At 40.7% G+C, this 263,682-nt stretch overlaps 3 protein-coding genes across 3 annotated transcripts; 2 read left to right on the forward strand and 1 right to left on the reverse strand.

Annotated features, from left to right (window-relative positions):
* Positions 1 to 1,090: 1,090 nt before the first annotated feature.
* LOC311520580 (uncharacterized protein) lies at positions 1,091 to 2,648 on the reverse strand (the record flags this gene model as incomplete). The annotated part of the gene is made up of 2 exons (XM_084628136.1): positions 2,221 to 2,648; positions 1,091 to 1,632 (listed from the first exon to the last, which is right to left on the reverse strand). The coding sequence occupies exons 1-2, from the start codon at positions 2,624 to 2,626 to the stop codon at positions 1,091 to 1,093; spliced, it is 948 nt and encodes a 315-aa protein (XP_084484262.1). The 5' UTR covers positions 2,627 to 2,648.
* Positions 2,649 to 14,051: 11,403 nt separating this feature from the next.
* On the forward strand, positions 14,052 to 29,513 carry LYRM7 (LYR motif containing 7). The gene is made up of 5 exons (XM_084628386.1): positions 14,052 to 14,544; positions 18,349 to 18,421; positions 22,198 to 22,268; positions 24,895 to 24,976; positions 28,782 to 29,513. The coding sequence occupies exons 1-5, from the start codon at positions 14,473 to 14,475 to the stop codon at positions 28,850 to 28,852; spliced, it is 369 nt and encodes a 122-aa protein (XP_084484512.1). The 5' UTR covers positions 14,052 to 14,472; the 3' UTR covers positions 28,853 to 29,513.
* A 55,511-nt stretch (positions 29,514 to 85,024) lies between these two features.
* CDC42SE2 (CDC42 small effector 2) lies at positions 85,025 to 202,511 on the forward strand. The gene is made up of 5 exons (XM_084627715.1): positions 85,025 to 85,526; positions 156,670 to 157,011; positions 193,536 to 193,637; positions 199,781 to 199,898; positions 200,455 to 202,511. Exons 2-4 carry the CDS (start codon positions 156,958 to 156,960, stop codon positions 199,877 to 199,879), a joined length of 255 nt encoding a protein of 84 aa, XP_084483841.1. The 5' UTR covers positions 85,025 to 85,526; positions 156,670 to 156,957; the 3' UTR covers positions 199,880 to 199,898; positions 200,455 to 202,511.
* The last annotated feature ends 61,171 nt before the right edge of the window (positions 202,512 to 263,682 follow it).

Consider the following 263,682-nt stretch of genomic DNA (forward strand, 5'->3'; position numbering starts at 1 on the left):
TCAGTTGGGAATCAATTTGGAGTGGGCAAATCTACTGTGGGGGCTGCTGTTATGCAAGTAGCTCACGCAATCAAAGATCTGCTGATATCAAGGGTAGTGACCCTGGGAAATGTGCAGGTCATAGTGGATGGCTTTGCTGCAATGGGATTCCCTAACTGTGGTGGGGCCATAGACGGAACCCATATCCCTATCTTGGCACCGGAGCACCAAGCCGCCGAGTACATAAACCGCAAGGGGTACTTTTCGATAGTGCTGCAAGCTCTGGTGGATCACAAGGGACGTTTCACCAACATCAATGTGGGATGGCCGGGAAAGGTGCATGATGCTCGCATCTTCAGGAACTCTGGTCTGTTTCAAAAGCTGCAGGAAGGGACTTTATTCCCAGACCAGAAAATAACTGTTGGGGATGTTGAAATGCCTATATGTATCCTTGGGGACCCAGCCTACCCCTTAATGCCATGGCTCATGAAGCCGTACACAGGCAGCCTGGACAGTAGTCAGGAGCTGTTCAACTACAGGCTGAGCAAGTGCAGAATGGTGGTAGAATGTGCATTTGGACGTTTAAAGGCGCGCTGGCGCAGTTTACTGACTCGCTTAGACCTCAGCGAAACCAGTATTCCCACTGTTATTACTGCTTGCTGTGTGCTCCACAATATCTGTGAGAGTAAGGGGGAGACGTTTATGGCGGGGTGGGAGGCTGAGGCAAATCGCCTAGCTGCTGGTTACGCGCAGCCAGACACCAGGGCGGTTAGAAGAGCACAGGAGGGCGCGGTACGCATCAGAGAAGCTTTGAAAACCAGTTTCATGACTGGCCAGGCTACGGTGTGAAAGTTCTGTTTGTTTCTCCTTGATGAAACCCCCCGCCCCTTGGTTCACTCTACTTCCCTGTAAGCTAACCACCCTCCCCTCCTCCCTTTAATCACCACTTGCAGAGGCAATAAAGTCATTGCTGCTTCACAGTCATGCATTCGTTATTCATTCATCACACAAATAGGGAGATGACTACCAAGGTATCCCAGGAGGGGTGGTGGAGGAGGGAAGGAAAATGCCACACAGCACTTTAAGCACAGCACTTTAAAAGTTTACAACTTTAAAATTTATTGAATGACAGCCTTCTTTTTTTTGGGCAATCTTCTGTGGTGGAGTGGCTGGTTGGCCGGAGGCCCCCACACCGCGTTCTTGGGCGTCTGGGTGTGGAGGCTATGGAACTTGGGGAGGAGGGCGGTTGGTTACAGAGGGGCAGCAGTGGCAGTCTGTGCTCCAGCTGCCTTTGCTGCAGCTCAACCATACACTGGAGCATTCTGGTTTGGTCCTGCAGCAGCCTCAGCATTGAATCCTGCCTCCTCTCATCACGCTGCTGCCACATTTGAGCTTCAGCCCTGTCTTCAGCCCGCCACTTACTCTCTTCAGCCCGCCACTTACTCTCTTCAGCCCTCCACCTCTCCTCCCGGTCATTTTGTGCTTTCCTGCACTCTGACATTATTTGCCTCCACGCATTCGTCTGTGCTCTGTCAGTGTGGGAGGACAGCATGAGCTCGGAGAACATTTCATCGCGAGTGCGTTTTTTTTTCTTTCTAAGCTTCACTAGCCTCTGGGAAGGAGAAGATCCTGTGATCATTGAAACACATGCAGCTGGTGGAGAAAAAAAAAGGGACAGCGGTATTTAAAAAGACACATTTTATAAAACAGTCGCTACACTCTTTCAGGGTAAACCTTGCTGTTAACATTACATACATAGCACATGTGCTTTCGTTACAAGGTCGCATTTTGCCTCCTCCCACCGCGTGACTACCCCCTCAATCTTCCCCCCTCCCTGTGGCTAACAGCGGGGAACATTTCTGTTCAGCCACAGGCAAACAGCCCAGCAGGAACGGGCACCTCTGAGTGTCCCCTGAAGAAAAGCACTCTATTTCAACCAGGTGACCATGAATTATATCTCACTCTCCTGAGGATAACACAGAGAGATAAAGAACGGATTTTGGTTGAATGCCAGCAAACATACACTGCAATGCTTTGTTCTACAGTGATTCCCGAGTACGTGTTACTGGCCTGGAGTGGTAAAGTGTCCTACCATGAAGGACGAAATAAGGCTGCCCTCCCCAGAAACCTTTTGCAAAGGCTTTAGGACTACATCTAGGAGACCCGCAAATGCCAGGGCAAAGTAATCCTTTCACATGCTTGCTTTTAAACCATGTATAGTATTTTAAAAGGTACACTCACCAGAGGTCCCTTCTCCGCCTGCTGGGTCCAGGAGGCAGCCTTGGGTGGGTTCGGGGGGTACTGGCTCCAGGTCCAGGGTGAGAAACAGTTCCTGGCTGTCGGGAAAACCGGTTTCTCCGCTTGCTTGCTGTGAGCTATCTACAACCTCCTCCTCATCATCATCTTCTTCGTCCCCAAAACCTGCTTCCGTATTGCCTCCATCTCCATTGAAGGAGTCAAACAACACGGCTGGGGTAGTGGTGGCTGAACCCCCTAAAATGGCATGCAGCTCATCATAGAAGCGGCATGTTTGGGGCTCTGACCCGGAGCGGCCATTTGCCTCTCTGGTTTTCTGGTAGGCTTGCCTCAGCTCCTTAAGTTTCACGCGGCACTGCTTCAGGTCCCTGTTATGGCCTCTGTCCTTCATGCCCTGGGAGATTTTGACAAATGTTTTGGCATTTTGAAACCGGGAATGGAGTTCTGATAGCACGGATTCCTCTCCCCAAACAGTGATCAGATCCCGTACCTCCCGTTTGGTCCATGCTGGAGCTCTTTTGTGATTCTGGGACTCCATCATGGTCACCTCTGCTGATGAGCTGTGCACTCACCTGCAGCTTGCCACGCTGGCCAAACAGGAAATGAGATTCAAAAGTTCGCGGTTCTTTTCCTGTCTACCTGGCCAGTGCATCTGAGTTGAGAGTGCTGTCCAGAGCGGTCAGAATGGAGCACTCTGGGATAGCTCCCGGAGGCCAATACCATCGAATTGTGTCCACAGTACCCCAAATTCGAGCTGGGAACGTCGATTTAAGCGCTGATCCACTTGTCAGGGGTGGAGCAAGGAAATCGATTTTAAGAGCCCTTTAAGTCGAAATAAAGGGCTTCACTGTGTGGACGGGTGCAGGTTTAAATCGATTTAACGTTGCTAAATTCGACCTAAAGTCCTAGTGTAGACCAGGGCTTAGTAACATCAGTGGAGCACATTCACACAATGCTCCTTGTGTCCACTGAGCGCGTCCACAGTCATTGCATCGGCAGAGAGAACGTTGCACCGTGTGTAGCTATCACTGTGCAACTCACCACCCTCTGTCACCCTGGGCCACTGGGACTTCCGAGAATGGATTGCAGTGAATCATGGGGAAGTGCTTGCTGTCCCATGATGCAGTTCTTTCCATCCCATCATTCCCTGGGCTTCATACTTCATTTGCTCCATTTTTCAACAGCCCTTGTAAACTATGCACCTGCCATCTCTGCCTGACAACATGGATCCTGAGCTGCTGATCATTCTGGTGATGAGCGTGATGAACACAATGCAGCTGGTCCTGCAGTATTACATGAGCTGTGAAACAGAGAGTGTATCGGTTATGCCTGCCCTGCTTTCTGCCATAGAAACAAATAATTCAAGATTGCTGCTGACATTCACAGAACAGCTTGCCATGGTGGAGCATCGGTACTGGGTTCGGGAAACAAGCACTGAGTGGTGGGATTGCATCATGATGCATGTATGGGATGACAAGCAGTGGCTGCAGAACTTTCGGATGCACAAATCCACCTTCCTGGAACTGTGTGTGGAGCTTGCCCCAGCATTGCGGCATAAGGACACCAGAATGAGAGCTGCCCTCACTGTGGAAAAGTGAGTCTGGCAACTCCAGACTGCTACTGGTCAGTCGTGAATCAGTGTGCAGTTCGAAAGTCCACTATGGGGTCTGCAGTGATGCAAGTGTGCAGGTCCTGCTACAAAGGACTGTCATTCTCGGTAATGTGCAGGAAATAATTGATGGCTTTGAGGCAATGGGATTCCCTAACTGTGGCAGGATGACAGATGGAACACATACCCCAGTTTTGGCCCCCAACCATCTTGCAATGGAGTACATCAACTCAAAGGGCTACTTGCCCATGGTCTAGCAGGCGCTGGTGGATCACCAGGGCCATTTCACTGGCATCAGTGCAGGGTGGTCAGGGAAGGTGCATAATGCATGCATTTTTCAGAACACTGGACTGTATAGAAAGTTGAACGCTCAGACTTTCTTTCCAGACCAGAAGATTCCAATGGGGGATGTGAAAATGCCCATAGGGACCTTGGAGACCCCGCAAACCCCTTACTCCCAGGGCTCATGAAGCCTTACACCAGAAACCAAGTCAGCAGCAAAGAGCGCTTCAACAACAGGCTTAGCAGGTACTGAACGATGGTCGAATGTGCCTTTGGCTAATTAAAAGGTCTCTGGCGCTGTCTTTTTGGCCAGTTAGACTTCAATGAGGAAAATATTCCAATGGCCATTGCAGCCTGCTGTACTCTCCATAATATTTGCTAATCGAAAGGGGAAAAGTTTTCCCCAGGGGTGGGCCGCTGATGGTGCTGAAGCTGACCGTCTGGTTGCTGATTTTAAGCAGCCAGATACAAGGGCAATTAGAGGGGCACAGTGGAAGGCTATATGAATCAGGGAGGCTTTGAAGGAGCATTTTGACAATGATTCCCAGTAATGTCTGTATTTGGTGCATTCAGCCAGGCAATATTTAGTTTCTGCCATGAAGTACGTGCTTCTTGAGTGTTAACTGTAAGGAGCAAATAGTCCTACCTACAGCCAATGTGTCTCAGTGTTAAGACTGAGCGATATATGTATGTATTTCACAAATTAAGACTCATTTTATTTCAAAGACTCAAGTTTAATAACAGGATCAAACACAAACTTGGTCAAACGAGGGGCATGACAAAGAAGAACAGTCTTGCGGTTAGGGCTCTCACAGCTGGGTGTAACTCCAACTTTCATTGGGAAACCAGTCCCCAGGAGTGGAGCACACGGGGTACTGTGAGGACCAGGTATACACAAGGAATGCCCTGGGGGAATTTGGGGAGAGCATGGACTGCAGTTCTGTAGTGACTGGAGGCGAAGTCTGACACAGATTGCTGCAAATGCAGGCTAATGAGGGACTTCAATATCTCTGGTCCTCAAGAGCTTTATCATCCACTCCTTCCCCTCTGTCCTTTCCTGGCTATCCAGCCTCAGTCTTTTATTAATTCACACTTCCCTTAATTAATTCCCTTCACACTCTTGTTTCGCTCTGTACTGCATCTGTTGACTGCAGCACCTCGCAAAACAGCCTTACTCCCAGGGCCATCCCTAGCTATTCTGGAGCCCTACGCAGCCCCCACATGGGGTGTGTATGTGTGGGACCCCAGGCCTCTGCAGGGGGGGGTGGGGGTGGGGCAGTGGTGGGGCTGGCCCCAGGCCTCGGGGGCAGGCTGGCTTGGGAGGCAGGGGGGAACCACCCTGGCCCTGCTGCAGAGCTCAGGGAAGTGGGGGCGGGTGAGAAGAGGCAGGGCGGAGCAAGGGTGGGGGCCATGGGGAAGAGTTGGAGCAGGGGCTGGAGCAGCATGCAGCAGCGCAGGGCACCAGGAAATTTGATGCCCCAAATTTCCTGGTGCCCTACGCAGCTGTGTACTTTGTGTATGGGTAAGGATGGCCCTGCTTACTTCTCCTTGGTCGCCACCTTATCTGATAGAGGCACTCCGCCACTGTGGAGGAATGCATTCTCAAGGGCACATCTGCAGAAGGCAAAGAAACAATGAATAGAAACAGTGAGTGTGCTCACTGCTGTGAATCACAAAAGTTATACACACCTCTTTCTCACTGTCCCTTGGCTAGTACCAGGTTGTCGAGAGACCTAATTATGGTGAGTTCACAGGGAAGGAGGTGGTGGGCAAGAGGGAAAGGGCAGGAAGGGACAATGAGTAGTTTGTGAGGGGGAGTTAATAACCCGCTAGGGAGCCTATTGTGAATATTGGTACCCTTTTCCACTGGCTAGGGTAATAGAACCCAATATCTCACTACTAAGGGTAATCCAGCATGCAAGGGAGCATCTCCTACATGCGTGTGGCTTCAGACTGGCTCCATATGCTGCTCACCTGTGTGCTGCTCTGGTCCCTCCAGAAATAATTGCCGGATGACGCAGCAAAGTTTCCTACAGCAGGGGGAGAAACAGGCAGCTCTCCCACGGAACCTTCAGCAGAAGATTGCAGAATACCTACTGCAATGTTTCCTAGAGATCACTATGGGGGATTCCGAGACATCCCCATGTACATTAACAAACTTTTCTGCCATGGCCCCACTGTGTAGATGGACAGACTCTGTTGTTAATTTCTGTCCCTTATCTCTCCTCTACCATATAACAAAGTACATGAAAGCTCAGTTTCCTCTCACCGGGCAGTATCAAAGCAAAATGAGCACTTACCGGAGCTCCCCTCTCCGGAATCCTGTGTGCCAGAGCTGGGACTAGCTAGACTCCTCCAGAGTGGAAAAAAGAGGTCCTGACTCACCTCAACACCAGACAACCTTGCTGTGTGCTCCACATCATCCTCCAACTCCACCTCTTCATTCACCACTTCCTTATCAGGGTTGAGTCCACTGGCTCCTGCCTCCAGTCCCCCCGAAGTATCCATGGGGCTCTTGGCAGTGGAAGTGGGGTCGCTGGCATCTGCCGAGGATGGCATGCAGCTCCTCCTTTGGTGCCACATCAGAGCAACGGTTGGCCTCCCTTGTCTTCTGGCATGCCTGCCTCAGCTCTTTGATTTTATCACAACACTGTTGCATGTCCCTTTTGTGCCCCTTCTCCTGCATGCCATTAGCAATCAGCCCATAAGTATAAAAATTCCTATGGCTGGTGCAAAGCTGTGATTGCACAGCCTCCTCTCCCCAGACTCAGCAGATTAAACAGCTCTGGTGCGCTCCATGCAGGAGCGCGTCTACTGTGGAAAGCCGGCATAGTCAGCTGGGAAGTTGCTGTGTGAACTGTGCATGCCGAGCAAACAGGAAGAGGAATTTCAAAAATTCACGGGTTGCAGAGTAACAGACGTGTTAGTTTGTATCTGCAAAAAGAACAGGAGTACTTGTGGCACCTTGGAGACTAACAAATTTATTTGAGCATTAGCTTTCATGGGCTACAACCCTCTTCATCAGATGCATAGAATAGAACATATAGTAAGAAGATATAGATATATATACACATACAGGGAAGATGAAAAGGTGGAGTAAGAGGCTAGATGAGCTATTATCAGCAGGAGAAAAAAAAACTTTTGTAGTGATAATCAGGATGGCCCATTTAGACCGTTGACGAGAAGGTTGAGGATACTTAACATGGGGAAATAGATTCAATATGTGTAATGACCCAGCCACTCCCAGTCTCTATTCAAACCCAAGTTAATGGTATCCAGTTTGCATATTAATTCAAGCTCAGCAGTTTCTCGTTGGAGTCTATTTTTGAGGGCCTTTATATGGGGGAGGGGGGCATACTACCTTCAGGGCAGTAGAGTTCAAACCACTGACCAGAGCAGTCATGATGGCAGTCACCTCCTGGAGGCCAATTAGAGCGATATAACCAAGTAAGGTGTCTACACTTACGCTGCATCGCCCTAACTATGTTGCAAAAAGCTCTACGCCGCTTGTCAAGATGGTTTTATTATGTTGGCATAGCAGGGGAATTACATTGTCAGGAGGAGCATTTCAGTATGTATACCTCCACAGTTTTGTCGACGAAAGCTGACTTTTGTGGACAAAACTGTGGAGTATAGACAATGCCTTAGATGACAAAATGGCACTGGCAGCTGGTCTACATTAGCATTCCCATCACTGCTAGCACTGACTGGAGATTTTGAGAAAAATCTTAGCATTTTAGTCCTGCACATTGGTCGATCTTCCAACCACAAATCTAAACAAATGCACCACACTTCACTGAGATCAACAAACATAATCCATGCAGTGTTTCTAGGTGAAGTTGCTTTTGAGAGATGAAATGTTAAAAAATATTAGAAAACGTTCCAAAAGCTAAAACAAAAACAAAAAAACACAGTCCACTTAACCTTTTTAACCTTCATAGTTTCCAAAGCCCTGGTTTGATTTTTCTCACACTTTCCATAACATTCCTTGAATATAGGATCATTATATGCTCTTGTAAGGGAAATATGTGATTTAACCATAACTATGGAGAGAATTGTGGGAAAAATTCTGTTCTCAGACCAGTGTAAATTTTGAGTTACTTCAGTTATTTTAAGATGGTATAAAAGAGCAGAACTTGTCATACTCCTTCCATAATGGCTGCCTAGTAATAATATGTCCTGGGGCACTACAAAGAAAGGTCTGACCAAACAAATCAAAGAACCATGGGCTGACATTCTGTCCTTTACCTCATCCCAGCGTATGTAGGTATTTTGGAACATATATGTCCTAGGGGTACTGCTTTGCTTAGTTGTAAAGGGGTAAGATAAGGACAGAATTTCTGCCTCAGCTTTTAATTTCCTTGCTTTTCTATGTTTGTCAGACAGTGAATGTTATTTTAACAACGATGTTGTTAAACTTCCTTTTTTTATTTCACAGGATTAAAATGTCTTTAAGGAAAGAATATAAAAATAGACATAATTGACTAGATACAAAATGATAGATCAATATATTACATAAATACTTATTTAAGGCCCTGATCCTACAAAACTTACTCATGTATTTAACAGTAAGCTCTGTAAGTAGGCCCATTGATTTCATTGGAGTCCTTAGCCTCTGTTATTTGCTAGATATTAATAGCTCAAAGAAAGATGATAAACCAACATAATTTAAAAACATTATTCTAAATGTGCAGCAGCATTTTTTCAAATGTAATAAACAGACCTGGTTAAATAATTTTATCAAACTACTTATTTAATTTTGCAATAGTTTAAAAATAGTCAAAAATATTTCTCTAATTCACCCAGTTTTTATGAATAGTTGAATAATTCACTAATGTGGCTCTTGAACCTGCAACTGTGTTTGATGAAAAAGAGTCTTGCACCTCTTAAAAAGAAAAGGAGTACTTGTGGCACCTTAGAGACTAACCAATTTATTTGAGCATAAGCTTTCGTGAGCTTATGCTCAGATAAATTGGTTAGTCTCTAAGGTGCCACAAGTACTCCTTTTGTTTTTGTGAATACAGACTAACACGGCTGTTACTCTTGCACCTCTTAGTGGATCGTATTCCAGGATCAGGACTATGTTCACTGAATAATTTATTCAACATATTTCAGGAAGTTTTCCAAAAAAAATTTCATGATTATTAAAAATTATTCCTTCAGCGTTAGTAATAAATTTTTAAAATAATGTATCTGCTCCTATTTAACAAATGTTATCGCAAAGTAAATTTCCCTCAAAGGGAATAATCTCCTGAAAAGAGAAGATGATAATGGAAATGCTGACAGACTGTTACATATATATTGTATGCAATTATCATTAAACAAAGGAATATAGTTATCTAAATTTAAAAAGTCTAATTTAAAGCTGCAAAGATGATTAAGGAATTACAGTTCCTATTCCATCCTCAATTAATCCTATCAAAAGATTCAGCCTTTGGCTAATTTTTTAACTCAGCTATAAACCACTAAAAATATTAGGTATATAAAGAAAATAACAACTGATTCTTAACTAACACATTACAAATACATTACAAATACAACACTTAATGACTTACACACTATAAAGTCTTAGAAAGAGAACTGTCTATTTTTGTTAGAGAAATGAATTTTCTAAATTAAAAATTGCATCCATGAATGAAAATCGGAGTGACCGAGACACCTTTAGGTTCATTGTATGCTTTCCTATAATCAGACTCATATGGAGTCAATCACTGGATTCAGGTGTTTTGATGTGAGAAGGAGAAAAGTAATAACATTTTCCCTTTCTCAGAAAAAGGTGATGATAGGGTCACTTGATGGCTTAATAGAAAATTAATGAAATGACAGAGCTTTCTACCTCTCAGTCACTGCTCTGTTTCTAGTGCAATTGCCAGCGTCCTATAACTGCTATCATTTGTTTGATGATCCATAGGATTGTTTGATGATCTGTGAGCTGTCAGTCTCACTTCTCTTCCTACTGGAGAGGTGTCCACATAATAAAAACCAGCCCCACGACAATTGGTATTAACTGATTTTATAAGCCCCAATCTGGCAACTGGCTCTGCATAGGCAAACCCCTGTGCTTGCAAGAAGTACTTTGACTTCAGTGGGGCTCTGAGTGGACACAGAAGGTAACTCTATAGAGACAGTTGTAGGAATAGGAATGGGGCCATAGTTGGTAGTCTCAAGCAAAGAAATAAAGAACCATTTGGTGTGATGACAAGGCATACTGGATCAGATCTGTGATCCATCTAGTCCAATCTTCTGTCTCTACAGTGGCCACTACGAGATGCTTCAGAGGACAGTCCAAAAAATCCCACAGTAGGGAGATAGATGCTTGAGATTCTGCCCCTATGAAAGCCTTGTGTAATAGTTTGACATGGCTAAAACCCTGAAGCATGACATTTTATATCCCTTCCAAAACATCTTTTTAGCATTAATTATTATAACTCTGGAAACTCATGCTATCCATATAAATGTCCACTCTCTCTTTCAGTCTTATTGAAGTCCTAGCAGAAATGTCATCCTATGCCAGAGTTCCACAGTCACATTACATATTGTGTGAAGGATGGTCAGGTTGTCAGGCTACTAGCCTGCTACTTGAGTGAACTATTCCCTGCTATGTTAACCTTCCTCCATGACCTTCAGCAAGTCACTTAGACCCAGATCCTCAAAGGTATTTAGGCACCTAACTCCCATTGAACTCAATGGAAATCAGACACCTAAATACCTTTGAGGATCTGGGCCTTAATCTCTCAGTTCCTTATCAGTAAAATAGGAATAATTGTGCTTCCCTACCACAGAGGGGTGCTGTGAGGATAAATACATTAAAGATTGTGAGGTACTCAGCTACTACAGTAATGGGGGCTATATAAGTATGTAAACTAGAATTTATCAGTTTTGAATTTGTTACTTTTCAGCTTCAGCGTCCTTATTCTTGTAAAAAGAAAAGGAGTACTTGTGGCACCTTAGAGACTAACCAATTTATTTGAGCATAAGCTCACGAAAGCTTATGCTCAAATAAATTGGTTAGTCTCTAAGGTGCCACAAGTACTCCTTTTCTTTTTGCAAATACAGACTAACACGACTGCTACTCTGAAACCTTATTCTTGTAGTGTGAGATGAAGAAAAGATGCTTCCAGTCTACCTTCTCCATAATATTATTTTGTATGCTTTTATTATGTCTCTTCTTACTCATCTCCTTTCTCAGGTAAATAATAGTACTCTATTCAATCTCCCTCCGTATGAATTTTTCCATTTCTCGTACCAGTGCCATCGTCCACCTCTGAACCTCCTCTAATTCTGCAATGTCCTTTTTTAGATGGTGACCAAAACTGAACACTCTATTCCAAGTGAGGGTGAACCACTGATGTATATAATGGCATTATAATATTTCCTATACTCTATTATTTTCTCTCCCATTCTTAATATTTTGTTTGCTTTGTTTTCTACAACTGCACATTGAGCACAGCTCTACAGAGCCGTCTGATACTCAGGTTCTTTTCCTGAGTTGACACAGTTAATTTAGAATCCAGTAAATTGTCTGAGTAGTTTAATTTTTTCCCTTCAATGCTGATTACTTTACATTTAGGATTTACCAGCATCATGTTGCCTATTCACTTGGCTTGGTTAGGTGCCTCTAGAGCTTCTCAGAGTCTTTTCCGGCCTTGACTAACCTAAATAATTTTGTCTCATCTGCAAATTTTGCCACCTCATTGCTCAGCTCCTTTTGCAGGTTCTTAATGCATTAAATTTTCCTGTTAACAAAAAGTGCTAGAGTTCTTAGAACCAAGAATCACTTCCACTGGCATATGCTGCAAATGTTGGTAAACAGACTAAAAGGAATCTTTGATATCTATGGAGAAGTCAAAACAGTCCTGACTCCTGATATGAGTGGGTGTAATTCCTCTTGAAGTCAGCTGAGGAGCTGTGAATATTTTTCCAAGGCAGAATTTAACTCTGTGTCTGTAATTTTCAATGATCAAAAATACAGCAGGTGCTTCAACTCTGAGGTTCTTCCTCAGTACCCATCTGAATGTTCTCTCATGCTGAAACGAAAAGATGTATGCTCCAGATTTTTTTGTTGTTTTTATAAACAAAAGGAACTGATACACTCCTCCCAAATCAGTTCTGACAAATAAGTCTTAATTGTCTAGATGACCACAATTTCTTAGGAAATGGAAATTAAGTATAAGCAGAGTTAAACACTGGGTAGGGAGTAAAAAGCAGCTGTGCAACATAAATCTGTTAATTGGCTGGAAACTGATGACTTTCCAGTTACGAGTTTGAAAACTGAATGTTTTCTTCACCAAAAAAATAGCAAATTATACCATTTTCCATGTCATTTACAATCTGGTGGTTTTAGGATCCCTAGGGTTCTACTGACTCTGAAGACTTTTAACAACGTAATTTAAAATCTCATTAAAAATATTTTTCCCCCTCAGAAGCCCTGTTATGGGATACAAAACCTAAAGAGCCCAGCACAGAGCCCAGTTCTCAGCTACTCAGTGTCGGTTTGACAATGGCTCCAGTGGCTCCATGGAGCCAGGCCCATGCTCAGAAGGGGCCCTGGCCTGCTCGCTTGCACTGCGCCCCAAGACCCCTCTGGCTCCCCCCACCCACCACTTGCTCCTCTCGGGCTGCCCGCCAACTGGTCAAGGGCCCCATCCCCTGCTCCTCTCAGTCCCTGGCCGGACCCCAGTGTACCTCTGGCTCTGGACAGTCTCTGCTTCCCACCACCTGTGGGGCCCCACCTGTCTCCCCGGAGCTGAGCCTCCTGGGACTGGTATGTGTGTAGGTGGGGGAAACAGTGTGGAGGGCTTGGCTGGGCCCCTCCAGGCAAGTGCGTCTTGAGGGACCCCGTCCGGGACTAGCTCTGGCCTGGCTGATCGCACCACTCCCGAGGGACCAGAGCAATTCTTGGCCCTGGGACTGGCCCTGGGACCAGCCCTGGCTGCGCTGCCGGCTCAGCGCGGCAGACACAGTCGCCTCCCAGCAGGGCTGCTGAGTGCGGCCGGGAGGCAGGGCTTGGGGGAGTGGGTCTGTGGGAAATCTGGGGATGGTGCTGAGCTGTGAAGGGGTGGGGAAGATGTGTGTGTGTGTTGGGAGTGTGGGTTCTGTGGGAGATGCTGGGCAGTAGTGGTAGGGCTGTGGGCAGGGGTGGTGGTATGCAGGGTGCTGTGCATTTGTGGGTGGGTCTTGGGGGGCACAGAGGGTATAGTGGGTCTGTGAGACCTCTGGCCATAGGGAGTCATGGGGTGTTGGGCGGGGGGGCTGTGTGGTGTGGCATAGGCCCACTCCCGAGGAGAAGGGGCTTGCTGGCAGCACACGGCCGGGTAACCCACTGTGCATCTGGCAACTGCCGGTTTGTAAAGTGCCCTTGCATTGGGTAGAGTGGGGCTTCCCCTGCCATGCCATACCCCATTGCCTCTGGCTGACCCCTCGCTCCGGAGACTGACCTCCCCCCGCCATGTGCCATTGCCCTCATGGGGGCCCACAGATATATTTGGAGCCAGCCCCACAAAAGGTTAATCGGGCCCTGCAGATGCTTGGTGCAACTCACTACTTCTAGTTCAAGGTCTGACTCAACTCCCATTGACATGCATACAAGTGTTTCAGCTGGTGTACAGGCAAGTTGGCATGGGCCCCCGTGCATTAAAGGTGCAGTTTAATTTATGCACAAGCAGCCTGCAGTAGCACATAGAGCCACATTGCAATGTGTGGTGCTTTTCTTAAAGCCCAAACTCCGGGAGGCACGTTGTTATGGGAGAGATGTCGCTTTCTAACCCTCGTGCTTCCAGAGGGCGGCCTCAAGCCGGCCACACCCAACAACAGCCACCAGGTTTAAATCTCATGTTTTTTAGCCAATCTCGTGGCTGCTGGGCCCCGCCTGCTGCCGTTGGGAGGCTTGGGGCGGGCAGTACGGAGCTGGGCAGACAGGGCACCCCTGACAGCGCTGCGGGGTCCCAGACTCTGCCTTGTGCCTGTTGCCTGGACGGGGAGCCCAGCAGCAGCACCGCCTGCGTAGGGCCACAGAGTAGAACACGGGGAATTTATTAGCCAATCACGTTTCTTTCTCCTTATGCCAGCCTAGCTACGCCCTCTGGCCCCTCACCAGCTCACGGCTCCGGGGCACAGCTCTGTCCGGAACCAGTGTTCAGGGGACACGGCTCTAGCGGGCACAAACGCCCGCTGCACCCGGAAGTAGCCACGCCGCCGCCGCCGCCGCCACCAGCGGAGTGCAAGGAAACGTTCGGCGCAGGTACGTCCAGTAACGTTCTCTCCGCCACGCCGCTCCCTAGCAGCGGCAGAGGAGGCGGTGCTGAGACGCTACAGGGGCTGGAATGTGACCTGCCGATTTGCTCCTCATGAGCGAGTCGGGAGGGTGTGGGCGTGGTTCCGCTAGGCCTGCGACTGCGGCGATGGGGAGTCGGGCGGAGGTGAGTGAGCGCGCATGCGCGATGCCCCGCTTGCTGAGCATGAACAACATGACAGTGACAGGCTGCGTAGGGCAGGGTCCGGCGGCTCCGGGCCGTGGTATGTCCCTCCCCACAAGGCCCATGACAAGGGCAAGGCCCATGATCTCCCCTCGCCCGCCGTACCTGCGGCCTCCAGCGCACTGCGATGATAGGGGAGCTTGGCCCGGTGCTGTAACAGGCTTAGGCCCAGCTTGGGGCAGATGGCGGAGTCCTGAGCTTGATTTCTCAAGCCTGCCCTCAGAAATCACCGATTCCCCATGCTGGAGTAGTTGTGGGGGCTGCACCAGTGCTGCTTATCCTGTGCCTGTAAGCCTGAGGCCTTGTCTACACTACAGCTTCAGTCAACATAACTTATGTCACTCTGAGGTGTAAATCCCTCCCCTTCCCAGTCACGTAATTTACATCGACTTACTGCAGTGTCGACACTGCACTATGTCAGCGGGAGATGCTTTCCCCTCAACGTAGCTTCTGCCTCTCATTGAGGTGGACTAATTACGTCGATGAGAGAGCTCTCACCTATTTTTTCTTGTTCTGTGTGTGTGTGTATATATATATATATATATCTTCCTACTGTATTTTCCAGTGCATGCATCCGATGAAGTGGGTTTTAGCCCACGAAAGCTTATGCTCAAATAAATTTGTTAGTCTCTAAGGTGCCACAAGTACTCCTTTTCTTTTTGTTAATATTGTACTGTACATAAGAACAGCCATACTGGGTCAGACTAAAGGTCCATCTATCCCAGTATCCTGTCTTCCGACAGTGGCCAATGCGAGGTGCCCCAGAGGGAATGAACAGAACAGGTAATTATCAGGTGATCCATCCCATGTCACCCATTCCCAGCTTCTGACAAACAGAGTCTAGGGACACCATCCCTGCCCATCCTCACTAATATCTAGGGGTGTAGGGTTTTTTGAGGGTTGGTTTTTTTGATTGTTTGTTTTTTTGGAACCCTATTATAGTCTTGGCCTTCACAATGTCCTCTGGCAAAGAGTTCCACAGGTGACTGTGCGTTGTGTGAAAAAAATACTTCCATTTGTTTGTTTTAAACCTGCTGCTGTTTAATTTCATGTGATGACCCTTAGTTCTTGTGTTATGAGAAGGTGTAAATAATACTTCTTTATTTGCTTTCTCCACACCAGTCATGATTTTATAGACCTCTGTCATATCCCCCGTTAGTCGACACTTTTCCAAGCTGAAAAGTCCCAGTCTTATTAATCTCTCCTCATATGGCCGCCGTTCCGTACTCTTAATAATTTTTGTTGCCCTTTTCTGAACCTTTTCCAATATCCAATATATCTTTTCTGAGATGGGATGACCAGATCTATGCTCAGTATTCAAGATGTGAACATACCATGGATTTATATAAAGGCAATATGATATTTTCTGTCTTATTATCTATCCCTTTATGAATGATTCCCAACATTCTGTTCCCTTTTTTGACTTCGGCTGCACATTGTGTGGATGTTTTCAGAGAATTATCCACAATGATTCCTAAGATATTTCTTGAGTGGTAACAACTAATTTAGACCCCATCACTTTATATGTATAGTTGGAATTATGTTTTCCAATGTGCATTACTTTGCGTTTATCAACTGTAGATCAGTATGCTAAAGATACTAGGGTGCAGGCATTAATGCTTGCATTTAGATATAATACTTGCAAATCTGCATCTCTGAAGAAGTTGTTCATCTTAGGAATTTGAGGACAAGAAAAGCTTTCACCTTTTCTGTTGGTTAGAAGTAACCAATAACTTCTGTAAAACATTTCCCAATCACATAAGTTCTCCTTAACATTTAAAGAATAAGGATTTTAGAAAGTTTATAAAAGAAATCAGTTTAAATAAGAATATTTTTAGAATTCTTTGTGTGGGTGTAAAATTAAGGGGCTTCCCACCCCACCCCCGAGAGGTGGGATGAAGAGACCCACTTGTATTACTTAGTTTACAGCTCTGATAATACATTCTAAGCACCACCTCCCTTTGGAGTATCCTGACTAAAGCCTTCACTTTTTGACACAAACAGGTCTCTTTCTAAAACATAAATATCATACAATGTTTGTTTTCTTGAGATAAAAATCATGTCTATACCAAACTGGTATCTTCTACAGGGTGGAAGTCCCCTGTTCTTTGACAATCCCCTTGTTGGTTGTTCACCCTTTTGACCAAATGACTCATAGATTTATAACCTACCATTTGTAGTACACTTACATTTTGAGGTTAAACACTTCTAATAAATATTCTATACAAGGCACAACTCAGTAACTAACACATTTATACTATAATTTGAAAGATGTCTATATAAGAAAATATGGAATGTTAAAACTAACTAGATGCTCTAAAGATGCATTCCAGAGTCTGTGTAAATATATTTGAAGGTAATAAATATGGCTTTATGGCTAAGGAGGTATCCTCCTCTGACACTTCTGGTGCTTGTCCTTGGTTGACAGAGAGCAGAGATTTCCTAGGAATTTCCTTAATTAGCATGAACATTTCAACCAAAACCATAAGCATATGAATTACCCTATTCTATAAACATATGATGTTTATAAGTATCTACTAAAATTCAGTAAAAGCATAGGCATGCTTATAATAACCTTTAATAATAATAATTGTAATAACTTTTTGTATCTGTATTTGCATCATATTATTCAGTCTTTTTGAGTGAATTCTCCTGACCAAAGACATGTCAATACCTACTGATCTTGTATGGGTTTTGCTGTACATTTTTTTTTTTATGTTTACACTAAGTGGTTCTATTGAAAATGTAATGTTTGGACATAAGCTTTCCAAGCTGGTGTTTGAGGTCATCTTATTCATTCAGTTTTGTGACACTCTCCTGTAACTGAGTTGATTCTGTCAGTATTTCAGAACTATTGAACTATAGTCTGTCAGAACTGTAGTCTCTGCTGGTCCAGGTTTTTGGTAGTGTAGTATCTAATATTGAATAGTAAAACAAATCTCTGATGTTACCCATGATTGCCACTTAATTGGGTGGCTTTTACTGTACAGTTGTAAGCCCATATCCTGTAAACTTTTACTTTACAGGCATGAGTGCCTTTGTGCTGGTCTGTTTGCAGGAGTAGGGCCATAGAGGTCAAAATGGCCACTTGAAATAGTACCAGAACTTCTTTTGTGTCTTCAGTTACAGATGAACGTCAGAGTTACGTACCCTCAGGAATGGAGGTTGTTCGTGATGCTGAACAAAATGTTATGGTTGTTTTCAAAAATTTACAACAGAACATTGACTTAACACAGCTTTGAAACTTTTCTATGCAGGAGGAAAATGCTGCTTTTAAACATCTTAATTTAAATGAAACAAGCACAGAAAGAGTTTCCTTACCTTGTCAAATCTTTTTTTTTAAACTTTCCCTTTATTTTTTTTAGTTGTTTATATTTAACACAGTACTGTACTGTATTTGCCTGTGTGTGTGTGTGTGTCTGTGTCTGCTGATGCCTGATTGCTTACTTCCGGTTTCAAATGAGGTGTATGGTTGACCGCTCAGTTTGTAGCTCTGAGGTTCTGCTGTATTTTAGATATCCAGAATTGTCATCTCTTCTGTGTTCTATATCTCTGTTTTATCTTAAAAAAAAGTCTGATCAAGAATTGAGATTACATTTCTGACAGAATGAGTCGTCTCCAGCTGCTGTGGAGGAAACAATAGAATGCAAACAAAATACCTTTTTAATTGCAAAAATATTAATTTTATTTAAAAAATCCTATTAACAAACAAAACACATTTATTGTTGACTTGTATTTTGTTAATAGGTTTTGAAGCTTTTCAGAGCATTGCACAGAACACGGCAACAGGTTTTTAAAAATGATGCCAGAGCCTTAGAAGGTAAGAATTTTTGTCTTCCTAGTGGATCCTCTGCATCTCTACAAAAGCTCTAAGGACCCTCCTCCCTTCTGCATGCCCCTGTCATGAAGGTCTCTTAGAGCAGTGGTTCTCAAAGCCAGTCCGCCACTTGTTCAGGGAAAGCCCCTGGCGGGCCAGACAGGTTTGTTTACCTGCCGCATCCGCAGGTTCGGCCAATCGCGGCTTCCACTGGCTGCGGTTCACCACTCCAGGCCAATGGGGGCTGCGGGAAGGGCGTCCAGCACATCCCTTGGCCCGCACCACTTCCCGCAGCCCCCATTGGCCTGGAGCGGCGAACCGCGGCCCGTGGGAGCCGCGATCGGCCGAACCTGCGGCTGCGGCAGGTAAACAAACCGGTCCGGCCCGCCAGGGGCTTTCCCTGAAAAAGCGGCGGACCGGCTTTGAGAACCACTGTCTTAATGCAACTATCATCCCTCTGTCTGAGGGGACTTGAACTAGATGGAACCTGCTGTTGTTTAATCAGCTTACGGGGTTCAGTCAAACAGGGCAAAGCATTCTTTCTTCTTTTGTGAGTGAAGTTTGCATGTATGCCCTGCTGGTCCAGGGAGCAAACGGATGGAACAATGAGGAGTCCTTGTGGCACCTTAGAGACTAACAAATTTATTTGGGCATAAGCTTTTGTGGGCTATAAAGCCACTTCATCAGATGCATGGAGTGAAAAATACAGTAGACAGGTATAAATATACAGCACATGAAAAAATGAGAGTTGCCTTACCAAGTTGGGGGTTAGTGCTAACGAGGCCAATTCAGTCAGGGTGGATGTGGCCCATTCCCAAAAGTTGACAAGAAGGTGTGAATATCAACAGAGGGAAAATTACTTTTGTAGTGACCCAGTCACTCCCAGTCTTTAGTCAGGCCTAATTTGAAAAAACTTCAAAAACAGGCTTCAGCGAGAAACTGAAGAACTAGAATTAATTTGCAGCCTTGACACCATCAAATTAAGCTTGAATAAAGACTGGGAGTGGCTGGGTCACTACAAAAAGTAATTTTCCCTCTGATACTCATACCTTCCCCACAGATGGAAGAGGTCATCAACTTGAGTCACAAGTGTGATAGAACAGATCACTACTACTGTGTTGTTCGGTTACCTAAGCAAAAACAAAGAAAAAAACCTCATCCATTTAAATACTTCAGTTTGTCAGTGTTTTTGAGTTACTAGAATAAGAGGATGCATCATGATCACTTTTTTGATTAGAGCTGTGCAGAGAAACGTAATTTTGTTTCACGGAGGATTTTAATATTTTGAAATTTGGTTTTGTTCCAGTTGGGAACACAGACCAAAATATTTCCAAATTCTTCACAAGAGGGAGTGGGGCAGACTGCCCCAGAGCAGTAGACCCTGGAAGCCTCCAACTTGGGGGCACTCTACTTGGCAGGCTGCTACAGAACCAGAAGCCCTGAGGTTCCCAACTCCCAGGCATGCCTCACAAAACTTTATTGAGCGCTCTCTGTTCTAATACTAAGAAGAAATGGTCCTGGTCCTGACTGTACCTGGTTACAGGTATTTTTAACAAGTTTGTAATATAGTGGAGGATGATTTGTTTTTGAAGCAGATCAGCTCTCACTGCAAAGGTGTTGTTGAAAAGCCTTGGGGGAAAATTAGTATTCTTTTTCTGTTTTCTATTTCTATTTTTTGGAGAGATTTGAAGGAAAAAGGGGTGACTTAGAAAGGCATCTCTTCTATACTAAGTGTAAGCACTGGCATAGAAGAAGGTGCCAGGTGGAAAGAGAGAGAAGACTACAAAAGCAATGGTTGGGGTGGAAAGAGCCAGGGAGCAGAAGGGAATGACAGAGGGGAAGAGCCAGTGGTGTAATTATACAGGGCTTTGAAAGTGAGTTTTAGAAGCTATACCTTAAGGGCTGATCTACACAGCTTTTTGTACTGCTATAACTATATGAGTTAAAAAAGTGATATAGCTCCCTAGCATGGACACAGACAGATATTAATTTCCTTATATGAGCGTAGTTTAAGCTTGCTTGGTCTTGTGCAGTGTTCTAAAAAGCTTAAGCTATACCAGTCACACTCAGGGTCATGCTTTACCTTTACTACTTAGAAGATTTTTTAGTAACCCAGAATAGTTATATTAGCACAGTAACTGTGTGTAGACCAGCCCTATGTGGAAGAAAAGTAAGAGAGATTGAAGGTACATGGGAGATTAGCATGGTTAGAACAGTGTAAGAAAGGAACAAACTTTTTAACAGCAGCCTTTTGGAGAGAGTGGAAGGTGGCAAGATGAGCTGTATGGAGCCAAGCAAGGAGGAGATTTTTTTTATAGTTCCCTTAATACGTTTTTTTTAAATGTGTTAAGGAAAAAGGTCAGCACTATAATCAGCCTCCTTCCCTTGCATATGTTGTTTCAGAGAATTGTTCAAATATGAAGCATCCTCCGTCTAAAATTAGTGGGCTAAGAATGTCATCCTGTCATTGAGCAAATTGTGTGGTTGTGGATCCTGTAGTGCTTCAAAATGCTTTTCAGTTATATTGAGCTAAAGAAATATCAGTCCCAGTAGCTCAGTAGTTCATCTCTTCAGAAAGTAATTTTTTTCATTTGTTCACTGGAGTGTATATTAATAAGCAGAGAAACAATGTCAATTTGTAATAGTCTCATTTCATCTCATGATTTTCATAGATTATTTCCCAGCACAGAGATGAGAGGGACACATCACTTACTGTTAGGGAGTTGACAGTCTATTTTAAACAAAATACCCTGGGCTCTGATTTCAATCTCTTATAAGCCCTGTGAAAGGCAAATAAATTTGTTTAGTGCATAGCAGTCCACTGGGCAACCAAATGCAACTTTTCATACTCTGCAAATAAATTTAGTTAACTGTTAAAGAACTTCATAAAGCTTGGAAGGCCAATTTCGTCCCTTTTTTGTACATTTATTTGTACATTTTTTGTACATTTGTTTTTTCCCTTAAAACAAATGGTTGAATATTTTTCTGTTAATGGCAGCAATCTGTCACTCACATGAGCAGGTCTGGAATAGAGGAACAAGGCAGGGAGGGAAATAATGATTAAAGTGTATTTGCCTCAAATTGTTGTGATTTTCCCCTTCACCCATTTCAGAGAAATAAGGGGGAATCTCTCCCTTATCCATGCTGCCCCTTACTCACATCTTCTTCCCAAAGATTAAATTACATCTCTGGCTAGAATCAAGCTAATAAATAATTTTGTAAACTGTAATATTATGAAAAAATGTTAAGTAGAACAGAACCATGATTTTAAAATTGTAGTCTTGTTAAATCTCAGCCTTATCAGAGCGTGTCCTAGGCTACCAAACACCCAACTTGTTCATCTTTGTGTATGGTTGCTCTTAAAATGAGTAACACAACTCCATCATACAGTGAACATGCATATTTGAACTGAGCAGATACAAATACTAGTGATATATAGTAGTATTTTGAGCTTCTTTTTTTAATAACATATCTTATTACAACACATTTCTGGTGTGATTGGTGTGGGAATAAAACATGCTATCACTCAAGTTCCACAGAGATCTTGAAGTACAAGGCTGTGGTCTGAGTGAAACATGAAGTGGATAGGTAGTAAAAGGACCATGGCTGTAGAGCAGCATCAACAAACAAGGGGCAAATTTGTCTACTGAAGATGGGTTTTAGCTGCTAAGGAATGTGGGTTTTGAGCCAATGACAAAGAACTGATAATAAAGTGAGGAAATTTAAAAAAAAAAAAAAAAAAACAACCGAAACAACTTTATTTTACTTGCCCCCTTTAGCTGCAAGACAAAAGATAAATGAAGAATTCAGAAACCATCAAGATGAGACCTCTTCTGAGAGAATAGCAGAGGTATTTTCATTGTGATGCTGTTCTCCATTTTATACTATTAAGTCTAATAATACTTTACATTCACATAGCAGCATCTTTTATCAGAGGATCTCAGAATACTTTGCAAACATTAATTGAGCAGCGCAACCAGAGCTTTGTGAATTTCAAAATGTTAATTTCATGAAACTTTGTGTACAAACTTATTTTCTATTTTGTGTCCTGCTTTCACCCTCAGTTTATGTAAAAATTACAGGTGTCACTTTTCACATTAAAAACTGCAAGAGAAACAGTTTTCCATGTTTACAATTCAAAGCCATTTTTGTTCTGCCTGTTTTCAAGTTCATAACAAAATTAGAATTGTTTTTCCAAATTGTCCATTTAGTGCAAATATTTTGCTTGTTTCTCCTTATGCAGTCAAGCTAAGTATTAGACTGATTATCAGAGTAGATGATCATAGTGGGCCCTCTGGCCTTAAAATCTATGAATGACTCGCTTATACTCACTTTACAGATGGGTGAAATGGGGCACAAAGGTTAAGTGACTTGCCCAGTGTCACACAGTGAGGCTACATCTATGCTATGAGCTAGAGGTATGATTCTCAGCTCGTGTACATGTACTTATGCTAGTTCACATCAAAGTAGAATGAGTATGTGTATGCAAGATGGGAATCACACCCCCTAGCTCATTAGTGTAGATGTAGTCTGTTATTGGCAAAGCTGGCAATAGAGCCTAGTAGTTCTGACTCATATCATATCACAAACTCCTTTCCTCCCAAATAATGAAGTGCTTGTGATTGAGTTGTTAATACAGATGCATTAATTATCTCACCTTTCTTTATCTCTCTGGTAAATTAAGGGACTACAGTGTAGAAAATCCTTTTAGCTCACTATATAATTCAGACTCTTCCAGCTGTTTGCAAAGTCTTTTTAATTAGCAGTAAGATTATGAATTTTCTTGGGCCTGCAATTATTAACACTGAAACAATGTGAACTGGAGGTTTTATTTTACCATACATGCTGAAGAAGTGAATTAATTGTTGTCACTCTTCTAATTCAGCATATTTTCCAATTCATTGAATTCTCTCTTTAGAAATCCTCTTGTAGACATATGTATGCTACTCCTCCTGAGTCCACGAGGGGAGGACTTAGAAGAAACCACATCTATATGTCAGCATATATTGTAGAAAAAAACAAACTAAGACAATCAGTTCAGTACTTTGCATCCTAGCACCCACATATCACTGACGTTAACGCTTCTGAACATTCGTTCAAGACTCTCTGTAACGTGTCTGATTGTTGCTCAGCAACAGCAGCAATATTTCTGTGCGTGTGTCCTAGGCATCAAGTTCTGTCTTCTATTTTTTAATTTAATGATATGACACTGTTTTAACTGATGTACAGATAAGATGCCAGGTGAAATTTCCAAAGCTACATTAGTACGGAGTGGTGATCTACAAAGTGCACATGTTTAATATTGACTCTTCTTTTGATGCTAGTTAATTGGCCTATTCATTGAGTGAAACATCAGTGGATAAAATTCTTGGTCTCCAGCAAGGCCATGATGGTATCCATGGTGGGGGAAAAAAACACAACCTGTCACGTTTAATAATTTATTGTGCATTTATATGCTGAAGTGCCATTAATGCAGAAGAATTGGACCAAAGAGTGCTTTACAGACACAATCAAAACTGTTCGGCTCCAAGCACTTCTGTACTTCTGAAAATCAGGCCTCCTATTCAGGTATCCATGTATAGACTTCGGTGCCTAATTTCAGGCATCCATTTTTCAAAATCTTGACTATATTTATTTGTTGTTTCATCCACTGCCAGAGTAGATTATAGCACGTTTTCCAGCCCATGACATTAAACAGCTTTTTAGGACAAGAAGTGAAGAATAACTACCTGAGAAATTTTGCAATGTAAGAAACTCTGTTCCCCCTAGGCTTCTCACTTGTGCAGCTGTATACATTGCAGGAAGGTGCTGCATACAGATAAGTACTAGCCAATTAACAAGTACTGTCTTTGGCAAGGAGCATGCACATGGAGACCTCTGTCATGCTTCCTCTCCGATAGGAAAAGGATTACAGTGTTGTAACCACACACTCCTAATACTGCTGATCTCTAGGGAGAGGGGGACTGCCCCTTCCCCCAGCCACTCCTACTGCTTTTGGTCTCCTTCCTGTGGCACCACTGACTCCTCTTCTCAGATTGGGGAGGAAAAGAAAGGAGAGAAGTCCAAAACTTACCAGAACTGTAAAGAACCTGACTGCTTGATGACAGTTCTTGCAAGCTGTTCCTCCTGGAGTTCAGGATAATTGGACACAAATTAAAATATAATTTCTCTGGTAATCCACCTACCTAAATATCCTCCTACAGTTTCAATTAAATACAGTATTTTCTATTGCTGTGTGTGTTATCAAACAGTAGACTTTTTCCATCCCAGGCAACCATACACCAGAGTGAGTGATGTATCGATTCATAAGCACTTTGGGATCCTCCAGGATAAAAAGCACTATGTAAATACAAGATGTCCTATTATTCAGACGATAAATCAAATGTCGTCAGTATTTTTATATACTTACCAAACATGGCAAATGTCTACAAGAGTAATTTTGCACTGTTTTAATTGCTCTGTTTTTTTTTTACCAGCTTATGAAAATAGGTTCAGATGTTGAAGTTCTACTCAGAACATCTGTTATACAGGGACTTCACACAGGTTCTGACACTCTGAGTAAGTAGAGCTGCCCAGCATCTCCTTTTTTTTTTCTTTTTTAATGGTATTTAGAACTGTGCTGAACGTCAGTGACAAAACCTGAAACTGAGGGTGTGTGTTTCCTTTTGTTTTCGTGTTGTATATTATTTATCCCAAACTTGGGCCAGGATCATTTAGATTTGAAAGGCTAGGCTGAATTATGGTGTCTGGTGGAAGATTTGTGATGCTTGCTTGATTGGTTTTGACCCAGCGCCAGTCAAAACTTTGCAGTATTGGGTTAATTCAAATCTGAAATTGTCAAACTCAAAAAGTGAACCAGTATAAACCCCGAAAAAGTCTTGTACAGGCCCTCAAGTTTCCCATAGTCCTACATGTGATTGATGTACCCTCTAAGCATACATGTTCATGTGCCAGAAGTGCCAGAGAGCTCAGTCTGTGACACGCTTCAGGAGAGCCTTCACCCTCTTCCTTCTTTCATCTCCTGTTGCGGGGAAGCCTGTGCCAGCTCTGAGCTTGCTGGGACTCCTTCTGTCATTATCACCATAAAAATTGCCCATTTCCCCCCTCTTTCTGCATCTGCTGGAGAAATGGGCATTGTTGTAGGCACCTGCTCTTGCTTTGTGTTGCCACCACTGTGGGGAAAATAGATACAGTCTCAAGCAGCTCCTCTCCATCTCCTACATTTGGGGAAATTAAATTCTATCCCAGATGGGCCATCCCTCTGCTAAGGTGAGAGAATGAAGAAAAGGAAATAATGTATGAGGACTGAGTGTGGGTCAATGAAGAGTGAACAAGGATGAGAGGGAGAAGGAATGGGATTGGTAGAGGCTGGCCTTTAGCTCTAGGAGTCATTTATCTCCCATGTAGGAAAACTAAATTAGAGTCAACATCATGAAGTTCTGTATCCTGAAACTTTAATTGATATGAGTGCCTTTTATGTATTTAACTTTCTTTGTCTATTTTCAATAAAACTTAAACCCATGCATTGTGGATCAGTTTCACATATCCATGTATGTCAGAAGTGTGTTCTAGATCTGACTCAGGTTACAGGGAAAGTCTAAGTGCTCCCTGTATCATTTTTATGTCTCTTCTTTTGTGTAATAAACATTGACAAACTCATTTAAGCAAGGTGTCGTCCTTTCTGTCAACTTCCTTAATGCGTAATGGTACATAAAACATTAAGGATGTCTCTTTGGAATTTCTAACTTGTTAGTGTTTCCTCTCTGTCAGTCTTGAATGAGTTCAAGCTTTGCCTCTTCAGCATGTAGCATGATGGGGCCTCTAAGCACCACCTTAATGAAAATTTTTACTTTTTCTTCATATTTGTCTAACTGGCCAGCTGAAGTCAGCCTGAGTATTAAAAAAAAAAAAAGTGTGAAAATTATGCATTAAGTGTGTGATTTGGACTGTATGTCAGATTGAGAAGGCTTTGGATCCCTGTACCCAAATATGAAGTTGTGGTCTATGGTTTGAAATCCCCTTTTTGCAAGAACAATAAAGAAATTGGGCATGTCTATCTCTTTATTCTTCTGCTGTTTATTTTTAGGTTCTCCTAAGTAAAAATGGAATTGTTATAAAGGAGATGGATCAAAGGGGTCATTCTAGAGGTTCAGAATGTAATGAATAGTAATAAAGGTAAATAGGGTACTCCTGTTTACACGTTCACATTATAAAGGAAAAAGGAGACATTCCAGGATGTTAGAAAGACAGTAATTTAAAACTGATAAAAGGAAAGGCATCTCTGTTTTACGCAATACATCATTAAGTTGTGGAACTTATTGACACAAAATACCTTTGAGGCCAAGAGCTTGGAGTTCAAAAAAGAAAGTAGATGTTCAGCTGCATAATGAAAGAATTAATGGTTACATTAGATGGGATAAAAGCAAAGCATTTTTTAGAAAGCATACACAAACCCTTATGCTTCATGGTAATAGGCCAATTACTAAGTGCCAGAGGCTAAGAAGAGTCTTTCTCTGTGAACAGGGTATTCCATAACTATCCAGTAGTTGGTTTGTTGCACCTTTCTCGGAAGCGTCTGGTACTGATCACTATCATCCAGCATGCTGAACTAGATGGACCTACAGTTCTGTGGCATTGACTACATTCCTGATCTCATCGGTTGTTCTTGGAATACCATTAAAGAGTTTATGAAACTGTGATCAGAATATTATGCTGTCGTGCAGAGAGGGATATTAAGATGCACTTCATTGGGAAGGATTACATTTTCATAGAAACTAATGTCCTATATTGTTCTCTAAAAATATCCTAGGTGTACTCTTTTTTTATTTCTGCCAGCACTGGACAGTCATGTGTGAAAAAAGTTTTTAAAATGCTAACAAAAAGAGATTTGCAGCTAAGAGCTTGTGTTAGTCACATTATTCAGAATCTCACCAAACAGATTTTTTGAGACATTGCTGTGCAGCCTGTCAAGTCAAATTATCCACTGTTGTACAAGAGAGTTGGCGCTAGTCAACTTATTTTTATTTTGCAGAGCAAACTGATACAAGCAGAGCTTTTCTCACCCTAATTTACCCAATATGCAATGCATCCTGATGGTTTTGACTTTGGGTTTGCTATAGTGATGGGTGAGATGTGTGCCAAACTTTATTTTTCAGTGAGAGGTTAGGAGTCTTTTTTTATTTGTCCAAGTATCAGAGGGGTAGCTGGGTTAGTCTGTATCCACAAAAACAATGAGGAGTCCGGTGACACCTTAAAGACTAACAGATTTATTTGGGCATAAGCTTTCATGGGTAAAAAACCCCACTTCTTCAGATGCATCAAATAAATCTGTTAGTCTTTAAGGTGCCACCGGACTCATCGTTGTTTTTATTTGTCCGTTCTTCCTCCTCTCTTCTGTTTGATACTTGTATTTCTCTCTCATGCACACAGTCTTGTCCCTAAAACATAGAGGAAAAAAATACATGTGAACACTGGGGCACAAATGTTTCCTTCATAGGTAAAACACAAACAAAATATTATTCAATCCATTTAAAAATGTGTTAAATACTGTTTTAGTACCATGGCCAGAAAATGAAAAAGAAATGCAGCTTCAAGGGAAGCAATTTCCTTGCTTTTTCTATAATATATGGAAAAACAGCATACTTTGGATGAGATGTGACTGATTACACACATGGAATGGAATTTGGAGTGTTTTAGAAGTTTACTGTACCTTTGTTTAGTACTTGCCTGACTAGTCAAAGTACAGGATTGTGTTTGCGACCATGGTGCCTCAGCTTGTAAGTGGTGCCAGTTGTACAAATCTGACAGCCCTCAGGTGCAAACTCCCAAGTGGATATCCAAGGAGCCAGATGGTCAAAACTTTATTAGAGCCAAGGGCAGTTAGCACAGTGCACAGCCAAGAAAAATCCAACACACTGTTCTTTTCTCCTGCAATAAATGTCACCTGATGCTTGATTTTTCTGCTGTTCTTAAAAGAACAGGTACAGCATTGATAAATGTTACAGATTGTAAAGGAGGTGTCTGTATATTTTAAAGTATGTTTTAAATACATTAGAATCAGGATTGCCAGAAACGTTATAATTTGCTATCCTGTTTTGCTAATATGTCTTCACAAGAGAAATGGCTAAATGTAGCAATGATAGACAGTTAAAATATTTTCAAGGATGTTTTTAACAGCAAATTAGGTGGAGGAGGTGGAAGAGATTTCTGATGAACAGAAGGTAAAATGTTAGTACATTTTTGTTGGCTTAGGAAATTACAATAGTGCTTATTCATTGCTTGTAAAAATATTAAAGGCCATGTATATTTTTGTAGATCGTTATGATAAAATATTATTCTTACTGATTTTGTTTGTTTGTTACAGTGCTTATACCCAGGAAAGATCTGCTACTAGACAATGTTCCTTACTGTGATACACCAACACGAAAGCTTTGAAACTTCAAGGACTAAAGTACATCTTTTCTTTTTTCTTTTTTCTCAAAACAAAATTAATTTCCTGGCACAAAATCCCTGAAAACAAGTAGCTGAAATCTCTTGTTCAGACTAAACTTAGAAAATATTGAATCCTTTTGGCAGGAAACAAAGATTAACTCAGTCCACTGATTTGTACTCTGAACTGGGAAGGTGAATTTGAGAAAATCAAGATTGATGTTCTGTGTTTCAGAAGGACCCTTCTCTTCATTTGGAAGGATTACATTTCCAAAGAAACTAAAGTCCCATATTGTTTTCTAAAAATATTCTAGGTGTACTCTTTTTATCTCTGCCAGCAGTGGGTATTGTCAAGTCTGAAAAAAAGACTCCAGAGAAAATGTTTGTGTTTCGGAGGTTTTGCAAAGTTAAATAATAATAATAATAATTACAAATAGAAGTAGAGTGTTTAGTCCTGAAAATATTTATTTATAAATTCAAATATATTGACAAACTAATACAAAATAATGGTGAAAAAACATACTATACTGTCTAGTTATCTTTTTAAGTATAAATTGCACCACAGATCTGTTTTCTGAAATTGTCATTAGCTGTACGATAGTGCACTGGTAGCATATGAGAGGGTTCTTAAAGGCATATCTAAATAAATTATCAGCCTTCACAGATAGCATGAGTCTGTGTTTATATTTTTAATGTGCAAGGGTGACACAAGACTGTATTGGGTTTGGCTATTTGGATCACACTGGAGCAAGGAAACTTAGTCAGCCTAACAAATTGTGCTATGTTAAGTAGACCATAATGCTAAAGAACTTGCATGTTATGACCATAGATTGATTTACTGAGGCATTTATCAAAAATAGAGGCTGGTTACATTCAAAGTGGTGATCAGTAATAACATGGCTGTGTGTGCATCTTATTGCCGGAACCAATCATTTTAGTTTAAAAAAATATTTATTTGGAATAACCTGATATAAGTACTGTCAGTGAGGGAGATAGATACATTTTGATAGAGAGAAATGATTGGGGGGGGAAAATCTAGTTAGATTATTCAAATGAATGTAGTAGCAAAACTAACTACATAAAATGTAAAATGTTCACTCTGACTCACAAAATTGCCTTATCCTGTCATTCTTCCAAATTAGAAAGTAGTTATACATTAACAATCTATTTTATTATACTTTTTTGTAAATTAAAATTCAATCTGAAATTCTTTAATAAGCAAGGTTTCAGAGTAGCAGCCGTGTTAGTCTGTATCCGCAAAAAGAACAGAAGTACTTGTGGCACCTTAGAGACTAACAAATTTATTACAGCATAAGCTTTTGTGGGCTACAACCCACTTCATCGGATGCATAGAATGGAACATATAGTAAGAAAAGATACAGATATAGATAGATATACATACAGAAAAGATGGAAGTTGCCATACAAACTGTAATTAATTAGCCTCTTACAGTTTGTATGGCAACTTCCACCTTATCTGTATGTATATATATATGTGTGTGTGTGTGTATATATATATATACACACATATATATAACTTCTTACTATATGTTTCATTCTATGCATCTGATGAAGTGGGCTGTAGCCAACGAAAGCTTACGCTCTAATAAATTTGTTAGTCTCTAAAGTGCCACAAGTACTCCTGTTCTTTTTAATAAGCAAGTGTCAAGCAACCTGATTTCCTGACATTTATCTTATTTAAAGTAATTTTTATTCAACCTACGTCACCTTATTTCATTTTTTAAAAAAGAGCCATCTAGTTCTTGCTGTTTCACTAGCTACTATGGGCCAGTTCACTTCACTTTGACTTGGAGCAGGCCCTACTGAAAGTATATATCGAAGTTTGTATATATAAAAAACATACTGATATCAACAGTAGATGGCAGTCTTCCATTTATATTAAGGAAGCTGTACACAGTACAAGTAAAAATAGTTTTTGTGAGACGATATCACTCTAAACTTGTGCTTATTCTGCCATTATGCACATGTCTGTTTGTTTAGTCCTTGATAGGCAATATATGGAATAGTATTGAATAGAAATCAACCCATACTTAAACTGATCAGTATGCTGTCAGTGTGTCATTATTATTGAAGTGTGCACTCCCTTTGAAAGGAAACATACACCTTAATGGGTCCTCTAATGCAGTGAGTCCCTACACTGTTGAGTAAAGATGGTTCCAGATTGTGTCCCTCAGATCCACACCTAAAAAGGTCCCTCTGCATGGATCTCCTGCTTGCAGTGCACAAAAGTGGCAATTTCCCTTGACGCTGCAGATAACTGTCTGTGTAGTATCTATGGCTGCTGAAAGGACAGAAGGGAGATACATTGTTTTCCTGCCATGCTTGTGAAGAATATCTGGAAAACCCTAAATATGTATGAAATTTTCTGTGATCCTCTTCTGTGCAGTGCACTCTCACCCCAGGAGTGAAAAGGCCTGGGGCAGCTGCTGGTAAAGGAAGATCTGGTATGTGGTTCCAGTGGAGCTGGAAGGCAAGTCAACACTAATGAGGAGGTACAGGACCACCTCATGGGTGGCCCAAACCCTCTGTTTGTTCTTTGGTTTGGGTGGATGAATAACTTTCCCTCAGCCTTGTGAAACAGTTGGGGAAAATTCAGTGGGACAGATTAGCTGATTTTAGGGGACTAACACAGGGAGAACCTAACCAATAATCAAATATCATGGAACTGCAGATTCAGCATCTTGCATCATATTCCAGACATGGCTATCATCCTGCATGGAATTCCATGGGCACTCTTTGTACCTCAGTTTCCTTGTATATTGTAATATATATAAAAACTCTAGAGCTGTTTTTCCCTGAATAATATATATAGCTGAAACCCTCAGAGTTTTGCCCTTGGTTTAATGGACATAGGATTGTAAGAAGAATTGCATCAGTGCAGTCTGCTTATGGTTCTACGGCATTAACATTATATGCTCCTTGCTGTCATCATATATTCCTGGGCATTGGACCCACACTGGAGTTTCAAATGCGAGGAGGAAAGAAATCAGTCTTGACATAGAGTGCTGTTAATGCAGAACATTGCCAAACCCAACTGGTTGCTCTTGAGTCTTAAATGAAAATTGAAACCCAGAACTGGTTTTGAATTAGTAGGTGACTCTCAAAAGGTCTGTGAGCAGAGCCAGCCCTAGACCAAATGATGCCCCAGGCGAGGAGCATTGTCGGTACCCTCCGCACCATTTGTTAAACTTTTTAATACCTTATTTTTTATTGCATTTGTAGGCCATTTCACAACTTTGGTGAATGATTTCCATATGTGATTTATCCCTGTCACACTAGTATCTGTAAATCTCTATTTATTCATGCCTATGTAAGCAAATTAAAAAAAAAAATAGTTTCCTCTTAACTTATAGAACGTAAGAACAGCCACACTGGGTCAGACCAAAGGTCCATCTAACCCAGTATCCTGTCTTCCAACAGTGGCCAGTGCCAATTCCAAGAGGGAATGAACAGAACAGGGAATCATCAAGCGATTCATCCCCTGCCCATTCCCAGCTTCTGGCAAACAGAGGCTAGGGACACCATCCCTGCCCATCCAGGCTAATAGCCACTGATGGATTTATCCTCCATGAATTTACCTAGTTTTTGGTTTTTTGTTTTTTTGAACCCTGTGATAGTCTTTTTAATTTTAAGACTACTTTTTAACTTTAAGAAAACTTTTTAATTTTATGAATAACTGAAATGTACTAACATCAAGAAATGGAACTGTGCACCAACATTGGGTGGACCAATATTAAATAGTGTTACAGTAGGTGACAGCCTTAGAATATTAACCCTAGGTCTTTAGTTCTAAAGGTCGCTTTTCTCACCTTTGCCCTTACGAACTGAAGCCCAGCGTCAGAAAGAGCCAAAGACTGGCCAATGGCATTTTCAAGTGATAAAATAACAAGTGATGTCAGACTCTCGTCAGCCATCGTCGATCAAAGACATGGTTAATGAGCCTGAACTTGAAAAAGCTGCACTTACCACTTTTGACTATGACTGGCGGCGTGAGCAGAATCCTCAAAGCAATCCACACATTAGGAGAAGCATCCGTCAGCTCTGCATCATGAGTAAATTGGAGAACTTGGAATGGTGAGTGCTTCCCGTGTGGAAAAATGTGACTGATGTCCAATTCAACATAAAAACCCTGTATCACTGATGTCCAAACATTCCCCAGGTGGCAACGTTCACTGAAGGTCTGTACAATTGTTCACAAGTGTTTTCCTGTCCACTGGCAGCTTACTAAGGTCATACAAACTCCCCAGGTCTTTTTGTGGTGCTTTGTTTGTCTGAATCTTTCTTCAATGGACACTCGAGCAGTGTTAATGAGCAAGCAGAAAAATTCTCTTTTGAATTTTTCTTCCAAGCTTTCCATCACCTCATCTTTGCCCTTATAACCAAACTGTCTCGTCTTCCGCTGAATACGAGTTTCCTTGAAGACCGACTCAACTCCTAAGTTTTCTGCCATTTCTTAGGCAGCAGCGATGACATCTTCAAATCCGACAGCAAAGTCTATGTTCCGCAGTCTTACAAAACCATCAAACATTACATGTTAAGCATGGCAAAAGAAGTGATAGTATTAAGATAGGGTTTCGATAGATATGTCTGATGTCTTATTAAATATGTCCTTTATTAGTAGCTACTTACACTCTTCAAGTCTTAAAACACAAGTACTTTTTCACAGTTACACAAAGTAAGGTTCACAGTATTGCAGCTGGGCTCTCACTTAACTTCACTTTGTTCTTATATCTCACTGACTGACTGGCAATACCCTGCCCTTATATAACTGCAAGCTGACAACATTCTAGGAGGTTCAAGGAAAATCCAGTTCTCAGAAAGTCTGGAAGGTTCCACGAGATTCTACAAAGATCCAAAACATTCTAAGAGGTTAGTGAAAAATGAATCCACATACGGAATACTTGAAACTAGGGCTGTTGATTAATCTGCTCTGAAACTGTGAGATGCGCTGAACCTCCTCCAAGGTGCTGAGTGCCATGGGGCAGTGATCTCCAGCCGGTGTAAATTTTCATAGCTCCATTGACTTCAGTCTCATAGGCTTGAGCCTTATCATCTGTTATGCCCTCAAAGCATTGGACTAGGCTCAATGCTACAAACCTTCACTGCAATTGTGTGTATTGTAGTGGAACTGTAAATAAGGCAATTCAGCTTCTAGTACTGGCAGTTCCTTACACTTCCTTTACAAAAGGGGAAAAAATACTGACAATTGAAAACTAAAAATAAAGGCTGACCAACTATTACAGGAAGAGCTGAGTCCTAGTACTTCCCTGTCTGAGATAAAACTTTCCAAAATATTTGCAATAGAAAATACAATTTATCCTAAAACTTCCAATTCAGTTTGCTGTGAAATACCTTGATCATTACTGTTAAATAACTGGTCACAAATATAATTAAAGTCAAAGTACCATGCAATGATAAGGTTGGTATTTTACAGACATGAAGGTCAGGAAATTCACAGTCCTGGTTACTCTAGCAGTCAAACTTTGCCCTGTTTTAGGTGTGTGGTATGTGGTGTCAGCTTTAATGCTAAATTCTGTGTGTACAATGTGCTGGGGAGACCGTAATTGTGTAACTCCTGAATTTTTCAGATTTCATATGTCAGACTATTCACACACACACACACACACACACACAAAGTTTTCCTGGGTTTTTGTTTTGTTTTTTTTTTTAGGGAAAAAAGGGAGAAGAAATAATTTTGTCTAAATGGGTTGCTTCTTCCACCTGCAAATTTTCCATTTAGTCAGCATTGTTCATGTTCCAGTGTGTGGCTGAGAAAGAAGTAAAACAGTATCCGCTTTTCAACACTGCTTTTCTCATAAAGCATATACCTCTGCTTTGTCTCTCCCTTCACTGAGGGTCCAGTCCTGGACTCAGGCCACAGCTCAAGTAAACAGCCTGTGCAGTGGAGAGCTCTGTAGACCTTAGGGAGAGAGAGAATCCTCCCTCATAGGCTGCGGTGGGTGGCAGGGCTGCTCTGTGGCACTGCTACTGCAGACTTAATAGTCCCATAACTGCTGCCCCTTCCTCACCTCTTCTGAGGGGAGGGGTCAGTGGAGGTGGGTGGAAATTGATCTGCCTGCCCCAGGACGCCCTTTAGAGAAACTTGGGGTGTGGCCTCCCTTCCGGGGCTTCAGTACGTTGCCTTCATGCTTTCCATGCAGCAGAATTGCACTGGTGGAGAAGAGCGGGCTCTGACCTGGGTAGTACTTCTTTACAGATTGTGGCTGAAGAAGGGACAATCATCCAAAGATCAGTGCACAATTTCCTTCCTATTCTCAGCATATATTTAAGATCAGTTTTGTTCTCTTGTTCAAAACAGCTCTCTTGTGAGTGTGTAGATCTTTATCCATCTGGTCACACATTTTCTATTCTGATAGACTGTTGCACTGTGCTTCAAAATTATCAGTGACAAAGACAGATACAGCCTGAAATCAATTCTTGGTGAAGGGTCTTAAGCCAAAAGCTATATGGCAGATAGTTGAACCAGGGTCTATGAAGTACAGTGCATTCAGGGAGAAGAAGGGAAGAACTTGCTCTGTCTACATGCCTATCTATGTCACTACACAATATAGCCTTTAGACAGTAACTTCCATTTGACATGGTGACTTCAAAGGCTGTGTGTACATTAGGTCCTCCAGCAGTTTGACCAAAATGTCACACTAAAACAGTAGGGAAGATATCTCTTGTATGAGAGCATAGTCAGAGATGAAAAAGAGAGAATATTTACCCAGCTGGAAGTGGTCCCTGAAGGAGTTTCCCTGTATGGGCAAGAATGTGCCTGATTTTTGGTCACTGCTATTTGATTATGCAAGTGGGTTCCTCCTTAAGAAATATTCCCTGAATGTAGACCGTGATCTTGGAAATTCGAACAGACAAGTGGTTTCTGACCGAAATCAGTGGAGTATAAGCCTGTGGGAGGCTCCTGTCAGACAAATAATGAATATGAACCAGTCATGTCAGTGCTCTGAAAAACAGAAATGGCTTTTGACCAAAGAAAACAGAGACGTGAAACGAAAACAAAATGCAAAACAAATGAGAACATGAATGAGGATGAGGACATCAAAATTCACAGAAGGAAGATTACAGAAAGCAAGCTGGAGAGAGATGGAGAGGAAAAAAAATTACTGTGTTCCAAATGGTTCTTCAAACACTATTTTAACTATTAATCATATAAAAGTTACTTAAACTAATGGCTACAATCTGTAATGTAGCTAAAAGTTTAAGGTGTACTGAGTATCTGTGGAGCAAGGGGATACAAAAGATAAAAGTGAAGAGAGAGAACGGGTAGTTATGGCTATGGCCTGCCTTTGGCCGCAATTCTGTTGCACTGAATATATTCAGCATTACGAAGAGAAAGGATGGTCAGGGTATTAGCTTAGAATTTTGGAGAACTGGGTTCAATTCCCTGTTCTGCCCCAGGAACTCTCTGTGACCTTGGGCTAGTCACTTTGGGCTAAATCCATAAAAGGGATTTAAACTTATCATTGCAACACCTAACTTTTTGGCACCTTGCTATCCATTGGAGTCCACAGCCTTTGGCCAGGAGCTTAGGCTCCCTATATGATGCATAGGAAGAGTTAGGTGCCTAAGAAGGGGATTCACAAAAGCCAGCATGCTGAGCCAGGAGTTGCCTAAGCTAGCTACCAAGGAGGGAATTAGGTGTCTCATGGAAGGCACCTCCCTCCACTTGAGATTCTCTGCCAAGATCCCTCTCCTGAAGTTAAGTACCTAAGGCAGGTCAGCCCTTTCTCATGTAGAATGGGAGAGGAAGATATGGTAGTTGAATCCAGGTTTCCTATCTCCCATGAGTGCCCTAACCACTGGGATATGGACTGTTTTGGGGCAGACTTTCTCAGTCTCTTCTGTTGAAAATGTTCCACTGTGTATAAAATAATTAAATAGTCCAAATAGGGTCAGATTGGCTCTATAGCCCAGGGGTTAGACACCCTCCGAGGAAGTGAGAGAATCAGGTTTCAATCCCTGCAGAACTGTAAAGTGCAGAATATGCAGAGTCCATTTGCTGGATGAGTGATTGCTAAATAACTCAGGCTACCTGAGTGTCTGCCTACCCACCTGTTGGCTGACAACAACTGGAAATACAAAATTGGTTCCAGCACACAGGTCTCGTGAAAGAAAAGGAAGTCAAATACATAAACAGTATTTTCACATAAGATGACAGTCACACAGGGCCCCCTGGCTCACAAGGCTCTAATCTCATTCAGCTGGTAGGCAGACCTTCTGTATGCAAGGTTATTATGACTAAGGACAGTTTTTTCCACAGGAACAAGTGCATCTTTCTTCTCTATTGTGTTTGTGTTGTGTTTGTCACTTCCTTCTAACTGGTGGCACAACATTTTCTCCCAGCACCTCCCTCCAGGAGTATGATTCTGCTTCTCCAATACAGGCTGCAACAATTTTCCTTCCTTTTTTCTATTCTGCTGCCTTCAATATGTAGGTGATATTCCTCTGAAGTTCTGTTGCATCCAACCTGGCTAGTGCAGTTGATCTTTTCCCAGGGTTTGGCTGCGGTTGGAGATTGGATCAGAGCTAGCATGCTGAGACTGAGGTAACGTTGGTTTCTCAAGGGAAAACAACCAGAGGACGTAGCAACAGTTACAGTAGCTCTCTCAGAGGGAATTTGCTTGCCTTTTGTTTCTCAGTTTAGAGATCGCAAAGAATCTTCAGATGATCTGCCCTTATTATTGGAGTGAAATACTGCAGTTGTAGTCCACAAAAGAGAAGTCCAAAAGAGAAACAAATGGTATTAAAGCATCAGCTCCTCAAAGCATGTGCCTTTCCCAAGCACAATTAGCCTGAAGGTCTGCACATCATCTAAAATTGAATATGAAGATAAGGTTCCCATCTTCCTAGGAGGAACAGATTTTTCAGGTATGCTCTCAGCAATAAACAGGAAATGTACCACAAAATTAGGAGGAGGGCAGAGAATCATTCCAAAAAGAGTGTGAAAAGTTTTATTCTCTCTTTTGCTGTAGTACTAGTCTCATGGACTCAAAGAAATTAGAAGTGTAAAAGGTTTTATCTAATCCTCCTTCCTGCCGGTAAAGGACTATTCATTGCAGTCCATTTTCTGATGCTTTATGAGGTCTAGCTTTAAATATCGCAAGTGGCCACCTCCATTTTTCAGGGGAATGGGGGAATATTCCACAGTCTAAAAGAACTCTCTGAGCAGGCTCCCATTCACTTCAGTTGGATGTGAATCAGGCCCCAGGTGTTTTTCTTGACATTCAGCCTATATATATTCCTGGTTTAAAATTCATCTTATCGGTCCCAGTTAGATCTTCTTGAACCATCCTAATATTCCCTTTCATCCTTTGGGTTTACACCCTCTGAATGTTGGTAGACATATTGAGCTATTTCATGGAGCAGTGCTAGTCTACTGCAGCTGTGTTTGCTTAGGGTGGCAATTGGATATTTGAATGGCTTAGCCACTTGGTTAAGCTTAGTTTATTCTCCACTTCACATTTCAACCAGTATCATTTAAAAAAATTTTTTTTGTTATTTATTTTAAGATTTCAATTGGTTGCTTGCACCTTTGTTTTTTAGCTATTAGGGAAGTCCCATCATAAACTAGTTCTCTAAGCAATTGGTAAAATAACAAAGAGGTTTTCCTGATGATTTATTACTGATAAAATTTTCACCACAGAGTCAAAATGCTCCCACAAAGTTTGAATTTTTATGAATCACCAGAAATCTCTTTTATTTTTCTGAAATGGACCAAATGTTACTAGTGATTTGATGGGATTTTTCCTGTTTTATTCCAGTGGCAATTTATTTTTCTGCAATCCTTTCTTCCTTGACATATAATAAAGGAGGTTGTGTGGTTAGAACAAAGTATTGAGACACACTCTGATTTACTGTATATTCGCAGCTCTCATTTATTGTATATTTGAACCATTGATTCACTGTATGACCTTGGACAGATGTCTCAATCAAGCCAAGTAGAAAAATGGATTTAAAAAATTAAACTCTCTGAAAACCAGATGCTGCATCTGAACTGAGCTTTATTGAATACTTATAACACCAATGCCCTGTGCATTTAGTATTCCCTTGTCTTTTTTTTTTACGCCCTTGTTTCATATGTTTATTACCAAACTAATGTTATTACATATATATGTGTAATTTTTCTCTACTTGAAATATTTGCAGCTTCAGAATGGTAAAGAAATAATTACAAATGATAATGAAGGGAGCACCACTGCACACCCTTGGGTGGACTCTGAAGCTACAATGCTATTCTAGGGGAGGTGGAAGAGTGGCAAACTGCTGTGGTCCGTGCTGTGTGATTCAGCTTCTGATGTACATTCTGCATATGTGATCCCTCTGAAAAAAAATAGGTACAATATCCTTTTGAACCCAGGTTTATTACTCTTGTAATCAGTAAATCCCTGATCCTACAAAGACTTACATATGTGCTTGACTTTACACACTATGAAGTGGACTGAGTTCAATGGAATAACTCACAAGGAGTAAAGTTAAACATGCAGGAGTCTTTGCAGGACTGGACCCAAGGAAGTTGAACTTATTTAAGAACAAGAAGGAAGCACAGACACACTCAACATACTTGACTTTGTTTCTAGAAAGTGAACCAGGTCAGATGAAGAGCAAAGCAAATCAGAGTCGAAAGGGGCGGAAGCACCTTGTAGAAGTGAGGATCCTGCAGCAGCCTCACCACACAGCCATGCAGTCAGAGCTCTGTAGGTCTGGGTGGTGTAGGACTGGGGATCAGTTGCTCCCTGTAGCCTACTTCCTGGGGAATCCAAGGTTTTTTCACTCCAAGCCAAATTTATTGGGATTAGGAGTGTGAGTTTGGGGAGGGGGGGGAGGCGTTGCAGAATGACTCCTAACTACCCGTGAAAAAGTACTGGGAGCAGATTCTCCACATAAATGTTTTTTGAATATAGGATGAGAATTTGTGTTCTCGGTGCAGGAGTTAAAGTAAGGAGATGTGGGTGGAGCACAGCAGCAACCTCCGCTCTTCCTACGCGAGGGGGCAGTGCTTCCTGTAGCTCTCCCCTCTGAACATGCACTGGCAATTCTGCAGTGCAAATCTTGTGGAGTTTCTTAAGTGCCCTTTCCTCCTCCCAGGGGTTTTACTTGGGCTTAGGATAGTGGTGTTAGTCCCCCATTGCACTGTCCTATTTCAGTTTCTCCTGCCTTTTAATTATTGTAAAGTATTCAACTATGGAAATATTTTTATTGGAAAGTATTCATAACAATATACATCCTACACTGAGCACGTATATCTACAATGTAACTCAAAGTTGTGGTAGCTCAGTCCCCCACACCCAGCTGGAACTGGGTTTTTTCCAGAGGGTCTTTCAGGTTCTGGGCCTGAGTGCCTGTTTCTTATTGGCCCACAGCAAACTTTAAGTTGGATCTAGGAAACATAGAAAGTAATGCAGAAAAGTGTCCTTTATTGTGGTGCTTTGTTTTTCTTTCTGTTTTCCTTCTGTCCTGGTGCAGAAAAATGTTCTTTATTGTGGTGCTTTGTTTTACTTTCTATTTTCCTTCTGCCTTCGTCCTCTTCAAATTTTTGTCAGTTGCTTTTTAAACTCTGAAATAAAAGGAAAAGGGGGTGAAATATCCAGAGGAAGAAATTGATTGTGGCCTCTGAAACATAATACATAATGTTACAACACAAGAGCAATAGGTGATATTGCTTTGAGCTATGTCGAGGGCATGACATCCTTTTAAAATAAATATTGTATTCAGATTGGAGCTGCTCTTTCTGCTGATTGATTATGTGAAATTCAGCCAGCAATTGCCTGCCCTGTTTGGCACACAAATGCCAATTTAGGCATATATCTCAGGCAGTTCTTTTTGAAAATGTAGCCCTAACTCGGTCCTTCATTAACATATCTGAAAAAGGAGAAGAAAAGGTTGAGGTTGTATGGCACTTTTTCCACGGACCTGGAGGAAGAGTACGTTGCAGTGTGCTATAGGCAAAACAGCCTTAGCTGTGCACAGAGCGCATTATTTTTATTTGCAACATGCAAATCATAATTTTATTTTCTGTGATCACTAAAATCGGAAAGACTGAAACTGCTCTCTGCCCTGTCATCACCCTGAATTTCACAATGAGGAAGAAGTGGAGAGCTGCATAGAACTATATGTTTGTAACTCCGCAGACATAGTCCTCTCCCATACACCTCTTCCCCCTCTGGCAGCACAGTCAGAAGACATTATTTTAAGGAGGGAAATCTCACCTGCTATAGTAACTCATTATGACTCTTCATGAAAGTTCTAGCTGTGAAATATACGAGGAAAAAAATTTGAAAAGTCTTCATTTATTTAACTTGCAATTTATTCCAGCCAAACTATTATAATATGCATGCATCTACAGCTGTGCCCCACATAATCTTTTATGTTGGTTTATTTTTGTCTGTGTGTAATCCATGAGTAAATTTCCCTTCCTGTTTTGTGTCCTGATCCATCTAACACATAAGCTCATGTGTAACTTAAATCAATTTGACTATACACTTTAGTAAAATGCTTGCAGGATTGGGGGCTTGTTTTGTAACTAGAGCATGTTTTGCCAGTGAAATGAAACACTTACAGGCAAATGCTGCATGCCTTATGCACAGTAGTCCCATTGAATTCACACGTGTGAGTGAGGCAAGCAGCATGTGGCCCTGAGTTACATATCCATAGTCATTTGAGTTTGCCAAACAATACTTGCACTGTAATACTCAGGGTAAGTAGTAGGTTAGAATACTGAAATCAATAGCTGGGATTTGTAAGGGCTCATTTAATTTGTGGAGCCATTTTAAGTGATCACCCTTGAGGAAATTTTATGTTTTCCTCACAATAATTGATTTTTTTTAAAGATAGCAGCTTCATAATTCATTTCTTGTGTTTTATCTCTACCAACTTACAGTGTGGTTCTTACAGAAGCATATCTGATACAGTTAGCTCAGAAATTAATGGCTATATTGACTGGCAGCAGTATTAACTCCTACCCAATGCAATTAGTAAGCTCAGCAGTGAACAGCATCAAGAAAGCTTTGAGTTTCCTTCAGACCATCTAACCTGTGTTGGTACGTGGTATTATGGAGGCGAATCAACAAAAATATAAAGTAAATTCAAAATAAAGGTGCGTGCACTGGCTACTACTGCTAAGCCTATACTTTTTTCTATGTACATCAGTGTATGTTCCAAAAGCAAAGTCATGCGCCCCTGTGAATTTTGTGGCTTTTGTTGGCTTGTCATAATCTTTACAGTATATAATATGTATTGTACTTTTGCATATATAGTTAATTTAGCAGATGCAAAATTAACATAAGAGAAGATTAGTATTTATGAAGATTTGTTTGCACAAGAAGTTTGGAGTAATAAAACATACATCCATCCATCCACAATGTCCTTAGATAACAATGTGATACCATAGGTGTCTTAGATATACTATGGTATTTAATCACTAAACATTTGTTACATATTAAAATGTATCTTTCCTGAAAGGAAAAACAATTCTCCATCTGCTCTTTAATGTATTTGATGTCTTTTAATATGGAGTACAATTACGTATTTTGTCCTGCTTGATTGAATAAGTGAATTTTGCAGCTGGCTCTGAAGATGGTAAGGATAGATCTCTTGACCACTTCTCAGAGGAAGTTTCAGAACTTGGGATCTGCTCTTCCTCAGTGAACTCCTGGAGGAAATCAATCACTGACTGCAATGCATCAGGATTTCACCATGGGATTCTGTTCACCAGCTATGTCACTTGAACATAGCAGCTGAAGAGGAGCACAGATAGAAGGATGGACCTTAAAGTAGCCCGTGCCTGTCCTGCTAAAGATTTTGTAGATCAGTTCCAGATCATCTAAATGGAATTAGCAGTGAACAAGGAACCAGTGTAGGTTTCAGATCACCCAAGTACATTTTAAAGGCAAAACAAGAGTTTTATCCATGTTTCTCAGTACAGTGGTTGCCATTAAAAAAGTCAATCATCACAGAGTACTAGCTGATTATGCAGCGCTGTTTTTCTCTATGGTTGCAAAAGGAAATAATGAGGGACAATCCCAAGGGAGTAAGGTGATGTAAGACACTGACTTGAATTGGTGCATTGTACTTTTACTTCCTGTATGCTGTATGTAGCAGGTTCCACAGAGCTGCTATAACCACCCCTCTCCCCACAGCAAGGCAGGAGGTGGAAGGGATGAATACTTGATTCCATCCACAGCACACCTGTTTGCATAGCTACATTGGTATAGTGGGGAGCATACACTGACAGGTAAATACATTTTGTTTCAGTTTACTCCTGTCTCAGATCATCAAGAAAACTGGAAGAAAGGTTGTGATATCAAGTCAATTTCCGTCCCAAGCTATTCCAGGGACAGTAGAACAATATACTGTATCTTATTCTGGTCATAATATCATGACCTAGACTTATGTTAATTGTGTAGTATGTGTTGGCAAATGTTGCTTTTAAATGGTGATCGCTGAATAAATAGATATTACGGGGGGTTGGTTTTTTAAGCCAACACCCAGTGTGTATGTGGTCACTTCAGTGAAGGTGTTTGAGTTCTATGCTATTTCATTTTAATACCAGCAGCAGTGCCATATATAGATTGTGTGTTGTGGGTGGGGGTTCTTTTTGTTTTTGTTCCTTTTCAAACACCCCCCCCCCCATTTCTGGGTTTTGCACTGCTGCCAAATAGTCAAAGGAGTCAGTGCTCTACTTCAAATGCCAGTGTTTTTCAGAAGCAAAAACAATTGATATGTGTCTATTTCAAGTATAGGTGCATGTCACAGTTGAAAAAACAGTCACATGGATAAATGATTGAAGGATTTTGTACAATTCCAGTACTATGGATTGAATCTGTTGGTGCAAAGAAACTCTGTGCTTAGAAGGCTTAATTGCAGTCTTTTGAATTTCATTATCCAGTGATATGGCATTGTTCTGTACAAATACAGAACTGATTAACTTAGAGCAGTTCAGTACAAAACTTGCAAAGCCAAGATCTGCTGCACACATTCATCACTTAAAATTATGATTTAGGTGTGTGAGGTGCCAAACTGTATAAACAAGCTGTGATCCCTGTCCTGAAAGGCTAGCAAATTCATTTCAAACATGACTCAACAAAGTGGAGAATTGAGGTGGTACAACAACATTTTTATATGGTTACTCAGCTAATGTAGAATGTAATGGAGTTTAGGGGCTGGGGGGGGGTTGTAGTGCGTGTGTGTGTCTGGGTGTGTGTTTTTATTAATAAACATATAAATAGCTATTTCAGGTGTCACGGCAGAAAGGAGAGTAGGAAGTGGTCTTGCAAAGCAGCTCAGGAAGAGCATTCCGTGCATTGAAGGTGATGTGGAAGAAAGTGTGGGGACGGCTGTAGGAGAAACAGACTGACAGGATCACTAGAGTGTGGAGGGAGAGGTCAGCCAACATAAAAGACTAGGTTGTATGCATTGGCAGAGTAAACGCACCGCTCTGAAGCAAGCTTGGACTTAATGCAGTGAAGTAGGAGGAGTGAATATATGGGCCGATACAATCAGATAGATGGATTAGTATGGATTAAATTTGGGCAATGGGTATCAGGGAAGCCAGTGAGGAGGAGGTTTCAGTAACCAAGATGGCACATAAGGAAGGTCTGGATGAGCAGTTTATGTGGTTAGAAAAAAAAGTTGAGCCTTAAATTGTTATATAGGAAGATGTAATAGACAAATACCAATCAAATGAGATTTGTGGTGTTATTGTTTCTTCATGCTCTGCTTTTAGCTGTGGACAAACATTCAGAATGAAAACTCACTGGCCACATTAGTTCATATATATTGCACTGTTTGTGACATAGGCCTGTTTTGAATAGAAAACAGGAAATTAATCTCTGATTGTGATCTGCTTGTTATCACTCTTGCCCTACTTTGAAGTTCTTATATCCAAAACATTTAGTTTTTGCTGGAAGCATAAAATTGTTTTCATAGTCATAATACTACCCCCTCTTGGTGGGGGGAAAAGATTCTTGTGAACACCCCTTTTTAAAATGTACCAGGCCCAAACAGGAGCTATGCTATGCTATCCCTTTGGGCTCCATTGTGAGCCTTCCTCCATGCCCCGGGCTGGGGTGTAAGGAAACCCAGTATGTCCCTGCCCAGGCTGCCTGTATCTCCAATCCCTGCAGGGGGGATAGATCAACTGTCACAAGGCTGCCAGTTTTCTTTCCATTCAAGTGAGTGACAGGATTGAAGAGAGTTGGGTGGAACTTTGCTCTTAGTGCTTAATTTGTGCCAGGGCTTACCAGGGCTGAGCCCTGGCACCTCTAGGCTTGGCAGTTCAGAGCCCTGGCACCTCTGGGCTTGCCATGTCAGTTACGAAAGTAAAAAATTGCTTGAGCTCCAGCACCTAATTACTTGAGTCTTGGCACCTCTTTCATTTACAAATTAAGAACTGTTTGCTCTCCCTTAATATGCTTCCCTATACATCCAAAATAGCACAGAGAGGGAAGTAATCTCTGCCAGGACAAGGGCTGGCACAGGTTCCTTTGTCCAAAGCAAAAGTGGGGAGGGCAGGAACCAGATTGTGACTCTGAGAGTACCAATCTGGTTCCTACCCTGCTCCTGAGGTAACACAGCTACACATTGCCCCTTACTCATGCTGTCCGTAGGGTTACAGCCAAGCCCTTTATGTTTTGTTAGACCTAGTAATGTGTTCAACCTTAAAAAACTCATCACCAACAACACTGCAACCACGCACGCCATGGGACACAGATACCATGATGAAAAGCATACTAGAAATTCAGGAGTTGTACTGTATAACAACAACTTACATTGGACATAGCTAGATAAGGTGGCTATAGGGTTGCCAAACGTCCAGGACTGTCTTGGAGTCTCCAGGAATCTGTCCAACCAAAATTGGCAACCCTAGGTGGGTGAAGTAATATCTTTTATTGGACCAACTTCTGTGGGCGAAAGAGACAAGCTTTTGAACTAACAGAGCTCTTCTTCAGGTCTTGGAAAGGTACTAAGAGTGTCACCGCTAACTAGGATATGTCTATACGTACAGCACCGCAACGCGTGTAGTGAAGACGCTCTATGCCGATGGAAGAGAGATCTCAAGTAGCATAAAAAACCCACCTCCATGGGTGGCATAAGCTATGTCAGCAGGAGAATCTCTCCTGCCGATATAGCACTGTACACATGAACACTTATGTCAGTGTAACTTACGTTGCTCACGGGGTGGAATAGTCACGCCCCTGAGCGACATAAATTTTGCTGACATAGGCTGTCATGAGTAAATACAAGATTATTTAGCATCAGTAGTTAGCACACATTGTTAGGGACCATTCAAAGTGAAATGGCCCATTTACAAAAAGGGGGGTTAGCGGGCTACAGATTTGTAATAAAGACACTGGATTTATGGCTTATTAAGACCATGGTTTTTATTCTCTAGCAAAGTTACAAATTTAAGCTCCCAGGCTTGTCTTTGGAAAGCGTTGTGCCAGTTTCCTTTTAGGATGAGGACTGACCAGTCGTATTGGAACGATCGCTTTGTGAACAGTGTTCACACACAGGTGATATAGTGAACAACACTGCACTGAACATAGCTGTAATTCGCCAGAATAGAGTCCACAATCAAAGTCAGGCTGTGCCAGTTGGCATCCAGAATGATGTAAGTATGAGTGGTAATGCCTACTCATGCCTGGCCACAAGAAAACATGTCAAAGGGAAGGAAAACTGAGCTTTTCTTCATGGAGTTTCCTCAAAGCGTCCCCTTGGAAGGAGGGGTTTCCTTCCATGTGGAAAAATCAGGGGCTTAGCCCTGAAATCCCCACAGGAGATCTGCCAGATGGGGCTCCATATGACAATGCATATGGCCTCTGGCAGTGTTACGTTTTTTTCTATGGGGCTGGTAAGGACCTACGGTCTGGCCTCCTGTACCTACCACTCCCTTCTTTACCCCTGGGGGAGCCTGAGTCCCTTTGGGTAGGGGTCTGGTGCTATGGAACTGATTGACCCCTCTGCATAATGATAATGGGGGGAGGGATAAGATATGATTTCCTCCTCACCTCTCCCATTATCATCCAATAAAAAAGCCTTGTTGTTATTCTCTATATTTTTCACTTTATTCCAAGAATGTTACTGTGTGTTTGTTTTTATACTCTCATAGGGCCAGTGGCCTCCTCTGTTTTTTGGAGGCACTCATATAAATAAAAAACCTCACAAGTTTGTATTTTCTTGGTTATGGAACTATGTTCATCTCATTAGCTAGGGCTTCCACAGTCAGTCATTCTACACTGTATATTACAGTGAAACAGTTACATTTCTAGGCTTAACATTTGGAGTGGCAAAGGGGGGTAGTGAAGAATGTGCATGCAGGGACATCACACTGCTTTAATCTTTCTGTAACCCACAGCAGAAATTTTAATAGAAATCACTCACTGAAGCTGGTGCGATTTTATGCATTGCAAGGACTGCAATACCCCAGCGTATTACCATATACGCATGCGGCATGTGTGTGCTTTAAAAGACATACTTTATTTTACACAGAAAATATTGTAGCAATATCATCCTTCACACACACACACACAAAGAAAGAAAATACTCTAACAATGCACCAGAGTAGGGTGGCACAGGGTAGCAATAATTATGTGAACAATTTCAGTGTTGTGAGCTTATTAAAGAAAAATGCTTTCAGTCCCAAGGATGCATTGTTTGATGTTGTGTTTGTCTAAAACTTAAAAATAAAAAGCCACTATGACATGTTTGCATTTAAATTGTTCTATTATAAGATACACTGAAACTTGCAGTGATACTATGAATAATATGCCTAAATTATGTGGTATATTTAGCATATATTTTATCTTTAAGTCTCTTTTGACTTTTCTGGCAGAGCCTAGAAATTCTGATCATAAGGGCTAGACCATGGAGTTATCATAAGCCCTGATTAAGAGGCATTGCCTAACTGCACTACCCCAGAAGCAGATCAGCGACTCAACTGCAGTCCAGACTCTCACATTTCAGTCTCTTGCAACGTGCAGATAAGAGCCAATTCAAAGTTCTTCACACTCACTTATGGTGGGGGCGGGAGGGAGCAGAAATGTCTCCTCCTCCTGTATAATCACAGGGCTAGTAATAAGTGCGGGGAATAAGGGAGCACCCATAGGCGTAGTTTGACTTCTATATTGGCGGGGGGGCAGGGCCCCACGGAAGCAGCCACTGCTCTCCAGCCGCCTAGCTCTGGCTGATGGCCTGGGCGTTCATGTTGTCTGTGGTGCAGGCGGACTATTCTTTTAAAATACCTGCTCCCACGTTGTTTCTTTACTTTTTATCCTGCTCCTGCTATTATGGCAGCTGGTCCTGCAGGACCCGTGGGATCCCAGTCCCACTGCAGGGCTGTACCTCTCATTAGGAATCACAGATGCATATGTAACACTGACAGTCCCCAGTAGTCAGGATCGAACCTGGGATCTTTGTAGCTACATGCATGAGCCTCTACTGCATGAGCTAAAAGCAGATTCATTAATCTCTAAGTGGTCTCGGTGCCACTAGAGGGGACAGAACACCACACCCAGGACGTGTGTGGGTTACACTTAGAAAAGATTTTTTTTAAACCTGAATTGTAAACTACTGAAAAAAAATCAGTGTATACAGTTTGGAAGGGCAACACCCTTAACATGCCTCCCAATTTACATCCCTGGGGACACCACACATCCCCAATTGCGAGGTGAGTACCATGAGTCATGATTTAGCCCACAGAGACAGTAACAAGTCAAATATGTCAATAAGTTCTTACAAGCCCAAGATCAATAGAAATTCCACGGGCATCTAGTGCAGGCATAGAAGAGAGTGGTGCTGGCTGGGCAAAGGGTGTGAACAGGGCACAGGCTGATTCATCAGCTTCCACTGGCCAGGCTCCCACAGAGCCTCAACTCAGTGTAGAACTGCTTCCTCCTCCTCCTCTGGTGGAACAACAGAGCAGCTGGCAAAAACACCTGTCCTCATTCAGCACGAATCCCTACTTTGGGATTCAGAGGGCTTGGCTGCTGCAGGGAGATGTAATTTACACTTATTTCCGCTCCATCTTGAGTGAATCTAGTCTGGTTCTTATTCATTTAACTGAGTCTCCTCTTATTCTTGTACTTAGCCAGAACCTCAGGCATTAGCAGCATGGCCATCCAGAAAACACTTATGTCAATGGTAATCTTTGGAATTGAGATAATCTGCTCACTGGTGCACCCTAGACATTTGCAGCTACAGTGGTAGCTAACTCTCAAGGCCTCAAGTAAAATAAGCAGAAATTTAAATAAAAAAACCCTTTTTCTTCTATAAGGACTTCCTAGTCCCTAGATCAGTATGAGCATGGATCCACTGACCATCCTAGTCCATCCTAATATTCCCCACAGTCAGTGCCAGCCTATTTGAAACTGGCATGGAGCCTACCTCTGTGGCGCAGAATTCCCCCTGCTTGACCACTCTGATTGCATGTCCCCACAGAGGGCTGCTATGGGGGCATCTGTGGTGCAGGTCATACACAATGAGGTGAGTTTCATCCAACAAAGATGGTCCTGTTTTTGCCTCTGTTACAGTATAAACTAGTCTCCTCAAAACAAAGTTTGTAAAAAAGTTAATTCTGAATATTTTTAGCTGTTCTATATGCTTGAAACTCTTGGAAAGAAAGGATTTTCATGAGCATATAAAACCTGTAGTCTGAGGATCTGTCAAAAGTAAAATGAGTCATAATCAATATTAACAGGAAGGCAGGCTTGATGCAAGGAAGTGTGTGGGCAAAACAGTGAAATAAACTTGTCAAGACCTAAATCTGAAAAGAGACACTTCCAAAATTAGGTATATTAATAAAATGCAATTTGAATAAATAAAGTTAAAATGTGTCTGGTTATGGCTGATTGATATTTTCCTTATTAGTGTGACCAGAACCAATGCTCCATCTCAGGCATGCTGGAACAGTTTGTACAGTGGAGGTGCTGAGAGCCATTGAACCAATCTGTAAACCCTTTATATGATAGAAACCACTTCATGCCAGAGGGAGCAGCAGCACCCCTAGTTCCAGCACCTATGCCCCTCTCCTTCCTTTGCATGCCACCCTCTCCCCACAACCAAGAACCAGAAAAAAATCCTAGCTTGTTGCTGAAATGTTTCCAAATTCAGAGCAACCTTGGCTAGAAAACTAGATGACGTACATGCAAGAGACAAAGGTGACATGCACGGTGGTTTCCTGAGATCTTAGCTATGGCAGAGCTCCATCATGCAAGTTGCCTGCCTCTTGCAAAACAATCTCTGTTGCAATATTGGAGCTTCCCTACCCCTAACAGATACACAGAGATCTCTGTAAGGAACGACTGACTAAGAAGATCAATATGAAAAAAGTGAACACACAGCAAAAACAGTGCTTACCAGTCCTTATCCAGATTTCTGAGGGTGGAGAGGAATGGGTTCAGCTATGCTAAAAATAGAGTTAAAAGTAACACTGGAATGATAGTTATTTTAAATAAGCTGCCAATTCAATTCATTTTAAACTTTTCAAAATGTCTGTCATTTCCCAATTGCACTAGCCCTGAACACAACCCTTACAGCATTGCAACATCCCCTAATTTTTCCCTGTTTTGCATCCCTTTTCCTGTATACACACACATACACACATGAGTAGTCCCACTGGGTTTAATGGGAATAATGTTCCCATAGCATAAATGTGTGTATGTATAAGTATTTGGAAATTTCAAAACTTTTTTTGGGAAAAAAAAACAACGATCAGCTCTATAGGAGCTAAGAAAAACAAAGTTAAAGTTTTGGCAATTCTTTTTTTTAACCAAAACTAGAATTTTTGATAAACAATTGTCAAAAAATTGAAACTAGAAAAATTTCAACCAGCTTTACTGATCACTACAAAAGACTCCACTGAGCTCAATTGCAAAATAAGCTGATCAACCACAGAAATAGATGCACCTTTAATTCCTCATTAGTGTAGTAAGGCTGGTCCTGTTTCTACAGAAATAGATACAGAGGCTGGAAGGCCATGAGGAGAGAGATGCAGGTGGAAAGTCTGGAAAGACAGAAGGATGTATGGAAAACCCAGGGAGTGACAAGTGCCTGCATTCACTTCTCAGCTTTATTCCCTCCCCCACAAACACACACCAACTTCCATAACTCTATTGTGCTTTCCCCTACCCCCGGAAAGCTTCCACAGTGACCATCTTTAGGCCTGCATTAAACTCACTTTCAAGCTCTACCTACAGGAACAGGACTAAGTGGTGACACAAACTAAAATGACATTGAGCAGAAAAATCCAGATTAAATCCCCGGTAAAGTTTGTGCTGAGCATCTATTTCAGGGTTTTCAGGGTAACCCATCCCTGTGGTATCTGATATTTAGTGACTAAATTACCTGCAGCTGACCAATGCCTTGTGCCTGGCCGCCTGTGAACACAACCATAAAACGAAGCAGCAGCAGCAGTCCTTTCTATTACCCCTGGTTCTTACATCACACCTTTCCTCCATGAATCTCAAATCTCTTCCTTTCCTGAGTAATGTTTTATGAAGACCCATGATCCTCATTTTACAGATAGGGAAACAGACACAGAAGTTTAGTGACTTGCCCAAAATCATACACCAAGTCAATGGGAGAGCTGGGAATAAACCCCAGGAGTTCTAACTTGTCAAATCCTTGCTCTATCAGGTAACACTGTCTCCCTGTAAGGACTTTTATTATTCTTATTTGTCCTTTGTTACAACGGCAAATTTTCTTTAATAATTCCACTGACGAGAATAAAGCAAAATAATTAGGAAAATACAGCAGTGTATATATTACTAAGGGAAACAAAACCTTTGGAAAGTTTTAGTATGTACAGGATTAGCTCTGACTTCTCCAAGCCAACTTTGCTAAGTCAGCAATTGGCATGAACCACCAACCACTGCGTTCCCAGATATGGGTTTAGTTACCCCTGGGCTGTCTTTCATGCATTCATGCTTTTAAACCATGTAAACTATAACTTCCTGAAAATAAAAATAGCTTTGTTAAACTTAGACTTTCATTAAACTATTTCAGATTACATGTGGTGGGAAAAATATGTGCTTTTACATAAACGTTTCTGGTTAGCAACAAGACATTTTAAAGACTTAAAACATACACAGATGGCTTGATTCTCCTCTCACTATCCCCAGGAAAACTCTCTTGATGATGATTGAGTTAATACTAGTTTACACTGGTGGAAATGAGAGGAAAATTAAGCCCAAACTTTTCAGTTATAATACTGAATATTATATATAATACTGAATATATATATATATATATATATATATATACTGAATATATAATACTTTTCAGTTATAACTTTTCAGTTATAATTGCGAGGTGAGTACCATGAGTCATGATTTAGCCCACAGAGACAGTAACAGGTCAAATATGTCAAAAATAAGTTCTTACAAGCCCAAGATCAATAGAAATTCCACGGGCATCTAGTGCAGGCATAGAAGTGAGTGGTGCTGGCTGGGCAAAGGGTGTGACCAGGGCACAATGAAAACTTACACATCTCTGTTTGAGATATTATTTTTATCACCCAGATAATTTAAAATATTTTACGGCAATATCAGCATTTTGGACAGTTGGGGTGATTGTTTTTGTTTTGGTATGCTCACTAAGGCCCCAGTCCTGCAGATATTTCCACCTGCTTAACTTTAAGGTCACTGAGTAGTCCCAGTGAAGTCAACAGAACTGCTCACAGTACATAAAGTTAAGCAAGTGTGTAAGTCATTGCAGGATTGGGGCCTAAAGGTTTGATCACTCCGGCTGCAGCAAAACTCATCCAGAAAAAAGAAAACAATTCTTCCAAGGGATCCGTGTTCTGGTAATAGTCAGTTTATGCATTTCAATCACAATGAAGAAAAATAAAGCTAATCAAGGGGATGATTATTTGCACATGATGGCTGTAGGCAGCCTGTTCTTTTTCTAAGTGGACAAATTGTTTCTTGACAAATTGGGTCCCGTGTGTTTCACTGTGGGGCACAAAGGGATGAAAAAAAGAATAAAAAGGAGTAGAAAGACCCAGAGGCATCAGAAGAGGCTGATAGCAAAAGAGACTGTGGCCAAAGGTTAGATTTTCATGTGCTTGGCACCTCTCTGGATCAGGACTTCATTTAGTACCTGGTGCTGCAAACATTTATGCAGTATGCACATAAGTTTTCAATGGGACTAATTACATGTATACTCAATAGGGCTACTCTCCTGTGTATAGTTAAGTGCATGGGTGTTTGTGGGATTCATGTTGTATTGATGTCTCTGTAGAACTTAATTTTAATCGGTGGTTTTTCAGGAAAAAGGGACGATGAAAAAAGACAAAATGGAAAGAGCCGCTGTCCTAAAGAGCTTAGCTAAGCAGCTTGATATACCAATGTATTGAGTTGTCACACAGGGTTACTGTAGGTGAAAAATATTGGCTGGGTCATGGGGAAGTGTTTGGAGTGTATTCTGTCGGTGCAGTATTAGCAGTATTAGTTTCAAGTCAGTTGGAGAATGTAGTTTTCATTCTCTTTTTGTGATTAAGGGGCCCTTTACATGTTCAAAGAGTATGCACTCATTCTGTTCCACCCAATCGAGAGGGGACCCTTTCCTCGCTGGAGCGATGTGTCGAAGAAGGATTCCCTTCCTTACTGTTGGCTGCCTTTTTCCCCCAACACTCTCCTTTTCTCCCACCTCTCCTGCAATATTACAACTAGCCTAGCTCCATGCAAAGATAGCACTGCAGCTTGGAGAGAAATAGAACCCTTTGTGGTTGAAAAATCATTACACAGTTGGTAGCTGGGAGTGGAGGACAGTGAGGAGGTGGTAGTGACACCATGTAGCAAAGGGTGCTCCATGCTGGAGAACCTCTTCCATAGCACATCTAGCTGCTGCCAGGCTGAGAAGAAAAAATCATAAGGTCACACATCATATTCTGCAGTATTTATTTTTCCTTTGGTAATAGAAGCACAAAATGAAAGCAAGTCAGATTTTGGAATGAACTGCCTTGAAGTATTAGCAGCTTGTGGCCATATAAAGACTGCAAAGTATCAGAGGGGTAGCCGTGTTAGTCTTTATCCATAAAAACAACTAGGAATCCGGTGGCACCTTAAAGACTAACAGATTTATTTGGGCATAAGCTTTAATGGGTAAAATCCCCCACGTCTTCTGATGCATGGAGTGAAAATTACAGATTCCAGTATAAATATACTGGAATATGAAGAGAAGGGAGTTACCTTACAAGTGGAGAACCAGTGTTAACAAGGCCAATTCAGTCAGGGTGGATGTGGTCTGCTCCCAATAATTGATGAGGTGGTGTCAATACCGAGAGGGAATATTGCTTTTGTAGTGAGCCAGCCACTCCCAGTCCCTATTCAAGCCCAAATTAATGGTGTTAAATTTGCAAATGAATTCTAGCTCTGCAGTTTCTCATCTGAAGAAGTGCGGTTTTTTTACCCATGAAAGCTTATGCACCAAATAAATCTGTTAGCCTTCAAGGTGCCACTGGACTCCTCGTTGTTTTTGTGGATACAGATACAGACATCAATGCAACACAGCTAACCCTCTGATACTTGGCACCATGCAAGGCACTGAATTTAGCCATACTAAGTGGAAATCCATGAAAAAACTTGCACAGATACAGACAGACATCATCTTCCTCTCCAAGTGCAAACAGATGGACATCATACCACACACTCTCAAAGAAACTGAGGAACCACCTGATCAGCATACCTGTACAGCAAACAGGAGAAGATCAAGAATGAGATCTCAAAACTGGAGACTCTCATACAAAACCAACCTTCCACACAAACTTCCACATGGCTGGACTTTACAAAAATGAGACAAGCCATTTACAATGCACACTTTACTTCTCTACAGAGGAAAAAGGACAGTAAACTATCTAAACTCCTACATGCCACAGGGGGCTACAACAGTGGTACCCTTGACTCACCCAACAATATTGTTTATCTATCCAACCACACACTTAGTCAGGCAGAAGAGTCTGTCCCATCTCGGGGACTCTCTTTCTGCCCCATCACCCCCCCACACACGATACAGTTCTGCAGTGATCTAGAAGCTTACTTTCACTGTCTCTGACTCAAGGAATATTTTCAACACACCACTGAACAGCGCACTGACCCACAGGACTCCCACCAACACTACAAGAAGAATTCTGCATGGACTCCTCCTGATGGTCGAAATGATAGACTGGATTTCTACATAGAATGCTTCCACAGATGTGCACAGGCTGAAATTGTGAACAAACAGCATCACTTGCCCCATAACCTCAGCCATACAGAACGCAATGCCGTCCACAGCCTCAGAAACAACTCTGACATTCTCATTAAAGAGGCTGACAAAGGATGTGCTGTAATCATCATGAACAGATCGGATTATGAACAGGAGGCTACCAGGCAACTCTCCAACACCACATTCTACAGGCCACTATCCTCCAATCCCACTGAGGGTTACCAAAAGAAACTACACCATCTGCTCAAGAAACTCCCTGAAAAAGCACAGGAACAAATCTGCACAGACACACCACTAGAAGCCCAACCAGGGGTATTCTATCTGCTACCCAAGATCCATAAACCTGGAAATCCTGGACGCCCCATCATCTCAGGCATTGGCACCCTGACAGCAGGATTGTCTGGCTATGTAGACTCCCTCCTCAGACCCTATGCTACCAGCACTCCTAGCTATCTTCGAGACACCACCGACTTCCTGAGGAAACTACAGCATTGGTGATCTTCCTGAAAACACCATCCTGCCCACCATGAATGTAGAAGCTCTTTACACCAATATTCCACACAAGGATGGACTACAAGCTGTCAGGAACAGTATCCCTGATGAGGCCATGGCACACCTGGTGGCTGAGCTTTGTGACTTTGTCCTCAACCACAACCATTTCAGATTTGGGGACAACTTATACCTTCAAGTCAGTGGCACTGGTATGGGTACCCGCATGGCTCCACGGTATGCCAACATTTTTATGACTGACTTAGAACAACGCTTCCTCAGCTCTCGTCCCCTAGCGCCCCTCCTCTACTTGCACTACATTGATGACATCTTCATCATATGGACCCATGGGAAGGAGGCCCTTGAAGAATTCCACCTGGATTTCAACAATTTCCACCACACCATCAACCTCAGTCTGGACCAGTCCACACAAGAGATCCACTTCCTAGACACTACAGTGCAAATAAGTGATAGTCACATAAACACCACCCTATACCGGAAACCTACTGACCGTTATACTTGCCTCCAGCTTCCATCCAGGACACATCACACGATCCATTGTCTACAGCTAAACCCTAAGATACAACCGAATTCGCTCCAATCCCTCAGACAGAAACAAACACCTACAAGATCTTTATCAAGCATTCTTAAAACTACAGTACCCACCTGGGAATGTGAGGAAACAGACTGACAGAGCGTGACGGGTACCCAGAAGTTACCTACTACAGGACAGGCCCAACAAGGAAAATAACAGAACACCACTGGCCATCAGCTAAAACCTATCCAGCACATCATCAATGATCTACAACCTATCCTGGAAAATGATCCCTCACTCTCACAGACCTGAAGCAAATGCTCACCAACAACTACACACCACACCACAGAAACACTAACCCTGGAACCAACCCCTGTAACAAACCCTGTTGCCTACTCTGTCCCCATATCTACTCTTGCGACACCATCATAGGACCCAACCACATCAGCCACACCATCAGGGGCTCATTCACCTGCACATCTACTAATGTGATATATGCCATGTCAAGGTTCCTCCCCCACTCTGAACTCTAGGGTACAGATGTGGGGACCTGCATGAAAAACCTCCTAAGCTTATCTTTACCAGCTTAGGTCAAAACTTCCCCAAGGTAACAAATATTACCCCCGTTATCCTTGGAATGGCCGCTACCACCACCAAACTAATACTGGTTACTGGGGAAGAGCTGTTTGGACGCGTCCTTCCCCCCAAAATACTTCCCAAAAGCTTGCACCCCACTTCCTGGACAAGGTTTGGTAAAAAGCCTCACCAATTTGCCTAGGTGACTACAGACCCAGACCCTTGGATCTTAAGAACAATGAACAATCCTCCCAACACTTGCACTCCCCCTTTCCTGGGAAATGTTGGATAAAAAGCCTCACCAATTTGCCTAGGTGACTACAGACCCAGACCCTTGGATCTTAGAACAATGAACAATCCTTCAGTGTTTTACAAGAAGACTTTTAATAAAAAATAGAAGTAAATAGAAATAAAGAAATCCCCCCTGTAAAATCAGGATGGTATATATCTTACAGGGTAATGAGATTCAAAAACATAGAGAACCCCTCTAGGCAAAACCTTAAGTTACAAAAAAGATACACAGACAGAAATAGTTATTCTATTCAGCACAATTCTTTTCTCAGCCATTTAAAGAAATCATAATCTAACACATACCTAGCTAGATTACTTACTAAAAGTTCTAAGACTCCATTCCTGTTCTGTCCCCGGCCAAGACGACTACAGACAGACACACAAACCCTTTGTTTCTCTCCCTCCTCCCAGCTTTTGAAAGTATCTTGTCTCCTCATTGGTCATTTTGGTCAGGTGCCAGCGAGGTTACCTTTAGCTTCTTAACCCTTTACAGGTGAGAGGAGCTTTCCCCTGGCCAGGAGGGATTTCAAAGGGGTTTACCCTTCCCTTTATATTTATGACACGCCCCCCAAATCTCAGCTAGGGTGAAACACTGGCTGGGATTTCTTCCTGGAGCTCTAGGAAAACAGAGTTAATAAGACACATGCATCTCTAAATATACTACCAAGTACATAAAGACTAACAATATTTTCCACATCTCAAGGACGATTTTAACCAGTTGATTCTGGGAAACTTTCACGGGAGAGTGCATCAGCCACTTTGTTAGAAGCTCCTGAGATGTGTTGGATGTCGAAATCAAAATCTTGGAGAGCTAAACTCCACCGAAGAAGTTTTCTGTTAGTTTCTTTGACGGTGTGAAGCCACTTTAGTGCAGCATGGTCGGTTTGCAGGTGGAAACGCCGTCCCCAAACATATGGGCGTAGCTTTTCCAGAGCGTAGACAATGGCATAACATTCTTTTTCAGTGACTGACCAGTTGCTTTCCCTCTCAGACAGTTTTTTGCTGAGAAACACTACAGGGTGGAATTCTTGATCAGGTCCTTTCTGCATTAAAACTGCTCCCACACCACGCTCGGATGCATCTGTGGTTACTAGGAACGGTTTGTCAAAGTCTGGGGCCCTTAGTACAGGGTCAGACATGAGTGTCGCTTTAAGCTTGTTAAAGGCCTTCTGACACTTTCCGGTCCACTGAACAGCATTTGGCTGTTTCTTTTTGGTTAGGTCTGTCAGTGGGGCAGCGATTTGGCTGTAGTGCGGTACAAATCGTCTGTAATAACCGGCCAAGCCTAAGAAGGATTGAACCTGTTTCTTTGACTTTGGGACAGGCCACTTTTGGATAGCATCCACTTTGGCCTGTAGGGGGCTGATAGTTCCTTGACCCACCTGGTGTCCAAGGTAAGTCACTCTGTTTAGGCCTATTTGACACTTCTTAGCCTTAACAGTTAGTCCTGCCTCCCTTATGCGCTCAAGGACTTTTTGTAGATGTTCCAGGTGGTCTGCCCAGGAATCCGAAAATATGGCCACATCGTCAAGGTAGGCGACTGCATATTCTCCTAATCCCGCTAGGAGACCATCTACAAGTCTTTGGAAAGTGGCGGGTGCATTTCGCAGCCCGAAAGGGAGTACATTAAATTCATACAGCCCGAGATGTGTGATGAAGGCTGACCTTTCCTTGGCAGATTCATCTAGCGGTACCTGCCAGTACCCCTTGGTTAAGTCCAAGGTAGAGATGAACTGGGCCCTTCCCAGTTTCTCTAATAGTTCATCTGTGCGTGGCATGGGATAGTTGTCTGGGCGAGTTACAGCATTTAGCTTACGGTAGTCCACGCAAAAACGTATTTCCCCATCTGGTTTGGGAACTAGAACCACTGGAGATGCCCATGCACTTTCAGAGGGGCGGATTACACCCATCTGTAACATATCCTGGATCTCCCGTTCTATAGCAGTTTTAGCTTGAGGAGACACCCGGTAAGGTTGGACCCTAATTGGGTGAGCATTACCTGTGTCAATGGAGTGGTATGCCCGTTCAGTCAGTCCTGGGGTGGCTGAGAACGTTGGCGCGTAGCTAGTGCACAGCTCCTGGATCTGCTGTCGCTGCATACGCCCAAGGGTCATGGAGAGGTTCACCTCTTCCACACCACCAGCACATTTCCCTTCGTAGTAAACACCTTCAGGCCACTCAGCGTCGTCTCCTCCCTGGGCTGTAAACTGACAAACCTTTAATTCTCTGGAATAAAAGGGCTTTAGAGAATTAATATGGTACACCTTAGGCTTTCGGTTGGAGGTGGGGAATGCTATGAGATAATTAACAGCTCCCAGGCGCTCCTGGACCGTGAATGGCCCTTCCCATGATGCTTCCATTTTATGGGCCTGGAGTGCCTTTAAGACCATGACCTGGTCTCCTACTTTGAAGGAACGCTCTCTGGCATGTTTATCATACCAGGCTTTTTGCTCTTTTTGAGCATCCTGTAAGTTTTCTCTAGCAAGGGCTAAAGAGGTTCGGAGGGTGTTTTGTAGGTTGGTTACAAAGTCCAGAATGTTAGTTCCTGGAGAAGGTGTAAATCCCTCCCATTGCTGCTTCACCAACTGCAATGGCCCCTTAACCTCACGGCCATATACAAGTTCAAATGGGGAAAACCCTAAACTGGGATGTGGTACAGCTCTGTAGGCAAAGAGCAACTGCTGCAATACTAGGTCCCAATCATTGGAGTGCTCCTTTACGAATTTACGTATCATGGCCCCCAAAGTTCCACTAAACTTCTCCACCATGCCATTTGTTTGCTGATGGTAAGGAGTGGCAACCAAGTGATTTACCCCATGAGCTTCCCAAAGGTTTTTCATAGTTCCTGCCAGGAAACTAGTCCCTGCATCTGTGAGGATGTCGGAGGGCCAACCTACCCTGGCAAAAATGTCTGCTAGTGCCTGGCACACACTTTTAGCCCTGGTGTTGCTTAGAGCTACTGCTTCCGGCCATCGGGTGGCAAAATCCATGAAAGTCAGTATGTACTGCTTTCCTCTGGGTGTCTTTTTCGGAAAAGGACCCAGAATATCCACAGCTACTCGCTGAAATGGAACTTCAATGATGGGGAGTGGCTGGAGAGGAGCTTTGACCTGGTCTTGGGGTTTTCCCACTCTTTGGCACACCTCACAAGACTGGACATAGGTAGAAACATCCTTGCCCATTCCCTCCCAGTGGAATGACCCCCCCCAAACGGTCTTTGGTCCTGTTCACCCCAGCATGGCCACTAGGGTGATCATGGGCTAAGCTCAAGAGCTTGGCCCGGTATTTAGTTGGAACTACCAACTGTCTCTGAGGATGCCAGTCTTCCTGGTGTCCCCCAGAAAGAGTTTCCTTGTATAAAAGTCCTCTTTCTACAACAAACCTGGATCGATTAGAAGAGCTGAGAGGCGGTGGGTTGCTCCGTGCCGCCGTCCAAGCTCTCTGGAGGCTTTCATCTGCTTCCTGTTCGGTCTGGAACTGTTCCCTTGATGCTGGAGACATCAGTTCCTCATGGGATTGTGGACCTAGGCTTGGTCCCTCTGGAAGCGATATAGGGGATGGAGCTGTTTCTGTTGACTGTGAACCGCTCTCCGCTGGTGTACTATGTTGGGATTCAGGCTCCGGCTGAGCCTCTTGTGTAGGGTTATCGGCTGCTGCCAGTTCAGGTTCGGTGGGGCCCTCTGGTGTTGAGGTTGCAAGTACTGGATTCAGTGCTGACACGGGGTCTGGTGTTGGTTGTTCGGCTGGTTCCGGTTCTGGGACTGGTTCCGTCTGGGTCTCTGGGACTGGATCCACTACTGCTGTTGCAGACATTGGCCTGGGGTCCAGGTCCATCACCTCTGACTGGGTCCTGATAGAAGTTTCCGGAACAGAGCTAGGCCTCACGGCTTGTTTAGCCTGGTTGCGGGTGACCATTCCCACCCTCTTGGCCTGCTTCACATGATTGGCCAAGTCTTCCCCCAACAGCATGGGGATGGGATAATCATCATAGACTGCAAAAGTCCACATTCCTGACCAGCCCTTGTACTGGACAGGCAACTTGGCTGTAGGCAAATTGAAAGAGTTGGACTTGAAGGGTTGAATCGTCACTTGGATCTCTGGGTTGATTAAATTGGGGTCCACTAAGGAAGCATGGATAGCTGACACTTGTGCTCCGGTGTCCCTCCACACGGTGACCTTCTTCCCGCCCACACTCACAGTTTCCCTCCGCTCCAAGGGTATCTGGGAGGTATCTGGGCCTGTGGACCTCTGGTGTGATTCCGGTGCAATGAACTGTAACCTGTTGGGGTTCTTGGGGCAGTTGGCCTTTACATGCCCCAGCTCGTTACATTTAAAACATCGTCCAGCTGACGGGTCACCGGGGCGAGGTGGGTTGCTGGAGAACGGGGTGGTGGGACGATAAGGGGTCTGGAGGGTTCTTTGGGAGGTAGGTGGGGCTTTGGGCGGCCCCCGGTAATAGGGTGTGGTCTGGGGTGGTCCCTTCTGGTCTCCGCTCCAACTGCGACCAGTTTTCTTCTTCTCTGCCACCTCCACCCATCTGGCTCCAATCTCTCCTGCCTCAATTACAGTTTTGGGTTTCCCATCTAGGATGTATCTTTCTATTTCCTCAGGAACACCCTCTAAGAATTGTTCCATTTGCATTAGGAAGGGCAAATTTACTGGAGATTCAACACTTGCTCCTGATATCCAGGCATCCCAATGTTTTACAATGTGGTAGGCATGTCGGGTAAATGACATGTCTGGTTTCCACCTTAGGGCTCTGAACCTCCGACGAGACTGCTCGGGTGTTATCCCCATTCTGACTCTCGCCTTGGATTTAAACAGTTCATACTTGTTCATGTGTTCTTTAGGCATTTCAGCTGCCACCTCAGCTAAGGGTCCACTGAGCTGCGGCCTCAGCTCTACCATGTATTGGTCAGTAGAGATGTTGTACCCAAGGCAGGCCCTTTCGAAGTTTTCTAAGAAGGCCTCAGTATCATCACCTGCCTTGTAGGTGGGGAACTTTCTGGGATGGGAAGTGGTACCTGGAGAAGGATTGCTAGGGTTTGTTGGTATATTCTGCTGGGCCTTTATCCTCTCCATCTCCTCCACATGCTTCCTCTCTTTTTCCTTCTCCTCCTCCTTCAGCCGCATGAGTTCTATCTGTCTTTCATGTTCCCTTTGTTTTTCCTCAGCCTGAAATTTGGCTAATTCCAGCTGTAGTCGAGCTGAGGATTTGGCCATTCTAACCTCTCTGTTTTTAACTAACTTTACACCCGAGGTTTAGAAATAAACAAACAAAACTTGGCTGTAAACTTTTGCTGTGCTGGAATAGAGTACCTATTCTCTGATAGTGATTGTCAGCCTACAGAAAAAGACAATTCCCTTGTCTCTGCTCTGGGCTCAAATTAAAGCAAAAAACCTCCAACTACTTGGGAAACTGCTTACCCAGCCCAAAGAAAAAAAAAATTTCTTTTCAAACCTGTGCTCCTTGTAAAACAAAAAAAAAAAAAATCAAAATCCTAAAAAAAAACCCTGCCACTTTTGTCTCCAGGCAAATGGGTAGAGCACACACCCCCTATTTACTTTTAGGAAGAAAAGAAAAAAAAAAAACCTCTGGGTTGGAAGACTGTGAATTTCCCTGCAGGAGTTAAGTACCCTGCCTCCAGGCAAGAAAACCTGCAATTCACAAGATAATCCACTTTTGTCTCTGCTTGGCCACAAAGCAGAGAGAAACCAAGCTGCTTTCAGTTTCAAAGCTGCCTTCTGGACTTCCTAAAAATTCCTTTTTAAAATCTGTATTTCTAGTTCAAAAAATCTCAACTGGATCTCAAAATGATTTCAGGTTAATCCCACCACTGTGCCACCATGTCAAGGTTCCTCCCCCACTCTGAACTCTAGGGTACAGATGTGGGGACCTGCATGAAAAACCTCCTAAGCTTATCTTTACCAGCTTAGGTCAAAACTTCCCCAAGGTAACAAATATTACCCCCGTTATCCTTGGAATGGCCGCTACCACCACCAAACTAATACTGGTTACTGGGGAAGAGCTGTTTGGACGCGTCCTTCCCCCCAAAATACTTCCCAAAACCTTGCACCCCACTTCCTGGACAAGGTTTGGTAAAAAGCCTCACCAATTTGCCTAGGTGACTACAGACCCAGACCCTTGGATCTTAAGAACAATGAACAATCCTCCCAACACTTGCACTCCCCCTTTCCTGGGAAATGTTGGATAAAAAGCCTCACCAATTTGCCTAGGTGACTACAGACCCAGACCCTTGGATCTTAGAACAATGAACAATCCTTCAGTGTTTTACAAGAAGACTTTTAATAAAAAATAGAAGTAAATAGAAATAAAGAAATCCCCCCTGTAAAATCAGGATGGTATATATCTTACAGGGTAATGAGATTCAAAAACATAGAGAACCCCTCTAGGCAAAACCTTAAGTTACAAAAAAGATACACAGACAGAAATAGTTATTCTATTCAGCACAATTCTTTTCTCAGCCATTTAAAGAAATCATAATCTAACACATACCTAGCTAGATTACTTACTAAAAGTTCTAAGACTCCATTCCTGTCCTGTCCCCGGCCAAGACGACTACAGACAGACACACAAACCCTTTGTTTCTCTCCCTCCTCCCAGCTTTTGAAAGTATCTTGTCTCCTCATTGGTCATTTTGGTCAGGTGCCAGCGAGGTTACCTTTAGCTTCTTAACCCTTTACAGGTGAGAGGAGCTTTCCCCTGGCCAGGAGGGATTTCAAAGGGGTTTACCCTTCCCTTTATATTTATGACATGCCATCATGTGAGAGCAATGCCCCTCTGCCATGTACAGTGGCCAAACCGGACAGTCTCTACATAAGAATAAATAGACACAAATCAGACATCAGGAATGGTAACATACAGAAGCCAGTAGGAGAACACTTCGATCTCCCTGGACATTCAATAACAGACATAAAGTAGCCATCCTTCAACAAAAAAACTTCAAAAACAGACTTCAAAGAGAAACTGCAGAACTATAATTCATTTTCAAACTTACCACCATTAATCTGGGCTTGAATAGGGACTGGGAGTGGCTGGCTCACTACAAAAGCAAATTCCCTTCTCTTGGTATTGACACCTCCTCATCAATTATTGGGAGTGGACCACATATACCCTGACTGAATTGGCCTTGTCGACACTGGTTCTCCACTTGTAAGGCAACTTCTTCATGTGCCAGTATATTTATGCCTGTGTCTGTAATTTTCACTCCATGCACCTGAAGAAGTGGAGGGTTTTACCCATGAAAGCTTATGCCCCAATAAATCTATTAGGCTTTATGATGCCACTAGACTCCTCGTTCTTTTTATAAAGACTGCAGTCTCTCTAAAGCTACTTCAGTTGTTTCTCTCTTGATAGCAGCATTGGCAGTAACTCAAGTATACAAAATGATTTGCAGCAGAACCACTGAAATAATAAAGGGCATAAAAAAACAAAAGGGGATGTTTTAAATGGATCTTGCCAAGTTATAGACAATTTTCTGAGTTATTCTATGATAATGTATTTGATATTTGTATGCTGTTATTTTAAAGTCTGCTCTGACTATTATGCCTAATAGGGTCAATCATGTGATGTGCTCCCCTGCCATTGACTTCAATAGGAGCTCCAGGGTCTCAGCACCTCTCAGGATTAGGACAGATGTGGCTTATGTACACTGATTATAATGTCTCCATCACTGGGCCTATGAACATATGTACGATAATAAAACAATTCGTGACTGAACAAATCTGGAGACCGCAAAGCTATTTAATTGCACAGTTGCAAACAATCTGGAAATGGAAACCCTCCTTCCATGCCTTGCTATTCATTTTATATTTTCCTCTTGTATGCCAGTAAAGACAATGGTTCTTTTTGAGAATTACTCCTATTTAAATGATTTTTAGGACTTTTTATACATTTTAGGTATTTTATAGGTATAGCCTGTCACATCAGGTTTATCCAAATCTTTTAAAGGGGTAAACAAATTCTCTAAACGTACTTTACATCTTATGAAACAAGCAAGAGATCAGTTACCTTTTTCAAGAGTGAAATATAAAATTAATAAATGTCATATGTGGGAGATAGTATGATCAAATGGACTGAGCAAGAGACTGGAACTCAAGAATCCTGATTTCTAATCCTGCTTCTGCAACTGATTAGCTGAATAGCCTTGAAGTCTACAGTTGGTATGTCTACAGTTGGAGCTTAAATTTAACACTTCCAGCTCAGAGACATACCTGTGCTAGCTATGATATAGCTAGCATGCTAAAATAGAGGGGGCTAGCTGCCCTGAATACATGTCTAATGTCTCAGAGGTGTACATATTTAGGACATCTAGTCCCTGGTACTGCTCATGCTGCCGTGGTTACACTCAATTTTAAGTGTGCTAGCTTGATCAGAGCTAGTGCAGGTATGTCTCCTCAAAATGGAAATTACACCTCATGCTCAAAGTGTAGACGTACCCTTACAGGAACATGTTCAAAGTTAGGTGACAATGTTTGGCACCTAAATCCTTCTTAGGTGACATGGATACTATGACACAGTATGCAAATGTTTTGAAGGCCATTGAAGAGGACTGAGAGGTCATGTACAGCAGCCCAGTTTTGCCCCAAGAAGGGGGCCTCACCAAGCCAAACCCATAGCTGGGCCTTGGTGCATTAATTCCCAGCCAGGGTTCAGGGAGGCATTTCCTGCTGCAAACTAATTAAGGCAGCCGAGCCTATTTGGGTTCAACATTTTAAAGATAGGTGGGTTACTCCCAGAGAAGGCAAACAGAAGCTAAGGCAGAGAGCTCTTGGAAGACATGAGCATGGGAGATTGTTGTTTATTCTTTTGAGTTTCTTGCCTGTAGACTGAGTAGAATGAGTGCAGCCAATGACATTTTGCCAAGTTGGTATCAATTTGGGTTATACCAGAACCTCTGGCAATAAAATCCAATCTTAAGAGTGGAATTTGTGTTCTGATTGGTGATTTAGAACCATTAGGAAGTACACAAAGATAATTGATGGACCTTTGTGATCTCATCACTGACACTCCCTCAGTATTGTTTCCTACCCTTGCTTGTTGCATCCTGGGTTCAAATTTGACTGTAAGTTCCTTAGGGCAGGGACTGTGGATACAAGTGCGTGGAGTGTTTTGTTTAGGTTAAACACAGCACAGTGGGCTCTGATCCTTTGGCGGGAGAGGGGGCAGCTGTTGGTATTAGCACAATGCAAACATTAAATAATAAACCTGAGAGGCCAGTAAACTTTCTCTTTCATTTTATACCTGTCCTGCTCCTAATTTTCACAGGAGCTGAGTACAATCAACTCCTGTTCAGGTCAGTGGAGTTATGGAGTTAAAAATGCTTGTAAGATCTTGTTCTCAATACCCTGACATCACTCTGAAAATGGACATCACTGTACATGTGCTAAGCAATATGATTTCCACTGGAAAAGGAAAGTTATTGCTGATTAGAATCAAGATGCATTTCATGTACATTTATTCCTCTGTCTTCTCTTAAGTTCAGAGAACATGAAAACATTGAAATTTTGTTGTACTGAGTATACAAAACCATTGGCCAAATGCATTTCTTGTGTAAGTTAATTGGCTACAATAGTATTACACCCAAATATCAATTTATTCCCATATCAAATCAGCACACAGGTTTAATATAAACTTTATAAAAAAAACAACAACTCTGAATGCCCCAGGAGAGCAATGTATACTTATTACATCTACCAGAACATATAGAAGTCTATGTACTGCTATTGTATATTCCATTCTTTGTACTTGTAAAAAATTGTGTATTCAGGAGTAGAGTATTTTTTTATTAGATGGGTGAATTTCTAACAGTACAGCTGGGCTAGCCAGCCTCCGATCCAGGAAAATACTTAACAGCATAAAACCTGCAACAAATTTGCATTGGTTGGGATCTTTCCAACATTAGGATGCAGCACACAGTGACCCGATCAATAATACATGAAGCAATGCAAACCGTGATTGATGCTGACAGAGAAGTATTAAGTCTGAAACGAAGCAGAGACACTTCCTGGTTCAGAAATATTAAAAATCTTGATTGTTTCATTCTACAACTCAACCGTCTGATTGAGAGAGGTTGTTTGTTTGGGGGTTTCTTGCAACTTTTAAGGCTTTGGTGTGTGTGTTTTTTTGTTTTGTTTTTAACTGTCATTTGAAGGAAGTAGAAGTAACTTGTATAGGAGAACAGAAAAATATCTGATTCCCCTGTTCCAACCATAAATTGTCTGGGTATAATAAAGAGACCTTAAGCCCCATGTCTTTTTACTGATGCTTTGAATGTTCCTTATTCTTCTTTTGCCCAAGGCAGATATATAATCTCCCATTATATATCTTCTGAAGCTAACATAGCTCTTGGGGCTTGATCCTGCTACCACTGAAGTCATTGGGAGTTTTTAAACTGATTTCAGTGGACATAGAAACAGGCACGTGGGATGCATCATTGTGTTTTCGTTAGAATGTGTTGTCATAAATATAACCTGCACTGCAGGAGAGTAGATGTTTAGGGAGCTTCTCTTTCTAGAAAGATTCTAGGTTCATTTCAGATATAAAATGGATTAGGGAGAAAACCTGAAAGATCAAGTCAAAATCTCAGCTTTAGCCATAGTGGGTTATAACACAGTTTGGTTAAAGCCCTGTGGACATATGTCCAGTTGCTGACAGTTTACCTGGGCAGTGCAAATGAGGCCTACGCATGATATAAATCATTTTACCAAATCAAGCTATAGATCTGGGCAGTATCTACAATGAGATTTTTTTTTTTTTTGGTCAAAAATTTTACACCATTCTTCACAGCAGTGTAACTCTGCTGGTGGGAGCCCAAATGAAGACAAAGCTCCAATAGCCACTCAGAGTAGGTCTAAACAACGCAGCATTAAGAATGCCAGTAGCTGAAGAAGACTTATCTATGTTAGTGCTTCCGTTTGCTATATGAAGCTACACTAGTACTAGTAACATGGGCACTTTTAACCAAAACAATACCCCCACATGTAGACAAGGGCTAGGGGATTAGTGGATTAAAACTGTTTATAAACTGACTCCACTGGATGCCTAAATTGTGTAGTATCTTTTTTAGGAACACCCTGATTTAAGCACAGTGGTGGCTAATAGTTTGAAATGTCATGTAAGCAGGGCCTGTAACAGAACAGCAGCTACCCAAGCACCACCCAGCCTCAGTTTCCCTTCTCACAGGACTCCTCAATAAGTTACTGTCACAGTCCAACAGTAATTAAAACACTCCCCTCCTGGGGTCCAGTTTATTTAGTCCTTACACAGTGGCCCTCTGGGCCCCAAGCCCAGTTCTTTGTTTTTCTCCTTGAATTAGGAGTCTGCAGCCCTCCTTTCCAGAGCTGGGTTCTGTGTCTCTCCTTGAGTCAGGAGTTTGGCCTTTTAGGCCTCAATCCCATTTCAGGGCATCTCTCCCCTTGAGTCAGAAGGCCCCATCTCTCTTTCTCAAAGCTGAGTTCAGCTCCTTTCGGGCACTCACCTGCAGATGTTTCCTCAAACCAGCTATAGCTTCCTAGTCTTCTGTCCTATCTGGGCTTCCTAACTGGAGTGTTACCAGGTTCCCTTTGATTTGCCCAAGATCAGGAAGGAAGTTTATGGCAGATATCAGAGTTGAGCTCAGATCACAAGAGTACCAGCCTAATACCATAAAAACACCATCCTTCCTTCCAGTCAACTCCCACTCGACTCACTGTCGATACAGAGATGAGCAGGCCTAGGCCCATCCCTTCAACCAAGGAGTGAGGAACCCCAAAACCCAGGCCACAACAGAGTTTGGAGCCAAAAATGAGAAAAACAGGGATGAGAGTGGAGGTTACAGGGCCAAAGCAAAGGAGCCAGAGGGAGACACTGAGCAGAGAATCCCAGACAGCATTCAGTTCCCCCTTGAGCTCTCTTCCCGAGGGACTCTCCCAAGCATCTGTTCTTTCCTTTGTTACCTCCCCAGGCCTACCTGGGGTAATCATATGAGCTCATTCTTAGGCACCTGGGGAGGTGAGCTGATCTTTTCACAGGTGGATCTTTTCACATTTTCCCTTAAAAGGGCGAGCCACTCTGCGATAATAAAAAAAAAATAGGGGCCCGTGAAAATAACCTTAAGAGCCGGACGTCTGTAGAGCAGAAAGGCCATCGCAATCCCTCACAGTCTGATCCAAATCCCATGCATTTCAAATCCTTCCCTTCTACCTAATAATACAAGAAAATGTCATGTATTGGCTTGTGTGTGTACTACTCCTTGCTGTTGCGACTTGGTGCACCAGCGCACTAACAACCATGAAGTCCTTGATGGCCGTGGTTTTGTTAAATAAGTAACCTGGTTCTGATCCCAATGAAACAAGTGATGTTTAACTTGCTTCCACATGTGTATTTGGGCCAACAAGACAAAAAATATTGAAACCAAAATGGAAAAATCACTTGATGGCAGAGCTGTCTTTTTTTCAAAATTATGTATCCTAATAGTCACAATGTAGAGTCCTATTTGTGGATCACTACAAATTAAAGCTCAGCTACTGAATGTTTGCATAAAAGCCCCTGTACATTTCCTAGAATATCTCCTCAAATATAACATGAACTGGACTTTTTTTGCACTGTTGGTCCACACTGCAATTCTCCATTCATTCGCTATAATTCTTTGATTTATACACACTGTAAGCATTCTGTGACCTTGGGAATCTTTAAGTAGAAAACAAGATTTATCGGGGAGGGATTATGGAATCATGGTTCATTTTAGAAAAGAAACAAAATGCATTACTTCGTGTCAGGCTTGAACCTTTGTTAATATCATCTGTCTGCTAGTGCATATATATAGTTTTGCTTATGTGTCAGACCTGGACTTAATGTGCTTGGTTTATATTTGTTGCTAGTTCTGAAATAAACAATCAAACTATACTCTGGGATGATAAAGGACCTATTGTAATATACTGCTTTCTAATAAATGGTAGTAAGATTAGGGTTCAGTCCTGGAGCTGCCCTGCATGCAGAACTGCCATTGACTTCAATGGGAGCTCCATTCCTGGAACAGCTCCTAGATCTGGCCCTTAATTTGCAGCTGAAATGACATTTAATGTCCATTTAAAGCTCAGACTGTTTTTAAGTTAGTGTCTGCCCACTTCTACCATGCTTGCATGCCTTTTTCTACAATTATTTCATCTCCACTGAACTTTACTAGAAATTCCAATATTTGGGTTATCCAATCAGCAACAGCTAAATGCCTCTATTTATGGGAAAAATCAAGCTCACATTCCTGTGATTTCTCATAGAACTTATTTTGTATGAGCCAGTGTGGATGTTTTATTACCCTCCTTTAAAAACATTTTCTTTAAACATTTATATTGTGATCTGTAGGTTGTGGTTGGGTAAAAGTACAATGTTTTGAAACATTCCTGATTTTACTGACTGCCTGGGCAAGCCACTTCTCCACATTCTAGGGATGTCCTTCTAGGCTAAGTTCAACTGTAGCTACCTCATGTAAAAGAAAAGATATGACAGAAATAGGAAAAGTTCAAAGAAGGACGATAAAAAGTATTAATAAACTGAGGAACTTTTTTGTTCCAAGTGCAGTTCAAGGTGCTTATTATAATCTATAAAGCCCTATGTAGTCTGGGTCCCAGATATCTGATATATCATAGTCCCTGGTAGGGGCGGGCACAAAGGGGGGAGAATCAGGGGCCTGGGCCCCCCAATAATCAGCAGGGACACAGAACTCCTCCAGCGCTGGGGCTATGGCAGGAAGAGTGAGCTCCTTTGGCCCCTGGGGCCATGGCAGGATCATAGAGCTCCTCCAGCCCCCAAGTCCATGGCGGGTGCTGACAGCTCTTTCAGCCCCCAGGGCATCAGCGGGATCACAGAGCTCCTCCAGCCCTGGGGCTGCAGCAAGGCACAGAACGTGCCCCTCCAAAAGCAGGCAAATTTTAATTCCTGTGCACGCCCCTGGAAGTAAATGGGAATCTTTCGGACTGTGTCCTATTACAAGAGTTAGAATCCATCTTGTTGCTCTTGCTGTTAGTTCTTGGGTAGAACTCCCCAGGCCCAGCAGCAAGATATTCTCAGTGGAGCTTCAGTGCCTTTGGAAATCTCTCCTTCTGGCAGTAGGCCAAGTTTGACAAGCTTCAGCATGAAATTTACCTGCTAAGTCATACTTTGAATGGGCTGTTAAACCATTCCTGCAGCAGGCATTGTGAGGGGTTTTAGTATAGGCCCGTTGTTTTAAGGGACCTACATTTTGTTTAATAACATAATTGCATTTATTTAATTAATGGTACCTAGATGCTGTGTTAGGTCAGGTAGCAATGTTGTTATTTACGCAATGATTTGTAAGTGTAAGGAGAGCTTTAACTTCCTAGCACTGGTTAGTTTGGAAAAGAGAAAAGTTAAGACTCAGGGCTTGTCTACACCACAAAATTAAGTTGACTTTATCTAATTCGACCTTGAGCCCCCAGATTAATCAAGTTGATTGTGCATGGCCACACCATGCTCATTGTCTCAATGGAGTGTGTCCTCACTAGCAGCGCCTGCATCAGTGCACAAAGCAGTGCATCGTGGGTAGCTATCCCAAAGTGCAGCTTGCTGCAGTGTGTTTTGGGAAGTTTGTGCAAGTTTGGGACCAAAACATTGTCGCTGGGGAGAATGCGAATGTTGTGTCGGCATCCCATGATGCACTGTGCTCCCTCCCTCACATCAACAGCACACCACCCAGTGGTTTTTGCGCTTTAAAACCACCGCGCGTACGCCATAACCCCAGAAGCATGGAGCCGGCTCAGTTGTGCACTCTTGCTGTGAGAATCTCAAACACCTCATTCCTTCTCCTGTAGTATTTCCAGAGCTGAAGTAGCATCCACCGCATGGAAGATAGTGATGTCCTGCAACCAGCCCTGCTGCAAGCCATTGAAAAAAACAATTCACAGTTGCTGCTGGCAGTCACAGAGCATCTGAATTCTGTTGAGCACTGTTTCTGGTCCCGTGAAACAAGCAGTGACTGTGGGATCACATCGTTTTGCAGGTATGAGATGATGAGCAGTGGCTGCAGAACTTTCCGAGTGCGGAAGGCCACCTTCCAGGAACTTTGTGCAGAGCTTTCCGCTGCCCTACAGTTCAGCAACACAAAAATAAGAGCTGGTCTGACAGTGGAGAACTGAGTGGCAATTGCTATTTGGAAGCTTGCAGTGCCAGACGGTTACCGGTCAGCGGGGAATCAATTTGGAGTAGGTAAATCAACCGTGGGACTTGCTGTGCTGCAAGTGTGCAAGGCCATTAATCGACTTCTTCTACAAAGGGTAGTGAGTCTGGGAAATGTGCAGGACATAGTGGATGGTTTTGCCGCGATGGGGTTCCCTAATTGCGGTGGGGTGATAGATGGCACACATATCCCCATCTTGGCACCAGACCACCTTGCCAAAGAGTACATAAACCAAAAGGGATACTTTTCAATGGTGTTGCAAGCGCTGGTGGATCACAGTGGGTGTTTCACCTACATCAACGTAGGATGGTCGGGAAAGGTTCACGATGCATGCAGGTCTGTTTAAAATGCTGCAATCTGGGACTTTCTTTCCAGACCACAAAATGAAGATTGGTGACATTGAGATGCCTATAGTTATCCTGGGGGACCCAGCCTACCCCTTGCTCCCTTGATTCATGAAGCCATACACCGGCCGTCTGGACAGCTGTAAGGAACAGTTCAATTATAGGCTCAGTAAGTGCAGAATGGTGGTCGAATGTGCTTTTGGTCATTTGGAAGGGCGCTGGAGAAGTCTACTAACAAGGTTGGACCTTAGTGATCCCCATGGTTATAGCTGCCTGCTGTGTGCGCCATAATATCTGTGAGAAAAAGGGGGAAAGTTTTCCGCAGGGGTGGGCAGTTGAGACAGATCACATGGCAGCCATTTTTGAGCAGCCAGACACCAGCGCAATAAGAAGAGCACAGCAAAGGGTGCTACGTATCTGCAAGGCTTTGAAAAGCCATTTCATTAATGAGTCACAGTAATGTGAGCTGCTTGTCTGCATTGTGCTTTCCCAGACCTTCACCTGGCTTGTATCACTGTCCCTGTAAAGCCAACCCCCTGCCCAAGCCTGCTGCTTCTACTCAGTAAAGAACATTTCTTTCTTGAACCCATTTACTTTATTTAACAAACATAAGAAAAGAGGGAGAACAGAAATAAAAGGTAACCTTGGAAAAAAGGGGTTGTAAAGTTGGAACGGGAGAAACATTTTCAACTGTGTAGCAAACACCACATTCCAGACCATCAAAGGTCTGTGAATGGGTGCCTTCTGTTCCTTGTATCCTCCCCTCCTTAGTTAAGTGAAAGGGAAAATGGACTTTTCACCAACACCTCATGGAACGCTTGTGGGAGGGTGATTCTGCACCAGGAGATGCTGGCTAGCTGTCCACCAAGATCCGCAGAGGGACTTACCCTCCTGCTTCTGTTCCCGCAGTTCAACCAGACACCTCAACATGTCTGCTTGGTCCCTCATAATCCGAAGCATCTCATCCTGCGCCACACACTCATACTCATTGGAAGCTTTCCTGCTCTCCATGCCCATGTCTAACTTCTCGGACAATGAAATCCTCCACGCTCTCAGCTCTGTGTCAGCTGTCAAGGAGGCATTCATTATCCTGGTGAACATGTTCTCCTGCGTTTTCTTTCTCCTCCTTCTAATCACTGAAAGTCTGCTTTCAGGTGTTGATGACACGCTGAAGGACACATTTCCAGCTGTCAGTTGGGGAAAAAATAAAGGAGCCATTGTACATGAATAAAATGTTTCCATAGCAAGGCCGTTTTCATTTAAAAAAAACCCCACCCTTATTAAACTAGGTGCAAGCCATAACATAATCAGAATCCGTAACTGTTCACTGTGCTGTTTTGCTGCTCCAGCCATGGTGAGTAGGCCCCCCAGGTCATGGGTGACCGCACTTTTAATGAAGTTTATGGCAGGCTCATGTCAGAAGCACAGGTAGCTAGTCGAACAATGGCCCTTCCCCATAGCACCACGGGAAGCTGTTTACAAACCGGGGGGAGGAGGGGAACATTTTCACTCCCAAATTGTGGAATCTCTCATGTGGAGCCCCAGGTCCCTCTCAGCCACTTTAAACTACTTGCCGACCCATGCTGAGCACAGTAAAGGCATGTTAGCAGCCGCGTGGTTTGGAGATCCAGAATGTGGGGGGCGCGGGGTGGGACTACGTGTCCTTTTTTTCCGTGTAATAGCATTTTTAATGAGAACTTCCCACATTTTCCTTAGGTGACCCTATGTGATATCAGTCTCCTGAGGGTAACAGAGGAGGAAAGGAAGGAGATGCTGCAAGCGTCTGGGTATAGACTGGGTCCTTATGCTGCTATGCTGTGTACCGCAGTGATGCCAGCAGAATTAATTCAGGAGTTGCGTGGGAAAGTGTCCTACCATGGTGGAAGAAATAAGATTGCCCTGGCAACAAACCTTCTGCAAAGGATTGCAGAGTACCTCCATGAAAGTTTCCTAGAGATATCCATGGAGGATTCCTGGGCTATCCTAGTCCACATAAACAGTCTTTTCTGGGGCCAACCCTCTGCCTAGCTGGAGCGGCCCCTTGTAAGCAGAGAACCACCGCACCTCACTTTTTCTTCACAGTAAATGTGCAATACCACCAAATGTGCGTGCCCGCTAAATTTTAACTGGACTTTCATTATAATTGTATACTCACCAGAGATGCCTTCCCCAGCATCACGGTCGGCCACTGTGATGTCCTGCGACCCACAGGGCTTCAGGGTTAAAAATATTTCCTGGCTCTTGGGGAGAATGGGTCCACTGCTCACCTGTCTCCCATTCTGCTCCTCCTCCTCTTCCTTATCCATCATATCATCCTCCTTGTTGTCCTTGCACTCACACACCTGTGAGGTGTCCATCTTGCTTGTGGGGGTGCTGATAGGACCACCCCCAAGAATCGCACGCAGCTTGTTGTAGAACTGGCATGTGTGGGGTTCAGAACCGGAACTACTGTTCGCCTCTCTTGCCTTCTTTGTTCTTGCCTGATGTTCTTCTGCTACGCTTGGCGAAGTTTTTATTTTCACATGGCACTGCTGTGTGTCCCTCGTGTAGCCCTTTTCCCCCATTCCACGAGCGATCTTTGCATAAATGTTAGCATTTCTTCTGCTGGATCAGAGCTTTGCCTGCACAGACTCTTCTCCACACACAGCGATAGGATCCATCACCTCCTGTGCAGACCAGGCTGGAGCGTGTTTGGGGCATGTAGTCTCCATGAGCAGCTGTGCTCAAACTGGCATGCTCCTAATGCTGATCAAACAGGAAATGGGAAATCAAAAGTTCCCAGGGCTTTAGCAGGGATAGGGCTGTTTCCTTTGTACCTGGCTACAGTGCAGAGTTGAGAATGATCGCTAGAGTGGTCACAGATGAGCATTGTGGGACATGACCTGGAGGCCAGTTAAGTCAAATTATATAACACTGCATCTGCACTACCTCGCAGTCGACCCATGAAAATCGAACTGAGAGCTACACCTCTCACAGAGGTGGATTACAGAAGTCAACCTCAGAGGTGACTTAGGTCGACATAAAGGACCCAGTACACTAATAGGTCGACTTAAGGCGGTTTCCTTCGACCTAACTCTGTAGTGTAGACCAGGCCTAAATATCAAATAGGAACTGGAAAGGAAGAGGCCAATCTGATGCTCCTTTTTAAATTTTGTGCCATAATACAACAAAAAGAGGTCACTCAAAATTCAGAGGCAACAGATTTAAAATGGACAATTAGATTTATAATGTAATTAGCCCACGGAGCTTACTGCCATAATGTGTTATTGAGGCAATTAAAGGTAAGGGGGAAATTCTGTCCTCTTGTCTATTGGCCGCTAAGACTTCAAGTATGGCAGGGGTGGCCAACCTGCGCCTGAGAAGGAGCCAGAATTTACCAGTGTGCATTACCAAAGATCCATAGTAACACATCATCAGCCCCCCCCGTCAGCTCCCTCCCTCCGGCCCCCAGTGTCTCCCACCCACCAGCAGCCCCGCCAATCAGTACCTAACCCTCCATCCCTGCGCCACCCGCCCGCTGCAATCAGCTGTTTTGTGGTGTGCAGGAGTCTCGAGAGGGGTGGTGGGAGGTGCCAGGGCGCAGCAGACTCCGGGGAAGAGGCAGGAGCTTGGGGGAAGTAGTGGAGTGGGGGCCGGGGCCTGGGGCAGAGCCAGGGGTTGAGCAGTGAGCACACTGTAGCACATTGGAAAGTTGGTGCCTGTCGCTCCAGCCAAGGAGTTGGCGCCTATGCAAGAAGCTGTATATTAACCTCTGAAGAGCCGCACGTGGCTCCAGAGCCACAGGTTGGCCACCCCTGAAGTATGGGATCCGGGTAAGAAAATTGAGTTGTTCCATTTCCCAGGCTATGGTCTCATTGTCACAAATAAATAAAAATGGAATATTGTTGCTTTTGTAATTGTCTAAAGGCATTTCTCAGTATTCCATTTGCTTTCTTTTGGACAGTTTTACTGAAGCTCTCTCATTTTTGTTCTTTTGCTTTTAGTGTGTTTGACTCTGTCATTTTATATGTTTAGTTTTGTCCTCATTTTGGAAGGAATTAAAATGTAACTGCCATCCCCTACTCTGACACTGGGAGTCTGAATAGACACTGTTATCATTTATTTCAAATACAGGCAAACGTTCTAATAGGTCAGTATTACGCCTGATGTCCATGTGGTTTGAAATCTAGATGTGATCATCTAGTGTAGGAATAGTCTAATCATCCAGTAGATCTGCTGGCTGTTGATGTTGAGGGCTCACTGTAAATTTGTCCACAAATGTTTTGGTCTTGGTCCCCCTTAAAGCCAGAGAATAACCTCTTGGTGCTAGCAAGCATTTACATTTGGGCCATTCACTTGTGTCTGCATCAGGTCCTAGTTTATACTTTTTGTTTTGATTAAGTTAATTGTGACAAACACTTGTTTAACATTGCAGTGCAGCAGACCATTGAGAACAGTATTTCGTCCAAGACCAATCCACAAGGCTGGTGGTTAAAAGCTTTGTTAAGCATGTGAGTTCTCATTTGTTATGGATTTGATGGCAATCGAGTGTTATTTTAGAGGCAATCACTGATGCAGGGCAATCTCTGGACTTATCTACACTGCAGGTTTTCTAAAATTCCCCCACCATTTCTCTAGCAACAGTGCAACTCTAGCAGCAGTTAGAGCACTGGTGTAGACAGAGCCCTGGTGTTTTCACCTGTTCTGATATAAGCCACACCTCTTCTACCCAGTCCTATGGACAAGAAAAAGACCTCCACAATTAGTTTTATTATCATATGAAACTCAAACTGCAAGCTCAAAGAGCATAACAATTGGATTATACAGTGAATGTTCACACAGCATGTGAGTTTTTCTAGTCTGTATATGAATTTTCTGTTCAGAACAAACAGTGTCAATCTTGGGTGGCTAGGGATTGAAAAATGTTCAAAATTAGACTAGCAGTTTTGGCTGGGAATCAAAAATACCAACAATATCTGAATAACCAAATGTGTTAAAGCAACTATTATGTAGGCAACGTAATAGAAGGGCTGCTTGTACGAAAGCCGACTATTGCTGCAAGCAGACTTTCAATACTCTTCTATCCATCAACTAAACTAGATTTTGTTTGCAATTTCAGAAATTAAATGGCCAGTTAAATGAGGTATATTAAGCAGTGCAGATAGGCGGAAAGAGTACATTGCAATTTACATTATGAAATCTAATATAAAATCCTTTCTAATGGAAAGTAAAGAAAATAGGCCAATCATTCAATGAGGCAGCTTGTAGACACGGGATCAACAGATATAATGGGTGAAATCCTGGCCCCGTTGAAGTCAGTGACAAAGCTCCCATTAACTTCACCCTAGAAATCTGGGTTCAGCATCTGACAGTGGCACCTTTCTGGGTTCAGGGACATGTCTTGCAGCTGATCGACTTCTCCTTATGAGAAAGAGACACCGGATAAGATGTACTATTGTACTTTTCACAAGCCAACGATAGAGCAGTCCTGAAGGCACCAGTAGAGACAGGGTTGGTTGGCTTGGTTTTTATGTCCCTTGTGGACAAAAGAAAGAGTTAAAATGGCTTGAAGAAACAAGAGCTGTAGCGATTTATGCAGGTTACCAGTTACAGAGTTGCCCCCTCGTTAAAACTCAGCTAAATTGAGCTAGCTCAGATAAAACGAGACTGTAGCTGTCAGCCTGGCTTGCAGGCTAGTAAGTTAATACAGCAGCCCTACTCAAAAGAAAGAGAAGAGCATGCAAACCCCAAATGAAAAAAAGGTTAAAATAAGATGAACTGAAGAATAAAAACAAAAAGAACAAAGTCAACTTTCTGAATGTGTGTAAGTGGAGAACTGTTAGGTGGATGTAGGAAACAATAATCACAAATGAATGGGAGTCTTACTGGGTATTCCTTACTTGGGCAAAATTCCTGTTGACAGTGAAGTTTTGCCAGAGTGAATAAGGAGTGTTGAATAGGGACCTCACTGAGAAAGTACTGTAATTTAGCGGCCACTGCCTACAAAATAATGCTGTTTCCTTTAATAGGATGTATCAATAAGTGCCATCCATTCCTATGAATATTACTGTCCATGAACAATAAAGGTTACAACAATTAGCTATGTTCATCATGGAAAGGATATTCCAGTTCCTTTCTCCCACTCTTTCCATCTTGTCTATTTAAATGGTAAGTATACTGTGGCATGGCTAATATCTTATCAACACCTAACACTGGTGGGGTGGGGGGACAGAGAGGGATATCATTGTTGGCTTATAGGCCAAGATTTTCAAAAACAGGACCCTAATATTAGGCCCTGTTGCTACTGACTTAGTAGAGTTACAGTGGAAATAAATGTATCCCATGGTGTATTTTAGTGTTATGCCCTCACTCTACTGCTTTGCCTCAGTGAACATATAGGAGTGAAAAATAACTCTTATTGTTTGTTCAAAGGAAACCTTCAGTGAATCTGTATTAAAGACATGTCATCACATGCCTCACCCTTTCATTTTGATTCAGTCCTAGTCTACCTGTCAGCAGATTCAATGACAGCTTATTACTCCGATCAGATCATTTATTTTTCAATGTAACTACAATCAATCAAAATGTTGATTTGTTGGTGCTATACTTTTTATTACCGGTGTTCTAAAGGTAAATATAAGATGAAACAGTTTTTTGCTTTGTTTTTAAATAAAGCAGCCCAATTGTTGCAAAACAAGGCTACTTAATTCCAGATTTGTCTCTCCCCCACCTTATTAAAATAAGAAATAGAAGCTTCTACATTTAAGAAGAGGGCTTTAATTTAATTGACTATTGTGACTGACATTATATAAAGCGAATGACCTCATCTTGATTGATTGATTAATAACTGCAAACCTGAGATTATGCCAATATCTTGCAATTTAATTTTGAATAGTCTTGCTTTATTATTGTCTTCTACATCCATATGGATATGTCTATTTAAGTTAATATTAGTTTTCAAATATAAGACTGGAAACAGTTTTAAAATCTTTTGCAAGTTGGAGGGATGATTGAGTAGAAACAAAACACAGCAATCATGCTTTTCAATCTGCCAAGGCCCAAATGTAAGACACAATATGTGACCAGGATCTAAAACAAGAGATGCAAAATAAAATTAATGCTTGACTTAATGTGATACGGAATCGCACATTAGTGCGATAAGTTCTTTCTATAATCTGTTTCCAGATTCGTTACTTCTGGTGTAAATAACTTTCAACAGTACAAGTGAGGGGACACCAGCCTTTTGTGTGGAACATAAGTAAGGGGGTCTAGAATGAGTGGCGTCCCTCAATATGAAGCTCAGTTTACAAATATTGAAGAAAGAGGCAATGAGGACTAATCTACAAACACCAAACCAAACAAAGTAACATAAGCAAAAAAAACAAAAGAATAGCAAATACAAACTACCCCAGCCTGGGACTAACGCAGAGCCTGGTTACGGAGCCCTGCCTTCTCTCAGACATTATCCTCTTCCAAGGGGAAAGGAAAGGGAAGATAAGTTAACCTCCTGTGTACTAGTGATCATGTCATTACATGTCACTCCTTTGTGTATGAGGAAGCGATCTCACAGGCCTCCCAAACCCAGACTTCCAGCTGCAGAACGTAGGTCCCAGTTGGGTGCCCACTGAAAAATTCAGAATCATTGTGCTGCTGTGCAGGAGGAATTCATGTCCTCCACACAAGGCCCAAGTAAATGAGCTATGCATGGGGAACTACGTGATTGTTGGAGGAGGATGGAATCCTCCTCTCTCCCTGAAGGTAGGGCACCAGGTAATGCTACACACAGCTCTGGCTGCTACTATAATTCATATATAAGTAAGATTTGGAATCTGTTCTGTTCACAGAGCCTATGGCCGTGCCCCTATCATTACCCCATCCACAGCACCCTCCTCTGAAATTCTGTGAAGCCAGCCACTGCTGGATCTTATCTCATGGGTGGGCATGGAGGCATTCCAAATGCTCTTTTTTCCAGGCCATGTTATTTCAATGAAGGAAGAAATTAACTTGGCTACTTTACAATAAAAGATGCTCTGTCTCATAGGCACTAAAAATTCTTCAGAGGATCCCATGGTAGAGACCATATTCCTAAAACCACACAGTCATAGTTAATGTTCCCACTTAGAGAAATGTAAAGTGGAAATATATTGGTTTGGAAGGGTATTAGACTAAGCAATCTTTAAAAGTTACTTGAACCAAACATCCCTACTGGACACTAAGATAGAAGGGGGAGTTGGTATACTTCCACGAGCAAAATATTATGGGCAGTACGGGACTTCATATGGGTACTAAAATCTATTCCTCCTTGGGACAACAAGAGATTCTAAGGAACCACTAGTTCATGAAAATGTACTGTTATGGAAAATCTTCTTTACCATGGCGTGTTTATTGCTGTTGCATCCTATACTTCATATTTTTTCTCTTGATATTTTGATCTTTCCTGGCCCACTGTCCCCTATCCAACTTTTTCTTTCTTTCTTTTTCTTTTTTCTATAACTTGCTACTGCTTGGCTGCTACCAATCACTGCAAGTGGAATGAACCTGGTTTACTGATGAATAGACCAGGTATGTCCACACAGTTCTTTAATTTCTATGGAAAGTTAATAGACAAAGGCAGTACAGCAGGTGTGATGGAGAACTAGTTGTAATATGGTTAAATTAGGATATAGTTTTGCATTATTTTAAATAACACAATATTATTAATCAGAAATTAAATGGAATGGTCGTTGTAGACTCTGGGCTTTTTTTGAATGGTTGATTCCAGTGTCTGGACTCCACCACAGTCCTGAGACCTAACCTAATCAATAAATCACGGAAAAACAGATTTAGAAAACATTTTTTCCCTTTTAAAAATCAATACTTATGCAACCAAACTCAGCAAAAGGAGGATTTTTGCTCCCTGTGTGTCGCAGTGCGTGAAGATGAGGACTCTTGAGGTGACACCCAAAACATTAATATTGACCTATTTGACATGCCTGCCAATAAGCATTTGGCACACAGGAAAGGAGGAATATTATTTATCACAGAAGCCTGGCTCATGTGAACATGGATTGGGCTCAGTGTTGCTTTTTTCAGATGTTCAAGTTGGACCCTGTAGGCAGCAGAATGGAAAAAGAATGAAACTCTTGAAAGGTGCGGTTATTGCTTAACATAAAAATGGAAAGAGAGTAACCAGTGAGTGGAAAATAATCAGTATTTGGTTAAGGACTGTTTGTCACTGGGAAGGAATTCTTAGTAGGAAAATGTCCAATTTTTAATGAAGAGGGAATTAGAGAAATGGTTGGAGGGGAAGTAAAGGAAAGGTGGTTGAACACTATTAAGAACTAGCTCGGTCATAAAACAGAGTATATTTGCTGTGTCTCCCAAATGGTGGCCAGATTACACTTATCCAATTAGGTTCTGTCTACACTGCAACTTTTAACCAAGTTTGTATCCAGTTAGCAGCATGGCTGGCTCCAGATACAGTTTGTTCTCACACACAACATGATTAATGCTCTATTAGTAACCATGGCAGTTAAATATGTACTGTCCTTGCCAGGAGCACAGGCTGGCACATGATTGTCTTATGACACCATTTGGCACACTCTTTTGCAGTGTAGATGGGCCCCCTAACTGTGCCCCTGTACGTCTGGGACTCTTTTGTGATACTCTAACCTTTGCTGAAGCACTATGGAATAGCTGCCCAAAAAAGTGATCCAAAAAAACTAAACAAAAAGCCATGTAAGTCAGCGGTGATAGGGATGCATAAACACAGCTGACTCATGAATGGTTGTGTTGTAAAGGAAGCTGTTGGTGTGGACACAACTCAAACTATATTTGTTCTAACAGGGTGGAAAGAAAGTGCCACAAACTGGTTAAAAATATAATGATAACTGTAATGTGTTGTGAAGGAGCCTGTTAGTATGGACACAACTCAAACTATATTTGTTCTAACAGGGTGGGAAGAAAGTGCCACAAACTGGTTAGAAATACAGTGATAACTGTAATGTGGACAGGTCTTTACTGGAGTCATCAAGGTCTGGTCTGAAAAAAACACTCCCCTGACTACTGTAGCTATGCTTTTATAACGCCTGGTGTAGATGCAGCTATTTTGATGGAAGAATGCTTCTATTGACATAGCTAACTCCATTCAGTGTTCCGACAATGACATTAAAAACATTTTGTCAGTACACTGTGAGGCTATGCCAACATAGCTATGGTGGTATAGTCTCTGTAGTGTAGACATACCACAAATTTGCATCCTGTGCATAACCAGAGCCAAGATTTGGGTTGGGACTCCTGTGGTTTGAAAGTAGGCCAAATGGAAAATTTAGCCAGTAGGAACTGTGCAAACTGTCTCAGATGGACGTCATGTATATCTTGCACATAGAAATTATAAATCATGATATGAAGCTCCCCAGTCTTGGCTTATGGACTTGACAGCACAGGATGATGACACTTCAGAAAGTTTTCTATGCAAACCTACCAAGCCCCAATATCTCCATTTAACTGTTTAATCTCCAGCATGAACTGGTGTTCATACAGTTATTCTATTGCTATATTTTCTTCTGTATTACTTTGTTCCTCCTTCAGACAGATCTTCAGGGGTGAAATTCTAAAATCTCATTTTAAAATCTGAGAAATAAGATGATCTTATGGTTCAACCACTGTATTGGACTCAGTAGTTCTGGATTCAACACATTTTTAATATTTTTATTTCAGATACAAGTACAGTGTAAATAGAAAGCACTCAGAAAGATGTTCAACAGCAAGAGAGAGAAAAACAGGCAAAAAGACAAGCAAAATCAGTGGAAAGCACTATTAGGATAGACTATTGTGTTGCAGTAACAGTTGCTTTTCAGAGTGATTTAGGATATTAAGAACTTTAAATCTATATTACCCCTGTGTATAAAATTTGGAATTATTCATGTGCATTCAAATAAAGACCTTTTTTTTAATGTTTAGATACCATCTTTTGTATGCTCCCTTTTCTAGACTGCTTTATAACCTTCTGTTCGAGGTGGTATAGATAAAGAAACTTTCCACTGTATAAAAGACTCCCTCCATTTAGCTGTATGATACTGTTCAAGTGCAGTTTATTGAAAATTCTCTTGTATTGTGACATTGTCCATTTTTGTTCATAAAGTCAACTATATATGATCCATAATGTTGGGTATATGTGACCTGGTACAAGAAGGATTACTGCTTTTCTTAATGTGAAGAGCTGGAAATTAATGGGCAGCATCCACTGAATGGCTGTCACCACCCTTGTGACAGGTATCATGTTCTACTCCATACTTGTAGTTGTTAGATCAGTGTAATGAAAGCTCAGCCTTTTCTCCTTGTTCAGATAGAGCCAAATCTACGAGGAGGGGAGTGCCCTATGCACAGTGCTAAGCAGCTCACTTCCCTTTGAATCCATGGGAACTGAGGATGTACAGGAGGCACTTGGCTGCTTGTAAGATCAGGCTGCTAGTGCCATTGCAAGGGCCCAATCCTGTGATGCAGTGAGGCGTTAAAGGCTCTCAGAACGTGGACCTAATGTAAGAATCCAGGGCATTTGGGAATTTTGTTGCAGCCCTGACCCTGTGAGATTCTGAGGCGCTGAGTGCCCTCAGTTCCTATTGACTTTAGTGGGAGCTGAGGGTGTTCAGTACCTCTCAGAATCAAGGTCTTGTAAAGGAGGGAAACAGGACTGACAAATGCAGGAAGACAATTAAGTCCTTTTTGACTATGTTTCATGGGAGCTCCAGTATTCTACAACAAACACCACGTGTCAGATTTTCCTCTCACAGGAGAAGGGAACAGGAGATCCCCACACTGCTGTGGCAGAAATAAATACTGCAGCATTTCACATACTCTAAAGATGCACTCCGAGCTATTTCCTTGATTTTCAGGTGCCCTGTTAAATATTTTTTTATGAAAACATTTTTACAGAAAGAAGACTGGATGGATATCAGGAAACCACAGGGGTGTCCTGTTGTTTATCATAAAAGTGGAAATTCAAAGGAAAATACTGCATAGGATGAACATAATAGAGGATTGCAGTGTAGTTGTAAACTGTGTTGGTCCCAGGATATTGGAGAGACAAGGTAGGTGAGGTAATATCTTTTACTGGACCAACTTCAGTTGGTGACAGAGAGAAGCTTTCCCGAGTTCCCAGTCCTGGTACCCCTACTCTCCTGAGTTGTCCCATTGAAGTCAATGGGATCAGAACAGGATTCCAAGACTGCTAATTCCTGAGGGTGGGGGCCTGCCCCCTGTTACTGATGCCTTCAGTGCCCTGGCCGCTGTGCCAAGGCCGCCAGAGAGGCTGGGTGGGGGTGGCAGGGTGCCTGAGGCTGTGCAGTCATCCCCCGCGGACAGAAGCCTGGAGAACGGACTCCAGGGGCCAAGGCTGCTCCGCTTCCTGGGCTCCTGCGACCTCATTGTACCCACAATGCCTGGCCGCGGGCGCCCGGGGAGCTCTCCCCGCCGAGCACCCGGCGCTGCAGATCGGGCGCCAGGGGGCGCCCCCAGCCGGCTGCCTGCGCTCTCCCGGGCGCACCCGGGCTGCTCTGGCAGCTGTTTGAAAGTGCGGAGGAGGAGCGGGGCTGCGCACGGGGCTGGCGGGCAGCGGCAGCCCGGCCTCCTTTGTCCCCTCCCCTACTCGCCGAGCCGGCAGCGGGTGCAGCAGCCGGGAGCGGAGCGGGTCGGCCTGGGGGGGATCCTTCCCTTCCCGCAGCAGCACCGAGGTCGCCATCTTCGCCTCCCCGTCCCGGCTCCCAGGCAGGGCGACGGAAAATCCCTCCAGCCAGGCGCTGCTCGCGCCGCATCCCTCGCCGCCAGCTCCCTGCCGCGGGCACCCAGCGCCCGCCGCCGCCCGAGAGCCGGGGCAGCCGGGGAGGGGAGTGGGCGCGGCCCCCGCCCGCTCCATGTGATCGCCCGGGCTCAGCAGCCTCCCGCGCTGATCTCATCTCCATCCTCCCCAGCGCTGCGGGCACCCGGCGGGAGACGGAGGTGCCGAGGGGAGGCGAGGGGAAGCCAGACAAAGGAGCCGGCGCTGCTCTAGCGGGAGGTGAGTGACTGGGGGGCTTATGGGGCAGAAGGGGCCTAATTTTCGTGCTTCTCCCCCATTTCTGTGTAATCCCCTCCTTCGAAAGCCTCTGGCTTCATGTGCACTGGGAGTGGCCTCTTCCCCTCCCCGGAGAGCAGAAAGACACCCTACCCCACCCCCCACCATCAACCCCCCTGCCCCCCGACCCTGCTGCAGGGATGCAGGCTCGCCCAGCCTCCTACCAGCGAAGAAGGGAGCAGAGCTGGGGCTGGGAGCGCGGGGCTGGCATCCCCATCTGGAAGACTAGTGTGATTTGTAGTGCGGGTGTGTTTGTGGGAAACAAACAGCCATACCTGTGTGGACCCCACTGGGCTACGGTGTAATGCACCAGAGCCCGCAGCTCCGTTTTCGTCCCTGGGAAAGTCCTCTGCTCTCCATTCTGTTGTCACTTCTCTTCCTTCAAAGCCAAAGCAAGGGGAGGGGGAATTCCCACACGCAGGGCAAAAATGAAGGCTCACTGTGCAATAGTTCTCGCAGTGTGAAGCAAGTGGGAGCAGACGGCTAAAAAAACTTGGCAAATGTTTGGTGCTTTTGCATTGCCAGTGCTGTTGTCAGTGGCAGGTCAGGTTTCACAGTGGCATGGACCAAAGGTTTTGGGGAAGGGAAGCTGAGTCTCTCTGATCCTACACACAGTGCCGTGCCCGCCCCATGCACTTTTTTTTTAGTAGGCTGTAAACCCTGCAATTGGATATTAGTAAGCAAAAAAATCTAGGGCTTTCTCTCCCCTCCTCCCTCCAAGCTAATCAGAACATTACCAGAATTAGAGCCTGCACAGCTTGGCTCTTTCTCATGGAGTTAAAGAGAGCAGGAGAGGAAACTCCAATAGGGATTTAGAGCATAAATGTATTATTATTTTTCTCCCCCCCCCTTATCTACAGTGATTATAAGGCCAGATTTGCTTCCTTTCCACAATGCTGTAGGCTTCACTGTGAGTAAAGTGATGCTCCTACAGCATTTTTAAAAAATTAGCAGTTAATTCCTTGTTCCTTTTTTGTTGAAGTGGCAGGAAGGACAGTTTCATTTGCTCAAAGATTATTAAAAGCTGCTGTTTCTGGGGAAAATATGATAATTGAGAGCATTGAGGGGGACAGGTGATGCCTTTAACAGGTTGTTTAATGCAAGTGCTTCTTGAGCTCAAGGACAAAAGGAGGCTTCTTTTTTGCTTTTTTTTCTTGGCACACAGGGTGTGGTAATGGCACTGTAATGCAGCATTGGTAAGTGAACAGGAGCAGGGCACTGTTGACCGCATATGTGAGGAAAAACATTTGTCAGTTATTGGGTGCTATGGAGTTGTTAATGAGTTCATGGCTGATGTGACAGCTTTTATTTTTAAATAATACAAATTTGAGTAAAATACAAAAATTCACTCTAGGGAAATTACCTGACTCTATCCACAAGCTGTATGTATGAAATCATTGATGAGTTAGCACCAGCATATCAGAATTGTAAGGTAGTGTTGCGTACATTAATTTATCTGTCTTTGAATTTAAACCTGTTAATTTCAAAATTCAGTGTTCATAGTACAAAACATCTAAAAAGTCACCTTTTCAAATAAGTAACGAACTCCTGACATGTTTTTAAGTTTATTTTGTGTGACTAACCATGTGTGAAGAACTTTGGCATAAACTATTGTTTTTCATAGGCTAAGATAATATAACATTCTGAGGTGAGATTTGTGACTTTGACATCCAGCATGAAATAAGTGTCACGCGCATTCTTTAATTCATATTGTTTTGAACCAGAGGCTGACTGCTCTTTGGGTGATTCAGGGTAAATGTTAAAGAAAAATGTTTATTTTTATGTTCAGTGAGTAACAAGATCTTCTAGAGGCAATTAAACCAAAAAACAAACAAACACAAAAACCCCACTGTTGGTGCTGCGATAGCTATGTGTAGTTTTTTCTGAAAATAAAAACTTAAAGCTAATTTTTTATTGCTGTCTGACAAAGTTTTACTACTTTATCATAGCTTAATGGTTAACTTGATTTAGTAAATTAAAGATATCTTTCTGTGACACAAAAGCTTATGTAATAGTTTTAAGCTCTCCATTTACCTTCTGAATCCTAACACAAAGGGCCCAATTCTGTTCTGTTTTATATGGGTATGACTTGAGTAATTCCAATGATTGTAATTGTATTATGTTGGATTTACAACGGTTCAAGTGACATTAGAATTTTGTCCAATGATTAAGTTTGTCTTTCTAGTTATAATTGCCCATATAATACTATCTTGCTCAGCCCATGTTGCTCTGAGTAGGGAAGAGCTGATTTCTGGTGAAATTCTCTTACAGAACATTTTATATTATAAAATACCTTTAGGGATTTCATAGTACTAAAAATTGTTGAAGGTAAGCAAGTCATTTTTGAAATGACACCACTTGCATTGTCAATACACCTGTGCAGCTCTTAGTCTGTTCCTGATCTCTTTCAGTTTCTATTGTCATTTCCCTTTTTGCCAAAAAAGGCAACATTAAAGATTAAGTGTTGAAGAGTGATAAGTCTGGCCCTGATCCTTCAGATACTTATGCAAGTGAATAGTCTCACTGAACTCATTGCTTAGTTCAGTGGGATTTTTCACTTTGCCTAAAGTTGAGCATACATGTAAACATTTGAAGGACTGGGGTGTAAACAATCTGTAGTTTTTCTTTTCTTAGGTGCAGTAAGAAATTTAGAAGCAAAGGTTATATTTTTTTCTTGATAATTAAGATGACTTTATTAGTGGTTAGTGCATTTTCTACAGAAGAGCAGGTTCCTAACTGTGTTCTTCTAGCTCAGGGGTTCTCAAATTGGGATTTGGGACCCTCAGGGGGTCACAAAGTTATTACATGGGGGGTCTCGAGCTGTCAGCCTCCACCCCAAACCCCGCTTTGCCTCCAGCATTTATAATGGTGTTAAATATATTTTAAAGTGTTTTTAATTTATAAGCGGGGGACGGGGTGTTGCACTCAGGGGCTTGCTATGTGAAAGGGGTCACCAGGACAAAAGTTTGAGAACCACGATTCTAGCTTTTCTCTGAGTAGTAATGGAGTCATTCCTACAACAAAGAATTCATTTGTGGTTGTTTTATTTGCTTCAAGAAACTTCATGACATTGTTGATACCAAAGATCTGTAGATCAGGAATTATAAAATTAGCTTTAGCAAGTATTTTTATAACCTGTTGTTGCACTGATTAGTGAAGAATAGAGGAAGCTGTAGAGTCATTACATATAATTTGTTAGTCCATGCCTGAACCTCCTACAGCTTTACGCTATCAAAGTAGAGATAGATAGACTCAGAGTTCTAAATCTACTGGCTATGTTTATATTATATAACAAGAAAAAACAACTTGTCTTGAAGCATGCCGTTAATTCTGACCCCGAGTGCTTGTCAAAGTTCTACAGTAGCTGGCTTTGTAATGATTTGAGGAAAGCTTGCAAAGGGTATGGCTTCTCATTGTAGAAAAAGGCGGCAGGAGCCTTTTCAACATCTTGTCTTGGTTCCTGTTGTCCAAAATAATAAGTTGATTGATTTTAGCAGGGGAAAGTGAAAAAATAGTCCAAAGGGGAAAACTGCAGCAGAGTGTTCTAAGTGCCTTTTTTTTTTTTAATTAAATATTTCGTGGTGGGGTTGTCGGAGTCTTTTGCTGTCAGAACAGGCAGTGTAATGATAGATCCTGAGTAATATAGTGGTGACGAGAAACAATCTAATGTCACTTGGGGGCTTTACAGGAGTAAGAAATGCTTGGCACATTCTTTTTCAGCAAGAACTGTATTTGACACTAACACTATTAAGTCTTTAGTGGGGAAAACTAGATTGTGATGAAGAAACGTTAACCACCAGTCACTGTCAAAATTAATTGTATGTCCACTAGAGTGAAGTTATGATCCAGTGTGCTGCCAGGGAACATGGCTGACTTTTTAGAATTCTGTGTATGCTTCTGTTGTCCGTAGCTTTTGGCTGGTTCACACACATTTTTTTTCTAGTTTTTGTTTGTTTTTTTACTAGAATTCTAAGTCAAATATAATTCAGCTTTAGGTTCCCCCTGGTAACTATTAGATCAATAATACAGTTTCTATTCTATTCTATTCTGTTCTATTCTATTCTCTGATGTAATTTTTTCCCTGGAAGAATGAGTTTAAAAACTTCTCCATTTAAAACAAGATTTACATTGACATTATTGCTTTGGTTCATTAAATGTGATTTAATCCATCAACCCTGCAAATGAGGCATGAAGTTTATATGGTTGATGCACATCTATTAATTTATACCAAGTTCTGAAAAGTTATCACTGACATAAAACTGCTCTCTGGACGTATCTGTAATTGCTTGATATTACATGCAAATCTCTCTGTTATTCAGCCCTTAAGTTTCATTTTTGGGTGAATTAGAGCCATCATAGTGTGGCCAGCGTTATGCACTTTCCTGCACAGCTCTGACAAATGCCTGTCTTGATGATTTTTTTTTTTTTTTGGTAGTAGTAGTTTGTGTGTGCAAATATTCCCCTGATCTCCAGTTGATATGGTGAAGCTCATGTTCTATATGACTCAAATTGGACTGAATTTGGTGGTCTCATATTTATCTTCAAGTGATCCTTTGACCACATCACAAAATCAACCATGGAACTTCTTATCATACTTGACAGCTCAAGTTCAGGAATCCAATAGCAGATTAGGTTTGCAATTCAGTGGCCCATGGAGAATGTTAGTGCAACACATACTTGCACAAGGTCTGGTTCAAACTAGAACTACTAGATTCACTACTGGTTCAAACTAGAACTACATAAGCACATATCTGGATGGCGTGGTTAGCTAATGATCTGTGGTCACCTTCTTAGCTCTGCATATCTATTTCTCTCTTTAAACATCTTTGGTTTTCAGCAGGCGATCAGGTATTATGGGGAAGAGGACCATGTGTAGGTCAACATGGCCCTTTTTTCAGGGTTTGCTAGTGCCTCATCTCATCACATTCATATCAAATACTTGCTGACACTTCTCTTTTGGTAACTTTTCATGACTCTCCCATTTCTCTTCATGGTGCTCTGTTTTCTTCTCTTAATAAAATAAATGTTTAACTCAAAACAACTAAGCGATCTTAAAAAAATTAAGAGCTCTGTCATTGATGTGATAATGTTAGGGTTCCTTTGATACTTTCTAAATGAAGGTTTCTCTGACTTCATGTTAATAAATGTAGTGGACGTTGTAGAAACTTGATGCCGACTTTCCTGATAAGTACTCTGACTACCACCTATGCCTTTAGAACAATGTGTGAGTTTTAAATCAGAATGCTTGTGCTTCACAATTCTGAAGGCTTGTTTGGAAGAGTTAATATGAGCCCTTCTCTGTTAGTTCAGTCCTCTTAATATCACAGACATCTTGCTTCCTGACAGTCTCTGAAGTGCCCTAAGGCTAATGCTAGCAGCATCGTATACACTTCAAATATGCCATCTTTGGCAGTGCCACAGACAGTTTTTTTTGCCTGTAAATACTGGATTAGCCTGTAAAAAGCAATCATGGAGAAGCTTCTTAGAAATGAATTAAGTAAACACATCAGCTGTGATGGAGAACAAGAAGGTATTCTCCCCACCACCTGCTTTCCTCTTCCCATACACTTCATTCTTTGAGGATGTAAAAATCTTCCCGCTGTAATTGGTTTTTTAGAGGTCAGTGTTGGTGAAAATGGATCTGTGGAGTCATTTTTTTGTCACACTGGTGAAGCATCAGTCAGTCTTCAAGCAGTGATGCTTACTGCTAAATCTTTTTTTTTTTTTTTTCAGAGCTTGCTGTCTGAGCAGAAAGCCATCCTGAATGTTCTGTGTCTCAGATCAACCTCCAGCTTAGTTTAATTTTCACCTGTGTGACTCGCCATTCTAGAACCTATGAACCCAAAAGCATATAGGAATGTAACCTAATAGGAGGAATGGTGACTCTTGAGGTCACCTGTAGACTATTTTAGGGATACAATGTCTAGCACAGAAGTTAAACATAGCACATCTTATTTTGGAAGCCTTTGCCTCTGAAAAGTGTATAATTCAAAAACTGAAATACAACAATCTTACCATTCTTCTGGCAGATCTGATATTTTGCTTCTGCATGTGATTCTGACAAAATTATGTACTGATTTAGATTTTTAATAAAGACCACATGCAAATTGTTGCCACAGTACAAAAAACAAGCACAAATATGAGACCAAAATTGATTAGCTTTTCTGGCGATAACAGTGGTACGTGGTTATTCAAATTATGAAATACCTTCGTTTTTTTAAAAAGAGAAGAACCAAAATCAGATCAGAGTAATATTACAGTTTTGGTCCTTGAGTCTTTATGAGCTTCACACATGCTTTTGTGCTACAGTCTGTGGTTACTTCTAAGCTGAGAGGGCTCTACCAAACCTTTAGGACACTTCACTAGTTATCTCCTTAAAAATATATCCAGGCACCATGGCAACAATTGGATTTGGATTCCCAGAGGTGAAAGCACAATAATTAATATACTAAGTGATCTAGTCCCCTAAATATTTGTCAGTTAAATCAGTCTATTGCTAGTCTTTACATGTGTCAGCTGTGATTTAAAACAAGCTGGAATTCTCCTCCCCCACACCCCAAATATATACTTTGGTCTTTGAGGATGTAAAAACTTGCCAGCTGTAAGTGGCTTTCTGAAGTATAGTGGTTCTGAAAATGGATCTGTAGAGTTTGTTTTTTGTCACAGTAGAGTAAAACATTCATCTTCAAGCAGTGATGCTTACGGCTAGCCATGAACCAGTCAAAATCTTCTCAAAGTTTCTCAGGGGATTTTAACCAGCTAAAAGCACTTGTCTGCATCATGCACAACTGCTTGGTGTCTTTCTTCCTTGGGTGAGCAGCGAGGGCATTAAGCAGGGGGAGAGATTGGGGAAATAAAGACCTTGGATACAAAATGGAAGCAGGATAGCCATAATCAGGTAACTGCACCCACTATATTAAAGCTTATGTTAACTGTATCTCTCTTCACTCTGTTCTGTGTTACTGTTTTCACATTCCTTACTGCAATTATAACTGCTGGAGAGTAAGGACTGATAAATTGGAAGTGTGTCCCATGAGAGGGTTTATTTTTGGGGCTTGAAGTATATTTGTTGCTAGCGTAGAGGTTGATACTCCAACAGGAGTAGAAGTATTCAGTTAATTAGCCACCCTTCATGGAGGCACAATTAAATGAGTGCTGACGTACTTGGAGCATTTTACTTTATCTTCCTCTGTACAGTTGGCAGAGTAACAGAGGTATTTGGTTATGCATAAGGGTCCATCCACATGTTTCCCTCTAGTAAGATTAGAGCCCTAATTAGTGATCTACCTTCTGAAAAAATTACTACAATATATTAACTTCCTTTTATTATTCCATATTGTTTTATTGGTAACAGAATTCCCAGTCCCTGTCCCAAATTTTCCTAGCATTCATTGATCAGTAATTCATATCTGTTTTCTTTTTGGCATTTTGTGATTATGACATATCCCCAAGGATACCACTTGCTATAGAGTGCTACTAGGAGAAGGCAAGATGAAATCACCCAGGTTGGCTGAGGTAGCTAGATAGTGGTACAATACTAGGGCTCTGCTTGGATTCAAACTTACATTACAAATATAATAATAACATAATAATTTAATAAAAAACCCTAATAGGGAACCAGAAAGCAGATGTGAAAATCAGAAGCCCAGAGAACACTGAGAGAGAGGAAATTCTTTCTCTAGGCCTTAGTATACCTTTAATATAGATTTTGAACGTTCTTTGCAATATTCAAAATACTCTTTATTTTAGATTTAGATTTAAGGTGATCAGTGAATGGTTCATACATTGGCTAATATATGGCCCACTTCCTTTTAATACTGAAATGTAGACTGTAGAGATTACAGGTCTCAGCATCCAGTCTTCCTCTTTATTCAAACATCCTCCTGCTGCTGCCTGCTCTAGCTATTGATTTTGGCTGTCTGGCTACTGTCAAGTTGCCAATGTGGTCCTTGGTTGGGCAATTTTGTCCTCCTACTCCTTATGGTTTAAGCTGTATCTGAGCTGAAATGGAAATAAATATTAAATGTTTGCTCAGACTAATTGTGTATAGTGATGTTCTTGCACTGTAGAAGAATTATTGTCTGAAAAATACTGATTCATTCTTATGATAATATTTGGAAAAAACTTCATATAAGCAATTTGAGTTGAGGCTTCTCATATCTTAAGATGAAACCTAATGATAATTATATCTAATTATCTCTCTTCCCAGCCAAGTACTTGTAGTAGTTTAAAAAGCAAGTAGGGATAACATTTCTAGTTATCTAGTAACTGTTTAGATCAGAACAAAGAACCATTTGTTCCATGTGTGTCTAAAACAGGGTCCAAAGACAGAAAGCAATTTGTGTATTGAATAACTGATTAGCACATACTGCACCTTCATTTGCTAAGCATTTCAGTGTTTTATATTTTTTTAACAAGGCATTGCTTGAAGAAATATTTACACTTTTTAAAATGGTTCTCAGCTTGCATTTGCTTTGAACTTTACAGAAAGCAAGCACTATATCCATAACAAGTCAAATCTGTAAACTGTATGAAGCCTTTAACAAAGCAGAAAATGTGGTGTCACAAAAATCTTAATTGCCCACTTTCAGAGGTAAGAGTGTTGTACTATATTTTGAATGAAATCAGCAATTTCTGACCAAGCTAGCTATAGTTACCTCAGAAACTGTTAGACCTTCCTGTGTTTTAATTTATAGACTTGCCTTTTTGTGCATGTTGTTTTATCAAAATAATTCTTTCCTTTCTCTTTTGCTTGGCTTTGATGTTTGATGTCACTTTTCTAGTAAGTGCTCTCCCCCCTCCCCCCCACCGGCTTGTTTTTGACACCAGGTTTTGGGGCAGATTAAGTCTTGCACAATGGCAGAGGGAAAACGCAGTGTTTCACTTAGTAGTTCATCTGAGATGATTTGAGGACAACACTTGAGATACTGACCTGTAACTGACCAAAATGTAGATTCAAATACTGTACATATTTGGTGAAATTACATATAGCTAGATGTTTTTAAACAATCATATTTAGCTCTGATATTTCCTGCAAACACTGTTCAGTGTATAATACTCAAGTATACATTAATGTATGTATGTGGTGTCTTGATATCAGTATTGCTTATTACTGGATACAGACAACAACATTTATGTTTCTGTTAGGGTGTGGTTCCAGTAAGACACCATAAACATTGGAGAGGTCTGTGGAGTGGTAGAAGAATCTATAGGTCAGTAACTGTAGTCACTATTTAAATTTTATTTTTTTAATTACATTTTAAGACAGAGTGTTCAGGCGATGCCCTCCTTCTCTGAATCTGCATCAAGGTGGATTTGATTTAAAAATCATGATTTAAATCACTAGTCAGGAAGACTCAATTTAATCATGGATTTCTACATAAAAGTGCATTCTTCTTGGTTGTTATAACCTTAATACATATTCTTCACAACTCAGAGATGGATGTAGGTTTCATTTTTAGAAGGCACACACTATACATTTTTTAAAGTGATTTATTTTGAAAACTTTTCCGATTAGTTTTACAGCTATATCAGAAAATGAATGATTGGTTATTTCATTTACCAAAGGTAATTGTTGAAGCAGCTATTTATGAAGTCACTGGGAGGTGAACTATCTCCAATTCAACAGGTTAATCATTAATATTTGGGGGATTTTCTTGCCAAGCTGTATTAGGAGTAGAACATCACCAGGCAGACATTTACATTGTTTTATTTAACGAAAACAACAACGTTATGTAGTCTGGATTTTTTTTCTTCATCAGCAAACATAATATTTTAACAAAAGAAGCATATGAATTTTTGAATTTAGTTAAACATTCAAGATTTTTAAAATAAGGTTTGTTTTTGTTAAAATTGTTTTTAACTAAAATAGCTAAATGAAATATTTAAAAAAACCCACAAAATTTAATCGACTATGTCAGCCAGGTCAACATGAGAAACTTAAAATATTGGCTTCTGCAGCTAACTCAGTTGTCTTCACCTTCATTTTCCTGTTTGTTCATAATCTGGAAAAGAAAAACAAGCTTTCCTGCTTTTTCAGGTCCCAAATGATTTCTCAATTTGGAATGATTTAGTTCAAAGGAAGAAAATATTCTTTCTACACCAGCAGAAGAAGCTACTGCTGTTAAAAGTGAGATTATCACTTCAGCAGTCTCTGAATCCAAGTGCTTAAGTGACTTCCACCAGGTCACTGGTGTGACTTTCTTTAAAACATTGTCAGCAAACATATATTTCTTGAATGGTTCACCCTTAGCTCTGAAGTTTATTATAGTTGGCATTATGGAGGAATGATTGCTGGATGTCCATGTCATAGCCAACTCCTCTTCTTCAGCAGTTTATGGTTTGACCCTGGTACCGAGTATTGAGAATATCTGCAAGAAAATGAGCTGGAGATAGTGCTTGTCCCATTTGTTTTTTTAATGCTTGTCATTTAATTCTGTAATTGCATATTTTTCTTTTTAAGATCTCACTCAGTTCCTTCCAAATTTCAACAGCGTCATCAATAAAGTAGCTATTTCCCAGCATTTTGTTTAAGGCTAAGAAATAGGTTTCAGAATACTCAGCATGTGTTTAACATTTCTCTTAAGCCCAATGTTGAGCACTTTGGCTGTGACAGTGCCATCTATTTGTTCACAATTTTGTTCACAAACTGTCATCAGATTAGGCCACTTCTTCAGTCCACTTCTGAGTTCCATTGCATGTCTTGTGGGAGAGTTAGCTTGGTTCCTCCCACTTTTTTTTCAGAGCAGCTGCTGTAAAGTGGTTGTTATGGAAGTATTTTGCAATTTCAACAACATTAGCCTTTATTTCTGGAACACTGACGTCTTTGGCTAGGAGGTGCATTAAACAAGCACTGCAGCCATATGTTGTTAGCTTGGGACTCTCTTCTGAATAATTTCTTCTCATCTTGAATACATTTGCAGCATGGTCTATGACCAAGCTGTGTAGTAGACATTTGAATTTTTTTTCACAGTTTGTCATAGCTTCTGCTGCTACTTCTTGTAAGTATTCTGCTATGTGTGCATTTCCTGATGTATCAATTGTTTCTGTAAGGAAGACATTCGCTTCTTCTGTTGTCACACAAGCACATACAACAGGATCATTGTGGACATTGCTCCACCCATCAAGACTCAGGTTAACAATTTTACCTTCTAGACCTTTTGCACACTGCTCAATTTCTCTTTCATACACTTTTTCCAGCAATTTGCCTGCAACATCTGCTTTGTTGGGTGGACTGTATCCTGGTCTTCGTGACTGAACCATGTTAATGAAGTGTGGGTTCTCAATATACGGAAAGGAGAGTTTGTTGCATAAACAAACCAGGCAATTTTTTCATCAATTACCTCTTTTTGTAATCTGGTGGTTCTAAACACAAACTTATCTTTGGATGTTTCTGGCTGATGGAGATTTTTTTTTCTTTTTGCTACAGGTGATATACTGTGGCTATGTGGCATACATGATGTGACTGAAACACTATCATTGGCAGATAACTCTGAAACTATAGAAAATGATGATGATCTTGAAGCTGGATAGTCTTCAGAATCCTATATGTTGAGGATGAATTCTCCTAAACAATTAAGTCAGTGCAGTTATTTAATTATTATTACCATACTTCTCATTTAGTATTACTCCATTGCATTCACTGACACTCAGTACTACTTTAAACGTGAAATTGTAAAAGGAAGATCTGCCTATTTCAGCTGTTTATTTTTTATCACAACTGCACCTAAAATGAGGGTACCATAGAGTAACAACTATATTTTTTGCTCAAACAAGAGAATTCAATAATAGTCCAGAAGGAAGACAGGCAGTCCTTAAGAAAAAAGTATGAAATAAAGTTTACCAACATGAAGATCCTGCATGTTCAGACATGTTCCTTTGATCATCTTCAACGTAGCTTCCTCCTGAGAAGGGACACTTCTCATGATGTTTTTTCATTTAGGCAACTAGGCCTTGCATTTCTTTGTTGCACTGTTTTTATTGTGCACGCAAGCCTGTCTTACCCACTGGTAGAGGAACTTCATTAAAATATTCCTAAACTGGGTCTCTCTTACGGTCTGCTGCCATTATAGGTTTTTAACTTCTAATGAAAGAATGGTAAGGTAGCTCTCAAATCAATGAAGGCTACACTCAGAAAGACTTCAAGACTTCTGAAATATGCTGCTCAAGCAGTTTCTCTTTTGTTTCTACTGCCTGTCCCTCCCTTCTCACATTTATCTCGAGACTTCTTCTCCTTATCCAAATCTATTCCGCCCCCAACAATCTTCTATTCATTGAACTTTTTGAAACTTTGCACTTTTAGAGAGAGGTAAGGGATTGACTCTGTGTACACAAATCTGCAGAGGGACAATAGGGTTGAGATCTGTTATTTCTCACCTCTATATATTTATTTATTTGAAAACATTTTTGCTGTTAACAAGCATGTTATCACTGGACCCACAAATCCACAGTTTGAGAACTGCAAAACTAAGCATGGTATCTTCTAGACTGAGCACTGAGTCCCATTGGGTAGCTACAAAGATTAATCTAAATCTATACAGAAGCCCCTGGAACCCCATAAGATTGGGTCCCTAATCCATGAACTATTGGAATTCATTGACAAAATGTTTCTTAAACATTACATGAATATATTGTCTCATACTATAGACTTAGAATTTATAATCTCTATTCCATGAAGAGATATCTTTGAGCTATAATGCATCTTAATTAGGTTTTTTCCTCAAAAAGCATTTTATCAAAAAAATCCTATTTAAATAAAAAAATCCAATTTAAATCAAAAACCGATTTTTTTTTTATTTTTTTAAATTGATTTTTATCCACCCTGATCTGCATGTGGCATGGACTTTTTCAGTAGTACAAGCAGGACCTGCTATATTTCATCAGGTTCCTTTATTTCAATATTAAAATATTATTATGGCCTTACTCTGTTTATAGAGATAAAACTCGGTTGCCCCTGGCTTCCTTAACGTGATTGTCATTTGCTACAAGACAGAAGTAAAACAGCTGTCTTGTAGCAGGTAAAGCTTCTTAATATTAGGGCAAGTTAGTGGATTTAAGCCTGCATTGAGATGGATTTGGAGGGGTTGTAGGCCAGTACCACTGCTTAATTTTATTGGCTGCAGGGTGGGCTCACCAGGCCCTGGTTCACAGTTGTGCCATTGGACCTGACTACTGAACAAGAATGCTAAGAAATTAGGACTCCGAGAAAACTCTATACCCCTCACACCTATCCTCCTGAACATGCAAGCACAATCTTGTCTTAGTATCTAAGATTTCAGTGCACAGTTTTTCTTCCATAGTCCTTCCCCACCAACTGCCATTGACTTAAACTCACATCTCACATCCTTAAGTACCTCTGGTGAAATCCTAGCCAAATTGAAGTTGATGGCAAATTCCCATTGACTTCAGCCCTTAATTCTAACTTCATTGGGACAATGCACATGCATAAAGTTAAACATATGTAAATGTTTGCAAGATGCAGAGCCTTATTTGATGCAATGTTCTTAGCACTGACCGATAAGAGAAAATGTAGAGTATTATACACAGGCAGATTCATGGTCTATACTCTATGCCAGGGTGGATGGATATTCTAGATCCTTCCCTTCCCCTCCCCCACCTTCTACTTGTTACCATGGCATGGCATGGCATGACAGTTTTAGTAAGGTATGAAACAGTTCACTTGCCTGCTTTAGGTGGTCCAAAACGGTATCCTTCATGTGATGTGACTTCACGTGTATGGTGCATGTGAGGTCATGCTGTGTGGTCCTCAGGGGGCCAGATAGAATTGTCCTGCAAGTCAGATCTGGCCTTCAGATCACCAGGAGGACAATGCACAGCCAGTCAGGCGTTGCATACATAGCTGGCAGGCCACTGGCTTGTTGTCTATCTTTATCTTTATTTCCGGCAAAGTACAAAATGCAGAGGAAGAATGTTCCATGGAACTCGCAACCTAGACAGACAACTTACAATTTAAACAAATGTATTTGTCTGGTTAAAGACTGTGCCAACAAAGCAACACATTCAGACGATTAGATAGCCTTGTTGTTTTGGCGTTGAGCAAAGTAATATTATTTGGAAGTTCCAATAATTGTGTAACTGGAAAGGTGGGGTAGAGGATTGCTTATGCTCAGGTAGGTCAAATTTAAGATATTTTAATCAGTGTGTTCTGTCCTAGGACAATATTTATCAAATGTTTGTGACTCATATTGTGTCTTTAAATGTAACCTAATTTGTATTCACATCTAGCCAAAGATACTAAGGGCATTTTAGATACAGTGCTGCTCCAAAATTCCAGGCAACAAATGTTGTACATCACCATGGTAATGTTTGTGTGGGAAGCGGAGTTTATTATATTACATGTGTTCACTGCCACTAGGAACTGTCAGTTCTTTGAAGTATGTGGCTCTTTGGGCTTAATTAATAATATGATGCAGCCAATGCTGCTAATGGCCTACAAAAACCAAACCTCTGTATCTGATTTATTGTGACCTGGCAGCTAATCTGCTCACAAAATCAAAGAGATGAGAGTATTGGTTGGTATTTTTCCTTATTTGGACAATGGCATATCAAAACTTAGTGAGACTGGTAAACAAAAGTCTTGTGTTTACTGCAGCTCTAAGAACAGCGTAGAGAGGTCTAAGACACCTTGGCATAGAAAAGGATGTCTTTAAAACAGGAGCTGCATATTAAAAAGGCTACAGTTGTAGTAGCAGCTCATCATCTGTTGAAATCCTGCCAGGTCACACCCTGAAATGTTTTAGATTTTTGCTTTGTAGGTATGTCGAGAAACTTTATGCGCACTATCATTGCATTGAATATGGAATGAGTCCTGAATCACCAGTTCGATTCTATCTCTTCCCCCCCCCCCCACCACCGTTTTTGTTCTCCAGTTTCTAGCAATGGTGAATGTTTTACCCACTATATCATCTACCTATGTTGCTGACATCAGCTTGTCTCTATTAGTATTCCACGAGTGAGAAATTTTAAGGGGGGATTGAGGGTGGGAAGGAGCCTTAAGAACCTTGCTGTTGAACCAAGTGGAAAAACTTCTCTTCATTTAGTGAATACTGTGTGTGTCAGTGAAAGCAGAATGTGTGTCATGTTTTTAAAATAATAAAAATTAATCTGAAACCCCAAAATGAGTCTAAGAAATAATTGCAGTTTAATATTAAAAGTAGCTTATCTTTTTGTAGAGATTGGGCTAGCCTTTCATTCTGGTTCAAATCCAGACTATATACTACTGACAAATCTGGATAATTTTTGTGTGTGTTAAGTGTCAGTCTTCGCTCTTAAGGTTCTGAATTTGGTATCTGTCAAACTTGCACATCAAATTTTCTGGAAGTTGTTTTATTAGCTGCAGAGCCATTTGAGCAACAGTATGCATTAAACTCACAGTTTGGTGCGTTTTTGGTAGAGGTTTTCCATTTGTTTTAGTTGCTTGCAGTGCATCATGTTGTTAAAATGGTTTTCCTTCATTTGAAAAAAAAAATGGAGCTCAGGTATGCGTCCGATGAAGTGAGCTGTAGCTCACAAAAGCTCATGCTCAAATAAATTGGTTAGTCTCTAAGTCCTCCTTTTCTTTTTGTAAAATTAAATCTGTCCTCCATGCGAGTAAATTTGGAAAAGTGGTGACTATGAAAGGCTTTATCTCATGAAAACAGGTTGCAGTTCTTGGAAGCTGTGAATCTGTTCATGCAATGGAGCAATTTTTTAGCTACTGATTTATTAAAGACCCCATCATACACTTGTTGTGTGATGAGTCGGTTTAGCTATCACATATTAGATGTATCGTATTCTTGCTGATTTTTTGTTAAAGGACATAACTTTATTATTTTTACTTTAAATATTGATGTGTTTTTAAAACCATGTAGTGCTCCTGTTTCTTCACATATGTTGAGACTCCTCAAATATATCAAATCGTGAGCACCTGTCAGTTCTAACATGTGCAAGTTCTATATTAGAACCGAGACTTTGTTTGGACATTTGTGTGATTTGAAGCAGACATGCTGGGGTTTATTTGAACTACATGCTGATGCTTAATTTGAATTGATTTTAGTTTCTTAGGTCAAATAGGAATGAACATTCATGAGTTAATGTAGGCTTTGCCCAAACCTGATCCTCTTCCAGGTAAAGTTGATACATTAGAAAACAGGTTTCTAAATGACAGAGCAATAGAGTTCTGAGAGGATCCTTCTAAATGCAACAAAATTGCTTTAAAAATGTTACATATTATTTCACCAAAACAGTGGGCGGGGGAGAGTAGGAAATTAAAGAGGCTTCTTTACCCTTTAGGCACAACAGGATGAGATGGGCCCTGCAGCACTGATGTAAGATTAAAGCCTGTTTTTAAATTGCTGAAATGTCTTTGCACAGCAGAGTGAGCTAAGAAAGGACTGTCAGCCCTCATTTTGAGTTTCCTTTTTTGTCATTTAAGGTCAAATGCTTTTACAAGTAGGGCAGTGCACACACTGGATATTGTGCAGTGTTAAAACTATGCCAAATACATTTAGATTTTAATTTGAGTTGGATAAAAGTAGACTTCAAGCCTGACCTCATTGAACTTTTGAGTCCCAACTCTGTCAGATTCCCCTTGCTAGTGGTGTTTGTGCCATATAGTCCGTTAATTCTCTGTATAGGCAGACATAAGTGCTGACAAGTAGAGTAGAGACATTAGTGGACGAGAGCTAAGGAAGTGTTGTTCTAAGTCAGCATTTTTGTTGGCATTTTTATGGCTGACTTAGAGCAACGCTTCCTTAGCTCTCGTCCCCTAGCGCCCCTCCTCTACTTGCGTACATTGATGACATCTTCATCATGTGGACCCACGGGAAGGAGGCCCTTTAGGAATTCCACCATGATTTCAACAATTTCCATCCCACCATCAACCTCAGCCTGGACCAATCCACACAAGCGGACCATTTCCTGGACACTACAGTGCTAATAAGCTATGGTCACATAAACACCACCCTATACTGAAAACCTACTGACCGCTATACTTACCTACATGCCTCCAGCTTCCATCCAGGACACACCATACGATCAATTGTCTACAGCCAAGCTCTAAGATACAACTCCAGTTGCTCCAATCCCTTAGACAGAGACAAACACCTTACAAGATCTCTATCAAGCATTCTTAAAACTACAATACCTACCTGCTGAAGTTAAAAAAAACAAATTGACAGAGCCAGAAGAGTACCCAGAAGTCACCTACTACAGGACAGGCCCAACAAAGAAAATAACAGAACGCCACTAACCGTCACCTTCAGCCCCCAACTAAAACCTCTCCAGCGCATCATCAAAGATCTACAACCTTTCCTGAAAGACAATCCCTCTCTCTCTCAGATCTTGGGAGACACGCCAGTCCTCGCTTACAGACAGCCCCCTAACCTGAAGCAAATACTCATCAGCAACCATGCACCACACAACAAAAACACTAACCCAGGAACTTATTCTTGCAACAAAGCCCGATGCCAACTTTGTCCATGTATGTATTCAGGGGACACCATCATAGGACCTAATCACATCAGCTATGCCATCAGGGGCTCGTTCATCTGCATATCTGCCAATGTGATATATGCCATCATGTGCCAGCAATGCCCCTCTGCCATGTACATTGGCCAAACTGGACAGTCTGTATGCAAAAGAATACAATTGACACAAATCTGACATCAGGAATCATAACATTCAAAAACCAGTCGTAGTACACTTCAACCTCTCTGGTCACTCAGTAAAAGACTTAAAGGTGAAAATTTTGCAACAGAAAAACTTCAAAAACAGACTCCAAGGAGAAACTGCTGAAGTTAAATTGATTTGCAAACTAGATACCATTAACTCAGGCTTGAATAGAGACTGGGAGAAGCTGGGTCATTAAACTAATTGAATCTATTTTCCCATGTTAAGCATCCTCACAGCTCTTGTCAACTGTCTGAAATGGGCCATCTTGATTATCACTACAAAAGTTTTTTTTCCCCTGCTGATAATAGCTCATCTTAATTAATTAGCCTCTTAGAGTTGGTCTGGCAACTTCCACCTTTTCATATTTTCTGTATGTATATATATCCTCTTACTATATGTTCCATTCTATGCGTCCAATGAAGTGGGCTGTAGCCACGAAAGCTTATGCTCAAATAAATTTGTTAGTTTTTAAGGTTTCAGAGTAACAGCCGTGTTAGTCTGTATTCGCAAAAAGAAAAGGAGTACTTGTGGCACCTTAAGAGACTAACCAAGGTGCCACAAGTACTCCTTTTCTTTTATTTTTTAAGGTGCCACAAGTACTCCTGTTCTTTTTGCGGATACAGACTAACATGGCTGCTACTCACTAACATGGCTGCTACTTTGAATAACCTGAAACCTGAAATAAGAGCTGACAGTGAGCAAAACATAAAAATTGATCAGGGTGAGTATTTGTTTTACTTGAGAAAGGAAAATAAAATACTATTTTGAGGCAGATTAGAACTGAGAATATTCAAGTCCTGTTTGAAACTATTTGATTCAGTGGTTTCAAAGTCTGAGTATGTTTTTTAAAGGTAAATTCTATAATGTTGGAATTTACCTCTTAAAAATGTTGAAACTATCTGAATTTTGATGTCTTTTAATAGAAGAATTACACTTCTCAGACCTGATCTGTTGCATAAGCCTCAGCCCCCTGCTAGGAGATACAATGCTGTATTATTTAAGTCCTCTGAAAGGGATACCTACCTTCCCCACATGGAGATCCTGATACACTGGTGAGGATTTCTAAAAACAGTTTTAAAATTCATATTTTGAGTACATTAATTTATTAAATATTTCTGTGATCTCATTATACCTTTTTACTTCCAAATGCCTACAGTTTTTCCTAATAACTTGCAGCAGCGCTGACATACACTCTAGCTGTATTAAAGGAAACGATGCATTGCTTTAAGCCTCTTGAAGAAAGTCATTTTAAAAGTGCTTGCTTGAGGCCTGATACAACCACCATTGACAGGGTTTTGCCATTAACTTCAGTGAGAACAGAATTGGGATATTTATGAATTAAGAGCTGTCCTTATTCAGCAGATGCAGAACTAACCCTTGATTTAATGTTTTACATTTCCGAACACTTCCTTGATTCAACTTTCTGCAGACAACTGATGATTTATTTTATAATGCTTTATTGTTTTATCTTGCTATATTACCTCCTTACTCCTCTCTCTTGTGAGTAAACTGAAATGTCTAGTTGAGGGTCCAAAAAAAAAAAAAAGCTGACTGATTGTAGTCCCCAATTAAAGGAATAATCTGTACTTAAACACTTGGCATTGGAATTGGCTTAGTGTTTTTTTTTTTGTTTGTTTTTTTAAGGTAGAAATACATTTTAAATCTAGTACCATATACATAGGGCCCTACCAAATTCAAGGTCTATTTTGGTCAATTTCACATTATAGGATTTGAAAATTTTAGTCAATGTAATGTTTTCAGATGTTTATATCTGAAATTTCACAGTGTTGTGGTCTTGGGGGGGGTCGCAAAGCTGTTGTAGGTTGTAGGTCAGACCTGCCCCTTCCTCTCAAGTAGCTAAATTTCATGGGGGAGGTCTGATTTCATGGTCTGTGACATGTTTTTCACAGCCTTGAATTTGGTAGGGTCCTACGTACACAGAAAACATAGCCTGCAGAAATTAGTTTAGACGAAAGTGTCTTGAGTGGTTTCGACGTAACCTGATATGCATCAATTGAATCTGTTTGATTTTTCCAAATCTATATAAAAACTATTGGTTTATTAAGCACTGCATTATGTGACTTTTCTCAGTCAATTTGGGGAAGAGGGAGGGATTGGTTGATTTGCAGATGGAATTCCCAAATGGATTGTTTTCTGTTCTCTTCCTGCACTGACACATTTCAGTCAGAACCCTATTATTTTTGTTAACAGTCTCTTGAAGTTTGTCACAAGATATAGTGAAACTTGTGGTGTTTTGCTCAGACTGTTATGTGGGTTTGTGATGTTCTGTATTCTACTTCTCTAAAAGTGTGGCTATTTCTGCTGCACAGCACACTGCTAATTGCTATGCTGTTGCACCCTGTTAAGGGACTCCGTATCTCATTTCCCATCTTGTTTCACATTTTGTCATCTTTGCTTTGACAAACTGCTTGTTACTGAACTCTTCAAATGAGCTGATATGGCTTTCACACTATTATGGACTGAGTAGCAAAATGACTGTCTGAGCAGACATTTTTCAGGGTAGCAGCCGTGTTAATCTGTATTCGCAAACATTGTCAGGTTGACAGGTTTATGCTTTCTGCTAACATTGTAAAAGATAACACTTTGCAATAGGTTAAAATTTTGTTAGATCACTGCTTTTTGTGTTATTTAGTGTTGTGAAATGTGCTGAATTATTAGCCCTGAATGATGTTTTCTGCCTCTGTACAATTTCAAAGTGCTTCACAAATGCTAATACTTAAATGATGAATTATATTACTACTAAGCGGGCAGTGTGGTGTACCTGTAAAGTACTCTGTAAACACTTAAACAAATGTGCCTCAGCCCTTACCTGGAGTAACCACCAGAAGAGTTGAAAAGGTGGTCTGATTTGCATACCCATTAATCTCCTGGCCTTCCTGCTAAGACTACTAAAAGGGTGCAGTTATGATGGTGGCTTTGTGAATTAAATTGTCCAATAGGAACTTGCCTGAGACCACCAACATGACTCCTGTAGGCTTCTGAACTATCATCATAGGATGATTTATACCAGCCTGGTCTCATACCTACGATTTATATAAAATGTCACTCTATAAAGTTGGCTCTGCTTGTTCTCTATTCCCCTGCTGACATCAAGGTCTCGAACATTTTTTGTATTACAGCTTATGTACATGTTATGCTAAATCATTTAGTATCACACTTAGCCTATTTTTCCCTTTTAAGAGGAAAACAATGGCACATCTGCTATAGGTTTGAAAATATTACATTATCCCCTCCACCCAAAATATGAATGCAGTATTATTCGTTTTTTTAAATGCATTAGCTTACAATATGAAGAGTTAAGGGTCTCCCAGCAATATAAACTCTGTGCTCTTTAAGGTGTGCACTACAGTAAGGGTTTTATTACATGACCATATATCAGGAGCGAGATTCTGCAGTGAACATATTAAGGAAGAAGAAAAAGTAATCAGTTCTGCAGTCAGGTGTACTAGCATGACCCCTACCCTATTGATTTCACTTGGGCTCCACATGGGTGCGGGGATCCAGACCAACAGATGTGATTTCAGTGTCGGAGCCAAAGAAAGTTCTCCTTGTCCCCAAATGGCTAGTTAAGGAATTCACATCATAGCCAATGTCTAAGAAGGCATCCAGCCATGCAACTGAAATCTCAGCAAAAACTGAGGTTCCCTGTGAAAATGTAAGTCTCCCTAAGCAAATTCCAGGATTTAGTATGCTTTTATATTTAACTTGTTGAGTAGCTGCTGAGTCCAGTGTAGTGGCTGTTAACCACAGGCTTTCTGCCCAACAATACTGAAGCATTTAATCAACAATTGAATGTACTACCAGTCATTCCTTACATCTTAAGAAAAACTCTTAAGTTCTTGCTATGGTGTCCACCTATCTGGAGGTTACCCCACTCTAGAGAATTGTCATAAAATGCACATTCTTATCATTCAACTTGACTGTGTTTGGCAATAACCTGACAGTGTCTGTGTGGAGAAGGGTCCATAAATATATTGTGATTACTATCTGTTACATCAGTGTTTCCCTAACTTGGGATGCCGCTTGTTCAGGGATGTACCCGCTGCTGCTTCCCGCAGCCCCCATTGGCCTGCAGCAGTGAACCGCGGCCAGTGGGAGTCACGATCGGCCGAACCTGTGGATGCAGCAGGTAAAGAAACTGGCCCGGCCCGCCAGGGGCTTTCCCTGAACAAGCGGCGTCCCAAGTTTGGAAAACACTGTGTTACATGGTGCAAGGTTCAAAATGCATAGTAGTGCATTAAAAGTTAAATGAACCTCCCAAACATTAACCCACTGAAGTTCCTTTCCCCCATGTGCCCTGCTAGTGTGTCTATGACCTATTCTTGCAGGCTACTTCGCTCTGTGACTCAATGGACAAAACCAGTGTGCCGAACCTCATTTCTGGATGACTTGCTTTCGATCCAAGCTGGCTATTTTTGCTCTTCTTTATGCAGTTGGTTGACTCTATTAGCTCTCTCAGTTCTAGGGAAATTATATTCCAAAGTTTCATTTGCTTTGTTTTTGAATATATTTGTATGCTCCACTCTCTGTGCCTTTTGAGAGAACCATTCCTATGCTCCTTTGTATGTCTCTTCCAATTTCTTCTATCTCACCCCCAGTCTCCCTGTCTCTCCTTTCTTCAACTAGTTCTTTCCTCTATGTTCTCTCATATATGATCATTGCATGGTCCTAAAAACCAAACTGTTTTTCACAAAGGCCTGTTCAGCCACTTCCTGAAACTAAACTCTTTAACCCTCTTCTACTTTATTTTTTGTACCCTCCATATTTTTATGTCCTTTCACTAGAAAACTTCTGTGCTTAAAGTTTCCTCTGCCTCTGTCTCGCTGTCCAGACATGACCCTGCCCTCTTCTGCATAGCATACCTCTCCAACTCTACCATTTTTTCCTTTGTCATATATACCTCTCATTCTACCATGGGTGACCTGGTTTTTCTTCCCCTACTATTTATGCTACAAATATCCTACAGTCTTATTATATGTTTATGCGTATTGCTCTCAGAGTATTTCATTAACCCTCATACAGAATTATTTATTTAAATACAAATGGCTATCTCTAGTCTGTGCAAAAGATTTTGAGAGATGGCCCTGAGTCAAAGGAATCCTGCTGTTAATAGCAGGGACTGACTGAGTGAAGTACGCTAGGACTCTATTATGAATCAGCAGGGAAATGCATCACCCATCTACCATAATGAGATCCCATGTGCCTAGGCCATGTCCTAAGTACAGCAGTGCAGTAGGAAAAGCTTAAAGATCTCCTCAGCACAAGCAGTAGTCAACAAAACACTGCACTGTTCCATGCAGGGGCTGTGTAAATGGTTAGCAAGAGTTGTATCTTCAGGAGACAGCACTGTTCTCTTTAACATGGCAGTTAAAGTATGACCTTTAAATGTGTATGAGTATGAGGTTTTTCTATTTCCCTTCTGCTTGTGTAGCAGCAGCATAGAAGCACTCTCATATTGGCAAGGAGTTTTTGGCACCTGAGGTTAAAATGCAATTGGTTGGTGCTGTTCAAATACAGCTTTTATAACCTAGTGCCTGATCAGCACCTGTGAGTAATCCATTGGCTGTAAAACCTCAATAATCTCATTTTGCAGTGGGGCCACTCCTCACTTGCAGTGCATAACCTTCTCGGAGCCAAGTACTTAGCAATGTGTTTCCCTCCCATTATTGCCTTTATTAGTTACGTGATCCATCCTTCCTTTTTTTACTGAAAAATACTGTTGAACTTGCTCTTTTCCCTGTCAAAGTATTTTCCTTATATTTGTGCTGTGCCAAAGTCTCTTCATAACGAAAACATCTAGTGCTATTAGGGAAGAAGGGAGTTCTGCAGAGCTTGTACACACTGAACATCTACAGAATTCAATGAAAAGAGACCCAGCGGGCTCTTGTCATGTGCTGCCTGTTTGGGCAATGATAGAGCTTTGCCTCTGCAAATGGTTCTCTCTCCTTGGAACTCCCAGCTACTCCCTCACTCCAGAACCTAATAATATACACCCCAACCTGCTGCAGCAGCAGATGGTCGTCTTCCTCCTGGCTGTCGGAGAGATAAACAACCTCTCTGCTGCTCCTTGGCTCTCCTTACTTGTTTAAATGTAAACCCAATAGTAGTTCTCTGAGTGATGAGAAGGAAAATGCTGGAGAGAATATAGTGATGGCACTCCTGGAATAACTAATTCAAATAGAAGATCTGGAGAAGTCACAATCCGGTCATACATGTGCAGTGATATTGCTGAAATGGTGGAGCGTGCGTGTAGTTCCATGAGACAAAGCTGAAGTTGATTTGTTTGGCCTGGGAAAATACAGCTGCCTAATCATAGAAAGTTGCTCAAACAACCCATTATAAGTAGTGACATTTGAAGATGCCACAGCTTCTACCATTTGAAGTGCACTAATCCTTGTTTGCTATGTCTGTGAACTCCACAGACAGTAATTACAGACAATGGATCATAGTTGTAAGATTTATCAAATAAGATTTTTCTTCAAGTGTCATCATAAGACATAGGTGCCAAGTTTTGTACAGCTTCGTGTGACATTAGGTGCAAATTATTTAATGAACTAATTTGTGTAACACAAACTTAAGCTTATGGTCAATGCATTCTGCCCCAAGCAGCGATGGATTAAAGATGTGGAGCTGCTCAAAATTTGGCAGTCATAAAGCTGTGGCAGATCAGGGATGCATAGGGAGGGGGTGATAGGGTATATCTATACAGCAGCTGAGAGTGTGCTTCCCAGCATAGATAGACAGATACGTACTAACTCCGCTTGAGATAGCATGCAAAAAGTAGCAGTGGGGCTGCGGTGGCATAGGCAGTGGCTCTGGCAAGCCACCAGAGTACAAGCTGTTGGGTACGTACTTGCTATTTTTAGCATGCTAGTTTGAGCGGAACTAGCATGTTTTTCTCCCCATGCTGGGAAGCACCCTCCCAATTGTTGTGCAGATATGCCCTAAGGGCATTTGTGGTAGGGTGCTGGAAGTTGTCCGGGATTGCTTGGTTAGAGAACTGGATGGATGGTTGGTGGGTGCTTTTGGATGATGGAGGGGACTGGGGGCCATCTAGGGGTAGCTGGATGCTGTTGGGGTGGGTGAGTGCCGAGGTAAGTGGGTTGTGGGGTGGAGATGCTGGGTGCTCTTGGGTCTGAGAGCACTGGGGTAGGTGAGTTCTGTTTGGGAGGGAGGCTGGGGTCTATTTAAGGGTATATGTGAACTGCAGTTGGAGATGTGATTGCAGAACAGTCTGGTGTATTGGTGCTAGCTTTAATTTAGCTACCAGGGCTAAAAATCACAGTGAAGATGTGGCATCACAGACTTTAGTCCAGGCTGTACAGGCATATAGGAACATACTCCTATTGCTAGCTCATGCTGAAGTCCATGTCACCATGTCTTTGATGCTAGGGGGCTGGATGGTGGCCAGTAACCTGGGTTCTCACTAAGGGCCTTGGGTCTGACTAGGGACAGGGAGTCTGTTGCCTTTCTGGGGTTGGAGTCTGGCTAGGGGAGCAGAGGTATCCTCTGGGATCATAGGTTTCAGTGGGGGTGTGTTAGGGGAACCTGGAGCTAATATTGAACTCCTCCATCTTCTGTCTCTACCAGCTAACTCACCACCACCTATTGCTGCTCTTCATTTTCTGCTTGAATCCAGCAAGAGGAGCAGTCACAGTGTAGGCAGACATGTTACCTGGCTTCTTGAAGCCAGACTCCACAGTGCATCTAGTAACCACAGGAGGAGCTGCACCACAGCTTGCTGCCCAGCTGGATGGGATGCGTGACTTTCCAACTGGGTTGCGGGAATGCAGGCATGGTTGCCAAGTACATGACTGTCATGAGAGATGCGTGACCTTTGGCAGCCCTGTTTAGATACACATGAGCAAACTGAATGGAAGAATGTGGAGCCTGTATAGTGAGGAGCTTGCAGAAAACCGCTTCAACAGAGGATCTATATTCACCACTACTCAACTACAGAGCATCCCTCTTGTAATATGGAAAATCTTTGGCAGAACTTCTATCTGTATGTGCCTGCTTGAGTGCCAAGTGAAAGACAGCCAAAATCAATGAGAGCAAAAGATCCAGGTTGCACTCCAAACTGAAATAAACTTCTGTCATCTGCATTTGTCTCATGTGTGATTTTGTGCATGGGGAGGGGGAATGGGAAAGGAATCTCCTGGGGTGAATACTAAAACATGTTTTTTTAGTTTAAAGTGAATCATAGACATTTTGATATTTGATTTATTTAAAAACAAGAGAACCTCTTCCCCGCCCCCTCTTTTTTTCCCCTCGCCACATTTTATTCCTAGGGATTTTCTTCTCTTCCCAGCTATTCAGCTATGAATAATATTATCTTTCTCCATACTGAATTCCAGTGCCACTCCATGTAGAGTCTTTCCAGGATACTTAAAAATAGTACGGACATCATCAACCCTAAGGGCACCATCTCTGGGAAAGATCACATTAACTTGCATTAAAATTCTCCACTTGCCGGAAGCCAATGCCGTACTTGTTGTTTGGTATCTAGTTCAGTAATGCAATAGGACTTCTGTGCTGTGCCTTTAAGCTGATATCTTAAAAAATAAAATCATATGTGCAAGCAAAAGCAAAAGTGCATGTATTTTACATACAGTGCTGGAAATGATCTAACTCATCAAAATCCTGATTTAGCTTTATTTACTTTATACGTAGGAAGGTATTGTAATTTAACAGGAATACTTCAATCTAACTTTTTTGTCTATATGTAGTTTAGGAAGACATTTGAAAAAGCATTTTATCCAGTTTCAGTTAGTTTGTATAATTAAAAAGTAAAAATTGGTAAAGCATGATGTTCTGTAGGCTGTTCTTGCCCAAGGTATGCTAGAGTCTTTCAGTTTAATAAAAATATACTTGAAAAAGGATCTAATTTTTTAAAACAGTATTTTGTATCTTTCATAGAAGATTTTATCTTGGAGTTCTGTGTTGTTACTATGTATGAACTTTTGTGGAGGGATTCAGCGGCTAGCTTGTTTCCAATTTACTGTACGAGGGAAAGTGACTATATTGAGGTAACATGGCACCTGTTATTCTTTTTCTAAGCTATATGAGCCACCAGTCCAGACCTGAGAGTGTGTATTAGTGAAGGACTTCAGCTACCCAAAAGGGAATGGATTTTAGTATCTCACTTGAGTATCCGCATTGCACTGTAACCTATGTTCTGATGTCATGCACACTTGAACCCATAATTGGTGGATAAAAATAAAACCAGATTTTAGGCCTTACAAATGCAACAGCTGGGGCCCTGCCCTATCTGAAGGAACTAGAAATGTAAAGACATGTTAAACTTTTTTTTATTATTCGAGTATGTTTGTAGCGCTTTTCCATGTGAAGATGGTCTGGGAGAAGCTGCTGGACACTATTTCTCAAACATGAGGCTATGTGGGTAGTAGAGTGACCTAAAGATTTCTCCTCACACAAGCTCATTCCTCATGTAAAATGAGCCCATTATGTTTGAGGTGTGTCCCAATGAATCCTCTTGTTTACCTAACTCTGGGTATAGTGATAGTGGCTGATCCAAAACCTCTCAGGCCATCTCTAGCTTCAGATTTGCAACTGTCATCAGTTGAGCTGCACCGACAGCATGCTAGTTTTTGTGGCATTTGGCATTGATCACAGTATGTATAATAGCCTAAAATACAGTGTTAAAATATGCAAATATCTAAAGGTAGTTTGCTGCACTTGTACAATTACTTGCACTGCAGCCATGGAACACACTGCTGGTGTTTGCTGTTAGGCATTCTGTCTCTACAATTACACTAAGAGTACAAAGGTCAAATGAGTGCTTATATAGTATAGTGAACAAGCTAGATTGTAATCTTCAAATACAGCTGCTGTCTACAGTAGCTCAGCCTCCCAGGAGTTATGACATGTCCTTCACGCTGCAGTGCGGGGGAGGGGAGAAATAATTTTTTACTCCCGTCCAATAATATCTGTATGTTTTTTTTTTCTTCCATGCTAACTTCTGTGACCTTATAATACAAAGAGCAATTTATTCAGTGTTCATTAATGAACAGAAGTAGATTTTTTTCTTTTAAAAAAAAACATGCAAAGTAATAGGGATCTTTCAGTGTAAATATTTCAGGAGTAAATTTAGTTATGTAATCCAGGCAGGCGATAATGTCTGTTTCCTTTTCAGTATAATTGTTTAGCTACATGCCAATAACAGATGGGGAAGAAAATTCATTGTGGTACCAAAATCATCAATGCATGGTAGGAGATTTTAATTTTAAATAGATAGGATCTGGTTTCATGGCACTTTTCTTGAATTCTAAACAGTATTTGGGGTACATTTCTGGCAATGAGCCTCTAATAAACTGTCCAATGGAATGATTATATGCAAATCTCTTTTGTGTCCACAATAAAACAGATTTATTAATATTCATATATAATTGAAACTAACATTGACAGAAGGTCCAGGTGTTTTATGACCCTCAGTTAATTGAATGAATTATTTTTGACAGCAATAAATTGTCTTGTTGCCCCTGCAGACTCTGGTATTTATGGTATGCAGCTTATGCTTTTTCTAGAATTCTGTTTATACTTTTTTTTTATTTTTTTAATTAAAATACATTTTCTTTGATTTCTCTATTTAGTTTTCTGTGTTTTTCACATTTCTGTTTTCTTAATATTTAAATTAGTGTAAGCATGAAGGCTAAGATTATCCTCAAATATTTTTAAATAAGTGTTTAATGTGTTTTTGCTGTCAGCATAAAAATCACATCTCTGAAAATTTTATTTCCTTTGTTTTGTGTAACAGATTATTACAATTGAAAAAATTTTAAAGCCATGTATGCTGTTGCTTTTGGAACTTCACTTAGCTTGCACAGTGATACTAGCCTAGTCACTCTTACTTTCTGGCCCTCATTCTGATGCACTAGCGCAATGCTGTTGCATTAGGGGTTTAAACATCTCTGGTACATATTCAAAATATATATTTATAGAGCTGTTTTTATTGACATTCAGAAATATTCCATGACATCATTTCTGTTCATATCAGTTTTGTTAACCCTTGTGTTTTATTTTAGGTATTATATGCAGAATATACAGCAATTTCACGCCATGCTGCTTGGAATTTCTTCCTTCAGAAACCAGTTTTGCAAGGTGCTGAGACTCTACTGTAATGTGCTAAGCATACTTAACTTCAAATGAGATCACAAAGAATTGATAGGGATCAGAACCTTGCAAGATCTAAGATGATATTGCCAAATCAAGGAGCATTCTTATGGGCTTCACGTTTGATTAGGTTGGGTAGTTCTAATAGTTGTTACTTGGACAGCATAGAGGCCACCAAACGTATTATGAGCCTCCATGATGTTCTGCTCTGAGCTAAATCAGACACATAATGGGATAGGATACCTGTGAGGGGCAGGTATCTGATGCTGTCCAACCATCATATTTTAGGTTTTCCAGGGTTCTTTTCTATCTTGCTTTCATGGGGTCTAAGTCAAAGATGAATCATACAGGCAAGTTGATAGGCATTTGAGGAAGATGACCATACCATCTTAGAGAGTGTTTGTATGACTGTTTGAGAGTGTGGGACCTGTATAGTTAAAATCTTCATTCCACTTGCATTAGTATCCTTTGATGTTTTCAGTCATTCAGAGAGCTTTCTCTGAATCGTGTCCAACATCTATTCAGTCTTCACAGTGTGGGGCCATGCTTCAAACCTACAGGTCAAAATACTGCCAACCAGAGATTTGCGATGATAATGGGACATGATAATGTCAGGGTACAAAATATATAGTAGGTCACATTGATGTGGGAGTGTCACTATGTGTAAAAGAAAGCATAAAATATAGTAAAAATCTTAATTGATTCACTCTCCCATAGAATGTCTATGGATAGAAATTCCATGCTTGAATAATAAGAGTACAGTATAGCAGTAAGAATATACTGACTAGCCACCAATCACCTGACCAGTATGGTGGTAGTGATGGTGAAATGCTCAGGGAGATTAGAGAAGCATCAGAAATAGAAAACCCAATAATAATGGGGGATTTCAACTATCCCCAAAATGACTGTGTACATTCCACCTTAGGATGGGATACAGAGATAAAATTTCTAGACACCATTAATGTCAGCTTCTTGGAGCAGCTAACCCTGGAACCCACATAGGGAGAGGCAGTTCTTCATTTAGTTCTAATTGGCACACAGGATCTGGTCCAAGAGGGGAATATAATTAACCCACTCAGTAATAGTGATCATTATGTAATTAAATGCAATATTCTTGTAAGGAGAAAATACAAAAGAAACCCATCACAGTAGTGTTCAACTTCAAAAAGGGGAACTACACAAAAATGAGGAAGCTAGTCAAATGGAAATTAAAAGAAACCATCATAAGAGTACAAACTGCATGGAAACTTTTTAGAAAACCCCACAATAGATGCTCAAACTATCTGTATACCCCAAATAAAATAAAAAAAACAAAACAAAACCAGTAAGAGGACCAAAAACTGCCACCATGGCTAAACAGAGTAAAGGAGTCAGAGCACCCCCCCTCCCCCCCCAAAAAAAAAATCTTCTAAAAATTAGAAGTCAAATCCTAGTGAGGAAAATAGAAAGGAATATAAACTCAGGCAAGTCATGTATAATTAGACAGACCAAAAAAGAATTAAGAGCAATTAGCTAGTGACTTAAAAACTAACAGCAAAATTTTTTTAAGTACATCAGGAGAAAGAAGCCTGCTGGTCAATCAAGATGCTAAAGGATCACTCATGGAAGACAAAGCCATTGCGGAAAAGCTAAATAAATTCTTTGCATTGTTCTTCACTGCAGAGGATGAGAGGGAGGTTCCTACCCCTGAGCCATTCTTTTTAGGTGACAAAGCTGAGGGACTGTTCTAGACAGAAGTGTCAGTAGAGGAGGTTTTGGAACAAACTGATATATTACTGTTTAATTTATCACCAGATAAATAATAGGACAGAAAATATAATAATTCCACTATGTAAATCCAAGGTATGCCCATACTTTGAATACAGCATGCAGTTCTGGTTGCCTCCCTTCCAAAAAGATATATTAGAATTGGAGAGGTACAGAGAACGGCACAACAAAAATTATTAGGGGTATGGAACAACTTCCAAATGAGGAGAGATTAAAAAGACTAGCACTGTTCATCTTAGAAAAAAGATGACTGGGGGAGTTCTGATGTCTATAAAATTATGAATGTGTGGAAAAAGTGGATAAGAAAGTGTTATTTACCACGGTGAAATGAACTTAGGAACTGATTAAATTAATAGGTAACAGGTTTAAAACTCAAATAAGAAAGTACTTCTTCACACAGTGCACAGTAAACCTGTGAAACTTGTTGCCATGGGATGTTGAGAAGGCCAAAAAATAACTGGGTTAAAAAAAAATTAGATAAGTTCCTGGAGGATAGGTCTATCAGTAGCTATTAGCAAAGATGGCCAGGGACACAGCCCCATGCTCTGGGTGTCTCTCTAAACCTCTGAATGACAGAAGCTGGTAAAAAGAAAAGGAGTACTTGTGGCACCTTAGAGACTAACAAATTTATTTGAGCATAAGCTTTTGTGAGCTACAGCTCACTGCATCGGATGCATGCTGTGGAAAATACTAGTAGAATAAAATAGTAAAAGCTGGGACTGGATGACGGGGGATGGGTCGCCAGGTAAATTGCCCTGTTCTGTTCATTCCCTCTGAAGCATTTGGTACTGGCACTCTGTTGGAAGAGAGGAAACTGGGCTAACTGGACCATTATGACCATTCTTATGTTTTTACATATGCAAACATTTCATTGTACTGTTTTAGAATTTTCCCTTAGCAGTTCATATGCTAGCTGCTGAAATTCAACAATGAATATTTACTTAATTGAACTTGGGAGTGAGAAGAGGAGGAAATGCATCATGAAGGACTTGCATGTTTTAATAAAACATTTGTTGCTATCGTGTATATTACTTCATCAAAGATAGACATCTAACGGGAACATGTTTATATGTCAAACAAACATGTTCCAGGCCTCTGTGTATGTCCTTTAAGACTTGGATTCCTTGCTGTTGCCCAGATCTTACATAGCAGCATTCACAAGTCCTATTACCTTCAGCTGACTTGGATACTCAATCCCATGCTATTTGGTTTTTTTTTAAAATTATAAAGGTTTTATTCTGCATTCCTGCTGTTGGCTTTTAGAAAGCACTTTGGGTGAACCTAAGGTTGACAATGCCAAGCATGTTTGGTCTTGTCCAACCCTTCACGGAAAGGAAGAATGCACCTGCTTCTTGTCTGTTTAGTTTCAGCTTTGCCATTGCTATAACTGGGAGACATAGAGCCTGGGGACGAGTTTTCATGTAAGCTTCAGAAAAGTGCGTGACAGTGAGGTGGTTGTATTATTAGTTCATGAGACCGGAAGTGCAAGTGGGAATCTTTAAAATCGTGAAAGTGACTCTATACCAAGTGCTGACAAAAGCACAGAATAGGTTGAAAAAGGAAAAAAGACGTTGCTGGTCTGTTATTCAGCATTGCTTATTACAATAATATGTACAGAAGTTTCAGAAGAAAATGTGGTTTTTCTAGTTGGTGTATTCCCTTTATCTCTGTCTCTTGTAATGAACTTTGAAAGAGAAAAATGAAAAATATATATAAAAGCTTAAAGGCATTTAATGAAGGAAACCTTTTTTTTTTTTTCCCATTCACTTCTAGTACCAAATGCTTCTACAACATTTCTGTAATACATTCTTGCTGCCAAAAGCACTTGGCTAAAATATAAGAGTGTATTCACAGCAGTGTTCATGCATGGGTACCTCCATAGAAAAGTCTGCATAGTTTCAGAATCTGAAATCTTCTTCTTTTTTTTTCCCTTCCTAATGCATATTTCCTCAAATTTAAGTCTCAGGGTCTAACTTCTTTTGGTTTTAGCTTCATTACAATGTGCATAAGATTTGTAGTGCCTATGTTGTGATTGTTATCAAGAAATCCGAAAGAAAAAAATTACAAAATGAAAGCAGTAAATCAGTCCAAACTGGGAGGAGAGACATACAAGATGCTGTTCACATGCCTGTAGGAAAGATCTGTGACTCACAGAAACCAAAAACTGATCTTTTTGCGAAGGATACGGATTAGCTATTGGTTTATTATTTGTAAGTTTAAATTGGAACAGATTTGTGTGCTTGCTATATCTAAGGCCCTAGGTAGAATGAGATGTTGCTTGTTTAATTTCTTTGCTAACTTTAGTAATATTGTTACATTTTTATTTTTGTTTGACTTTTGTAGGGGGGAGGAGGATAATGACTTTCTTCCCTATAGGTCTCATTTCCGCTAAATAGTATATAAAATATAATGGTAATCTCAAAAGTGACTCGACACAGTGTTGTGGGGTTTCAGTTTGCTTTGTTTCAGTTACTCCATCTCAAATTTACTCATCTTACAAAATATTTTTTCACACAAAATGAGTTTGTCCTCTTATGAATCAGTAACTCTGGTCCTACTCAATGGTAGCAAATATGCAGCTGAGTAACTCATGTCCGCTTCTTATGTATGACCAGGAAAAAACCCAGTTTGACTTTGAAGAACTGGTAATTAGAAATTTCTCTGTTAATATCTATAAATAGAGCATAACTGATACTGAACCATGGCTGGGGAGGGGGTAATTGTGGAGGGTACCATAAATGTGGAACTCCACTATGTCTTTGTCACTTTTCAGAGTACATAGCACTGTAAGAGCCAGATTCACTCAATAAACTGAAACATGAACTCCATCAGTAAGGAAACTGGAATGGTAGAAACCAGCTGTAAACTTTCTTTGTTCCTGGCTGCTTATATGAGGACAGTACTGTGCAACGTGTAGGAAGGGGGGCATTTTAGGGAAGACCAGATAAATTTAGATTCAACATACATACTGTCTTCCCTTCATATTATGGGGGATCCTTCTTGTAAGATAAGACGCATACTTGCTCCAGCAAAGAAGTCTAATTAACATATCCCCACATTAGCTTCAGTGAATCTAGCCCTAAATAGTGACCACAGAGACTCACTCATCTCACATTTTTACCATAGCTACATGACATTTTCAAGACATGAACAGTGTTTCCTGAGGCACTACAGGATTTAGTTTGTATATTCATAAGAGTATCCTTGAGATGGATCAGAAACTTGGATGGTTGATGCATTTTCTTTCTGAAGATACAGTCATGATGCCATAATCTTTCCCCTTCTATATGTCTTAAAATACCTAGCTTTTAGTGCAGTGTGAAAAACATCCTGACAAAATTGTGCATGTTTCTTGCCTTTTGTTATTCCTATGCTCTTTGCTATCAAGTTGATGTTTGAAATTCTTGTTAAGAAGAGTAAAAGTTCATTCATTCTTCATAATTAAGCCACAAAATCTGGAAAAGCGAAGAAAGTATCTCAGGCTTACATCAGCACTAATAATGAGGGTTCTCTTAAGACGAGATGGTGCATGATACCCAGAGCTGACTGCCTTCTGTCATGAGAAGTCTGAAAGTTAATGTCTTGAATTCATGCATCCTGTATCCCAGGAGATCTGTGTGGAAAGCATTAGTAGGCTTTATCACGAATTGTTGAAGATGTACTGTTTAATTTCTGTGTGTCAACTTTTGAATCATAGAATATCAGGGTTGGAAGGGACCTCAGGAGGTCATCTAGTCCAACCCCCTGCTCAAAGCAGTATCAATCCCCAATTTTTTTTGCCCCAGATCCCTAAATGGCCCCCTTGAGGGTTGAACTCACAACCTTGGGTTTAGCAGGCTCTCCCCCCCCCCCCCCCCCCGATCCTAGAGTTCTTTCTGATACTGTAAGATATGATCCCTTAATTATCTTGATATATCCAAATTGGGTTATTTTCTGTAATATCCGTACATATTGTGGGTAGTTGTTTTTGCCATGTGTTGTATGTCAGATTCAAATAGCTTATACATACCATGTTCACATGATGCCTATGAAAATCTGTCCCTTACTGCATATAGGCTACAGATTTGAGCAAAAATGGAATTTGGTGGAGGAGTTTTGTTTAGCTTCTCCATAATTTGTTTTTATAGCAGTATGGTATTTTTAGCAATGGCTGCTTAGAGGGAAAACAATAACTTACAATTTGCCTTCATTTACTTCATAGATGTTGGAAAAGGATACTAGATCAAGTCTTTTATTTTAATTTGGCTTCCTCATTATTTCTTTCGTCTTGCTTGATTTTCTCGCCTCCTGTCTTCAAAATCCCAGAAGTCTAATTTAATGGTGGATGAGTTATTTTCATCCTGGAAACCTCTGTGCCCACAGAGAATATGCTACCAGCCACCTCTCCTCCTTGATAAGCTGTCATTAACATACACTGGAAGGCATTTGAATGGATAGTTATTCGGCTCTAGTAAAGCTGCTCAGGGGAAGCAGTTAGGCCCCGATTCAGCAAAGCACTTATTCATAGATTTTATGTAGTCATCACTTTTAAGGCCAGAAAGGATGATTGAGATTGCCTAGTCTGACCTTCTTTATAGCAAGGCCATGGGATTTTTCCAAGTAGCTTGAGCATATCTTTCAGAAAGAAACCAACCTTGATTTATAGTCTTCAAGTAGTAGAGATTCCAATTCATCCCTGGGTAGATTATTCCAATGGCTAATTACCCCTGTCAAGGTTCCTTCCCCACTCTGAACTCTAGGGTACAGATGTGGGGACCTGCATAAAAACCCCCTAAGCTTATTTTTACCAGCTTAGGTTAAAACTTCCTCAAGGTACAAACTATTTACAAAGGTAAAAGAATCACCTCTGTAAAATCAGGATGGTAAATACCTTACAGGGTAATCAGATTCAAAACATAGAGAATCCCTCTAGGCAAAATCTTAAGTTACAAAAAGACACAAAACCAGGAATATACATTCCATTCAGCACAGCTTATTTTATCAGCCATTTAAACAAAACAGAATCTAACTCATAACTAGCTAGATTACTTACTAAGTTCTAAGACTCCATTCCTTTTCTGTTCCTGGCAAAAGCCTCACACAGACTGAGAGAACCTTTGTTTCTTCCCCCTCCAGCTTTGAAAGTATCTTGTCTCCTCATTGGTCATTTTGGTCAGGTGCCAGCGAGGTTATCCTAGCTTCTTAACCCTTTACAGGTGAAAGGGTTTTTCCTCTGGCCAGGAGGAATTTTAAAGATGTTTACCTTTCCCTTTATATTTATGACACCCCCATTGTTTAAAAAATTGCACCTTATTTCTAGTCTGAATTTGTCCAACTTCAGTTTACAACTTTTGGATCTTGATATGCCTTTGTCTGCTGGATTGGAGGGCAGTGTTGTTGTGGCAGCTCAGGATATTACAAAAACAGGTGGGTGAGGTAATATTTTTTTATTGGACCATCATCTGTTGGTGAGAGAGACAAGCTTGCGAACTACACAGAGCTCTTCTTCAGGTCTGGGCAATAAGAGCTCTTTATAAACTCGCAGGCTTGTCTCTCTCATGAACAGAAGTTGGTCCAGTAACAGATATCACCTCGCCCACCTGATCTCTCAGATTAAAGAGCAGTCTGTTATCTGAAATCTCTTCTCTGTGTCGATATGTATAGACAATGATCAAGTCGCCTCTTAACCTTCTCTTGGATAAACTAAATAGATTGATCTTTAGTCTTTCATTGTAAAGTAGGTTTTCCAGATCTCAGATCATCTGTGTAGCTCTTCTCTAAATCTTTTCCAGTTTAATGGCCCTTTTAAAGTGTGGACACCAGAACTTGACACAGTATTCCTGCAGTAGTCTCACTAATACCACATACAGGACTATCCACAGTGCTTTACTGAATTGGGTCCTTAGTCCTGATAAATGATAAAAAGCAACTGGCTTACATCAGACATGCTGAATGTTTGTTAGATCTTAGTTCTTTAAAGGAGTAATGAGGTAAAATTTTCAAAAGTGACTGCAGTACATAGTAGAAGAGACCTTGTATAAATTCAGGTACACAATGATTATCCTAAAAATGACATTTTCAGATATTGTGGCCCTTTAAAATTGAAAAAGACACTTTCTTTTTTCCTTTTCAAATGTCTTTTTTATTTTGTAAAAGTGTTGTTACATTATCTTTTTCCTCACATTAAAAGTGAACAAAATAATTTCAGTAAAGAGTTTTCAAGTGTTCTGCATTCTGAATTGCCTACTCAGATGTCCTTTTCCTTTCCCTCAGTAAATCTTGTATAATTATAAAATGTACCTGCCTTGGGTTCTTTAAAATATTACATTCAGTTTCTTGTGTTCTATATAACACAAGCCCAGAATATCACTTGTTTTGTACAGTGGCTCTCAACACTTGATTTTAGGTCTATAAACTTGCCTCGTAGTTATTTTTGGAAGTTCCTTATCCATCTGTATTGGCATTTTTAACTCCTATGTATTCTAGCTGGATACATTGGTATTCATGTCATTTTCTAAACATCTTGGCCTACTACAAAAATTAGAGCACTGCAACTCTTCTGATTGGGCTGCCTGATATTGAGATGTAGGTTGTTCTTTCATGTCACTGATTTTTGTATTTGTTTTCTGGGTTTTGTTTTTCCTCTAGACTGATGTTGACCACGGCTTGGTAAATAAAATTATAAACTGCACTGAGGCATGACTACACGTTTTCTCATCCTGCACCTGCTGCAGTCCTGCACCTTGTACACAATTATTGCTTGATTTATTTATTTCTCCATGAGTTAGTTTCTCCAGATGCTTAGTCTCTCATTATTAATAGTGCATGTCACCAAAAAAATGATTTATTGTCCAGTCCTCATTATGCTGCTGTACTTTCAGATCAGGCAGTGTATAAAAATGTTGTGCCGTCAATAATTATTTTATTCTCCAATTTAAAGGTGTGATGATTCTCTTGCACCTGTAGCTCTTCATTACTCTCCTAAATTACTTCAAAATCTCCCCGCCGCCCTCCAATTTACTGTAAGGTGACAACTCCTTCCCTTTCTTCCACCTTTTTCCACCTGTTTTCTCCAACATCTTCTAAATCATCATTGCCCTGCACCTTTAACTGTTTCCCACTAAGTTTCTGAACACTGTGGGGTTCTCAGTGATCCCTGTGCGGACAGATCTGCTTCCTCTTTTTTACTCCTGAGGGAATTCTGCACCAAAAGAATAAAGATTCTGTGTACAATATTTTAAAATTCTGTAAAATTATGCATATTTTATTTGGCACTAAATAAATATGGAGGCTCAAGCATGCCATGGGGAGCATAGGCCACTGGTTTCATGGAGGTGGGAAATCACCGTGCAGCGCTGGCCCTCTGGACACGAACTCAGTGGTGGGGCTGCACCCTGATCCGGTTGCAGTGCAAGAGTTGGGCCTGCCCCTCCACACCAGGCACACCAAGATAGCAAGCGAGAGGGACAATCTCTGTCATGTACCCAGCCCTGATCCAGTTGTGAGGCAAGCTGGCTCAGCCCAGCAGGATCCTAGTGTGGGGGATCCAGGTGTGGGGTGAGAGGGTTCTGCGTGGGGCAGTCTGGGTACAGGCAGCTCAGTGGTGGGCGCTAGGAAGGGATCTGGATGTGCAGGGGGGTCCAGGTGAAGGTGGAGGGGGGCACAGCAGGGGGCGTCTGGGTATATGGGGGTGGGGCATTCCTTTTTTTGCATTCCTTCATTTATATCTGTTTTCAATGGTATTCATTCTCATTGATATGCTTTAAAAGGGCAGGAATTTGAAATGGAAGGCCACACTTTCTCTTCCAAATTAGAACTTTCTGAAGGCCTTAGTCTCTGGTTTAAAATACAAGTCTGTTGAGTTTAAACTTGGTAGTGCTTAAAAATAAATCATGTCCCCCAGTGTTAAAAATGATTTGATTTTACATGAACATCCTACAAAGCGGTGTGTAATCTGGTGAACAGGTTCTGAAGAGCATTGCTCTTACTTGGAATAATCTACAGTAGACACATGCAACTAGTTGAGGGTGCTGGATTCCTTGCATGACTGTTCATATGTAAATAGTCATGACTGAGTCACGGCTGGGATTTCTTCATGAGGGCTACCAGGAGTGCTCTATTCTCATTGATTGTGTGCACTGAGAAAAGATAATGAAACCCTTTGTACCCCCTTCAAAGACCTCCATTTCAACAGGATTTGGCTGTGTATCTGCAACCCTGGCAACAAGACCTGGGAGAGAAGAATTAGGGCAGCCTTCCAAAATGCAAGGCAGAGAATGGTCACATTTGGAGATGAGCAAATGAAACTGGTAGCAAAGTGTTTAGAAAAAGAAAGACCACCCCCTTCTGAAAAGGAGGTAGAAGAGTATTTGACAACTTTTTTTTAACCTTTTAAACTAAATTGACTTACTTATTTAATTGATAAGACTTTTTTAGGTGTTTTTGTTCCTTATTTTTATTTTAAACGTAATAATTGTTTCAGTACACATGGCAAAGTGAATTTGAGAATATATGAAGGTGTAAAAACCTTAAAGAATTTTCAATATTGCTGAATCTCATTTGAGGCTAACTCTTTAGGACAATACCATACTTTGTTTCATACAGTGCTAAATTCATTGTTGGCATTCAATAGTAATGAGTTCAGTTGGGGAAACTTTTTAAAAATTCTCAAATCAGTAATGGCTTTTGAGGGTGGAGACTGTAAAAACATTTCCAAGACTTGTTTTAGCAGTAATTGAAAGTGGTTACGCTTGTTGTAACACAAGCCTCTGAAAGAATTAACTATAAATGTTCCATTTGTGTCCTCAGCAGTCTGGTTTGTTTGCATGGGAAGTACTGAATTAATTGGGATAATAATGCTGATGTGAATATAGTAGGCTTCATTAATTACCCAGCTGTGTAAAGTGATTCAACAACCCGGAGTTCTCAGTACAGGTTTCTGAGAGAAGGGGATGTCAGTTTTAGAGCAGGGATTGAATAATGAATACCTTACACCACATGAACTGTGAGTGAGTGGCAGACAAAGAGAACTTTGGGGAAGTTGCTTATTGTGCATGAAAAGATAGCTGCCATTTGTGACCTTCACACTGAACTTAGAATGTGAGATGCCACACCCTTTCTCCCCTCCTCTCCCCCATGAGAGAGGAGACTCACAAGAGGGTAAGCAACTGTGCCCTGAAGGTGAAGGTACCTTTCCTGCACCAGCTCCATTTACTTATGGGGCTGAAGAAGGAAATGTGTTAGTGCAACCAACCTTTTTGTATCCTTTTTCAAAATCTGACCATTAATTTAGGTCAGTAGGAGCTACACAGAAAATGAACATGCCCCAGATTCTCTTCCCTTGTTGTCACTAACACCTATGGAAAGTGGATGGAAAATGCTAACAAATCAGAATGGATAGGGTCCTGTCCGTGGCCCCTGCCCCTCCGCATTTTGCACAGGTATAAAGGACAACCCAAGGTGCGAGAATCTGTCCCCATGTCTGTTTGGTGCTGACTTCCTGTTAAAGTGGGAGGGAATGGGTTGTTATCTGTAGTCTTCTGTGTGACACTGCCTTCAAATTACAAAATAGGCTGTTGGTGTTCTTGGGGGCTGGAGGGAAGAGATTTTAGGCTGGGCTATTTTCAGTCTGGTGTTTAAATGCAAGATTTTGTTCGGGAGGAGGTAATCACCTTATCTTGAATTTTTTGTGAAAGAGGTTTGTGAAAGCAGAGTCATGAAAAATTAAAAAGCGCTTGTGTACCTACCTCTTTCAGTTTTGAAAAAAAAAACAAATGGAAAGAGGCAAAGGCTGTGTCAAAGAGCAACATTGACTAAAGGCAGCATCCTTTTTTAGGGCTTGTCTACACTTAGTGCTGCAGTGGCGCCATGGTAGCACTTAGTGAAGACGCTACCTACGCTAACGGGAGAGCTTCTCCTATCAGTGTAGGTACTCCACCTCCCTGAGAGGCGGTAGCTATGTCCATGGGAGAAGCCCTCCCATCAACATAGCACTGTCTACATCAGGAGTGAGGTTGGTATATCACTACTGACATAAGCTGGTCGTGTAGACCAACCCTTGATAGTATGTTTCTCATCTTCTAATCTTATCCTAAAAATAAAACTAATTCCTAGACAGGACTTAAAATCTGTTAGACCTAAATGTTTTTGCATCTGCTGACATAGAAATACTGCTTCAGGGAACTGTACATATTGAAATATAGTCAGAACCTGATGATCATGCAGGATTGGGATATGTGATTTTATCCAGTCTAGAACTTTTCTATAGCTTTCATGAACAAGGGTAAATGGTGACTGTAAATTGTCTAGTGCTTTTTGCGGTTCTAACAGCTATAAATATGACAAATATCTCAACTCAAAGTAGTTGCTGCTCACTGTTCCGTTATATTTTATTTGAAAGAGGAAGAGATTAATTGACTTAACTAATTGGCACATAAATCTACCTTCCAGCAAAAAACTTACGATTCAGCCTTTACATCTCTAGACATTGCATTGCACAGGATTATACAAATAAAATGCAATGACATTGTTATACAACAATTTTCAAAAACAGAACTAATAGGAATGTGAGGGCAACAAAAATAGTGTTGAGTGTGGGATTCGATTGAATTTAAAAGCCTAAATATTCTTTTCAGTAACTATGGGTTTCTCCGGCAGTTCTGTATTGTGCAGGAGACTCAGCAGAAGTTTGTAAAGGTCTGCTTGGTGACCAAGTGTACACATGAAATCTCTTTTAATTGCTTCTTCAAAAGTGACTGCAAAACTCTTCCCCTGCCCTTGCATATTTCAGCAGGATCCCCAGGGTATCTTGTATCTTCCCTATAAATAAACATGAATCCCAACATCTCCAGTTTGATTTTGCTAATGAAATCAGTGGTACTTTTTTCTATTTTTGTCTGTCTGAACCCTGTAACTTTACTGTTAAATAATTTTTATTTCTATTTGCAGTAGCAGTGTGGAGTGTTTATGGAGGGGAATAATGTTGCCTTTGTAGTTGTTGCTTAGGCTCTTCACATGAACCTGTCCCAGTGAACACTTTTTTAGCATATTCTTAAAGCTTAGCATGAGAGAAGTCCCATTCTCTTAAAGGAAACTACTTTTGTGCTTAAAGTTAAGTACCTACAGAAATGTTTGCAAGCTCTTCTAATGCCATTAACTGTTAAGTTGTGGTAGGTCTTGGAATTATTAGTGTTCTCTCATATTTTTGTTTCAGAAGAATAAAATTTGGAGCCTGGCTGATCCTTGGAGATTTTTTGATCACATGATTTAAAGAGATGTGCTCCTTCTAGCAGAATCGCTAACTGAGATTTACTATTATTAACTGGAATTATCAGTAGGAGGATGGGATCAACCCCCTTCCCCAGAAGGTTTTGAAGAACTTTTGCTGGTGTTGGCAAAGCATGGTTACCTGGGCCTAGAAACTCTGAAACACCTGATGCTAATGCTGACAAGTGCCAAGCCTTGTGATTCAGTTCATGGGCTCTATCTATGACTTGTTCTGCAATTTCTATCAGTATAGCTTATATAAGAAAGACTCGGAGGAACTCCGGACATTGGCACATGGGCTGGTTCCAAACTCAGCATTGTCAGGTTCTTTTATCTGTCACCAATGGCCTGGAATGTTCATGACTGGACCATAATCACCGATGTTGACTGCAGGGAGATTGGTTGTCTGAGTTTTTGTTTGTTCCCTACTGCTCATTGATGTGCCTGTGTTTCTGAGTTCCTCAGAGACTTTATTACATTTTGGCTCGATTTTGGTACCTTTCAGGGTGATCCTACCACCAGATCATCTTTCACTAGAACTCTCCTGAAAGTTTCTGGTAAAGAGATCCAAACTTCTGGTTACTGCTATTTCCACCCCTTAATTTAATCATGATTATAATAAGGTGGCCTGTTATGTGGATAAATCTTGATAATTTCTGTAGCTGGGTCCTGTTTCTTCTAAATTGCTGACATTTTTGTTTCTCTCCTCTGCTTCTTAAATGGTATAATTTCCCTCCAGGCAGGCAGGCTCTGCCACCCTGCTTGCCCTACAGGAGCCAGATGTGTAGACAAGACTGGCAGATTTTAAAGCAAGAGTTTCCATATTTATACATGGAGTGTAAAATGTCAAGGCAGATTTTTAAAGCTAGGAAATGTTTCTACCAAACTTCAGTTCCTGTCATATGGAAAAAGAGCATTTCATATGCAATATTCCAAGTGATCATAAAAGGAAAGCTCTGTGCGATTGTCATCTGGAAGTCTCATCACATGCTAGGGAGGCAAGAGTTTACTTCTGCTGGAACCAACTTCTGGAAAAATGGGGGATCATGAAAGGGTTGTTTGGCACAAAACAATGGAACAAGAAAAGAATCCCTTCCCTCTTTTGATGATACCTCTGCTTATTTGCCACTCAATGCTCTGGATAACCCAAATCACTGCTCCTACTGAAAATAAGGTGCACTCTTTTTTAATAGTAAGTCTAATTAATCACTGGAATAACTTACTAAAGGGAAGTGGTGGACTCTCCATGACTTGAAATCTTTACGATTGGACATATTTCTAAAAGATATGCTCCAGTTCAGCCAGACGTTCTTGGTTTTAGAACAGGGATTACTGGATGAAATTCTCTGGCCAGTGTTCTACAGGAGATCAGACTAGATGATTAGAATTGTCCCTTCTAGTTTTAAAATCTATCAGTCTACCTGGAAGCAGACCTAAAATCTACTTTACAATACAAGTTCTAGAATATTTGTTGCTTGCTTTTATTAGATTTTTTTTCTTTTTTGGTGTGGGTTTGAACAAATAATTCTTTGATTGTTTGAATTAAAATAAATAAATCCAAGAAACAGCTAAGGAGTGAGTAAGTTTGTGTCTTCAAAACCATACTGAAATGCTTCTAACTTCTTGTGAGATACTGTTTGGTGGTTGATGGCCATTAAATGTGTGTGTAAGAAATTTAATATTGCTCTGTGAAGTTTGCCATTATGGCCTATGAAAAAATGGACTTTTTTAAAATAGAGGGTGGCAGAAAAAGACTTACAAGCTAGTATGTAGGTATGACATGGTGACATACCTGAAGATTTTTGTCATAAAAAACTAGCCAGTGTTTCAAAGAGAGTATTTTTAAGGCAGTATTAATAACTCCACTCTCCTGCCAAGCCTTGTCTGTCTTGTGATCTTTTTCTGTACAAATATAGCCTCTGTAGGGACATTTTACAACTTTGAACCTATTCATGGTCTTGCTGAATGGGATGCCTTTTGAAATAATTGAAAATAAAACATGGATGTTGGCCATATGGAGATGTGCTTACTTCTTGTTTTGAATAGGAAGACCAGTTATCTAGGCTGGGCAAGTATCTTGATCTTTCAAGGCATGAGAATTTGTTGGAGATCTTGTTCGATGAGCAGAATGAAATACTTGTAACCATTCTTTGGCAAAGTCTTCCAGGTTGGCTTTGTCTAGGTGAAGGAATTAATGTGAGGGTACTGCAGGTCAGGATGGATGTTGTCAGAACCTTAGCATGGCACTGGGCTGGTTCTATCTGATATGGCTAGTTGTCTTTGCTTCCTGAGTACAATCATTATGTAAACCCATTCTCTTCCTAACTTCTTGGTTACCTCAGATCTCTGCTAGTTTTTTGTTTTCTTCCTGTGTTTAGGGGTGAACTTGGGTATTTGGTGGCACCTGTCTAGTCAGATGCCAGCTAGAACTCATCTGACATGTATGCATTGAGGAAGAAAGGAATCATTACATGTGTAAATGTTTTTGTCTTTGGTGTTATTATGTGTTAGGATATATTTATAAACACAGAAGTAGATAATAAAAACATACTGTTCTACACTGGTAAGTGTCAAGAGAATATTTATCAACATCTTCAGAAGATTGTGAAATGGTTTGTATTGCAGAGGTACTGTGTACATTACAGAATTTTATAAAATGCAGAAGACAGTACTAAGTTTTTAGTATCATTTAAAACTAAATACTAATACTAAAAGTTCAGTAGTTGGTTTCATTCCTTTTCAGCATGTATAAAATCAACTTTTTTTTTTTAACAGCAGAAACTGAATTTAAAAACTAGGATCATTGCAGTTTTGCCACTAAACATAAAACAAAGTTGACAAAAGCACTACAGAGCATTACAATTTTTACTTGCTTTTGGAGACCATAAATACAAAGCCTTACCATGTCCTTGAACAAGAAAATATATTCATCTTTTGTTTTAATAGCAACAAAAGGTATGCCTTTAGAAATGTAGTCTGTTTAAAAATTCTGAATGCATCACTTGATTAATCTACCGCTACAATGCAACGAAAGTAGAGATCAAGGCAGATGTGACAGCCTTATTTAAATTCATCACCATTCAAAATTATCAGACTCTACCAGGACATTGTTTCTTTTAAAGATAGGAGAATGCTGCTGGCAGCCGTCAAGATGACCTTTGGGCAGAGTTTAGAGAAAAATATCCGCTAAGAACTGTTATGTATATAAAGGTATTGATCTGTAAATATTTTAATTGTTGTTATATCTTGTCTCTCCAGTACCTATTTTTGAAAAATTGACTTGCCTTACCTGTACCAATAAACTACAAATCAAATGAATATTTTTTTCCACTTTCAGTAAAGACCATTTGCTCTTTCTCCCATAGATTCCTAGAAAATAGGGACAGAAAAGATCTGTTCGTTCATTTTTGTTAGTTCCTATTCCTTATGGGATTGTTCATTACAATATAATTTTCAGATACTCAAGTCTAAATGACCTGTGCTGGAACTTTCACCATGTCCCTTGAGAGACTGTTCCTTAGCTTCTACTAAATTTTAGAAGTTTTTCTTAATATTTACCCTAAATTTTTCTTTCCATGGTCTCATAACATTACTAAAGGTTCTATTGCAACATACCACTAAGAAGTATATGCTAAATAGATCAACAATCTTTCAAAAGGCAGAGACAGGGAGAGAAACTTGGAAGCTAGATGTTAGTGTGCAAAAGTTCACCTGTGATCACATTCACATATTCAAAAGTGTAATTGCCCATTATTGCACAGAATTACCTGACTTGTACTTATGGTCATAGCAAATAGCCATCTCATTATAGGTGCATTTTAATGCTTACATCTGTCACAGATGGATATCAACCTTCTAAACCTGTGGCCATTAAATCAAATGTATTCTTTATCATTTATGCTTTTTATTTATTTTTGCACTTCATTCAACAGGCTAGCTGGCTTCAATTTTGTTCCTATTCATTTTTGTTTGTTTGTTTTTCATTCACGAGCAAAAACAGTGAGGATCTGCCTGGGTTGCTCACATTTCAAGGGATGGCTACATCCAAACAAATGACTTTTCTTGAAATAAAAAAATACATGTAAATGTTTCTATTAACAATTCTTCTTCTGAAAGTTGGTATTTACAAAATCAGACTTTTGGACTTGGCTAAATAGATGCCCATGTGTGTCTCTGTATGGGCAAGCAAAGTATCTCTATCTCCTTGGGGAACCAGGAAAAAAATGGTCAGGCAGATATGTCTATCTGAGAAAATGGGCAACTCTCTCTCAATACCTTGGAGGCTAATGGAGGGTAGTAAAGAGAGTCACAGAATGTTAATGCTAGGAATCCAAGGCAGGACTCAAAAATATATATTATTGGCTTCTCAGCAGTTTAATTGACACGATAGTTAAAAATTCCAGAAGCTTCAGGAGCCTTTCCTACTCTAGGGCTCTTGCCAGTGCAACTGAACCAGCAAAGTAGCAATAGTGGGATTCCCCTCCCTCCACTCCCCAAAATGTGCCAGGCAGACAAGCCCTTGAGTTCTGCCTCATAATTTGCCATGTTGGGGAAGTGCCACTGAACTTAGGAACGGGTGATGATGTGGTTGAATAGATCAAGTGGCTGTACTTAGGGATAGGTGGTCTGGCCAGAGGGAGGAACACAGAGAATTTCTGCTAAGGACACTCAACTTGGATTAATCTGGTTGATGAAAGGTAAATCAGATTTGGGCCTATTTGTATTTTTGTCCAGAGCTGGTTCGCTTATTTCTCTCTTGAATGTTCACAATACATCTTATTCTTAAAATCGTTAAATATTTTGTGCCTGCTTCACAAAAAGAGTGGGATTAGTTGTGTATATGATGAGCATCTAGTCTGGACAGCAGGATCTTCTGTGGCTTTAAAAGAAAAAAAGGGAGGGTAGGTACCAAACTCCCATTGAAAATTGGTTGTAGTTAGGCACCTAAATGACATTTGTGACTTTAAAAATCTTCCCTTTTAATACACAACTAACTTGGGCTGTCTTTGAGCTCTCTTGTTGCATGGCCAGATTGATTGATTGGATGAGCATTTACTATTTTTTTTTCTCATCTATTATCATTCCTGAGATAGGAGCCCTGGGAGCAGCTGAAGTGTTTGAGCTGAACTTCATCTGGTTAATTTTTGTGTTAGTCAAATCAGGCCTCAGGAAAGGGGTGAGTTTTGTCTCCACGTATTGTGTGGACTGTATTTAAGAACAGGTTGGCAACATCTGTTTATGCACACCTGGATTCACCTTGAATTGGTCTGTTATGAATCACATTGCTACAAGTTAAAACGAGATGGTTTTGTTTAGGGTTAAACTTTTAGTGTACCAGAAAATGTACTAACATCAAGGTTAACAAGCAAATTGGTGATTGTGAAGGTACAGTAAAGGTAGTAAAAATGTCATGCTATTTAAATCTTCAGTTATTGCCTCCATACAAACATAGAGCAGATTTACAACCATGCTTTGCTCATTCTCCTCTTCAGTGGCTCATTTGTATGGTGCAGAATTCTTATGAGTTAAGCAATACAGTTCTCAAAGCGTCTGATGTAACTGTGGGCTGCTGCAATGCCAGATTTTGAAACCTGGGAGTAGCAGCAGCCTAAGTTTGTGCTGCTCTTGCAGTTTTATGTATTTGCGAGGTGAGATTGGAGACTGCAGGTTACTTTCCTTACATGTGATTCTTCAAGTTTTTGCTGTACTCCTTTACAGCTGCCTCTCAACAGTGTATTTCTGAAAGGAAAAATTAAGTTCTGTTCTGGTTAATTTTCAACAAGGTAGCATAGAACAGCCAACACATTCTGGGCAAAACTATTTATCTCATTTCATAAGTTCAGGAGACTTCAGACATTATTTTTTGCTATACATTCATTTATTCATTCATTCACCTATTACTTCTGCTAAGTAATAATTTCATCATGAGTTTTGTGGGTGAAGGGTGGGAAGGATTTTTGTTCTAATACAAAGTATGCAGAAAAGTGATGGTTTATGGGAAAAGTCATAACAGCAGATGCAAAGCACATGGGAAGCCAGCTGACTGAATCAATTCTGTGATTAGAATAAATGAGGAAGTATGTTATAGGCGATTCAGTTATCGGTCAACAAGCTTCGTTTATGAGGAAGTGGAAACTTGTTTTCATCTGCAAGTTTCCTCTACCTTTTTCTAAGCGAGTTACAGGTAGCTCTAATTGAATTGGCTAGCTCTTATAACCAGTGGGAAGTATGTCTGGACTTTTGAGGGGAAATCCGTGGGTTGGTGGGGAGTGGTCAGAGTCTTGGCAACTAGTGTGTGTGCTAGGATGGGAGCATGGATATAGCTGCAGCCTAATTATTAACTACTAAGCTTCTAATCAATGCCTGATATTTTAGCACTACCCCCACTGCTCCCCCTGTCATGACTTAGTGGATGTTTTGGATTCCATATCCTGAGATTTAAAACCAGTTTCATTCAATTAAAAAGATGTCCCAACCAGCATACAAAACATATATGTTCTATCTTAACAAATATTTGCACATTTCATTCCATTGGAGCCTTTTTGTTAAGTTTTCAGAGCTGGTAGTAGAGGCAAAAATGGGTGCCTTGTAAAACTATGTAAACTGACCAATATCCTCCACTATGCCATGAGGCATTTAAATATATGAAAGACTATGCCAAAGGACATTTTAAATAAGATAAAGTGTTAGCTGTACAAGATTCTCTACTCTGCTCTTCAGTCATCATGAGGTGGTGTTGGTATTCACTCTTTCAGAGCCTCTGTTCTTAGATCCTTAAAATCCTAGGGTTTCTGTTTTTGCAGTAGACACACTTGAGTGAGAGTCTGAAAGCAGATGCTGCAGGTATTTCCCTTTCTATTCCCTTGGTACAGAATTTAGGCAGCTGTGTTTATGTACAGTCAATGTACCGTACCTAAAAATTCAATGGTAGGCATGAATGCTATCATGCTGTAGTGTTTGGTTATCAGTGTCAGAATATACTTTTTCCATGTGACTTGAACACTTCCACTTTGCTAGCTGCTTATTAAGAGGAAAATCAAGATGTACAAAGTATTTTTTAGTTTAAATATACAAGGAGAATCCTAGATCTGTCTATAGTTTTTACCTTTGAGAGCTGAAAGGTACCCATTTTGCTTTTGGAGGTATGTGCAACAGGATAAAGTTTTGAACTAGATATGTAACTAAATAACTTCAGCAAATGGACCTGCAAATTCTGTCTTATATCATTTTCTGCTTACTGAACTAAGTTTTAAATGCAGTAGGACTCACATATCAATACACAGCTCACAACATCGGAAGGCGGAATCCTACTACTTAATAAAAGAGTACCAAATCTCCCATCCATTTGACTGAAACTCAGATTTGACCCATAGTACATTTCCCAAATGGGTGTTTCAGCCGTGAACATAATCATAGAGTTTCTAGGGCCAGAAGGGATCACCAGATCATCTACTCTGACCTCCTGTATATCACTGGTCACCAACACCACCCAGCACCCACCAACACCACCCAGCACCCACACACTAAACGCAACCACTGAAATTAGACCAACATTTTACAGCCCTCAGGAGATTAGACTACTTTGTGCCACAGGCAGAGAACAGGAAGGATCAAGGTACACCCTGGTATTTACTCTTAATATATTTATAGGGAGCATTCATATACACTGTCAGCCTTCTTTTTGTGAGAATAAACAAGCCAAGCTTTTCCAGTCTCCTTTCCTAAGATTAGGCCCTCCATTCCCGTGATCATTTGTAGCTCTTCTCTGTACCTGTTCCAGTTTAAATTCATCTTTCTTGAACATGGGTGCACAGAAGTTCTTACCAAAGCCCTGGACAGTGGCATTAATACTTTTCGATTTCTACTGGAAATACCACGTCTGATACATCTTAGGATCGCATTTGCCTTTTTCACAGCCCCATCACATCGATGTTTCATAGTCATCTGTGATCGACCCACAAACCCAGATCTCTCTCCTCTTCCAACTGAAGAGCCCAAACTTGAACTTGTAGTGGATACCAGTGGTACAACGGTGGGCTCTTGTAAAGTGATTAAATATTTTTTGGAGTGATAAGTGAGCCATTGTAGAGGAGATTCTCTGATGTATAATTGTTCCTGATACAGGTTAATGGCTTGAAATTCCTGTAAATTGATTCTTGTACTGTAGCAACGGCTCCCTTGATAATAGGCATTTTGCTGTAATATTGTTAATGTGTTTTGGACATGTTAAAATGACACATAGTTAATATCATAAGTAGGTCAGTAATTGTATAATGTATGTAACTGTGGATGTTGTATTTCAGTGTTGGAAATGTTCAACTACAGTTACATTTTATACACCTTTTGTTCTCAGATATGCACTTTATATTTTCACTTTTTGCTACATATGTACACCTTTGCATTTCTATACCTTTTACTGAAAAGCTCAGCTAAATCAGTATTTTCAGTGGCTAACATCTCTTCAATAATAAATCAGTTTTGTTTAATTTGGTAATGCTGTTCTTGTTTTATCTTTGTGCATAAAAAGAAACACCGAAAGAAATTTGATCTACACTTTCAACCAGTAACTCCTGATATATTACCATAGGGATTTCAGTGGGGATTTTTGATATTTTAGCATTCATTCCTCTTTTGATGCAGTTTGTCATCTTCTTACTTCAGATCCCTGTGTGATTGTCAGTACATTTTGATGAAAACATGCAAGAATTAGCGTCTGTTCTCTCTGAAGGAGTATTTCTTCCAAAAGAAAAAGATTGAATCCTGTTCAGTTACCTTGCATGTTGCTTGCATATCTCATTGGGTTACTCATAAAGCTGTATTAAAAAATCATTAGCCCATAAGCAATTTGTAACATCTAAGTTAAGTTGCACTCTGAAGAAGGTCTCAAGGTAGTACTGGTTTGTAGTTGCTCAGGGTATTAATGTGTCAATTTTTTCTCACTAAGGAACCCTGCTGCTGCTAATGCATTACAGCCATATGCAAGTTATGGTCATAGATGCTTGTATGATGGTCTATGATGAACAGTTACTGAAACAGAGGCTGTATGCAAATCTTCTCTCTCTGTTGCAGTTTTTCTTTCATTTTGTTATCTAGCATCTCTTCTATCAGGTAGGTAGGTAGGGTCCTTTTCAGCTGAAGAAAATGGGTTGGCTTGTAAGTATTGTACATCAGAACTCCTCTATTCCCTCTAACCCCAATAACTTCCCTCTCCAATTAACTGAATTTGTAGTTCATCCCAATACTATACAATATTACCCATTTTCTATTAAAACGGTATTTCTCTCATGGGTGGGAGAGGTTCCACAGTCTGATTCATGTCTATGATCTTCACTGCTCTGTTTCAAGGCCTAGATCTAGCAATGATCCGTTTCAGCCCGCATGGGTCTGACAGTTGCTCATGATGGAACTGGGGAATACATTTAAAAATAAAATAAATAAGTCGTCTTTGATTGTGCCCATTCTATATCATGGTGAAATAACACCTTGTTGTCAGCACACAGGCACAGTAGGGTGGCCTTGGGGAGAGAATGCCTTCTGTGCTTCAAAACAAGAAAATAATGTGTGCTCAGTTCTGCTGTCTCACTCCAAAGCTGCTGTTAATCCTGGCTAAGCATAAATGTGTTTCGTGTATTTAAGGTGAGTCAGATAACACTTTTACTTGTAACTACCACCTTGCTTGATAAATCAACCCATTATAGTCATATCATGAAAACCTTTGTCCTTCATAAGCAGACTTCAAAGTAACCTGTGCTGCTTTGGTAGGGAAGAGTTTACAAAAACAGCTGATTGCGTCAATTGGTGGGGAAAAATTTGTGATGATCCAGTAATAGCTTCCCTCCCTTTCCCCCAAGGAATGGTTTGGGAAGATTGAGGAGTATTTAGGAAGCTTTTACTTGCCTTACTTGCTACAGGAGGAGAATAATGTGCATTTTGTACAACTTCAGCTATAGGAAAGGAAACAGAATGAGGTGAAGACAATAAAGGATGCTTTCCGTCCCCTGAAGTTCAGCTGGAATTCTCAGGCTTGTCCTTGGAAGTTAGAGAGCCGAAGCCCTAACAGAGGTCAGCCAGTGCAAGTAGAAACCAGGCCTGGGTGCTTAGAGCTCTGCCTCTCCCTTAAGGGAATTGACTTTTGATTTTTGCTTGATCCTGTGTTTGATAAATTCAAGCTCTCCCCTCTTGCTGTGCGCTCATTACCTTTAGCGCTGGGAGTAAAGTATCATTTCTTCAGGGGAAAATTACAAAAAAAAAAAAAAAAAAAAAAAAATTATAGGACCACAGCTTGGGCCATTGTTCCTGGAGAGTTAGGGTAAACTACATTATATTGTTAAGTTTTAATATCATACACACTTAAGCTTTCTCTTGTCTGTGGTGCTTCTTAGATTTTTGTCCTTTACTTAAAAATGATTTTTTTAAAAGTACCGAAGGATCTTAATTTTCTGAAAATAAAGTGCAGTCAGTAACTCTTACCAGAGAGGCTACAGTTTGATTGGTAGATGCACTACCTGTACCCTGATCTTGGTGCATGGAACACAGTCGTTGTCACTTAACTCATCCAGTATTGAGAATCTGTCAGATTAGCACTGCCTTTCTTGAGGCTTGCATTTTAAGGTCACAGCTTTTTGGTAGAGAGAGGGTTTATGCTCTGCACAGCTTTTTATAGCAGTGTTGGCGTTCCACTGGTGGAGAATGAAGACAATATTCATCTAGTGTTGCTGTAGGAAGTGTAGGAAAATCGTAATTGCCGTAACCAATTATATAATAGCATTTTGACTGAAGCTAAAGTGAAACTCCATTTATCAGATTTTCTCCTGCTTCAAGGCAAGGATAAACTTTGGGCAAAGTCTATTGGTTTCCATTCAGAGCTTTTTGTTATAAGGATAGTCTTATCAATCTCCTATTTCAGGCCCTCGCCATTCTCCCTCTCTCCCCCCATTTTTATTGTCTTTAAAGTAACAAAATCCGTGCAGGTCCCTTGGCACTTACCAGCTCATGTATCAGTTCTTTTAAAACTTTACATTTAATAGCCCTAAAGTATGCTCCAATACCCCGCTACTTTTTCTACTTAAGCACTCTGGCTTGTATTTTTGCTTTGCTTTGTCTATTACAAGATGGACTTGTTATGAAACAAATAGGTAAGGCATTTCTAAAATATCAGTACAGAGATGCAAGGAGTATGAGAAACTGGCATGTTATGGAGCAGAGGTATAATAATCCCTATATGTATATGGTGCTTGTGTGACTGCACCTGAAATATTCTAATCTGGGCTACAAGTGATCAGAAAGATATTGCTAAATGTTGAGTGAAATCAGAGAAAAGCATAAAAAAATTATCAGAGAGCTGTAGGGAATGACATAGGAGGAAAAATTAAAGACTCAATATATGTAGCTTGATTAAGCAGTGACTAAGGAGGTAGGTATATTAGGTTACAAATATCTGAAGAGTGTTAAAAGCAAGGAGGGAGAGGGGATTATTTAGTGCAGTGCACAGAGGTATAACTAGGGTCAATGGAATGAAATTAAGAAAAGGAAAAAATAGACTCAGAAAAGCTGCTTGATTGAGGGATGCATTAAGCTGTGGAATGCACTCTCAAGAGACGTGATGCAAGCTGTAGCTTGCAACTTTTAAAGCTAGATTGGACTAAGCTCTAGCAAATTTAGTCTTTGGAACAGTCCTTCAGTGGCAGGGCGATGGGCTGCATGATCCAATATGTGCCTTCAGTGTCTAACTTCTATTGTTAAATTTTTCAAAAATTGACTAATTGACTTTCAATGAGACTTAGGCTACCAACTAACTTAGGGCTTGTCTACGCTGGCACTTTACAGCGCTGCAACTTTCTTGCTCAGGGGTATGAAAAAACACCTCCCTGAGCGCTGCAAGTTTCAGTGCTGTAAAGCACAAATGTAGATAGTGCACGAGCACTGGGAGCCACGCTCCCAGCGCTGGTAGCAACTCCCCTCGTGGAGGTGGTTTTTTATAGCGCTGGGAGAACTGTCTCCCAGCGCTATGCCGTGACTACATGGCCAGCGCTTTAACGTTGCTTGTGGAGACATGCCATTAGAAACTTTTGAAAATGGAACACAGGCTTCTAAGTTATTTAGGCACATCTGAAAATGTACCCCATGTCTACTTTGTTTAAATGCCTGGGTTTTTTAATTTTTAAAGTTTGTTGAGTCAGATCTTCCATCCAAGTTTTTTGAACACCATGGAAAACAGTTACTAGTGGAGAGAGTGATCAAAGGAATAGGGAGTAAACATAAATAGATGACCTGGTTAAGAGAGTGAAAGCCCAGCTGATGAGAGATCTGATTTGTAGCCCTTTCAGCAGAAAATGTTCAGTATTAAGTTGTTGTTTGTAGTCTGGGGAACTGAAAGCTAAAGCAGAAGCATGATGGGTGAACGGATGCACCCTTCCTGTTTGAAACACACACTGGCTTACACCAAACAAGACTGGGATAGAGGTGATTTAGCTGGCTTTTCAGACAGCAAAATGTACAGCCCAGCCAAAGTTCCTCGGTGACTGAATAAATGTACTTGATCATGTCCAGGAGAGTTTGATTTTACTTCACTTACTGTAACTATTTTTTTTAAAGATTATTTTGTGAGGGAAACTGACAGCAATAGTATAAATGACACATTCTATCTGATGGCAGACACTGTTGCAAGAATAAGGTATCGTAGAATGTCAGATTAAATTAGAAATGGAGATTGTGTAAACTAACTTTGCTTAAATAAAATGACCTTTGATGAGGTCTGCTCATATCAACTGCTGATGTTTTACTTTTAAGGTTTGATACTTTTTTTCCAAGGCCACAATCTTTATAAGAAATAGCACTGGTGCCTTTGACTCATTTTAAATTGGAGTTCAAATGCTAAGAATGAATTATTATGCTGCTTTACTGTATTAGAAATTGAACCATGCTCCCCCAGCAAACACTGACTAGTCTATTGAGTGTTCGTCCATCGTGCCTCTTTCACTCTATACCATAAGTCTGCACATACTTTTATACTGATTTGTACAGTGGCCTGCACAAAAGAACCATGATCCTGACTGTTGCCTGTAGGTGCTTCCACAATACACATAATAATAATAATTAGTAGCCATGCTTTTGGAAGGCCGCAAGAATTTCCATTGCACTGCTTTTTGCCTTGATTGGAATTATGTGTTAGGATTCACAAAGAGTTCTGTAGAGGAGAAGAAAGGATAGCCTTTCATTTCATTCTCTCTAGATTGCCAAGTGGGGGAGGGATAACTCAGTGGTTTGAGCATTGGCCTGCTAAGCCCAGGGTTGTGAGTTCAATGCTTGAGGGGGCCATTTAGGGATCTGGGGCAAAAATTGGGGATTGGTCCTGCTTCAAGCAGGGGGTTGGACTAGGTGACCTCCTGAGGTCCCTTCCAACCCTAACCTTCTGTGATTCTATAAAGTGTGATGTACTGATTTGATAATGTGATGACCCTCAGGAACTGGAAGAATTCTATCTATCAGGGAGTAGGTAGAGAATATTTGATCAAGTTTCTTAAAGCAAATGTAGCTGAAGAGGTTGTGTTTCTGTATTGCAGGACCTATAGAACTGGGTTCTTTGCAACTTCCAGTTGTACTTTTTATTAAAGCTTTTTATTCCATTTTTAAATTACATTTTTTTAAATGCTCTGCCTCAATGCATTACTTTTTTGTATGGTTTCTGTCAACTGTTCTGTACCATGCTTCTTGTTCTACTATTTAACACTCTTGCATTAACACCATAAAAATATAAATTGTACTGTTTGTGCATATGGTATTTATGAGACTGTATACAAGTTATACATCAGCTGTTCTGGGAAACTCTGCTGCATGGAACACCCCTTCCCCCCCCAACCACATACACACACACACACAATCTTATAAATGCAGAGTTTGATGTTGTCTGCTGTAAAACATTGATCTGTGTGCGTCACTAATCAGAACCACTTTACCCTCTGTAAAATTTGATTTGCATATATATTACTTTTACCCAGGCATCTCTTCTGGTTAATAATTCCCAAATGTTATTTTTACCAAAAGTTATTTGTATAACTTTTGTTTCTGAAGAAGCTGGGTAAAATATTTTGCAAACCATTTTCTATGGATTAGGTTTTTACAATCCCTGCCTTACAGTATGGAAGATAATGAAGCCACTGCAGTACTGCTTGGTGGGGGGTGTGTGTGTGTGGTGGGTTTTGACAGACTAATAAGACCTTTTGAAGCTGAGCTACTTCAAACAGAAATAATTGAATGCAACATGGTGTCCAAATGAAACAGTAGGGGAAGAAAATGATCAAATAAAATTATGCAGGAAATGTTCTTCAATAAAGTAAATCTCTGGAAAGGATCTCTACCCTTTTGTACAGGCAAGGTGTTTAAAAAGGAGTTACACACACTCTTATTACTGCTTCCAGCTCTTACTTGCAAACAGTGTTGTTACCCACAAACTGAACTGGCTGTTCTTTCCCTGAACTAAATCACATGATTTCCTGCCTTTAACTACTTTATGGCTTCCTCTGACATACCATCATTTACATGATGTGAGAGCCCAACCTTTCTCCCTATACTTTCTTTCTAGCACTCTGTCCCTACTCCTTTTGCAGTCCTCTTTTCTCTCCTGTTAAGTTTCCCTACAGTATACATTCCCTACTGTAACTGAACACTTACATACTGAAGGCAATAACCAGGTTTAATACCCTGCAATGTTACAGGGTAGATACCTCTGTCAATAAACAGACCTTTTAGTACTGAATGGAAATGCAAAACTTAGTAATCTTCAGTATCCTCCCCTGTGAGCCGATTTTAGGGTTGTGTTGCTTCCATTAAAATTTGAGATTTTTCTGAAAGGAATGTAAGCATGAAAATAGATTGTCAGGGTTGTTAAAAGAAAGTCAGAATGGGGGAAAATTGCCTTGGTTTGGAATTGGCCATAAGAGATTAATAATAAAAAAGTACTATTATGTGCATATCCACTGCACCATTTTACATCATTTGCTTTTGAGCCAAAAAGTTTCAAACATGTTCAGAATAACTAGCCATGAAGGGCTAAATCCCTGGCAAATTTGAAGATCAAAGTGTTTTCAAAGTACACAAATGTCTGTGAAAGTCTAAGTATTCCTTTGAAATTTTGAGTACAAAACTAAGAATTGGCTATAGATAATCAGTACTCCCCATCCAGAAACACTTTCTCACCCAACTTACTAGTGAATCCCGAAATCCACCTAAGGAACATAAGTCATATCTGTCAAAACAAAAACCACCAACAAACAGACAAAAGGTGTGATACTGCAAATACGCTCATGTTTAACCTTACTCATATGGATAAAGGGGAGAACGTGGAAATGGTTGCACAATTGGGTCCTAAATTGGGCAGAAAAATTCCTAAGGGCAGAAAAATTTTAAAGGTAATCTAAACTTAGCTGAATCTCTTTCCCAAATTTTTCATTCCTGGGTTGAGACTAAATTTAAGAAATTTCAAGCAAAAAGCTATTATGAGAATGTTATAAGGAAGTGAAGGGGAGGGTTTAGGGCTCTTAAAACCTTTGTTTATGGTGAATGTGTTTTCATGTGATCCAGCAGAGTAACTTGCAACTCAGGTTCCTCAGGATCTGAGAGAGTAAATGATTTGCAGATTTTGTTTTAATGTAGTACTAATTACCTTTTAGGAGTCAAAGTCCCATAGATACATGCATAAAACTCCTGCTAACTTCAATGGGGGTTCTGCGTCTGAGTGGAGAACTTGGCATTCAGAACAGCTCCAGTAAATATTCTTATTGCCTCCCGTCATAGTTCTCAGAAAAATTTATGGCCTTTGGAAAATCTTTGGTTTTGATGAAGGTATGGAATGTTCTGTCCTGTACTGGTAAACAAAGTTCAAGTGATGATGAGTGACATTCCCCTTTGTTGTCCAAAGTGTACTGTAATGGGGTGTGGGGACAGTCTTAAGTAAATTTATAGATTTGAGAAGACAAGTTGAGATTTAGTATGTAGCTGCATAATTGGATTGCTAGATATCGATCAAAAGAGCAGCAAACCTTAGTCTCCCTCCAAAAATAGGCACATTACTTAGTCCACCTTAACTACCTATCAGCTGAGCAGCAAGAGGAAAGTATGTAGGTGTAGTGTCAGTTTCAGAGTGAAAAACATTGGGGGAGAAGATTTTTTTACTAACTTTTTTTTATTAAATATTTTAAAATATAAATACAGAAAATATAACAAACTGTACATAAACTTCTCATAATATATTAACCATCTGCCACCTAACTGTAGCTATATGTGAAACGTTGAATTATGTGTGTCATATGAAATGGTTAAACTATAAATCCATGTTTTGTATTACACAATTTTCGGACAAACAAATTGGTTTATAAAAATCCAACTAGTTCAAGAAAAACTATTAAGATAAAATAAAGAACAGAAGCAAAGTTCAGAAGAGGGGTTTAGAGATGGAGAGGGAAGGAGGTGGGCATAGAGATGGGGAGGAAGTAAGTGGGGGGAGGCTCTGGCATTTAATAGGCTCATTCAGATTCTTCCAGGAAAGCATCCCATATCTATGAGAATTTTGCTTGGGTTTTCTTTCCATAGTGGTCACTGTTTGGATTACCATTTTTGTAGTAGCAGTCTTTCAGCAATTATTAGTGGTCTGCTTAGCCAAAGTTTTTCAGATTTATTCAGCTTCCAATTCATATCCATTAAATTTAAAATTACATGTTTAGCTTGTAACACAATTTTATTTGGTAGGCAAAAGTTGACACTGCAATTAAGCTTTGCCAAAACATAGAGGTAGAGGAGTATTCCCACAGCATATGGGTTAAATTAGCACCTGTTGAATCACAGTCCCAACATTTGTCTGACTTAGTGGCACCTGTTTGAGTTCGAAGAGGGGTCAAATGCCTCCTCCATATGATTTTCCACTTAATTAATCATAAATGGAGGTTCAAGGAACAGTTTGGAACACTGGCTAAAATTTGTTTCCACCAGTTAGCAGAGAATATTGGTCTAGTTCCTCCTCCCATTTCTTTTTTAGAAAATCTGTATTTAATTCAAATTTGCTGGCCAAATGTGCATATAGTGTTGCCATCGGTTTTAGCAATCTGGGTAATATTTGGAGAAATGAAAGCAGTCCAGGTGGGTCAGGAGTAGCTCAGGCATTAGGGCGAAACAGTTGAGAGATGGTATGTTTAAGCTGGATATGTTGCCACTCCTTAGTCTCTAGACCAGTGCTCACCAACCTGTCAATTGCGATCAACAGGTCAATCCTGAGGACTCTCCCAGTTGATTGCGATCTCCAGCAGCATAGCGGGGGTGCTGGTAAGGCAGGCTCCCAGCCTGCCGCGGCCCCACACCGCTCCCAGAAGCGGCCAGCATGCCCCCGGGGGGAGGGGTAAGAGATCTCCAAGCGCTGCTCCAGCCTGCAAGCACTGCCAGCGCAGCTCCCATTGGCCGGGAACGGGGAACTGTGGCCAATGAGAGCTTTGGGGGCAGTGCCTGTAGAGAGGGACAGCGTGCAGAGCCACGTGCCCCTCCTCACCGCCCAGGGGCTGCAGAATCGCATTGGCCCCTTCTGGGAGTGGTGTGGAGCAGGCATGAAACCTGCCTTAGCCTCGCTGCGCCACCAACCGGGAGCCACCCACAATAAGTGCCAGCCGGTGGGATACCTCACCTGAGCCCCATCCTGGAGCCAGCACCCCATTCCCCCTCCTACACCCCAAACCTCCTGAACCCCAATCCCCAGCCCTGAGTCCCATCGAAGAGCCAGCACCCATACCCCCTCCTGCACCCCAAACCCCAGCCCTGACCCCATGACCCCCACCCCTCCCAGAACCAGCACTCTGTATTCCGTCTGCACTCCAACACTCTGCCCCAGCCCGGAGCCCCCTCCTGCTCCCAAACACCCTCCCAGAGCTTGCACCCCTCGCTCCCTCCTACACCCCAATCCCCTGCTCCAGGCTCAGCCCAGACCCTCCTCCCACACTGTAAACTAATCTTTCTTTTAATATTGTAAAAGGGAGGAAGGTATAATTTCCAATAGATGGACTGATGGTCAAGGTCCCCTTCCTAATCCAATCTGGCCAGATGATGGGGTTGCCTGCTATACAGAGTTTTGAGTTACCCCAGAGAGAGGCCTTGGTATGTAGAAAGCGGTGATTTTTAAATTTAGTAGACATTGTACATGAAGTATTTCTGGCTACCACACTAGCTGGTAATTGTTCTTTAGGGAATTGATGATAGTATGAATGAAGCACATTGGAAAGGGTTAAAGGATCAATCAATTCTGCTTTCAGCTGGAGCCACTCTACAGCGTGCGGAATTGAGCCACTCTATTGCTTGGCTTAGAGTTACTGTCTGATGGTAAAGTTTAAAGTTGGGGAATCTAAAAGCACCTGTTTGGACGAGGAGCTGTAATCTTTGTAAGGAGATTCTGCATTTGTTACCAGCAACCCTCATTGTGAGAGAAGATTTAACGCGCCCCCCCGCCACTCCCTCTCTCCCCACACACTTTAGAATTACAAATAAGTTTTAACTTTTATTTCAATAAAATGAGGAGGACTTGTGTTCTGAGGTGAAATGTGGGAGGACCTTGTTTTAAAAAATAAGTATTTGAGCTGCAGAATGTGGCATGTTGTTGTGGGGGTGAATATGGGGCTCCCTCCTGGCATAGAACAGTAGAATAGAATATTTCAGAATTCTTCAGAGCTAAGGGTATTCCGGGTACCCCAAGGACAAAAGTAGCATTAATGAGATCTGATGAATTCTTAGTCTTTCATAAAATCAATATTGGACATTTCTGTGAGGCTGCTGCCTCTTAATTTATACTGTGGGTTTTGAAGATCGCCAGGGAACACCTTGTTGAATCATAGAATATCAGAGTTGGAAGGGACCTCTGGAGGTCATCTAGTCCAACCCCCTGCCCAGAGCAGGACCAATCCCCAACTAAATCATCCCAGCCAGGGCTTTGTCAAGCCTGACTTTAAAAACTTCTAAGGAAGAGGATTCCACCACCTCCCTAGGTAACGCATTCCAGTGTTTCACCACCCTCCTAGTGAAAAAGTTTTTCCTAATATCCAATCTAAATCTCCCCCACTGCAACTTGACACCATTACTCCTTGTCCTATCATCTGCTATCACTGAGAATAGTCTAGATCTATCCTCTTTGGATCCACCTTTCAGGTAGTTAAAAGCAGCTATCAAATCCCCCCTCATTCTTCTCTTCCATAGACTAAACAATCCCAGTTCCCTCAGCCTCTCCTCATAAATCATGTGTTCCAGACCCCTAATAATTTTTGTTGCCCTTCGCTGGACTCTCTCCAGTTTTTCCACATCCTTCTTGTAGTGTGTGCCCCAAAACTGGACACAGTACTCCAGATGAGGCCTCACCAGTGTCGAACAGAGGGGAACGATCACATCCCTCGATCTGCTGGCAATGCCCCTACTTATACACCCCAAAATGCCATTGGCCTTCTTGGCAACAAAGGCACACTATTGACTCATATCCAGCTTCTCGTCCACTGTCACCCCTAGGTCCTTCTCTGCAGAACTGGTGCCTAGCCATTCGGTCCCTAGTCTGTAGAGGTGCATTGGATTCTTCCGTCCTAAGTGCATGAACACACTGAAAGAAGTAATGTTGTTAATGTTCTGTGTTGGTCTGGTAGTATTCTCTTGCATTCAGACTTCCAGATGGAGGAATTATGTTCCTAGAATTTACTTCTAGGTTTTGCTCAGACTCTTGCACCAAATAATGTCAGTAGCGGTCTAAGCAAAAAATGTGTGTGTTTTTATAAGAGCATTGTTATTGCAAGTAGGGCTCTATGTGCTGAGTGCTGTAGAGCTATGTAGGAAGACAGTCCTGCCCTGAAAAGCTTGACTGAAAAGACAAAGAGTGTGAGGTAGGCCCTCATGGTACAAGTAGATTGGCTAGGGCAGTAAGTGGCACATGGCTTATTACTTCCATTCTTTAATATATAAACTGTCTCCAGAAGTCCCTCTGTCTAGCTATTCTTAAGTCCTCCTCTTTTTTTCTTCTCTCCTCCCCTCCAACCTCTCCTTTTGTGTTCCTTCTTTCTATCTGTCCTTGATACAATCATGCCCTTCTTCCTTACTTCCCATTTCATCTTCTCCTTCAGAGATCATGAGTTGAGTGGGAGAGTTACTACATGTGAGGATTAACCCCCCAAAACAACTGTCCAATCAGGAGAGTCATTAAAGTGTTTTGAGTGATTTAAAGCATCTCAATGGGGTCTGCAGGGGGAAGGGCATTGAGCCATCATCTCCTGCTCCCTCCAGAGAGTCTCTGGTCAGTTGGAGGAGGTGGTTCTTCTGGTCTAGTGTGTAAGTTTGCAGGTCATTGCGGTTGACCTTCATTGCCTCTTCTGCCCCTCTTGTTGCCCACCTTCAGCCCTGATTTTGTGTACTTGGAAACTATTTGGGAAAATGGTAAATTTAATTTTGCTTTTGAAATAAGGTTGTAGTAGACAATGAGCTGTGATAAAATGAATATAATCTTGCAAACAAGTGACCAGATTAGAGCTCTTGGGGAATGCTAATATTTTTGGGTGGCTGCAGAGGGTCTTTAAATGACCTAACAGCGTAGCATAGCATGCCTTTTACTTCATGATATTTACTTATCAAAAGCAACACGTTTGATTTAAGCAGATTGGTCAGGCACCCCCAGTTGGCAGACTTCCCAGCTTCCTTGCTGGGTAGTCCTCATTGCAGTTATCAAACAACTTTGACTTCCAAACCCACCAGTACCCAGATGGGATGGATAGCGTAGACATGACAAGAACACAAATATTTAAAATGGAGCTTCCTTTCCAATGACTGTATCTTTGTGCAACCTGAGCATGAACTTAATTGTTAACAAATTCATTGTCCCATAAACGACTTAAGTATAAAATAATATTGTTGACAACTTTGTAGATATGTAAATGTTCTTTTAAAATAACATTGTGGGCCTTGGTATCAGGGGAGGCTAGTTACTGCAGGTGCTATTATCCTATCTGAATTTAATTTTTCTTCCTGTGGTTTACTGCGCTTTGTATCTGCTGCTAGCAATCATCAAATAGCCCGATTACCACACTTCCTGTTTGAAGCTTCAGCGAAGAAAATACAGCCAGAGGGTAAGGAAGATTGACCCATGAAGGGAGCCTATTAAAGTGTTTTAAAGTGAGGAGGCAGTTCTTACACTGTAATTACAGAACAACTTGCTTTCTTCAAACCCTCCCCTCCCACTGTCAGCGTATATTGTATTCCTATTCAGGTAATTTAAGATTAACACTGATTAGCCCCCTTTCTATGAAGAGTCCTGGAGAGCCTGAAAGGAGAACTTTTTTCTTTTAAAATTTCTTTCTCAAGGTTTATCAAAGTTCAGTAAAGTTAATAATACTGTTTTAATAAGTTAAACCTCTGCTCATACTCCTAATTGCCACACCTTGCTCTACCCACTAATTGTCTGTGACATTTTATTTCAGCAGTTTAAATTTAAGATTGCAGTGTAACAATTCTGAGTCGTAGTTTCACTTTTGCATTTGATCAGCCATAGAACTCACTTTGAAACAGTGAAAATCTCCTTAGTACTACTTCAATTTGTGAAAAACAAAATAGATCTGTATATCTAGGGATCCTCATCCCTTAGTACTGTTTAATTAAATTCAACACGAAAGGCAAAATAAAGTTTAAGTATGATACTTTTAATGCTGATTGAGAGACAGTTTGTGTGACACTGTTCTATATGTTCTCTTTAACCCTCAATTGTATTCTTCAACTAAACCTTACAAAAGACGTTAGTGGGCTATAGTAATAAAGTGTATGGTGTTCCTTTAGTAAGGCTCTTGTTAAGTTGGTAGTGGGGGCAAGATGAGGATATAGTCTGTCTCATTTGGAGTTTCATTACCCAGCTGCTCAACTAGAACAGCACTGGGAAATTATGTAAGATCAAAAATTTAGGTTTTTTTTTTTTTAAAGCAGTCATCTTGAACTGCATGCTTCAGTCTTGTTTAAGAGGATAAGCTAGTGGGGCCCCAGTAATCTGGGAGGTCTAGACAGACAAATGCAGCAATATGTAATGTGGTTTGCTACTCTCACAATACCGCATTAAGGGCTTGATGCTGTGAAAGTGCAGAGCGCTACCTGTGAGGTGCTGAGTGTCTAAATCCCCATTAAGCATGTTACTTTTAGGGTGCTTGGCACCTCACAGGATCAGGCCTAGGTACTTTCACATGAGATCATGATTTATATAATTACCTGATTGGTAGCTGTAGGTATAATCAGTACCCTTCATATTTAAACCAATAATCAACAAAAGAACAACTTACTCTCCTTGTTTGAATTAGTTCTTAAACAGGGTTCCAGAGGAAGTTAAGAGGACTCTGCGGAGTATATCATTATTGCTAGCTAGAAGGTTGATGTCTCTTTTGCCACCTGCTTAATTGAATTTTTTCCATTTTACACAGGCTCTTTGTGCCTTGCCCTACATAATAATCAAACCACAATAAAAGTCATTTGTTTTACAGGGCAGTGCGTATAAAATTCCAGCTTTTAACAAATAGCCATCTTTATTTACTTTATTTTCTGGTAACCTAATTTTAAAAATGAGATAATTAAAATGCTACAACATTCAACATACAACATTCAGTTGTTTCAAGACATAGAAATTATTTCTAAAGGGAAAAGAAAGGAAAAGTTCTTCTCACGTGGAGAGGAAGCAGAAAAAAAGGGGTTCTTGGCACTGTTATATGCTATACAAGAATGATGGTCTTTGTAGGCTCACTGTAATGTAACTTATACTTTGAGGTTCAATTGTTTAGTGGGTTTTGTTTGCAGACAAAAATAAATGTTTGGATTTGGGGGTGAGAGGAGCGAATTTCACAAGCTTTGCAACCCAGAACAGAATTTCAGACGAACGCAAGCATGTCCAAGCTTTGTGGATTGTTCCCAGGTCTTCAACTGACTGCAGCACTTCAACCTGCAAAAAGTTGGAAGAGCATTCTAGGTATTAGCATGCAAATAAGACTATGAGCTGCGGAAGAATTTCCCTATATGTGTGGGTTTAGATTTAACCAGGGATTGAAAATTGAACCACTGTAATAACAGGAACTTAATATATTCAGTTCTGGACCTGTGCCAAAAAAGCTCTGTTAGACTGAGGGAGTAGTGACACTCTATGGTCTGATACTTGGAGCTTCCAGGGATACAGATGAATGTTATACCATTGCTAGGGAAAAGGGAAACCCAACAATACAGTTCCACAGGGTATTTATTTCTAGGTCTAGTAAAGGGATCTTAAACACAAATCACCACGAGGGCCACATGAGAACTAGTACATTGACCCGAGGGCCGCATCAGTTACACCTTTTCATACAAAGATACAAAAGCCCCCCCCACACACACACACGCACACATACACACACTCTTCCCCTGACTCTGTCCCCACTCCACCCCTTCCATGAGGCCCTGCCCCTGCCCTGCCTCTTCCCACCCTTTCCCTACCCCCATTCCAACTCCTTCCCCAAATCCCTGCCCCGGCCCAGCCCTTTCTCTGCCTCCTCCTCCCTCCCTCTTGGAAAGCCCTAAGCGGGAGGTGCTGGGAGGTAGGCGGAGGAGCGGGGACGTGGTGCACTCGGCGGGGGGGGGGGGGGACGGTGGCGGTGGCGGGGGGGCAGAGGGCGGGGGTTAAGGGGAGCTATAGCGGGATACAGGAAATAACTCTGTGGGCTGTGTGTTTGAGACCTCTGCTCTAGTAGGTAATGATACATCAGGCCTTGTAATATTGTCACAGATTATCAGCTAGCTTTTCCCATTTCAGTTCTAACATAGTCTTAGTAGTTAGTATCATCTGAGTTGCAAGAGCTAGAAACCAATGCCTTTCTTCACCTCTGAGCAACTTGGAATCCCAGCTTCTAAACAGTATACAGCATTAAGCTTTAATTGTAGATGTTTGCTGGGTACTGTCACAGAGCTAAACAAGAGTCAGAAGTGCCATACCTAACAAATTAACCATATTCTGGTTGCAAAAAAAAAAAAAAATTGTGGCAGTACTGGATATGAAGAATTCTGGAAACAAAGTGGGATGCTTCCTGGGATTAGAGTTATGAGAACAAACTGAGGGTGGAATTTTCAAAATTTCTCTGTGCTGGCCTAATTCTGTTCACATTGAAGTCAATGGAAGTTTTACTATTGACTCCAAGGGGAGCAGAGTTAGGCCCATGCCGTGAACTTTTGAAAATCCCAATCTAAAAGGTCTGAGTGTGCCGTGAGTGTACTTGGAGTTGACTTTTAAAAAACTGCTTCATTGAAGTCTTTTGGTATTTTTAAAATTTTAATCTAGTGAAATTTTACTGTCATTTATATTATACAGCCTAAGTACTTGAGTCATTCTGTTAATTCTTCCATTTGCATCAGTGCATAAAATAATGGTAGAACAAACATTTCTTCAGATCAGCAACAATGACAATTCTGGGGAATGCATAAAGTCAACTCTGCAGTGAAGGCTTATGAACTAATTTCTTTTATTTCTTTGTTTTGGGGGCAGCCAGCTGTCATGGAAACTTGCTGTTTCTTGACTAGTTGGTAGTTGATCCACATTCACCTGGCTGTATTTGTAGATCTGTAGCTTAGTGTCTTGATTATGTCTCCTTGAGAGATCAAAACAGCTAATGCACATCTGGACTTCATTGTTGTTGTTCTAGCATAATGTAATATCTTGAGGCAGAATGGTGTTTGTTTTCTTAAGAAGCATTTTTTCTCTAGTGAAAATATTCCATGTTTGCACTGCCTCAGTTCCTCCTTTTGAAATCCCTTAGTCTGCTAAAAGATTTACAAGTTTTTTTTTATTTTTATTTTTTAAAAAAAGCAAAATTGCTTGTTGTCCATAGTGTTGGCAGTGGATTGAGGGAACATAAGTACATAAGAAGGTCCATCTAGCCCAGTATCCTGTCTTCTGACAGTGGCCAGTGCCAGGTGCCCCCGAGGGAATGAACAGAACAGGTAATCATCAAATGATCCATCCCCTGTCGCTCATTCTCAGCTTCTGGCAAACAGAGGCTAGGGACACCATTCTTGGTCATCCTGACTAATAGCCATTGATGGGCCTATCCTCCATTAATTTATCTAGTTCTTTTTTGAACCCTGTTATGGTCTTGGCCTTCACAACATCCTCTGACAAGGAGTTCCATAGGTTGACTGTGCATTGTGTGAAGAAATACTTCCTTTTATTTGTTTTAAACCTGCTGCCTATTAATTTCATTAGGTGACCCCTAGTTCTTGTACTATGAGAAGTAGTAAACAACAATTCCTTATTCACTTTCTCTATACCAGTCATGATTTTATAGACCTCAATCATATCTCCCTTTAGCTGTCTCTTTTCCAAGCTGAAAAGTCCCAGTCTTATTAATCTCTCCTCATACGGAAGCCATTCCATACCCCTAATAATTTTTGTTGCCCTTTGCTGAACCATTTCCAATTCCAATATACCTTTTTTGAGATGAGGCGACCACATCTACACACAGTATTCAAGATGTGGGCTTACCATGGATTTATATAGAGGCAACATGATATTTTCTGTCCTATTATCTGTCCCTTTCTTAATTATTCCCAGCGTTCTATTTGCTTTTTTAACTGCTGCTGCACATTGAGTGGATGTTTTCAGAGAACTATCCACATGGATTCCAAGATCTTTCTTGGGTGGTAACAGCTAATTTAGACCCCATCATTTTATATGCATAGTTGGGATTATGCTTTCCAATGTGCATTACTTTGCATTTATCAACATGCAATTTCATCTGCCATTTTGTTGCCCAGTCACCCAGTTTTGAGAGATCCTTTTGTAGCTCTTCGCATCCTGCCTGGGTCTTAACTATCTTTAGTAATTTTGTATCGTCTGCAAATTTTGCCAGCTCACAGTTTACCCCTTTTTCCAGAAGGGCTGGTAGAATACCTTTTCCATTTTATCCTAATTCTGGGGTGGTTAAATGTAGGTCTGGTCTATACTAAAAAGGTAGGTTGACTGAGCTATGTTGCTCGGGGATGTGAAAATCCATACCTTTGAGAAATGTAGTTAAGCCCACCTAACCCCTAGTGTAGACCTTGCTAGGGCGACAGAAGAATTCTTCCATTAACCTAGCTACCACCTCTCAGGGAGGTGGCTTACAGCTGTGCCGCTGTAGCGTTTCAAGTGTAGTCAAGCCTATCGTCAAGTACAGGGGCTGTCAATTTTGTTAGTAGCTTCTTCAAATCAAAAATATAGAAATTAGTGTTATTACCAGGGGTGCAAGTCGGGTAGTAACCTCCAGTACACAGTACCAGCAAGAGATTTTTAGCAGGTGTGGGGTACCAGAAAGACTTGGGGCTAGCCCCTGCCCCTCTGGGGAGAGGGGCTGCACTAGGGAGGACATTCATTCTTTACATGGATTTAACAGCACAATACATATGCTAACAAACTTAAACAAAGGCTTTATTTAAGTTTGTTAGCATATGCACTGTGCAGTTAAATTGGTCAGGAGTCCTCAAGAGGGGAGGGATGGGGGGATGGAAGCTGTTTAAACCGTGTTTTTATTCTGTTTCTCCCCATTGGTCTGAATTATCCATGACATCCATACTGCATCACATCAAGTCCAAATCATTAGAGGAATGCCTCTGCTTGCACTGACCAGAGGATGTTTGGAGTCTGATGTCAGCCCAGTTCTGCAGCCTGATGGGAATCAGGTGTTGTCCCCAGTGTACCTAGAATTCTTCTTTGCAGCCAAACTAGTCTAACATGCATTTTGTGAACTGGAACTGGAGCAGCAAAACAATGAAAACAAATGCTCCATTTTCCAGCTTTGTGGGTGAGAGAACTATAAGTGAAGATTATAATGCCGGACACTGACAGCCTTAAACCAGCCAGCTGCCTCAGGAATCTGCCAAGAACTTCGCTGAAAATGTGTTCCTCATCTTAGCAACGGAGCTAAGACTTATCACACATCTCTCCACCTTTATTTGAATGAAGCTTCTTCTGATCTGACAGCTAAGGCATTGTCAGTTTCATCCAGAACAATTTACAAACTTGGAACCTAATCCTGTAAACCCTTAATCATTTGATCAATCCCATTGAAGACAATGGGATTATTTGCATGACTATGGTCCTTTTTTGTGGACTGGTAGGAGTTTCAGGAGTCTGTTCCTTTAAAGGAAGTTGAATCCCGCATTGAAATGCGATGTTTGGGTACAATACCATTATAGGTACTGACTTCCCCTCTGTCTGGTGGGTGCTCGACCCCTCCCTTCTGCCTCTTCCTGCCCCTGGCTCACTCCACCCCCATTCTACCCCTTCCCCAAAGTCTCCACCCAGTCCCGCCTTTTCCCACCCTAGCTCCACCCCCTTCCTGCCCCTATTCCACCCCCTTCTCCCAAGTATCCACCCCTGCCCTGCCTCTTCTCCACCTCCTCCCCTGAGCACACCACGTCCTCACTATGCCCCCTCTGTCCCATCATCAGGGGGAGTTCGGCTGTTGGTGGGGGCGGAGCACCCGCTAATTTCCCCATGGGTGCTCCAGCCCCAGAGAACCCACAGAGTTGGCACCTGTGAATAACATAATGCAGTTTAGGGTACAGTTCTACTTAAAATTTGTCTTTTAATAAATCATACATGTGTTGAAATGGCTCCTCACCCAACTCCCATATTCCTATAAACAGACTGAAATACTACATATTTGGGGGGAAAGTGAGTAGTTAAGCATGTTGATGTTTGTATCAAAGGGGGATGTCAGAGGGGACGGGGAGAGTGTGGGGGTCCTGGGCTGGGGAGGGGCAGGGAGGAGTCATATGGGAGGTCACATGCCCCCCCCTTGTGTCCCTCCCATGAGTGCAGTACCGCCAAGAAATGATTTCTCCTTCTACTACTGCTTATTACTATAGTTTCTGTTCCTTAGAATGACATTCTTGTACATGAACACAAATATCTAATTACCTTTGCTGGAGACAAATTTCGTGACATCTAAGTTCCTTGCAAAATTGGAATGCATAAATTTAGACCGTCAGTTCATCAGGATAGAATCTCCTTTCTTTCTTTGTACTTTGTCTAGCCCAATGAGTCCCAAACTTATTTGAAATCTCTAGGTAATGCAGTAGTTTAAATAGTAATGTACAGCAGTTTGCATGTTAGATTTCCATAAATGGATTAAACCATTTATATAGTCAGTATTTAAATTTTAAAAAATTAATTGTGTAACTTTATAAATTTTATAATCATTTAATTTTCCATTTATATACAAAATAAGGATAAGACAGATTGTGAATGGAATGACCACAGTAAAATCACCAGGGAATTACTTGGGGGGCAAAGGATGGAGACTTCAGGTTAAAGGTTAAACAAAAATTAAAAAAAAAAACCACTCTATAGTTCAGCAAAAGAATGGCTGGAATTTAATGTGTCAGTTGTTCCACACTAGGAGTTTGTGTTTTAAGAAGACAGCCCCACATTTCACATGTTTTTTCCCATTATGAATGGAATTGTATATGGAGCATCAGGGTAGAGGGGAGGGAAAGAAAAGTATTTGTGTTGATGGAATTTGTGCCTTATTAGCTTCAGTTTATTGGTAACTTTTTTTTTTTTTCAGAATTAGAAAAGGGTGACTTGGATAGCAAGGTCCCCATCAGCATTACAAAAACAACTGTCAGGGCAACCAGTTACAACATACTTAAAATTTGCACCCCCAGCATCTTAACTGGCTGTAACTGGGCCTAATCTGAGTGTGCTTGGAACAAATTATTGCTTTTATTGAATATTGCTTTTATTTTATTTATTTTAAAAGCTGGTGGGAGGAGATGTCAGAAGGTAGATATCCCTCTGAAGTTTTGTCCTTTTCTCCTATGACTCTGATCGGAACTTCCTTTATTTATTTATTTATTTATTTATTTATTTTTGCTTAAGGGGCTTGGAAGGGAGAATGGGCAGCCAAAAGAAAAAAGATGGCTAATGAACGTTCTCCGAGTCAGGACTATTCCTAAGTGTAGATTCTGGTTACGTTATCTGTAATTTTATTACAAGAAGTCATGCAATCCTTGTACTACTTGAGGCTCTGCCTTACACAATTTTTAGTGGTGTGTCTGTAGAAAAAAAATGTGATTGAAATAAGTGTGCATCTTTTGGGTTCATATATGTGATTCATGGTTTAAATATTTGTTAGGGCCTCTCGGCTGTATATTCTGAAATCTGTCAGTTTAAAAAGACCTGTTTTCTTTCTTACTGACGTGACACACTTTTCTCTTTCAGGTTATTGCCTTTAGAATAAGGACCAAGAGACCATTTATACATGCTTCTTTGGTGCTTGGACTAACGCATTCGGAGAGAAGTCTCTTTTACATCTTTGCCACAAACTTGATTATCCCAGGACTTAACTGCCATTGAGAAAAGTTCACAACAGAAGAAAAACCTTTTCCACTTTCGGTCCGTTACACAGTAGTTGAGCTAAGGAACTTTCTACGTGGAGGCTCTATAGCAGAGATTTGGAATTTTGCTGCTTGCTCTTATCCTCTGTGTTCACACGTCAGACTGTAAACAATGAGTGAGTTCTGGTTGTGTTTCAACTGCTGTATTGCAGAACAGCCTCAGCCTGTAAGTATGAATCTCTGCATTGTTTCTGTATGTAATCAAGTATATTGTTCTTCTTTTTTTTAATTCGTACATTTGACTAAGCTCAGTGAAAATGAAAAAAATCATCTAGCATCTCTGTTTAGCTGTGCTGTAGAAATAATCATATCTATTTCAGGCTGACGTGGCTATTTTGATTTGCAAAGATACTAAGGAAGTTGGAGGTAGAGGGAGCAATACAACAAAGGGCCCAAATGAAATGGATGGAAAATTGGAAATATAAAAATCCAGCTTCAGCTTGTTTTATTGCTATTTTAGGCTAAGTTGAAGATGGGGTTGGGTGAGGTAGAGGGAAGGGAATATTTATATTTAGAAATCAAGTGGGAATTCCAATCCTGACCCACTGAAATCAATGGCAAAACTCCCTTTTTTTGCCATTTACTTCAATTGTAAGGTTAGGATTTCACCAGTGTTTAGCTGCCACTCTGAAGGATTTTTTGATGACATCTTGAGAGAATGTGTATTACAATCAGTTAACTTGATTTGCACCACCATCATTTCAGTTTTGCTAGAAGGAGGAATGGATGTGATAATGGCTAAGTAAAGCATGAAGGAATACAAGACAGAAGCAATTCAAAGCGTCATGCCCGGAAGACAAAATAAACTATCTAATACTATTAATCAGGAAAAGACAGGGTACCCAGATGTACCACACGAATTTATTAAAATGCTGAAACAGTAGAGAAGTGTTGGTTTTTTTTTTCTTTTTCATATTGAGACTCAAGAAATAGACTTAGGGCCTCTGCTACCAGGCACTGGATCCAATACTCTTGTGCTTCTGGGAGAAAACCTACCTATCATGCAGGTAAAGTAGGCCAGGAATTCGATTAGCAGTTCTGGAGATGTCTTCACAACTACACCTGGGAAGATCAATCCTGTTGAGCAGTGCATCCAGATCAGTTCAAGTAGTGATGTACAGAAAGGAGAATTCTTTATCCCAGTCAATATGTGGGAGACAGTACAGCGAACGCAGGAGAGTATATTTGAATTAGAAGTAATAAAAGAACCACAAAGTGATGCAGCTCACAATAACGCAGAGAATTTGGTTTTGTATTGACTTAAGGAATGTCAAAGCCACTGAAAAGCGTAATGCCTACTTGCTTTTTTGAGACTGTCAGGAATAGTAATTGCAAAAAGATTGAAAGCAAAAAGAATCCTGAAGTATCAGTAAACTTAACTATTTAAACCTCCTTGGTGCACATTATAAATGTAACTTACTGTCATTTTTAATGAAACAGAGTTGTGGGAGGAGTTCATATCTCAGATACCAACATGGGGAGTTAAAATTCCTCTAATGTGGAATGAATACCTTGCAGTCTTTCAAGACTTGCTGTGTCAGTATCCTAATGACTTACATAGTTTGAAGACAAAATGTGTTAATAGGATTAATGATGTGCGAGTTGTGATGGCATTCTGGAATTAAGAGAATTAATACACCCTTAGGATATATAGTACAATTCCATATAGCTTGCAGACTCTTTGCATTTTTTTAATTTTATAAATAACAGTAGAAACCAAAAATGTTTCACTTGTTTTTAGGAGCTGTAGATAGCTGATTTTCTAATGATTATAATTTTATGCTACAATAATGTTACTGTATGGGAGTGCAAAATGAAATGTTACAGCTAACATAATACATTAGTACTACAGTTCTTAATTTGTGGGTCATGATCCCCAATAAAGTATAGAGATTATAGTTCAGAGCCGAATAGGGGCTGCAAGCCTTCACCCACTCCTGTCTCTGATGTGGATTTGCTCAGTAACTTGCGCTCCTCCTTCCTCTCCCTGACCCCCAAGATACAAGTAGCACCCTGTAAAGCATTTCACTTGTTCCTGAAGTGCTGCATTTCAAGGGTTGAAGGACCTGGCTGGCACATATGTGTACAATAAGAGCTTTTGCAAAGGATTTTGCGTGTGACTGAGAAGTAGTTTTGTGTGACTGCATGTGGGCTGATAGTATTGTTGTAGTTCGTAAGAGACCTAGAGCTCTTAAATTCCAGTTCTATCTGTGTTCCTCTTCTGTCTAAATGGGACTGAAATTTCAGGTTGCAGAATTTAAGTAAATTATTAACATTATACCAAAAAAAAAAAAAAAAAGACAAATCTAAATCAATCCCTTTTTCATTCTGGGCAGGTAAATACAATGACTTCTCTAAACTTCTTAAAATAATTTCTTTGAAAACTGGGAATGATTCTCAGTGCACATAAAACTACTTTGTCTCACCAGAGCCCAACACACATTAAAAGCATGAATATGTCACTCTTACTCATGGTTAAGTAGTAACTCATTCTGCAAGCAGCCCTCGTGGAATCCATGGAAGTACTTGCATTGTGACGGTACTGTTCAATGTAAGGGCGGCAGAACTAGGCCCAGAATGTGCTGCTCCTGCAGCAGAGCCTCCTGTGGGATGGGTTTCAGCAACTGAGTCACTTTGTTGGCTTCAGTCTGTGCCTGCCGCTGGCTCCCATCACTCCCCATGCTGGGTTCTGAGGCCAGCAGGGCACCATCCCAGCTGACCAGCACAGTGCCCAGAACCCAGTCAAGTTCCTCCTAAAATGAGGAAGTCAGCAAGTTGTCTGAGGTGTGTTTCTGGTTCCTGTACTCAGTCTTGAGGTGCTTAATCAGATCTCTGTACTGGTCATCAGTCTGGTATATTTGCAGCGTTGCCAGCTTCTTCACTATTTGCTGGTATTCCTGGTCATTCCTAGTACTCTAACGGAAGTCCACTGTTCTGCTGGCCTCACACCAAAGGATCAGCAAAATCTGCCTCTGTTCCAGTGACCATGAAGCAGTGTGCTGCAAAGGCTTGTCTTGTTAAGCCTCCATTGCAAACACAAGGCTGCTGATGGTGTGTTTGCATTTCAGTGGTCAGAAGACAATGGAAGACTTAGCGCTGATTCACTGAGCTGCTGCAATACACAAAGGAGGGATGCTTCTGTTTTCATTGGCCTCAATTTGAGGATTCTTGGGATAGGGAGGATGTAGATAGTTGGCCCATGGGATTGTGGGATACTTTTTATTGGACTCTTGAGGGCCCCAGTTGGCGGGGGAGGTAGCAGGCGAGGAGGGTGGCTGCATCGTTACTGCAAAGCAATAGGGCTTGAATCCTGGTTTGGACCCTCAGTACCCGCAGGTTTCTACAACTCTATGGCCAAGCCCGAGTCTGAGTGATTTGTGTGTAGATTGAAGAGGGGTTTGGGCTAAAGCTCTAGTCTGAGCCTGGACTTATGTTGCAGTGTAGATATATCCTTAGTGAACAACACACTGTGAAGTTCCTGTGTCCCATGAGACAGCTGGAATATATCAGTTGTGCTGCCCTCAACCATCGTATCGAATGTAGTGCTAAATTCTAATCTAATATGTATAACTCTGAGCTAGCACAATAGCGTTTTTGTATTTTGAATTATGTAGTAATGCACATGCTATTCGGTGGTGGTTAAAATTTGGTTCTTAGAAATTGACTAAGGGTACGTGAACAAATTCCCCGGCTTCTGAATTGCAGTGATCTAACATACAAGAGATTTTTCTGGCCCTATGCCCTATTGTTGGTATATTTACACATTAAGACTATTGCTGATTAGGTACTCTGGCTTCAAACTTACTGTAAAATAATATTTTGGTAGATTTGGAGTAATGCATTGCATATTTATTTGATTATTTTATAAAATAGTAAAATTTTAGAAGACTCATCTTTGTATATTAAAATGAATCATTCCTAGTTGCTTGCTGACTGCATTCTCTGCCCATGAGGATAAATGAATTGCAGAAGATTTTTTCATGTATCCTGTGTATTAATGTTTAATGCAGTTGCACATTTTATACATCTAATTACACTAGCAGCATCTAGTACAAGGACTCAGAGTAATAAATCAAAGCCCCCAAAAATGTAAATTGCTTATGATGATATATCCAGCTTCAGGCAGCACCTTATCATTCTAACCCAAAAGATTTCACGCTGCAGTTACTCTTCAGCCTGCGTAATAATTTTTAAAAGAATCATGCAAATGAACAAATATGGAATATGCTAGATTTAGCATAAAAGATATCCGCATGTAATGATTTGTTCCTTCCAAAATAGGAAATATGTAAGCATTGTCCCCATTACTCAAGCTAAGCCACAACTTTCATGTCCTTGTCCCAATCTATTTTATATGTCTTCTACTGTGCCAGCCACCACACCTTGAACCCATTCCCTAACCTGATCCACTGTTCCTTCAAGTCCATCACTAAAACACATTTCTTCCACAAGGCTTGTAAAGATTAATCCTTCCACAGAGAAGTGATGACAAAAATTGATGTTGTAAAATAAAAATCATGGAAGCAAAATAGACACATACTTCACTTTGTTCAGTTATGTTGCTTATATTCCGTTCCATGCTCAGAATGTATCATGTTTCTTAAATATGAAGTCCTTTCATCATAGATTCTGTGGCTTCATTCTTTGTCTATAAAACATCTAAGAAATTTTGGATGCCTCATAAGTACTAACAGCATAGTTTTTGATATTTTTGGCTCCGTCAGAGGAAAGATACAAAAGGTATAGAAAGTGTGTGCTTGTGTTCTCCATCATATCTAGGCTTGCCCTCAAGCTCCAGGAAACAGGACAAGACTGCTGTTCACAAGAAAGTTTGACTTCCACCTCTTGGAAAACCCCGGGTTATTCTTCCAGCCTGCTTCAACAGGTGGTCTCCAGGATTCCTCCTGTCTGGGACTACAGAGCATTAAAAAAACCTTAAATTAGGGCTGTCACACTTAACTCACGCGATTAACTCAAAAAAATTAATTGTGATTAAAAAAATTAATCACACTGTTAAACACTAGACTACCAATTGAAATTTATTAAATATTTTAGATGTTTTTCTACATTTTCAATATTGATTTCAATTACAACACAGAATACAAAGTGCACAGTGCTCACTTTACATTATTTTTTATTACAAATATATGCACTAAAAATGATAAAAGAAATAGTATTTTTCAATTCACCTCATACAAGTACTGAAGTGCAATCTCTTTATCGTGAAAGTGTAACTTACAAATGCAGAATTTTTTTTGGTTATATAACTGCACTCAAAAACAAAACAGTGTAAAACTTTAGCACCTATAAGTCCACTCAGTCCTACTTCTTATTTGGCCAATCACTAAGACAAACAAGTTTGTTTACATTGATGGGAGGTACTGCTGCCTGCTTCTTATTCACAATGTGACCTGAAAGTGAGAACAGGCATTCACATGGCACTTTTGTAGTTGTCGTTGCAAGGTATTTAAGTGCCAGTTATGCAAAACATTCGTATGCCCCTTCATGCTTGGGCCACCATTCCAGAGGACATGCTTCCATGCTGCTGATGTTAGTTGAAAAAAAAATTAAACTTGTGACTGTACTCCACAGGGGGAGAATTGTGTGTCTCCTGCTTTGTTTTATCCACATTCTGCATATATTTCATATTATAGCAGTCTCGGATGATGAACCAGCACATGTTCATTTTAAGAACACTTTCACAGCAGATTTGACAAAACACAAAGAAGGTACCAATGTGAGATTTCTAAAGATAGCTACAGCATTCGATCAAAGGTTTAAGAATCTGAAGTGCTGTCCAAAAACTGAGAGGGACGAGGTGTGGAGCATGCTTTCAGAAGTCTTAAAAGAGCAACACTGATGCAGAAACAACAGAATCCAAACCACCAAAAAAGAAAATCAGCCTTCTGCTGGTGGCATCTGACTCACATGGTGAAAATGAACATGTTGGTCTGTACCGCTTTGGAGCGTTATCAAGAAGAGCCCATCATCAGCATGGAAGCATGTCCTCTGGAATGGTGGTTGAAAGGACATATGAATTTTTAGCGCATCTGGCATGTAAATATCTTGCAACACCAACTACAACAGTGTCATGTGAACGCCTATTCTCACTTTCAGGTGACATTGTAAACAAGAAGCAAGCAGCATTATCTCCTGTGAATTGTAACCAGTGTTTTTGCAGGGTGGATAAAATCAATGATTTTTTTAAAAAAAAATCAAAAAAATCCAGTTTTTATTTAAATCAGATTTTTTTCCTCAAAAAACATTTTATCTAAAGATAGGTTTAATTAAGATACATTCTAGCTCAAAGATATCTCATCATGGAATAGGGATTATACATTCTAATTCTATAGTATGAGACATGTAATGTTTAAGAAAATGTTTGTAAATGATTTCCAATAGTTCATGGATTAGGGACCCAATCTTATGGGGTTCCAGGGGCTTCTGCATAGATTATTTAGGTTAATTTTTCTATCTACCCAATGGGACTCAGTGCTCAGTCTAGAAAATACCATCAGAGATGCTTAGTTTTGCTTAGTTCTCAAACTGTGGATTTGAGTCTTCAGAGGTAACATGCTTGTTAACAGCAAAAATTATTATAAATAAATAAATAATACATAGAGGTGAGAAATAACAGACCTCAACCCTATTGTCCCTTTGCAAATTTGTGTACACAGAATTAATCCCTTATGTCTCTCTAAAAGTGGGAAGTTTCAAAAAGTTCAATGAATAGAAGATTGTTGGGGGTGGAATTGATCTGGACAAAGGGAAGAAGTCTGGAGATAAATGTGAGAAGGGAGGTACAGGCAGTAGAAACAAAAGTGAAACTAGAAAAGGAGTACTTGTGGCACCTTAGAGACTAACCAATTTATTTGAGCATGAGCTTTCGTGAGCTACAGCTCACTTCATCGGATGCATACCGTGGAAACTGCAGTAGACATTATATACGCACAGAGACCATGAAACAATACCCCCTCCCACCCCACTGTCCTGCTGGTAATAGCTTATCTAAAGTGATCATCAAGTTGGGCCATTTCCAGCACAAATCCAGGTTTTCTCACCCTCCGCCCCCCCCCCCAAACTCACTCTCCTGCTGTAGCTCACGAAAGCTCATGCTCAAATAAAAGCAGGAGAGTGAGTTTGGGGGGGGGGGGGGGGGCGGAGGGTGAGAAAACCTGGATTTGTGCTGGAAATGGCCCAACTTGATGATCACTTTAGATAAGCTATTACCAGCAGGACAGCGGGCTGGGAGGGGGTATTGTTTCATGGTCTCTGTTTGTATATAATGTCTACTGCAGTTTCCACGGTATGCATCCGATGAAGTGAGCTGTAGCTCACGAAAGCTCATGCTCAAATAAATTGGTTAGTCTCTAAGGTGCCACAAGTACTCCTTTTTCTTTTTGCAAAGACAGACTAACACGGCTGTTACTCTGAAAAGTGAAACTGTTTGAGCAGCATATTCCAGAAGTCTTGCGGTCTTTCTGAGTGTAGCCTTCATTGATTTGAGAGCTACCATACCATTCTCTCACTAGAAGGGCAAACCTATAATGGCAGCAGGCTGTAAAAGAGACCCACTTTGGGAATAAGAACCATTCAAGAAATATGTTTGCTGATGATGTTTTAAAGCAAGTCACACCGGTGACTTGGTGGAAGTCACTTAAGCACTTGGATTCAGAGACTGTTGAAGTGATCATCTCACTTTTAACAGCAGTAGCTTTTTTTTGCTGGTGTAGAAAGAATATTTTCTTCCTTTGGACTAAATCATTCCAAACTGAGAAATTGTTTGGGACCTGAAAAAGCAGGAAAGCTTGTTTTTCTTTTCCAGATTATGAACAAACAGGAAAATGAAGGTGAAGACGATTGAATTAGCTGCAGAAGCCAATATTTTAAGTTTCTCATGTTGACCTTGATTTAATTTTTCTTTTTTAAAAACAATTTTAACAAAAAGAAACTTGATTTTAAAAAACTTGAATGTTTAAATTCAGAAATTCATATGCTTGTTTTGTTAAAATATTATATGTTTGCTGTTGAAGAAAAAAAATCCAGAATACATAACATTGTTGTTTTAGTTAAATAAAACAATGTAAATGTCTGTCTGGTGATGTTCTTCTCCTAATAGAGCATGGCAAGGAAATCCTCCAAATATTGATGATAGTTCACCTCCTAGTGACTTCATAAATATCTGCTTCAATTGCCTTTGGTAAATGAAATAACCAAATGAGCATTCATTTTCTGATAGACCCGTAAAACTAATCAGAAAAGTTTTCAAAACACATCCCTGAAAAAATGTATAGTGTGTACGTTCTAAAGATGAAACCTACATCTATATCTGAGTTGTGAAGAATATGTGGTAAGGTTATAACAACCAAGAAGAATGCACTTTTATGTAGAAATTCATGGTTAAATCGAGTCTTCCTGACTAGTGATTTAAATCATGATTTAAATCAAATCCACCCTGCTCGTTTGTCTGAGTGATTGGCTGACCAAGAATTAGGACTAAGGGGACTTGTAGGCTCTGAAGTTTTACATTATTTTATTTTTGAATGCAGTTTTTTTGTACATAATTCGACATTTGTAAGTTCAACTCTCATGACAAAGAGATTGCACTACAGTGCTTGTAAGAGGTGAATTGAAAAATTATTTGTTTTTACAGTGCAAATATTTGTAATAAAAAATAAATGTGAGGACTGTACGCTTTGTATTCAGTGTTTGTAATTGAAATGAATATATTTGAAAATGTAGTAAACATCCAAAAATATTGAAAATAAATGGTATTCTATTGTTTAGCAGCATGCTTAATCATAATTAATTTTTTTAATTGCTTGACAGCCCTACTTTAAATAATTCATTTTGCCTGAAAAACTTTCCTTTTAGGCCTTTTACCGCTTGGTAGGGCTTTTTTTTTCCTGTAGGTTTTAGGTTTTTGGGAGGTGCCTAGGACCAAAAAATGGCACTATTCTCCATCCTTTTCTCCCTAGTTTTGGGCTCCAAGATGGCGGTAAAGCCCTCTGAAGTGAAGAGGAAAGCCAAAAGATGCAAAGTACACGTGTATTCTATCTTCTTTAGAGACCATTTTAACTTTGTAGCAAAATCTTTATATAGTACAAGAAACAGACCTGCCTTTATCTAATCTTTTTAACATCACCTTTCTGTAATTCTGCTTCATTCTGTGGTATATTCCAGAACACTGTTAACAACGTTGTGAATTACAGAAAAAAGCTAACATTAGAGCCCCTTTAAAACACTGCCATTGCTATCCGTTTAAAGGTCTAACTCAAGTGGAACCTTCAGTTTATAACCCATCTCTTTCTGTCCATGATCGATATTAAATGAATACACTGTACTGCGGGATAGATAAAAAATGCTATTTTTTTCATTAAAAAATCAGGTTTTTTTATTTAAATGAAATAGTTTTCTTTTTAAAATAAACACATTTAAATTTAAGTTTGAAATTGGCAACTTATGTTAGATTATATAATTTTGACTTTATCATTTAAATAAAAAATATACTAAGCAGTACGTGATTACTGCCAAGCTTTAAAGAAAGTCAGACCACTGAACTGGTGGAAATCACTGGTTAAGCACCTGGGACCAAAAGTGCTAAACCAGCTTTTGATAGCAGTAGCCTTTTTTGCAGGCGCAGAGAGCCTAATTTCTTCATTTTGGTTTCTTCAGCTAGTTAAATTCAATGAATAGTTCATTCAAAGTTTAAGAAACAAAGTTGGGATTTGAAAAAGCAAGAAAATTTGTTTTCCTCTTCCAATCTATGAATTAAAAAAAAGTGTGAGAGGGTGAGATCTACTGGTTCTAAAATCTTGAAACCATCAATTCAGTTCACTAGCTACAGAGAATATTTTTCTTATTAATCCAGTTTTAAATGCATAACATTTTCGATAAATTTTGTGATAAACTTCTTTATGTATTCAACACAATTAAGCTTGCTTTATTTAACGAATAACATTTAAAAATGCTGTTTTGTGCTTTTTTAATTTGAATTTCCATTGAAAGAGCTTGACACAAATCACAAGTAAAAAGTTAATCATCTAGGAAATAAATGCATTACTCACCATTTTCTCAAATAAGTTTGGAAAAATTAAGACTCTGAATAAATATTAAGCTGTAAAATTGCATTTATAAAGTGTATAGTTATAATGTATGCACCTGGTTAGCAAAAAGAAGCCTCATATTTAGTGTAAAGGCTGTATATATTTGCAAATCAACATGTTTTAATGATTAACAACTAATGAGAATCAACCTTTCTTTAGGAAAATAATTAAAAAGTACAAATTCAAAACAAGATTAAAATCAATGAGTTCAATCAAGGTTTCCTGCTTGCTAATTTAAACTGATTAAAATAAGTGATTTAAATTGATTGTTTAGTGATTAATTTAAATTAATCTGATCTGATTGCTAGTGTATTGTGTAAGCAGCGCTACACAAAGTGTGATATAAACTATGAATATGGCCACCAGAAGGGACCTGCTGCTGACAAACGTTTTCATCCGCTAGTTCTATTTCTAATAGAAGAGATTTCTGTGGTTAAGGCTGACAAACATTTTGTAATTTGTAAGAAGAAAAGGAGTACTTGTGGCACCTTAGAGACTAACAAATTTATTTGAGCACAAGCTTCACTTCATCGAGCTGTAGCTCACAAAAACTTATGCTCAAATAAATTTGATAGTCTATAAGGTGCCACAAGTACTCCTTTTTGCGAATACAGACTAACACGGCTACTACTCTGAAACTTGTAATTTGTGTGTTTCTTCTCCCTATTTGTACAAAAAACACCTATCCCTACAGCGTTGGGCACCTGAACATAATTAAGGCTGCAAGTTTGTCATGGGCTCTGGGCAGTGCTTACCTGGGGGGCTCCCCTGGAAGCATCGATGTCTCCCTTGCTCAGCTGCTAGGTGGATGGCACTGCCCCCGCAGAGCCTGCCTCACCCCATCCTCTGCCCCAATCTCCTGCCCCCTCCAACACCCAAACTGCTGCTGCGGGAGGGGTGGGGGCCAGGGGGAGGTGTGGAAACAGGTAGGGAGCCTGCCCCCCCCCAACCCCTCCCCAGCACCTGCATGGGCCCTGGGCAGCCCCCCCACCCACCCCCAAGTTTTAGTCATGGGTGTTTTTAATAAAAGTCATGGACAGGTCACGGGCCATGGATTTTTGTTTACTGCCCGTGACCTGTCCATGACTTTTAGTAAAAATACCCTGACTAAAATGTAGCCTTAAATTTAATTAATATATACAACCATACAATAGAATTAATTAGCAAACCCAGCATAAACCACCCCCAGCCCACATAACAAGTCAAATAAAATTTTGGTAGTTCAGAGTATTTTTAAAACTAGTGGGCCAGATTCTGCGCTCACATTAGCAAAAGCAAGTGCAGGTTCTGACCCAATGTGGACAAAACATGATCATTCAGTGCCCTTTAATCATTGAAACTTTTTTGACCTATAATATAGTATAAATTTCAGTGTTGAAATATACAAGATAGAACCTTCAGCTGGCACAATAACTCAGAAATATTTCGTTTTTGTATAGGCTGTAGCGTAGAATTACTTATCAAACCATCAATCTCAGATATTTGAGGTTTCTGTATTATATAGCTCATTAATGGCCTGTCAAATCGGTTTGATAAAGGTGTCATTTATTAGAAGAGACAGTTTGCCAGTTTATTGCAGGTTTCTACTGGTCCTCACTTTGTTTGCCACTTCATATTGCATTAACAGTTAATAGGCTGCTTTATTTGTTTAAATGACCTATCTTGTGTCTTACAATCTCTGGTGCAGTGTCAAAATATTAAACATTACCAAGGTAAATAAGGAGCATTTTTCTGTATATTTACGTAAATGCAGGGAAATCATGGAAATCATTGGGTATTTCTCTTGTACGTGTTTGTGAATAAAATGGTGATCTCTGATGAGCAATTAAAGATAGTGGTAGTAACATTATACCTTTTCATTGGGTTATTAGTGAAATAGGTGTTAAAGCCAGATATCTTAAAAAATGTGTGCAAGAATTATGCCTAGTCTTCTGTTGGAGGAATGAAATGTTTGTATGTAGTGTGTATGTGTGTGAATAATGTATAATTCTACAATTGTCAGCACATTGAAAAAGGGTTTGGCATTTTTTTGTTAGATTAATTTAAGGGCTTGCTAGGAGGAGCACAGGTTATTTGCCTAAAACTCTGAAAGAAAAACTGCTTTTGAAGCTTCTGCTAATCAGGGCACCATTTTAAAAAGAAATTCTCAAATGTTTTCTGATCTTTTGTAGTCAGTCATGGTCAGTAATGCTCTGTCACTGAGAATGTATTTCCAGAACTAATGTCTCATGTCGGTCACAAAGAGATGCATCTGCCTTCAGAAAAGCTGAATTGGATCAGCAAGAGCTGGTAGCCCCGCATAGTATTTTGGGATGAAGTGAACCACATTTGAAGCAAGTTTTTTATAAGTTTAAAATATTATATAGGATAAGCTCCAATTTTTGATTTTTGCTTTAGTGTTTAACAGTAAAATACAGAAGGCTTCTCCTCTTTCCTTGGTGTTTGACAACTGCCTACCTTGCCACTCTGGCTTTCATATAAGAACCAGGATAGATTAACCCCAAAATGTCAGAATGTACCATTAGGAACATTTATACCTTCCAGTTCCTCTGAATCTGCTGTTCCTTACACACATTTCTCGTTCTTGCAGAAGGTTTTTGTCAGGACCACCAATTTAGTTAATAACATAGCTACAGTTTCCCATTCTGTAGAAGAATGTGTCATGTAAATGGACAGGTAGACAGTGGAAAGAAATTAGAGCTGTTGCCATGTGGCTTAATTTTCCATGCTAAAACCTTGTACTGTGTGTACTGTAGTAAAGCTAATGTCCTTTAACTGTTGCTGTCCTATGCCTTGTATTTTTAGTGACTAAATTCTGTGCTGGCTCTAAGAAAAAACTGATCCTGATATAATTCTTTTCTTAATAAGAATTCTGTGCATGTTTGAGGCTGCTACTAGAAGTCTTAGTTCAGAAAGATTTTCAAAAGTTTTAATCCATCCCTTTTCATTTTACAGTATCATAAAATAATAACAGGCCCATATTCAGAAATGTATTTTTGGTATTAGGCAATTCCCAGATTCCAGAAGCTCTTGAAATTATTCAAGTTCATGTACAGGGCTAAATTGTGGCTTTGCTACAAGGCCACGTATGGGGCAGCACAGAGCTCTGTTGCCCCAGGAGCAGAGCAGGAAGGAGATTGGGCTTTAATGTCTCAATCTACCTCCTGATTTCCCCCCTATTTGGGGAGGGAGTGCAGTACCTTTTACCTGAATGGCATGGCATATCCCATTGGTTATCCAGCACAGGTGTGCTGGCTGGCCTGTTGGGACAAGGACGCAGAGCTAATGCTCTGCCCATCTTCTGCCCCTTTTCAACTCATGCACAGCGAGAATATAATAGTCCCTTAGAGGCTGCTCTCCTCTCTGTGCTTCTATCCGTATTACTGAACAACAAGAACATCCCCTGAGTGGGGATGTGCTATGTCCCAGAGCTTTTAGTGTCAGCATTAAAAACTCAGTGACATTGTCTGAATTGTTTTATTAATCTGCTAACTAATCTCAACCCTGGAAAACCACTTTCTTGTGTACCCTGTGTGTGGCTGAACTAGATTAGTATAGTAGTGAAATTCCTACAGTGATCTCAGATTGTTTAATTGGGTGAAATCCTGGGCCCATTGAAGTCTATGGGAGTTTAGTCATTAAGTTCAGTTAGGCCAGGATTTAACCCAAGAACAACAACCTTGTGAGGTAGGCCAGCATTATTATTCCCATTTTACAGATGGAAAAATTGAGGCAGGTTACTGTTATCTGACTTGACCAGCTTGTCACAGTGGAACACTGGCTCCCATTGTGCTAGTGTAAAGAAAAGCAGAAACAGAAGTGGGTTGGGTGGCATTCAGGAAAAAGTAATGGATAGAGAAAAAAGGAATGGAAAGATTAGGGGAACATAAGCCAGTAATGGTGTTAAGTGGTATCAAAGTTTGTACATTAGTTAGGCAGGAGGAATGGAACAACAGTTTAGAAATGTGCTTCATAAAACATCATAATCTGAAATTTTAAAGAGAAAAGGGGTAAATTGTAATTTTGAATCTCTACCTGATTATGTATTTTGCATGCAACTCTCTCTTTTTTTACCTTGTGTTATCAGGAAATAAATACTACAAAGTTCAGTTTATTACATTGGAACCAAAGCTATGTGGCAATGTAGTATATTGTATAAAGTTTGAAATTGTACTATGATCACTTATAAATTTGAGTTGTTCTGTATGACTGACAAAACTTCCTTGGAATTCCCAAGCCAAAGCTAAATCAAGTGAGCTTCTTGAGAGCACTTCTGTAAAATTAATCTGGACAAGTATGTCATCTAGCCCTTTGTTTCGAACAAATCTTTTTAAAAATGTGTTGTACCCCACTTCTGCTGAACTAACGTAATTTGTCTGTTAAAATAATGATTGATGATAAACCAAAGTTAAAGTGGGGCATTGAATCCCTCTAGGCATATATCCTTAACAAACCTGATAGACTATCCTACATACCTGGATTGCTTGTACTGTAATAGTATACTTTACATATATACTGGATTGCTTATCTGTGGTAAAAGTTGGTCATTGCAGTACTTGTAAAGGTGAGAGTTGGGGGGATTGCCAACCAGAGAATATGCATGCTGATCTTTAGCACAGCAGGCCATAGGGAGCTTAATTAGTCTCCTGTTCTCCATGGAAAAATATTAAATGCCTACTGATTTTGCTCTATACTGTGTAAAATGGGAGTCAAGCTTTGAGCAATATGAAGTGTCCGTTGAATTTGGAATGTAAAGAAAGCAAGGCTTGAATAACACAGTAGCTAATTTTATTCACTGTAGCTTTCTGTCTTTGTAGAATAAGGAAATGGGATTGATCTGGGGGCTGATGCAGAGAAGAGGGGGTGAGAGAGGAGGTGCTTATCTTTATACATCTTCATCAGTTTTGATTACTGATATTAAAATCTATGTGAGCTTCATTTAATCCCTGAGTATTCTGCTAATACCCAATTTGCAAATTGATATATCCAGAGTGGTTCAGATCTGTGAACGTTACTACTTCACCCGTGCTAGGGCGCCATCAGAACTGGCTATGAGGAGGAGGAGAAAAGCAGCTAAACTGGCCATACCAGAAGTGTCGTGAGGAGGCAGCAGCCCTTCTACCTATTTGGTTCAGTTAGGTATTTGAAAAAGTGATGAAGCTGAAGCTGACTATTGGAGACTAAGCTGGACTTCAGTTGGATGCCTATTCAACACTGAATTCTTTTACAGCACTAAGCCAACTAGGCAAAGCATTTAAGCACATGCTCCAGTCTCATTGAAGTCAAGAGGATTTCAGAACATGCTTAAAGTCATGCATGTGCTCAAGTGCTTTGCTACGCCTGGGTCCTTATTGGTGTGAGTGAGAATCTTCCATGGTTTATCTGCTTTTTATTCCTTTGTGGAGCTATGATTTGAGTTAAATGAGGGCACGAGAATGAAGGAAAGAGGAAATTTTAGTGGTCACATCATAAAGTACATTCTGTACCAGTAAAGAGAAATCACCTTGTGTCTGTGTATGTAGAAGAGATTGTGTAGTCTGGTTAATGTAGAAGGGCTGAAAGTCTTGGGTTCTGCTGCTGGCTCCTGCACTTACTTCCTGTATAGCCATGTTAAAGTTGTTTTGTGCCTCAGTTTCCCAACCTGTAAAACTGGTATATCTACTACAGAGTACTTTTGTGAGATGTTATTTAAAGTTGAATCCTTCAAAGACTTAAGAAGCTGCTTAATTTTAAGCACCTGAGTAGTCCCACCAAGATCAGTGCTTTGAGATCATCAGATGAAAGGTGCTGTAGCAATGGAAAGTATACAGAACTTTGGAATGTAGGAGCTGGGGGGGGGGGTGTATAATATAGTATGTGTGCAGCCAGATTTTTTAAGTCTACATATCTGTTAATTTACAGATGAAACCTATTAATAATTGTAAGATAAACTTGATTAAATGAAGTTAGTAATTGGAATCCAAATGATTCATATCTAAGAAAAAAGTGACTGAAAGCTTTTGCCACTTTTTAAAAAGCCCATTTAAAATGTTTTCCAAAGGAAACAAACCCATCCACAAAAACAGATTAATATAATAATATAAAACAATATAAAAGGTATGCCTAATGTGGATGAAATAATATGTATGTTAAGTTATTGCAGTTTTTTCAATGATAGCTGTATGTCACAAATATGAAGGCCTCCGATTGTGTGGTAAAGAATACTATATTGGCGTGTGATTCCCATGGAGCAACAGACCTCTTGAGGCACAAAGCCACTATTATACAGTTAACCAACACATCATGCATTATTGTCATATGTTTTATGTCCTTAACTTAACCCAGTGTAACTGTTTACTTTTAACACTTAGCTTTATAAATTAGTAGAAAAGGCTATCTAATTGACTGAAATGCTTCTTTTCACCTTAGCCTGACTCCCCAGCTTATATAACAGGAAAATTAATCATGTGCTTTTTCATAAAATTTCCATAATATTTTATAAACTGCAAGATGACTGGAATTTAATTGCACAGTCAAGAGGAAGAGAGAAGTGATTAGGTGAACTGGGGGGGACTTTGGTTTGTTTTTTGAATGTTATAACTTTCTGAGTAATGGTAAAGAAACAAAGAAAATTCTCCCTTTTAAATGAAACTTACTCTGGAAGAAGAAAAGGAGTACTTGTGGCACCTTAGAGACTAACCGATTTATTTGAGCATAAGCTTTCGTGAGCTACAGCTCACTTCATCGGAAGGTGACTCTAAAAATGGTAGCCTGTTGTCTATCAATGAAGTCCATGTCGCATCATAAATAAAAATATTTTTCCTGCAACTGCCAGCCTTGCAAACTCAGTCGAGGCTCTTAGAGTCAAGCTGGGTCCTTCTCACGTGTCATCATAATAAAATTTCTGCAGGCCAAATTAGTCCCTCCATGACACAGAGGGAACCCATTGCTCTCAGCTTATTGGAATTTAGTAAACAATTTGTTCTTGCTCAAGAAGGACCAGAATCCAGTTTAGAATCTGACCTATATTGGCACTGCAGGGCTAATGGGAGTAAAAAGCAGTAAAAAAACATTATTTTTGTCCCCAAACTCAACAGATATGATGCTGAAAACATGACAGCAAAACAGTTGAGAAAGAATTATTTTAACAAAGGCATTAAAATTGGACAAAATTTACAAAATCTTTCATACTCAGACATACAAATAAATTAAGATTTAACATTCATCATGGTTTTGAGAGTTTAAGGGATGCAAACAAAATAAAACTTGCTGCAGTGATGTGAACCCAGATAGCAGTGTTATGATAGTGCAGGTGTTTCTCAAACAGTGTTCTGGGGATCATCTGTGATCCACAGAGCTCTTCCTGGTACTCGGCAGAATTAAACCTTTGGAAAACAAAGCAGTGAGGGATTGGGGATGGGGACCATAAACATGCATTGTGGAAGTATTTTTGTTTAAATGGTCCACAGAACGGAGACATTGGAGAGCCACTATGTGCAGTGGTTTTCAACCTGTGATCTGCGGACTGTTCAGGGTCCACAGACTATGAGATTTCCAAACAGGTCTGCACCTCCATTTGAAATTTTTTAGGGGTCCACAAATGAAAAAAGGGTTAAAAACCACCGTGCTAGTGCATAAGAGATAGAAAGTGAAAAAGCTTTTTTTCCTGAGCTGCAAAAATCCCTAAAGGGGAAAATAAGTGCTCCCTTTTTGAGCTTTAAAGCCTTCTTATTAGCTCAAAAAAAAAAACCCCAAAACACTTACTTGGGGGTTGTATATGCTCAAATAGGATTTTAGTACTATTAGCAATTAGTTGCAATTCACTTTTACAGCTTTAAAAACAGTGGTGGGGAACTTGCTGACCAGAATGGCAAGATGGTTTAGCAAGACCCCATGGTTATTTCTGAAGCTGTAAATGATTCTATTTTTACTCAGAAAATCCAGCTGGAGTGTAAAGTGTACATTGTTTTAGTAAAAATAAGCTTTTTAAGCTTCTGAAAAGCCTGATCAATTTCCTTCCTCTCAGGGGGAATTGAACATAGCTGTTGCAAGTGATTTAGGGCAAGAGAAACTGGGGGGATTGCCAGATGTTTAAAGTAACAGCACTTCTAAATGTCACTCTGTATCCTTTTATATTTATATAGTGACTTCATCCCAAAAGATCACAAACATATATTAGCCATCATTCCAGTGTGAGAAATGGATGGCATCTGGGGTAGTTTTTAAGAAGTTGTCTGATGGGTAATAGCAACTGTAAATATTTTTTGTTTGGGGGTGTTAGGGAAGGAATAGCGAGAGCTGGAACAGGACTGGAGAACAGTTGAACAGGAGCAAAGGTGGTGTCCAATGGATAGGACTCCTGACTAGCTACAGGTTTGCAGGTATGCTGTTTGCTGCAGATGTGCCAGTCAGCTACAGGAGGAGTTATAGTCTTGTTCAGTGGATTCGAATGCCAGCTGACAGGTGTGGGAGTGAGCCACTGGAGACCTGAGTCTGTAAAGCTGACCACAACCTTCTGATGTTTGAAGCTGTTTCTGATGTGTCATTTTTGAACATCTGGAATAAAAATTTAAATAAGTCATGACCATTCTCACTAGGGAAGTGGTACAGTACCATTAATTCCACTTTAGGTAATTATATTCCTTTAACCAAAATGGATACATCATTGTTCTTCACTTCTTGTCATATCCTGTCACGTAGTGCTGTTTCACTGACAGCTGCGATGCAGCTGCCTTTGGGGTAGAACACTGTGGCTATTTAACATCACACAACACTACTACACAACTGTTCAGCACAGGAATTGTACAATAGTACTTTATGCCTTATATCCAAGGATCTCACAGTTCTTAACACACATCATTGAAATGAGCTTCATAGCATCCCTGGGAGGTTGGTAAATATTGCCCACGGTTTGTGGATGAGGAAGTTGAGGCATACAGCCTGCACCTACCAAAGCTCAAACAGGAAGTCTGTGGAGAGCTGAGAGAAGAATAAAGCTCTCCCAACTACTAGTGCAGTGCTTTAACCTTAATACCATGCTTTTTCTCCAGCTGAAACTACAGTGGAATTTAGGAGGGTGAGTAACTAGTGCTCTCGTCAGATTTCACAACCTGACTTGATATGTGTGCAAGCCATTTGTCAGAAAACAATTTGCTTGACATGGTTTGGGGGGAAGAGACAGGGAGGGAATCTCTATATTTCACAATAACAGTATAAGGCCATCAGGGGACTAGGTGTCTGACATCCAGACTGTGAAATATAGCTGCTTTTTCTTTTCTTTTTAACCCAGGAAAAAGACTGCAGAAGTTGCCATACTGTGTCAGGGTAGTGGTCCAATCCAGTAGCCATAGTTGCTATATGTGAAAATGTTTGTTGGGAACAATTTGACTATAAGCTGAGAGTTTGAGGACCTGTGGACTCCCCTTTCCCCTTCCTCCCTCCCCCTCCCACCCCCCAGTCATGATTCACTGGAAGGTTATTTGCATGTCATAATGAATTTCACATGGTTTTCTTCTTCAAAGGGCAAGAGGAACAACATTCAGTAAAAATAAACTAAATTTTACCAATATGCAGTTGTCCTGCAGACCCAAATCCTTAGTTTATTTGAAATTGTCCCTTGAAATGATTGTTTTCTTTCCATTTTCCCTCCTCCCTCCCCATTTGACCTATTCCTTTTGCCTTGAAGGACTGTACACTCCTCAGGAAGTACTTGGTGCTGGCTGCAGCGGGTAAAGCTGGGAAGTGGATGCTACAAGCTCCACATCTGAGGAGTTGAAATAGGCTTACTGTCCTTATTTGCTTGGTGCCACAGTTCAGCCTCTGCACCCCTCCCCCCTTCACAGCACATACAAACACAGGCGCTTCACTGTTTTCCCCCTTCCACTCCGATAAAACAACTGGTTGCTCTGGCCAATCTTTTACTGGAGGGAAGGGGCAGAGCCCACAGTGCAAAGAACCAAAGAAAGAGGTTCACAGTGGATCCAGTTCCTGAACTGTCAGTGTCTGCTGGAGAGAATGGGGAAAAAGAACGAGAAGTGAGGAGGAGTCTGCAGTAGCAATGGTGATAGAACTGCCCATGTCTGACTGTGGAAGTGTTGAGAATGAAGTTCCAAGTCCTCTGTCACCATACTCTACTTGAAGACTAGAATTATAACTCCGTAGTGCATTCAGTTGCAAATTTAAAAACTGGAAAGCATCAAAAGACCTAGAACTTGGAAAAGATGAAGGCAAAGTTAGCCCATTAGCTGGATACGAATTGGAACATCCACCTTCTTTCAGCAAGGGAATTCTTGCGGGTTTTTTTGAGAGGCTCCCCAAAAGTAATATTGTTGCAGGCGTAGTTGGGGATTCCTTCCCCTTTGTGATCACATCAGGGACTGCCTGAGGGTGAATCATCATGGCCAGTGTTAAAATGCTTGCTCGGGCAATAAGTGACAGGAATAGGTTCAAGACTCTGGCCCATGTTTGCTGCTGTTGCCCTTCCTGATGCCAGGGATGTTTTAAGGCAATTAGATTGCTTCCTGGTTAGTTGTGCTGAAGTGTACATGAGGATTCTATTTCATTCATCTCCCATTTCTGGTGGCATGTTTGGAGGCAGTATTGAGAAGCTCCTGCTTTATTTTATTGAAGCTCAGTATAAACTGATGTTTCAGATTTAGGAGAGTGTGGTTACATTTTTTAAAAACTAAGTCTTTTTTACAACATGTGTGTATATACTGCTGTGTGCATATAAATATACCCAGACATAAGTATCTCTACACATGTGTATGTAGTGGACAAAACTACCAGCTCACTTCAGCTAGCACCAGCAAGTCCCTATTTGATTCGCTAATATGAAAGACGGCTTCTTAACCAAACGGGCTTTGATATACAGATTTATCTAAGGTTAACTGGCTGCTTGTGTTTGTTTTTCAGTTGGGGGTGACATTTATTTGGTTGAATAGGAAGGGTTTCATGTTCTAAGTACTGAGACACATCCTGTCATGGAGCTGTCATTTTTCATCATGTCAGTTGACCTCTCTGCTAATATTTCCTGTGTTAATTTTCAGGAGAGGCTCAGCAAGTGGAAATAGATTTTTTTTATGGTGCTATTCTCTGTAGATTCTTATAAGTACTTATGGCTGGATTTTAAAACTTATTTGAGCATCTAATGACTTTTTCAAAGATGAAATCAATAGGAGTTAGGTGACTAGGTGTTTCTGAAAATTCCCCTAGGTGCCTCTCTAGCCACCTAAATAACTTTTAAAATCTGGCCCATATCCTATTAACAGCCAGTGTGATTTAAATATCACCTTTTTAAACAACACTTTAAAAAAAATTTTAAATGTGATTATTTTTCAGTAGGTAGCATTCTACTGTTAATTTCCATCTCCCTATTTTTCCATGTTTTTCATGTTTTTCTCTTCCATGAGTATTCTGTATTATTTCTTGTCCCTACCCTTCATTGTTACTGTGAAATTCACATTGAAAGCTTGTTTAATGGTATAAACCTTCACAGTGCCAGCTGTTTGATTCAAGTGAGCAGCTTTCGTGTTAAAATCATGCCCTTCTGAGAATTGTCATAAAACTTGCTTACAGGAAGGAAAGAGCATGTGTTGGAGGTCTTGCAAACTCTAGTTCAGATTGCCAGTGATATTGCACAAATCATAACCTTAAACTTGTCACTTCACTTTGCTGCATTTCTGTAGCTGATTCATCGCTGTTACTCTTGGGTCACTACACAAAGATTATATGAATTATTGTCTGAATGTACTGAAGAATGGTATGCTTAATGCAGTAGAAACCCAAGATCTTGTTTTCGTAATGAGAAAACTGGGTTTGGTTTGATTTCATTTCGTTTCATTTTTTAAACGATCCTTTATCTGGTATTTGCTAAAAGGAGGGGGAAATGAACTCCTGTGGGGGGAAAAAATAATTAAAAGTTGCTGGAAAAAATTATGATAAAGCTTCAAAATTATAAGACCTAGAAGATTATGCTTACGTGCCTCTAGGAAAATACAGTGGTTTCTAGCTTTACCAAGTATGATTCACTATTTATTGCACATTTTAAATAGAGCCTGTTTAAGCCTTTAGAAAAGAACAAGATCCCTTTGCTGTTTGACCTAGACACAGTTTCTCAAAAGACCTATTGTTTTCAGGAGTCAACTGACCTCATCTGGCAAATTTTCCTGTTTATTTAGACAACATAGCCTGAAATTGCCAGTTCTGTCATATGATCAGTAATGCCATCATAACATAATGGAATACTGTGCAAACAGTTCAGAAACTGAGAACTTCAAAAAATTCCAGAAGGTGGTGATGTGCTGAATTGGCTAAAAAAAGGATCTTTTTGGAGGCATCAACAGTATGCAGTCAGTGTGAGGTTTTAACTTACTAAGGGTATGTCTACACTGGCAGAGTTACAGCGCCGGGAGTTACCGTGCCGCTCAGAGAGCGTTGAAGGGAAACCGCTGTTGTGTGTTCACACAGTCAGCTGCCTGCGCAATAGCATGTTCACATTTGCAGTAATTGCAGCAGCAGTATTTGGAGCAGTGCACTCTGGGCAGCTATCCCACAGAGCACTTTTTTCTCTTCTGCTGCTAAGACTTGTGGAAGGTGGAGGGGGTCGGAAGGCATCCTGGGTCCTGTCCCAGTGCCCCGTGATGCATTGCTTCGCATCCCAGCAATCCCTGTGCTTCCGTCCACATTTGGCACCATCTTTCAACAGTTTTGTTAAATTTAATTATATCACACTGGAATTATCAATGTAAATGATTTTGTTGTCCATGGTGATAAGGCCATTTTATTATAATATGGATTTAATCTAACCAAAACCTATTTTTCATTCAACTGGGCTCCTGAGCCTGCAACACCAGTGTGTATTGCTGATTCAAAAAAAGCAATGTCGGCAATGTAACTCTGACCCACTTACTAAATTCCACATGCTGTGGGAATGATCAAGTTTAACATACTTTTGGAAAAATATTATTAGTCAGATCCAGCTGATTCTGGATATCGTGCTTTCTACAAGCCATATGCCATTTATTTTTAAGGGATTTATTAATGTTGTTTTCATAGAATTAACGTGATTCAGGGAACTACTACTAGAAGATTCCTTTGTGGTGACAAAGACTAATCCTTCTACAGTGGAAATAATTATCTACATCTCAGATTAGGTGCTGGAATATGGGATTACTGGCTGTGGTTTTTTAAAACTCATATGAGAATACACAAATTTGATAGATTTAATATACATTATCTGCTTTTTTTTAATAAGTAAAATAAAGTATAGTGCCTCAATCTAGTTCACCATAGAACTTTCCTGTATATATGTCTGTCTTGGCCTCCTCAAGTGTGATCAGAAACTAACAAAATATTTAAACAGAACGGCCAAGATATCATTCTTTTTGGCAAGCTATTGTACAATAATGTGGAGATGTTGACAAGTGTGGACCAGGACACCTAGTCTACAAATAAATATATAAAGGTGTGAAAGCTGATGACCAAGTCATTAATTAATTAAAATAACATAAATTTGGTCTTTTGCATGTGCACCACATCACATCGATTTGTGTTAGAAATAAGAAATGTCTGTTGACTGCTTGCTGAAGCCCTGGCATGCTGGATCAGGTGAGATCCCACTACTGAAGTCTCTTTGTATTCAGCAGAGTACACTGTTACTCCTTTCCAGCCTAGCCTGATATATTCCAAAAGTTCTTGTGGGTAATCAGAGTAAGGAAAATTGTTTGCATATCAAATCTATGTATCAAAATCATAGTTGTCCTTGAAACAGACCCAGTCAGTTGCCTGTATGTCTTCTGTGTGGTCAAGGACACATTTTTAAATATTTAGGAATTCATATTACTTACTGTTATGTCTTTGTTTTCTCTAATTTACCTCCCTTTTCTTCAGAAAACAGTGATCCAATGAAACTATCCCTCTGTTATTTGGCTGAAGAGAATGGAAGTAATTAAGGTGCTTACCCCCATTTTATTTATCTTGCTACTGTGTTTCCCAACTAACTACCTAACAGTTGAGGAAAGACATGATCATCCACTTTATTTGGAAATTCAACAAGATTCAAAGAAGGATTGAACATTTGTATGAATAACAAAAATATCCAGTTATTCCCTTTCATTATCATTTACATCAAAATGTACCACTAACTATATTAAGTCTCATGCTTCAGGGCTTAAAACAGTCTTTAACTATTAGGAATTAGGAGATTTCTTGCGCTTTTCTCTGAAGTATCTGGTGCTAGCCACTATTGGAGACTGAATACCAAAGTAGGTGGACTGTGGGTTGGACCCAGTAAGGCAATTTGCTTGTCCCCATGAAAGATGGAGATCTTAGGTTAAAATGGTCTGCTCTTTGTGTCACAAGAGATTGGATGATTTGGACTCCCTAACTGTAAGTCATCTTACTGGCCACCATGCTTTCTGTAGCATTTATTTATTTATTTATTTATTTATTTACAAACATTGTCCATAAAGTCATGCCCACTGGGTCCATAAAGAGCACAGTCCTAAAGTGCCCCACACGGAGAAGATGTTAGTGCATATTCTTAAATGTAACACAAAGCAAGTAATCAAATGTTTATATGCCAACATTGCTATCAGATTCTCTAAAAGTAAAGTGGGGAAGGGGCTAATGTCTCTGTTTTATTCAACTAAGTAAGATAGTTCAATCTCCTATTTCCAAAACTCAACATATTATAGTTTTAAAGATGTCTGGTGTAGACAAATGGATCTGTTTGGACTTAGGATGGTGAGTTTTGATCTCTTGAGTTTATAATTTTACTACAGTGGAAAGCAAATTATATTTGGGCCCAGACATTGGTTCAAAAATGGTGATGTGATCAAATTCTCTTTGTTTATTTACTGAAGGGAATTATTTTCCTTTTTCATACTGAAAATATTACACATGCCGTGTGTGTGTTAATTGAGTTTTTATATATTTGTTGTGATTTCAAGTTAAATTGTTTGTGAGAAGTTAAACACTGTTCATAAGATTTAGAAGGCAAAGAGAACATTTAGTTAGGGGAAGGATGTTGTAGACTCCTGCATTAGACTCCTGCATCTCTATTTTTGGACTAGCATATTTCACTTCTGTGGCTATATGGTGAAGAAGCAGGTGACAGGAAAGAAACATTTATCACTTTTCCAGCTTTATGAGAAAATTCAATAAAGATCCATTGTTTTAGAAAATAGCAAACATTTACTTATGACAATATCTTGTCGTACTCCTTGAATTTCTTATTTTTGGCTTCTGCTACAGATGACTCATGCATGCTTTTACCACCTATTCCTGATCTGTGACTGGCACCATCATCATGCCTTCTTTTAAAGCACTACTCCCGGCACACAAATAAAGAGATGTATGTTTCTCCAGCTCATATTATCATAGCTTTCTGTGTTGAGGGAGCTGATCTGTGAACTGCTAAGCAACGCCTAGGCTCTGTCTAGACTCTAGTCTAAGGTATAAAGGTGTGTTGTTAGAAGGTGTTAGCTCAGGCAGTCTAACAAATACTTTCTAAAAGTCTCGTATAGATAAGGTCATGCATGCTTTAACGCATGCTAAACTGATTAAGTTAAATCCAGGGTGAGCCTAGGCTTTAATTCAGAGAAATAGTTCTCAGAGTCAGGATTCTATCTGTGTGTCCCAAAACAAGAAATCTGTAGACAGTTTGCTAGGGGTCAACAGTCACCAAGAGGAGAATAACTCAGAAAAGGATTCTGGATGACTTTTTCTGTTATTGATTGAACAATGTTTTCCACTGTTCAATTACTTTTAAAATATATTTTGGAAATTTAATGTTTCATGAGTTTTGGATTAAATTGTCCTTTATGAGAGTGATTTGTCTCTTTGGATGATAGATTCTTACATTTGGGTTTGTGCCTGCTTTTAATTAAAACTCTTTTGGATTAAATTTGGTGCAATTATTATTGTTAAATTAGTTTAGAACCTTTTGCTTAGTATCCTGAGTCAATTGCAGACTTTCCTTCTCAAAGTGGTGAATAAGCTGACCATCTGCATGAGAAGAGATGCCTGACATTCCTATTGAAATATTGCATTTTGTTTGTTTTTCACTTTTCACATAGCCTTTTTTGCTGCGTAAGCAGTCACTGCTCTGTCTGCTGGATATTTCTTGGCTCTTGATGCTCTAAGTATTCAGGCTACTACTGGTATGGTGGTATGGTTTTTGTATTGTGTGGGGGCAGGAGAGGAATTCTTTAAGCATTAGACTTTTTCCTCACAATTATTTTGTGGAAGACTTTAGAATAAAATTACCAGACTGGTGAGAACTCTTCTGATTAGTCCAGTTCTTCTCAGGAGGCCTGTGGCATTTCTGTAGTCCTCCACTAAAGGAGCAAATTCAGAAATCCTATCTGAGTGGATAGGATGAACTTTCAGAATATGTTCTTTCAAGTTTTAAATCTTTTTTTTGAGAGCATAGACTCCTGGCAACCATATCCTAATATTAAAATATATCTGAAACTGATTAAACAGCTTACCTCTTACATACTGTGTAGTAGTAATCCAATGATAAAAACAGTTGACAATTCTCCAGCTAAGTGAGTTTGCTTTGAATTAATTTACTTTACTGCCTGAGCGTAAACATCCTGCTCATGAGAGAAGGTGGAAAAGTGACCTGTGTTTGACTGAATACTTTGTCTTTCCCAACCGTCTGAATTATGTGGGCTATGAAATGGCATGTTTATTCCTGCAGAGATTGTAACTTTTGAGCTGGTGGTCATGCCTTTCTGGAGGTTAAGGGATAGTCTGAAGATTGAAAAGTCCAAAATTTTAATTCCTTTCAACTGTTAGCTCTTATTTCAGGCCTACCAGCTTTAATAATATCCCATGAGAAAACTATCAGCTTAAAAGCTGATCAATATCTTTATTTTTCTAGATTTTTCTGTATTTAAAGTCTATGAGTGGGAGAGCTGATTTTTTTGGGAGGAAGAGAGGTGTTTGAAACTGAACTGTAAAACATACGTGGCAATGTACCGAGGCAATTTAGATTAATTTAAGGATTGCAGGAATTTGGTTTGCTTTTGTTTTTCACCTGCACTTCACCCCATTTCTTTTTGCCATCAAAGTGGAAGAATCCTGCTGAATCCTCAATCTGCCTACCTGCACTATCTTCCTGACATGCTATCACGACCACCATAGCACTAGTGGCTGGGTAGTTGGTGTTACTACTGGTGCCTGTTCCTGCTGCTTATCTTGATATGGTTCTTATATGGCCCCCTCACCATAGTATCTGAGTATCTAACAGTCTTTAATGTATTTATCCTCACAACATCCCTATGAGGTAGGAAAGTGCTGTTATTCCCATTTTACAGATCAGGAACTGAAGCACAGAGAGCTAAGTGACTTGCCCAAGATCACACAAAGTCTGTGTGAGTGCAAGGAATTAAACCTGGGTTTCCTGAGTGCCCTAAGTACTAGACTGCCTGCTGATACTGATAGAGGACCTGCTATACAGAAGCCGAAGTGTTCCTCCTCTTGCTATCATGAGTGGGAGGTGACACGCAACCTGAAGTATGGGAAGAGAAGGAAAAGGCTGAAGTGAAAGGGCATGGAAGGAGTTGTGTAACCTATGGAAAGGGGCAGAAAGATTCACAAAAACAAGATTAACAGAAAAAAGTAAGTGGATGGAGACGTGTATGAAACTTAGATTGAAGCTGTGGTGCTTCTGATTGGACTGATAGCTGGAGAAACTCAAATCCCCCCCCCCCCCCGATACAACCTGAGAAAGTCAGGAGAGATCACTTGACTTCCTAGCCTGACAGAAATGAAATCGAACAACTGCCTTGCTCTAGGACCCTACAGTAACGATTATTTTGGTGAAGAAACAGTTTTCAAGTTCCCAAGGAGCTGTAAACTACTAAGTATTTTCTTTAAAATTATGAGAGATACCTTGACTGCTTGCTGTTTAATTTCAATAAATGACGTGGATACATACTATATTTAGACCTTTTAATCTCACTTCTGGGTCTAAAGTGCTAGAAATGTGCAAGATTTTAAAATCATCTTGTTATGACATCCAAACGTTGGTCTCATCCTATATCCTGATTTCATACTTTAAAAGGAACAGATAGTACTGTGTGTGGGTGTGAAGTGTGTTGTTCACAGCTTCAAAATGGGAAAGGCTTCAACTGTTGCCCTGGCAACTATGGCAACTAGCATGTGACATGGCATCTGTGTAATTCTACTGTATGTGCGGAGTAATTGCAAAAATTCTGAAACGGGCCTCAGAATTACTGGTTCTGACTCTTTCCCCGGATCCTTTTTTTAAAGAAGGAATTTACAGTATTCTTTTCTTTCTCGGGTCTAAGGTTACTTGGTGTGTTGTCACTTCTTTGTAAAAGGAAGTGAAGAGGCCTTGGGGAAGGCTGGAAAGAGGAAGAGGTTAAAAAAACAAATACTTTGCAGGTTAAAGGAAGTCTTTAGTGTTTTTAAAAAAAAGATTCAGTAATCTTAACCTCAAAAATATGGAAAGTTATTACCACTCTTTAAAAAATTATTCAGGACAAGGCAGCAAACAGATTTTTTTAGATTTTGTGAAAGATGGATAGCATCTAACTGCTGTTCATCTACCATGGAATAAAGAATGGGATTTAGCTGCAGCAGTGAGACACTGGGATTTAGAACACCCGAATGCTGTTCCTGGCACTACCATAGGCTCGCTCTGTGCCCTTGAACAAGTCATTTAACCCATTTGTGCCTTGTCTTCCCCATCTATAAAATGAATACTTACAGCACTTCCCTGAAGGCTTTATTAATGTAGCTACAGTGGTGTCAGAAACTCTGAGTGGCACTATATGCATATATTATTTTTTTATTTATATTTTATTGTTGTGAATCCCCTACATGAGACGATCCCATTACTTGAATGATAATTTAATTTACTTTTCAATTCAGGTACTATTAATTATTTTACTGATGGTGTATAATAAAGATTGGGGTATAGATAAGGGCCAGCTGGAGGCTGTGCTGGTGGTTGGGACGGTTTGGGAGTTTTGGGGGTTTTTTTAAAGATTTTTTTTTACTTATTTTGTTTGTTTTTAATGTGTGTCATGCCCACAGTGCTAAATAGGCACAAATGATAAACTGAAGCAAGTGGCTAAGTTGAAGCAGTTCCTTTGATCTGAAAGAAAGACGTTTGCTTTGTTTTTCTTTCATAGATTAAACATAACTAAATAGACTGTCAGTGAGAAATATGTTTGTACTGTATACATACTATGCATAGAATGTTTTTAAATCCAACATAAAGTTTAAAGTCCCAGCAAAGAGAAATCTTGTGTTCAGTTGTGAAGGTTTTTCAGCCTTTATAAGGCACTCATTCAAAACCTCATAGTCCATAGTTACTTTAATTTTCAATTACATATCCCTAGGGACAGGAGATATTTCATTGCCTTGTTTCCAGCTTGGTGCGTCTCTTCTGCCCCCTTTGTCCATAATGAACAATAGTAACATTGCTACAATGGGACATAGGCACATGCTTAACTACTTATCTGAGTTGGGACCTTTGACAAAAGCTAGTGTAGACAACATGGTAATTCAGCCTTATGTAACTAAGCTCCTATCTGCACTTGTGTTAAAAACAGTGTTTCCTGATGCTTTTTAGAGTCTTGACTTACAGCCACTTCAGGGAAGACCAGTTGGGGCTCCCTACGTATGGCTTTGTTGTTGAGAAAATGGGACTGGGACTCAGGAGATCAATTGTCCTGTTCTTTGCTGTGTTGTGGACTATGCCGCCTTGGCAAATCACTTAGGGGTTGTGGGGAGATGATTAACCCTTTGTTTCCAGGTTTGAATCACATAAATGCACAGCATCTGATTCTGGTCTACTTTCACTAGTGGTTGGGTACACCAGTGTAACTGTTTTGACTCATGGTGTATCCTGGAGTCAGGCCTGTTCTGGCTGAGCACTATCACTTTTCTCTTTAAAAAGGGAAGTGTTCTGGTACTGATTACTATGAAATATTACAGCTGTGCAGAGGACAGAGACTCCATTTTTGCAAAGGATTTTGAAATTTTGTCATTGTTCAGAATCAGAATGAAAACCAACATTTTTCAATTTTCTGCAAAGGAAAAATCTAAAATTTTTATATGTACACATGTATTTTACACACACACACACACACACGTTTTGGGTTGAATGAAATATTTGGTTTGACAAAAATGAAACATTTCATTTCAATTTTGACTTTTATTTTAATATATAACACAAAATAAAATTTCAAAACAAAGTCATTTTAAACTAAAACATCTAAACATTTTTTTCTGAAAATGTCATAATGGGATAAGGTTGAAACGCTTTTCAAATTTTCCTCCAAAATGAAATTGCAGTGAAATCAGCCCAATTTTTGAAGCATGTCCATTTGACAGAACCAGATATTCCAACAAAGCATGAGTCTTTTAAAGTTTCTCTGACCAGCTCTAAAAATCAGGTGTATTTGACACACAAGAAATTAGTCTAGTAGTTGAAACCTTGGAGTATATGCACAATTCTGTCACAGTGGGAGATAGAAGAAATGTTCTAAACTCTGAACTATTTAATTATAGTAACTTTAATCAATGTTAAGCATAAAGACATTATTCTGAAATTCTCTTCTCTCAGTCGATCACAGACTCTTTCCCTATTTATATCATGAGTAACTTAGAATTTAATACTGAACAGACTATTTCCTACATGAGCCTATTGCTCTTCTCTAGGATTCAAGCACTAGTTTAGTGGACTACTACAGAGTAGGTTTTAAACAGTTTATTTTTATAAAATATATTTTACATTAATTCTTCTTTGAGTGTTCGCTTTTGTCCATTCTATGCTAGGTGTGTGCACAGTTGCCAAAGATTTTTCCCTCAGTGGTATCTGTTGGGCTGGCTCTAGTGCCCTCTGGAGTCACACACACATGTGCTGGTATAAAGGTTGCCACTGGCCCCACCCCCTCTTAGTTCCTTCTTACCGCCCATGACAGTTGCTGGACAACCCCTCTTGCTGTAGCAAGGCTTCTTTCTCAGTCATTTGGACTTTGTTCATATTTTGTACAGTTATTGTGGTTAGTGTATATAGTTTTTAGAGCTAGTCTATATAGTAGTGTTCGTAGTTGTCCCTGTTTTTGAGGGACTTTTCATCCCAGGGGCTGGGCATGTCCCGTGCAGCAAGCCGATGGCAATTAGTGACCTGTAAACTAGCTGTCTAAAGTGTCTGGGGGGACTCTCATGTTAAAGAGAAGTGCCAGGTCTGTAGTGACTTCAAACTCCCTATAAGAAAAGATAGAGACTTTCGGCTGAAGGCCATTCTTCTGGAGATGGCCCTCAGACCAACCTTGGAGCCGATGGCAATATACCATTTTTGACTTTTCAGATCCATTCCTCCTCTTGTTTTTGGACCACCTGTCGCCCTCCAGTCCACTGTGTCCATATATAACATCAGACCGTTGGGTACTGAGTACAGTTACAGTCAGTTGTGCCCTCCAATTTTCATCCACCCCTCCATCCATTTAGTTGGGATTGGTCCTGCTCTGGGCAGGGGTTTGGACTAGATGGCCTCCAGAGGTCCCTTCCAACTCTGTTATTCTATGATTCTATGATCCTATGCCCCACTCCTGTCCCTCCTCAGGGACCTTTCGAATGAGCAGCTTCTCATCCAGGAGGTGCAAGCCCTCCTATGTGTGGGGGCCGTAGAGGGGGTTCCTCGAGACTTGAGAGGGAAGGGGTTTTACTCCTGATATTTCCTAATCCTGAAGACCAAGGTGGGGTCTATGGCCCATCCTGGACATGCATCGCCACAACAAATATCTAAAAAAAAATTGAGGTTCCACATAGTCTCCCAAGCCTCCATCATTCCCCCCTGGATCCAGGAGACTGATACACCACCCTTAACTTAAAGGACAATTATTTCCACATCACTGTTTTCTGTGGTCACAGATTTCTCAGATTTGTAGTTGGTCAACGTCACTACCAATTCAATGCTCTCCCTTTCGACCTATCAGCAGCCCCACAGGTCTTCACAAAGCATATGGCAGTGGTAGCAGCCTTCCTCGGGTGTCGAGGCATGCAAGTCTACCCGTACCTCGACTACTGGCTGATCAAAGGTCGGTCCCAGGTTCAGGTGCAGGACAGCATCGGTACAGTATGGGCCACCTTCCAGGCACTGGGTCTGTTGATAAATGAGCAGAAGTCAACCCTGGTCCTGGTTCAGAGAATAGAGTTCATCAGGGCAGTGCTCGACTCAACCCAGCCAAAGCCTCCCTACGGGAAGCCTGAAGCAAGCTATGTCGGATGTGATTTCCAAGGTCGCAATCCAAATAATGACGACTGCTCAGGTCTGCCTCAAATTGTTGGGACACATGGTGGCAGATGTGGCTGGCATCGGCCTACTCCCCAAGCAGACCCACCTGGACTCAATACTCTCAATTCTGCCTCTGGTCCTTGCTTTGCTGACCTGGTGGAAAGACCCAGGATCTGTATCGGAGGAGTACCCTTTGCTGCCTCTCAGCCATCGATAACACTAGTCTTGTATGTGGGGATGTGTCAGACCTTGGGTAGGGAGCCCACCTTGGCAACCTTAGGACTCAGGGCCTCTGGTTCCAGGAAGAACACTCCCTGCATATAAAAGTTAGGGAACTCAGAGAAGTATGCTTGGCTTGCCAGGTGTTCCTTCCCCAGATCTCAGGCAAAGTGATGCAGGTCATGACGGACAATACTGCATCAATGTTTTACATCAACAAGCAGCGAGGCGCTCAATTTTCAGCCCAGTGCCAGGAGGCCCTTTGGCTGTGGGACTTCTGTATGGATCACATCATACACATTGAGGCATCACATCTTTTGGGAGCCTGAAACACACTGGCAGGTCACCTCGGCAGATCCTTTTCCTCTCACCACAAGTGATCTCTTCACCAGAGGTCATCAATGTCATCTTCCAGAGGTAGGGGCCTCTCCAGGTGGATTAGTTCACCACCAGGCAGAACAGGAAATGCCATCAGTTCGGCTTGCTGCACGGGCACAGCATGAGCTTCCTCTTTTATGCCTTCCTGCTCTCATGGACAGGAGACCTGTACGCTTCTCAACAATAACGCTTGGTTTACAAGGTCCTCCTAAAAATCAAATGGGACAAGGTAAAAGGTATCCTGGTAGCACCAGGATAGACACACCAGTATTCATTTGGTACGCTTCTGGACCTATGAGTGGCAACTCCACTCGCATTCCCACACTGCCTAGACTTGATTTCACTAGACTATGGCCAGTTGCTTCACCCAAAACTCACTTCTCTGCACTTGACTGCATTGTTGCTGCGTGGCTGAACCCTGAAAAACAGGCCTGCTTGTTCAGGTTCAACAGGTCTTGCTAGGTAGTAGGAAGCCTTCCACCAGGGCTGTCTGCCTGGTGGAAGTGCAAACATTTCATTTGTTGGAGTCTCTCTCCATTCTGATGCTTCGTCAGCAGCATTCCTCATGCAGGTAACAGTCCAGGACATCTGGAGAGCCACAACCTCGTCACTGGTTCATACCTTCGCTTCCCACTAGGCCATCACCCAACAGGCCTGTGACGATGCCAGTTTCGGGAAAGCAATGTTGCAGTTGGTGCGACCATGTACTCCAAGCCCACTTCCGGGGGTACCGCTTGTGAGTCACCTAGCATGGAATGGACATGAACGAGCACTCGAGAAAAAACGGTTACTAATTAATATGCAAACTAGATACCATTAATTGAGTTTGAATAGAGACTGAGAGTGGCTGGGTCATTACACATTGTGATACGGCATGGCCAGAGGGCAGCAGGAGAGTGTTAGAAGGGAGCCTTATTCCCTGTAGAGGGAAGAAAGTTTGCTATAAATTAATTAAAGCACCTGAAGCCAGTCACATGATAAAAACTCCCTGCTTCAATCAGACAAGAGGAGGAGTTGAAGCAGAGTGGATTGGCGTTGGAGCAGAGAGCAGATTGGAGGGAAGCAGAGGAGAGTTTGGAGAATTGCTGTGGTGGGCTAAGAAGACCAAGACCCTAGTTAAACGGACACCTGGTTTGTGCAGAGGGAGGGCAGGAAGCCCCACAAGCTGAAGGGCCGGAGAGGGAAGTAGCCCAGGGGAAGGAACCGCTAGTTCTAGTGATTTACTACTGTCCCTCGGGCCCCTGGGCTGGGACACGGAGTAGAGGGAGGGCCCGGGTCCCTCCCACTCCACTCCACTCCCCTCCTTAGGACACTAGTGGGGCAGTTAATACCCCAGTTCAGGGGCAAGAAACGGTGCCCTGAACCACCCCCTCAGAAGAGAAAGTGCGAGACCCATCATGGTAGTGCCGGCAATTTGCCACAACATATTGAATCTATTTCCCCATGTTAAGTATCCTCACACTTTCTTGTCAACTGTCTAAATGGGCCATCTTGATTATCGCTACAAAAGTTTTTCTCCTGCTGATAATAGCTCATTGTATTTAATTAGCCTCTTACTCCACCTTTTCATGTTCTCTGTATGTATGTATATATATCTTCTTACTATATGTTCTATTCTATGCATTCTGATGAAGTGAGCTGTAGCCCACGAAAGCTTATCCTCAAATAAATTTGTTAGCCTCTAAGGTGCCACAAGTACTCCTGTTCTTTTGTAACTGGTGTTCTTTGAGATGTGTTGCTCAAGTCCATTCCATGACCCACCCTCCTACCTCTCTGTTGGAGTTACCAGCAAGAAGGAACTGAGGGGGTGTGGGGCCGGTGGCACTCTTTATACAGGCGCATACGTGCATGACTCTAGAGGGCACTAAATCTGGTCCTATGGATACCACTGAGAGAAAAAATTCCGGCAACTGTGTACACGGCGCACACACACCTAGCATGGACTGGACATAAGCAACACATTTCAAAGAACAACAGTTACGAAAGGTTAGCAACCATTTTTTCTTTCCATATTTATATTAAACAAAATGGATCTAGGCAGCAAAAATCCTCTTTCCCTTGAAAGCCCTGCGAAGCTACAGTGAAAATAAAATAAAATGCTTATTTTAGTTGGTGGTCTATTACTTGTCAAATTTGTTTGCTGTAGGGACCCTAGTAACAGTTTGGGGTGCAGAGTAGATCATTTTTATTATTCCATTTGTACGTGGCTGGTTTTACAGTATTGCTTTTTTCATCCTTTGGTTGTTTAATATTTGTGTTAAAAGACGTAGCAGACTTCTTAAGTTACTCTTCAGGTGGGAGAGGAAGGTGCATATTTGTCATGGATTTGATTTAATTCCAGAAATATCTTGCTCTTATTGGGCATATCCTGTGATGTATTCTCACAGCTGTGGCTTTGATTCACAGTGACTTTTAGCTAAAATTGTATTTTGACAGGCGTGATTCCCACTGGTAAGACATGTAAACTTCCCACCCAAAACTCTAAATGATCCTAGCATCTATGAGAGACCAGGAAGGGAGAGATACTCATCCTTTAAACTGTGACAGATCAAGTCTTGATAGACAGGGAAGCTTTGACTGAGGTCAGGTAACTTTTTAATGGCAGTTGTGTTGTACTTATTCAATTTCAGTTCAGTGGTTAGCTTAAACTGGACTGTTCGGTGTGAAACCCATGGCCACTCTCATCTTTTAATACAGGAGAGTGGCCTGCAGCAACGACTGGTGGCAGCATATGATGCTGCATTCAATCTAACCATCTCCTGTATTAGAGATAAGGGCAGCTGCAGTCTGTTCCATTTTATGCATTTAAATGCAGACTTTGGTCTTGTGGAAGACTGCCAAAGAAGCCTTTATCAGGGTAAATTGTGGCTGCCTTTGATTCATCATTTACCTATTATTACATTAACAAAAATTGAGGCAGCAAGTCTATGCAAGAAAGGGGAAACTGAGGTCAAAATTGTTATGCTGTCCCATGCTGTGAGGGATGGTAAAATACATTATAAAGGGTATGCGGAGCATGTAATCTGACATCCACTGCCATGGTATTAAGGCATGGTATTCTAACTAAGCTGCATGAAAGCAGTTTGAATATACAGAGACCTTTGGGAACATACGTTTATACTGTGTAAATCCATGAAGAGATACCTTAGAAATGCTCCTATCAGAGCACTCTCACAAAATGTGTTCTTAGTGCTATGACTTCATATTGGAAATAGTCTAGGATTTCTGTGCATTTATATGTTTTGTATGGACATGAAAGATGGTGATTAATGGTTGATTAAACCAAGAGCATCTGATGCGTCACAACTGTAAACTAATATGGGACAATTGATGTGCAACGCCAAATGTCAAAGATGGTTAGAACTTTTTCTGTGTAAAGAATTAAGTATGTTGTTTTGTTTAATAGGCATTAGATTATAGTAAAGTTACTGATGTGTAGTTGGTTGCATATAGAAAGTTGTCTAATTCTAGGAATATTCTTATCGAGCTGTCTTCTAAACACAATACTTGGTCACATGCCCTTTGGTTGATGCCAAGGTATTGTGGATGACTCTGTGTTTAGCTTAACCAAAAAATTGGGCTGTGGTCTTCTTATGCTAAAAATACATTTAACACTCTGTGGGGGCAGTTCACTTTTAACTATAAACCAAATTTTATATTTAATCCAGGTATTCTTTGCTTTTTAAGTAAGTGGCAATCACAACTTTTTTATCCACTTTTCAGAAGAGGCGACGGCGGATCGACCGAAGTATGATTGGAGAGCCAACAAACTTTGTTCACACAGCTCATGTAGGATCAGGAGACTTATTCAGTGGAATGAATTCGGTAAGTGTATATGAATGAAGAAAACCCTGTATCATCTTAGACTGCATCCATACAAATACTAGAACAAAGACTGGAGAAATTATAGTTAGAAAACTGATTCACCCCTGTGTTACATCTGTTTTACTATTGATTTCAATGGAGTTACCTCATTGTAAAACTGGAGAATAACACAGTGCTTAAAATATTCTAAATCAAAATGTAAAATTAGTAAACGTTAATGTACTGTTTACTAATATTATCATCTTGCAATTTTGGGTGCCATATAAATTATAAGGTAGTCACTGAGTAAGCCTCTTTTTCTTTCCTAATAGAAATGAGCCATTTGTGTATTCCCATAAGCTTGTATTGCAAAATAGGCTAGGAAGAACTAGAAAAAGACTATCCTTAAGACCAACAGACAATGCATATATGAAAAAGGGATAAAAATGTTTCCATAGTATTTCACATTTTTGGTATTTCTCTTCATTAGTTTATTGATCTTTTATGCAAATGTTATTAGTCTTGTTGTTTTATTAAGAATTCACATTTTTCCACCTGAAGCTATAATCCTATTTGTGACATTAGTTATTCTCACAGCAAACTGTTGTGATATCACAAGCAGAGACTTGCAGCTTCCTGTGGAGGAAAAGCATAACAACAATGAATTTATGTACTACCAAGAGACCAAGTGCTTGTTCTCATGCACACAACCTTGAAAACAAAGATGGAGAAATGTGTTAAGAATTATTATATAAAGGCAGACTTCTATACAGAATATTTTTTCAGTGTTTTCTATGAAATGTTAACCAGTCTTTAAGATGTGATTCACCTCATTAAAGTTTTAATGCCAGGCAAGGGATGTGTACTGATAGGAAGATACCTTTATGTCCTTTGAAATTTGATACATTTATATGCCTCTAATGGTACTCTTGGAAGGAAAGAGATTTGATTGGGAACAGTGAGTTTTAGTGAATGGGGAGGAAGGACTCTAGGGAAGAAGTATAAGAATTTAAGGCATGTGGGAATCTTTGAGCAGAGGTATGGAAATCAATCACTTTCTGTTGTTAGGTAAGCAAAAGATGACATTTGTAGCTTCCTGGAAAGGAAGCAGCTTGTTTGCCTTCCCAGCTGTAGTAGAGGCACTTCGTATTCCTTGATAGCAGCTAGGGGGAGGGCAAAAGGAGATGGTTCGACATTGCAAACACAATACCAAGGCTTCTTGAAACAGTGTATTGGCTAGGGCACAGTTTTACTAAAACAGTTGTACACATACCATTATAAATGGATGTATAGCTTGATAAATATATAATAAGCTTTTGCTGCATTTTAATGCAGTGTTTTTAGTTTCATTAAAAACAGTTTATCTGCCTGCTCATTAGAAACATAAATTTTCTCTTTAATTTCAATTTATAGTTCTTTTGAAGGATTAAGAACTTTTGAATCAGTATTTAGTTGTTCCCTCTCCTTTGGGACGCTTTTCTTTTCCCACAGCCACCAACCAGAAGGTTATGGTGACAAAGGACTCCTTTTTCTTCCTTCCACTTTCAGCCTCATCCCTCTTATAGACTTCAGACTTGTAGACTTTAAGGCCAGAATGTACCATCAGGATCATCTATTCTGACCTCCTGCACATCACATGCCACAGAAGTTCACCCATCCACTCTGGCTGAGTTACTGAAATCCTAAATCTTGATTTAAAGACTTCAAGTTACAAAGAATCCACTATTTACTGTAGTTTAGACCAGCAAGTGGCCCGTGCCCTATGCTGCAGAGGAAGGGGAAAACTTCCCAGGGTCTCTACCAATCTGACCTGGGGGGAAAATTCCTGCCTGACCCCAAATATGGTGATCAATTGGACCCTGGACATTTGGGCCAGTCCCACCAGCCAGATGCCTGGGAAAAATTTTCTGCAGTAGGTCAGAGCCCTCCCGATCTAGTGTCCCATCACTGGCCATTGGAGACATTTGGTTATAGTAGTTGCAGATGGGCCATATGCCCTTGTAGGCAATCTCATCATATCATCCCCTCCATAAATTTATCAAGCCCAGTCGTAAAACAACTTAGGTTTTTTGCCCCCACTGCTCCCCTTGGAAGGCTGTTCCAGAACTTTATTCTTCTAATGATTAGAAACCTTCATCTAATTTCAAGCCTAAACTTATTGATGGCCAGTTTATATCCTTTTGTTTTTTTTGCCAACATTGGCTCTTAACTTAAATAACTCCTCTCCCTCGCTGGTGTTTATCCCTCTGATGTATTTATAGAGAGTAATCATATCTCCCCCTCAGCCTTCATTTTTGTTAGGCTAAACAAGCCAGGCTCCTTAAGTGTCCTCTTGCTATATAGGTTCTCCATTTCTCTGTTCATCCTAGTAGTCCTTCTCTGAACCTGTTCCTGTTTTGAATTCATCTGTTTTAAACATGGGAGTTCACACAGTTCTCCAGATGAGGAAAGACTACAAAGACCCTTTCTCTTTCTTCATTTTTAAACTACATATGATACAGCTCATCTTTCCCTCCAGATGGTCATTATTTACCATCCCTGAACCTACTTCTGCCTTCGTCTTGAACACTGACTGGTTGGCCTTCTTTCTATCCCCCCAGTCTCCTTCCTTTATTTTGAGTAAAATCACACATGTGACTAATATGATTCATCTCCCTCTTCTCTCCTCTGGTCCCCACGTCAGGATGGACTCACCCACTCAGCTTTGGTCATATTTTTTTTCCACTCTGGCCTTCGAGAAACACTGATTTCTCCATTCTTGATTCACCTATTTATATCATCTGGCATTGCCCATTCTTCTCTCTTGCTCAGCCGCTCACTCCTTCTGTATTCAGTTCCCTAGCCTCTGACTTCTTTCTCCTCCCAGCCCTCTTCTTCTTCTTACCCATCCTCCACAGTGTACATTACAAGGTCACAACCATAGATCCACCCTATCTGCCTCACTTAATGCTCTGCCCATTGCACCAACTATTCATCCAACTTTCCTGCTCTTGCCTTTGCTGTTGCTTTTGTTCTGCTGAACAACTTTGAAGGAATTCCTATTACCTTGTCATATAACTTCCTTTCTTCATTCAGCTGTGCCCCATGCCTGCCCAGCAATATTTATCCATTCCTATGTTCCCAGTACCTGGCAACTCTTTGTCACTTTAGGGCACTGCCCAGGGTGCTGCCCCACAGTTTGAACTACTTGGATGTGAATGACAGTACACAACAAAGTACTGTGCTGTAACTCCCTTGTGTGGATGCTGCAGGCATGAACTTGTACTATAGTAGTGCAAATTAGGGACTATTGAGTTCACACCATCACACCCCCACAGTATGAACTGTGGGTCTAATTGTCTTTCTCTTCCTTCTCTGCATAGGATCTAGCTGTTTTCTCAAAGACAAAATTGACAGATTTAGTTGGTGCTCTCCATCCCTGCTCCTTTATCATTCCACATTACCTCCTTCCTCTTTTGACTCTGTCCTCTACCTCTGTGTCCCCTGTGAGGCGTCCCAGGTTTTCTTTGCTTCACCATCTACTGGTATTTCTTAGTACTTGAATCGCTTTATGAATCCCTTATTTCTTCTATGTGTAGTTCAAACTGTCTTCTCTTGCACTGAGCTTACACAACTCTGGTCTCATCTACAGCTCAGTCCATATTTCCCCCAATCCCTCTTTTGCACCCTAAGTTCTGCTGACTGCTTTCCCTTGTCCCTCTGTCTGTTACTCCCACTTGTCACTCCCTGCCTTTTTACCTAATGACCACCCTATTTGAGGGTGCCAAACACTGTCCCACATCTACATATTCCTCCTGAAAACTCATTTTGCTGAATAGTCTTCCACTGTTATCTTCCATTTCAGTGCCATCTGCCCTGCTCCCTTATATGAAGAAAAATAAATAGAAATTACTAAAACACACCTGCAATACAACAGCTCATGTAATCTCTGTTTGCTGTAATCTTCACCCTCTTTTTTTTCTTTCTTCTCCCCTCCTCTGCGCCCCCCCCTCCATTGCCTGTTTTATCCCTCTGCGTGTTATGTCTCAGTTAGATAGTAAGCTCCTCAGGAGAGGAACCTTGTCTTACATGTACAGCATCATAGAGCCGCATAGTGCCTTTAAGAAATATGGCTTTAATTGTACTTCACTGCACTCATTCTAACGTTTTTTGTTAGACTCAGAAGGATGATACTTCCAAATGAGTATTACCAGTGCAACATTTTCATAGACCTGATTTTCAGTCAGCGTTCTTGACAGTTGCATATCGCTTACATAGATTTTCATACAGGATGTCCCATTGTTGAGTTATGGTGGTAAGCCTTAAAACTTGCTGATTTTTGCCTTCCATGAATAAATATGGTTACTTCAGCATCTGTACTGATACCCTAACAACTTCCCAACACTTGCTAACTGCAACACCTATGCCAGAGACACCCAACTATTGAGACAGTTTATTTTATTAACAACAGCACCTGGCAAGACTTCAGAGGTGGCCACTGTTGAAAGTTTACTCTTTGTTTGTTCAGCGGTGTGACTTGTTATTTGTATGCTGTTTTAAAATAAAGCAACGTATCAAAGTATTACAAGGCCACCAGGTGAGCATGCTGCCAGGGATATGCATAAGAAGACCTATACTGAAGACCTATGTTTGGTGGAATAATCTATTTCCAGGCTAGTTAAGGCACGGTTCATCAGAAATGAAAGAAGTATGCCATCCTTTTAAGTCTTTTTGTAGTCACTCCTGCCCATACACTGAAAGTTTCTGAAGTGGGTGGACCACCTGCAATCCCTTTGCTCCTAAGCTCAAGAGAAGATGCTGTGGTGAAGAGTACTGTTTGGTGAAATGTGAAATTGAACAATTTATTTCCTTGGGTTTATTTGGAAAACAGCCGCCATGTTTTCTTCAGATGTTAATTTTGGTCCTGTTCACTGGCCTGGTATCAGAACTATGCTGTCTAAAATGTTGTTTAAACATGGTTGTTGCCAGCCGAGTTTTAGCACAGGATCATTTCACGCTGATTATGGGAACTGTCTACACATAGGAGAGAGCCATGTTAAATGTGGTTTTCAGCTGTGGGTGTCTACATTATAAAACATTTGTCTGTGTGAACCAAAAAAAAAACAAAAAATGCTATTGCCCTGTCTTAGCTTAGAGGTTGATTCACTGACATAGTTTTAACATGTTTTTTTACTGACGTTTTTGAGTTGTCTGTGGGAGGATATATCTGAAATGATTGTAAGTATCACACTTTGGGACAGGGCCTTATAGCTCTGAGCCCCATTTCAAAAGATGGAGACTGAAAGAAGTGTCTGTCTGTGTAATATATATGTGTGTGTCTGTGGTGTACATAAAGAGCTTTTTCCAACCATTCTTAACGTTGAAATGATCTGCCCTAAGGCAGTCATAGAGATGTGATTATTTTGATTTATGCTGCATGAGCACATGAGAATTGGGCTCTCACTAGCTTTTTATGGATATAGGCTATGAAGCCTTTTTTAATTCACGTATTTATTTGTGTCAGCCTAAAAAGTACCTTCAAATAAATCCTTGCCAGAGAAGTTGATATGTTGAAGCATCACTTAAATAAATCCTCTGTTTATTGAAGGAATAGGATCAGCTGAAGGAAAAATAAATCTGTGCTCCATACTACATCACCACAAAAAAATCCTTCCGAAGGGTCTCTAGTAGTTTAGGAATCCCTAGGCAATGGACTGTTGGATAGGCTTATAAAACTATATCTATGGAATCTATACTACAGTGCAACTATTCTATATGAAAACATCATCTTTTTTTAACAGTACAGTATTGTTAACTTCATTCTTGCACAGCAAAGAATCCCTGCCTAATTCTAATCTGAAGCCAAATTTTTATCTTGATATACTGAAGCACTTGGATTAGAATTTGATTAGTTTTCTTGAGACTAATCAAGACTGGTTGATGAAAGACTGAATCAGCCAGTTTCCTTATGGACCAAGAAAAAAGAAATAATGAATACCAGTTCTTCCTTCATCTCTCTTGCTTGCCTAACTGCAAGATGTGAAAATTCCAGCAAACCTACTTCCAGAAATGTCCTCAAACAAACATAATGCTGCTGTAACAGGGAGAGGGCACTTTAAAAAGCACCAGTTCACGTTTGATCTGCCTTATCATTTGCTATCACCATTCCTTTTCTGTTTCTATAGGTGAGTTCAATTCAGAACCAAATGCAGTCCAAGGGAGGCTATGGAGGTGGCATGTCTGCAAATGTTCAGATGCAACTTGTAGATACAAAAGCAGGATAACCTTGGGGAAACATTCCCAGTGAGTATTACAGTCCTTCCAATGTTGTGTTACACAGTCTAGTATAGCCTTTCTATCACTGATAGAGAATGCTAAAGGAGAACATCCTACAATGTAACCTAAACAATTCTCTATAAATAAATCTACCCTTATGATGCATTATTTTAAGCATGTATCTGGGTAGTGGGCTCCATACAAGGAAAATATTTATATAACCACATACTTTGTATTCTATGCTGAACGATATGTTTAATAATTCAGTATGGATTATAAAAATGTTTAATTAAACTGAATTTACACCCATCTATCAAGATGTTACTGTAGGGAGTTGGGGTTCTTTGTACGTTGGATGTCTTAGCAGGAGATGCAGGTTGCATACTAAATTTCAGTACAACTCTGAGTTGTATAATTAAATAGCACATTTAAGAGGAATGTTGCAGGAGTGCTGCATACTTAAATAAACATAATATGAAGGCTATTAAACAAATTAATGTTATATAGTGTTTAGAAAGCTGTCATGATCATATTTTCAAAAGTCTTGCTTTTGTTTAACTTCCATTTTCTCTTTGTTTCACAGGTTCTTGTGAATTTCTGTATCTTCTTTCCTGTGTTCCCCCTTTTGCCCTGGTGACTGCTTTCTGTGCTCATGACAAGAGAGAAGTGATGGCTCATTGTTCACCCCTTGTGATTATTCCAGTGAAAGTTGCTGTTCTGCTCTGATGATGTCATTTGTCAGACTGGTCCTACCGTGCCTTTCAGTGGCATGCACACATTTGGCCTCTGTCAAAACCATGGACATATAGCTGTTTAGGGTTTGGGGAGTTTTTGTTTGTTTGTTTTGTCGCTTTCCTTTTTTTACATTTTTCAATATTAAGCAAATTAATGCTCCAGTTTTAGCTTGGTCATCTCTTTCTTTTCTTCCTGAAAGTGCTAATGCCCAGCATTCTTCTTTTGCTGGGCCTCTTAATTTCCCCCTCCCCTGCTGTAATTTAGAAGGGAGTGAGTTTCTATTAATGTTTTTAATCTGTCCTTGTTTATAAATGTTTTTGAAAGGTCTGGGACCTGCAAGCACAATGATCATTTCATACATTTGAAAATCAGCAGAGTAGATGTCCGCATGCTTTGTGAAGTTGCTTTGTATGGTGGCCTGTTTGGTGCCAGAAAAAAAATGTTTGTCGCTGCGGACTGATGATACTGTTGCTGATTAAAAGTTTAGCTGTGGCACTGGCTCATGGCAGGCTCTGAAGGAGGACTTGTAACTTAGCTGCTTCAGAGTCATGTCTTAAGTTGTCAACCAACTGGTCTTGAAATAATAAAGAGTGAGCTTGCATTCATAAGGCATTTTGTTGTAAATGTTTAGTATATTTATTTTGAAAGAGCTGACCTCAAGATTGTAAACCAGTGTAGTACCGTATCTAAGTGTTGTGGTAGACCTTTTTGTCTGTTTAAAAAAGCATCATCATGTTTGGCTGCTTTCTTTTTCATTTTCCTTTTTAAATTTTGCTTAATTTTTAGGCTATATGGTCATTTCCAGTAGCAGCATGTCAAACTGCCTGCAATATTAGCTGAAGTTTAGTTGACCTCTCTAAGTAGTTGGCAGTTTCTGTGTACTAAATATTTAGGGGCCATGTAAGTTGCTAAGAGCAACATACTGATCTGGCAGAACAGATGCCAGGGAAAACAACATACAGGGTGACTTTTTACTATCTCAGTAAGAAGCCTTTTGCTCAGGTTCCAAAGCATGTTCCTCTTTCACATGTTGTGAAAATTGTATTTTAATATTGCACTGTTCTCAGATTTTTCTGTAAATGGTCCTTTCCTTTTTTTCCTTCCTTGTTGGTGATATGAAACAGAAGTCAACAGTTTGAGTCCTAACTGACTTCAAAAAATTATGTTAAAAATCATCCTCAACTACATTCAACATTTTAACTAGCAAACTGGGCATAACTGAGCCTAATCAGATGAAAGCTAAAAAATATATACATAAAAACATAAATGCGATACACTTAACAATTATAGTTCTCTCCTTTCTAGCCCCTCTCCTAATTTCCATTTCCATTTTGTGTTGAAACAGACCCCAGATTGGTATAAACACATACACATCTGCTTTTTTTCCTGGTACTAAACAAAAAGTCATATTCACACAGATATACTGGACATTGAGGCCATTGACTCTCTTCAGGAGTAGTAAAGTTGTAATCCAATGGTAGACGTTAATTATCTGGTTGGATAGCTCTGGTAAACTTGGATAGTCTTCACTGATGCAGGTACTGATTCATAATGACACAGGATTGAGATACGTTCAGTTGTCTAGTGTGCATAAATACACAACAACATGGTGATTTGGGGTCAGCATTTCAAATGCTTCTTTATCAATGGGCCTTTAAATACTCTAGGGTTACAAAATGATTTTCACTTTTTGTCATCACTCTGCGAATTAATTTTAGTGAGCAGGTTTACCTTGCACTTGTCAAATGTCTTCAGCTCAGTAGCCAGAAAAAAAATTGACATATTTTTATAACGAACATACTTTTTTTGTACATTGTGTTCATTCTTGAATAAAGTCAGTTCAGTGTTGACTTGTAGATATTAAAAGGAAAGTATTGACTTTGATTCAATAAATGTTTTCTTTCAGTTGCTGGTTTACCTTTTTCTTTTTCAGAAATAATATAACAGTAATACTTACATTAGAAAAACACTTGTGTGCTTTAGACAATTTCATGGTTAGACTATCTGAGTATCAACCCTTTTACTATAACAGAGAAGGCTAGTACTGTTCAGGTTTAATATTTCTGATTTCTCATGCCATGTCACCTTTTTTTGCTAAATGGAGTTTTGACCCTTATTTTATAATGAATTTTATTCCAGTAATAGGTCTGCTTGGGATCTGCTGAAAACTCTGGGTGCAAAAGTGGTTTTGCCATTCCAGACATTGATCCATTACTGTTCACTTCTCCTTACTAATACAAACAGCAGAGCCAACCACTTGCTTTTGGATGCCTTTTGAAGCTTGGACACCTCCCTCTTCTATGCTTCCCAGTTTTTCCTCTGCCTTCCCTAAAGACGTAAAGGGACCAATACGCTCTGAAGGCAGATGCTGAGGCCTGTCTGTGAAGGAATCGGCTGACTGTACCAGCTCTCCTCCGCCTTGCTTCTGTTCCCCTCCCACCCTACCCCCATCACCTAACCCACACAGAGAGGAGGATGGGACTGCCACATGAGCATTCATACTAGAAAGTTGTAGCTGCTTTCCTGCCCCTAGCACAGAGTTGGGACAATTATGAATTGTTCTCTTTAGAGCAGGTAAGTTGCTGATGATGCCCTCCTGCACTTTCTAACAGGCCCTCTTGAGCCTGGACTAATGGCCCTCCTGAACAAAGTCTAGAAAGAGGGGAAGACGGAATCTGAATTCCACAAACATAACAGTAATTTAAAGTGGTGTCGTGATCTTGATGTTTAACGCAGGAAATTGTTCTAAACACCAACTATGCAAGAGCAAATCAGGGATTTACATAGATCTGTTCATATCTGTGCATGTAAACAAATGCACTTTTAGAAATATGGGACGTAGTTGTCAGTCTTATGGGACTGCTGGACAGATCCCAACAATTAAAATTGGTGACAGGAAGTGCAATCATGAGAATTTTTATGTATTAATTGAATTTCTGCATTTCCAGAAACCAAAAATGGTATCTCTCAAGCAGGGATTGCTGTCCATGTGGCCGCAGCTATGCTTATTTTGAGGCACTAGCTCAAGTAGACCTAGTGTTTGTATGTCTGCCTGAGTTGGAATTCTCACCTCCCAGATACTGTGTAAGCATACCTGAGGGCATTTCTATAGCTCCCATTCCCAGAGTGTCAAAAAGCTAAAAAGCCACATTCACCCCTGGGCCAGATTAATCAAAAAAAAAAAAAAAAATCCTAGCCCCATTGAAGTCAATGGGAATTTTGCCATTGACCTCAGTGGGTGCCAGGATTTCTCCTATTGTATAGACTTTTAAAAAAAACCAAACCCAAAATGTTACTGAAACTCCAAGCCTGGTAAAATTGATAAATAATTAATGGATTAATAACTTCAATACAGGAAGTGTGGAAGAAATACTACAAACTGGATTTTATTAAGCTTACATTTTTACACATCAAATACTTCTCAGTTGTGTATTTATGAAGTACCAGTCTTTCATTCCTACCAGTATGACCAATTGAATCCAAGCAAATAGAATCAAGGGACAGGAGCCTCTGGGAGCAAACGGTATGATGAGGAACACAGCAGGTTTCAAAAGAGAGGGGATGTCCAACGTGAGATTTTGTTCTAATGAAAATTTGGAGAAAGATAAGCCTGAGCAAAGACAGAAGGTGTGGAGGTGGTGTGAGAATTGGGCTCCTTGAATTTGAGTAGTGATTAGAGACTGGGGTGTGAGGGAGACCAGCAAACTGGTGGGAGAATTAGTGGGTAGAGAGTGGATGAGGCAGTTCCGGAATTGAAATGTTCTAAGGTGGGATTGAAGCATGATTGGAGCTGTCTCGGCTAATCCAAAGAACAGAATGAAGGGGCGTTTAGTGGGAGAAGGGAAACAAGCATATAGTGAGGATCCAGTAACACAGGAGAATTCTTTAAAAATGGAATTCCTAGTAATGTTTTCTCTTACCAAGTGGTGCCTGGTTCTTAATCCAAAAAGCAAAAACCTACACACTTCGCAAACAACTTGGTGCAAACACTTAGTGATATGAAGATGTCACCTTTCACACAATCTGGGTTCAAGGTTCCAGTGATTTGAGCCTTATGGCCAAATTTTTTGAACACGGGGAGCTTTAAGTTAAAGAGTTAAAATCCATATGTAGGCATCTAGATAAGTAGCCTGATTTTTAGAGTCACTGAGTATAGACAACACTTATGGAAATCTGTATAAGTAGAGGATGATCAGTACCTTTGAAAATCAAGCTACTTATCTAGATGCCTCTGTACAAAAGAGTTGAACTTTAGGCACCTGGATTTGAATATTTTGGTCTAGGTATAATTTTCAGGTTTTTCAAAGGACCTTTCAAAAAATGTTTTAAAAGTAACATTAGATGCATCTTTCTTGAGGCAGCTTAAATATATTTATTAATATTCTCTTTATACCTTTTAAAACTGGATACATTACATACACAAACATAGGGGGAGAAGAGAATATAGAGAAATTTTTCAAAGGTCTAAAAAAAGTATATTAGCAGAGGTTGACTTCTAACAAAAGTGGAGCACAGCTGTACTCATTATGGCCCTGATCCTGCACCACAGAAGTCCATGGGAATTTTGCCATTGACTTCTGTGGGAGCAGGATCAGTCCCTCTTTGTGCGGATACTTGGGAGAGGACTGTAAAGACAAGAGGTTGCATAATGAGGGGGTGGTCTCTAAAAAAGGTTTCACTCTAGGTCCCTTAAGCCAGTTGTAAAATTTTACAGTTGTCATATCATTGTAGTGATCAGCAGATAAAATTATATTTAAACATAAAACACACTAATTTGCACATCCCTCAAGAAGTTGTCTGTGCTGTCATATGTTCCCTGGTGGCCACGTAAATAACCAAGTTAACTGCTTATTTTAGTCAAAGTAATAGGAATAGCTATGATTGAAATAAGAGAGAGGCTCTGAATTACTAGATATATTTTAATAAAACCCAGAAAGAAAAAGAGCAACAGCAAAGACCCACTAAAATATCCAAAAGGATCAAAGCCTAACGCTTGCCTGAAAAGGGGGATTTTTTGGTACTACTTAAACTGGGGTGTGAAGGGAACTGCTTTTACTTGGTCTCTTCACAAAGGTCATCTCACTCTTAATGAAGACTGTTTAGATGTTTAGCACAGGATCTAAACACCATTTTAAAAGAAATCAAACAGTCTGACAGGCCCATTCCATTTTTGAAACGGGAAAGCATTACATTTTAGCTCTGTAATATGTATCACAAAATAAGTCAGAAATGCAGCTGGGAGAACCATATAAAACTATTTTAATTTTATAAACAAAAGGCTTGTTTCTAAGCCTTGTTATGGTTGCTATGTGACAAAAACATATGGAACCATCACATAGTTTATAAAACCCAATCACTTAAAAGCAAGAAAATTAATAATTAAGGAAATTCATAAATCTTACACTGACTACATAATAAACATAAACCCATTATTCTTTCCCAGTACAAAGACACACAGCTTTCATCATGACACATTTTGTTATCTTGATTCCAGGATCTAAGTATTTTCTTTTAGGGATAAAATAAATGGGACATTTATGTGATTCATTAACAGCATTTTAATAGGACTTATAATTGCTGTTTTGTGACAAAATTATTTGTTAATAGAAAAAGTATATAAAATTGATTCCTGTTGCAATTACTTATGTATGTTGACTTGGATTGAGACTAATCAATGTGTTTATGAATGTAGTATTCCCACCCACAAGCAGTCAGAATCACAAGACATGCCCCCCAAACATATAAGATTAGGTTAAAAATTGGGAGATCTATTTATTTATTTTTTAAATTGCCTTCTGATTCGGAGTCCATAGGTTGTCACATTTTTCAAGTTTTCTCCACAATCATAAGGGCCTAGAAACTTACTTAGTCTCACATGCCCTGACTCCAGAAGCTGGAGCTTTAAGGAAAACACTTAAATATCCCAGGATTTGTGATACAGTTGCAAGAACTGGCAACACTGTATGTGTAAACAGAGAAGAACTTTGTTGCTTTTTCAGAAGAGGTTTGTGTTAGGCTTATATTTTGAGATTTTTCATGAAAGAATAATATTCTCTTTGTCCTGGATGAAAATCATGTGCACGTGTCTTATGTGGTCAGTGTAACATTTATGGATTTCCATAATTATTCATTTCCTTGGTTTTTCAGCGGTTGGGTTTTGTAAATTTGTCATAGTTAAGTACATTACTGTTTCTTAGCAACGTTAACTGGTTATTGAAACATTCTTCTTTAAGGAATTTCCCAGAGATTTTTTTAAAACATCCTCCATCACCCAGCCATTAGGAGGTATACTGGTAATGAACTCCTGTACTGTGCACCTTAGAAAATAAACAAGCTGAGACACACCTGGCAAGATATGCACATTTATTATGCAGCTAAGTTACCTGCTTTCACTCCAAGTATTAGTAAAAAAACAGTTTTGGGAGGAAAACTGCAATGAGTTAAATGTCAGAGCCGGGTCTCTGGGTTACACAGGAAATACCTAGCCCACTAGTGCCTTCCACTCAAGTCCCTGAAACTCTCTCTCTCTCTCTCTCTCGATACTCCATTTGAAAAATATGGCTATACTGGTGCTTCACATTTTTCATCTGTAGATATCAAAGTGCTTTAGAAGGGTGCGTAAGCGTTCTTAGGTCAGTTAGTCAAAGTATGAAGTATTGAAGCACTGTTCTGAGACATCAGTACTAGTGCTTCAGAGATCAGAGGGCTGCTCCCAGCTTTGACACAAACTTCCTGATGGTGCCTGTCATCTGGAAAACAGGTAATGAGACTGCCCTTCTGGAGTGGTGTGAGGTCTCACTAATGAAGGGTTATCATATTCAGATATTTACTAAGGCTCTTCAATAGAAAAGTTGGGCCTAAAACTCAGAACTAGTAGCTGTTCCCCTAGGTCAAAGAGACATTTTGCAGGGGCTGCAGGAGGAAGTGGTCATTTTGCAGGATTCTTGAGTTTCGGTTCAAATTTGGAAAATTCCCCAGGCTGGTTTTGGAGGTCAATGACAAGAGGCTTCTCTGTTGCCATGTCACTTTCTCAATCAGCTCAACCAAAGGAATATGGTGTCTAGTTTTCATGTAAAGGCAATTTCTTAAACATTCTATTATTCCTGACCTTGAAAACTGCCTCTTTCAATGTCAACATCTTGTCCATGTTTCAGATTTTGTGCTATAAAGTGATTTCATTGGACAGATACAGGGACACACCGAAATGAAAATTTGCAAAAATCTCAGAAGGAGCCATTTTAAAGTCTTGATCTCAAAGTACTTGCTCAGTTTACTCAAAATCTTCAGAACACAAAGTAGATTTTTTTGTTTTGTTTTTGAGTTATAAATGGGATCAAAGTCACAATAGGACACTGGTTACAGCCATAGGGCCTGATTCAGCAAAGCACTTAAACATATGAACAAATCCATATTCGGCAAAGCACTTAAGAATGAAGGTGAGTAATAACTTGTTTCAGAGGGAGTCGTGTCAAGCCATCTTGGACTAGAAAGATGGCAGTTGCACCATGAGTGCTTGGGGGTTGAGGAGCTGCTGAGCACGGTTAAATGAGGGTGTTCCAGAAGTACTAATTATGACACACACGCATCCCAGGGCAGGAAATAATTCAAATTTAATTTTTGTCCCCCAATAATAATCTGGGCACTGGAACAACAGTAAGTGAATTTGATACGGTCACTTAAACTCATTAAAGTGTTTTGGTGGTGATAAGCAGATATAGCTAAATAAAGCAGAATTTTGCATGTCCTGGATTCTCAGAAGATGATGTATTTAGTTTCACTATTTTTGTGGAGCGATCCAAAGTATATTGCAGTTACATGAATATTGGATAACATTGTTTGTCAAATAACATTTGATGAATAATGCATCACTTGCTGGCTATATTACTTGACTGATATTATTCAGTTAGCATACAGTGGCTTGAATAATGCAACATTTTAAATAATATATTCAACAAATAATGGCATTATGCATAAATTATTTGTTTAATAGTATTTTCCTCCCTCTAATTGCAATATACAAGCGTGATATTTCACTAGGAGGGTAGTGAAGCCCTGGAATGGGTTACCTAGGGAGGTGGTAGAATCTCCATTCTTAGAGATTTTTAAGGCCCGGCTTGACAAAGCCTTGGCTGGGATGATTTAGTGGGTGTTGGTCCTGCTTTGAGCAGGAGATTGGACTAGATGACCTCCTGAGGTCTCTTCCAACACTAATATTCTATGATTTCATGATGAGGACCATGATTGTGGATCCATGCATAGGAACTGTCATACTGGATCAGACCCAAAATTCATCTAGTTCAGTGTCCTGTCTTAGACAGTGGCTAGTACCAGATGCTTCAGTAGTAGTAGGCAGATGTGATACTCTGTCCCACCCCACATTAGGTCTCTTTCTGGTGTCTGATAATAAACCCTAAAGCATGAGGTTTAATATCCCTTCCAAAATTTGTATAATTAATTATGATGACTTTTGATATTCTTAATATCAGTATAAATGTCCAATTCCTTGGTTAAAGTCACATCTATTCTTAACCCCCTTTCACTTTTTTCCCAAAAAAGCAGATGATAAAATCTTTTGTCCTAAAAATTCTCCAGCCATATCTCTAGGTAGATGTTATATACAGTTACCCAAACCAACTTTTAATTTCTGGGCTCAAATATTTACCATATTTCTCATGTTCTGAACTGTCTAATTTTTGGAGCACTCATAATTCAAAAGAAGCTTTGTTAAAAGAGCTCTAAGTTCGTAAAGCACATAATCCTTCCAAAGACCTGCTTTTCAGTGATACAGAAAAGAGGCATATTGCAACCTCTAATGCAAACTGGGAGGAATATGTGCCAGGTACTCCAGCAACAAACAAATATACCTCATTTGCTTTGTGAAGAAGCACAGGTGAACCAGCAGCTGCAACAGAAAAGTACAGTCTCCATCAGAGTCTGCAGAGAACTGGCTCTCCATGGCTGTACATCTGCAGCAGTGAACAGGATATGCATCGCAGTCTTCAGGTGAGAATTTGAGCTTGTGGCCCCAACTCACCACTTCCTATCCTGTTTGATATGTCCCTTTTTCCCTGTGAAATCCATGCTGTAGGAGTAAAGAAGAAGCACTCCCATAGGAAACACAATTATTGTCACTTACAAGAAGGCTAGACAGTCAGAGGGTTGTAAGAACCGAAGATATTCGTGAACCTTTTTCTAAAATCTGTAAATTGCTTGTTGACTTGTTTTACATTTCAAATTTCTTGAAAGGAAAAAAAAGATAGAGGAAAATTAGCTGGTACGAAGCATTTCAAGAGGAGGACACTGAGGAAGAGTAAATAGGGATACTATGGCTCCAGCAATCAAGCTTTCTGGGTAACAGCCAATGTTGACTGACAAATCTTAACGGCCAGCTTTCAAAGGGTTAACCATGCTAAACACAGCTACTCAGATGATGATGAATTTACCCTCTAGCAATAATTAACCTAAAATACCTTCTCTGAGGTGCAAATACATTTTGCATTTGTGTGTCATAGCAGGAAGTGGCAGCTGGCTGAGTGAACTGAGTGACTTGTGCTCTTAAACAAAGGCGTGAGGTAGCTTTCGTGTTTCATGTGGACCCGGCTCACTTCTCTTGGTCTCAGTGCGAAATTATTCACCAAAATTATAAAATAGACTATTCAGTAAATACTAACCTCAAAACACCACACCCGGGAGAAAGCAGGCAATTACTTTTATGGGCTAGATTTAAAACTCTGAACTCAGAAATGCTGTGACAATCCCTAGTGAATATGCTATTTTGAAATAGGTTTCCTTTTTATCAAAAAAAAATTCTGTCTTAGCAATAAAATATTTTAAAATGCATAGGCCTTGGAGAGGATTGCACTCTTCAGATGGCTAATGTTACTAGAACTTTTGGTGCTGTGCATCAGAAAGCGCCTGATGACAGGAATGGCTTTCTTCACAAAACACCATTCATCCACTTGGAGCAATACCATAATCCTCTAGCAACTCAAAGTGCCATGCATTAATTAAATAACTGGGATAAAGTGAAGGTCAGTGTTTGTGAGTTTGAGGTGGCACTTCTTTTCACACTTGCGAAGAAGAGAATTGTTTTAGAATATAGAATTGGAGAGCAATGATTGTGGCAAGGACAGCAAGGCTAAGGATGTGATTGAGGTAGAGTAGAAAATGAGAGAGGAATCATAAAGGTCTTGTGTGGAAAAGAAGGGAGGGTATAATGGGGTGGTCTGTTCCCTTTAAAGGTAATAGAGACTAGGGATCAGCCAACACCTGTTCCTGGGAGCTGGGATATATACACGGGCCTCAGAAGTGGCAGAAGTACATACTGGGAGAGAGGAAATGGTCCTGGGGGAATAATGTTTGGGAGAAGTCAGGCTAGTATTCCTTTAACGGCCCATGACCTGGAGCCTTATAGTGCAGAGTGTGACAAAGCTCCTGTCTGTCCCAGCCAATCAGGATGTGCCCTGGGAAGGAGGGCAGCATATATGCTGCTGCCGCCACCTCCTCCCTCATAACAGAGACTAGCAGGAAGAAGATTGTTGCCTGCTAACTTCTCCAAGTCAACAGATGAAAGGACTGAGTAACAGGGGACCAGCTGAGGGAGAAGATGACAGGGCTGCAGGTGACCTGGATCATAGTCCAACTCCAGAGGGAGAGCTGTGTACTCCTCATCTGAGCCTGTTTGAAATACAACTCTGCTTCAGGAAGAAGGGCTGGGGTTTCCTGAACCTGGGGAGAAGATACTTGTCTGAATTACTGCCCCAGCCCAGAAAAAGGGTTGGACTCAAAGGGGCTAAAGAACAGCTTCTGTGCTCTGTACACTGCACACATTTCTCCTGCGGGGTTGAGGAGGAGAGAACAGATAACCCATTTCAGATGTTAGTGCAAGCAACGTGACTATGTGATATAAAAACCTATGTAGAGCAGGAAAGGTTAATAAATGAGACCCCCACAGAGGAGGTATCTTTTGAAGTACTCAGGACTGAGAAAAGGATTGCAAGCACCAAGAAAGAGCCAAGGGCAAAGCATCTACAGAGCCATCCAGCGCCACAGGAGGGTGTGCTTGAGGGCAGCACCCTGTTAGATAGGGCTAAATAGAAAGGCTCCTGCAGATGCCCCAGCACTGTGCCCTGGAATGGGACATATCCATGGAGTTCTCTTGAAAAAACAGTTTCTGGCTCCAAGCACAAAACCACAGAGTCTAGCTCAGCAAGGTGTTTTGGGTTTGTTTACTTTTTCACTGGGTTTAAGCAGCGGGTGCCTAGCTAGACGCGGTCCTGTCTTTATGTTGTAGGCAGGAAGTGTGGGCACTTATTCTCAAAAAGTCATACAAAGAGGAAACCCTAGTAGCAGAGAAATGAGCAACTGAAGAGAATAAAGATGGCTTGCTAACAGTAATTTAGAGTCAAACTGCCAAGCGTACCTTGGTAGACTGGGGTGACTACAGCTATGAAATGAGATTTCCTGACTGCTTCAGAAATCGGTGTGCTATATACAGACATTTAGTGCACACACCACTTTTCTTCATAGTGAACACAGAGGGCCTACTTTCCAGAGGAGCTGAGTACCCAGAGTTCTTATTAAAGCTGATAGCAGTTGCAGGTGCTCAGCATTGGCCAGCCTCTCAAATACTGCCTCTAGTACATGAATGCAACTGCCCACCTTTACCATGGAAACCGTTCTATGGATACCTATTTACGTCCACCAAAGAACATCATTTATATGGACATTGTTGTGCACACAGATTACCATGCTATGCAGCACGCTGACTCTTAAAATATCTTCAATTCTTAACTTACACACGCAATGCAACAATGTGGTGTGCGGTTAACCTGTCTGTCTCGTTGCTGGAAGCGATATTAATGACAGCTGAAGCAAAGTCTAGCTTAGATGGGAGTTAAACAGATGCACCTGGCTATGTGTTCTGGTTAGTTGCCTCTTTATTCATTTCCTGAACCGTAACTAGGGCAACTGGGAAATATGTGATGTAAGTAAACTGTGTGGCCAAAGCAGTAGTTCTGTAAAGCCTAGAATTTCACAAAGTTGCTGTGAGAAAACAACTTACTGAAACTTAATCTCAAACAGGTATTTTCAGTCCTTTAATGTGCTTAACATCTGTTCTGGGTTGTTTGTTCTCTCTCTTCAGGGGGAGAAGAGTGTGCACTGTACTCCTACAGAGCACAAAAACTCTGCTTTAGCTCCTTTGAGGCCAACAGTTCTTCTGGCCCTGGGCGGTAATTCTGACAAGTGTCCTCTGCCCAGCCACTCCTAGAGCAAAATGAAGCTGTTTTAATTCAGGGAATCCATCTCTATTTCATCCCACCGAGATCTTACTTCAGCCTTCATGAGGTACTTATTTGATGCTAATTACATGAGTCACCAAATTACCGGATGGCCTGCTCTGGTAGAATATGTCTACACAGCCATGGGGAGATGGGATTGCAGCATGTGTAGGCATACCTTTACTTGAGCTAGCTTGCTATAAATAGCAGTGAAGCTGCAGCAGCATGGGTAGTGACACAGGCAAGCCAGCTGAGTACAAACCCACCCTGGACCCCTTATATGTACTTAGGCAGCTAGCCTAAACCGTGGCTTTGTGCTATGTCCAGTGAGCCAGCTCAATCAGAACTAGCTGCGGTATTGCCTAGGCATGCTGCAATCCCTCTTCCAATTACTGGAAAGATATACCCCTTAGAAGGCAGGTGCAGAACTTAAACCCAGGATCTTTCACTGTCTGGCGATTATACCCCAGTGTCAATGAGCCAGCTTCACTTTTAAATTCAGGGGCAAACATATGCATACTAATGCTCTAAATCCTTGATAGCAGAGGAAAGGTTTTTCTAGAATTTATTTTTGGTGACCTGTATGAATGGCTTTACCACCTGAGATTTGTGCGGCCGCCCCAAGCTCATGCTGATAAAACATCTATATCACAGTATCCTCTCTAAGGGCGTGTCAGCACTGGAGCTGAAAGGTTCACTTCCAACTCGAGTAAACATACCCACACTAGCTCTGATCCTTGCTACCCTGCTAAAAATAGAAGGGAAGCTACAGCAGAGCAAGCAGCAGGAGGGGCTAGCTTCCCTGAGTGTGCACATAGGGTCTCAAGTAGATCTACCCTAAGATTTTTGATACTGGTGAGTAGTGTTCAGGAGGGCCATTAGTTACTAAGTGTATGCCTCCTCCCCTTAAGGAGACAGTCAAAGCCCTCACTGTATTCAGTATAGAACCCAAAATTGTTGTTGCCTTCATGATTTTTAGCACAAGACATTTAAACAATTGATGATAAATATTTAAGCCAGTCAAAAGCAATCATCAATAGCTGATGGCACCACATAATTCAAGGTGATGCCCAAGGTTGCATAATGGACAAGGCTGCCAGTTATTCACTCTTGCCTGAGAGAAACATCACACAGTTGTATCTCAAATGAATTTTCAGGCAGGAGAATGAGTGCATGTTACGGCTTCTCCTGAACCACACCAGCTTGAACCAGAAAAGATCTGGGAGCTGGAGGGTTGCAAACAAATTTCAAATATTTTACAAACGTTTAGATGTATTTGTGTGAATCCAAATTTCACAACTTGGGCTTTCCTTTTGAAGGGCTGCTGAAAAGCTTTCTTGCACTTTCAGTTCTGTGGAGGTGCCATATTTTCTTCATTTTTGTTTCTCCCACTGCTTATTACTTGAGGATGCTGATGGTTTTTTAAAAAACTACTTAAGAATTCATCTGCTGGTGATGTTGCTTGTTTCCACGTGAAGTCTCCCTAATCCTCTCATTCTGAATGGCATCACAGTCCTAGTAACAAGGGATTATCAGGACTAAGCAAGCACTAATGAATTTAAAAATGAAAAAAACCTCTTCATGCAAATGAGCATAGCAATAAAAGTGGGAAGAGAAATGAAATATAATACAGAAAAAATCTACTAGACTGATTTTTCAGTGATTTAGTTACGGCATTAATAGCTTTTCAAAAATTTGGTCTATAGGCCAAATTCTTCAAAGGGATAGCATCTATGAAGCATTTTTCTTCTATAGAATTATACCAAATAATTGGCATCCTTAGACATTCTTCCTAGTTCAATATAACTTATTTGACATGTTACTGCACAGTCTTCGAATGAGTCAAACCTATACACGCCCAATGTGCAAAAGATACATTAAAAAAGTAAAACCTTCAGCTGCTTGTATGCTATCTGATGAAACCCAGCAGGATAAGAAAAATCAGGAACCATATAGCAACAGAGGAGCTTCAACTTGCTTCAGGCCATCACCACACGATGTGAAAAACTGTAATGGAAACTTGAAAAACTGGATTGTGAGAGGCAAGTAAGACCACATCCAGAAGGCCTTATTCAGGCAAATGGTCTCATTTGTTTTAACGAGACTACCTGCCTGAATAAAGGCTGCAGGATCTTAGCCCTTAGAGCTCAGCTCATACAGCCAGTTGACAGTTTAATTTACAACTTGCTTTTCCAATATTTTCCCCTCCTAATGTATTAAATAGTAAAAACCCTTAGGACTGACTGGACCAAGGGATGGATAATGGAACATAAACCTTTCAGTTCTAGGTCACTCATTCAAATCCAACTTTTGGTCACTACTAACCTGAGCAGCTATGATATGATGGCAAGAAGAAATGAGTTCCGTGGTCTCTGCCCAGTTTCCAGGATACTGGTGTCCATATCACAAAGCCACCTCCAACTGATATTAATTGAGAAAAGACCAAGTGGGAGAAAACAGGTAACTCGGACCCTTGCTGATTCTCTCTCTTTCTCTCTCTCTCTCTGACCCCTTTCTCTCCTTTCTGACCCCACATTTGTGGATCAGTTAGACCCTGAGAATGTGAGCAAGAACTAGCCAGCCAAGCACTTGAGAGAGAAAATGCTCAGTGCCACCTCAGAGCTCTAGCCTACCGCATCCAGTGTCCCATCTCCAGCTGTGGCCATCCCTGATGCTTCAGAGGAAGGAGATTTAAAAATACCTCCCAGAATACATTGGGAAGGGTGGGGAACTCCTTTCCTGATGCCTGCAGGTGGCCATCTGAAATCCTAAAGCATAGGCTTTAGGAAGATAAGACATAAACCAGAAGCAAGCCCCAGGGCAGTTGAACCCTGTGCCCTACCATCGCAAGCAACTCTGCCAAAAAATCAACTCTCAAATTTGTCCAGCTCCCTCTTAAAAGTAGTTGCATTGCTTGCCCCTACAATTCATATTGGGAGGCTGTTCCAGAACCTCACCCATCTGATGGTTAGAAACCTTCTTCTTATTTCCAGCTTGAATTTATTTGTGGCCAGTTTAGATTCATTTGTTCTTGTGCCAACATTGTCCTTTAGCTCAAACCGCTCTTCACCCTCCTGATAATGCATTTATAGAGAGCAATCACATCCCCTCACAGCTCTTTTTACTAGCCTGAACAAGCAAGCTCTTCCAATCTCATAAGATTAGGGTCTCCATTCCCCTGATCATCCTAATAGCTCTTCTCTGCACCTGTTCCAGTTTAAACTAATCTTTCCGGAATATGGTTGCCCAGAATTGTGCACAGCTTTCCAGATCAGGTCATCCCAATGCCTTGTACAATGCCATTAACCCTTCTCTCTCTACTAATACATCCTTGGATTTCATTTGCTTTTTGCATGGCCGCATCACATTGGGGGCTCACAGTCTTCCTGTGATTCACCCGCATGCCCCGGTCTTTCTCCTCCTCTCTTGCTTCCAAATGATGAACCACCAATTCTGTAGCAGAAACCCAGAAAATGGCTAAGCAGATTTTGCCCAACCTTCCCCAGAACATTCACAACCGGGCTAAGATCAGGCGTGGAACATTTTGCCCTACTTGTAGTTTATTTACCAAACCTGTAAATATCTAAAAGGGGTAGTATTTAGGGAAGGTTATAATGGAAGTGTTATTTCAACCTGTACTAGCTAAATAACTTCTGCAATAATTAATATAATTTAGAATAGTAAAAGTAGCACAATGCACCATATGTGTTTTTGCTGGAAATGTATCAGGAAAAGCCAATACCCAAGACGAAAATGTAATGTAGTAACTTACATTGACTAATGTTTCCTTTTGCTAAAAAACAAAAAGGCAACTGTTTCCTGGATTGCCCTGCTCTGTGCTGTCTTGGAGAGGTTACACAATAAAACCTTGAACTTGGAACGTTGTTTCTTTGGAGAATGTGCATTAAGGAGAGGAAAGATCAGAGAGAAGCTCTCACTTTTCACTCCCCTTCCTCCTGCCCTATTTCACACAGTCAGCATTGCAATATGTGCTGGTCAATTAAATGTGCCAATGTTACTGGCTGTGAATGAATAAGATTTCAACATGGATTAGGATTTTTTCCCTCTCTTCTTTTGACATTTCTCACAATATCTTAAAACTTCTTTGCCTAGGGAGTAATCTACACTAGCCAAATGACTGTATTGGTGATTGTATTATAGGCTTGTGACCATGTTACAACACAGTTTGGTCTTCTCTATGCTGTGTGGTAGCCAGGATACCAAAACATGAAATAGCCCTGTTTTTTAAAGGGATATGATACAACTTCATAACCTGCTATCCTGTCTACATGGGTAAGGCAACAGTTTTGCTAACTCACTTTGATGCTATTTTTTCGACAGACTGACCTGAACAATCTATGTAACCCTTTTTGCTGAAAGAAAGCACATTTTATCACGAAAGCTCTTTCTAGTGGGGTGAACTGCAACACTTGTTAATTATACCTTTCTCATGACTGCCTCATTCATGGGGGTGCCAAGGTGGTTCATCTTTTGATACTTAAGACATTTGGGATCCCTAAGTCTCATTCCCCAAGGCACCTCCAGTGAATGTTTTTGTGGATGAATTTAACCCGCCTTTGTTTTCTTAGTCTCCCTTTACTCTACATTGCTTTGGTATTCAGTCTGGATTCCTTTTCAGTGGATGTGGTGCTGCTGCTCTTGCCCTGCAAGATTTTCCAGAAGTCTGCACATTGTTCAATTTTCCCATTGCTGTTAGACCTAAAATTAGCTGCTTCTAGCAGATACATTTATCAAACAAACGAGACTAGAGTTCCATACAGGGAACTGCAAATGAAGACAAGTGTTTTCATAAAATAACAACCAGAGACGCACGTACTCTAGCTTCAGGCTGATGAAGTATTAAAAACAATTGATGCCACACACTCATTTAATCTCCCTATAAAGCCTTCACTTGTGCCAATCTGAAGCAAAGGAAAGGTTTGTCTTCACATATAGCGCTACAGTGCAGCAACACCACTGTAACACTTCAGGGAAGATGCTGCTATGCTGGTGGGAGAGCTATAATTAATCTTCGACTGCAGAAATCAGCCAAACATGCAAACTAAAATATTAGAGTATCATCAGTTATAAAACACAGGCTGGGGCAGAGCCTATTGGCTCTAAGACAAACCATCCTCTCTCAAGTTAACTCAGTCAGCCTGTGTTTATGTTTAAACTCTGTATATGTTGAGGTTTTTGGGTGGGAGTGGGAGAGAAGGGTAGGCAGGAAGGTTTGTGTATGGAGAAAGAGTGAATAGGGGCTCTATCTGGCTTATTAAATGTAGCTTATTGCCTGGCCACGTCATTTTAACATGTTTCTCATTTTTTCCACTTCTTCTCATTTTAGTGCAAGCCCTACACACACAGCAACTTTACTTTGGTGTCAAAACTTAATAAAGGACCTAGACACTGCTATGTTTATGAAGACCTTGGCTCCTGTATAAATCTCTTCTAGTGGGTAGGCCAGTTTTCATGTAGTACCAAAAGTGTTCTAGGTACTTTTATAGATTAATAGGATTTGATCCCTCCCCTTAAAAGCTTATAGTCGACATAGACAATGAATGACTCAAGGGAATGGGATGAGCTACAACAAAGGATATTACTGAGCAGTAGTCTTTAGGACTTGCCTTTGTTTATTAAAAACCAAATATATTTTAAAATGCCTCTGTGAGGGGAGAACAAGTGCTTTAGGATGCTTGGAAGAGCAACTTAAAATAGTTACTAAACTTATTTTTTGTATTACAGTAGTGCCTAGAGGCAGGACAAGATTAGCAATGAGGATATCCATAGCTGAACCCAGAAACTACTCCATCAGCACTGATTCAGATTCTGTGGCATTTTTTGCTTCAGATATGTTATTGGGATGGAAGACTAATGAATTATGAAGCGTGTTTACCAAGGAATGCTGGTACATGTCAGTGATCACATAGTCACCACAAGCTTTGGTGGTCTGACAAGATCGACTATGACCGACATAAACTGAACATCCAGCCAGGTCATCTTAAGGACCTAGCTAGATATTGATCTGGGTGGCACTTGGTCTGTAAGGAGGCTACATCACTTTTGGATTTCATGATGATAATAAGAATTTAGGGGCTCTAGCTGAGCTTGAGACCCCATTGTGCTAGGCACTGGACAAACGGTAATAGACAGTGCCTGCTCCAAAGAGCTTACAATATGAATAGACAAAGGGGGAGAGAACATAGTTCCCCATCTAAATATACTGATCATTAAAACAGAGAAAGATTAAAGGACTTAATCCAGATCACCTCTAAAATCAAAAGTTTTGAGAGAAACTTGTTTCCAACCTCTCTACTTTCATAGAGAAACTTACATTTGATATTGGTACTAGAGAAAACATTGTGAATGCAGGGTCATCGTGAATCAGCAAGACAAACAAAAAGGAGAAGAAAGTGATAGTTTAAGATTCTTATCCTGCTTCTGTTGAAGTCATTTGGAATTTATCCATTTACTTAGTGGGAATGGGAGGGGGCCTTTTAATATCTTGATGACTCTCTGAGATTGTATCTTCAAAGCTTCTAAATAACAAGAATCTGGCAAAAAATAAAAATGATTCCCCTAGAATTTCAAACTAGTCACAGCGTGTAATGCACTGACTTCTTGCGTTCACTGTCCTTTACTAGACAGAATAGGAGTTGTTTAGGTGTTTGTCTTGCCTTCTTGTGACTGTCTGGTCTGCAAAGAGGAGTAAGCCCCAGTGATATTGATTGCTACTAGTGATTATAGCTTACTTCAAGTAGTACTAGAAGCCTCGGTTTGTGGAGCAGAAGGTTCTGACACATAGCCACCTTCAGAGTGTAATACTAGACACCCGTCTCTTTACCAGGGCTTAAGGAAGCTAAAGTGAAGCCCTTCCTCCTGGAAGTCAGGAAGTGAGGCTTATTCAACTTGAGGAGCCGCCTAAAATGAGGTAGGAGAGTAGAGTTTTGCACCATTAATGACCTTTGATATTTCCTAAATTATGCACAAAGTGACTAGATACAAAGACAAGAGGTGAACTAGAAATACTTAGATAATCTACAAACTTGTTTAATTGTGCTCAATTTTAGTCTCCACTTTAAATATCTTTGTATTATGAAAAACCAATAATATTAGCAATTTTGAGGAATGTTTAAAAGTTTGGGTTCAGTGAGTTTTGTTTGTTTTTTCAAATCTTATTATTGTAACTGTTCTTCCTGCTAATACAGTAAATTAAGAAAGTATTGAAATCTCCATATGTTTGTTTTCATGGATCTCTGATGAAGTGTTGATTTTTTTATATTATTTCCTTCTCTGTATCATATGCTGAGACAGAGACAGGAGGAGTGGAGCAAGAGAAGAGCTATTCTCCAAGGCATACTTCCCTCAGGACCCCAAGAATTTCTTAATGGAAATTCATGCAAGACTTAAAGGGCGCTAATGGCTTGAGAGTCTGAGCTAGTGTGACTAAAAGCAGCATGCTCATGCTGAGTTCCCTCTGCAGCTCCAGTTTTGAGACTGTGAGGGAGGTGTGTGGCATCCAAGGGTGGCACAGCTACTGAGGAAGCTATTTTGCAGGAGGAAGGGAAGGCTGGACAGCTGTTTGAGCTGAGGAGAAGGCTCTCTGCAGTGATGGCCTACAATTCACATTCTGTGATCCTGGGGATCTACTGCATTCACAAGCTGCATTCACTTCACCATAGCACAAATGCTTCCTCACTGGAGGGGAACTTCATGAACTATAACTCTTGAAGAGCTAACTCAGCAAATTTTACTCTCCCACTGGTTTATCAAAGGGAGGGTAGCACGTAACCCTGTGCTTTAAAACAATGATTCATTTTCGAGTTTGTGGAGACAATTTCCTTTCTAGCTGTATGACAATTTGCCTGTATTCTAACTCTGCATTATAGGCGCACAGTAGATTAATTGAAAAAGACTGTTTCATTTGTAGATGGCATCAGCTTTAATTTGAAAACCCACTAACCTAAATGAATACTGAGGCCAAGTTGGTTTATCCTTTTAAGGATTTTTTTTTTCTGTCTTTAGTCCTCTGGGGTTGTAATAAGGTTAGGGAACATGTATGGCAAAGAAATGTTTTCTGTCTAGGGGTCTGAAAGTGGAGCGTCTGAAAGGAGGAGGTTGGGATTAAAATGGGAAATGACCTCTCCAATTTAATGTTTCCTACACTGGGAACCTTTTCAGACATATTTTCTGTGTGTGCGTGTGTGAATGACACAAATGGAATATGAGTGGTACTTTACTAGCCTTCTCTTTAAGTTCGCTTTTCACTAAATGGGTGCAAAGTTATGTCTTTTCAACCCTCTTCAAAGCAAAGAAAAAACCAATCCTATTTTCTTTTCCCTATCAAAAGGGCTGCAATATATTATCTGAAGAGGAATTAGTAGCAGTTTCATCCAAAGCGAGTAGATTCCTGTTGGCACCCCCTTCACAAAGCCCTGGCCAGTCCAGCTGCATGTAGTTAATTTAGAGCATGCCAAGTGTGGCAATCAGCAGTTAGCAGCAAGTGAGGCAATAAGTGCACTTTTGCTATATGAAAGAGGCTGGAAATAGTAGCCTGTGGGGCTTTCCATTGGGAGGTCTAGGGATGTCAGTTGAAGAAAGGCTTAGGATGGCCTCAGGAACAGAATTCATAATGTGGAATTTTGCTCAAGAAACGGAGAAAGTTTCTGTGGAGAATAGAAATCCTTCACTTTAATAAATGTTTTGTTTATTGTGTGCCTTCAGTCAACTGTCTGAATTAGTTTAGACAAGTCCTATGCCAGCCAATGACTATGTTAAAATACCATTCGGCAAAGAGGAAAATAAAGCTACTGAAATCAAAACAACTACAGCAAAACAACTATAGCAAAATGTCTGACAAAAATACAGTCAGACTAGACTATTTAAACATAAGGGGAGGGCTCAACAAAGCCCAGAATTAGGCACCACATCCCAGTCTGGGGACTTTCTCTCTCTGGCCCAATGACTGTTCCATTGTGGATAAATACTTTAAAAGTCATTGGGTCATAGAAAGAGTGAGAGAGAAAATTTGTTGTGGGAGACCCTGGGTCCATTCCCTCAGCTCCAATGACTCTTTCATTATTTGTCCACAGTGGAACAGCTTCAACATGGGAGATTGAGGATGACCCATATCAGAAAATCCTATAGCTCAGTGATTAGAGAACCCTCCTGAGAGGGGAGAGATCCCTGTTCAAATCCTTCCTCCATCTCTGGCAGAGGGGGAGAACTGAACCTGGATCTCCCACATCCCAGGAGAGTGCTCTAACCACTGGGCTAAAAGTTAAAGAGGTGGCACCTTCCTCCACTCCCAAGCACTCCCTGGATTTTGTGTGGCATAAGCAGAAGCCTAATTCATTCCTGAAAAAAAATAAAAGGCTTAAGTACCTAAGCTGCCTGAATCCAGGTGGTGGATTCCCATTCATGGATTGCTAAGCAAAGATAGGTGCCTATCTCCAAGAGAGGGGCAGGTGTAGGACACACCCTCTTGTTGGCATCTCCCATTGGCTAGTTTAGGCCATACCCCACCTATCGTGCTGGCTTTTGTGGATACCATTCATTGTATAGGGAACCTAGATATTTAATTCTGCTTTGTGGATCACAGTATTGTTCCTGTGATTTTCTAGGTGCCTAAATATTAGGCACCATGATACTCAGCATTGCAATGCCTAAGCTGTTTCATGGATCCCACCCAAGGTTCTGCAAATGTTCAAATGTGTGTGTGTTCATATGTGCCCGGGCACACAAACATATGCATGAACTTTGGAGTGATCAGGAGAGTTTGGACTCAAGGATTGATTTCCTTTTTCAGGAAGAGGGATGAGCGTACATATTAAGGACAAGAATGATTAAAGGATTAGAAAACATGTCTTATAAAGATAGACTCAAGGAGCTGTTAGCTTAACAAAGAGAAGGTTAAGGGGTGACTTCATCACAGTCTATTAGTACCTACGTGGGGAAGAACTATTTAATAATGGGCTCGTCAATCTAGCAGAAGAAAGGTACAACTCAAAGTTGAAGCTAGACAAATTCAGACAGCAAATAAGGTGTAAATTTTTAACAGTGAGAGTAATTAACCATTGGAACAACTTACCAAGGATCACGGTGGAGTCTTCATTACTGACCATTTTTAATGGGATGTTTTTCTAAAAGATGTATTTTGGGGAAGTTCTATGGCCTGTATTATGCAGGATATCAAACTAGACGATCACAGTGGTACCTTCTGGACTTGGAATCTATGAATCATGCATAACTTGACTTATGCCTCTTTATTCCAAGCACAGCACAGGATCTTCACTACTGCTTCATCTCTGGTGCTCTCTTGCTGCAGTCTTCTCATGTCATTTTGGTAGCTTTCAGTTCTGCTTTTGTTGTGCTTTTCCAAATTCTCCTTAGTCTACCCTATCATCTCTTGCTCTGAGGATTCCAGTCCAATGCCGGCATTGTTATATTGTTCAGTTCTTTCCTCCATGTGTGTTCTAGCCATGTCCATTTTCATTCCACAATTTCCTGTCTTATCAGTTTGATTCATCCTCCTCCAAAACTCTTCATCTGTGATTTTTTTTCTGGCCATCTGATTTTGAGGATTTGTCTAAGGCAGCTATTTATAGAACTTGGAGTTTAGATAGTAAGGCCTTGATAAGTCTTTAAGTTTCAGTTCTATATAGTAAGACAAACTTTAAATATTTGAAGTTTAGTTCAGAAGGCAGATTGGCTTTAGGGTCACGAAGGCATGTCTGGCATTTGCTATTCTGCATGTAATATCTTCATCTGTTCCAAAATATGAGAAATATCAGACCACTTCTATGTCAATCCAAAGAGTGTTACTGGTGTTTCTTCTTGTGTGTTGATTCCCATGGTTGGAGTTTTCTAAAGGTCTATTTTCATCTCTAACTGTGCAAAGATCTGGAGTTCATTTGTATTAGCTTGCATATCTCTGTGGGTATGGGACAGCAGGTTGATGTCATTTTCAAAATCAAGGTCCTCTAGCGTCTGTGTGAAAATCCATCGTATACCATGTTGTTATTCTTGGCTCTTTTCTCATGATCCAATCTGTTTCCAGTAAGAGGGTCATAGGTGACATAAGACATCTTTGTCTGATGGCAGTAATTACTTTGAATGGCTTAGTCAGTTCGTTGTTATGTATTACTTGGCATGTCATGTTTTCATAGAAGTTCTGAATAATAGCTACAAATTTCTGGGGAGCGCCATAGTGGCATATCAGCTTCCAAAAACTGTTCTGTCTACTGTGTCAAAGGCTTTTTGGAAGTCTAAGAAATTCATGTAGACTGGTGACTGACATTTGATCGACGGTTCTATAATGATAAATTGTTTACTATTTGGTCCATGCGTGGTTTCTTCTGGTCTTTCACTCTGGTTGTTCTTGAGGTAGCCTTGAATCCACTGCTTTCTTTAGTCTGTCTAGGATAATGCATGTAAGTATTTTACTTGGAATGGACAGCAATTGAATGCCCCTTCAGGCTTTTCACTGACATCTCCTTTCTTTGGCAGTTTCCCAATATGGCCATTTCTCCATTCGTTTGGTATTATTTTTCTTCCCATATCTTTTGTAAAAGGCCTAGCAAAATATCTACTGCGTTCTTTGAGTCTGCCTTAACTAGATCCATTGGGATGTTGTCCAGAACTGGTACTTTTCCAGTTTTTAACCAATTGACAAGATTAATAAATTATTGCAATCTATTACATAGGATTAATAAATTATTGCAATCTATTTAGAAAATGGACATTTCCTCCAAATGAGACTTCTTCCAAATCTCTTCTATGGTTAAAAGAGAAAGAAATATACAAAATAAACTTCCCTCCCTAATTCTGGTGGAAGCAAATTGAACAAGATATTTCTTCCAAACTAGTCATGTACCAAAAACAACAAAGAGAGAGAAGCTGCTGGAAGTACCACGACACAGGAAATGCCTAATTTTGTTACAGTGTTGGTGAGAAGTGGGGCTGTGGAATCTGACAAAGAAGGGAATCAATCATCTGCTTGTGACCATGAAAATGAGAGGTCAGTGATCATTGGGCAGCAGAACAATAGGAGGGTCTGAGTCTGATAACCCAAGCAGTACTGTTACACTTAATACCACATCAATGGCTGAAGCCTTCACCTCTTTGGGTCAGATCAGACATAGCAGGTAGTGGATCTGGTAATGGAACAACAACAATTTCCCTTCAAGTGTCTTTTCTCTCTTTTCAAGTCTCTTTTCCCTTCAAGTGTCTGAGCTACCCTAAATGCAAGTACCAATCAGTGTAATGCTGATAGCAGTGAAGGTGGATCTTTCATTTCTCTACCCATGCATATTAGTGTTTGTGAAGAGCTCATCTTAATATTCTCAGAGCAATTAAATCTAGTCTACTTCTCTGTCATTAACAAAATGGGGGCACAACAGTAAGAACTGTCAGCAAATAGCTGACAATTGCTGAAACAGAGAGAAAAAAAACACATTTACTCCAAAACAGCCAAAGGCCACAGAGCTAGCTCAGCGGAATGATTGCAGTAAATCTTCTACATTCAGTTATTGAAAGACAAGGTTCCTACAGCATGCCACAGAATGCAGTCATACTACAATGTGCCACTCTGTAAATATGTTTCCACTTTAGCTACTATACCAAACAGCCTTAGAAAGAGAGGACCAGATTCTCCTTTCTGTTAATACCACTTTAGAGCACTCTGGCAGTGTAAAAAGGCCTTAAAGTGGGTGTAAATATAATTTATTCTCACTTTAAGACTCCTTTGCACTGCCAGAGTGGCCTAAAGAAGCACCAGGCCCAATCAGTCAATGTATACTTTGTTATGCACATGAATTCCACACCCCCATACACACTTTATTTAAAAAAAAGAAAAGAATTTGACCTAAAATGAAGCAGATACTTTTGGCAGCAGAAAGTAGAGTTACATACTGCTTTCGCATGTGAACCAGTCTCTGAACAACTGATGCTTATGAGTTTTACTACCCTGTGGACAGCTTCCCCACCACCACATGCACAGCCCAAGACAGCTAAGTTTGCAAAAAATGGCTGCAACTATGTTTAAATTCTTTGATAAAAAACCACAGTGTTGAAAGTTTGCTAGATGGTCTTAGAGAATAGATTGTTTACTGGTTGGTACAAGAGCAACTGAAATGTTGGAGGTATTGTTTCTGATAATAGGGGGCTGGTATAGTCAAGGATGTAAAATATGGCATTTGTGGTAGTCATTTATATTGTCATTTTTTTGATCGTTGCTTAAACCTAGTGGGAAGAAACTTCCTTGAGCCACATAGGTAAATGCAACACATGGGATGCACTTCCTCTTACATGCTGCAACAGGTACTGGAACAGCAAAACACAGTGTAGATTAGAACTTATTGGTTCAGACAAAATAATAGTAACATCTCAACAATGGGCAACAATAAAATGTCTGCCCAATTCTTTTTCACTCCCATTGAGACAGCCACCCATAATGTTGTGGATTCTGAACATGCCAGTCGAAGCCACATCATTCTTATCTATCTAGGTTGTATAAGGTCACCAAGCACCATGGCATCTGAGCGCCTCTATCAGACCCACCTAACCATGTGAACGTGTTGAAAATCATTTTGAGAAAATTAGGGATCTTGAGGCTGCATCCCTCGGCTCCCCACAGGAAAGAGTCATAAAAGATGTGAAAATCAGCATGCTGCCAGTTTAGAATTATGTAATCACCAGCCTCCAGGATCCTTGCTTTAAAAGTTCCCAACTGGCAATAAATCTCACAGTGCTAAACAATTGCAGCTCTCTGCTGACAGAGGAATTGAAACAATTCAGTGATGCTTCCTTGAGCCCTTTGACTTCCTGACCCCTACATATTTCTGGCCTTCCAATGCAAACCTGTGGGATATCACATCAGTTTTCCCCTATGGTCCAACTAGTCACAAATTCCCAATTAACCTGTTGACCCAGCACTTGCAGATAGGACAGTACGGATGATCAGATAACAAAGTCTTTGTCTAGCAGAGTAGACCATTATCTTGTGGAACCACCTGTAGGTGTCAGTGATAACACACCCTTCGTTCCCCACACAGATAAATCAAAAGACTCGGCCAGCATTTCCAGTCAAGGAGGCTTTTTATTATCAAGGTTTTCCCAGGTGTCTAAAGTACCTGTGCAGCTTTACTGCTGAGGTTGTAAGGAATAGCAGAGCACATTTTCTGCCAACAAATGTGGAGTGAGCAACTTACCTCCCTCAAAATAAACCCTAGCAAGCTTCATTATTCCATTGAAAAAGGCCAGGGGTCAGGAATGGAATGACACTTTATTGATTTAGCTGTGGAGCTATTTTTTAAAAGGTGCAAGATGCCTGTTATAGCCTGATTTTTTTTTATTGCCCTCATTTTAATTTATTTAATAGCTATTTCGTGCCAGATCGTGCAGTCCTAGACACCTGCCAGTAGCACAGCTGCAGAGGGTCTGCACAATGGTCACCCAACACCTAGGGCATGGCTAGGTAGGGGATTCCAGAGAATGGGAACCCATTCAGATAGCCCATTCTCACACACCAAGCATCCCCAGATTGGCCAGCAGCCACACCTCCCCAATGCACTGGGTTATGGAGATCTGACTTTGCACAGGGCTCTGCAAAACTTAGGGCCAGCTCAGGAATAATGGCTATCATCAAGACCTCTGCAGCAAGCTGGGCCCAGAAAGGCTGTGTGATACTCTGGTGTGGCTGAGTGGAAATTCAGGTGAATTGAAATACAGAGGTTTTTATTGAATTCAGCTGGAAAATGTAACATACATTCAGAAAGGTTTCAGAGTAGCAGCTGTGTTAGTCTGTACTCGCAAAAAGAAAAGGAGTACTTGTGGCACCTTAGAGACTAACCAATTTATTTGAGCATAAGCTTTCATAAGCTGCTCATGAAAGCTTACGCTCAAATAAATTTGTTGGTCTCTAAGGTGCCACAAGTACTCCTTTTCTTTTTGCGAATACATTCAGAAAGTGTCCCTGCTAGTAGTTCATTTTACTCTGCTTCTAAACGTTCAATATGGTGCAAATTTTTGTACTGACAACTCATAACTTAATCATAGGAATTTTCCAGGGAAACTGGGCAGGGTGCAGGTGAAGACTTTGGCAGTGTTACACATAGGAAGGTATATATACATAGTACATGAAAAGATGGGGGTTGCCTTACCAATTCTAATGAGACAATTCAATTAAAGTAGGCTATTATCATTGATTTTTCCTCCTCCTGATAATAGCCCACTTTAATTGAATTGTCTCATTAGAATTGGTAAGGCAACCCCCATCTTTTCATGTGCTATGTATATATATCTTCCTACTGTATTTTCCACTCCATGCATCTGATGAAGTGGGTTTTAGCCCCCAAAAGCTTATGGCCAAATAGATTTGTCAGTCTCTAAGGTGCCACAAGTACTCCTTGTTGTTTTTGAGAGTACTAAGGAGCTGGTAAATTACTTCAGGCATATACAAAAAGGTTGAAAATGGAAAAATCCCAAATATTATCACTTGTTACTGGATAAAACTCAAAAGTTTTAGTAACTTGCCAAACACAACTTCATTTTCATAGGGAAAACAAATGACTCCATGACTGTATTAATGCCCTAGATTTATTCTGGGGAGCATAGTTTAGCAAGCACACACATACTTTAAAATACACTCAGCAACAGCATATGTTAATTGTTCTCTGTAGTCATACAATTAAAAATAAAACCTCTTTACTAACTTGTAATTCCAGAACACACATACCAGCAAGCTGCCTGTATAGTACAGTAAAAAAAATCTTTTCTGCACACAAACTTGTTAAGAATGTTTTTAGATTTCCCTCTGCTGGTAATGTGACAGTGTTGCACACTAGAAATAAACCTGCGTGTAGCCTATTCTAAGTAGCTCTTTAGGAAAGCTGTGTTGTAACTGTCTCTATACTCACAGGGCATGGGCAGAGACGCACAAATAATCAGCTTGAAGAGAACACAAACACAGTCCAATTTCATGTTCCTATCTCTAGCATTAAATTAAATGGCCTTTAAAGAATTAAAGAAGCCACACAAAAGGCTCATATGTAGAGCTTTTTGTCCATAAATCTGAGTTTATAGGGATGGGCAAACTGAGGCACAAGGAGATGATGGGATTTGCCCAATGTAACCCAGAAAATTAGGTGCAGAGCTGGGAACAGAACTCATGTCTCTGGAGCCCCAGAGCATTACACTATTCACGAGGCCATATTGCCTCCTTTTACATTTAATTTATTTGTAAATAACTGGAACTACTCATGTGAGTAAGGCAAGCAGGATTTGGCCCAGCTACTGTAGTTTCACTTATGTTTCTCAGATAGCATTTCTTTCATATACTTACTGCCATTATTTCTTCTCTGTGTTGTTGCATCTTATTGTAAATATATGCAGCCTTGTTAATGGTGTCTGAAGAACAACTGTGTTTGGTGCTAGGTTGTGGCACTCGCTCCTTCAGGCCACACATCTCAGCTTATCCTTCTTGGTTTTAAGCATACTATAGAGTTACAGCACTGTGCAGAGAAAACCCTCTTTCTGGCTAGCGTTTTCTGTCAGTTCCTATGTTAGAGTTCCTCCAGACCTTTTCAAAATTTAGCTTTCAAGTTTCAGTAGGCTACATTAATTATGATACTTGATTTGGGATTTAACATGTTTGGATTTTATATGATGTATTTTGTAGGTTTGGGTTTGTGTATTTTATGATTCAGTGCTGACCAGAAAGGACCATTTCTGGTTGGGATGAGGTTAATTCAGCCTCTGTGACCCATTCTGTTCTTGATCTCTCTGCTGAGGCTGCTCAGAAGGTTGACGGTTGTGATGGTGAGTTTTTTCCAATGTGATGGTAGGTTTTGTCCAGTGGAAATTGGATTGACACCAACACAGTTGTTTCACATAGGCCATCAGATCATAAACAAGTTCAATCACTATCAGCCTGAGCTGGGTTCATGCTAACCACCAACAAAGCACTATATTCCACTGCCAAACTGATAGGGCATCCAGTTTCCTCTTTAATGTCTTTGCTTATTATATTTTAACAGTTTGTATGGTAGCCCCTGTAAAGAAAAATATTATTGCTAGATAACACACACATCTGCCTATCTTACAGATCAAGTGTCACAGTTCATCGTCTAAAAATAAAGCAAGCATGATAGTCATGCCACCGTGTCCTTTTTGTAGTTTGTCAGTAGTGTCAGGGCTGGCTGGCCTTTTAAGGAAAGCCAGGCTCAGCCTTGCCTGTGACCTAGCAGCTATCTTACAACTGATGCTGATACCTCAACTTAATGATAATTAGTGACCTTAGCTGTGACAGGGTCCGGACAGAGGACTACCTAAACAGAGCTGAAAACAGTTAGGGAGGAGACTCAGGAGAGAGGACCAAAGGGATTTCACTCTAGATTCATAGATTCATAGATATTAGGGTCAGAAGGGACCATTATGATCATCTAGTCTGACCTCCTGCACAATGCAGGCCACAGAATCTCACCCACCCACTTCTGCGATAAACCTTCCACCTATCTCTGAGCTATTGAAGTCCTCAAATCATGGTTTAAAGACTTCAAGGAGCAGGGAATCCTCCGGCAAGTGATCCGTGCCCCATGCTACAGAGGAAGGCGAAAAACCTCCAGGGCCTCTTCCAATCTGCTCTGGAGAAAAATTCCTTCCCAACCCCAATATGGTGATTAGCTAAACCCTGAGCATATGGGCAAGATTCACCAGCCAGATACCCAGGAAAGAATTCTCTGTAGTAACTCAGATCCCACCCCATCTAACATCCCATCACAGGTCATTGGGCCTATTTACTATGAATATTTAAAGATCAATTAATTGCTAAAATCATGTTATCCCATCATACCATCTCCTCCATAAACTTATCAAGTTTAATCTTAAAGCCAGATAGGTCTTTTGCCCCCACTGCTTCCCTTGGAAGGCTATTCCAAAACTTCACTCCTCTGATGGTTAGAAACCTTCATCTAATTTCAAGTCTAAACTTCCCGATGACCAGTTTATATCCATTTGTTCTTGTGTCCACATTGGTACTGAGCTTAAATAATTCCTCTCCCTCTCCAGTATTTATCCTTCTGATATATTTATAGAGAGCAATCATATCTCCCGTCAACCTTCTTTTGGTTAGGCTAAACAAGCCAAGCTCCTTGAGTCTCCTTTCATAAGACAGGTTTTCCATTCCTCGGATCATCCTAGTAGCCCTTCTCTGTACCTGTTCCAGTCTGAATTCATTCTTCTTAAACATGGGAGACCAGAACTGCACACAGTATTCCAGGTGAGGTCTCACCAGTGCCTTGTATAATGGTACTAAAACCTCCCTATCTCTACTGGAAATACCTTGCCTGATACATCCCAGGACCACATTAGCTTTTTTCATGGCCATATCACATTGGTGGCTCATAGTCATCCTGTGAGCAACCAATACTCCAAGGTCCTTCTCCTCCTCTGTTACTTCCAAGTGATGTGTCCCCAGCTTATAACAAAAATTCTTGTTATTAATCCCTAAATGCATGACCTTGCAATTTTTACTATTAAATTTCATTCTATTATTACTCCAGTTTACAGGGTCATCCAGATCTTTCTGTATGATATCCCAGTCTCTCTCTAAATTGGCAATACTTGCCAGCTTTGTATCGTCCGCAGACTTTATTAGCACACTCCCACTTTTTGTGCTGAGGTCAGTAATAAAAAGATTAAATAAGATTGGTCCCAAAATCAATCCCTGAGGAACTCCACTGGTAACCTCCCTCCAACCTGACAGTTCACCTTTCAGTATGACCTGCTGTAGTCTCCTGGTTAACCAATTCCTTATCCACCTTTCAATTTCATATTGATCACCATCTTTTCCAATTTAACTAATGATTCCCCATGTGGCACCATATCAAACGCCTTACTGAAATCTAGGTAAATTAGATCCACTCCATTTCCTTTGTCTAAAAAATCTGTTACTTTCTCAAAGGAGATCAGGTTGGTTCGGCATGATCTACCTTTTGTAAAACCATGTTGTATTTTGTCCCATTTACCATTGACTTCAATGTCCTTAACTACCTTCTCCTTCAAAATTTTTTCCAAGACCTTGCATACTACAGATGTCAAACTAACAGGCGTGTTGGAACCCAAATCACTTTTTTTCCCTTTCTTAAAAATAGGAACTATGTTAGCAATTCTCCAATCATACGGTACAACCCCTGAGTTTACAGATTCATTAAAAATTCTTGCTAATGGGCTTGCAATTTCATGTTCCAATTCCTTTAATATTCTTGGATGAAGATTATCTGGGCCCCCCAATTTAGTCCCATTAAGCTGTTTGAGTTTTACTTCTACCTCAGATATGGTAATATCTATCTCCATATCCTCATTCTCATTTGTCATGCTACCATTATCCCTAAGATCCTCATTAGCTCTGTGGGAAATGCCTGGGGAAGTTAGGCTGGAAGTGACCCACAGGAAACAAAGTAGGCGGGAAGCTACTTTCTACTTTGTGTGGGAAGCCTTGAGCTAGGACCTAAAAGGAGCATGGAGATGCCTGGGGGAAGCTGCCAGAGTTCTCTAGAGAGAGAGGAGGCAGTGGGGGGAAAACTGGCTGGGAGGAAGCATCAGCATCAGAGAAGCTCTACAGAGGCCACGAGCAGGGGCAAGAAACAGAGAACTTCAGTGGATCTCGAGAGGAGCACAAGAATTATTATCTGGATATCTGTTTGGACTTTCAGTTACACCTTTTCTTACCCTGGAAGGGGACTGAACTTTTGTGTGACTTTGCTGGAGAGCCAGATCACAGAACACACAGGCGGAGATTTGGGAGAAGACACAGGCTAGGAAAGGCCATTGTGGAGGTGAAGCAGTGTCTGCGAGGGGGAGTCAGAGATGAGGAGCTCTTGCAGTGCTGCATCCAGGCATGAGGGGGTGCCCTTGAGGTGAGGGCATGCTATTACAGCAGTCAGTGTCTTTAGGGTTTGTCTGTATAAACAGTGCATGGCAAACGTGTGTAAATCTACCTCACATGAGCCTGTCACACACTAACTGTCCATATGGCCTCTACTGCTGTGAACTAAAAGTTCTATAATGTCCTTTGATCTACTCCAATTTCAAAGTGTGGTAGATCAAAGCATGCTAAGGGAGTTCACAAAGACAATTAGTCCTTGGCAGGCTAGTACAAGCTATATTTAGACCCCAGTTTGCCATGCAATTCATATAGACAAACCCTTAGTCTATAGTCAAAAGAACCCGAATAAGAAAAGAAAGGAACCAAAAGCATAACCAAATCCCATGGCATTTCCATAGAGGTTCACGTGATTCTACTGTTTCTAAAAATCAAGTCTGGAGAATCTTCATGTGTCTCCAGATGGATTTTCCTTAGTGTTTAGTGCCACATGCTTTCAGTGGACAGTATAAAATGCTATCTATGTTTTCTGTTGCTTCTGATGTTCAATAATTAGATCCCAGAATGCAAGTCATTTCCTGCCTAAGAATGCTGTAGTACACCATCAGCTACAAGTTAAGCATAGGAACCTACAAATGCATGGCTTCTGTTTGCATTTCAAAGTCTGCTTGACTATGTATGTTGGAAAACCAGATTTCATTTGGATTCCTGTTTAAAGCTACTCAGCTAGGACATTCTTTTACTATTGCTTTGTATTCTTGTACGCACTGTGGCATGTGGGAAGTAGAATTTCATCATCTCACTTACATCTGGATGAATAACGAAAAAAAAACCTGAGCATATTTTTGAGTTTTTAAATTAGTTTTGTCTCAGCCAAGGTCATGTCCCTTTTGTGTTGTCTTCAGGATTACATTCAACATACAAGTTGATCAAGTTTTACTGGCAAAAATATTTGTGGAAAGTGAATTTGAAAGTCCTCTGAATACTTGCAAAAGCGAAGTTTTAAATTTGCTTACACACAAATATTTGTGCCAGAGGCGCTCCCATATTTATCCACTCAGGGGTTAGAAACCATAACATGTGACTTACCAGGTGAATCATAGTTCTTGCCAGGTGTGACACGTGTGCTCCAAAATTTGCATTGTCTCCCAGTTGGCTTCTGGGTAGAGTTGAAGATGTTAGACCTTTGACGTACAAAGCTCTAAACAGACTGGGAATTCTCTACCTCAGAGACCACTTCTCTCCCTGGTTCATACTACCACATAATTGAGCTCACAGAAAAAGTTTCAAGCTGGATTGTCCCCTACCCCAGCTGTAAAGAGTGGGTAAGGGATTCTCTGTGAGGGCCTCTTTTCTTTGGCAAACAATCCCAGGTGGCAGAAACAGGGGGACTAGCACCCCTGCAATAGAAATATTGGTGGGGGGCTGATGCATGTTTCCATCCCCCCCAATAGCTCAGAGACAAGAGTGGGATCCGGCTATGTTTCCACCCCCATGTGTATGCAGTACAAACAGCACTCCACTCCCCATCTTCCAGTCCAGGGAAGGGGAAGGAGCACATGTGCCAGCTGCCCGGGTGAGGGGTGGTACAGAGCACTGGCAGGTGAGTGGAGAGGCCGAGTGGTGTCAATACATAAGGAACCTGCTGCTGAGGAGGTGGTGGGGACCACAGAATGCCAACTGTTGAGGAACTGCTGGGCTGCCTCTGTGAGTCTCTGTAGCTTCCCTTGCTCTCCCTCCTGTCTTTCCACCCCTCCTCACCCATCCCCGCACTACCAATCATGTGAAATAGTCTGAATCTGTTGATTTCCAGGCATGCTGCAAAGCCCACCTGTTTGAGTGGGCATTTGCGGGGCAGCTTCTATTTGCAATATATTTGTAGACTAGCAATTATTATTTAGTGGTGAGAGTGGGGAAGGAAAGGGCCTCTTTTGTTTTGCTTTTGTAGTTATTTCTGTGTTGTTTCTATTTAATAGAAGGTCACCTGGAGCACAAGATGGTCTTTTATCATATACTTTTATAGCCAAATAGTCAACACAGCTTGAGTTTGAATACTTGCAGGCCCGTTCATGTAATACAAAATGAGAAAAGATATTCATTATCCAAATTTGTTTAATGAATAAATACATTTGAGTAAATCATGCTGTATTTGAAGATAGTCCAAAAGCAGAAAATGATGCTAAAGTAATCAAATTATCTGTTGCAAAATTTCACTCAGTTCTAATCCTATACAGGTGCATCCTGCAGAATCTAACTGAGCAAATTAATTTGCTTTGCCTTTTATAATTTGAGTTGATGAAGGAGAAATGAAAGCAAATTGAAAAGTCTTTGTCAATATGTTTATCTGATAAGCAAACCAATCTCAGTACATGGAGATAATTTCTCTCTTACACATGCTATTGGGACTTAGGGCCAGATTTTTAAAGCTAATGTAGGAACCTAGATCTCACTTTCAAAAGGGTTTTAGGTTTTTAGGAGACAACATCCCAGATTTAGTCTCCTAAGTGCCCAATTCGCTTCTGAAAATGAGAATTAGGGTCCTAAATTGACAGCATATATCAGTCTGTCATCTGTTAAATCACTGAGCAGTGAGTAAGAGCTGTCTTTGTACTGCCATCCAGTAACTGGATGATTTAAAATCAAATTTTAAAATGGGTGACATACATGTGTATTAATTCTGGCCAGATTCTGTCATCTTGCATCTGCAAGCAACCTGAAAGAAAAACTGAGAGATTTGACCTGCTCCTATTAATCTTAATGAACATTAACATATGAGTTACTCTGAAAACTAATAATGGCAATTTAGGCGTAAACACAGTTAGCTCTATCACTGACTGTAACGTATCGAATGTCTTACCATAGCTCTTGGTGGCAGGGGGCGTTAGGTGATGGTTATTGACCCAATAGTTCTTGCGTTGGAAAAGGATGCTAGTACTTTTTGTAACTCATTATTCTTCGAAAATGATATAGATAATCAAAACTCTACCATAATTTTTGGCAGGTGATTGCAGTCCTGGGAACCAGAATACATGGGTTGACAGGTAATGCACTTGCTAAAAGGTACCACACTTTCCTCCAAATGTATGTCAGTGACATAATTTATTGGAATTGTACAATGTTTTAGAAAATACAATGCTGTTAAAACAAAATTGAAGAAGCATGTTGCTTCTTCAAAACTGCAGAAGGCTATGCATGGCCAAGGACCTCGAAATGACAGGTAGTTAAAATTGCCAAGCTCTGTTGCACTGAAGAGCCTAAAAGAAGAAAGAAGAAAAATAGAAATTTCTCCATCAGTGGAGGAGACTGATCTGATCAGTCATAAAACCATAAGTTTTTACTTCTCATCTTTAGCTCACAGCCTCTGCTCCATCCTCAGGAGAAGAGAAGTGATTTTCCCCTTTGTTTCCTTCTGATGCCTCAGAATTCTTGAAAGCTTTACACGGCGAACAAAAACCCTCCTAAAGGGAAATACTTTATCTCTGTACTAGGCAAAAAGTAGCTTTTCAAAAGGCTATAAAAATGATTGCAATTCCATCTCCATTCAGATGTGCACACTTGTTCTCATTAAGAAGATGATTTAGATATTTTCAGTTATCTGATCTTAAGTCTCTTGAGTCCCCATATTTTTATTCAGTGCTGAGCTGCTATAGATGTCTGGATTTACTTCAGAAGGATGAATATCCCCCATCATGTGTGCTGGGTGTTTAAGACCATCTTTTTAAAAAGCTGGGAAGATGCTATGCCAGCTAGCTAAAGAATATTCACATTGTTTATCCAGCACTGTTCTTCCTCCCCATCCCCAACTGATTGATAAATGTTTGTCACAGGTGAGGCTGCTCCACAGCACCCCCTGTGTGACCAAATGTGGCACTTCAGGCACTCCCTACCTTAATTTACAAGTTGTGGCTGGCCTGCTGGGAGCAGGGCAGCCTGTGCCATAAGCTCAGCATCAGTCTGTACACATTAAGAATAACAAACTCAGAATGCGGGTGTCTGCATCTTTAAACAAACAAATCTTGAAGGTAAGTGCTCAGTTGTAACACTGGAAGGCAAAGCCCTGACCCGTCCCTGTGCTAGCACAGAGGAGCTCTTCCTCTATCCCAGTCTCACCCAGCACACCCCTCCACTCCCCACCCACCCCCAAATCAGGCAAGCCTTCTTAACTGGCTTGCTGGCTCCTAATTGGTCAGTGTCTCCTCCTGTCCCTTCTAGATCACTGGAGGACTAAGTCTTACTGGAAGTCCAACTGAGCGGGTTTTCCTTGAGTAGGGGGCTGACGCCTCCAGCAAACAGCAGAAAAGGCCTGATAGACCTCCTCGCAGATTCTATTATTCAAATAGCTCTTGTGGAGGTTGATGGTTATTGACCCAATGAGTTCAAAGAGGTTCCACCATTGCACAGAGGATTCACATTTCAGGTTGAAAGACCTGTTCCTTAATTGTAGGCTTCTCAGGGAAGAGCCCAGCTCTTCTTCTGTATCTTGAATTGGGCAGAGCGTGCTATCAGTTTTTCAAATGACGGATGGATGAACATGTATGTTCACCAACACAACAGAAAGTCTGTGCATAGATGAATTAAAAAGGGAGTCTTTTCATTGACATCAGTGAGCATGGGATCAGACCTACACCATGTATAATTAAAAGAGAGAAAAGACTATCAGTGTTTAGTGAATACAAATGGAAAAGTTTTTACCAGTGAATTTTAAATTTATTTTTATACATATAAAAATATGGTGTGTATGTGTGTATATATAGATACACGTGTGTGAATCAGTGAAAGAGAATATAGAGCACAAGTGAGAGAGACGATGACCTTTGCTTCTGTTTGATAACTTGGTAACCAGAATCCAGACTGGAGTAAAATAGCAGTGGATAAACTAAACCCAGCATTTTGGATGAAAATCTGTATTTCGAGCAAAATATTCTTCAGATTTGTACTGTGGAGATGTCATGTATCCTTTCTTCAAACCCCTAAGTGCAATTCCATTTACATGAATGGGAGTTCCAGAAAGGGAACAAATCCAGAATATGCAATCCAAGGATGATCCTAAAAGCACAATTTTGTGATCTTTTTGTTCAAGACATCAATTTCCAGCACAAATTCCAGCTCCTACATTGTCACTGTCTCACTACATTTAAGTCTCAAGACTCCAGTGAAAAGGAAACTGGCAAAAAATCCAGCAATCTTCCCATCCTGCAAACAGATTTTTTGAATGTGTTTAGTATCCAAAGTGTCTTGATAATATGAAATTATCCTGTCATAATTTCTCCCTTCACAACTTTAGTAGTAATAACATGGACTTTCATTGAGTTATGCCTGAATTATCAAGGCAAATTTGGCCCCAGGATTCCCCATTCCCTGTGTTGGCTGAAGCCGCCCTTGCACTGTTAGTTTAAACCCTTTCACACTCTAGAGTGGTCTGCGCACTTGATTTAGCCTTCTCTATCAATGTGCCAGGTCTTTACAGAGTCTATATCTACCCTGTTGAGGATATGATGCAGGAAAGAGAGTTTGGAGGAATGTGGGAGAAGTGCAAGTCTGTAGTTAAACAGCTCCTTGTGTTCATTGCTGCTGAAAATGTGGACATATTTCAGAGTAAAAGACTGTGCCTACAAAATTAGAAGCTACTCCTGAAAATCTAGTCTTTGTGCCAAATTCTGCCTGTAATTTATACATACATCCAAAGACCACAACCAGAGATGGAAATATGGGGCTGTCACACCCTGCAAGAAGTCTTTCTATAGGTCCTTCAGCAGATCATTTTGCTCTAGTCTCTAATAAAGTATAGACTCACCCCCTCTTACCCTCACCCCACCCAAGATTATACTTGCTCCTGACAAGAATAATCTTTGCAAAGGCCAGTGGGAATGAGTATTCAGCTGGTGCAGCTTTCATGGGTGCCATTTTCTAGCTAAATTTTAAAATTGCTAGAATATAGCACATAAAATTTCCACAGACCATTAGGTGAATGTTAGCAGTTACTGAACACTCAAATCCCCAGTGTAACATAAAGGATGAATGAACACAGCTGCAAAGAGAGAAGCTACTTTACTTCCCAGAATCAAAAAAGCCATGCAGATATCTATATCAATATTTATGATGCATGCACAAAAAGATGCAAATTGGATTCATTTTAATAACCTGCTTAGTTCTAATTACCACTGCCTGAGAATTTAATGTATGTAGTATGGGCCTGCTTCTTTTCTCACCCTACTTTTACCCCAGAATAACTTCACTAATTTCTGAGGAGTTGCTCTGGTTTGCACCAGTGTCAGAGAGAGGGAGAATCACCCCTTATTTTTTCCTCACTTCAAGTGCAATGAGACAGGCAGAAAAAATGTCCTGTCTTTTCTCCAGTTAATTATGTACCTTTTGGGTCCTGCTTTCAGAGGAATCTATGCATTGGGACATTTAAACCACTACTTTATTAAGAAATGATATACTTTGTTTTGCTTCTGAGTAGAGATGTGCCAAAGCCACAAAACCAAATCCAAATCATCCCCAGACACCAGAAAAAAAAAATACATTTTAGCTCCAGATCCAAACTTCACAGTTCATGCCCAACATGGTGGATGTGCATTTCTGTTACCTAAACTTATGGTCCTTCCTTTCTTTAGACGGCGTATAATAATTTTCTAGATTTAATCACTTGCTTCAAGAAAATCTCACCATCATATCCAGGCAGATCTTTTACACATGATCAGAACACTGTTAAAGTCAAAATGAGATGACCCTTTCTGAAAACAAAGTCATATCAGCATTCTGACAGATATAAGTATCTTTTTCCATTTCCTAGAATAACTCAGCTTTCAGGCATAATAGGTTTAAAAAAAATGTAAAACTTGATTGTATGTTGCATTTTCCCCTCTCAAAATATTCCTAAGTATTTTGCAAGTGACCAGGTAGACAAATGTGCCAGATATTATGCACTGAAGAGTAGCAAAGACCCCTTCTTGAATATTAGAACCTGCATTAGGCTCTCATTTAGCAAGGTACTTAAACATGGGCCTTGTTTTAAAGTCATGAGCAGTCCTATTAACGTCATGTTCTTAAGTACCTTTCAGAAAAGGGACTTTATTGAGCCAGAAAATGGTAGGATTATCCTCTGTTCTTTTCAGACAGTGAAATGGAAGCTCTGTCTTCCATTTGGAGAGATTTAAAAATCTCATCTAAGGAACAAAGGATCAGATTTTAAAGTGGTTCCTACCTAGCCTCCTTATAAAATGTATCCACAAAAATTATGCCCACATTTGTCTTCCCCTGTAGTTAATTGCAGGCATCAAGCATACAGCTCTAGTGCTCGATTTGTACCTGCAATCAGATACTAAGCCTTTTTCAAATGGAGCTCAGAAATGCAGGCACAATTTTTGAGAGTGCAAATTGTTCCAACAAAATGAGAGGTTGCCCTTTACAAATCAGGACCAAACTTTATCAATTCCCTTCCACTACCTCTAAATTACAATGGTGTTACCATGAGCTATGGATGTTTTACCAATGTATTTGGAGATTTAAACTTTTCTATATTTTTCTTTGCTGAAGTATTTGTTTGTGAGGGTCTGGATGGGTTATTTCTCCAGGTTCTTTTTTGTTAAAAAATCCCATACACTGGACTTCTCAAGATGAACCTTTTCTAAAGGTGTCTCTGTGGGGAGCTTTGTCATCTAGATTCAAATATCATTCTTGAGCTTAAAAGTCCTATTCTGAAGTCCAGAGCTTCCTTTTTAAATTAAATCTTATTGAAAAAAGAAAATGCCGTGTTTCTGGACAGAACTTTTACATTCCAGCATGTTAATCTGATTGGGTAGGAAAAAGCGAAAGCAGAGTTTACCCTCGCTGAGTTTGCAAAAGGCTCAGTGGGGAAAGGAAAGCAGAGATCTGCATTAACATTTCCTTGGGATTAACATTTCCTTGGGATTTCCCTGCATTAACATGATGAAATCTGAAACAAAATTTTAAACCCACATACATTGGTGCATAGTTGTTAGATGGCTTTGGAAATTTGAACAGAAATGGAGATGACTGTATGGTTGCCAGTGCCACTAGCCCATATGCATGTTCAAAAGTTTGGAATAGGCATCAGTCTTGGGAAAAAATATTAACTACATCAAACATTAGTGCTCTTGTCTCTTGCCCAAATGGAAAGCTAGTTTTCTTAGGAATCCATAATGTTTCTGTTTGGCTTCTCAGGATTTCCCAGCTTTACTCTGCTTCACACCATCAAGACCCTATATCATTCATGATCCTTGAAGCCAAGGTAGATTGGACAGAACAGAGCTCTCTTCAGAGGCCATCAACTCCACCCCGTAACTTGAAGAATCACTGTTGTTGAGCAGTGCAAGGCCCAGACTGAACAATGAAAGGCCAAGACTCTCCTTGTCCAAGAGCTGAACATGTGGTTTCTCCAGCACTTCTATCCCCTGCTAGACAAGAAGTAAGAGACCAAGACTAAAAATTACTATCTGAAAGTATTTACACAGCATCTTTACAGAAATAAAATGACAGTCCCTGTGCTGAGGAGCTCACAGTCTAAATGATAGGCTTAAATGTGAGTAGAATCTGGCTCGATATGACTTGTACTGTGGTGTATCCAGCTCATTAATTCTGATTATAGGACCTAGTTAGATAGTGTAGGGTAAGTCAATTTGGGCCAATGACCAAAATTCATTAAGATTATGTGATCAATTCTCATAGGAAAAATTTAATTTCAATAGGGTTTTTATACCAGTCAGCTGCCCTTACCCTCTGGAGTTCCACATACTGGACTTGCTCATCCCTCTTCTCTCCTTTTCTCCTAACTCCACTCACCTGCCAGTTCCTCTCCTGATTACTTTGATGATTCTGCTACTGCAGTCCACTACTGCTGTTTCTCCTTTCAGTTCCCACTCAGTGATCTTGTTCTTTGCACTGCTTCCTTTAGGCACATGCTCCTTTTCGGGGCACTATGAGCAGAGGTAGTATGTGGAAGCACAGTATCCCACAGCAAGAACTCAAGGCAGCAATTGCAACAGCAAACACAACCAGCTGGTGACAAGACACCAGAATTGCCACCACAGCCAAAGACATAACAGATCAGAGAAAATGGAGAAGATTGGGTCAGGAAACTCAGGATAGCTGTATTTTCGGTAAAGTGGAGGAGGCCATTTGTTATTACAGGATGGGAAGGGTCCCTGGGAAGAATGAGAAGGGTTGGTACAACCATTGATTCTCAAGGAAGGGAGAGTCAATCATGGACATGGTGTAGGAAAGAAAGGAGGCTAGTAATTGGATCCGGTCTTTGCATAGAAGAAATTCAAATTTCAGATAAGGATTCATATTTTGAGGGATTAGCTAAACCTTTTAGAACCTTCTGAGATTCAACCATAAACATCAACAATGTTCTGTAATACCCAGTTCTGCTCCCATTTAAGTCAGCAGGAACAGGATTTAACTCTCCAATGAACAAATGGGACAATTTCTTCTGTCGTTTGAAAGGAGCTACCAGACACTCCAGGCAATGAATTTCTCATGGATTACTACACTTCTCAGGTGGTTCAAGTTACTTGCCTGATGCCACTTGCTTCATAACATTAACTTGAAATATTTCTTGTAATAACCACCAAGAAATGCATTGTTTGTCTCATTTTATTGCTTAGTTAATTATGGATACATAACTTAAATCTAAAACTTGCTTTCCAAACAGCACAAATAATCCCCTTGGATAACAGCATATTTCTAATAAAAAGCACTATACGTTTTAGAAATCCTCATTCTGAAGAGGCAAAGGAGTGGTGATAGTTACAAAAAAAAGATGCCTTTGCTTTTACATTGATAAATGTTTACTTTCCTTTATACTGGAATTCATTTAAACAGTTTTGGCTCATTGCACAATACAACTTGGAGCCAAAATAAGTTGAGATACATTATTCTAGAGACCATGTCAACAAGACAAGGGAAGCATTTGTGACATTTTTTTCATTACAGAAAAAATGAAGGATTTATGCTGATTTTATTTCTTCGATAATTACATACATTTAAAGCCACGGGGGAGCTAAGAAGAGAGAAGCAAAGGTGCTGTCACACCTTTATGCCCACCTAATCGTGGGGCTGGCCACCATACTCCCTGTCCCCCACCCAGGTCTTCGACACACACTCTACACAAGGGCTGAAAGGTGGTAGTTTAGGGCTATGTAGCATGTCTTATGCCACTAAGGGAAACCCCTGAAAGCCAGTTGGTCTCCCTGTGCTGTTGAGCAGTGCAAAGCAGCAATATCTGAGCTAAGGATTAGACTCCATACTGTCTGGATGTTTCACAATGGCTATTTGCATCTATCGAAATGCAAAAAACATTTCCAGACATTCCAAACCTGTTTTAAATTAAAGCTCCAGCAACTCCTAGCTGGTTAATAGCCCTATGAGGTAGGTACATAGTATTAACTCTCTCATACAGGTGGAGGAAACTGATGCAAAGAAGTTAAATGATTTGACTGAGGCCATCCTGGACCATAGTGAGCATCAACAGCATAGCTAGGACTACAACTCAGGACATCCTAATTCCCAGGTCTGTGGTTAAATCAGTAAACTACACCACTCTGTGTATCCTAGTCTATTAAACTAACTGTAATATGACCTAATGATGGAGGGTGGGTATTTGTCTGAGCTTACAGCCTGCTCAGTTGGGCCATGTGATCTAGCTCAGCAGTTGTACTTAAGTTAAACTCCTTGTTCTTCAAGTATCCTTTCTCTCACAGTCACAGTTTCTTTTATCTTCTCGGGCAGCTGGACACTGTCTCTTTATTAATGTACTTACATGCCACTTCTGCAGCGCAGATTTTTTAAAAATGTTATTACATCATTTGGTACAACCGGCTCATAAACTATTCATTATGGTTACTATCTGTTCCTTATCAATTCTCCTTGTAAAGAAGCCAACTGCACAGCAGATCCCATCATCAGACTCAAATGGAGAGCCTGTGCCTCTTGAGGGCTGGGAGCTTTTCTCTTCTCTTGAGGGTGGGAAGAGAAGGGAAGGAAAATGTTACATCCTCTGCTCTTAACAGGCCATTTTCCACAAATAAAGGGTCGTTACAGGTCTTCATAATTCTCGTATCTCAATCAAATTGAGTTTCTTTGGAATCATATTAAATGTAAAAAAGGGGAAAAAATCCACACACACCTCCACGTTCAACACACCAGGAATTAAAAAAGCCTCTCAGTAACACTAATATGGAATGAGTTTTCTGATAACCAGAGCTGATGTACGTGGGGAGATCACTGATGAAATTATGAAATCCAGGTGCTCCCATATTGACCAATAATGGGGATATGATGTATTATTCTTTTAATTCTCTTTTATTTTTTTAAACTGTCTTTATAATTTCCACTTGTGTTAGTTAATCTTATCCATTTTACTTAAAACTACCAATATCAGGCATTCTGGATTCAGTTTTGCATCTTGCTCCATATGTGTGTCTTGAAAAATGAAAAACAAAACAAAACCCCTCACATCTTTGGAAAAAGCTCTACATTTTATCAGCATTTAAATGCTACCAGACTAAAATAAACCCCTCAATGTGTCTATTTTTTTTAAAATCTATGCAGAGACTTCAGTCTAATTTTTAAATTGCTACTCCATATGAATATTTGCTGGAACAAATAGATCCTTATAAGGAATTTGTTCTGTCTTGTGAACATTCATTCATTCAAGCATTTTGATGATGTTCTATTGAACAATCTGTTGTTCTATTGAAGGAAAAAACAGAACAATTCCCCCATACCTTGTTTTTTTAATGATCATGAGGATCACTTCTAAAATGACATCATTTTAGCTGAGCTGTAAAAGCATCTGGCATTTTTTCTGCTAGCAGAATTTTTTTTATACTCTTTCCTTTTCTGACTCATTCTTTGCTTCACTAATTATGGCTGACCTAAACCCCTGGCACAACACATAATACTGCATTTGTTGTAGATGTTATAAGACAGGAGAAATGCCACAGTACGTTGGTAGCCTACATTTGTTAGTAAAAACCTTTTACGCATGAAACATAGTACACATTGCACATCAGCTAGTGTTTTCCTCAAGGTAGAAATAGTGTCATATAAAAACATTTATTTTTAGCTCAACATGCCTACTGTTTCCTGCCTTGAACACTGATTCATCTAGACACACAATCACTGCAAGCCAGGTTTATCTCTTTCATATGCAGCAGAAGGTACAATGTTAACTGATAACATGTGGTCATTCTTTGATTGCTATTTGCAATACTTACATATACTGTGCTTTTCATAAGACCATGGCGAAGCTATTTCCCTGTGTAGGCCAAAGAGACCTGGATTAAAACTAGGGATTGTCTCATCAACCGCAAGCAGATTTTTTTCAGAGCGTATATATTTCTTACATACAATTTAAATATTCTGCAACTTTAAAGTGGGTTTTTTTGGTCCCACATAAGTATTCAGTATTCATCAAATTTTATTCTCTCTTCCTTCTTTCTGTCCTTTTTATCTGCTGTTACAGTGTGAGGATCATCTCGGTGCACTCTTTGGTGCTCAGACTTGGCATTGCAGGTAAGCTCATGCCTTGATTTTCCCTCATCCAGAGTTTAAACAATTCCATATAGGCCTTTCTAGCATTAAAGAGTGCCCTCTTTGGATGGTCTCACTTATTTAACAGAAAGGACAACACAAAAACATAAATGAAAGCTTCAGTCAGCTACTCCATCAGAAACTCTCCACCTCTGGGTTAATCAATGTTATGTCTCACCCCTCTAGCCATGGAACACTCTCAGGCTGAATTCCCTGTCTGGAGCTTGGGCCTCTGCAGGGCAGTTAGCCAAATGCCACTCTTCCCCTGATAGTGCCTTCCCCTCTGCTGAGCAAGTGACAGTGCCTAGTAGCTCTTCAGGAAGTCCCATGCCCAGCCCGTTCCTGTGTGCTGCTCTGGACCCTTTTCTGAGAGCCCTTTCTCTCTGGGCCTATTCCTTTTTCCAAGAGCCTCTGCTCTATACGGAGATACCACTGGGAATAGCTTCCTAACCAGCTCCCCTGAGGAATCTCTCCCCTCCAGAGCTTCCTCTGTTCTTCTTCAAGTAGCTGCCACTGTGTAGTCTAAGTAGATGTGCGTGCCCCAGCCCCTACTTTGGCCATATAAGGGTGGCACCGCCACAACCCCCTCAGTTCCTTTTCACTGCCCATGGCTAGAGTCAGAGCTCTGTGTGGTGTCTTCACTATTCTCACTTTCATTCTCAGTTTTATGAGAACTTTTTCTTGTATGTAGTTTCACTCAACCCCCATTGATTAGGACTATAGTCTCCAGTGCCTCCTCAACAGGTAGGGGAGCACATCTGGACTCGCTGGAAGTTCCAGGCCTGTGGTCAGAGCAGGAAGCTTCTCGGCCTATCAATGTCCTGGAGTTTTGTGCCATCTACAATGCCTGACAGACCTTTCAAGATCACATCAGGGACTTAACGGTTCTCATACTCAGTGGCAACAGCGCCATGATGTATTATGTAAACAGACGGGTAGTACACACTCGAACATGCTTTGTCAGAAGGCAATCAGCCTCTGGCAGTTTTGCATCAGGGAAAACATTATCCCTGTGGCTGATCACTTGCCTGTGATCCACAATGACCTGGCAGATCACCTTAGCAGAAATTTCTCCATGAATCACAAGTGATCTCTGAAGCCCAGAGTACTGCCATCCATTTTTGCAGTTTGGGGCATCTCAGTGATTGACCTGTTTACCATCAGAGACAACAAGAAATGCCAGTTGTTTTGCTCCCAGAGGTATCTCAGTCCAGCTTCCTTGATCAATACTTTTCACGTGAGCTGAGAAATGACACCCCTGTTTGCCTTTTCTCCAATACCGATCATCCCACAGGTCATTCTCAAGCTTAAATTGGACATAGCCAAGTGCATTCTCATTGCGTCAATGGCTCTGAGATAATGCTGGTTCTCTGACCTCCTCATGTTGTCAGTTCGGCCTCCCATATTCCTTCCTCTTCATTCTGACTTCCTTGCTCAGTAACACAGTGAGGTTTTGCATCTAGCACTCAGCTCCCTGCATCTCACACCATGAATGCTGCATGGATAGGAGAGGAAAAGGAATGCCATTCGGAGGTGGTCAGGCAGAACTTGCTTAAAAGTAGGAAGCCCTCCATCAGGCCAGCCTATGCAGCAAAGTGGATGTGGTCTTCATGTGGTGTGATATGATGTGATGTTAGCCCGGGAAGTTCAACCGATGCTGGCTTATATCCAGGTCATGTTGGAATACCTGTTACACCTTTAGTCTTCTGATATTGTACTTCGTTCACTGAGAGTCCACCTGACAGCAATTTCATCCTCTCATCCATGGGAAGTGGGTGTTTTCAAACTCCATGGCAGTGAGATTCTTGAAAGGAGTCACTCATCTCCACCCACCCGTTAAAGAGGCAGTTCCTTTGTGGAACCTTAATATTGTCTTAGCCGCTCATATGGAACCTCCATTCGAGTCTTCTTTCCCCGTTCTGTCTTAGAAAACTGCCTTCCTTATGGAGATAACATTGTGCAAGGAGAGTGTGCAAGCTGCAGGCTTTGATGGTTGAGTCTCCTGACATGCACCCTAAGTTTTAGCAAAGGTGATTTCCCATTTTCACTTGAACCAAGTTACATATCCGCCAGTGTTCTTCTGTAAGCCACGTGCAACCCCAGAGGAACAGCATCTTAACACACTGGATGTCAGGCAATGTTTAGCTTTTTATTAGGGTATATGTAAACCTTTCTGTTCCTCACCTTGCGTGTTTGTTTCATGTGTGGTGTGACAGGGTGCACCTACCCCGCCCTGGCTCTGCCAGGGGTTAACTGTGCATTACAGGCTGAGGAAGCCATGCCCCTTCTGTAATTTACGCACTGATTTATGTATATAATTTAATACAAGAGAATGCTGCAAGGAGATCGTCTACTTACTCGTTAGTGTAAGTTACATCCCTTTTTTACAGTCTCTGCTTCTCTTCAACATGTACCTCTTACTGCCATGTAGCTGGCAACTTTCCCAAGATGTGGTAATGTGAACAAGAGGGCTACACAGAACCACTGGTTTGTTCAAATGGTGTAAAAATGTGAAATATGCAAGACATAAATACTAGACTAGAGAGCCCTTATCTTCAAGATCATGACTTCAGACACATTCCTCACGAGAGATGTAAAGTTTACAGGTTATCAGTAGAAACATGTCCTGACAGAAATAGCTTTGAAGTAACTGCTTCTTGGGAGGTGTTGGTATATTTGTTACAGTGAACCACGAATACAGGTAGGACCTATTTTGTTTAGGCTCTGTTCAGCAAAGGTTTCAAATGTATGACTGACTTTAAACACGGGAGCAGTCTCACTGAAGTAAATAGAATGACTCACCTGCTTAAAATTAGGCATTTGCTTAAGTATCACTACCTTGCTGAACTGAGGCCACAAGGTGCAGAAAATCATGTAACAGAATGGTGAGTCTGGTCAGATCCAGATCTCCTTGAAGCTTTCAGGTAGATTATTGATTATTTTAAAATTCAAGTTATCTGATAACTGAAAGAGAGAGCATGTGAATAAGATTTTACATCATTCCAACTCCATTTATGTGACCTGAGACAAGGAAGAGCTATAGCATGTTATACATTGCAGAGCTAGAATCTACTTCTAATTAGAGATGACTGAAGCTAGCATGTCTCAGTTTGGAGAAGCACCCAAATATCTGTGTGTTTATCTAAATATCTGGATGTTTTCTGGCTATCCAAACCTCAGAGATTTGCCTGACTAAGGGCTTCAGGATTGGGTCCATTGGGATTCATTCATCCCTAGTGTGGCTCCACTGAAGCTGTAGTGAAATTACACCAGAAAGTGCTGAGTTTTTTCTGAAATCAGGCCCCTTTACGATTTTTCAGGTTAGGCACCCAAAACCAACAGTCACTTTTGAAGATCTTCACCATTGTGTGGTCATTTCAAGACACCTATTATGTTGCACTATTAAATATCTGAATTCTTTATGCAGTAAAAATGGGCAGTTTATGATCATCAGAACACTGAAAACATGCTGATTTAAACAACAGTTAGCAAAAAGACTCCCGGTTCTCATTACTGAAACCATTAATTTTGGGCGAGGGCATTTGTTCCATGTGAAACATACTATTAAAGTTGGCCTACAAAATAGCTGGGGAGTCCTTCAATGCTGCATTACAGATGGAGGTACAAATTGTTGACATTTTATATGGACACTGCTTAGACATCATTTCCTCTATCTTATATGTCCCTATTGAAATATATATATTTAAAATGTTTAAAAGTCTCAAAAGAGGGGAGAACTGGTGGCACGAAGAATGTTTTATATTTTCTTTGATGATGTTAAGGTTGAATGTAAGGCAGCAATACAGAAAAAGTTTTCTTCAAACGTTTTTCGACATATTATTCATGAGGAAGATGAAACTCATTTATATAATTGAGCTAAGTCATATGTGCTTCGTCACAAATTTAGCATCCAAGATTTTGAAGACCCATAAGATGCATGTGGGTTCCTAAGAACCACAAATAATTTTAAATGAAAGATGTAAATTGTGATTATTCGTCTCTGCAGCTGGTAGATAATGAATCTGGGAGCTAGTTATGGGTTTTTTGTATTTAAATATGAATTTCAGGAAAGGAAAGTCTAAGATTATAATGTAAAAATGTACTGTCAGCTTTTACGTGCTATAATAATGTGTCCTTGGCAAAAGGTGAAAACAGTAGAGATGAAAATATTCAATCCATAATAATCATGAAAACAGAAAAATATGAGTGAAAAGTAAAGCTGCAAGTTTTAGTTTTCCATTTTGATATTAATGCAATTATACTGTGTGTTGGGCATATATAGAAAATATCACACCCATATACACACACAAATACATAATTTTCCAGGTCAGGTTTTCAAATAAGATAGCACAATGGGGCCCTGAAATCGATTGGGGGGTCTCTAACGATAGCTAAAGTAATGTCAAAACTAATAATAATGCAGTTGTGTGTGTTCAAAATGTGTATGATATTCCATACACAATTTGCACATGCAAATACAGCAATTGTTCATGCAGATTAGACTCAAATGATCATGCTTGTCATTTGTGTGCATAATTGCCTAACTTGCACACATGCTTATGGTAAATGTCTGCACATATTGGGTGTGCAACTGAGCACCTAATTTGTTCACAAAACACAGAGCTTATATATAGCCATTTTTTCAAACAACATATGTAATCCTACATGACTTACACACCCACTGCAAATTCACTGAAGTTAATTGGCTGACAGAATGGTTACCTCTACACAGAATTTGACCCAGCATGTGTGTGCAAATTGTCCTGACACTGTGATATATTACAGTGAGATGTATTCCAATGTCATTAACATACCTCAATATGATTTATTCTCAGTATGACTGGCTCATAGATTCATAGCTTTTATGACCAAAAGGGACCATTGTGATCATCAGATCAGATCTCTTGTACAATGCCAGCTGTAAGACTTCCCTGAATTAATTCCTGCTTCAAGTCCAATAGTTCTAGTTGAATTAGAAGCATGTCTTCTAGACAAACATCCAATCAAAATTTAAAAATTTCTAATGATAATTTCTTAGCATATATGCAACGTGCTTCAGGTGGCACGTGACCAGGATCCATCACTGAATTTGGTCCACTAGTTGGATCATTAGCTTCCCTGGCTTAGGCTGGGTACTGATGGGGAGTGTGACATGAACGCTGGTCCATCCCCACCCTGTGATAATGATTCCATGACCAGCTTTGGTAAGTTGTTCCAATGGTTAATTACCCTCACTATTAAAAATTTGCACCTCATTTCTAGTCTGTCTAGCTTCAACGTCCTGCTACTGAATCTTCTTACAACTTTGCTTATAGACAAAGGGCCCTTTATTATCAAATTTCAGTTTCCCATGTAGGTACTTACAAACTGTGATCAAATTATCCTTTATCCTTCTCTTTAATAAACAAAATAGTTGAGCTCCTTGAATATCTCACTATAAGGCATATTTTCCAGTCTTTCAGTCACTCCTGCTCTTTTTTGACAATCCTGCACTGGGCCAGTGGGACCTTGCCCCTGCTGCACATGCTTCAGCAGGAAGGGACAGATAAAAGGGGGCAGCCCAGCTCACTCTGGACTTGCTGAGGAGGAGGAAGGATATGTGCTGCAGGCTCCTGCAGAGGTACCTATGACTCTCCAAGTGGTGGGAACCATGAATCCGGAATACACTGCGGATGACCAGCCAACCACGAAGATTGATTGGGATGTCTAGCTGCTGTCAGCCAAAGAGATGCCTGAGATGAGCCTTGCGGTAGGAAGTGACCCAGGGAATGTATATGAACTGATGCTTAAACCCTTAACTGGGACTTTCCCGGCTTCATACAGCCCTGGGTTGGAACCTGGTGAAGTAGGGTAGGCTTGGGTCCCCTAACCCCCCTACTTGCCACTAGATGTGGCTACTGGGGGCTACACCTATTGACTGATTGTTTGCTCTGCTCTGCCCAGGGGCTACAGACTGACTGTTTGTTCTGCCCTGCCCAGAGGGTCAGAGCTCCCAACTGCTATTGCTGGCCCCAGCCAGGAGGCTCAGGGGGCTATAGACTGTTTGCTCTGCTCTGCCCTGCCCCTGTTGGCCAGTGTGGGGTTGATACACCCCATCACACAATTGTCAGGACTCCCTGTGGGATCAGGCAATTTTGATGGGGACTGACCCATTCTTTTGTGCAAAGCCCAAACAATTAAGCTTTGGGCAAGGTGCTCTGTAGGGATGGATCTCCCCCAGTCTTCTCCCTTGACTTCAGTAGCCTCTGCACCAGCTTGCATCCTCTTTCCTCCTCAGCCCCCAGATGGATTCCCCAGTGAATCTCTGGAGTCAGAGTGGCCTTTCCTCTACCATCCCACCCCCACAAACAGCCTTCCATGCTTCCATGAAAAGAGCCTCATGGAACATTACTTCGTGGTGATCAGGAATCAACACCTCATATAGTGTGTGACAGTGCTGAAGGTTAGCACTGGAATTAGCACTCTAGTCACTATTAATACTAATTAGGTTCCCCTGAAGAAGGCCTAATTGGGCAGAGGTGTGTACCTGATTACCAGGCCAGATTGGGGCCAGTGGCAGATTAGTGGAGTCTGGATAGCCATCTGTCTTGTATCTTGGTAGAGGATTAGTCTAGATGACCCTTGTCATCCCTTCTAACCCTATGATTCTAAGGTCTGTGATGATAGGAGTGTGGCTTGCTGCCCTGGCACACAGAGAAACTGCCCTGATTTTGCTGCCTTTTTGTCCATGCATGCCTGTGGAGAAGGGCAGGAGGCTGTAGCATGTATTAACACTGATTAGTTAGCACTGAGATGTTGCTCACAACTGCATTGCTATCTTTAGTCATCACTCAAACCTTGTTTTTAAAAAGACTTTCTGAGCCAATTTCTCCTTCCATTTATACTAGGCAATGGGGTTCAACTGGTGTAATTGTGGAGAAAACTTTGTCCTTTAACCCTTATCTGGCCTTGTATACTAATGTCTAACCCAATTACCCTTTGGGGACAAGAATTGTCTTTATGTAAAATGCATGGCAAGTACAAATGATCAGAAGAAAAGAGAGATACAGTCTCTGGCCACGTTCTGAGCTGTCACACCACTCTGAAGCTGATGCCAATGAAGTCATTCTGGATGTACTACAGTGGTGGGCAACTTGTGGCCTGTAAGGGTAATCCTGGCTACCGCTTCCTGCAGCTCCCATTAGTCGGGAACAGTGAACCGCGGCCACTGGGAGCTGCGGGCGGCAGTGGAAATGTAAATAAACGGTCTGGTGGCCACCAGTGGATTATCCTGACGGGCCGCAGGTTGCCTACCACTGATGTACTGCCTTATCACTGAGATCAGGATATGGACCATGGCCTCAAAATTCTTGTGAGAGAGATGCTAGATGTGGACTACTAAGAATCAGGTTTGTTTATTAGTAAATAAACTGCTGTTAATTTTCATTAATAGAAAAGTTTGGGCATTCATAAGAAAGACAAATAAGCATGGTAGTGCCATTTTAATGTAGTTTCCAGGCATACTGGGTCACTTTAGCAGAACTGTAATTTAAGGAATGAAATCACTGTTAGAAATGCTGACTTGTCATTGCTGTTATAGAGAAATACTATACAACAGTGACAGTGTCTGAGATAACTCATAATCAAGCTAAAACAAACATGCACAGAGTCTATGGGCCATAAACAATTCAAAGGACAAGACTCTGTCTTCTTATATACATGATCATCTCCTTCATATGTTTCCTAGCCAAAACCACATAAAATGCTGGATTTAACAGTCACTTAAAATGATATGTGTGTACAGTGCATTGCCTTATAGGGAAAGGGATATGTGGCTAGGCTAATAATCCTGATTTCATACTGGACAGGAGAAGAGTTTGACTCATCAGGGCAGACTGAATGCAAGATGTTTTGCAGTAAGTTAATAACAGTTGTTACTCATGTTGTTGCCTTAGTTGAATGACACTGAATTCTGCATTTAATAAATAGCTGACAAGTTGTTTAATTCATTTTATTGGGAAACCAATTTATTAAAGACAAGTTGAGCTCTGCATAATGGATGATTTTGTGAAAGTGTAGATAATGATCCAACCCAAATTATTAAGCTTTAACTGGAATCTCAGGCTGTGACGTCACTAATAACTGCAATGAGAGATGATTCAGATTTAGCTTGGTCTCTTCTGAAAAGCAAAGTAGAGCAGAAGGTTGCCAAACAAAACACACAACTATCTGGCTAGTGCCCTTCTGACCTCACCCTCCAGGTTAACATTGAAATAGAAAGACTTTTTTGTAGGCTCCTCACATAGCAATAAGTCAGAGGATAGAATGAAGACTCTAATCTCCTGTAGCTTTCTCTGTAATGGTTCATAAACTACTGAAAACCAGTGACAGGATTTATTAATTCCTCCTTGGTTTTTCCAGATGGCTGGATATCTAAAATACTTACTGATAACCACTGTCTTGTAAAAGATTTTATAATGCAGGCTAAAACTGAGTGCAGATTTTTGACTATCCATTTCTGACAAAAATCAATTTTATTCATCTAATGAAAATGTATGCTGAGTAGATCCATATGTTTAATTACAGAGTATACCTAGTACTTGGGTATTGGCAGTTCAATTCCTGTTTTTTCTATATCTGCAAAGGAGTCTTCTTCCTAAACATTTACATCTGGGAGTGTTAGGTAAACAATTTATTAACAAAACTTTGTCTATGAATCTCTTTCAAGTGACTCCAAGCTTTTGTTCTGGGTGTAGGATAACAGTATTTGATTTAAAAAACCACCATATTAAACACTTAGTCCTCTTATAGGAGGTTAGGATATTTCAGGCTTCCAGTTCAAAAAGGCATAGGCCCAAAAGACTAAGGGTCTGATTCTCCTTTCACTTAGGCTACTGTAAATCAGAGTAACCCTACTGAAGTCAATGATGTTGCACAAATGTAAAACAGGTCTGTGTGAAAGAAGAAACAGCCCCTGAGGGCCAGGTTTTCAGAGGTGTTTAGGCATCTAAAGTTGCAGATAGGTGCCTAATGTCAGTTTAAAAAGCACCTAAGCAGGTTAGGTGCCTATCAATGGATCAGATCAAATTTAGAGTCTATGGCAGTTTTACATTGAATTTGATGCTGTAGGTGATGGAAGAACGGTAAATGGTGCAGTTCATAGCCACCTACAGTAATTTGAATCTTTTATTGAACCACTTTAGCCTATTGAGACTCAGTTAGAAACTAAGCAAAAATTGTATCCTATGACTTCTAGTTATTCTTACTTCTAATTCAGTTACACATTGCAGGAACAGTCTCTCCCATGGCATTTCAATGCTCCTCCTTCAGGCTAAAATGAAAGTTTAAAAAACAAATATCTGAAGTTTTCTGAACCTCAAAAAATTGAGTGTGAAAAAGTCAGTTTGGCTCATACTTGAGGTGGTTCACCCATCCATATTTGTAATCCAATCAATAGGCTACTTACTAGCCCAGTAACCCAGGCAAGCTAAGTAAAAACTGGCTCAGAACAAAGTCAAGGGTCTAAAATGAAATATTAATAACAGAAAAATAAAATTAACATATTTTTGCAGCTTCTAAATCTTGAGCGCATCCAGAAGTTGAGCACCAAACTTGGTTTTATATTTCATGAACATAAGAACAGCCATACTGGGTCAGACCAAAGGTCCATCTAGCCCAGTATCCTGTATCCCGACAGTGGCCAATACCAGGTGCCCCAGAGGGAATGAACAGAACAGGTAATCATCCAGTGATCCATCCCCTGTTGCCCATTCCCAGCTTCTGGCAAACAGATGCTAGGGACACCATCCCTGCCCATCCTGGCTAATAGCCATTGATGGAACTATCCTCCATGAATTTATCTAGTTCTTTGAACCCTGTTATAGTCTTGGCCTTCACAACATCCTCTGTCAAGGAGTTCCACAGGTTGACTGTGCGTTGTGTGAAAAAATACTTCCTTTTGTTTGTTTTAAACCTGCTGTCTATTAATTTCATTAGGTGGCCCCTAGTTCTTGTGTTGTGAGAAGGAGTAAATAACACTTCCTTATTTACTTTCTCCACACCTGTCATGATTTTATAGGCCTCTATCATATCCCCCCCTTAGTCGTCTCTTTTCCAAGATGAAAAGTCCCAGTCTTATTAGTCTCCCCTCAAACGGCAGCAATTCCATACCCCTAATCATTTTTGTTGCCCTTTTCTGAACCTTTCCAAGTCCAGTATATCTTTTCTAAGATGGGCGACCACATCTGCATGCAGTATTCAACACGTGGGCATACCATGGATTGATATAGAGGTAATATGATATTTTCTGTCCTATTATCTATCCCTTTCTTAATGGTTCCCCAATATTCTGGTTGCTTTTTTGACTACTGCTGCACATTGAGTGGATATTTTCAGAGAACTATCCACAATGATACCAAGATCTCTTTCTTGAGTGGTAACAGCCAATTTAGACCTCATCATTTTGTATGTATAGTTGGGATTATGTTTTCTAATGTGCATTACTTTGCATTTATCAACATTGAATTTCATCTGCCATTTTGTTCATCTGCCAGTCTCCCAGTTTTGAGAGATCCTTTTGTAGCTCTTTGCAGTCTGCTTGGGACTTAACTATCTTGAGTAGTTTTGTATCATCTGCAAATTTTGCCACCTCACTGTTTTCCCCTTTTTCCAGATTATTTATGAATATGTTGAATAGGACTGGTCCCAGTGCAGACCCCTGAGGGATATGACTATTTACCTCTCTCTGTTCTGAAAACTGATCATTTATTCCTACCCTTTGTTTCCTATCTTTTTAACCAGTTACCAATCCATGAGAGAACCTTCCCTCTTATCCCATGACTGCTTACTTTGCTTAAGAGCCTTTGGTGAGGGACCTTGTCAAAGGCTTTCTGAAAAACTAAATACACTATATCCACTGGATCCTCCATGTCCACATACATGCTTGTTGACCCCCTCAAAGAATTCTAGTAGATTGGTGAGGCATGATTCTCTTTACAAAACACATGTTGACTATTCCCCAACAAATTATGTTCATGTATGTGTCAGACAATTTTGTTCTTTACTATAGTTTCAATCAGTTTGCCTGGTACTGAAGTCAGGGCTTACTGACCTGTAATTGCTAGGGTCGCCTCTGGAGCCCTTTTTAAAAATTGGAGTCACATTAACTATCCTCCAGTCATTTGGTACAGAAGCTGGTTTAAATGATAGATTACAGATGACAGTTAGTAGTCCTGCAATTTCACATTTGAGTTCCTTCAGAACTCTTGGGTGAATACCATCTCATCCTGGTGACTTATTACTGTTTAGTTTATCAATTTGTTCCAAAACTGACTCTAATGACACCTCAGTCTGGGACAGTTTCTCAGATTTGTCACCTAAAAAGAATGGCTCAGGTTTCAGAATCTCCCTCACATCCTCAGCCATGAAGACTGATGCAAAGAATTCATTTAATTTCTCCGCAATGGCCTTATCTGAGCTCCTTGAGTGCTCCTCTAGCATCTCGATTGTCGAGTGGCCCCACTGGTTGTTCAGCAGGCTTCCTGTTTCTGATGTACTTAAAATTTTTTTTGCTATTACTTGGCTAGCTGTTCTTCAAATTTTTTTTTGGCCTTCCTTATTATATTTTTATACTTTATTTGCCACAGTTTGTGCTCCTTTGTATGTTCCTCATTAGGATTTAACTTCCACTTTTTAAAGGATGCCTTTTTGCCTCTCACTGGGCTGGGGCACAAGCGGGTTGAGTGCTCCGGCTGGGGGTGCAGGCTCAGTGGTGGGGCTAGGGATGAGGGGTTTGGGGTGTAGGAAGGTGCTCCGGGCTGGGACCGAGGAGTTTGGAGGGCGGGAGAGGGATCAGTGTTGGGGTAGGGGGTTGGGGCATGGGTTGGGGGCTCAGGAGTGAAGGCTCTGGGTAGCGCTTACCTTAAGCAGCTCCCAGAAGCAGCGGCATGTCCCTCCTCCCACTCCTACATGGAGGTGCGGCCAGGCAGCTCTGCGCGCTGCCCCGTCCACAGATGCCGCCCCTGCAGCTCCCATTAGCTGTGGTTTCTGGCCATTGGGAGCTGCAGGTGGCAGCGCTTGCAGGGAGCAGTGTGTGGAGAGCCCCCTGCTGCCCCTACGTGTAGGAGCTGCAGGAGGATATGCCGCTGCTTCTGAGAGCCGTGTGGCAAGCCTCTGATCCTGCTTCCCAGCGGGAGCTTGAGGGCCAGATTAAAAAGCCTGATGGGCTGGACGTGGCCCATGGGCTGTACTTTGCCCACCCCTGCACTAGATCCATGCAAGCCACTTGATACCTTTAACGCTGTACAATTGCTAACTTAACAAATAATGTGTGTGAATAAGATGATAGCTTTTAGTCTTTGTGCAGGGCAACTCAGACATCTCCGTTTGAGCTCACAAACAGAAAACTAATAATATCAAAGAGAAAATGTGCTACAGATATTGACACCAAGGAAGGCAGACAATATTATTTGAATGTAGCTGAATTTGCCCTGGGACCGTTTTGTCTTTAGAACATTGTCTGGATTTACTGATGCCTTCTGGTAAGCTTCAAAAGGTATTTTATTTAGAGACAGTTTTGTTTATCTAACATACCAGTAAGTTTTCTGTATTCTTCTTCTTCTTGCTCTTTTAATACTAAGGAAATGTGCATTAAAAGAGAACTTGTGAGATATATCATCATTCCTTCCTCTCGCCACCCCCAGTGCAGCTCAGAGTTGAGAAGAGTAAAAACATATTCCAGTGCCTAAAGTCTATATGTGAGTATAGCAAAAGAGGTGGCATTTGCCTTCCCTTTATATGAACATCATGCATTCCAAGCTCTGTATCTATGTACCTATATGGCATCCATCGCCATAGCAGCTGAGCTCATCACAAACATCTAATGAATGCGTTCTCTCAAAAGCCTTGCGAGGTAGGGAATTATAATTACTTCCATTTTACAGATGGGGAACCTAGAAAGATTAAAAGGAGGACTTGTGGCACCTTAGAGACGAACCAATTTATTTGAGCATGAGCTTTCGTGAGCTACAGCTCACTTCATCGGAGGCATGTACAGTACCTGTAGCTCACGAAAGCTCATGCTCAAATAAATTGGTTCGTCTCTAAGGTGCCACAAGTCCTCCTGTTCTTTTTGCGAATACAGACTAACACGGCTGCTACTCTGAAACCTAGAAAGATTAAGTGATTTACCAAAGGTCACATAGGGAGTCTGTAGCAGAGCTGGGAACTGACCCCAGATTTCCTTCTGCCCGAGCTAGAACTTTACCCGCAAGACCATCTTTCTTTTCTGAGTTTAGGGGTGGTGTGGCTGGCCAGAGGAGTGGAGCAGAGCTAAGGGACTGTCATTCTATCTAGTATCAGCCCCCAGCAAACTCAAGTAAAATGCATGTAGCCATTACTGTAAAGATAATTCTGTCTGCGTTCACAAGCAGATTCCTCTCCATATTATCCATTCTCCTGAGGGGCTGGATGGCAATGGCAGCATGGCTGCTGATGGGGAGGAGGACTCAGGAAGTAACTCAGGATATGTCTACACTGCAGTCACAGGGTGTGATTGCAGCTCATGTAGACATCCCCAAGCTAGCTTTAACCTAGCTAGCGCAGGTACTGGTGTAGTGTATCTGCAGCAGCACGCACGTCAGCTCTGGCTAGCCATGTCAGTAATTACTCCGGGTTCTGGGCATGCTTGTACTCCCCATGCCAAAGCCCATGCTCCCATGGTTTCACAGCTCCAGTACCTGAGCTAATTAGATTAAAACTAGCATGGATATGTCTTCACAAGGTGCAAACATCCCCCAGGAGTGCACTGTAAATATACCCTCAGAGGGGCTGGATATCTTCACAAATGTCCTGAGAGCTACTGGATTTCCCCACTGGTCTCAGGACAATCCCCTGATTAGAGGGCCAAGCCTCCAAACCCTTGATGAGATGGCTGCTGGGTTTTGCTGACATGCTCAGGGTCTAACTGATCATCATATTTGGTGTCAGGAAGGAAGGAATTTTCCCCCAGGTGAGACTGGCAAAGACTGAGGGTTTTTTGCCTTCCTCTGCAGCCCAGGGTATAGGTCACTTGCTCGTTTGAACTAGAGTAAATGGTGGATTCTCTGTAACTTGATGTCTTTAAATCAAGATTTGAGGACTTCAGTAACTCAGCCAGAGGTTATGGGTCCTTTATAGGAGTGGGTGGGTGAGGTTCTGTGGCCTGCAATGTGCAGAAGGTCAGACTAGATGATCACAACGGTCCCTTCAGGCCTTAAAATCTGTGTGAGAAATTTTGGAAATGTCAGTTGATGAAATTCTCACTTAACTTTCCACATACCATGTGGTTTTTATTCAAACTGTCTCCCTCGTTGTATATTTGTGGTAGGTCTAAACACTGTTAATACATACCTGCAGCTTGGCATTTTAACAATAGCAATATTTCTGAAGAAATATCCCATTGTGATGATTCTAATATCAATCATCATTTGAGGCAATCCTTAAAGACTCTAACGATGTATGAAGAAAATCAGACCTGTCATCTGCATTGAATTTCCACCTATACTAGGAGGCACACTGACTCAGTAACACTTTATTTCACACAGTATAGCCATACACGTACGTGCATATACATAGAATCACAAAACACATGCTGTGACAAATGAAGAAATTGGGAAATTCATTAATATCCCCAAATGCTGCTTAATTTATGTGTTGCAAAACAGATGTTAGAAGGAACCAGAAATCCTATTCTATATTGCTCCATCTATATCCCACCTAGAAGTAGCCATCTAACTAGGAAGACTGATTGGCTAAGAGGTTGGCTAGTAGGAAATATAGCCTTTAACCTGGATCATTGCTTAAAATCCTGTTCAAGTTGGTTTTGATTAAAAATTGATACCAGCTGATGTCAGTTCAATGTCTTAACCTAAATGTGTTTGGTGGTCTTAGTCCACATCCTGGTGGACCATCATCAACAATGCAAAACCAATGGATGCTTGACACTAATTTTGCATTTTTGTTGGCATTCTTAACAGAAAGCCATGTCCTTAAATAGATTTAATCTCTTATCATTTCTACCTGTGATCTCTTCAGGTCTGGATTGAGAGAAAATAACTGGGCATTGCAGAGAATCTTCCATTGTCCGTGCCCTTGCTGTATTTGTTCTGTGGATCAATGCTAAAAACAATTTACCAATGTCATAAATATAAAGGGAAGGGTAAACCCCTTTGAAATCCCTCCTGGCCAGGGGAAAGCTCCTCTCACCTGTAAAGGGTTAAGAAGCTAAAGGTAACCTCGCTGGCACCTGACCAAAATGACCAATGAGGAGACAAGATACTTTCAAAAGCTGGGAGGAGGGAGAGAAACAAAGGGTCTGTGTCTGTCTGTAGTCGTCTTGGCCAGGGACAGAACAGGAATGGAGTCTTAGAACTTTTAGTAAGTAATCTAGCTAGGTATGTGTTAGATTATGATTTCTTTAAATGGCTGAGAAAAGAATTGTGCTGAATAGAATAACTATTTCTGTCTGTGTATCTTTTTTGTAACTTAAGGTTTTGCCTAGAGGGGTTCTCTATGTTTTTGAATCTAATTACCCTGTAAGATATCTACCATCCTGATTTTACAGGGGGGATTTCTTTATTTCTATTTACTTCTATTTTTTTATTAAAAGTCTTCTTGTAAAACACTGAATGCTTTTTCATTGTTCTCAGATCCAAGGGTTTGGGTCTGTGGTCACCTATGCAAATTGGTGAGGCTTTTTATCCAACATTTCCCAGGAAAGGGGGGGTGCAAGTGTTGGGAGGATTGTTCATTGTTCTTAAGATCCAAGGGTCTGGGTCTGTAGTCACCTAGGCAAATTGGTGAGGCTTTTTACCAAACCTTGTCCAGGAAGTGGGGTGCAAGGTTTTGGGAAGTTTTGGGGGGAAGGACGCGTCCAAACAGCTCTTCCCCAGTAACCAGTATTAGTTTGGTGGTGGTAGCGGCCAGTCCAAGGATAACGGGTGTAATATTTTGTACCTTGGGGAAGTTTTGACCTAAGCTGGTAAAGATACGCTTAGGAGGTTTTTCATGCAGGTCCCCACATCTGTACCCTAGAGTTCAGAGTGGGGGAGGAACCTTGACAACCAATAATATAGGATTTACCTTGCATCTCAAAGATCGTAAAGGTGGGTAAGTCTCATTATCTGCATTTCAGAGATGGGGATAACGATATTTGCTAGAAGAGATAGGCAGGAGCTGCAAACTTTGGTTACAAATCCAAATTTTCCGAAAGTTTGGAGGTGTTTTGATCTGATGTTTTTGGTCTGGGTCAACCCCTAGTATCACTTTAGTCTGTCAGCTTCCCCAAATACTAAGTTAAGTTACTTGAAAAGGTTACTTCTACAAATGAAAAGGAAAGTTCTGACAAGATTGACACAAAGAAGTGCCAGTTAGTGCCAAATGTGGACAAAGTAAATGAAATGTGGACTCCTGTATATTAAGAAGTGGAGTGACAGGACCATCTCACTTTCCATTGATCCCTGAATATCTATCCACCCCTAGCTAAGTACAACTAGGTATAGATGTACATTGTAGAGCTCTGTGTAACTTGAAAGCTTGTCTCTTTCACTGACAGTAGTTGGTTCAATAAAAGATCTCACCCAACTTATTGCTCTATTTTTTAAACAGTCAAGTAATTTAGGCTGACAATTCCACCTACTAATGGGGAATTCCTTCCAAATTCTATCAGTCTTTAAAAATTTCAACACTGTATCACCAAAATCCTTGAAAAAACACCAAAGCAACAAGAACCCGCAATAATAACAGTACTTTGCACATTCACTTTTATAGTGCCTTTCATCAAGGGATCTCAAAGCAGTTTACAAACATCACATGAATTAAGCCTCACAATGCCCCTGTAAGGAAGTCACTATCCTTATATTACAGATAGAAAAACTGAGGCACAGAAATTGAGATTTGCCCAGTGACAGAGCCAGGAATAGAACCCAAATGTCCCAGTCATACAGCCTCTAACCCTATACGTGCTCCTGCTCACTAGACCACGTCTGTCTCTCCATCCCATTTTTTGTCTGGCGGACGAAAAACCAAAATGTGTAGATCCTTCCTATAGCAATTAACTATATGAGGCCTGCAGCTGCGCTGAGCTGCTGCAGTTGTTACTGATGATATTGGTACACAAACAGAAGTAAGTATAAGCGAATCATATTACGTCTGGTCTACAGTTTTTGTGCTGATATAATTATTTTAGATAGACTAATTTTTTTTTTACCGATTTAGTTATACTGGTACAACTCCCAGGATATGTCTACATCTACACTATGAAGGCTATCGCAGCATAGCTATGTCGGCATAACCCCATGGTGTAGCTGCAGCCTACACCGACAGTTTTCTGTCAGTCGGAACACCACCTCCTGAATGAAATTAGCTATGTCAATGGAAGCCTTCTTCCATCGACTTGGCTGCAGCTACACTAGCCTTATAGCCTCATAGATACTTTTGTCAGGGGTGTGAAAAAAACATACCACTGACCAACAAAGTTCTACCAATATAATTTTTTGTTGTAGACCAGCCCCTAGTGTGGACTCAGTTATACTGGTATAAGGGTGCCTTATACTGATACAGCTTATCCATATGTGATTAAGCTATACCAATATAAGCAACTTTTACTGATATGACTGTGCCTGCATTAGAGGGGTTGCACAGCTTTAACAATACCGGTATAGGAAAAGTGGTACAACTTTTTTCTGTAGGCAAGGCTTTATCACTCTCTGCTCTTTTAAAAAACCCAATCCTGGAGTTCGTCCATGGAACCCCATTTGTTATTACTGGTTATCAAAGTCAGGGGCTATTGTTGGTGAAATCATGGCATGATTTGAACCAGTTGGAGGAGGAATCAGTGGAGAAGGGTGTCATTAGGATCTCTTTGTTTTCAAGCTTCTAAGGAGGCAGAAAGTTTAACAAAAAAAATATAAGAACCAATTAAAATAACATAGTCTGATGCAGAAAATTTCTTAGCACAGAAAAGTTCATTTGTTGAAGCCCTTATGAATTTGAGAAATTTCTTTCAATGGTTTTAAACTCAACAGGTTACATGTTGTGCTCTTGCCAGAGTTTCTAAACCCTGCAAGTGAAGAGCTTGTAGAATGTGTTACTGAAATGAAAGGAATACAACAGATCCAATTTGCGAGGCCTAGTTGTTACATTTACCATGTTGCTTTTAATATGTGACATAGTTCAGTGTGGTTGCATTTCTCCTGTACTTTTCACTTCACTGCATACATGGAACCCAGCACAAAATACCACAGATCCCTGCTGCTCTCTCTTGTAACCTAGTTGCATGGTCATAGGAAACATTGTTTGATGTTGGGCACTGAGTACCAGAAAATGTGGATTCTAG

This window comes from Lepidochelys olivacea, assembly GCF_965140295.1.
Source record: "Lepidochelys olivacea isolate rLepOli2 genome assembly, chromosome: 5".
Lineage (NCBI taxonomy): Eukaryota > Metazoa > Chordata > Testudines > Cheloniidae > Lepidochelys > Lepidochelys olivacea.

Excerpts from the sequence above, each read along its gene's own strand:
- LYRM7 (XM_084628386.1), top strand. The coding sequence starts at position 14,473 with ATGAGCGAGTCGGGAGGGTGTGGGCGTGGTTCCGCTAGGCCTGCGACT. Across the intron at positions 14,545-18,348 it reads CGATGGGGAGTCGGGCGGAG|GTTTTGAAGCTTTTCAGAGC; the intron begins GTGAGTGAGCGC and ends TTTTGTTAATAG. Across the intron at positions 22,269-24,894 it reads CTTCTGAGAGAATAGCAGAG|CTTATGAAAATAGGTTCAGA; the intron begins GTATTTTCATTG and ends TTTTTTTACCAG.
- CDC42SE2 (XM_084627715.1), top strand. The coding sequence starts at position 156,958 with ATGAGTGAGTTCTGGTTGTGTTTCAACTGCTGTATTGCAGAACAGCCT. Across the intron at positions 157,012-193,535 it reads TTGCAGAACAGCCTCAGCCT|AAGAGGCGACGGCGGATCGA; the intron begins GTAAGTATGAAT and ends TCCACTTTTCAG. Across the intron at positions 193,638-199,780 it reads TATTCAGTGGAATGAATTCG|GTGAGTTCAATTCAGAACCA; the intron begins GTAAGTGTATAT and ends CTGTTTCTATAG.